Source organism: Cardiocondyla obscurior, linkage group LG18 (genome assembly GCF_019399895.1).
Source record: "Cardiocondyla obscurior isolate alpha-2009 linkage group LG18, Cobs3.1, whole genome shotgun sequence".
Taxonomy (NCBI): domain Eukaryota; kingdom Metazoa; phylum Arthropoda; class Insecta; order Hymenoptera; family Formicidae; genus Cardiocondyla; species Cardiocondyla obscurior.
Genome location: NC_091881.1, coordinates 1398637 through 1643882, shown reverse-complemented (window position 1 = coordinate 1643882; position 245246 = coordinate 1398637). Strand labels below are relative to the sequence as shown.

The window sequence follows — 245246 nt, the reverse complement described above, 5'->3', positions numbered from 1 at the left end:
ATAACATTTACGAGAACGAGCGCACTGAGATTTAAATTTAATCCTCAGTTTTGTGCCATTGTCTTCTGGCTGCCACGGCGAATTTAAAAGACCGAGTTTTTAATATCAAATAACTGCACGATAAATAATTAATTGCATCCTCGGGCTTGTAAATTTTAAACATTTCAGAATGGATTTTGAGATTAACTTCACATTTATTATTATTATTTTTTTTTTTATAGAGACTGTCTTTGTAAACTTGTGAAGTGTCTTGCTAGCAGAAAGATTAATCAAGATTAATTACGGACACGACCGAGTTCGCGAGAGAAATACGTTACAAGCGATCGTGCTTGCTCCCCTTTTTTTTTTCTTTTTTTTTTTTTTTTCGATACAAGTTCAGACGACGGGCCGCGACCTGAAGGGTTAGAGACAATTTGTCATTCCGCTTCCGATAAGATCGTAATCATGTTCCTACCGTCAGGTGACGTGTATTGCATACGCGGGCTAAACAGCTACCTAATAACATCAATCATCGCCGACGTCGAAGAATCGGTTCGCGTCGGGCGCGGGGATTTATTCATCGTTCGGCGGAATCTGTCATGGAAATTCCCAGCGAAAACGGCAAAGGACATAAATGCCATGAAAATTGCGAGGCTGGTGCGAACGCGCCGCCAGGGAATTCGACGTTCTTCTACTGGAACTGGCTTACGACAGGTTGTTTAGCTCTCTTTCGGCCGGAGAACGGTGTAGGGGGAAGCGAAGTAAGAACGGTCGCGTATTTGCATAAGTTTATTGGAAATATAGAACAACGCGCAGGGACTACGTTCTCGCAAAGTATGCGATTTGCAGCCGTCACGCGGGAGCCAAAAGGCGTCGCGATCCGGCAAATTGTGTGCCATCTAAAGAAGCGTCGACAAATCGGAAATTTTCAAGTGGGAACAGACCGGAGAGGGATCGACGCGATTTGCCCGTGGAAAAGTTAAGATTTCGCGTTTGACGGAACGTAAAGGTATCGGGAGTGAATTAATGCGCGATATATTTCTATCGGATTCCCGTTCGCGAGATCCATTTCGCTGCCTAACTTTTGCCTGGGCTCGCTGATAAATACCCTTCCTCGAGAATTCCTTTAGTACGAACGTACGCGGTGGAGACTGAAACGTACGTCACCGCTATACGACTTGTATAAAAGCGTTCGAGTACTCCCGCCCGCATCCATTTCGCGAAACTTGCCAGGTATGTCGATGGGAAGTCACGGGCGTTTGTATCCGATGGGAAAGCACGAGGATGGAAGACGTACGCGAAGTCGTGGAACTGTCATCGTTTCTTTCATCCCGCGGACGCCTTTGCGAACCGAAATCGAATTTTTGCGCTTCGATCGAGCGCCCGCTTTTTCGCCACGGTTCCGCTTTTGCTCCGCAATTCTCGGGATCAACTCCTTAATTTCCCCAATTACGAAAAAAACCAATAGGTAGGCGAAAATGGATTCGAGACGGTTTGATGGAAAAACGTGCGCAGCGAGTACGAGAGGTACTTTCACGATAATATTTGAATAATCTGGTTGCAAAAAGATGGCAAACGAAAATCTCATACGCGTCCCTCCCAGCTTACTTATTTATAAAAGCGATTCGTTAGATCGCGGGGTAATCGGATTATCGGCTGTAGCTTTGACGCTTCGTCTAAACTATTCAACATCGATTGACAACATTGGTATAAGCGCGAGTCAAATTTCCGGACACATCCGCGAATATATCGAGAAGTTGCAAGTCACTCCCTAACTGAACTTCTATTACAGCAATATCGATTTCAAATTTTAGGCAAACATTGTCTTGTACTGATGAGCTCGAAGTTCATCGTCGATAAGCGAGAAGAGGCCAATAGTTCAACAAACTTGGACGAGCAAAATCTTACGACGATGTATTACAAGGGTACAGAGTGTCTAAATTTTATTCTGGAGCATGACCATTTTATAATCAATTAAACGGCGATGAAAAAGTAATTGACGCGACCAAGACAATTGGTTTAAAATTATTAAATATGCGGGATAAAAATATAATTATTGAACGAAGGCGTAATGCTCGAATTACGCGAACCTTTCTTTTTAGTAATTAGTAATAAAAGAGCCGACTCACCGGTCGTTGCGCAGCAGCGGAGGTTATCAGCAATGATGATTCTGCAACAATAAAAATATAAAATTTAATTGTAGAGATGCTATACAATTATTTTTACTGTAAAAAAAAAAGAAAAAAATTGAAACGCGTTTCTCATTAATTTATCAATAAAATAATTAAAAATAAAATTTTCTATTATTAAAACGACAAAACTGTTAACATTGTGCAAAGAAGAAGTGATGGCCTTACCTCAGGGTTGCTCCGCCGACGCAGGATGTCCATCCGGGACCTCCTCCTCCTCTCAGAATATTGGGCTGGTCATCCTTCAGCACAAGTCACTTCACAAGACTCTCGCGAACAACCCGGATATAAATTAATATCGCGCAACTATCTACGACACTCGCCAAACAAAACCGACGAACCGCCGGCGGTTCGTTCGCTTATTATCGGCGACGGGCACAAGTTCAGCTTCCCTCCGGATCTTCATCTGTAACAGAACAAAAGTTTCGCATGGTCAATCGAATATTTGTATGTATCGAGGAAAATACTTTATGGAGATACTCGACGCGTAAAGAGAAATAATCAGAAATGTTAATTTGCGACAACCGTAGTCTTTAGTAATTGAATGGAACTTACGTTTCGGCGAGAACGGCAAGAGGTCCGCTCGCCTCGAGGTACGTGTGCGTAGTGCGGGGGCGTAGTGCGTATGCTATAACTGGTATGCCTCGCCAAGGACACGCTCGCTGCTCGCCCGACCGCCAGCCGCCCCCGTTGTTTATATACGTTCCTCGGGCCTCGGAGCAGTCTACACGCTGCAAAAGAATATCATACTTATTATTCCGAATATTATTTCAATATCTCGCGAGTTTTGACTATCGATTTTATGAAGATACAAAATAATACTTACTCTTGGAGTTGCTTCATCGATGTACAATGCCTCTCCGAAGCATCTTCTTTCTCTTAGAATATCGGGTAGAATTATCTTTCGCACGTAAGATATTCGCCACACTCCTTTCTCCTCTCGATCCTTATCTGAAACAGAAAATAAGTTCGATGTAATCGCTGCTCCAACTTACAATCAGTAAATTATTTCGACGGTCGACTAACCTGGCTAATCCAGCTAACCCAGCTAACTGCACGTAACTGAACTTGCCAACGACGAACGCGCGCGCTCAACTAGCAGCCATCGCGATTCATGGTGTCCAACCGATCACCGCGCGTGCGACGCTGTTCACGCCGCGCCGTGAGTAGTGGTCAACGTGCGCGCGAGTCACGTACGCCACCGAGAAAGTCGCGCGATTGTGTAGGTTGGCGCGCCATCAGCTGTGAGGTCAATGGCACGCGGAGGCACGAGAGATAACGCGAAAAGTAGGCCACCAGCGCGTGAACTGATCTAACGCACTCTCGGACTATCCCTACCTCCACTGCTGCGAGATCGGCCGTCCACGGGCCCGTGTGTCGAACGCGCCCGATCACCGTACGCTGCTTATACGCTGTACTGACCGCTGTCGTCGTTCGCCAGGTAAAAACTTTATTATTTCCTCCGTTTCGCGTACACTGATCGGGAATGCTGTCTAAAACACTGACATTTTTGCGGCGAATATTACAGGAGACGTTTTAAATTACGGAAGCTGAAAATAGAAAGCGATCTGGACCGTGAAGAGGACAAAGCGATTCAAAGGACTCTGGGCACCGGTATCATAACCTGTAAGCGTATGGTAGAAAGAAAGGAAGTCTTGGCCGTGGATGGAAATGTGTCAGAGATAATTATTATTTGGGAGACAAATTTTACTTCGACGGGACAACGTTGTGGTAAGCATCATTAATAACTTATATCAAATTTTTCGATCTATTAGATCTATTAAAATCGCAGCGTTAATTAAAAGAAAAGAAAAAAAAGCTACTTGCAAGTTTCATACAAAGCAAAAAGAGAAATATATTTTTGGTGGCTATTTAACAATTAAGTACGACCGTACGTTACAATCTGAAAATGAGCGCTCTTTATCTTTCAAGTTTCACCTGTTTATAAATAGCAGTGCAATATGCAACTGCACGCAACAACGTAGGGGCCGTGCAATAAATTTCAATGATAAATTTCAGACGGGAAAGAATTTTCAGATTTTGCTCGGTTATCTTTGCATTTCAAGCCGCTATATTTTTCTGAGTGTAATGTAACGAACTTTTAAATGGTGAATGCATTTGCAAACTGTTTGAGATCGTTACTTTCTGTAATCTGAATTATATTCGCGCAAAAGTAATATAAGGGTGTATTACATACACTTAGCGAGCGAAATTATTAGTAGAAAAAAGAAAAAAAAGCACATTAAACGTTATTAACGAATATTCACGGTCTCTATGTTCATTAAGTGCTTGTCCGCTAAGTGTATGCACACCTTAACATATGTAAATTCGAATGATATAAAATTCTAAAAGGATTTAAAAAATAGACTTTCGAAAAAAGAGAAACTTACACCTGCTTCCCTTTTTTTTTCTCTGCACTTATTTAAAATTTGTTACTTTTAAACCATTTTATTTGCAACAATTTTTTGAAATGTTTGTTCCGGATCACCGTGTCGAATAAACGGTCGAACGAAAAAATCTGTTGCAGCGTGTAATCGTATCGTAACGCGGAATGCGTAAATTGTAATAAAATTTAGTGAATCGTAATAAACTTTAGTAATAAAATTACGAAGGGAATAGCGAGAGGAGAGTAGAAAAAAAAAACTTTTTTATTTTTTTTTTTATTTTAGAGATTGGGTTTGCGTAAAAAACGATACCCCTTCGTAAACAGAGCCGCGCGAGTTCCGTGACATCGCGCGAATGCTTCGCGATCGTGCCGCGAGTGATAAACGCGAATCGAACGTGGTGAGTCGAGAGAAATAAATTAATTGCCATCGGCAGGGGAGTAAGTGTTAGTCGTGCGGGTGAATGCGTCGGCTCTGCAATGCCGCGGCGCTGATGATCCCTTTCACGACGAACACTCGAAAGACGATATTTACGAGGAAAGGTAATGGACCGTGATGAGCGGAGTCGGCAGAAACGATCGGCATGGCCGCGCGCAGCGAAAGCTGCGATCTGGAAAAGCGATAGAATTACAAATTATTAGAATTAAGAGCCGCCGATAATAGGGCGGGAGGGGAAAAAAACGGCGGTGGGAAGGGTAAAACGGAGCTTTTTCATTAAAAACAGAAATATACACGGTGTATATCGAAATGAAAAGAGGAGAAGTGATTGGATACGCGGAATGTGTTTAATTGTAACGGCAGCAAATGTAGCGGAATAAAAGCTGGCGTAAATCGAGATTCTAATGGCAATCGAAATAAGTATGAATTTCGCACTCGATTATATATATTCGCGGGAAACATCGTTTTGTACGAAGTCGCTCTGACAATTTCACTCTCGTGTACTTATTGCGTCGTTAAAACCTGTCTATTCTTAATCTCTGAAAAAAAAAAATAAAAAAATAAAAAAAGGGGAAAGTCTTCGTGACGTGCACTTTCGAAATTAAAGCTACGCAAAGAATGTCACTTCATCCGGGAGACAGACTCCGGGAAAAGCAGCAGATAGAGAGCTTTTGCGAAGTGAAGATACGCGCAGCTTCGCGAACTTTTCGACAGACGTGGAAGTGGCAAGTTTGCCCGATTAGCATCTGACGCTCTTTGATCTCCGCCATAGCGAACACTTGTGCTATTGATTAATCAATGTCCGCGTGCAGATCCCCTATCGACACAGATTTTTTGCCTCCCCCCCCTTTTTTTTTTATTAAATGCTCCCCGTGCTGCGAGCGCCGACTCTCGCGCACCGAAACTTTCTGTATCGATCAGATTGCGAGCAGGGTGCAGACTTTATTGAAAACCACAGTGAACTTCGACAGGTACCGATACCCACGTCGCGATAAAAATCCACGCATACGAACATGTCGTAATTGCAAACATTAATTAAATTATTAAATAAAAAATTAAGGGAAGTAGGTTAAAAAAACTGAATGAGAAGCAAATTGGAAAAGTTTGAGCATAATTTTTTTTAAATATTCTACACAGTAAATTGGCGTACGGTTAATTTTTCTACAACTAATTTAGCAGAAATCGAAGAGAACACTTGATTCCTGCTTTATAACTTTTCTCAATTCTATAATTTTTGATATTACGTAGCGTACACGCAAGCGTAAACGCTATTTAATCATATATACTTTAAAACTTTCTTCGCAAAAATTTAAGTCAATTGAGCAAAATGTGTAGACGATTCGACCAAATAAAATTTTCAATAAGCGCGTTTCCAAGCTCGCATCTCCAATGCGACGGATGGGGATGAAATTCTGCCAAGTCAGGCGGGTATATTGGCCGAAAGCAGATTGAAGGTTGTTACATACTGTAAAGAGACTCAAGATAGCGATCGTAGATTATGTCATGTACAACGATATAATTGAAATTCTTTCATTTTTTTTTTAAGACATAATAACTACCTCTGTTATATTTTTAAATTAGATTTTTTTCCGAGTATCGCTAACAAAATTATGAGGAAAGAATTATTTTTTTCAAATCAGATTACAGTTCTTTTGACTATCTCTGGTTGCATTAATTTATTAACATATAATTATCACGAAAAATGTAAATAGATGCTAGAGTAATCGTTCCTTTTCACCAAATAATTTTGCATATTTTATAACGCAATTAAAAATGATAACATTTGATATCAAAAGTTAGTTTGACAAGTCCTCTCAAAATTCATTTTGGAAATGTAAATGATATAATACACATCATTGTAATATTTGCGTTTAATTTTGAACAATCTACTGCTTCATTTATTTTCTAGTTTTACGCTTTGCGTAACACATAGAAGACCACAATCCAGACTACAAATTTACGACTATTGTCGAGCATAACGTTAATATTCTATTTAATCATGTATATATGAACGTCAAATATTTGTAATGATAACAAACAATATTGCATGTAGATGACCAACCGATGTGGTAAACACTAATATGCGCATAAACTACTGGAACATCGTTTAACAAATGTTATCAATATCGGTAACTAAAGTTAAGGAACAAGGTACCGATGCACACTAGCAGTGCACCATTTTGAAACGATGCAACAATAATTAACGCAACTAAATAGTAAAATAAGAAATTTTTCTTATATGAAAAAATAATTATTATAAAATAAAATTGATAAAAATTCCGAAGAATTCATAAATAAAAGTCGATAGCATATCTTCCCATGGGCATGTCCCATTTTACCTGCCAATGTTCTGTTATTTTTTTCACTCTCGGGACGAAACACCGTATTATTCTAGCGGGAATGCAGATGGAAGGACTTTCCTGAAACACTGTCAATGCATCATGATGAATCGACTGCTACCTGTCGATTACACGTCGAATTATCGTGTCGATTGCATGCATCCAGTGATAACCTGCCGCAGAGTTATTTCGAAGGACCAGGAGATACCACATGTACAGAAATCGGAAGGAACCAAATGAAACACCGAAAGTGTACGTACGTTTGTACTTTTTTTTCCCCTTATTCGTAAACGAGAGAGAAATTTCCTATCATTTTTGTCCTCCTAAATATAAAATTTTATTCCCTAATTGTACAAATACTCTCACGAGAATCGTCTGAGTAACATTTAAAAGATTAATAATGTATTTTTATGCGAATTTGGAAAACGTTTCTAATATTGAAGTCCTTGCAATTTGAAATCATCCCGTATTGCAGAATTAAGATAGACCCTCGTAAAAGGAAGCTTTTAATTTAGCGGTGACTTCCGGCGGAACTTCATTACAGCGTTACAGCGTAATCAAACGTAACGGGTGACGCTTAAAACTCCACAATACCGCGCGATCGTTCAATCATACTCATATCAGTTAAATTAGTCGACGCAGATAGATGATTTCACTATATACGTCTGCATGCTCGACCGGAAACAAGGTGGATTAAGATATCCTTCAACGTTAACTCTAGCGTGCAAAATCTAATTAATTCCAAGTAGCACCGAGCTATTCGCCTCAACGGTGTCTACGGCCTTCGCTCGGCCAATGATTAATTAATGCTGTTAGCACTGTCGAATAATACGAAATCATGGACAACAGAAATAAATCGGCATTTAAGTAATTAACTTTCTTTTCATTCGTGCAGAGTTAATCGTGCACAATTTTTGACGCGTATTCCGATGTCAACGTAATTTATTATCATAACCGTTGGATCCGATATTCACATATAAAATAGCAAAAATGTTAAGTATATACATAACAATTTTCTATTATTAATTTTATTATAAATTTTTATATTATTTTAGAATTTTTTTTTCTTTTTTTAATAGAGGGAATAATCGTATTTTTTTAAAAAAGATTTTGTCTTTTAATTATTCCATTTACAACATACCGTGAAGAAAATATGTTTGCGTGATAAGGACACGGGTAATCTAACGGGCAAGCGGGCATGCCGTGCAGCAAAAGCGAATAGCCTTAATCGAGTTTTCGTCTCGATCATATCTACGGGCGTGGGTGAAGGATCACAACTCAGCGGGACCATATCGTCGCGGCAAGAAATCGCCGGGGTTATACGTAAGAGCTGCGTTTTCCCGCGGCGGAAAATCGCGAGCAAACGTACCGCGAGTAATCATAATGAAGGATCACGCAAAGAAGCGATATTAATGTCGGGTAGAGAAAGCGAACGTGAGATCCATATATAGAATCGTAAGAAGAAATCGAGGTATTTTCCTCCTCGCTCCTTTTCTCACTTCATCTCCACCCCTTTCCCGCTCGCCCGTGTCTTCTCGTTCGGTGAAACGACCATCTGTCGGAGACGTTCGTGAGAGTATCGACTAATGGTATACGAGAGGACGAGCGAAAATCTTCGGCGAGAATGACGGCCCTTCGGCATTCAGGCCCGGAATTCGCCGCCTTCCGCCCACCAAATCCCGCCGGATTTCGATGAATTATTCGCGCTGTCCTCTGGATCACGTTTCTCCGCCCGTGGCACCGTCGGATCCCGACTTTGCGCACCGCGGATTTACGCCTTTTACATCACCCTCCCGGGACGGGTGGATCGGTAAAAGATCGTGCTGCTCCATCCGGATGGGGATGGGAACAATTGATATCGCGAGATAGCGCTCTCGTATAGAGCGTTCCGGTTTTCTTTTTCCTTTTTTTTTCTACTATAAATTTTTTACTCGATTTTGAATTAATACGTTTTTTTTTTTGTCTAAATTTGTTAATCACAGAATTGTTAAAGTTTCCCTTGCGTGCGGTTTTGGAATCAAAGTGCTAAAGAGCAATTATTACGGATAAAGTCGGCACGATTAATTATTGAACGCGCGAAGACGTGATAAAACTTCAATCATCACACATTGAAATTCAGACATTGCGAGATATTATTTAATGGAATGTAATTTACTGACGAAATACTTGCAGTTGATTTCAGCAAGGAATTACCGCGAAACTATTACGATACGCTTCAATTATATTAATACCCACCCGCGAACGCATTAATGCAAATGTCTGTCGTCTCGCATAATTTTGACTTCGAATTCAACATGCAGTTTCGAACATTTTACGCACGCAAAACTATGCGTATACATTTGTATTGATCGCATTTTAGTCGTAAAGCCACGTCCACACTGCCCGTAGCATCTCATCAATCCGCTAACCAAATTTGAAAATTTTCGGATATTTAAAAAAACATATAAAAATAATAAATATCAGGAAAACGAAATAAAGATAGAATTACATGAATATTTTTTTTCCCATTCGCGTAAAACTATTTTTGACGAAAGAAAACTGATTTTTTTTAAGACAGCGTATTGTTAACGATTTTATAACATTAAGAAGGAAAAGAAATAAAATTCAGTGTCATTTTATCAAAAGAATTAAATAAGAATTGCTTAAAGATTTTAAAAAATCTTTAATAATTCTTGGATATACGAATCATAATCTGTAATGTTAGAAATGAAGAAAGAACAATGCGCTATCTGTTTCGATGTGCGTACTACCTAAAGGCAAGCCGACGCATATGAAGATATAGGATGTAACTCAGTATGGGCGAGACAACTTCTCCACATGCTCAACGTGTCATATATCACGATTAACTTGACTTAATGTTCCAGCGATGCGCCCGGTGTGAGAACCTAAGGCAATGTTATTCGCCACGACGAAATTAGTCTCGTAGGAATTAGCAAAAGCCACGGCGTCAATTAAACTATATTCAACAGTTTTTGAAAGGAAAATTAAATTATGCGTGGACGTTATGCTGTGCGCAACATAATTTCCGCGGAATTAATTTTTGAAAAAAGAGGAAAAAAAAAAAATACTTGAAACATATTAACAACCTACGCATAATAATTTTTAATTATACTGTGATGTATTCGTCAGCACAAGTTTAAAATTTAACTTGAATGAAATGTTATTATTTTATGTTACGAAAGGTAATCGTTGTTACTTAAACATTTAATTTTTATATGTGGAAAAATATATATACGGGAGTTAAATTAAGTTCATCAAATTTCTAGTGTGATTTAATTATCAGCCTACGTAGGAGTTACGTCTTGTTTAGGATATATTACATATGCGAGTATAGTACAAGGATGTACTCTGTGGCTGAAAATAGGTTGATATGTAATACTCCAATTGCGTATGAGCAGACAGGCATAGTCACGATCTATACGCACAAATTAAATAAAACTTAACAACACGTAAAATAAATCGTGATATATTAGCATGATCTGAAAAGTGATTCATTTACTCTTTGCAATGAGAACTTTGGACAAAGAACTCCGAATTTAGGGATGCAATCGATAAATAATATTAAATAAAAAAATTTCCACTTTCATAATAACATATTTGGGTTTTATAAAAATAAATTATAATTAAATGTAAATCAATTTGATTACATTTAATTAAGTTGATTATTATTTAACAGTCGAGAAAAATTTTAATTAGTCAATTATTTACGGTTTAAATTGGTTACTTATGCGTTACATAAATTAATTAAATAATATTATCAGAAATTTAATGTAATATAAAGTGCAATTTTTAATTTTTATATTTTTATGATAAACGGGAGAAAATTAATGTTTAAATAATCGCAAAATTGGTCGCATAAAAATACGTAAATTTACAATAACTGACGTGACGCCACTTGCGATTCAGAAATACTTTTTATAACATAAAAGTAACGTTGCTTAAATTGATTTTACATTTTTACAATTACAGGGCTGCCCGCAAATATTAAGATTTAATTAATAATATTAAAATTTTATTACAAACGCCGTTTGGAAAAAATTAAAAGTATTTATATGAAAGTATATTTATATATAAAACTAACGTGAGAAATGTTAGCAATGTTGCAATCTACCGCGCGTTAAATTTCAAATGCAGACAACAAGAAAGTATTTGCGGCACAACGTTTCGCGGAGGAACTGAAATATATGTGCAATGTAGAAAATGTACATCTCGCGTTCCATCTTCAAAGTTCGTATCGTCTCATGATTGCTGAAAACAATTTGAATTTATAATGCGGAGCCTATCTTGCGACGGATCGCGAACTGTATCATTTTGCTATCTACTTTTTCAGGAGACACGACTTGCCACGCCATGAAGATTTATGCGCGGATTTCTACGCGGAATAATCTGCGATCTTACTATGCGCGAGGGTGTTGTGCTGACAACGTCCGACACCGTAGAACAAGGATTTCTTGAAACTATTCAAATAGCAGGTAAGCAGTATGATTCTTAGTCCAAGTTCTGCGGTTTATATATAGAGTTCTATGAAAATATTTGTAATATTAAAGATTAAGAAACTGGAAAATATGAAAAAAAGTATATATATTATTTTTTATTTTCTAATCTTTAATATTGAAACAATTATTCGATTTATACGTTGTTGTTGAAGTACTGATTAACTTTGCCGATTTCGTCATCGTCTGTAGACAAACTAGGAAACAATTGAGGCTTCAAATAAGCATAAAGAGATTATTTTACTATTTTGAAAATTTTGAGAAATACTGCATCCTGTACTTCAAACGAAGTGCTACAGCCATTTGCGATGCAATGTTTCGTGGAAAAGGTGAAATATGTGTTACGTACATAGCGTCGTGTATCTTGCATTTTATCCTCAAAGACCGCATCATCCCCCGGTCGCTGAAAACAATTTAAATTTGCAATGCAAAGTAGTAATAAGTCCCGGCCGGCCCCTCAGTGTACGATTCGTGAACTGTGCTAGTTTAGTTTTTACTTTTTAACCAGACGAAGAAAATTTATTTACTTCGCCTGGGAAATTTATGAGCAGCATCCATGCTGTCTTTGCGACCCATATGCTAAATTATTATGTTACAAAGCGAAATTAAATAATGCGTTAAATATATAGAAAGATGCATTCGGTCGACGTAGTCGCAAAATTTTACGTTTGACCAATTAAATTTTTTTTTTTAATGTCGCGTGTTTTGCAATAATTATTTTAAATTTTTATTGCAATTTATTTAAGTATCGCCTTTTTAAGAATTTGCATAGGGGACGGTTCTCATTTAGGAATTTTTCTTTTTTCTTTTCTTTACTTAACGGATAAAAGCTAGAAGAGTTGGAAAATTAAATATTCGAAAGACCTTTCTCTGAAAAAGAATCACGACGCAACGAAAGGGACAGACGGAATTATTTCCAAACCTTTATTCGTACAGAGCTGTCGGCGTACATTAGAAATGTGCAAGGTTTGTTATCGTTTTCGAAGAAAATAATGAAATTCGTTCTTAAGAGTATGCTCCAACGTGGACGATTCGAGCGAGAACGATTGGAGCGTCAGCGTGGGCGATTTGCCTTTATACAAGTACGAATATTACACGCCACGACAATAGTTCACATACATTAAAAATAATGAGCTTTAATTACAGGATGGGCGACTGACGTACGTACTTATACACGCACCGATGCAATCAGTATGCTTGCATCGATACGTACATATCGTACGTGCACTGATTAGGATGACGCGAGGATGTGTATGTACGGAGCATTATACTGGGCACGGATGCTCTCTCACTTTAAGCACATATACATATATATATACATACATACATGTATGTACATAATATGTGACAGATATAATGTACATAATGATATACATATATATACACGCACTTGTTCGTGACGAATGATAGCGGGTTCCGATGGGAACTCGCGTCGCGCGGTCCTTACTTATCTTACTTTCATGCCGGGAGCTAAAAGTCGATCAGAAACCTCGCGTCTAATCGGCGGCGATTCTAATAAACTTTCGCATCGCGGGTCGTTAAAACTCTTAATGGCTAATCGTGTATTTAGTAGTACGGGGGTCGAAAGAAATGAACTCGGCGAGACGTGAGACGAATGCGCGGGCTGCGACGAGAACGGAGCCAGGGGGAGTGACCATTAAATCGGAGGGTGAAGAGAGACCGAAGGGCGAAAAGTCGGGGAGAGAGGGCGGGGGGGAAAAGAGAAATAGAAAAGTTTCAGGGAACGCGAAAAACGTATATCACTAGAGGTGTCAACACACGATAATAACGTCGGGAGGAAAACCGCAGCGAGAAAGTAGCTAATACGCGCCTCGACAAACTCCGTCCGCTGCGTTCCACCTCGAGCACGCAAGGATGTTCGAAAACGAGTTCGCAAACATGACAAATCCAAAGTCTGGCTCGCGAGCGGCGTTAACACTTCCGTCCGTCCCGGACGGATCTAAAGTCGAGCCTCGAAGACGCGAGACGACCGGAAAACGAAATCTTTCTCTCGCGATGAGACGGAGTTGCCGCTCGTGATACTCGATCGTCTTACGGTTGCATTCGTCATCCCTGACTTCCGTCAGTCTTGGTCGAGAAAAGGCCAAGGGAGAGCCGCGGTCAACGGAGCGAGGGAAGGTGGCCGTCTTCCTCTTTCTCTCTCTCTCTCTCTTTTTCTTTAAGTAACAATCAGAACATCGCGAGGTGGCTAATTCCGCCTCTAATGTCACCACGAAGAACGATTAATCGCGTACGAATATGAATGAAGAAACAAAAAAATCCCACAACCACGAGCCTCGGCAGTCTGAATCCTTCTCGCTCGAAGCCCGATCCTCGAAAGGTTTCGCATCCTCGCCGTGTAATATACAATATATCACCAAACCAGTGACGTTTCTCAATGATAACAGTAATACTAACAGTAGTAGCGATGACGATAATAGTAATAGTAATAATAGTATTAATATATTATCAATAACAATAATTTATTATCGTCCGCAGCGACGACGCGTCCACCTGTGCGCTTTTTCACGAAAGAAAAAAAATATATATAATATATATATAATATGTATATATATAACTATTTATTTATGTAGAATATCTCTCTTCTCTGTTATATATCGTCGCGTGCGCAACGAATATTTACAATAATTACTTAACTCTCGCGAGATTACTGGACTCTCCGGTGGCGTAAGTTTCACGCGGGTCCGGAGGCGGACCTTCGACTTCATCTCGCACGAGCCGCCTTTCATCTCGCGATCACGTTCGTCTGTACGGAAATTCGTGGAGAGAAAAAAGAAAAGCTCAAAGCGGCATGCCGCCTTAGCGATCTCGCGCACGGGGTGGCTCGTGCGAGAGGAACTTGAACGGAAGCGCGTAACGTGCTTTCGCGAGGAACGTCAAGCGCTTATTTTTTTCTTTTTTTTTTTCTCCCGCAACGGCCTCCGATCGCAAAAGTCACGCCACTGCTCGAAACCGTCGTCGCTTCGTTTCGTTTCCGCAGAGGCACCACTCGACACCCCCGTCGACTCGCTTCAAGGAGTCGAACGACCCTTCTGGTGAACCCTCTTCTTCGTCCCCGCCGTCCGGCTGTCTCCGGTAAGCGCGTCTTCCGTGATTCGCACCGGCGAGTCGCGTCCCCAATGTACACCCTCGGAGACCCGGAACGGCGCGAGCAGGTTTCTTCGTTCCTCGTTCGTTCTGCGCGAGAATAGACACGCACACACACATACATACAGACATACGCGCACCCAATTTCTCTCTTTCTCTCTTTTTCTTCAGCATACACAAGATTGTCGAAGACTTTCTCTCTTTCTCTCTCGCGACTGTCCGCAGGATAAACGCGAGCGCGCGCGGACGGACTGTGGTGATCATTGAGCGTTCCAGGTACGAGTGACGGTCTTTTTCTCGTCGAACCGGACGTTCTAGCTACGGTGAATTCCGTTGTGGCTGATAGAGGAGACCGGGTACCTAATCCCCGCGTACGATTGTGCGCTTAATCTACGCGGCTTCCGTCGCGGGTAAAATACGGCGTCTTACGGAAGTTAAGGGGATTCCTCTGATAAAGGGACCGTTTTCGTTTAGAAACCCGAAGGGAGTGATCGCTTTTGACGATACAGCGCGCCGTAGTGGAAGCTGTGGAAGAGTTTCAGGGCAACAATCTTTACTGTCGGGGGAGAAACGTCGATCGAGCACATCGGAGTAATGTGATCGATCGGCCGTGTTCGCCTGTAAGAACGGATTAAGAGAACCAGCTTCGCGTATGTCGAGAGGGTCGTTAGTTTGGTTTTGATCGAGAATGGTGATTGTTGCATTTTATTTGCCTGTACAGGCGAGGACCGTCGTGTTTGTTACGTGGAAGAACGTATATACCGCCTAGCAGCGAAGGTCTCGTCGGGGGAAAAATACCAGATAGAATAAAAAAAGAAAGAAAAATATGAGAAGAAGAAAGAGAAAAATATAGAAAAGAGAAAAGAGGCGGTGCGCCATATCGGTAGAACGGCGCGGAAAAGAGGCGGGAAGAAAAATCGCGAGAAAAATAGTGTGTGTCTGAAACTGGCGAGAGAGAAGGACGAAAAGGGGAGACGATGAGACGAAATGAATGCAAACCTAAATACGTTTTAAAAGCGGACGCTTTGTCTTTTTTTTTTCCTTTTTTTTTTCTTTATCAACGAGGTTCTCGAGAAGATCGATCGACACACTCTTTCTCTCTCGATTACGTCGAGTTACGATCCTACTCGGAAAATCTCTCTCGGGGACTTTCAGCAAGTCGAAATTACTTTTGAAATATTTTCGGAAGCATGAGCGACGTGACGGACTGAATCACCTGGAACAGGGAAAAGGATTGCGTAGCCGTTAGACTGCATTATGCGCGTTAATAATTTGCGAGGCGGAGGGAGGGATTATTAGAAAGAGATTATTAAAGCGCTCCTCTACTTTTTCGCAATCAGTATATCGCATCGTTCATCGCTCGGGTAGGAAACTAAGGCTGAGTTGCGCCGATGGTTTGAGTCAGCTAATCTTTTGCTCGAGTTCTATCCAATACAAAGTGTTCAGCGAAAGGAAAATTTTAATTTCGGTTTATCCAATTATTTCAGATTTCGCTAGCGTCGGTTTTTTTCTTTTTTCCAAAAGAAAAAAGAAAAAAAAAAAAGGGTGAAACAAAAAATTCTTTGATATTAACATTACAAAAAGTCGTGGTTGGTTAATGAAGTATCGATCGGAAGGTATCTTCGTTATAAATTAAAGTGCGGCTGCAAGTGACACCTTGTACAGACAAAAGGAAGAAGGGCGGGTGAGTGGAGATTAGCGCTGACTGACCCTTGGCGCAACCGGCTTTAAGAAGGCACAGTCGTTGAGTTAAGAACGTTAACATGCGGCTCCAGACAGCAGAAGACCAAGAGTTTTCCAAAGCCGTTCGTTCGCTTCGCTTTCGTCGGCCCCGGGACGACGACCCCGACTCGAACGACCCCTCGTGCGCAGCGATCTTGCGGAGAGGGAGAAGAGAAGATGGAAAAGAACGAAAGCAGCGGCGGCGAAGCTGGTGCAGCACGTCTACTCAGCTATCGGGGGTAGTCCCGGGCGCGGCGGGGGAGTTCCCGAACAGCAGGTTGGCAGGTAGCTAAGTGGTTATCGAGTGCGTTGCTGTTGTTTTCTTGTTATTACAGAGCTCTACGGTGCACAAGCGCATCGGCTGGCTACTTCACGCTTTTTGTTCGTTCGTCTTTGCATCTTTTTAGTTTGCTTTTTGGGCTTTTGGTTTTCATTTTTTTTTTTTTTGCTTTTTATTATTTAATTTTCGGGTTGAGCTTGCCTCGCGCGCTCGACGGCGACGGAGTGTGGGATCACGCCTGTCGACGACCCACTCATTTTTTACTGGGCCGCCCACTTGTCGACGACCACCTCATTTACTGCAACATAACACACACGAGAACGATTAACGAGCGGCGGAGACCTGAATGGCGAACTAAAAGGAGGAAAGAAATTATTGAACGGCCGTTGTTCTAACAGCGCTTTCGAGTGCTGCAAGTCCGCCAGCATCTTCCTCTCGACTTCGGCGGTCTGAAACGGTCGGTCCTCAGATTAATCGGAACTAACTGGGTGCACAGCTTACTCGAACGAATGTACGGATCTCCTTCGCGAGAGGGAATGATCACGAGATCGTTGTAGTTTTGAATCGACATCGATCGGTAGACGTGTATATCTCCGTTCTAAGAGAATTATCGAGCACCGAGGCATTTCACGTCGCTGCTGCTCTTCGCTGATGAAGCAACGCCGAAAAAGAAAAAGTCAGGTTCACGCGAGTAAAATTAATTTTCGAGTAAAATCAACATTCTTATTTGCTTATCACAATCGAGACATCGTTAGAAATCAACGCGTAACAATAACCAAAAAAATACCAATAAAAATAGTGGACGAAACGGTTAACGGGGCTGCGGTTAATGCTCCGATCGTTACGGAACTACACTCGTACATTCGTTCACGTTTCTATCTCTTCGCCATGCCGCGGGGAGATCGATCTTTGGATACCGATCGCCACGCAGACGAACATGCTCGTGCACATGGATCAATGGTGCTGATTGCGGTGCGTGTTGTGTGTCGTTGGGAGGGTACACTTTGTAGTTTCATTCGGGGAATATCGGTAATTTTTTTGGTTTTTTCTCTTTTTTTGTTTTTTTTGGGGGTTTTTTAAGGGGTTGGGGACCGTTAAATAAAGACGTTTCCAGTCCCTTCGAACAGCTCGAGAGTGTAGTATGCTGTAGATCGCCGATTTCTCGGCTGCGGCCGATCAGATGCCTCTCATATTCGCCCTGCGTCCACCTCGAGCTTTATTTCGGCGCGACCACCGGCGGGGCCACTGTAATCATACGAAGGGTAACATCGATTATTTCACCACGCGCCAAGCCACCCTCGCTGGCTCAGCTACGGCAAGCCACGCGCGCCCTTCGTCCAGCACGATGCAGCTGCTGGTCGATGCAAGCCTGATGGCGTTGGCACATAGTTAGCGTGGCGATGCGAGCGTTTAATCACAAGGAGAGAGATCAAGTCACCTACATATAAACCCAAGCGAGTGTATATCATGTAAATTCGGTACAGATTAACAAGTGTATCACGACGAGCCCTTGAAAAGAAAGAAGTTTTTACAATCACACGGATCATACGCAAGTGGAATGTGTATTATACAATAAATTACAATAGGAAATGCAAAAAGCGAAGAATTAATTCGTATATCGTCATTAAAATGTATACGCGCGTATTGCAAAACAGAGAGAACTCCCCAAAGAATTTTTTTTTTTTTCCGGAATGTATATCAAAAATAAAACTTATATTTCATGATGAAAAAATAGTGACAATTATTTTTTCATTAACAGATTGCTTGCTGAGAGAAAGAAATTGCTTTGAATCCGTAAGTCACTCGTTTACGGAATGTGTTTGTGGACGGTGCGTGTCGTATTGCAGCGTACAAATAAACGTTAATTTCATTAGTAAGATTAAAATCGACAAATTCAATATTACCTGTGTCATCCGTGCATCGCGTGATCCTCCCTGCAGACCGCCGTCCCCGTGACTGTACAGTTTGGCACACCAGCAGGCAGGGAGAAGTTAACAAAAGGCAGGGTGGGTGTCGAGATCACGCGTTGTGACGGGGAATATTTTTCGAATATCCTCGGTTTTAGGATTCATTCCGGGTCGACAGTTATCACATCAGATTTTTTTTTTTTTTTTTTTTTTGGTCCAGTGAGCGCATGCAAAAACTTCAAACAACAAATCTCGAGAGGTCGGGGGAGGATATAAAATAGACCAGTCATAAGAACCAGTCATAAGATACAGTATACAGTATGTATAGATATAACGAAAAGGTTCGCCGTGTTTAGAAGTCACGCTTTTATTTTTCGCAGTTTTGCTTCCACACACGGACAGTGATGAGATGCACAAGGTCCTCAAATCCTGGCGAACTTATCGATTTGCCTTGAAATATTGTGAGGGTTACACAAGCAGAGAGCTGCCTTAATCATTGAATAAGTAGGCCACAGTACGCCGCTCGTGATTAATTCATTACACAAAAATGCTAAATGTCTTTCTATATTTTATACATATTTATCTTTCCGAATTATGAATTAATTCTTTCGCGTTCTTAAATTTCGAACAATTGAAGTATAACTTCATCATTCTGCATTTAATTAAAAAAAAAAAAAAAAAAGTTTTGCGTCTAAACTTTAATGATATCGCGTTACTACAAAAAAGAAAAGAACAGTTAAAATAAAAATAAAAATACGTAATTACTCTCCTAATTTTGAACACCTAGCAACTTTTTCATCTTTAACTCTGGCCCACCGACGTTTGAATGTCTTAAGCCAGCTGCGATTACAATGAACATTTGGAATCTGGCGGGGTGGGTAACAAAACAACAAGAGAGGAAAAAAAAAAAAAAAGAGTCAAAAAGTTAAAAGGCTGTGGGCAGGGAAGGTAAACCAAACCGAACGCCTATTACGACCGCGTCGTACTAAATGTTCGATTTGTTTCGACAGCAATAACTACCGGATTTAAGCGAGAGTTATTGCTGCGATTAGTGGACCACTCGTCGGAGGATCGAGAAACGCATTAGTAACACATGATTCTTTTATTATAACAAGTAATGCATTATATATCATTCCATCGTCATATTCTCTCACTTGTTATAATGTCGCTCTCTGTACGAACTCAACTCAATTGAATACACGACAAAGGCAAAATCGGACGATAAATAAAACGAATTGCGAACGCCAACACGCGAGACCGGCGACGATAATTACATGATAACGTAATTTTACTTATCGTGTATGCGTGGACTGGGTCATAACACGCGCAACGATCGAATTTCTGTACAATTTCCTCTTTATTCCATCTACTTGTCCATTCCCGTTTCGTTTCTATAAAATCGTCCGATTCACGCAATTATGTTCTACTCTTTCGCCGCGAAGCGTCTCGTCCGCGGCTTTGTATACTCGAAATCACTCGACGTCGTAGTAATCCATAAGTTATTAATATTAATATTACTTTATTCGTTAGAGAAATAGGTACTTCCTGAAGGGAAACGAAACGACTGTAGCCCCATCGCCGCCAGGCACCGCGTTATCAACGTCACGCAAAGGATCAAGGACTAAGTGTCCGCCGGCGAATCGACCGATTTCCGGCGCCCGTACAATTCACTTTGTGACAATTAATAAATTATAATTAATAAATATAGTATGCGTAGAGGCGAAAATAAATACATGCCCGTGTCTTTCTTTTATGCAGCGGTAACACATTACGAATTAGAATAACTAGGATTGCACTGTCGGACAGAACAATCACATCGATGTTTGCGTGACGTCGCGCAGCGGACCTTCGTCGCGATGACACTACCTCGTCGTTCTCAGCCAACGTAAAATACAATGCACACTCAAGTACTTACAGATACATCGTGGACGAAGGTGGAGATTCGGATGCGAGGAAGCAACGAGCGACGAACCCCGGAATCCGTAAGTTAAGGGCGAGATTAGAGAATTAGAACAAAGTTAATGCAAAGAAAGAAAGAAATGACGTAGCGTATCTTTAATTATAGATCCGCGTTACTGTTGCTTCATCAAAGATTGTCGGGACTCAAACGGTTGGCAGGCAAAGTCTGCCTCTCGAGATCCGTCGCACGGGCCGTCCCGCATCCGCACTCCCAGAATTAATTTCGTCGAACTTATTGAGCGTCATAGAGAACTGCATTAGACTTCTCTTGGTGCCGGCATTGATCCTCCGCGCGCGTACCTGTGCCTCAATAACCATGCCAATTACCGAATCGCGTTGAATACCGTCCAAACATCCGAATGAGGGATTGTCTTCGTCTATTGTTCCCGTCTATTGCACCGCGCCACGGTGAGTAAACGCGATAATATAACAAGCGTTACAGTATACTTCGAACTTAAGAGAATATCTTGTGGAAATTCGAGTCCGGTTCGGAAATCTCACGTACCGTGTATTAATCGAGAAAAACAAGGCACGACGTTGAAAACGAACCGAAATCGCGGTGATTAAAAATTAAATCACGCATGCTCCTCGACAATTTTCATTTCCCGCGAAGTGAAATGAGAGTTTCATCTGGACGAGTAAATTTTTCTTTAGGGTGAGAGACTGAGGTCAGAGAGTGCGACACAGGTATCGATCGCGGGACGCAAAGCCGGCAGCTTAATTATCTCGCGCTAAAAATTAAATTGCGGAACGAAACACTACTCGAGACACAAGTTCGTTAGTGCGGCAGCGCTAACTCGTTCGGTCTGATTAAGTTTTAATTATGCCCATACCAAAGTATCACGCCTTAACCGTTACTAATTAATTAATTATATTACAATGTCGTACCGCGCGACCGCGGCCGATTCCTGAAGCGCCGGATGCGGCGTAATTAAATTATTATGTGTCACGCGTCGAAGAAAAAAAAAAAAAAAAAAACGAAAAAATCCGCAGCGAACGTGCCCGCTCCTCTCCAAAACACATCGTCAGTCTTGTTGCGTTTGCACGTGTTTTGCGGAGAAGAGTCTTGCACGCTGCATCTCGCGCGTTGAACCACGAACGGCCGAATCACGACGATCTCTACAAAGATCTGAATGATACCTTGGTACGTGTTCTGTCGACGCGAACCGTTTAAAACCAATTGTTTCCCATGAATTAATATATGTCTTTTTTTTCTCCCCCGATTACATAATTTTTTTTAACCGCAGAAAAAAAAAAGCAGTTAAAATATCGTTTCGTGGGAGAGCAATGGCCTTACGTCGACAAACGAGAAAGATAGAATCGAGAAATTGCCATTTCTATCGGCACTTTATCGATTTCAATCTCCTCGATTAACTGTCAGCCTCTCCCCGACAGACTACGCTCCAAGAGATGAACTGACTAAGCAGCCAGATATATTGAAGGCCCACGTACTCGTAACGACACCGATTATTCGTTTCGTTATGTGGCTAAGGCAGTGACCGAATTCGCGTTCACTCAATCGAGAAATATGCTCGAGCTACTTAATGAGAAGATTAAACTTGCTTCCGATACAAAATTTCTGAAGAACTGGCGATCTTCCGAGACGTTGGAAGTGAAAAGAAATAAACTGTAAAGTTCGTTACATACACACATATATAAACGAATAATTTTTATTAATAAAATTTACTTTTACTAAGAGTTTAGCACATCTCATCCATCGAATTTCTTCATCGCCAAAAAACATAATTAACTTTACTTCTTTCGATTCTATTCAATTTAATTAAATCTTTCGACATTATGAATAATTTATAAAACGGCTCTATAAGAGCGGACTATAATTCTTCTATAAAGAAATTAATTATGACAAGATTTCCCGGGAGCTGAGAATAGAAAAGTTGCGTCTAACTATCGTTAAATATCGTTATCAAGAAATTCATTTTAAAAAATCTATCGTTTAATTAATTCTATGATCGATGCAGTTATTCGATATCACCAATGATAAAAATGGACAATTAATCCCGATGATGAGTGCGTTTGCATTCGGAACACTGCTCAAATATCAACATGAACGGATTCACTAGAAAATCTATGGACTGCCCCATCAGTTTCGAGCGTACGAGAGAGAGGTCACGAGATTAATTATTTTCCTCTGCTAAAGGATCGTCTTGTTTTACACTTACGAATCTTTGCAGTCCATATCCGGAAATTAGCGAATCTGTTGCATTACGTAAATGTTAAATACATTAATCATACATATGGGTTACACACGCAGGGTATGTTGTGCTCGCGAGCCAATACGAGAAATTAGAAAAACCCCACTGTGCCAATTGCGACCGGTTCTTGTTAATTTTGCAAGAATCTGCTTTACTATCATCTATTTGATAAAAATACGTCGATCGTATTTACAAAATTTGTCTCTACACTTGTCACATTTATTACAGCATACAACGTAAAATTTTGGTAGAAGATTAATTCACAAACGCACCATCCAATGAAAAAATAAAGCATTTTCGCTCCGCGTTAACATTAAAAACGTCTTAACGCCGCGCGAAGTTACATTGATCGCATGGCACAGTAGAGGACAGCGAAAATAATAGATTATAATAAGAAAGAATCTTACGAAACGTGCTGTGTTAATTGTACCGTGCATGCATTATTTCTATGGGGAGGAAGACACGGTATGCAGGATACAAAATGAGATCCGTTAATGCGAAGTCTTCGCATTTCCTTGCAATTTCAGCAAACGCTCAGACAGCTCCAGTTCTGACTTCAGAGTAGAAAGAGGCACACCAGACACTAAGAATTCATTAATAAATGTGATTTATAACAAGCAACATTAAAAGCAACAAAAAAAGAAGTGTAAATGTAATAAAATTAAATAAACCAAATTACATGTTAATGTCGTTAACCAAATATTGTGCTAATTTGTTGCGTGCGTGCATAAAACTGAACCCGAAAATAAAATCAGGAGACCGAATATAATATGGTATCACTGCCCGTTCCATTTGTGTTTCTACCCAGAGTGTTTTATTGTCTTCGTTGTATGAACGTGTGTATTATTCTATAAAAATGATACGTCGCAAATGCATTTGTTTGCGCCGAAACCGAAGTTCCTAGCACCCCGATATTGTTAGTAGGCGACCTATTTTGTACTTTTCAAATTCACAAAGATCAACGATGCGCTTAAAATATGCACATTTCTTTTTTTTTTTCTTTTTTTTTTTTAATATGATTAATCGGCAAGAAACACAGATGGAAGGCATGCATAAATTAATAAGGATTTTAACTGTGTTAGTCTACATTATTAGGATCTGCTATAGTTACCAAATATATATGTTGCTAATTATATAGAAACGTGCATGAGAATTAAAAAAAAATATATAAATAATAGTGCAAGAAAAGGAAGAGGACTGGAACGTCAAACATATCGGAAATATCTATGTAATCAAAAAGAATATCTAAGAACAGTATCGTGTTTGTTGCAGAGGAAATTCAATGTTCAAAAGGCACTCGTAGAAAATAATTTAACGATCACAATCTTTGATTTACGACAGGGTCTCTCTTAGATCACTCGATGCCACTCGAAACCCGTGATCGTTGAGCGACGTCAGGATACGGTGTGTGATGCGGGCATGGTGGGCCTTGATGGCATACTTCATAATTATATGATCGTACTAACACCATGCACAACAGTCAAACTTGTTAAAATCTCACTTGAACGCACTCTGTTAATAACTTATCTCGCGCCTTCCCGCGTCACGGTGGGAAGAGCTTCGGTTAAATGCAATTGCGAGTCCAAGGATTTAGTCGCGGATGCTTTTCCATAGGAAAAAAACATCATCTGCTAGACTAATATTATTATTTCACGGACGTTCTATATGGGACAGATATGCAACAGTCCAAAGAACACAGCCCACATTAGAACGATCCAATGCACGGTGTAAATTGGATTCTCACCGTCTGTGATCTTTCTGGCAATGAACTTCAAGGTTTCGTCGAGAAGTACCACTGGAATGGAGAACTTCATAACGGTAACCCATTCTTCACCCGTTAGCGGGGTCACTTGGAATACGGACTGAAACACAGAAGTTAATAATTTTTATAATTTTCTTTTATTTAAATTAAAACCGTAAAAAGTTCTCGGCCATTTATTCCTAAAATTTGAATATAATTATTTACTTACCGAAAGAACATCGACGTATAAGATGACGAAATGGAGTGTGAAAGAAAGAGCCATGGATGCGATGAGCCACATGTTGGACCAAGGCGGCATGGTGATAAGCGACTGATTCTCAGACAAGCTAGAAAAATATATATATTTTATTGCCATTTTAAACTGCGGTTTTTACGTAAAATATATTATAGATATATTTTTCTTACCTATTCATGGCGTTTAACATTTCAATAGTGACCAACACAGAGAGAGCCATAGTCATGGGATGAGGATCAGAAAAGATCTTGCAGTTAATTCCCTTGAATTCGCTTCCACCACCAACGCATGCCAAGTGATGAGTCTATATTTTATACAAATAATAATAGTGCATTAATTACAAATTTTCTAATAATCTCAATATACACAAGTTAATTTTGTCAAAACTTACCACTTGGTAATAATTCATTTGAGGACCATTCGGACTGTACATGAACCACCAAGCAGCTGATCCAACAGTCGCAGCACCTACATATCCACCAATAGCCAAATAACGGAAAAATAGCCATCCAGAAATTAGAGATTCGTCAGCTTTGCGGGGAGGCTGTAAAAATATATATAAATTAATAAAATCACATTTAATAAACAAAGTAACGCATTAATTGTTATATTACCTTGCTCATTATGTCTAAATCGGGTGGATTGAAACCAAGAGCAGTAGCTGGAAGACCATCAGTGACCAAGTTGACCCATAGCAGTTGAACCGGAATCAGTGCTTCAGGAAGACCGAGGGCAGCAGTTAAAAATATACTATAAAATAATATACAAATGTCGATTAAAACTCAATTTTACTTTTTTTTTTTTTTTATTTAATTTATATGTTTCGTAAATACCTGACGACTTCGCCGATATTGGAAGAAATAAGATAACGAATAAATTGTTTCATATTATTATAGATGGCACGGCCTTCCTCCACAGCGGCTACAATGGAAGAGAAATTGTCGTCCGCTAATACCATCTCCGAAGCTGACTTCGCGACCGCAGTACCAGAACCCATAGCAATACCGATCTCAGCCTTTTTCAATGCAGGAGCATCGTTTACACCATCACCAGTCTAAAGTAAAATAATGCAAAATTATTTTGTAAATTTTTTTTTATGTATTTCACTAATTAAATATAAAAATAAATTTTTTCATAAAAAAAAGTTGAAATATTATTTACTCACCATAGCAGAAATTTCATTCATGCTTTGTAAGAATTCCACGATCTTCGATTTATGAGCTGGTTCTACGCGAGAGAAGAGGCGAGCTCTGGCGCAAGCTGCTTTTTGTTCTGACATCGGCAAATCATCAAATTCACGTCCAGAGTATGATTTGCCAGTGGTATCTTCATCTTCACCGAAAACTCCGATACGTCGGCAGATGGCTTCGGCAGTGGCCTTGTTGTCACCGGTGATAACGATTACACGAATGCCGGCAGCACGGCACCTAGCAATTGAATCGAATACTTCTTTGCGAGGTGGATCGAGCATGCCCACTACACCAACGAATGTGAGATCTTTTTCGTATGTGTAGAATTTAGTAGAATCGCCCAGATCCATATCGTCGGGCTTCATAGGATGATCAGCGGTAGCGAGAGCGAGGCAGCGCAGAGTGTCTCTACCAGTTCCATATTGGCGGGTCAAATCTAAGATGCGGTTCTTTAGAGTTGAAGTAAGAGGAACCTTTTGACCACCGACACGGCAATGTGTGCATCTATCCAATACACCTTCCGGCGCACCCTTAACGAATAGTTTCGGTCCAGTTCCCAGTTTCGACGACTTCAAAGGCACGCAATACGACGACATGGATTTACGATCACGAGAGAATTCAAGCGTGAATTCCTTCTTCCACTTCGTTTCCATATCCTGCCTAACGACAATGGCACCAGCTCGGCGATCTAAACCGCTCTTCGGGACTCCGTACGGATTGATTTTTTCGGCAAGAACAATTAAGGCGGTCTCTGTAGCTTCACCGACTTTCTCAAACGCCTGTTTAAACTCATTAAAATCGATAGCAGAATCGTTGCACATGATGCAAATTGTACTGATCTCTTGCAACGTTTCATAATCTTGTCCTTTAATCTTTTGTCCTCTCAAGAAAATCTCGCCGATAGGTTCATAAGTCGATCCGGTGATTTCGAACTCATGGAAACTGCTATCGTTACCTTCAATCTTGTCAAAGATAAACGCTCTGTAAATAACAAAATATATAAAATAGTGTTATAAATTAATTCTTTTATTTAAATAATCAAATATTTAAATAATCAAGCTAAATAAAACAAAATCTTTATATAACATTTAATAAAGATTAAAAAATTGAATCTGCATCTACGTTGTAGTAATCTTGTTTGCTTAATCATCTTACCGGCTAACGGACATCTGATTAGTCGTCAAAGTGCCAGTTTTGTCGGAACAAATGACGGACGTACAACCTAAAGTCTCTACAGACGGCAAGGATCGTACAATGGCGTTCTTCTTAGCCATACGCCTAGTGCCCAGGGCCAAGCAAGTTGTAATTACAGCGGGCAAACCTTCGGGAATAGCAGCCACAGCGAGAGCAACGGCAATTTTGAAGTAGTAAATAGCACCCTTAATCCAAGAACCACCGTGAGCTGGGTCGTTGAAGTGGCCGATATTGATGGCCCACACGGCAACGCAAATGACGGAGATAACTTTCGACAGTTGTTCGCCAAACTCGTCCAACTTTTGCTGCAATGGCGTCTTGATTTCCTCTGTCTCCGACATCTCTGTACGGATCTTACCAATAGCCGTATTTAAACCAGTTCCAATAACAATACCTCGAGCCTTTCCAGCGGCGACATTGGTACCAGAGAATAAAATGTTTTTCTTATCCTAAAGAAACAGTAAAACAGATTTTATTAGCAAACATTTTCAAGAGTTATAATCAAATCGTGTAAAAAAATTAATTATGCAAATCACGAATAGAAGTTTTTACATAAAATTTTTTTTAATGTCAGCTTTTATATTAAAAAATATATCGTTGATATTTGAAAGATGATGTCTAAGAAAAAGTAGCGGAAATGTTTTTATGCGGTTGCAGCTTTACCTGATTGACAGCGCGTGGGTCGGGCACTGGATCGGTGTGTTTGATTACAGACACCGACTCTCCAGTCAGAATGGACTGGTCAATCCTGAGGGTAGTCGAGAAAATCTTGGATAGACGGATATCGGCCGGGATCTTGTCACCTACCGACACCTCTACAATATCGCCGGGCACGATTTCTTTGGCTCGAATCCTCTGGACGCCTGATTTGTCCCCTCGCACAACTTTGCCCATCTCAGGTTCGTATTCCTTGAGCGCTTCAATCGCAGACTCGGCATTTCGTTCTTGCCAGACACCGACCACGGCGTTAGCAATGAGGATGAGCAAGATGACGAAGGGTTCGACGAAGGCCGTGAACGCATCCTCGTGCTCTTCAAATAAGGCTAATACCTGACGAAAAATAATAATTTAATTAGAGAAATTTTCTTAGTTACCGCAACGATATTGAAAAATATATTTCAATGAAATAAAATGTGTCTTCAATGTTTTCTGATATATATGTATATAATTGATTTTTATAATTTATAGATCAAACTCCATAATGAATGTTACATATTTCTCTTATGCGCTCAGAGAAAATCAGATCACCACGGCTACTTGAAATCAATATGCTATTTTTTCACCTCTCGTGGAAGATATATTTAGCTTTATTTACCCTTGAACCCCCGTAAACATATAATTACGGTGTTTTTAGCGAAACGGCATGCACCAAAAGATTCGACAAAAAAAATAAGAAAATTAATTAATTTGGTATTTTCATAGTTTCGATAAAAGATTAGATCGACGAAGTGTTTTTAGTTCACAAATCGTAACAGCAAACGATAAATGATAATCAATAAAATAATATTTAATAAACGTGATTTGCATCACTTTAAATTTCAATTTTCTCAAAGATACGTTTATTTCGGGAAAAAAAATTAATTGGAAAACTTTTAATTTCATAAAATATTTCTAGAGCTTTTGAAATTAATCGTGTCGTATACTTACAAAAGAAATAATAGCAGCTAATAGAAGAATCTTAACTAGAAGGTCATCGAACTGTTCCAGGACGAGTTGCCAGATGGATTTTCCTGTTTTAAGAAAATATGCGTTTTTAGTATAATAAATTTTTTTTAAATAATAATTCTTGCATATAAATAAGAATTTGATTTCGAACAACAGTTCAAATATTTTATCTGACATGCAACTTAAAAATATTGCGATAAATTGGCATACAATTTTAAAGTAGTACAACTCTCTTACATATAATTTTAAATAACATTTAATCTTCGTAAGTAATATTAATGCAGATATTCAATTTAATATGTTGAAGTCAATATTGAGTGCAATCGTCAACAATGCCTTATTATTACGTGGCCTTGCATCATTACTAGGCACATAATAACGTACGTTTGTGAATACTACATCTCATTGACATAGTTTTACGTCCCGAGAAAAAATTATTTCTACCGACTAAGAGTGATAAAATAAATAAAATTGTAAAAAAAAAAACATTTATGTCTCTTACCTTATTACATGTATAATACTCAAATACATTTAATAATAATAACGTATATACCTATTACATACGTTTTGCGTAAGTCCTGATATCATGAACGTAATAAGGCCAAAGTGCAGATTAAGAATTATTTTTGCCATACGCAGAAATTATAAAACGTATTTCTATACGGTTTCTAGGTGTTGATCTATAGATCTTAACTTTTTAACATGTGTTTCGTAAGCGCAAGGAACTAAATTAGTATTATGAGGAAAAATTTTCGTCGCAGACGTCCGCGACTGAACAAGTTGTACTGAAAAAACATATTTTAGCACATGCGTCAGAAGAGAAGAAAAGTTATCAAGTAGTCAGGGGCAAGCCCTGGGCGTCCTTGATGGCTGGCACCTTTTGCCTGCACGCGATTGACGTCATTGCTCCACGGTAGACGATTTCATTAATTGTAATTTACAGCAGCCGCCAAAGGAACGAGCGAAAATTCGATTGTTCGGCAATTGTGTAAGTGGCGCTTCCTGTCTCCATTTCTTCCAATTTACCCTGTGCCATTATCTTTTCTTCGCGCTAGATCACACGCTTTTTTCCCCTCTTTTTTAACAGTATTATATAGAAAAAAAAAAAAATTTTTCAGAGATCACAAACAACAAAGTGGCAAAGTTTCAAAAATTACAAAGTGCGTGTCTCTATTGTAACGAGGCCTAGTTTTAATTAGATAAAGCAATAATAAATGATGCGGATCAGTTAGTTCGCAGACTATGTAAACCTTGTTAACGTGAATTTTACAGCTCATAGAAATCAGATATACGATTCATCCACACACGCGCCGCTAATGCGACATATTAAAACCACTTTTTGTATCTTAACGCACGCCTTCCGGTAACGTAAACACGTCATATGCATGCATTTCGTTACATAAAATTCACGTAATATCGCAGTGCACATTCCACCGGGTCTTGGAAATTAATATTGCGGTATGACGTGCCGGACTATTGTAGTACTGCGAACCAGCGCACATTTCTCCTGAACTACCTCTCTCTCTCTCTCTCTCTCTTTCGTCCCGCCTTGCTCTCACCCACGTGCATACGTGCAACATGCTTCATTACCGGATCTAGTGTGTGACAATAGGCGTTGTCAATCGGCCGATAGAGCGTGGTCGCATACATGGAGATCGCGCGCACGTGTATGATGGACGGAGCGCGGCAACGATTACAGGCAGTTGTGCGTTCGTAACCGACTGCACGATTAATTTACGACAGGAATCTCATTAATACGACCTTGATCGCGCTCTCCTCCGACGCGTTTCAGGATTATATAAAGTGTGATAATAACGGTGAAACGCTGAAGAATAAACGTGCCAACCTAAGTCAAACTCGTTTGTTCGCGAGAGCCGTGAGTTTTCCTTCGTTTTCGTTATGCACGAGCTTCCCATCGTTTACCGTCCGAATCCACGAAAGAAAATTTCATTTAAAAAATGAAAACGTGCAATTTGCCGATTGAAAACACTGGATATAATTTTCTAAGAACGAGTCTACCTAGTAATTGCCGTGAAATCAAGACCGTGGATTCAAATGTCGGCAATTTGAATTCGTGAGAGAATGACGTCGATTCATTCGAGTATAAAGAAGATTATTTTCGTACAAGAAAAAAAAAAATCGTATATCACACGAAAAGCGCGTCTTCAGTTATCAGGAAAAAAAAAACTTTACCTTTACGTTATCGGAGAAAAAAAAAACTCGATGAGAACTCGTCGAGATTTGGATATTACTGCGTTGAAAACGGTATTAATTCAATGACGCCGCGGGCTATCTTATCATCTATTTATCTTCGATAGCCGAAAATGTTTATTAATGGCAGAACTGATCCCCGATTTAAAAATACGTTCAACTCGCGCCGCGGCCGATCCACCTCTCTGCAATTGCGGAATGCATATTGATTACACGCGTATGCAGCGATACAAATTGCACGCATGCAACCTCTTATCACCAATGTCAGCTGTCACGCTTTCGACTTCGACTCGGGCTTATCTAAGTAAAATTCCTGTGGTTCAATTGCTCGGTAAAATTTGTGAGTTTTCGGAGTTCAAAATTAATTCTTCTTTTTTTTTTATTTCTATTTTACTTGTACCTCACACGATTAGTAGAACGAGCCGAGAACCGCGGCAATCCGTTGCCGAAGGCCGGCGGAAAGATAGCGCGAACCTCCGCACGGGTCGAGTGCAATGCCGATGCAATTACGGCCGAGTCGAAGGTGACGTGCGCTACGTCTTTCGACATGGAAAATGGGGCAAGTGGCACCGGGTACCTCTCACAAGCTTCTCTGGAGTCCCGTGCTCTATATATTTCCTTTTATCATTGCTCTATTTTACATCCAAAACCGCTTTACCGAGTACTTTTTATTTCAGCTGATATCTCTACGCCTTTCAGTAGATAAAAGTCAATTTTGAGACAAGTACATTTAAAAAAAAAAGAAAAAAAAAAGAATCAGTTTAATATCGTCACATTAGATTTGTTAACTTTTAGTTATGAAAGAATAATATGTAGTCAGAAAAAGATTTGCCGGAGAACGATTGAGGAATAATGGAAAAACTCCGCCCGAAAGATCGAAACTTGACATTGCATATATTCGAAGAGCTCGAACGTAAAAAGAAATATTGATTAAACATTTCTTTTAATATTTTATATGTATTGTGATTATCATAATTCTTTTTATATTTTTTGCGCAAAAGTATATACTCATTTCGTGAACATTTGTCTTTCTCGTTTTTCTATTTTGATTAATTAGCATTATAAGCTTCTTGAACCCCGACGTTGCGAGATGGCAAGGACGATTTTCGTGGCTTTGTCTCCTACGAGCGGCCAATTAAATCGATATGACATTTGCGAGTGCATGCAACGTAGCGCGTGCGACGTTAATTCTCGAAGCTTACGAAATTCCCGGAACAAGCGTGTTGGCCTACTTCGACAAGGAACAGCACGTGGCGAAAATCTTCTTTACGTAAAACTTGCCTGTTTTGATGTTTGTTAATTTATTGCGAAACTATAAAAAATTTCGGCAATTTATAATTTGTAAATTAACGTCTGACTCGAAACAACACAGTCAAGTCACAGTTTGATATAAAGGCGGATTGTAAAAGAGCGGGGAAAAAAAAAAAGAAAGAAAAAACAAAAAAAGACAAGTTTCCAATTTACAAACTCGTTTGACTACGTTGAAAGTAATTTGTATGCCAATCTATCGCCAACCCGTTTTCTACGCCGTACGACATCAACAGACGAAAGTTATCAGTACTTACCCTCCTCAGCTGGCAATTCTGCAACATAAAAAGAAAGACAGTATTAGAACTCGTCATTAAAATTTGCTTGTCATACAATAAAATCACTAAAGACTTAAATCGTTTTGGTATTAAGCAAAAATTGTAAAAATTTTTTATTAATAGAAATAAAAAAAAATGCATTCTACATCTAATAATTAGTTTAATAATTAAACGGCTCGCAAGTGCACGAAAATTGTATTCCACTTCCAGGTGTTTAAGTCCCTCGAAGGATCTACTTTAAGGTGTCCCAGTTTAAATTACGGCCAGGAGAAATACTAGGAGCTTCCGGATCCCATAATTTGACGCGAACAAATTGAAGGAAACCGCGAAAACGAATTTGGCGTGCGGAATGGGCGTAGCTAGTGGCTGAGTTGAACGTGCAGATGACAGTTTTTGAATGTCGGGAAGATTTATAGTGCAAGTTCTCGCGCTACAATGCACGATAGATCCAAGTTTCACAGAAATTTATTCGGTATTATCGAATCTTATGTATAATTATGCGCGCGCTATCGGCTTGTCTAAAACTGCCTGTCACTCAATAGACCCAATAAATTATTATTATCGGTAGCTATTACTAATTGCAAAATTAGAAATTAACATAAAGATGTCCTCGAAAATAATCGACGACAAAAAAAAATTTAATACGCCTGAAAAACTACGAGCAAAAGCCGACGATATTACGATTGCTTGAATTAGGATGATATAATATTGAAATAAATTCGTTAAAACGCGGGGCCAAGGGGTCAGATATTTTTATCGTACGAGAGGAACCTCTAAGTTTAATGCACGAGGTCGATTACTCTTCCGAGCGTTCATTAACGTTTCAAAATTGGACGTAGTGGGCGATAGCGAGATCTTTGTACGTTCTAATAGCAACGTTTCATAAATATTTACGCGTCTCGGAAAGACGGATTTTCTCGTAAGACATCTAGCCAGGGAGGAACGCGATCGACTTGCGTTGCCAGTCTTACACGCGCGTGTTCCAGATTTACCGTATTTCCTATCAATTTCAAATGTCTCGTTCAGATCTTTTCTTAAAATAGAGATTCCATTACACGCATTTCTGCAACGCTTCGAAGTTTAAATATTTCGCGTGGCAGTCTCGCATAAATTAGTCTCGCGGATCAGGAGGCTTCACTGCGTGGCACCGTTTACTTAGAAATAATGGAAGAGGATGGAGGACGGACGCGGCTGGAAATACAATCGTTCGCAACGTGGAAAAGGGAATTGTCCGTCCGGCCTGCATGCTCGCGATACGCGCGAAGTGACACGCAAGGAAAAACACATAGGCACGTAGGACTCATTGATTCGTATACTGGATCCGCATAGATTTTCCCTGAATGGCCGTCCCGAGATTGACGTGCTCAACAGAGGAACACGTCGCCTCCCGTGAAATGCACATCAGCGGCGGATTCTGAAAAGCCGCGTGTAATTCTCCGAGTCGCATAAAGCCGGGCCGTGAAAGCGTTTGTCGCGCGAATAATAGCTTCAATTTCACATCGATTTCCACCGTCGCGAAATCCGCTAATTCGCGCGCGGCGCATTGTACCCGGTAACCCGGGTGTCGAAATGCAGTATTGATATCCGGGATTGATGCCGCAATGGAAAAAAAAAAAAGCGTCGATATCCTCGGCACGTAGAAGAAAAAAAAATCAACAGCCTTACAGATATCGTTCTTTACGAAAAGTATTCTAATAATGAATGTTCGACAACAATCTTTTTCCGTGTCGCAGAGGAAGAGAAAGAGTAACATGCTACCTGAGTCGCAATTTAACATATATAAAAAAAAAAAAATATCACGAGATGATAATCGATGAGAAAACAGCAAAATGCTCGTGTATCAGATGTATTCGCTCGCTTCTGAGATCAAGGATGGCGAAACTAACGCAAATCAATACTGTTGCGGAACAACCGTTGAAGATACACCGAGAACACCTGGGGGACACACGATTCTCTCCCCCGGCGAGAGGCATCGATCGCATTTTACGCACACTACGATCAACCGGAGTCAGCCACGGGAAGGCGTACCTGCTGGACGGAAGCAAATGCAGCGCGATCGGGGCACGATCGAGGAATAGGTGCAGAAAAAGCAACCGAGAGCTCTCTCCCCGTGCCGTGCGAGAGCGTCAGGGGTGCGGATTATTACGCGACAGTGAACGGCCGCACAAAGCCGATAGAAACGCGCGACAAACAAATCCGCCGGTCGTGCATTGAACGGCATCACCTCCGTCGCCCGCCCCGCACATCGGCACGTGCTAACTTTAGCCGACGAACTTACGCCGGGACGATTCGTGTATAACGAAGCAGCAAATAAGTTCCGGAGCTCACCCGGCTTTCGCAGAAACCTCCCGTCGAACAACGCGACCCGGGAGATTTAGAGAAAACACGTCGGATTGTATAAGCCGGACTGTCAAATATCGCGTTGAAAATCACCGAAAACGTCACCGCGAAAAGTAAATTTTGTGTACATAAAGACGCCACGAAAAAAGAATATTAGAAACAATCGTAGATAAATTTAGCGTATACTGAGGCGTTTAATACAACGGAGTTTGATCAATTAGTGGAACAACCGCGCTTCATATCTTTTTCTTTTAAGTGTAATAAATTAATCTAAAAATATATGTATGTATGAAAGAAGTGAGAATGCACGATAAGATGCAAATGGAAAACAAGTAAAATAATTAGCCTATGTACTTTCCGGCTTAATAGCATATGCATATGTATAAATAAATAGTATCGTAAGAACGTGTAATTTTCTTTCTTTTCCCCATCGGCTTCATTTATCATGTACGTGACAACTTCGCGTCAAGAATAATGGAGATGGAAGATAAATTTTGTTGTACGCGCGAAATAGAGATGTGAACGATATAATTTCTTCGCCTAAGGTCATCCGTGAAACTAATCTGCGACTGCATTCGCGATAGATAAAACTGCATTACGTGCACGAGCAGTGTTAATACACGCGCATATCGAGTGCATATTTGTATGTCATACAGCGACACTTAAACGCAGAGAAGATAAAACGTCATTGTTCGAGCATACTTGACTCAGCCACTTGTATTGCGCGGAAAATTCTTGATTGCTTCACGCTTAAGGATATCCTTAATAAATTATTAGGCTCGCATTACAAATACGTGCATGTTTTATTTTATTTTATTTTTTTTTTTAATTTACGTAACTTGCCCGGGAAAACTATCTACGTTATTGTGAGCATTAAAAATAAAAAATAAAAAATCAAATTCTTATGTTTTATGGCGCAGCATTTTGCTACATGGCAGAAGCTAAAATTTAAAAGATAACGCAATACTTCGAAATCAACGCGTCGCGAATTAAAATTAATATATTATCTATTTGAACGACATGAAAAGCCTTATCAAACAAATTACAAAATTGTTTTTGGGTTTTTTTTTTTTTAATTTTTTTATCCGATTAAAAAATTGTAGGATTATTTATCGACTCTTGTCTATAGATTCGATGCTCGAGTTTGCATTTTCACGGCAATGGGATTCACCATCCGCGATCGTATTTTTCCTATTAAGGGATAGAAGAGTGGAAGTTTTGCAGTATCGATTAGCTGGACTACTTGGCAATAACGTTCTACCAAAGTAAACCTTACTGGTTTGCGAGTTTCCGCTGGAAGTTTTCATCGAAGCCTCGTTAGCTTGGGATGCGTATACGCTTAGCCTTGTATGTTATCTTTTTCGCACCTTGCGCATCGACTCTCAGTTTTCTTCTTAGCACGCTCATCCAAACTCGGAGTAAAAAATAAATAATAAAAGTATGCTGATGAGAAACTCGACTTTAAATCTCGCGGGAATTCCATCCGTGGATTATATGAGAATATAATGAAACAATTACAAATCAAAAATTTAAAAAAATAACACGTGCGACTTAATCAAAATTTGTTATTATACACGAATTTCTTTATGATAAAATTTATTCGCAAAATTTATTATATTAATAAATGTAATAATGTATTAAAAGGCCCGTGTTCTCCGCAACGTTGACGCTCTACTTTCTCAATGTTTAAAAGTTAATCAACGTCATATCGCATAATTAAATTATATATAATTGTCGAAATAATAAAGAAATATATATATGTGGTTTTCGAATTATTTGTCACGATTGTTTTACGGTTAAAAGTCATAAGTCAAGCACGTTTCACGCGACGCGAGAAATCGCAATAGCGAAGGAATGATGCAACGAAGAAAGTATAAACGCATAGAAACGATAATGGATGTGACGTTAAAGTATAACGAGACGAAGGTCGATCGAAAATAAATTAATTAAATGGATAATCGCGTGAAGTGATATCGATGTGGGTACAACGCGCCCAGGCGGAGCTAAATATCACGGCACGCCGCGACTTTAAAGAGCGACCTTAAAATGAATTAACCTCACTCAGCCGCGTCAATTCCTAATGCAATTTCACCACACATGTACGATTTATTAAACGATTTATTAAGCGCCAAGCGATTTTTGCAGCCGCCAGCTTGTCGCGGCTATTTATGAAGGCTGAGCGAAACGCGACGCGAATCATTATGCAATTTATATATCATTGTATCTTACGTTAAATTATGCAGCTTCATCGCTTTTCATTTTAAGATACTTTTGTACGATTAATAAAAATGCGAATTAAAATAATAAAATAAAGAAAAAGCTCATTGGACTAGCGTGAAAAAATTCAATCTCATGCGGCTCTCTTAAAATAGAATCAAGAAAAAAATAAGAAACAATTCTGTCTTCTAAATAACGTAACTCAATTATACGCATATATCGAGTAATTGACGAAAGAAAAGAAGAAAAAAAAATCCCGGATTAAAGAGCGCGTATGTAAAGATTTAAAGCCCGTCTCACGTCGTTGTTACCTCCTCGCGAGGTACCTCGGCCTTCGTGCGCGATTGCGTGATCGCGTGGCGACGGAAGGCGTCGGTGAAAAAGTCTTCGCAGTCAGTCGCATTAATAATGAATCGGCCAACGACGTTTGCTCTGACGTGGTTGTTCGCGTTGAAAGTTGTCCACGTCAGACGTGCCCGTACGCGCGCGGGACTCACGCGAAGCCACGGCGCACCGGATGGAAACCCGAAGAACTCGGTGGTATTAAGGAATGCAATTATTGCCGTGCAAAAAGCGCGCACGTGTTGGACGCGCTTTTCCCGCAAAACGGATTAAGGCGAAATGGAATACGGCTCTCATACGCCGAGAGCTTTTCAAGCCCAGTCACAAAGCGTCGCTCTCACCACTTTCTTTCGTATAAACTTATTACGGTGCTAAAATGGAATTGCTTACTACAAAAGTTTAACTCGACGAAATTATTAATCGGTCTATTTCTACCCGTGTTTTCATTACACTGTGTTGTGTATTATATTTTCTACTTTGACTGCGATTATATCAACGAATCGTTTCTTTTTTCTTTTTCCTTTTTTTTTTCTCTCAGAATCTTTTGATAAAACCTTGAAGAGGATTAAAAAGTAACAAAGCTTTTTTTATATACGTAGGACGAAGATATACGTATAATGAACTTTTCCTCAATTACGAACTGTTGAATCAACTAATCCTTGACCTAAAAAGATAAGAACACGCACGCTGCGAACGAACTCTGGATGCCCGAGCTGGTGTGTGTATCTCGCGAAATTTGAGTTAAATGTGAATGTGAATCAAATATTCGTGCACAAAGTAAAAAAAAAAAAAAAAATTGGAAGAATTATCAATCGTAATTGCTGAGAACACGACGATAAATTAATTCGCGCTCACAGGCCCGGTAAAGCGATTACATTTTTTTTTTTTATTGCACAACTAACTTATTAAAGTCCATTAATTCGTGATAACGGTATCATTATCAAAATTTATCTGGTGTCACCAAAACAATTCCAGTTTACATTATTCTACATAGATCACTCATTTTTATTTCGTGCTTAATACTTGAAACAAATACGTAAAATAATCACAATATATTTTTATTTTTATATATAAAAAAAGGTATATTAATAAAAGAAAATCGATAACAGAAGATTAAGAACCGACGGTTGAAGGCTACGCGGTAAAAAGTTCACGTTAAATACACAAGAATATACAGTATTCGCACGCAAAAATGCAATTTTTTAATACGCGAGCATTACCGCGAATTAATCTTAAACGGAAATTCTTTTTTTTTTTTCTCCCCGCGAGTTTACCCTTGGTATTTATTGCGCGTTGCAGACGATTGCGTAGCGGCAAACTTCTTGGTCACGGGAAGCCAAGGAGCTTCTTTCCGAGCACCGTGCTGATGCGATGCAAATTTATGTAGGCGACGACATTTTATCGCGGTAGCGAGAGCGGGCTACGGCGCGATTACTCGCCGAGAAATTCTTCTCGGCCGCGTCTTGATAAAGGCGAGTTAGCGGGATCGCTCTGTGTAACTAGCTACAATTTGTTTACCTTTAAACGAGTGCAAACACGGACGATCGCGATACACGTACGTTTGAATGAGATAACGTTCGCCGAATACCAACTGACGTCCGCGCGCGATTCGCGCTCTTCCCACGAAATTACAAGTCGCAATTCGATACGAATTGACGTCATCGATGCGAATCTCCGAAGATGATCATCGGACGTTAATCGCCGCGTAGTACTTACATAGATAACTATAACTTTCCGAACCAATTAGAGCGACTTCAGACCTGATCCTCCCCGCGACAAATTACATCAAGGCTGATTTACGACAAGCCGATAACCACGTCATTTTAATACGCAAATAAGAAAATATTCAACAATGAGAATCTCGAGCCCGTCCTATCAGTTTAATGAATTAATCAGCTCTAATCTGATTCGCACTTACTGATAGGGGCGTTTCTGAAAATAAAATTTTCCACAACTAAAAAAATAAAAAAAAAACAAAACGAGGAAACGAGCGATACATCCATGAAAAGAATAAAAACCAATTACAACGAAACTCACGTCCTTGATTAATTAAACTTCTCAATTTTCAACTTTAAAGCTGCGTAAAAAAATTAATCAAAGTTCAATATTTCGATTTTCGATACTATAACCAAAAGTTATCTTCTCGCTTACGAAAAGTTTAATTGCTCCCCCAATTTTATTCTTCGCTCGTTCGTTGAATCTTTCATTAACGTTTCCTTCATTTCAATTTAAATTAACGCAAGAGTTAAGCTACCTTCCTCGAAATGTAATAAGCCAATTGTAACAAAATCTTTCGCCGGGAAAGAGCTTCGTTTCTCGCGCTCCAATTTTTCGAGTTGCGTTTCATCCGCGAATAAACCGCCTCAAAATCTGTCCAATCAGGGGAAATCGAGTTATGCCTATGGATCGAGTTTATTCTGAATAAGATAGAAAACTTTTTTTCTCCTTGCAATTAACGTCGGTCATCAGGCTGCATGTAGTCTGCCAAACGCAACGCTCGGCCACGTGCAATCGAGTTACGCTATCCATCAAACTCGCAACGGTGGCACGATCATATTACGCGGATCGATTTGAACCTAGTGTTACGTGCGTCTGCTGGCTTCCGCCTCGGTCAGCTAATTTTCGAGATTAAACTTAAGACCGTTTAACCGCGGGATAACGACGTTACCTTGCCGCTTGACTTTCCACGCATAACAAATGCGAAACACCCGGCACTGATTATGCGATCGCAATTTAAAAGATCAATGACGCTTATAAAGTTTTTAGCCTTTTATCGGGCTCGAATAAGACGGCACTTATAAATTTTATTATGACATTAGATATTATTCGATTGTGTTAAGAAAAATACGTACGTATATTTTATCGCGGAATATTTTTAACAAACACACTGGCGGGCATATATTATCGCATTACTACGCATAAAAACGAGTTTGCCAGCAAGTTGGCAAATAATCGTCATCGATTATTGAGCAGTATCTCTACGGGTCCCGCATCACCGCGAGAATAAAACAGCAATCGTAGCTGTAATTATAGTCCGTTCTGCATGATAAATATATCTCGAAACACGTCAATGGAACTACTGGACTTTTTCCTGGATTTTAATATTTTTTAAATATATGTCTCATTAAAAAAAAATTATATTACCGAGAAATTCTCCATAAACCACAAGAATGCAAAAAGTCAAAATCTCATTAAGCGTCTTTCAATATTAGGTAAGGTTCAATAAAATTTTAAGTCGTCTCGCGATATCTAAATTAAAAAAAAAATAAATTAATGCAATTGCGTTTTCCAGATGCGGAGAAGAAAACGCTATACAGCAATAAGACCACGTATTATTTAAAACAATTGTATCACGGTTGTAGATTCGGAGCATTTCAACGCGTCAAAATAGCGGCGGAACACGCCAGATAACGTCCAGAGTAGAAGATTCGACACCGCCGGTGGACTTGTCGTGCTCATATTTTATTTTCGTAAACGAAAGACGATACTTCGCCGCGCACTCGCCTATTTTGTAGCTCCTATGTAATCCACGCGTAATGTTTACGTGATATACACTGCGCGAATAGCCCGAAAATCCCCGGGTGGCCTATGCATCACGCGCGCGTGATTATGCACTTCTCCAAGACGACGGATACAATCAACACATCACAAACTACATTAGAACTAATAATAAACATCCCCCGGTAACACGTGGAGTAGCCGTCACTCCATTCTGTGTCATATTTTTTTTTTTTCTTGTTCGCGTGGAGACGAAATTTATAAAAGAGTCAAGATTAAGATCCTAAAAGCGCGACGTTTTTTTCTTTTTATGTAATTTTGTTTTATTTCTATTAATGTATAATTTTTCATCAATAAATCCTATTAGTCTAAATACTTTTTTTTTATTAAACTAAGTTTTTTTTAATTTTTGGGTCTAAAAAATTATGAACTTCTACGTGTCTTAAAATAATAATTCTCTTATCACAGTATACTTGTCGCAGCTCATTGACGTGTTAATTAATCGTTTATTATCGGGAAGGATTAAGATTCCGATGGCATCACAAAGAATGATTTCTCAAGCGCGATATCGAATCTTCGACGTCAACATAATTTGCGTTTCCCGAAATACCGCAACAAGCGATTCAATCGAGCGATTTGCCGACGGCGGAAATTGGAATGTCGATGATTTAAACGTTCCCGATCGCATTATTACGGACCGTCAGCAGATACACGCGTCAGGAGCAATCTCTTGTGAAACAAAGTGTCACCGTGGAAACTAAATCGAAATACAAATAATTATGCTACTTTCGCCAATAAAAACTTTATCTCGCGACGTACGGATAACTTTCCCGGTAAGCACGCGACTTCAAAAAGACAGTTGATAAATTACTATCTAAAATACATATATCGGAAGTTATTTCTAGAACGCGTATCAATTTTTCGACTTCTTTTACACCAGATGCGCATGTAGAAACATCCTACACGATTTGCAGTCCAAGTGAAACGTTCTAAACGTTTAAAACGGCAAAACGATGGAAAAAGAAAAAAATAAAATAAAACCATCATATGGTCGGAATCAACGACACATGCGTAATCATCATTCAGAGAAAACCACGGCGCCTAACACGTGTACACGAGGAGACGATGATAGCTAGCGGTGGTAGTCCCTGATGCAATTCGTGGAGGGAGGACAAGTAACACGCGTGGCACACACGACGACGTATCGAACTGATAAGGGCACTTTTATCCAGCCGCTCCTTGCGAGCGACGAATAAACGCGCATTATTTCCGCGACCGTCACGATACCGTTTCCGCGCTGCGCGTGCTACGCGTAATAATGCGCAAATGGTCTACAGAGCAGACCCCGCAACTATCGCGGCACACGCCCTTCCCCTCGCGTCCACAGAGAATCCGAAAGACGATTTCTCTCCCGTCTTGATTATAACGCGAATCGAGGAGCCGCGTCGCTAATTGGCAGTAAAAGCTTTACGTTTGTGGAAGCTTTAAGCGCACTTAGCTTCGCGGTAAGTTGATTTAAAATTTAATCTCAAGAGTAATTAAACGCCAAAGGAATACAGCTTGCGCCAGATAAGAAAGCACGAAAGGAGCAGCTCGGCGACGATTATTAAAAAAAAACGCCGTTTTTGCACACGGTCCCGACGTGCGATTATTGCACGTAAAATATGCGGATTCTTATCGCGAGCCGAATCAAGCAAAAGCGCACGGTTTCCCTTCACTATTTAATTTAAGTTTGTCAACCGGCTTTATTAATTCAATTTAAAGGTGCTTGAACGGTTCATGAATATTTTATCGGCGATGTTAATTTATACAGTATCAAAAGAATGTGGTTTTTTTTTTTCTTTAATGCAGCTTGCCCAGTTGACGCGACCGAACGAATATCAATTCGTACACTTAATATGGTGGAAACAAATGTAAATTCAACTTACCGTTGAGACCATACTTCTCCTGGTTTCTCTTCACTTGATCGGGACTTAATCCGCGGTCGGGATCGACGTTGAAGTAATTTATCACTTCTTCCACAGTTTTAGAATGGCCGTCCTCCATGGTTACTGCTTCGTAGATGCTTCACCAGTGTTATCCTCTCAGTGACCGTGTATGTTCATTCACACTAACAAATTCTGAAAAATAAACGATATCATTTGTTACACACGTGTACGTACAAATGTTGAGCACAGAGCATTTATTGACAAACGTTAAACCGTAATGAAAGTAGCGCGCAGAGTAATGGGAATAGGATATTACGGCCAGATAATTCTTTCGATATAAATAAAATAATGATAATAATAATATAAATAAATGCGAGTAAGCTTTCATCGGTCGCAATCAATCCGAATGAAAATGGTTGGAAAATTCTGATTACACTAACGAACGCTGTCAAAGAAACTTCTAATACTGCACTCCGTTCATGGCGTATTGAAGACTGCCAAATGTTTCAAGCATTCATGATTGTCTTCTGTTAGCAAAACGCTGACTCATGAGATAAAAAAAAAATATATATATATAAGTATTATATATTAAAAAAAATTTTAGTTTAATCTATAAATTATTTATCACGATATTCGCGTTAAGTTTCATCTCTTAGGAATCATTTACATATATAATTGCCGTGTTACATGTTAGAAACGAAATACGGCGGCTTTACATACGCAAAGGCAAAGAGCTTGACTGTATTCAAGGTTCAAATTAATTTTACATACAACATAAAAAGTGGACTAATGTACGAATCACAAAAACCTCGTGCTTTTAATTGCACGGATAATTACAAGTATTTATAAACCTCCCGAAGCGTAGTGTTTCACAAACGAAAAACTTTCCAGCCTCCTTTCCCAGATGGGTTTAAATAACTTTTTCGCGCACTTGTGTAAACGATCCTAATAAAACAATGTATGTACTAGCTCGGATGAATTACATTTAACACACACGCACACAAAACGAGACGGGATTGCATGTCTCTTTACGTAAAAGAAAGATCTGAATGCTAGAAAATTAACTCCTCGAGATGCACCTCTTTCTAGAACGTACTCCCGAAGCCACGTTATGCTCCCGTTCTGGAGGATCGCGGTAGGAAGAAGGGGGCATTGACGCCACGTAACGTATCCTGACAAAAAGCGACGAAGGACTTAAAACTGCGATCGGGAAATCCACTGAAAGTTCGCCACGTAAGTTTATCCGCGCGTACCACGTAAGTGTTACGAAAACGGACGCGGTGGAAGAACCGAGAAAGAGAGAGAAACAGAGAGAGATAAAGATGGACGGAGCGAGAGAGATAGAGAGAGAGAGAAACAGAAAAAAGAGAAAAAATAGAGAAATAAAATAAACTTCAACTACCGAGATGTCGTCGAGGCGCAGGGAATCGTCCCACGGTGTTCCGCCCGCGTGCGGAATTACGAAATACGACGGCGGGTGTCCGCGTGACGACGGCGACGGCGACGGCGAGCCGACGGTGACGGCAACGAAAACGAGGACAGCGGAAGAAGCGCGGCGCGCACACCACTGTGATTTCGGTTTGCTGTACCGTGCGCGACGTGTCCGCGCGACATGCACTCGCGGCACCCGCTGCGGTATCCTCGCGGAGGATTGCGTTGACGCGCGGCGGGCACGACTCGCCCGTCGATGACGACGTGTCAACGAAGCGAGGAAGATGGAGCGAGAGAGAGAGAGAGAGAGAGAGAGAGAAAGAAACAAGCGCCAGAGAGGGGACGAGAAAGAGACGGAGAGAGAGAGAGAGAGAGGAAACGCAACGAGGGGAGCGAAGCAGGGAGAAAAGAGAGAGAGAGAAAAAATTATGTTACGGCCGCCGAATATTTAGGTTAGGCGCGCGGCGAGACGGCGGCGGCGGCGGGTAGCGGTGGCGCGCGTGCTTCTCGCGAGCGACTTCCGATCAACTTCACGTTTCACTCTCGTAGTAACGTGCGACTCGTTGTTCCGTCCTTCTCTCTCTCTCTCTCTATCTTTCTTTCGTGAGCGCGCGGGCGGGCCGCGCGCACACACACGCGACGACTGGAGAAAAAGGAGAAACGTGCCGAAGCCAAGCGTTGCGGTGCTCCCGTTGCTGCTGCTGATGTCGCGTTCGCTGCTGGCTGTATATCGCTGCGCGGCGCGAGCTATCACGAGGCGCGGATGCACGAGACGCACGTCATTTTCCCCGGACGACGTGACCAGCGCGAACGACTTGCCAACCTGACCTCCGCTTCCGCGAGACTGACACGGCGAATCGGGCGAATCATCGCGCGAGCGTCAGTGCCATCTAACGGTAACGCCCGTCGGCACCGCCGACGCCACCGTCGCCACCGCCGCCACCATCGCCGTCGTTGCGAGTCCCGCGGCGAAGACGGATTTACGTTCCCGCGCGTATCCGAGGCGGTCGATCGTTCGGGGGGATTAATCGACGTCGCGACGCTCCCACGGGGTCGTTTCCGGGTCCGCGTTTCGACCCTCCACCTCTAGGTAAGCGCGGTGCGTGCGCGCACGAGTCGCGTTTCCCGCGCGGCGTTACGCGTCGCCGCGCGTCTCGCGGAGACGATCGAGCATGTGGAAGAAAACGATTGGCCAAGCGCGCCGCGTGACGCGGTCGCGGCTATTTTCGGGCTTCTGCTAGGCTATTTCCTTGGCGCGTATTTTAAGACGCCCGTCCGGCGTCGGGCCCGACTACCGCGTGTTTCCCCTTACGTAACCACGACGTCGGCTGCGACCGCAACGACTGTTGACCGGCGATCGTCCCGCCGCGACGAAATCCTCAAGCAAGCCGCGCCGAACCTCACGGGAATCTCTCTCCCCGCCGGAGGATCGCCGTCACCTCGAACGCCACGTGCCACGTACGATCGTCGCCCGGGATAACGAAGGTAAGGCCTCCGAAAATACATTTTTTTTTTCTTTTCTTTCTGCCAGTTTCTCTTTCTTTTTATCTATTTCGAATGTCTTACGCACGCGTGCCGCAAGGCGCGACGCGATCCAGCTGGTACTCGGGCCAGCGAGACGAGACGATGTTTGAGTCTATCTCGCTCCGCTGGAAAATGAAATGTCAAAACTTCGTCCAAACAAACGGCTCGCATTTTTACACACCAGAACGCGACTAATTGATCGCTGTTCACGCGGCATAAGCGTACGATGAATCGCGTCCGAAGCGCGAGACGATGGGGAAAGGGACGAGCTCTCCGCCAAGTCACGTTCTTTATCAATTGAATTCCAGGCTCCTTCCACTCGTGGAACGCGACCCGTAAATTCGAGTCAAGTTCAAAGATGCAGCTTAACCTTGCCGAGAGAAAGATCGGGGATTACGATCGTCGTGTCGCGCGCAAATCTCAGAAATCCATCCGGACGGGTTTCGTCGGCGAGCTTTTATTTCCAGGGTCGTTTTCGCGGTCCCGAAATTCCGCGATCATTCGCAATCTTTCGCGAGACGTCTACGCGGATCTTGAGACGTGGCTTAAACGAGCTCGCTGGCACTTTTCGCGGCCGATTTCGTTCCGTAATCGTTGGACGTTTTATTGTAACAAATTTTATTAACTTTCCTTATTAACTTCGCGAATTCGAGGCCGGGGCACGGCCGGAACGAGGAGCGTGCGAAGATTCTCGCTGGCGGTGCTCCAAGACACGTCTGAAATGCGTCTAAAAGCCGCCGGATATTTCAGACATTGTTTAGATATACTTCACACCCTCTCGGGGTTTTTGTTTCCGAGCGCGAATAATTTGTAAGATTAATCGGGGGGATTGATAATTTCGCATGAATAGAAATTCAACGCGACGAGCGTCGCCTGCTCGCGACAGCTCGGTCGGTCTTCGAATGCAGAAGGTTTAACGTTACGCAAGTTATTTTCCACAATCTCCTGCAATTATCGAACGTTAATTTTCCCGTACAAGTTTGCGTCGAATGAGGTGCAACTGTTAACGAGCGGATAATTATCCATGAGTCGCACGCTGCTTTTTTTTTTCTACTGTCGTATCAATTAAACGACAATACCATCGATATGTAAGAAAACATATAAAAAAATTTTAATATGTTACATACGTTAATTTTAATATGTTACATACGTTAAATTTTTAATTTAACGTAATTATCGATTTGTTGAAATATAAAAAATTAACATTGTGCTCTAAATTAAAACTAATTACTTTGTTAATGTACAATACTCGGTATGATTGCCACGAGATCTCATATAGGTGTTCGATATGTACGGCTGATCACTTACGCCGTTTCGTACGTTCAAAATAGGCAGGTTTGGGAAACGAGCCCACCGAAGTGCCGACAAGTAATTAATTAAGCACGCGTCCAATTTCCGCGGTACGCTCCGTGTAATCATCGCACATCAACGTCTCGCGGTGATAGCTTGAAATCGTGGTCAGGGCGAAACAGTCCCGCTAAAACGCTGACAAGCTGTTAATTACACACGTCACACGCCTCCCACGGGATATCCCGCGTACTCGTTCACATCCCAAGACCAGTGCGCGGATCCGCAACGTAATCGAGATGAGGGAACGATCGACCTCTTAACCGACGCCGCGAAAACCCCTCGGCGATTCCTCTCGGCGTTCATTTTCCATCGTGAACGGAAGGCCCTTGATGAATTTTTCAAAACAGCGATTTAATTAAGAGCACGAATTCTAATCGAACGTTTCGACGAACTTCGGTATGGATTTGAGGTTTCAAGCATTTGCCAAGTGGCCCCATCAAATCGCGAAATTGCGACAGATTTGCGTGAATCGCAAGGATCATAACATACTTCACATCTTTTTTTTTTTTTTTTTTTTTTTTTTCTTTGTGAAACTTCCTAAATTTTCTGATCGACGAAATTTGCAGCGCAACCAGTCAGTGTGTTCTCGCCAAAATTACTCATTAGTCACCGCGGTATCGGTTACATTATTAGTATCGCAACAAACGTGAGGGATGCAAAAAGGCCTCGGTTCCTTTTTTACGGCCGCAGGGCTAAGACCCCCGCGGTGGTGGATTGAGAAATCGCGGGTAGTAAAACTAACCCTCTCGTCGCTGGCTATCCCTTCTCGAACTTATTCGTCAAGCGCTCAGAGCCCGGCCTCGAAGGGCCGAAGGGTAGATAACCGCCGCGCGATACGACACGGGACCGGTCGCGGTATTGCGGCACCACGGCACTCAGCTGCGGACTGCTTTCTGCCGAGGACACTGTCCGGACGACCAGCTCGCTCGAGCGCCCGGGACGCGACTAGCCGGCCAAATCGCGCGCGCCCGAGCGAACGTTTTTAGCACGTCTTCGACGACGGCTTCCTAATTATTTTGGCAGAGATCAGCTCAGGGAGCCGCCGCTCTCCCGATCTCCGGCATCGTCTCTCCCTCTCCCCCACCTTTGACACGCACCGCCACCCCGCGCGTCCTGCCAAGGACTTATGCACTGAGAGAAAAAAAAAAAAAAATTTGGCCTCAACTATAATTCTATATGATACCTCGAACGATGAATGTGATTAGCCATTAGGTGCAGGCGAGAGGGTCGAATATATTTGTTCATCAGAAACGTCGTAAAGTTATAATCGGTACCAAAAAGTAGTTATAAATTCCTTTTTTTCAGGCTTGATTTCTTTCTATCTCATAAATCGCGCGTTCAATGACAGTAAATTTTTATGTTCCCTGACGAGATTGAATGAAATCGAATAGCATCATATGATTCATATTGCTTTCATTTAATCGCATCAATCACGGAGGATGCATTTGCTTCTTCGCATATCGGATGTTTGAGATTTAATAAAAAATGTCGTGGCGCAAATAAATTCTGAATCACAAAAATATGATGGAAATTATTCGGATCAACGATAAACGCAAGATACCTTCGTAGAAATTCAGATCTGCATTTTAAACGCGCAAATAATATCGCCGAGTGAAAAGTATTGATTTTTAAAAATGCGAAATAAATTCCTGAGCCGTATTTAAATACCCAACATCTTTTCGCGCTTCGTTATTTTCAACGCTGAGGGAGCAAAAAAAGATTAATGTCCCACTGTCTGAGATTTAATCGGCCAAGTAACATTTGAGTCTCTTTATGTAACGCACGGGGCGATATCTTTTGCTAAAACTCGAGCATAAGATTTGATCCATTTTAAGCACGGAAAGCATGAAAAGCACAGCTGGGAGACGCAGACCTGTGATCACGATTTGAGTGAGTGGACTGGTGGAATCTATTTGAAGACGAGATGCAACATGTTGGACAGGCCGTAAGGATAAGAAACGTACTGCGCTTGTTGGCAAACAAGTAGAGGTCGCCGATATTATATGCGACGAATACCTCACACAAGTATGCCGAGTGAAGTAATCTATTCTGTTGGATTGTTTACTCTCGAGGGAAAGCGATACCCTTTCGCTGATGTAAAAAAAAAGAAAAAAAAAAAAAATCTTACGCACGCGACTGTGCTTAGCTGCGATAAAGAATTTCCTTCGCTGAAGTGATCATAGCGCAATGAAACAAGTCATAATTGTTTCTGGAAATGAAACAAGACAGTTAAAGTTCAATTAAAATAACGAGCGCATTTAATGCATCGTATTTCCGAACTCGTTGCAAAATGAGCCAAATGAGTTCGTAGTTCCTCAAGTGAAAAAGTATGATTTATGAAGAAGGATTGCTTTATTAAGATGCCAACTGCAGTATTGACTTAACCCGTTCACCGCTCGACAGATCATTTCCTGTGATGCTGGACCGCAGTGTCGATATATCTGTTATGCCATTGTGACGTAGTACCATATGGCAATGCAAGCGCGCGGACGCAACGCTTCGATACCCGACGCATTCACGCATTAACGCATTCCCCACGATACGAAATCATCCATTACGTATTTCCACGGACGTCGCCAAAGATAACAGAATGCCTTTGAAATTTTTATAAATAGCGTTGCGCATAACAAGCGCCCGGAAATTACTTGGACCAAGAATATGCGAGAGACGGAAGAAAAAAAAAAGAAGCAGTTGATAAATCTCCGCGTCATGCATTAAAGTTTCAGCATTAGGCGTTAATTTTGCTGAGCTCAAAATATTAAAATTGCAGTTAATTAACGAGTAACCAAGCTTGGCAAACGCAAGTATTTTCTCGTAGACGCGTACTGTCTTTTATTAACGCATCGGTTTATTTTTTAATAACTATCAAAGAATATAGAATTTTATGTAGAAGTATATTTTGGCATTTTTATTTACGTTGTATCATGTTTAAACATTAAAAAAATTTTTTTTTAACGCGTTATTCGTAGCTCGGTGTTTTATAACGGCATTTAATTATAGTTTAGGATTGCACAAAATTACCGCGACGTCGGGGGAGGTCGAGATAATTTCTCGGTCTGCGAAAATTGCTTTACGCGAGCGCGCAGATGTGGCGGTGACCTACAAAAACTAAAATGAATTCTTGGCTCTAGTTATTATGGGTCGTCTAATACGTGCCGCTTGTCGATAAAGAGTTTGTCGGGTTTTACGCGTAATCGCGAGAGTTAAGCGGTTTTACGGTGCTTTTAGTGACTTTCTTGATGCACACTAAACTCTTTTCATGTATGCACGACCTTTCTGCGTGAGCGTTAAAATATTTTATTTTCCGCAAAATAACACGCTTTTAATCCGCGGTTCTCACTTCGCAAGCGTTTATTATGCAATCGCGTACCTAATTTGCCACGCATTGAAATAACGCATATGCAATGAAACAAAATCGTAGCTCATTTCAATGTAATTTTCATTACGTAATATCAGCAAGAATTTCTTCTATTTATTTATTTATTTAGAATATAATACTGCTTTCATAACTAAGATTTAAAAATATATGTTTCTTCTACTGCATTAATTATTTTCACACATTTTAAATGTAGTATCGCTGAAATATCCATTTAAATTTTCTGTAAAATAACATACAGCGTCCTATCTCGTCACTATTTCAAAAATAGCAATTTTTGTGTAAAAAAAAAGAAAAAAAAAACTAGAAAGCGTGCATGTCAAAATTAAAAATGTAAATTATTTCTAAAATTACCGATACATTAAATCGAGTTAAACGAAAAGCATTTTTTTTTTTTTTAACCACTGCCACGTTTACGAATTCCTAAGTCTCGCGATTAAATCCCGATGGCGAATCACGAAGGATATTCACGACAATGGTACGATACCTCACGGATAATCCTTTTTAGTTGTCACTACACTTGCGTGCCTCTTCCGCGTTCTCCACTCTGGAAACGGAGGCTTTATCACTGCGCTCGGTCACACGAAGAACACTAAACTGCACACGATGGTTGCACAGAACGGGGACTTACCAGAGCTTCTGTCTTCGGTCCTTCAACTGGTGCACTTGGAAGTGCCGGGAGGGAGGGGGCGGGGGTGTGAACCACCCCCGTTAAACCTGTCACACTGTTCTCTCTTTCTCGTTTTTCTCCCTTTTTACTTTTCTTCCGGTCCACTATCTCTCGGTGCGCATTGTCGTACGTCGACGCACCGTTCTCGACTGGGCTCTCTACGACGTGAAGGAGAGTCGTTTGCGCGACGGCAAAAGGATTGCGGAACAAACAAACATTCAAAAGGGGACAACGCCTGCGCTGCTGAACAAAACGAAGCGCCGAGCGACCGCGAAATTCGCTTAAATAGTCCGTAGCCATCGCTACCTGGTGGCAAGACGACGAAAGCCGAACTCTGGCTGTAAGCCAGTGGCCCCGGCTGCTGTTGTGGATGTCGTCGTCGCTTTTTTGCGTTTAACCTTCGAATTTGAAGAGCCGAGGGTGGAAGAGAGAGACGGCAGCACCGTTTAATCCAGGGCACTTCGTACTTCGATCATGGGAAGCGCGGAAGCGCAACGTGCCGATCTATACGGAAGACACTTTTATTCATCGCAAAAAGGAATACAGGAGCAAAGGAAGATTGAAATTTCAGAATAGATAAGTTCCTGCCCTTTATACAGGTTGATTCCCAGAAGGTGAAGCCAATAGGAAAAGGGAATGTTTTTTCTTTTCTTAAAATAACAAGGGTAGAATGTTTTTCTTAAAGTAACAGGATATTTGTTGAATAAATGGATGAGTAGGTTGAACGAGATGGTATATCATAATTGCTCCCAGAAAAGTTTTCTCGAGGCCTACGTATGTGTCACTTTTGTCATTTTTTATTAATACTTCATGGGGGCATTTCAAATAATCTCGGCCATTTTCCATCAGTCAAGCTTTGAAATCTTAGAACGATCTCTTAGCATATTAGTTTTAGTGAGATCGTTGTTACTAGTTTTTAATATATTTCTTAAAAGAACAAATTTAAAAGAATGTCAAAATTATTTTCAGTAGTCAGTGGCCAGTATTTGTAGTCCGTTCCTATACATCAGATCTGAAGTAAAATCTTAAAATGTTACGGAAGAACCGTACATTCTAATATTTAACGCGGTCTGAAATAAGAACGGTTTATGAATACTTGCCAATAATTATGTCGTATCACATAATAATTCTTAAAAATAGTATTTATTGAAGTATTTAGAAGTTTAGAGCTTCTTAGCACCAACTCTCACTCTGATGCAGCTAGAATTTTAAAAATAAAATTTAAAAAAAGGGTAAAAGCAGACTAAAATTATCCAAACAATCGGGGGTTTTTTTTTTTTTTTAAACTATCCGATCACATTTAGATTCAGCTATAAATACGTAACTTCGATCGCGCTCTCAAGCATTATTCTTATTAGAATTATACAAGGCTCGCGTTTTCTTCAGGAACGAAAATAGTCGATTGGCGAATATCCAAATGCGATATCAGGTAGATCTTCGAGGACAATCCACCGCGGGCATTTTGTTGGGAAATTTGTTCTTCGGCCATACCGTTTTCATCTTTCCGATTTCACCAACGCGATCAAGGTTTCTAGGCGCGAGCATCGGTCTTTACTTGTAACCGCGTTGTATTTTGCGTACTATACATTTTTAGATATTAAATTCTTTTTCTTATTTACGTCCTTATAATCAAGATAATTTTTTTTATTTAGGTTTTATAATATAATTTAGATTATATTTATATATATATATCTACATTTTTTAAATAGATACTCGATAACGAATCACGCGAAAAATATATGTATTTAAATTTGCTGTCGGTTCCGTGATGAGAAACATTCGTGATTAATAACAGATTGTCATGGGCGAACTTGTCAAAAACCTTTCGTTGCGAAACGGAAAAAGGAGATGAGAATAGATCACTCGGGACATCGGGAGATAAGTGCGAAAAAGTGTGTCATAAAGGCGGACTGCTTTCTAAGAAGATCTCTTCGTCGCAATATACTTCAAAGATGAAGCAACGGGGCAGTTCTGTACGCTGGATAAACATGTCGGTGCCATATACGCTTTATCGCGAAAGTTAGTGCCTCGAATATCGTTTGTTTTAAATACATCAATGGACGTGCGGTGTTAGCGATTACGTTTCAGTAACAGTGTTCTGAAAATACTTGCAGAGACAAGTCTGTTTTCTCAATATCGAATTGCATCATCGTTATGTATTAGTTACAATCTTTGTTGTAATCAAACGATATTAGTACTTTCTTTTATTTTTCCAATTTACATCCCGAAATATCGCAGCGTCTTTAAATATATTCGTAACGAATAATTCCCGCTTATCAATTATCAAACCACTTAAAATATCTTTATTAAATTGCTCGATACGTGACTCTCTCTCTTATTTGATAAACTGCAAATTGAAAGAAACTTTTATTCCGTCGAAGTACTTTCAAGCGTCATTGTTATGCGACACCTAAAGAAAACCGAGGCTCTTTCTACATCTTTTTCAATTCGCGTGCGGGAATTAATTAGGTGGAGCAGCGTGTCCTTACTATAAGCTATTACGCATTTTCAACTGTGGGTGTGACTTATCAAGACTAAATAAATATATGCATTTATCGTGTACCGAATAACGAAAACAGACGTATGCTGACGGATAGCGGTCCTTGAATCCGTAACGTGTACGATCGCCGTCACAGCTTGTCGAAAAAGCCGAACTGTCGGAACCAGTTAAACGGCCGTCCCCATGAAACATCCGCGCTATCAGCATTCTCTCATTATAGCAAACGAAAATAGACGTCGTTACTTCGTCGCTTACTCTAACCGGCGGTTCAAAGCGCGACGTTATTCTTAGCCAAAACTCGATGTCTTACGTAAAACCGCGCGGTTCGCGATATAGCGATGTTTCGGGGCATCATTAGCGCTAGAAACGTTCCTCCAAGCTACCGACGTGTCTTCGGCCATTCGCGCGGGTAGATTCATCAACCCGGAAGAGACTCTGGTACAAGCGCAGCATGAACGGGTATCCCGAGTGAGTTAACGGATAAAAATAGGGGACTTGAGGCTTAATTCAGGAGTACCTTCCTAATCAGCCGGGAGGAATGCCTTCCGGCAAGTTTTCGCTATAAAACCTCACGAGTTCACTCGATATTCTATAATTCAAGCGTTATCTCCCCGCTGCATACGTGTCACGAACAGAATGCAGAAAAACGAAAAGCTTTTTTTTTTTTTCATACGTTGTAAATATCGTTATTGTATTTTGATGTTCTAGAAAACTGCCACTTTTATCGCGGCAATATTGTCGAGAACCCCGTTTGTAATAATAGTTTATTAAGCTGAACATGTGTTTCGGTGAGCTTTATTCGATACTAAAACGAATTTTAGAAGACTTAATCTAAATATATAGGTACACATACGCTAGAGAAAAAGAAAGAGGGTCGAAAGGCGGCACGGGACGTCGATGTCGGCACAGAGAATAGGACTTATTTATAACGATTTTTATAAATGAAGTGCTAAACAGTCGTGATGAAACCACCTGCCAGGCCAACGGGCGATCGATCAAAACGTATTCTAAAACAAGTTTAAATTCTGACAGACTAATGATCGCCCGCTATTTATCTCGGGGTTCATGTGATGTTTCCATCAATTCGATACACGATGCTATCTTGTATCAATCCGTATTAATATCGTATTAATATTAAAAACGCGTAGAAAAAAATCAACAAAATTAAATCGTGATTTTATGGTCTCTTTAAATATTTTATAATTTAATCGCGTACGTGGTATAATAGGCAAATTATTTACAAATTGTAATAATTAAAAATTATTACAATATAAAATTAAATTAAGAGTTAGTGATTCGGTAAATATCTCAGGTCTAATCTAACTTTTAAAAGATTAAAAGGACGTAAATAAGTTAAATGAACCCTGGTTCGTACGTTTTAATTCGATTGAGTTTATGTCTTTCTCCTTCCTTGCTAGTGCTCTCAATATACTCGACCGCGAGCAATACTGCTCCATAAATACGTTTACTGTGGGCATATGACCGAGGAGAGCATCAAGCGTGGGTGACTGGACTAGGAGCCGCATCCGCTTTCGTTTTTTCTTTCGCCGGGTGATTGCTTTCGCCGCCGAACTATCCAGACGCATTAAATAACGCATCTGCTCGCCCACATGTTCTAATGGCACTCTAATCATTCTTTTGTACGAACGATTAATAAATAATTCTACGACATATATGAGACGTGCTTTCTTTGTCCTGCCGTTCCATTGATCTACGAGACTTCCTCATAAATATTATAAGCTTAACTTTTTCAAAGGAGCTCGTTCAAAATTAGAAAATATTTCAGCGCAAGCTGGAAATAATTGGTACGCGACAGACGAAGTTGACGAGTATCGACACGAAGTATCGGTTTATATATTATTTATATGATTCATCCCGGGTCTTTGCCTCGCGACGTACGTGACTTTTCTTCCGGTTGAGTCTCTGCGGCCAGGCTTGTCTGTCAAGCTGGTAAGGGGCCTATATTAAGTCACAGGCTCGAATCAAGAATGCATACCCCGCGCAATGTAGACGCCGATAGTGATACAATCCATCATCGTGTACACGACATCGATGATTTCTTGCACGCGCGGTATGAATGAACGGCGAGCGGACGCGCGGTGACGGAAGGCGCTCGCGATCGATCGCGACTTGATCTTTGATTTTGAGACCAAGTGGACCGAGTGTACATCTAAATTTATATTCTCAATTAATTCTTAATTACTCGCTGCGAAACCCGGCCTAGATTAAGCAAACGGACGCGAGCGCGCGAGCAAGTATTTAGCGGATTCGTCGTGGCAAGGCGTTCGACGGCGGATGGTCCCGATCGATCAAGGAAGAGATCGAGATGCGGCCGCCGAATATGTCGCGCGCGTCGCAGCTTTCAGGGTTAACTCGGATCGGTCCTACTTATGTAAAATCTTGAACGAGTAACATTGGGGCTAATTATAAACGCGACCGCCTAGCTGCGTCGCGCGTCGCCGTCATCGCCGCCGCCGCCGTTTGTCGTTACCTGTCTGCAGTCCGTGTGCGTGTGCAATTTGCATGCGATGCACTGGCGGTTTTAGCGCGGGCCGACGTGCGGCTAGCGACCTAAACTAAAAATAATCGGCCGGTTAGAAGGGAGTCCAGGGGGTCCGATCAACGGCCAACTGGGCCAGTAAAGTAGCCGTGGCTCAACGTCCCAAATATAGTCGGACATCTACATGGCCGTCGATCTGTCCTATGTCACCGATGTATCGCTGTCGTCGCCCCGATCTCAACCACCCCGAGATGCACCTCAGATAGCGCGGTACCCTGTCATCGACGATTTCCCCGATGTACTCGCACCGCCGCCGCGGAGCGAGTTTCACGCTAATTCTGAGATAGCTTTTGCCCCTCCGTCATGCTGCGCGAGATATATTGACTTATCCCACCGCTGCGGGGGTTGTTTATCAATTCAAAACTTGTTTCACGCAATGTTCCTTTCGCGTAAGCACGATCGCGTCTATTATTATCTGTCAAACGGTACGGTTATCAAGTAAATTATCTCGCGTTAATTACATGCTCAAATAGCGAAATCAAAATTGTTTCCACTGAACAGCAGCCGTTAAATTTCCATTTTGCTATTGTAATGTCGGCGCACTTAGCCGGCGATGATTGAATGTTGTTTCGGCACTATTCGCTGTGAATGATGTAATCATTACACGAAATGGATCACGGTATACGAGCTGGAGTCGAAGCGGCTGTATTATATCCGTTTTATATGGTCCACGTAAATCGAAATTGTTCCCGTATAAAATGCGATACGGATATAGCGATGCACATCGCTTAGATTGTTTTAATTTTATCGAGAAAAAATTGTGTTAATTTCCCTTAAGAAGTTACTTTTAAAATTAAATTTAATTTCCGCGGAAAATTTATTTGTGTTTAGTATTCGTAGAGCTTTGAGAATTTTAATATTTTATAAAGGTGTGTTAAATTAAATCTAAAAAAAGACTGTTTACTATTTTTTTTTTTTTCCCTTAACATTGAAGTTGCCAAGTGAATCTAATACGCTTATGTCCAAACGTGCCGTTAAGAACCGCTTAAGAAGAACAAAAATAGCTGAACGAAGGCTGAGATGTGCGTGCTGACATCCCCAGGAGTTCTGCTGCACTTTAAGATCAGTGTTGATGAAGTCAACGTCACGGCTTCACGTACGTCACGGTTTTTACGTGACGTGTGACGTCATAAGCGAGCATAACGTCGATTTATATATTGTCAAAACTAAATATTAACTTTGGGGTTTATGTTTTCAAATAACTTTTACGACACCATAGCTATCGAGTATGAAAAATTGAAACAATAGAAAAAGAGCCATCACTTTTATCGAATAGCTTACAAATGGTTTTCCGTAAAAAAAAAAAAAAAAAAAAAAAAAAGAGAGACAGCTGCGGAAAGCGCGCATAACAGGCATCGTTCGCAATTCTAAATTATTCGCTGTTCCACATTGCCGAGCCGGGGAATCTTTGGCAGGTACCGCGCAGTCCGACGCGACGTCGATGAAACGCAGAAAAGTCTCATCTATCATGTCGAAATACGTAACGCGAAAATAGTCGCAAGGATACGTTCGGGGTCGAACTTGGGTGCTGGGGCTTACGCGATTGAGCGCGACCGTGCCGGGCGCGAGTTATCGGACATCCACGATCCCTGATAATAGCGAGTGGCACGAGACCGCGTCATTGTCGCAACGTTATCACGGATCTCTGATGACGGATGATACTCATTGTCAGACGAAAACAAAGTCTGGGAGCGGAGGCAAAGATATTAATCTCGAGATTGTAAACGAAAACGCGAATTTATGATTTTTCAACAATTTCTTTTTTTTTCTTTTTTTTTTCCACGTTCGAGAAAATTATTTTTAGAATTTACACACCTTTATAAATGTATGTATATATAATTTTTTAAATTAAACTTCGCGCGCATGTGCGTTGAAATTAATTCTTGATTAGAAAAGGATGCATTTTTCCGAGGGTGCGCTTCTTGATATGCTAATCATCGGATATTAATTGTATAATAATAAATGCGGGTACTTACGGAAGGTCTGTGTATCGTATCGTGCTCCACTGGTTTGTCAAAGGTACTTCAAGCCCGTTGGAAAGGGCAAAGTAGACTTATTCCTTTAAGAGCGCTCGAAAGACGTATTATTACGCAATGATAAAAAGAATATTTCGAGATGCGCTGCGAGGGCAAGGGCTGCTGTTGATTACGCACACCCCCTGGATGATAAAAATATACCCCGGGAAAATCAACTTTGACTTCTTTCTGTAACTAATACGTAATACGTTAGCTATTTTGATAAATGTCGAATCAATTTTTCTCTACGGAAAATTTCACACAGAACCTCTTTATACTTTATTAATTCGCCGCTTCTCATAATTTTCAGTACACCTAACTCGATAAAGTAAACCAGTTGAACAAGCTAAACGTACGTATTCATCATTTTACAAACGTGCGTGGTGGACGCACGATTATTTCCGCGGATAATGCGACCTTTGTTGGTAGTTGATTGGCCGTGCGATAAAATATATCATTGTTATGGATCGGTGTCTGCGTAACACCCACGATTATTAACAAAAAAAAAAAAAAAAATAATGTTAACTTCAATAAGTGATACGGGACATTAAAATCTATCAGATTAAATATTAATTGAAGATAAGCTCTCGTGGCCGGAGCTGGATTTTGCGGGCTGAACAATAATAATTATTAAGTCGAGATACTAATCTACGCTGCAATAAAAATTGAAATAATAATTATTAATAGTACGAAAGTCGGGGCACGAAGGCTTCCGTTCGATTAATATTTAATTAATACCTGTTTAGCGAATTATATTAATCTTGTTCGGGCGCGAGGAAGTGATCTCCCGCTAGGTTTTCTTAATTTGCCCAACGTGAACGTGACGTCCCGAGGGATCCTTGAGAAAGCCGCTATTACGGCCGGTCAAGCCTACGCTCTAGGCCAGGGGCTAGGCTAGGCTATTTCCGCGATTCAGCTTATGGACCGAAATAGTCGTACAGAGGACTTCGAAAACTGTTGGGACTGTCTACGAGAATCCCAGCGTGTCTGGCTCTAGCGCGGGATTAATCTCACCTTTTATTTTTCTTCATCTAATTTTTCTCCGCCGCCTATTCGACGGCGCGAGGAGAACTGGAGCTCTCGCCGCTGCGTCCCGCTCGGTTTCCCTAACACATCGGGATTAAGATAGACAGCGATCTACCAGTCTGCAGAATCGTAAATCCCTGAGAAGATATTACGTAATATCCTTTTCGAAAATACGTGGACACGGCGGCAAACATAAATGTCTGGCTTTTGTTTGAAGGGAATGAGAGTCTATCTCGATTCGGTTTTTGGAAAATTATCTCAAGTATTTTTTTTTTTTTTTTCTTCTCTTCATAGATATGTTTTTAGTCAGGCATATGTAACACTCTTAATACTCTTTTTCATATATTTCTTACTTACGAGCAAAACAATGATTGCGTTAATTTAAATACATAAAGTTTTAATTGGAAATTAATTATTCTTAGTTTAAAAAGAATTAGTTTTGGATTGAAACTTACATGTTCAAAGTTAACGCAATTGTTCTTTCGTTTATGCGTGATAATGTAACACACGCTCAATTTGAGACCAACTCCCTTTTTCTTTCTTTCTTCTTTTTTTTTTTTTTTTTTTTTTTGTATAAGTGCGTGTCGGCGGTCCGCGCATAATGGTTATTTCTACTGTCGTCGGCGACGGTGCGACAGGTGCTAAGCTATGCCAGGCGGCTAAGCGATGCTGCATCGGCGTCGAGGTTGAAGATTTCAAAATCCGCCGACGAGAGGCTCGCGACGGTGTATTTTCAATCGTCTTTACGGTCGCCGGGCGATATTCCTCCGTCGTCCTGGGAAACGGCACCGGACCGATAGGTGAAGGCGAACGGATAGGTGGGTTCGCAGAGCATATTTCTGGCAGTCACGAGATACAATTTTACGGGCGGCAGGCAAGCGGTAACGAGCTCATCGCGGAAAAGAGAGAATGAGAAGAAGAAGGGTGAAAAAGAGGGAAAGAAAGGGACGACACGAAAAGAGAGAGAGAGAGAGAGAGAAAGAGAGGGAGAGACAAAGGGAGGAAAAGCTAAAGACAAAGACAAAGGATTACGCGTAATATTCATGTGACGATGAAGAGGAACGGGACGAGTGGAGGGATGGCATTCGAAAAGGACAGACTCGCGTTGCTTTTGCTAGAAAAGATATTGCCGGGCAGCAGCCAATTTTCGGGGAAATTCCATTAATACTCGTGGCTTTGTCCCACTTCGAATTGATGATTCGTTCTGCACGTTATACATTAAGACAAATCGTTTTACGTGAAATGTTCCCGATTCGTCCTTCCGCTTACGTGACTACGGCTCTTATATATGACTCCCGATGGTATCAGAGGTTTTTCTCGTTACCTTCCCAATTGAATCCTATGCTAGACGTTGGAATTCGATAATCAGTTGAATAAAGTTCGCAATATGTTAATAAATAAAAAAAATAGAAATATAATATACTTATAATGGCAAACAAATTCATTGTAATAAAACGATGGTTTCCACCGGTGATTTAAAAAAATATAATTCTCACGAGAGACGATGTCGAAACGGTGGGATTTAATTGATGATTAATAGTGCTTATAAAAAATTATGACGATAAAATAAAATTTACACGTACATGATCTAATAATCTTGGAATGATAGACGATTATATGATCGTGTGATAGATGTTTCTATATGTTGAAGAACTCCTCTTAGATTACCGATGGATCTCGACTTCATAGCAAGCGCCAGCGTGCATGTAGGTGGTTGCCAAACGTGTTTACGTGTGTCGTGATCCAGTACCGTTTTTATAAGTTTGAGAAATGTGGCCCGCCCACGACGACGTTATATTTTCTGTATTTGTACACGTTGATCGTTCGCCAGAATTGCATTTGCGTATGTGAAGCCGCACGAGATTAATATCTCAGTGCGATTAAACAAAATTTTTTTTTTGCTACATTGAATCGTTAAATTGTGAAATAGAATGTTAAATAAAATTAAAAGGTAACGAAAGAGAGATGTATCTCACGATAAATTATATAGACTTGCAATTAATTATTCAATTAATCGCACTAAAAAAAATACTCGTTATGTAAGGGCTAACCGCTCTTTCACGCACAAATTCGTGACTCAAGGATCAGTTAAATTTATACACATTGAATATTTGGCTGCAGAAAAATCGCTTGCAAATCTGTAAAAAAAATATATCTATGAAATATAACATGATAATAGAAAATTTTATATGCAACGTTAAACCTTCCGGTATTTTTCCCCGCCGATAAAAAAAACATTTAATTTTTTATTAAGCTTTCTTTTATCGAATTTAAAAATGTTTAGGTACTGATTCCACCACCGCGCGTAGGCTATCTTGATCTTTGATTTTCCTCTTATTTCTGAATCAGATCTTGATTGCATCGCGTGTATCAATCAAGACGTTCCGATCTTCGCAGTTTGATTAACCCAATTTCGCAGCTCTGGGCTGGTGCCCACGCGGCCGACCTTTACCTCATCCGCGAGAACGAGGAAAGAGAGCGTTGCTTGAAGAGTCCACCTGCCATCGGATACCAGCGCGACCAAGACTGACTGTCCAGCCGTAACACCCACACAAATTGCTGCCGCATTATTTCGAGTGCTTTGGCCTTGAGTAACGGCCAGAGAAAACTTTTGCGGTGAGATATCGACGGTGATTCCGTTGTGATTCTACTTCGGAAGCACGATGAAGTATGGACCACTTCGATCGAGAGAAGCGCCGGCGACTCTCGCCCGCGAACTCTTCTTTTCAGCGCCTACATAATCGCGGAAGAAATTACGATCGATTACGTCGCGAAAGAAATATTAAGGAAAAACGGGCGTGAGAACAGGAGAACGGATGGATGTACGTGACAGTCGACGACTTGCGACCGTGGGATAATTATTTTATCAAATACTTTTTTCTTTTCTTTCTTTTTCTTTTTTTTTAACAAAGAAAAAAAGAGAAAAGTATCCCCGGTGAGCGAAGAGTACTTCCCGTTCGGCTCGAAAATTCGAACTTTACCTCATTCGACTTCGAATTCCCCAGCTCTTGCTACGAGTCGTAATAATAACGACTCCCGCGAAGATTCCGCTCGCGAGCTGAATCTTAAATTTAAACAGGATGGCGGCGGAGCGTAAAACGCTCGTCGTTTCTGCATCGCAAATTCGCACCGCACCTTGCGTGCCGCTCTCTTAATTCTAAGCGAACGACAAACAGTCTTGTTGTTTACGTCGCGAATAGCTTTTTATACGCAGGTGTATTACAGAATCGTCAGGCTTAATCTCGGTGGCAGAGTCGTTCAGTAACCTCGGTGTTCCCGGAGATCCTGGCTACAAATCGAAGGTAGAATAAACACATATAAAACGAATTTAGAATAGATCACCGCAAGATTTCATTATTTATTATCGTCACAAAAAAAATGTGTCTTGTTATATTCTAAAAATCTTACGTACTTCTTTTCTTAATTTTTTTTAGACAATATGTTCCTTATTTATCATACATATAAAACTTTGGTTTCGCATATAAAGATATGTACAGTTCAAGTTTAAGAGCTCCTTTGAAACTTCTGATGCAGCACCCATGCAAAAATTCCACCGGAAACAACTATACTGCTCCTATAATTAAATTAAAAAAAAAAAAGAAACATTTTTTAAATATTTGAATTTAAGAATTATATCACAAATTAAAATATTTTTAAAGGGTCTTATTTTTAATCATGCCTTTTTTCTTTCGTCAATAAAATTCGATAAGAGCTGCTATTGTCAAGTATGAAGGGCGTTTTAAAACCGACGGAGGGACCATAGAAATCGATGAATATCTATGTAAATTTGAAGAACGTTATTATATACAGCACATGAGTGTGAGGGCAAACGGGCGACTTGGCGACCTAAATATAGCGTTTTCATTGCGCTCGAAACGCGGTAATGATGAGCGTGGATTGATATATCGATCCTGCGAAATGAGCTAGCCGGGAAAATGACGAAGAATACGCGTCTTTCACCGGGCATTAGGTAATGCGGCGATCGACCAGATCGTTCGTTAATGCCTTCGCAACAATTGGCAACGTGAATCGCGGCTTCTGCATTTACGGCAGTGTCGACACTAATTAGAGACTTCGCAAACACAGCCCAATTGGGAGTCATTAATTTGTTTGACGTAACGTGTTCAGCGGCGTATCGCTACTAATAGGGATCGAGTTGGTTTTAACGGCGAGACCGCAGCCGACTAGAATCGTAATTATGTCATCGTGAGGTGCTCCGAGATCGACGAGAAGTCTGAAAACTATCGTACCTTGTCACGTCTACGCACGGCCTACATTTGATTCTCGCACTGACCTCTCCTGCGTTAAACACTTTGAGGATTTGAATTTAATTTAAAACCTCTACAATTTTTTTTTCTTTTCTTTCGAATCATAAAATGATTATTAAGTAATACTGTCAATAGAATCGAATTTCTTCCGGGTAAAAATGCTATACGTACATCGTCGATAAGTAGAAATGCACGAGGCACTTTGAATAAATTAAATAAATTAATGCGTCTGCTTGCGAAAGACAATTTGTGACCGAAATCTGTGCCAAATTATCGTACATATGGCGCGGAGCACCATTAATTACCGATTTTTATACGTACCACAAAATAAATTGCACCGAAGGTGAATGCCGTATCGGACTATAAGGTACCACATAAAGCTCCTTGTTTTTCTTGAAATGTAGCAGTATGTCCCGTGCGCTGTAAAACAATTGAGGAAATTGCTTTTGATCGTTGCTTCGCAAACGAGAGCGCGTCCAACAATTCTGATCGTCTCGCTCGACGAAATAAACGTAATAACGCATTAAGCCAATTTTGCGTGACAAAAGTTGCACACGGGTGGCATATCGAATGTAATAATAGACCGTTAATAATAATGTACATGGTGGCGTAGACAGTGGCGGATCTTTTAATAAGCGTTGTAAATATATCCGCAAAAGTTCGTTGGTAAAAGCGACATAAAAACGGGAACGATGCCAATGACGAAGAAAATCTTACGCGTATACTGTATGACGGCATCGAATTAATTATCTGTTCTGTCGATATTCGGAAAAGAAAAAATTTCATAACCAGCGTTTATCGTTTGATAATAATTTACGTTTTAGTTCTAACGTAGGAAAGAGTCTTTTCGATTATCTTCCGTACAGATACGTGGTAAGGTAAATATTTTAAGAATCACCTTATCAAATCGTTTTGGAGATAAGAGAAATATTTGATACTCCTAAAAGTGATAACAGAGTGCCCGCAATTTTTATTAAACGCAATATACGACGATAGGTCAATGAATGCGGCGCACAAAATATCATTTTATTTAATTGATTAAAACAAAAACTACTACTTCCCACAAAACAAGCAATTGTAATTGATTTACTGAATTATAGGCAGTGTATTCAAATTATTTGAATTAGATAAATTCGCGCAGTCGATTGATTGACCGTATAATCAGATTAATTACTAAAGAGATAGCCATAATAATTATTTAATTATATTGTAAATGATTAAATAAAATTAATATACGACTCGTAAAAAAAAAAAAAAAAGAAACGTTTATATAAAAGTAAGCGAGGCGAAGATACACTAAAATCACATTTTGTGCGATGCATTGACGAGTATATGCAACTGCCCTTGAAGAGTATCCAAAATAGTTCCGCCACCTTGCACTGCATCAGCAGCTCTACATTATTATAAAATTTTCTCCCTCTTTTGTATGTACATTTATATATTCGATATTTATATTTATTTGAGATACGCACGAAAAAATGAAGCAATATATACGACACTTCCGGCCTTTATTGAGATTTAATTTCTCATTGTTTTTCACGGCTGTTATGGTACTTTCATGCAGATCTCAAAATCGAACGCAGTTGGCAGTAATCATTTTTTAAATATACATATATATATGAAGACTTATTCTATTTTTCATGCACTCAAAAGTGTGTAATAAATGATGTTTCTCGTTATTTATATATGTAATGTAGAGCATAATGACAAATTGCCATAAATAAAGAAAAAGTTTGATAGAAAGTTTACTAACCTTCTGTGATTTGCTACTGCAACTAAAACACGCTTCGGTGTAAATTGTTTTGCATCAACAGCACCAAACTGTGACATTTCCTCAGCTACCTACAAAAATATTTTATGAACTAATTACAAATCGTTCCTACTTATGTATGGAATATTGCAATATACGAAATATGTGTTTAAGATTTCAATTGCAATGTGCTTGCAATAAAAAATACCTGTGAAGCAGTTATTGGTGTCGATGCTAATGTTTTCACATAAAGCCATTGCGGTCGAGTCGATATAGGTTCAGGCCCATCAAATTTCTAGCAAATAAATATTTTTATAAAAATAATATTGTACAGTCGACAGTTTTTAAAAGTTTATAGAAGTAATAATATATTTATTGCAATAATTTTCATTTTTCTTACCAAATGTGATGTACTGCCGCGTATAATATTTATACAGTTTTTATAGTTTTTTAAGCCGTTCATTAATTCTGTATGTGTTATCTCTTTTGTACTTACGATTCTGAAATTTTTTAATATTTGCAATATTATACAAGTAATAATTAAGGGAAAAATAATTATTGACTTTTACTAATTATAATATCAACACATACATATAACTTACTCTCCATAACGTTTTAAAGCAATTATATGCGCTATTTTAATAAATAGGTAACCGGCAAAATAAGCATCCCATCCTGCAGTGTGATATTTATGAGAGATTTCTGGAAAGTAGAAAATATTATTAATTCATCAATAACAATGATATTATATTAAATTAAAAAAAAAGAAAAAAAATGTAACTGGACGTTTACCATTTAGTTTTTCTGAATTGTTCAACATTTCAACAACAGGTGATCCTAGTATTAAATGTCTTCCTTGACTTTCTGTAAAATAGTCTACTAAAACACTTAGAGATGTAACTTTCCATTTTTCTGAAAAGAAAAATCCCAAATACATTTAGTATGCTTTTAAATAATCATTTACATAAATAAATATTAAATAATTACCTCTTGTTTCGAGAAATTCTCTCAGTTCAAAGATTAAAAATTTTGTATCGTAAATTGTTGGAAACAGTTTATGTATATTATTTTTAAAATCAATATATTTTTCTGCAAAACATTATCCATAATTAATTTCGATTTAATGCTCATCTTTATCAAAAATAACAAACATAAAAAAAATTTATTTTCTATTAATACTTGCTTGGTAATGGTTTATAGAATTGTTGATGTATAAACATGTAGTCTAATAAAGAATTGTGTCCAACTATAGGTTTTTTTAAACTAACTAAGAGCTTGAATACTTTTGAAAAACCTAAGTATGACTCAAGTAACACAGTTTCTAATATAGAACCTTCCTCCTGTTCAAATATTCTTCTGGATTCCAGTGGCACCTTAATCACTGTTATCTACAAAATTAAAAAAAAAACGTTACGAAAGCTTTGAAAGATTAAAATCATTTTTAAAAAGCAGTATAATTGTACCATATTGTTCCCTGATAAGGTCCAAATATTTGGGAATTGCTTTCTCAATTCTTTGTGCATAAAATACTGCAAAGTTGGAGTAGCAGATTCAATTTTGAACGAATCTGTGTCACTACTACTTGTATTCAACCAATTAAATACTTGAGTGACCACATTTCTAAAATCGTCTTTCTCTTTATACATAATCAACTCTTCCACATTCTCAAATATTGTATTCTCTTTAAACTGTTGCTGCAAATTTGCCTCGTCGTCTTGATCAATATACGAGATACCTTGATAAACAATCTAAAATATTTTTACATAAATAATTTTTGTACTGCCACGGAATAAAATGCTAAATAAAATTTAAGATTTGTTTTCATTTTTGTTAATTAGTTAATAGTTAATGAAAAATTAATTAACATTGACATATAAACGATAATATAAGGAGTGTATATACTTTGTTGAAATCCAGTTTATATGCGGATAGGAATTCTAACGCCTTAACCTGCCAAAGAAAGTGTCTGTTCTTTGACGGAATAGATCTGGGCAGCAGAAAGAAATTGTAGGCCTCCGCAGTGTACTTGTTTTCATTTTGAAGTCGTCGAAACGCCGTGATACCAAATTGAATTATTATGTAAGGTTGAATGTGGCTCCTGTTGTTTTCATACCGCTCGTGTACGGAGTCGAACAAGCTACAACGATAAATCATCAAACGTTATGGTCATTAATTACCTGGTAAAATTACTGTTCGTGTATGTATTTTTAGGTTATGAACTAACCTATTTTTTACATCTTCGCCTTCAATACCTGTGAATTCCCCGTCAATCGCAATAAAATTTGCATTTTTTAACGCGTGTTCCAGCTGCGGATACACCTCGTTGAAATTCTCATTCGTGACTTCGATCATAATTCTCTCGAACGTACAAAACAATTGTTAGGCACGCCGGACCCGCCGAACCACTAATGAAAGTTTGTCTTTTTCAGACGAAAGGAGATAGACCTCTGACTAGTGCAGGCAATTCAACTGAAAGAGACAAACCTGAGATTTGTCCGCGGACACAAACTTTATTAATGATATCACCATCATATATGTACACCGAAAGACAGATATGGCGTTTTCTGCGACGATAGCAACTAGCGTATGTAACCTTAGGAGGCAGAGGCAAGGGGTGAGAAGAGAACGGGGGGGAAATCAGTCATCGGCAAACCGGCCGGCGCGGTACATACATGCGGCACATGTGGTGAAACTCGACGCACACGACTTTAAAGTCACGTTCGCCAGCTGCTGTCGGTGCAGCAAACGCTATATCTGCTTTCCAGCGTACATACTCTTATCGTGTGACGTATACTAATCGGAAAAGATTTCTCCCGATGTTGTATATCTACGTATATGGTACACATAGCTAAAACAGCTATAGGTACAAGCATAAGCAGTTTATTGATTAAATGAGCTTCCACCAGTATTTATGTAAGTTAAATTGTGCTAGTTCACCTGTTTTAGTTGTTTTTTAAATGCCTTCGAAACTCACGCAAAATAATAACGTCTCTATTCGCTAATCTTAATTGTTGTAAAATTTCTTTTCCAAGTTTACCAAACGCACGTCGTAAATAAGGAATTTATAGTACCGAGGAACAAGCATTTCTATTTAATATTACAAGTTTCAGAATTAATAAAAATATATACTGCATTTTCAACGAACTGTAAAGATAAAAATGTAATAAAAAAATTATATGTAAGTATTCTTTTTCGTTTTATTGGTTTATATAAATTAAATCGTATTTATTGCGTGTCGCTTAATCGCTTTTGCTTCTTTTTTAGCACGTTATCTTTGGAGCTAGGTAAAGAGTACTAAGTAAACTACAAATCATTAGTAAGTTAACACGTCTATTATCTATGTCAACATGAAATCATTCATGTATATGTACAAAGCTCACAAATAGAGCCTGCTTTTATCGAGATGAATAGAAAACGGAGGAGCCTTTAGAAACCGAGAAAAATGCATAGGAGTTAAAAATGTATAAGCACAGATTAAAATATTTAAACATATCTGCAATTAAAAGCGTAACAGGAAATATCAATGTTCCCAAGAGAAGTGCTTATATAACAAGGTATAATTATTTCGTTTTTTTTTTTTTTTTTTTGCGCCTTGCAAACTATATAATTAATAACCTAGATAAAAATAATTAACGAATTACAGCAATTAATTTGATAACGTGGAATTAAATGGCGTGACTGCATTTACTGTACCTAAATAATATTGCTGAGCAAAGGTCTAAGCAAGAATAGTATTGTGGAAGGTTGCGAGATATACGATTTCCCTCGAGATTGGCAGGTATTCGTGATCCTTTCGGAAGATACCTGCATGTGTATAATCTCTACTATGGCGAGAGACCGTGTAAACGGCACGGCATACACGCTAGTGCTTCCGCTTGAAACATCTTTCTTTTAATCGGGAATCAACTCTCTCTCTGGCAATGAACTTGCTCAACCAGCGTTAGTGCGTCCGCGGCTACGACATCGGACAGTACCTTCTCTCGGTGGCTTGCTTTTCCACGCTCTCGCGCCTCTCGCGGGTCTGGCTATCTCGGCTAACAAGTCCCGATTCGCTAGGCACACCATGCTCTTCAGATTCGGGATCTTAGTTGGCCTGAGCTCTGTGGTTACGACCATTATCTACTTCACGCCTATTCCAGGTAAGTTTAACGTAATAGTAAAAAAAATTAAATCAAAAGTAAAGACGTTAATTAAAAAAAAAAAAAAACGACAAGAAAATTATAATAAAACTTGAGACAAAGCATTCTATAATTTCTTGCGCGAACAGTTCTTTTTTATTTCTTTAGAACACTCAGTTTTATAGTTTGAAATGTCAAATCAATTTCAAAGTTCAGGTTCTTTTTATATCTCACGAAATGGATGTAAGTAAGTGTGTAACAAGTAATTTAATAGTTGTACACGTTTGTATAGATATGAACGCGGAAAATATTCGAATAAACCAAATCGGGTACATGGTTGAATTTACATTAACATAAATTTAAATTTTAAATTAGTATTTTATAAACTCGTTAGAATAATTTTTATAACAATTTTATTTAAATCGTAGAAATCCTTACTTTCGAAAGTTTCGAATTAAAATAAAAAAGAAATTATTAAACTATTAATTAAACTAAAAAGAAAAAAAAAATTAATTATAAATACTATTTGCATAAAAATTTCCAGAATGGGAAGAAGTAGAGAAATTCTTTTTTTTTTTTTTTAATTGCATTATTTAATATATTGCCAAGAGCAAAATGTACTGAAGAAACGTTTTGCGCTATTAGTACTAATCAAGTTCTCTGCAAAAGGTAAATGACCCTGAACCTTGAATCAAAATTTACAGTTACGTACATGCATCTCTGTTACCAATCTTGCGGATGCTGATCGCCCGCGGCTACATTTCTCGGATATGAGTGCTGATGATAGCATATAGCGTGTGTCAACGTGAAACTTAACTTCGCCACCATACTATCACGCACGCTTTCAAGCATAATGTTATAAATTTTGGCACTCCCCGATAGAAAGGAGATAGACAGGATTTCTTTTTTTTTTTGTAATACGAGTAGTAATATAATAATAGTAATATAATTATCTAACGACATTTTTGTCGTACATGTATGTGGGGTCGATGGGTTCTTTTTGCAAAAGAATAGTTAAAAGATTTTATTATTATTTTTTAATGAGGGAAAAATTATCTTGATATATTGCACGTTTTTTTTTTTGCACACTTGCTTCTTTACTTACTTAAATTATATGTTAAAATGTATATTTTCTTATAGTATTATAATTTTTATTTTTACAAGTCCGGTTAAAGTTGTTTGCCTTCGTTCGTACATACGAAGTTGTTTGCCATCGCACACGTATTTTTTTTATTCTCTCAATGAAACGGCGATATGTCGAATAATTTTACGTGCGCGTTTTATTAATTTTGAAGATAACTCGAGCGTTTTGTACGCTACAAAATAATTCAATGTACGTATATTACAATAAGATAAAAGCGGGGCGCTTTTTCGAGCGCTACTTTTATCGTAACATATTCCTTAAGTCAAAAATTGTGTGAAAGTTACACGCAACGATTCGCGCGCACACAATTTCGCTTTTCGATAATACGCCACTTCCTTTTGAGAGGTGCTCGAATTTTTGTGATTTAACATGGTCGGTGTCAATGTCTCTTTTTCGTCATTGACTAAATATCCTTCACTTTCTCCTCTTTTATACCTTGAAGAAGTATCAGCCGCTTCGAGAATTTATCGTTTGTAATCATTTAGCCTTTTCGACAGCAAGTTTCTCCGGTATTTTACCTTCTAGCAATTAATTGTAACTCATAAACCGGCGTATTTAAAAATAGCTATAAAGCAAACGCCAACATCTTGCACACTTGCAAGCAATAGATATTTAATCGTGTAAAAAATATGCGAAACCTCACCGACAACAAGTTTTGCGTATAACAATTAAAAGCAATTATTAATTCCCCGTGGTGTTTATTTTTACTTTTATCAATTGCATTGGAAATTACAAATATTAAGTTCACCAATTTACTTTTTCTATTTTCTTCGTGTTAATTTGCACGCGTTTATTAACGAGATAGACAAATTGCACGCGGCAACGATTATATTATGCGTATATCAGCGGCATTATATGCGGGATTAATGAATAAACGTATACGCATTTATATACGAGTTTGCATTTTCGTTGATGATTACATTCCTCGTTTTGTGATCTCTACGCGTATGCAATTGTGCATTCAGCAATTATTTGCCGATCGAATCGATTGCCGCGAATCAGTCTTGCGTAAATGTAACTTGCACGCGAATTTACTCGCGATCTATCCGCACTTCCTAGAAGTTGTATTATTAGCGAAATACGTATATACAAAATGCTTGTTGAAATTTAATGGGTGGTAAAAAGTACGAGAGATGCGTTACGTTGAATTAAACAAGTGAAAGCGTCAATTTTTACGATAAACGTCGAGTTTTACTTACGAATCTCAATCGTACAGATAGAGCCCGAGAGTTCTCGCTTCCTGATAAATAACCGAAATATAGAAATTATATTTTTATCTACTGTATGTAAATATTCGAATCCATGTGCAAGAAAATATATAATACTAAACGCACGAGGAAATAATAATTTTTCAAGAAAGAAAGGACTTTCACGAGTGACAAGTAGCGTTACTTGTTTAGACATTTAGCTTAACTTTAATAAATTCGCAAGCAAACAGTTTCACTTGAGGCAATGTTTGAGCAATTTTAGAATTAAGCCTCCGGATAACTGCATTATCAGCCACTCTCTCTGGCGCATCTTTACTTACGGGCAAAGATAGAAAAAGCGAACATAATGTCGAATCATTCATTCACGACACGATAAAACACACGGCCGTTGCAAAGTTTAGAAGTAATATCTTCTTGATGCAGTACGATAATGACGGTCGATTTTTTGATATGGATTGGATAACGTAAATATCCTCGCAAAGTGCAACTTTGTTATTCAATGCAACTACGTGTTATCTAATATGTATTAGGTAATAACGCGTAAGAGAAATGCTGAAATTTTGTCATATGTTCGTTTCAGTCGTTATAATTTTATGGCACGCTTCTAATCGGCGCAGTGATACAAAAACTTTTATGTAACATCCTTTACCTGGCACTTTGCCGATAAAATGTTCGATGAAAAAGCGTTCTACAACATATCGACTTCAAAGTGACAATTTCAAGCAATGGTACTTTAAAAACCTTAAAATTACGCGGCTCCTTTTTTTTTTTTTTTTTTTGTTGTTTTGCATGTTTGCGGCGCTGAGAAAATGTTGGGGCAGTAGTCATTGCTAACGGGAAACGCAACCGTTTTCTCCATTACATTGTCTGTTATCGATAATACGTTTCCGCGAGGAAAAAACCAACCGATTTGCTTTACACAACTGCGTCAGTAATTTTTTTTTTTTTAATATTATTTGTGATTTAATAAAAAAAATTTGTTTTAAAAATAATAAGTCAAAAATAGAAGTAATAAAACCTAAGTATTATACATATATCTTGAATAAAGTGCGTAGGAAAATTTAACACGAATGAAATATTGGTATGTGGGAGACAGCTTTCACAGAAAGTTTTATAGATAATTGACTTCATCGATTTCGTACCTTCATATCTTCGATTAACGCACTTATCAGGTACATTCCAAACCTAATTATTTATCTCTCTCTCTCTCTCTCTTTCTCTCTCTCCCTTGCTCTCTCTAGAAAGTTGCGCTCGGACAAACAACGATGTCGCAATCTCAGTGAATGACCGAAGAAACGCGAACTTAAGTGTATCCTGTTAAAGCAAAACGTCACTTGTTTTTCACATAGTAGTGACGGTAGCGCAATGACTGTTTCTATCCATCTACGTGAGTAAGAGTAGAATCGATTGGGCATCAGCGAAAGCGAAATCCGCGCGCCGCGTCGGCTGGACCAACGCGAAGGAGAAAGGTCGAGAGATGAAAGTGTTCGCGCGGCCGGGGGAGATGGAACCCGGGGGGGTCCGGTTGTCGGGGACGGTAGGGGCCTCGATCGGCTGAGGCCCCATCGGCGAACTTTCACTGATCGTTACTGCCTCTGACACATATCTTAGGCATACAGGTCGCCTTCGTGTTTTAACACAGGTATTGCCGCAATAACGGAGGTTCGTGTAAAAACTTGGCTAGGTAGGTTCGCGATCCTTGGTCCTCGTAGACGTGGACTAGAGCCGTAAAGAGAGGGGAAAATGAAACGTCATACGATTTGCACGACCACAGCTACGAAATTGGGCCTGTTCTTTAGTTGGCTACCGGGTGCGCGGCGAACCGGCGACGTCGGTCGACATACGGCGTGTTCATGTGCCGACAACCGACAGTGGTGCAGTGATATTTGAAATTCATTAATCATATTACGTCGATCGTAGTCGTTCCTAAGCATCCTTAAAACGTCATTTCGCTACTAGGCTTTTATTTCATTACCCGCTGATAGATAAATACCTTGATCTTAAAAACGTCGTTCTAATACTTTACATTGAAACTTCACGCTTTTATACCAAGAAAAAGGCACCTACTTACGTACCGTGATACTTAGAAATAATATAACAACAGGCTATTTCTATTCAAGCGGCGTTCAACATTTTTGCAGCCGCTTTTACGTAACGAAATGTTTCTCTATTGAACTATCGACGACGCGACCGTTCGATGCAAATAATTTGAATATAATGATATCTATGTCGCAATTCGCAGGCAGTGCCACGTATATCCGTACAGCGAATGCTCGTCAAGTTAGCGCAAATATTTTTTTTTTTACCGTCTTTGGTCGGTGTTATTTTAATCGGTGACTTTTTCGTAATTTCGATTAAATCGCTTCAAATAATTTCGCGTGAATGAACAAACCTTCATCGATTTCCATGGTATTGATCATAAGCTTATAATAAGGAAGTGAAGAAGAGTCGGCGAAAGGGAGCGGGAGAGAAACATTCTGGCAACGAATTTCGGACTCTCGGTATTCCTATCAGTCTTCGACGGGGAGCGCGACTGTGCTCGTGGCTTTTGTTATATCAGTTTCACGTAAATGTCCGCAGTGGTGCAGTGACATACAGATTCATATATATATTTTTTTCTAATATACGTGCCTTTTTACAATTTTTTTTTCGTGCTCGATCGTCACAAGGATTGGAATTCCGTCATATATTTTATTATTTTGCTTGTTGCAAAAATTTAAGAGTAACATGTTTTTCCAGTAATTAATCGCGTGCTGTATAATTAGCTATGAAGTATACCGGCGCGAATTGATCATGATCACCGACTGGCAATCATGACTTTACATTTTATAACGAAAGATTACATATGTGAAAGGCTAGTGTCTGAAAATGGAATAAAACGTAGCAGCGTGATACATTGATAGAACGGACATTCACGCGGAGTATAATTTCTTATTTAGAACGCTTACTGATTAAGATTTTTTAAACCTCGTATCGATAACACAAATTTTCGGAAAAAGTTACGAGTCACAATGGAAAAATTTTACGGCAAAATTATTGATAAATAATGTCGCAACGTCGGGAGATCTACTGTATGTCTTAGAACGAGATCAGATTATGACGTGCAGAATTGAATATTATACAATAGATTTCTTTCCACGTAATAAGCCTTTACGTGATAATGACCCTCTTCTAATCTATTCTGTAATAATAGAACAAAAGTAATCATTAGGCAATCGAATGTTCTTGATCTTGCTTACTACTCCGTTGACTTTCATTTATACGATTTATTAGAGACATTTACGTTTTATAATAATTATTTTATGTTATTAAAAATATACGAAGTACTTCGTTGTTTTCGGAAGCACTTTTGCAGTTAGTGCGTGATAAAAAGCATTCGATAAATCTAATACACGATCAATCATCATTTGTTCTACCACTCTTCAAATGTGATCATCCGATCATTCAGTTACCTCACTCGAAAGTTGATTGATGAATGACTTGTCTTAAAGCGGGAGCTGGAAAGAGCCTACCTAACGAGAACGAAGCAAACGGTGGCTCAACTTTCGGTCTCGTCTGAATAAATGATTACTCTTTTCTTTTCAGAGCCGGTTTTCTCCACCGATGCCTCCATTTTATTATCGTTGACACCGATTATTTGGCACGAAGCTTTCCGCAGAACATTGCCGATTCAATAGAAAAAAAAAAAGAAAAAAAAATTCGCTCTCACTTATGACAGAAATTTATGATATTTTGATCGCCGGCCATTAAATAACTTCGCTGCGTAAGAGCGTTCGCGGTTTTCGCCATTTAACCAACACACATATGCTCTATGAAAATTAATTATTCCCACAGATCTCAAATCAACATATAATATTAACTAATCTCCAAAGCACACGAGGAATAAATGTCGTCACCTATTGTTATCGTCGCATAACGACGTTGGTTGGCGATGTATTCTCCTAAATCTGTTCACCATCATGTGGCGACACCGACTACGTATATTTTACGATGTCTCGTGGTTGTCACTATGATCGCCGCTGCGGCCACATTTTTGCATATTAACAATTACAGACCTAGTAAGTTGAAATGGTTAGTTTACCAAAGTTAAGGTCCTCAGATATACATTATACAGACAATGCAGGCTTCGTACAAGCCTCGTAACCTAAATTTTTCTTACAAAACCGTACTTGTAAAACAATTTTCGAAAGTATAATTTAATAATAACTTCGAGAAAGTATTTGAATACAGAAAGGGTTCTTTTTGAAAACCAAGCTGCAATCTCAATTCAAAACGACTTGTAGTTTTCTAATGATAAAGACTGGCTTTGCAATTCGCTGACAATGAATAATAATGGCAATTAGTGATGTGCGAAGTGCATTTTTACTCTTTCTAATCCGCACAGCATCCGATGCGTGCACCATGTGCGCCCATCATTAAATTTTCTTTACGCACTTTCTATGTGATTTGGACTTTCATTTCTATCGATTATCGGTTTGTATTTTCGCCCAGTCGACGAGGGGAAGGAAAACTGCTTTCTTCACTTCGAGTAAAGTGCCGTTTTTTTTCCTTCCCCCCTTTACTTTCTTTGACTCTTTCTATTTTTCTTTTTCAGAACAAACATTCCTTTCTTGTGACAGACCGTGTCACCATTTGGATTGGCCTATGATCTGTCGGGTGAAACTCACGCTCGAAGTCTTCCAATCACTCAGCAAGTAAGTTAGAAAATCATTAGTTGCGTCTTACATCCGTTTTTATTTTTTTTGTTCTTTTTTTAATTTATAATATCCGTGTATTTATGGCGTAGAACTCTCGAATTTAATTTTATTATTTTTACAAAATATATAGGTCAGTATTAACTTACATAATTCAAAATTTCTTATTGGAAATCGATTTATCAAAATTAAAAAATGCATCCAAAAGGGAAAGTAGTTTTATCTAACAAACACATCTTAGATCGCAATTGCATCACGCAAGAGAACTATAATATATTTCTCTTCACGTGCGCCGCACCATATGATTATGGGATTCTTTTATACGATTGCAACATTGTACCGACTTTTCTACTGTTACGTTACGTTAATCGTGCTACGATTATGGCAGAGTAATGTTGTACTGGTGGTTTCGGACTCGTCGACGTAATAACTATTACGCAATACCTGAGCGTCAACCGATGTAATACGGAAGACTCCCGCGCTATCAATCTATTCAACTATCAATTGCGCGGTGCCTCGACGAAACCGACACGCGAAACGAATTGCAATAAGTAGGCGCCGCGTATTCCTCAAGAAAAATTCAAACGATCTCACGGCAATTTAACGAATGCGAATGCATTTAAATGAATGATGCAAACATTTGCTAGAAAATAATGCAGTCCGTTTTCTTTCATCGTTCACTAATATAAGTAGGCCATTAACTCGAGTAAACTTATTATTCAATCGAGATATTACAGTCATCGGGTATGATTCACCGTGCATACTGCAATTATATAATTCATCTTTGCGTGTTAGAAAATATCTTTATTTCCAGCATACCTGCGAGCGGATAAGGAGTTTCGCGAAAAATATTCTCGTGCAAAATAAAGAGTTGTTTCGCAGGTTCGCTTTTCCCGGCGATAAGAGATACGGCGTGACAACTCAAAAAATTTTTTTTTTGACAGACGCGAGTACGCTTTAAATGTCAGATGTTGCGATTTTACTACGGCATTCCTTGCAGATCATGCGGCGACTGTCCGTTCAACCAAACGGCCTGCCTGGGCAACCACTGCGTTTCCGCGGACGGACAAAGACGGGGGATACTTACGGCGAATCGTCAAATGCCAGGACCTAGTATTCAGGTGTGACCTCGATGTTCAACCACCGATCAATAGTCCGGGTGCATCACACTTACCGCCGGGAATTCAACGAAGTTCATTGCGAGAACGCAATTTGCTTAGAATATCGCCCGCCACCGTTACTACACTCTCCGTCTCGCTTTAATTAAATCACACCACCCCTTTAACGACGTATTCGTAAACAATTTATAGATAATCGGAAGAGCCTGATACAAAATTAATTATTATACCTTAAAACTTAAGTGGGCACCGGCTGAACATTTTTCGTGCTATTTTATCGTTTGAAGCGCGAGAATGTTTGTGGAAGAGGTTTACTTTGATACGGATAAATGTTATCAGTTCAGTTTGATTGATATCAAATTAAATACGTAATTAAATTGTAAGAGTAATTAAGTTTGTGATGTGATTTTAAAAGTCAAGTTAAAGCGATCGAAATATATTGTTAAGTTCATTAACGGTAAGATTGATTCTACGGTACGATCGTGAGTTTGCTAAAATTAAAAAGAAATTGCATGGAATTAATGTAGAATCATGTGTTTATTTTCACGCAACTTTAATGATATTAATACGCTTTTATACGCAATCGGTGATCTGCAATTGTAATGAAAGCTGAAGTTCTCTCTCGCGTTAAAGTAGAATGCCGCGTGATGATCGAGACACGTACTCGATACACTCTTGGTAATTGATTACGTCTCTGGAATATATAGAAATCTCGTGCGCGTGATTCGTTTAACTAAGCGAACACTTTGAAGTGAAACAAATTTTACTTGGCGCCTGATCGATCTACCTCATCTACAAACATTTCGAAGCTTTAGAAATGTTGATTGAAAACTAAGTACGTTCTCTCGCCTCGTGAAACCAAGCGGTAATTCACCTATTTTTAGCGGCCTTTATTGCAAACTCTCACACAGGTTTGCGCTTTTATAGGTTTGTGAAAACGATATCCTAGTGGTAGATGTGATAAATCGTCTACCCGGTAAAGCAGTGGCGGTCCACTGGCGTGGACAAACGCAAATGGAAATGCCGTACATGGACGGTACACCGTTGGTCACGCAATGTCCAATACCAAGTTACACAACTTTCCAATACAAATTTCGCGCCTCTATAGCTGGTACACATCTCTGGCATGCACATGCAGGTGAATAATTGTTAAATCTCTTTCGTTGCAATAAAACATATTTAAAGTATAAATATGTTTATATATAAAATTATATTAAATTAAAAAAATTAAAAGAAATTATATAAAACATATATATGTACGTACATGATTAATTTATAAATTTAAATCGTTATTTAAATTTATATCTGGAAAAAATGTTTTTTTTTTTTTTTTTTAGGAACCGATGTGACGAACGGAATTATTGGATCGTTAATCGTGAGACAGGCGGATCTTCGAGAGCCTCATCGTGCTCTTTACGATACCGACGATCCTAATCATGTGGTGTTGGTGACCCAGTGGCAACATTCGCCGGAAGTGTCGTTTAATCAGGGTTATTCGAAACCGGCAATTCTGCTAATTAATGGAAGAGGACGGCAGCCTAGCGGACCTACGGTTCCTCTGAGCACGTTTACTGTTATTCCAGGACGGCGTCATAGATTTCGCGTTGCTAACGCCGGAGGTGCCGGTGCATGCCCGGTGACCCTTTTCATCGACGGCCACTCACTTCTCTTAATCGCGCTTGATGGATATCCCGTAGAGCCGCGACAAGTCACCTCGATTACTTTGGCCAAAGGTTAGAGTCTCGTTAATTTTTTGTTATTTTTTTTTTTTTACAATCGAATTTTTGCGCGATTAAAATAAGATTTATGATTTAATATTTTATTGAAACATCGCTGATCAACGTTTTTCCCCCCTTTTTTCTTTTTTCCATTGAGAAATTGGTTACGTAAAGCAAAGATTGAACGAAAGAACCGTAGAAACACCTTGTGGTAAGTTCCACGAGTTGTCTTCTACAGGTGTGAATTGATAGTAGCCGATGACATTTATTTTCGCTTCCGCTTTCGGGTCATCAAGTGGTACGCCGCGCGTACTTTTTTTACTTGCCGCGATTCGCGAGAATGAATTCGATATTGCAAACGTAAAATTGATGATTTGACTTTATAATTATTTCCATAAAGCAAGATTTCATTTTCCGGATCCCTCATGATTTTCACTGAATACGCCGAGACTGACGAGCAGGTTCTCAATATTCGTTAAAGGTGAAAGGGCGGACTTCGTTCTGAAAGCGAGCAAACGCATCGGTTCCTACTGGATGAACGTGCATACGGTGAAAGAATGCGGAACGAACGCGATAAATGGCGCGGCGATGCTCAACTATAAAGGCAATTCGGAAAATCCTGCGACAACGGCGGAGGCTATCGATCGGCGCGATGCCGACGAGATGGAATCGAATCGGCTGGCCGTGACGACGAATCCCACCGAGAAATGCGGCGACCGAGATAATTTATGCGCCATGGACATTCAAAATATTCGCAAAATGCCGCAGACACTGACCAACCCCAGAGCGGACGTGACGCTGTATCTGCCGATTAACTACAAGATGCAAGCGACGGAACTGATAGGTGCGTAATAACTCAAGAAGCTAACGGGAGCGCTTGATGGGAGTGAAAGTGCAAATTAAGATTGCAACGTAATTGCACGGGGCATTAATTAACGCGGGCAGACTCAACTAATGGATGCGAATACTCTGCCGTCTAAGTTTCACCGTGTATTCCTACGTTCGCCGCGTTACATTCAAATCCGGGTTGCCTAAAATTTTGGCGCGGATAATACGCGTCGGTCTATAATTTTATTTAATCGCCTTTTGGAGCGCGAGAAAAAGATCTCCGATTGCATTCGCGTTGCAGCGCGCCCTGTAAATTCCGCGATTAAATTCGCATTAAACGAACGCTCCGAAGAAATCTCCGGAAGAGCGACGCGCGATTAGATTTACAATTAGATTATCTAATCGCGAAGCGAAAAATCTTTTTTCTCTTGTCCAGGTAACGGAGGAACGGAAACGCGGGTGTTGAACGTGGACAACGCCACTTTTACGTTTCCGTCATCGCCGCTGTTGACTCAAGGTAAGGACGTGTCCCCGGGGATGCTGTGCGCCATCGGTGACGACAGCGAGGACGATATCAACGAGAGCAACGAAACTGTGTCGCAACGTCGGTGCCGTCCCGTCGGCGACGTCAGCGCAAGCGACATATGCGAGTGCGTGCACGTGCGCCACGTGCCGCTGGGGGCAACCGTCGAGATTATTCTCCTGGACCAGGGTAATTAATCCCATTCGAGAAGTGATAACAACACAACTGCGCTCTTTGCGTTTCCCTTTTTTTTCCCTCCTCTTTCTAATTATTTTTATTTTGCAATCCTTTTCTTCTCTATTTTCAATCATTCGAAGTCTAGTTGTCTCGTTTATTTTATTTTAGAAAGTCTAGAATATAGGCACTGATATTTCATCTTTAACGTTATACGGCACGAGATCTCTTCGGTTTTCTATCTCTTTTATTTTACTAGGTAATCTTAATAACCGGGTTTAGTTACAGTGTTTTATTTTGTTTCTCTTTTCCTTAAGTTAAAATAGAAAATATAGAGGAAAGAAATGCTTTAAAATTTTGAGAATTTTATATTTAAAAAAATATTTTTTAATTATCGCATGTATGTTAATTACTGTGCGCATTATGCTAAACTTTAATCAAAACCTTTAATTAAGATAAGGCAAATATTAATGCGAAATATGACAAGGTTTCTGTAGCACAGAGATTCATTATAGAGGTACGATTTTCTGCGTAATTACGTAGCTCAGCTTAATTACGTTAATTATTATACAATGCTTGATGTTTAATGATAATCTTACATTAAGTAAAGCTGTATGTGAGGAACATTAGCGCATAACAGAATTTACAGTTGATCCCGATGACAGCTTTTCACGTTTGACGCGAAAGCCGAAGATATTAGTCGAGAGCTTCCATCGTCATAAATCATTTCTAGCGAGGGAAATTTATTATTTCGGCAAAAGAACAATAATACGCTGCGTCATCGCGATTTACTCTCATATGATTGCGACAGCGAGAGAAATCCCGCAACTTCTGATGACAGCACGTGACACGATTGGTTTTCTTCGTAAAGCTTCGCAATTACACGAGCTAATTAACGATATCGATTACTGGTTCGTGGTATTTTTCAGCAAATTAGTCTCATTGATTATTCGTCTGGGAATTTCGTGACGCGGCTTTTTACTGAATTAAACCAATCTATAATAATTTTTTTTTGTTTTAATTTAACTCACTATTTTGCTCATTGTTTTGCAGGTGGCCTGAATGATCTACTTTATCACTTACACGGCTACAGTTTTTACGTGGTGGGCGCCAGGCAATTTGGACGAAGTATGTCATTGCAAGAGGTAAAAAAACTCGACGAGAGAAGACAACTGTTCTCGCGAAATCTCGATTGCGCACTAGCTAAGGATACCATTATCGTGCCTAAGTTTGGCGCCGTGGCGTTACGATTTAAAGCCGACAATCCAGGTAAATATTCGCTAATCGAACCGGCATAGATATTAAACGCGGAGCTCTCTGTATTATTTTTGATAAAACTATGACTCTTATTTAACTACGCAGGTTATTGGATGCTACGCGATGAGCATGCAACCGCTTGGACTCGTGGTTTAGACGTTATCTTGCAAGTTGGGGATCCTGGCGACATGGTAGTCGCGCCACAGGATTTTCCTAAATGTGGATCCTTCGTTGGACCCGATTATTTCCTTATATAGACTGTCTATGCGTTAAAATGTATATAATTGTAAATAATATTAGCGTTCTAAACAAGAAATCACTATCGCTTTTAGATAAACATTATAAATTTTTATGAATAAATATCTTTCTATGTTCTCTAAACATTTAGACGTCTTTTATTTCTTTTCCCTCCGAAAAATTTTCAGCTTAAAGACGTGAAGTAATTTTTTAACTTTTATAAATTAAGCTTTAAATAATATTTTCCCTTTCGTCGCAAATATATCGAGTTTGCGCTACTTTATTTTCGCACTATCACTCGTTTTCCTTTCCGGACAAAGAACAGACGCTTTCGCGGTTCATTTTAGTGCGCACGTCAGGCGTCTCGACGTAATTACCATAACCGCGATTTGTTCGCCCGCGGTGACGGATATTTCCGAAAAGTCGGGCCAACGTGCGGTCTCGTTAGTGATGTCCTGCCTGAGCGCGTTGCACACGCAGATAGGGACCCTGGTTACCGTTCCCCACGAGATCCTGTTTCTGCGGCACAGGGTTTTCCGCGAATACGCGAAACTCGCGGTCGGCCCGGATTTCATCCACACGCTACCGTCTCTCCTAATCGCAACGGCCGCGGTGCTTATCTTATGGAAAAATCCTCCGTCCTCCGCGCGGTTTACAGATTTCTTAGGCACGACGTTCCTTTACAAAACGTTTCAGGTATGATAACTTTCGCGATTTTCTGTGATAGCTTAATGCGTTCTCGTACACATCCGTTTTTTTAAAGGTATCAGTCAGCTGGCTCGCGGTTAACGCGCTTTTATGGCTATGGCTGATCCTCCAAAGAATACTCTATTGCAGCGTCTGGCATTATTGGAGTTACGTGAGTGGACTCGTTATTATATTCTTCCCCTAACTAACAAAGAAGTTTCTTTCGTAATGCTCGAATTGCCTGCTTTTATGCAAGAGAAGATAAGCGCTTGTTTGCCACGTAAAGGGAAATAATTTTGCAAAGCTCTTGCTTAGAAAAAAAATATATAGTATTTTATAGGCCATTAGAATTTAAGAGCAATATTAATACCGTTAATTTTATAATTCTGAAATAATTAATTAGCTAATCGATAAATAAATTTCTAATGTTATCATTAATTTTACATTTTGATGTAGAAATCAGAATATCAAGATATTCCATATGTTTGGTGGTACCAAGTCTGGTCCTCGTATTATCCTGCGCCTGTACAACCACCGGTAATGTCGGCTGATTTTATCAGTTGGATTATCGCGATGTCGATCGCAATAACAGCTCTGGGATGCGCAAACTCGCCAAACCGCGTGGAGGCTTTTATTAAAGAAGCCACAACTAAACTACAAGATATATTTTCCATAGCTAAGTTCTGCGTCGAATGGTCGCAAGATAGGTTTGTATTACAATTTGTGTCTCATTTATTTCCTGGCACATCAGCTCGTTAGTCCGTTACAAGGGAGGGAAGCTAATAGCATGAAATAATACGCATAATAACGATAATTTTGACCGAAATAAAATATCTTCAATCTCAGAACGCAGGAGGTGCTCGTTACCGAAACGAACGCGGCAATGGACGACGTCGAAATTAGCTCAGTATGCAACGACGGTCGTTCGGAAATGTCGAATGAAATATGTATCGCGGGACGCGGGAACATACATCCGATTTCTTACGGCACGAACTGGATGCCGCAGCCAAATTTCTTCGTGTCCAAAGAGGCGAAGAAAAATATATCATCGAATTCTTTTCACACGGTGACAGGCGCAAATAACGTTGAGGTAACGGCGAGACGGAAAGAGAAAGGAGCTTTATTTTCGCGTTGATTGGATTAAATAGAATTGAAAAATAAAAGAGATCGCTTGCCGCTTGCAGGATCCTGAGAAGTTTGCGAAAAAATTGCGGCACCGACGCGGTTGCCATACCGTAATACCGAGTAATTTCAGCGAGCAATCGAGTGAATGTTGAAGAGACTTGTCAATGTTCATCGAACGACCGTAATCAAACAAGTCTTCGATTAATTAGTGCTCGTCGGAATGTGCGTCCTCGAAAGTAACACGCTAACTTCGCAATTAATATTTAATTCGCATTAATAAAAAGACGTTTATATATACATATATATTATACATATTAAGATTTTTAGTCATCTAATATTTATGTTTAAAGAAATTTTATACAAATTTTTACAGTAATATTTTATATGTATAATATATAAAATTGAGATTTTATATTTGAGACTGCTCGACTGACCATTAAAAAGGTACAATGTTACGTAATGGACAATCACGTGCTATTCGGTATCAATTATATCACTAGAACGTATGTGTAGAAAACTTTTATAAATGTATAAATTTTCAACGTCTGGTTCATATAAATCCACTATCTGTAACATCTCCGTGGAAAAAAAAAAATGTTTTTTAGTTTCGTTATTCGATTAATTTTAATTATTCGAATAATTAAAAAGATAATAAGAGAGTACTAAAAAAGAATCGGAAAATAAAAATTAAGTCGCGTAGAAAAGAATTAAATGATGACGCGGGAAGAGTTTAATATTCTAAAAGGAGTTTTATGAAACACGGTGTTCTGTATCGAGCCACCCTCTTCCGTCCCTTTGATTATTTATCGCGTAAAAGGTCCTACCGCCTCCGCCAGACCCCAGGTCTCCGTCACTTTGCTTTGCCGGCTAGGAGGGTTGCACAAAAGTGCGCATGCGTTCGAAAGGGGTAACATCCCCCATCTTGAACCGGTGCATTATTCTGTAACCACAACTCTTGTGGGGTAGGTCGCAGATATTCGTGGCCAACGTGACGATATACGTCTAATAAACTTCATTTGCTTCAAAAGTGCGGCTTTCGTACGTGCGAACCGGCACCCTCGACAAGTGAATCCGCGCGAGTCACTCAGGGATCGATCCCGGCCGGGGGAAAGGATTCGGAACGAGGATCTGCTTCTCCGAAACGGAGACGGGCGTGAACGGTCCTACGCGGCGTAACTAACGTCTGCTTCCTTATACAATGTGATTATACGCAATACTGAATTTTACAACTGTAACCAGACACAGAAAATCAACGGTCACGGCTGCTTCATTGGAATTGTGTGTGCATCCTTTGGTAAGGCAAACATAATTAGAAAGTCATATTTTATAAAAATAGAATCTTATAAAAATGTCATAGTGAACAATTAAAATACCGAGGTATTTGTTTAGTCCGTTTATCCAAATACTTTATATAAATTAATAAAAAAATAAGACTTGGAATAAATAAAACGATGTAAAAAAGAGTTCGAAATTTTACCTGTTGTTATAAAAATTAGACGCGGTGATAAAAAAAAAAAAAAAATGATATAATCGTTATTGGTATTGGAGAAATTGCGTAAAGTTATGTATATTTGAGAATCGACAATAATGCTAATCCGTTGTAATTAACAATAACATATCTAATTTAAGTACTTAATAATCGATAAACGTATCGTATAATTATCGAGATTATATCCATACACGGCCTACGCGATTCATTTAACGATTAAGTATTTCCCTTGCGCAAGCAAGCGCATGATGCAGCAGCTGCATCGTTGTAAGATCCGTTAATTATGACAAGCATGAACCTGGTATTATACTTTACGCGATACACTACAGTTTTTAATTTATTTTAAATATATTTAATTGTGTAATTATTTTTTTTTAACTATGTAGCTCAGTAATATGTTTTTTTATACACATAACTGCTTTTTATTTAAAAAAAAAAAGAAAAAAAAACGCTGTATTATATTAAATTCATTTTTTTTTATCAATTTGTTTCGAAAGATATTAAAAATATCTTCTATACGGATATTAATATTAAAAATGTTACAAGCAATATAATATCTAACAGTACTATTTTTACTAATATTTATAATCAATGTATCGGATTAGTAAAGACCTTAATAATGAAGAAAAATTTTCTTTTGCGCTACGTATTACGTGACGAGGCAAAATTTTTAATTCACGTACAGACGCCGCTTCAAAATTAACCCTGCGCCTCGTCGTATTTTTAACAGACTTCCGTGCTTCCAACGTACGTGCTTTTATTTTCTACGTGACTCTCCCTTTCCACCTTCTGATTCAAAGTATTTCGGATTGATCCCAGTACAATTACGTTCTGACGCAATCGCAATCCGGTTGGGTATCGGCGGCCTCGGCGTTGCGACGCGTCCGAATTTTACGACGAGGTTCACGGTCCACGTGTGTACATAGACGCGATGTAAACTTGATATTGATTTTGCGTCCAGCATCCGTGCTCATGGAGCGCGCGCACAGCCGATGGAGCGCGCGCGCATATAGACGCACGCAACATATGCACGCTACACATACGCATGCACACACGTAGACATTTGTACACACCGTTTGGCACGTGGACCCTCTTCATCGGTCCCGAATCAACCGGACTACAAAGATGAAAGAAATAGAGGAATGAGAGGAGGGAAGCTTTTGAATGAGACCGAACGAATACGCGCGAGCCTGCAAACATGCGTGTAACAATGACACTACGTACGAATGGACGCGATACATTGAATAGAAAACCGGTTGGATATGGTTCCATACTAGCCACGGAAAATCGAAATAAAAATTTTGCGCGAGGCAATTGAAGGTACAAGAACCCCAATTTAAAAGGATCGCGTTATAAATATGTATTTCGTTCTAAACTTATCTCATCGATATACCGAGAGATATAATTTAATTAATAGAATTCAGCTGTTTATACAACGTTAACTTTAAAGCAAGTGATTCAAAAGAAAAGAAATAAAAAAAGAAAACCCAACAATGCAGATAAAATGAATATCTTTGATTAATTTCCCGCAAACTTTTATAAAAGTTTAATTGCAACATTAATCATAGAAATGTTTTATATGTTTAACATTTAGAAACATTTAAAGTTATACTGCAAATGTTCTTTTGTAATTTAGAATTTCTGTTGAGCGGCTTGAAACGCGGTCAATCAGAATTTAGAATACATTAATATGTAATGGTAATTTGCGGTGTTATTAATGATTAGAGTTTTATGTCAGTTGTGCGTTATACGATAAAATGCATTGTTTAAAAGGTCAATGAAATTCACGATAACAAGTATTATACTTTATCTATAAACGTGTTGGAAAATCAGCGAGGTAAATGATACCGAGCAGAGTTATCGGAAAAGCAATACCCGAACGACACTCGTAATTGCGTACCGTACAATTGCGTGCCAAGCTTTATCGTGGCGGGGGCGGAGAAATGTTACCGTTGGTCACGTTATTTCTTTCCTTTGAATGAAACGGAGGTCGCAACGAAATATCGATGTTTGAGAAAATATGCATTTATGCGATTGCCTTTTCGGAAATTTAAATCGTCGCTAATATTAATTTTAATTGTAAAAATAATTATGCAAATAAATTTTTACTTAAGACAGAAATCCGTAATATTTATATATATATAAAAATTCTTATAAAAAGCTTATATAAATTATTTAAAAAGATGAAATATTTCTTGATTAACTATTAAACTTTAAAGACAAATTAAATCTTATTTTTAAAAAAGTAATTAAAAGAATAGAACTGTAAAGTTTTCTTATATTCCGTGGAACTACTGCGGGACATTGCGTGTATATTTTTAGTAAAAATATAGTTTAACTACGTTATGAGACGGGACAAATTCATAATCGATTGCACGAAGGTCGCCAGAATTTGCGTTTTATCCTCCCAATTACATTCAAGGACTGGGTTAGCGTTTCCGGCAGATACTTAGTGTCAATTTTCGGTATATTTCAGGCTCCATGGCGGAGAAAATGTATTACTGGGGCGAGGAGAAGGATCAGGTCGACCCCGACCAGACCTTCATACAATTCAAAGCCAAGCCGGTGGCAGCGGACAAGAGACGCGAACCGTCTCGTTCTGTACCGAAGATGACGGTGTCTTCGCCGCAGGGCAAAATGACTGAAATCGGTAACAGAGAGGAGGATGCCGAACGCGGTGGCTGGGACAATAAACTCGACTTCCTATTCTCCTGCATAAGTGTCTCTGTCGGATTGGGAAATGTTTGGCGGTTTCCTTATCTTTGTTACAAAAACGGCGGTGGTAAGTGTCAATCTAGCATTGAATTGATAAACATGTAAGCGGCATTTAACTATTAAGACTTCTAATCTTATGCAAAACTAGTGAGCATTATTTATACGTAAAAACGATAGGCGATTTTAACGAACTTTTTTTCTTTTTAATCTGACCGTAGGCGCTTTTTTGATTACTTATGGTATTGCGATGCTGTTTTGCGGAATCCCTATATTTTTTCAAGAAGTCGCCATTGGACAATATCTTGGAGCTGGCGGAATGTCGCTAGTGGGACAATTATGTCCTCTTTTGCAAGGTAATAATAATAATTATTTTTATTTTATTGTCTTATCTTAATTTCTAATGGCCTACGCAACTCGGATCCGTGGGGGCGTCACTCCCCAAGTAATACAAATATACCGTATTACCTCCGTGCGGGGAACACATTAATTATTGTTATATTATTTGATATTTTGAAAGATTAAAATTACACAATTTATATCAGCAACAAATTAATGATCACATATGTATTGAATTTCAGGTGTGGGATATGCCACGATGACTATTGTTTTCTTCCTCGACGTATATTACTGCATAATTATTGCTTGGACTCTTTTCTACCTCATAAGTACATTCGTAAATTTACCGAAAGTACCTTGGAGTGGATGTGGTAAATATCAAAAATTTTTTAATACGCTAATAATTTAAAATACATTAAAACTTAAAATATATTTATTTCAAATTATTTAATTTTTCAGGAAATTGGTGGAACTCAAATGATTGTTATAACGCGACTGAAGAAAGTGTGCACGAAAAAATAAACTGCTCGAATTTTAAAAATAATACCTGTCATCACACTACGCCGGTAGAAGAATATTGGGAGTAAGTAAAGCATTATTGAATGCAAAATGAGAAACGTAATTTACTGCTGCACATAATGAACGTCACCAACATAAAATAAAATGCTCAACCTCATTTTAATTTTTTTTTTCTTTTACCATAATATTTCGAATTATAAATTTTTTTTTAACTCGAAAACATAAAGTTTAATAACGTGGAACGCGTAGATGTATATTAGATTTATATCCCCTGGGTTAAGTTTGTGAGTCACGGACTATGATGTAAGATGAAAGTTATAAGGAGATTTATGCGATATAATAACTATAAGAAATGCGACATTGATTTTCTTAAATCAGGTCACAGCGTAAAGTTCCCCCGTGTATTAATGCATTTATGTAATGTATAATATCGACGATGTATCGGTAATACTCGTGCTTTAATCTGAGTATCAAAATTAGAATTACATTACTTATCCTTCGTAGAAGCTCGTAAAAATAATATATGCGATATTTCATATTAGTAATCGTGTTAATTATTATACATTCGAGCCGATTAATTGCCAGTGCAATAATGCCGTTGAATTTTTAGGAGACGAGTCCTTGGCATTACATCCGGCATCGAGAGCATTGGCAAAATTCAGTGGGAGCTGTTAGGCTGCCTGATTGTCGGCTGGCTACTCGTTTACTTTATCATCCGTCGCGGTCTTCATCAGAGCGGTAAGATCATCTGGTTTTCAGCCTTGTTCCCGTACGTGGTGCTTTTCATTCTTTTGGGAAGAGCGGTGACGTTGGAGGGTTCTTACGACGGTTTGCTTTACTACGTGACGCCACGATGGGAGGAACTGGTCAACCCCGGGCCGTGGATAGACGGCGCTACCCAGATCTTCTTCGCGTACAGCATCGGTACCGGTGCCCTGCCCGCTCTGGGCTCGTACAACAAGTTCCATCATAATTGTTATAGGTAAGCGACATGTTCGATGAATAATTAAACACCGACAGGACACCTCGTTTCCACGAAATTTAAATAATAGACTTTACCTATCCAATTAATCAAGACTCGGCAATTATTCGTTAGAATGTTGCGACAATGTATGGAAAAAAAAAAAAAAAACCAGAAAAAAATCAGATAAGAGCGTTTCTCTAATTAAAATTGATTTGATCTTACAGCTCCAATAATGGCTCGAACAATCCACATATAAGCTCTTTTAGCTGCTTCAGATTTCGTTGGTCTTGTTTCGTAATTAATGAAAGAACTCGAGAATTGTAGTTATGATTTTAAGGTGCTCTAGTCTTTGATCACCACGCACTAAACGCGGTGCTGTTGCTGCTGGTTGCTTCTTTCAAAAAGGGAGTTTTGTCTTACAGAGACGCAATAATCACTTGCGTAGTCAACACCCTGACTTGTCTTCTGGCCGGTTGCGTAACATTTTCAATACTGGGTCACATCGCCCAGGAACAGCAAACGCAGGTGTCCGAGGTCGTCAAGAGCGGACCTGGTCTCGTCTTCCTTACGTACCCCGAGGTCGTTTTGAAGCTACCCGGTGCTTCGTTGTGGGCCATTATATTCTTCGTTATGCTGCTCGTAAGAAATTGTTATTCCAATGATGGAATCGGCTGTCGCCGTCTACGTTTATTCATGTGCATCGCTATAAAAGGGTTCGAACGAATTGTCGCCCTAGCCAGAAAGTTTCTCTTGATACATCGTTATTTTACATCGTTTCTTTTTACTAATTGTAAGAGAAATTGTGAAATCTTTAGAGAAAACGATATAAAAATACATAATTAATATAAATTTAACGAAGATTCCAGCTAATATATTTTTTTTTCTTTTTAAAAACAAACTTATTATTTATTTTTTATAAATAATTTTATAATTTATAAGTTTAATATAACTATTTAAATTAAACTTAAATTAAATTTTTTTCTTTTTTTGTCTAAAAATTTCAATTTTTAATAATTAATAAAATCCTCAAATATTATTTGTATAATTGTTACGCATAAAACATATTAAATCGAATAAATAATGATAAAAGATTTTTTTAAATAGATTTAAATAAGAATGTTAATTTAACATTTAAAGATCGTGTTAAATTGAAACCTAGATTTTGGAGCAATGGTCACGCATATGGAGAAACTAGAATTTTTCTAAATTATCATTAAAGTATCAAATTATATTCGAATTGTTTCGTTTTTATGCAGATACTCGGCATCGACAGTGAATTTTGCATCGTGGAATCATTTATAACCGGTTTGGTTGACTACTGGCCAGACACACTTCGTCCTCACAGAATTAAGTTTACCATCGCTATCTGCCTGATAATGTTTGCTTTGGGAATTCCAATGGTCACGAACGTTAGTATCCGAAAAAGCGCAATTTTACTATAACGTACATAAAAAAAAAAAATTCTAATGCAGCCTATTAACAAGAAAATGTTTCAGGGAGGAATTTATATATTCCAATTGATGGACTTTTATTCTGCGAGCGGTATGTCTATTCTGTGGGTGTGCTTCTTCCAAACGATCGCTATATCATGGATCTTCGGAGCGAAAAAGTTCTGCGACTGCGTGCATCAAATGATGGGCATTCGATTAAATAAATTCTGGTACATATGCTGGGTCGTGCTCGCGCCAACGATTATGGTCGTAAGTATTACATCACGTTTACATACGTTTCTACTAAAACCACGTAACAAATCAAGATTGTTACTTTCTTCAAATAAAATTGCTTGTGCAAATAAGCTCGCGAATATCGTTACGTAAAATATATAGAACATATGTGCAGTAAACGTATATGCTTTTTTTTTTTCTTATATTTTCCAGTTTATCTTCGGATTCCAAATCATACAATATAAACCACTGAAATATGGCAGCAGCTACGAATATCCTACGTGGGCAGAAGTAGTCGGAGTGTGCTTAAGTATTTCGTCTATGATATGGATACCAGGATATGCGCTGTATTACATAATAATTACTCCCGGATCATTTACAGAGGTAAATATAAAACGCGTTTGCGTGCAAATAATATGCACGGGAGAAAACTACCTCCGTTGCAAACGCGTACGTTTCGCGTAATAGCAGCGTAATTACTGCTGCGGGCCTCATTTAAATTGTCGATACAATCAATCACTGTGGCTTCTTACTATTTTTCTTTACAGAATATTCTAAAAGGTCTGCAGCCGAATATAAAATCGCATGCAAAGTTACCGAAAGGCGAGAAGTCAGCCGTGATACCCATGTCAGAAAGCAGCGCGGGCTTAATTACGAAAAACAATAGTTTCCTGAGTCAAACATGATTAGCGTTAGCGACCACTTCCAACTTGTTAGATTATACTTATCTTAAAAATAATATTTCTAGTAATATAAATATGTATATCTATATATAGCGAGTCCAGCACGATTGGACGTTTAGTAGTAATTTGTGTCAAAATGGACGCGTGTCAAAGTAATCAGTTTCATATAGTATGCTCAGTTAAGCAATTATTACACTATTATTTATTTAATAATAAGTCGGTAATATATATTTCTTTAATAATGTATTTCTGGTAAGAGTGTCAGAAATTCTCCTTAATTCCTTAATAGCTGGTTGCATTTCAATATTTAACTTGTTTTATTTTTCTTCTTAAAGTGACTTTCGATAAACTTTTCCTGAAAGTTTTATAATATAATATTACATATATATTGATTTATTAATAAATTAATGTTTTAAGAAGAAGATAAAGATATATTCTCTTATAAAACGTGTTTAAAATTGGATTACTTATTTAGAATTATAATATTATAAATTACGCCAGCTGTTAATGTTTTAAGACAGAGAATTTTAATTGGAGAGAAAATTATTTGGTGATCGAAATTAGATTTGTACGTGTTGACCAAACTGATAAGATACTCGGTAAAGGGGTATAATATGTATTGGAACCGGGAAGAAATATTTATAGAAGTAATAATAGTGTACACCGCGCTAGTATTCAGATAGATCTATTTACGGGCAATTTGAAAGAAGTATATTTTTATATCGCGATTATTTCGCGATAAGTATATGGATTTTTAATGGAGAGAGAAATCGTTTGGTTGATAATTCGACTGGTTCGAGGAAGGCGAGCTGCCGCGTTGAAGTACGGCCTGTAAGGTAATTAGAAATTTACGTTTAGATCGTCTATTTTATGTAATACATAGCTGAAAGCTCTTTTTAGTGAGCGCGTTAAGAGAATCGCAGCTAAATAAAAAATAAAAAAATAAAAAAAAAGAAATAGAAATATAGCGTATATAGCATAAGGATACCAGTGCAGTTAAAAAATAAATTCAATATCTGAAGTACAAGTAAATGAAGTAAAAGCATAATTTTTTAAATTCGATATAAAAATCGAGACCGCCCGACGCGTTCACCGAGAAGAGACATCTTCGATTCCAACCAGTCGCAATAATCAACTGGACTGTAGCAGGATAAAGAATATTTCTATCATAAAGTTCTAGCAGTTTATGCTGCATTCAACTTCGACACGGCACAAATTTTAGACTCTTTTTTTTCCCGTTGTATTTATAACACTGATATTATAATGCGTTTATAATATAAGATTAAAGAAAATTTTCGGTTCTCCGCTTAAATTCTACTCCACTTAGAATACATATATACATATATTTTATTAGTTTCAGCAATTTTTGATTTAAATTTTAACAAAAAATATTTTTAATCGATTACTGTATATTACACATTTGCATTGGATATTAGTTAATATTTGCGATCAACTACATTAAAATATTTAACGTCGGAGAGAGAAACACTACTCTAACAGTATTACTATAAAATTCAGGTTGAATTTATACGGAAGATATATTTATATATAATTATTTTAAAAAAATGTTAAGACTTTATTTCGCAAAAAGATACTGTCATATATTTAATTTTGCAAACGGATTTTGTTCGAGCGACTCAAATATTTAAGTGCATCTCACAAAAAATCAATGTAACATAATAGATACGGAATTATTTGATCTAATTTAATTAGCGACATCTTATAATTTACAAATTTTCTACTATTCCAAATCTTTTCCATCATTTTTCCAACGTAAAACTGTTTTCGTTGAAGAAAAAAATTTCTTATTTATTCAATATATAAAAGCAATAACGATAAACGAAGGGAGTGCTTTTTTGACTGGCCTAATTAATTAAAAATAATTTTCTCTTGTTTAGTCCGTGAAGTACTCGTAATTGCGAACGCTATTCGTCGAAGTGTTGCAATTGTTGACGTTGTATAATACTAAGAAATGGCTGATAGCTTAACAGGATATTCGTTTCTATTTTAGTACCGTACTGTTGCGACGCGAAGTACTTCCAATAGTAAGCTAAGAAACGAGCGATATTATAAGCCGGTTAGACCTGCGTTGAACAACATACATTTATGACATTAATTTGTAATTTCGTTTAGGGATTAATAAATTGGCAACTGCGATACGTATTTCACTAATTTAAACGACGACTGCTTGCAAATAATCGTATTAGTACGAAATAGCTGTACACGCCAGTCGGAAATCCCGATTGTTTAATTAGTAATCAAAAAAGAAAAAGAAAAAAAAAAATTATTCAATGACACGCGAACATAAAAAAATTCTTTCACACCCATTGCGCGGGCAACGTTGCGATTATGTGTGTATTGTCGCAAACATTTGTTCAACGTGTAATAGCATAATAGCGTATTTCCCGTGTGTAACTGTATTCTGTAAATGTATTCAATGTTGCAACGTGCGCAAGCACGACGGGGGCTACAAGCATAAATTTCCGCAATTACTTATACGACAATGTCTGCATATGCGCTATTGTCACATGAATTTGCTGATCGCACGGATAATTTGATCACGGCTCTACGACTCGACGTTCGTTCATTGTCAGAAAAGTTCATAGGAAGAATGATAGATGTGTTACGAAAATTATATTTCTGTATACGTATACATTGTATGAACATTTTATACAGTGTATAAATGTATAATAATATCATTTATGAAAAATCAAAAAAATTCTAAGTCCAGCAGTATTGTTCTTGCAAATAGAATTCAACGCGATAAAAAAATTCGTTATTTTTTTTTTTTTTACAAATTAAAAATTGATCGTACACTTTGATTTTTAATTTCTCGTCGTGAACACAAGAATTATTTGCATTATTTTTATTACTTGTTACTATAAATAGTTAGAATTATTAAAGAAATAATTTGTGCTCATTCGCTGGGACGTGTGTTTTGTAAAAATTTTATTGTTCATGTTTAAATATAAATTTATCGTATTAATTTAAAAAAATAACTAACACGTATAAAATATTCTTAGTATATCATCACGGAATTTTTTTCATAATATCTAAACTGTAATAAATTAATATAAATTAATTTAAGTTTTTTTGTAATAACGTAATTTTTATTACAATATGTCGACATTGTTAGCTGAATTTATCTTAAAATATTTCAACAATTTCTTTTTAACATTCTATTAATCTACGGGATTTATCGACTGCGTCGACGCAATTCATCACGTACTTCGTATCTTGAGAGCCACGTTTATGTTTCACGTGATAAACGCGCGAGAGGGTGAGAATTTTTCAAAAACGCGAGGTGTGTAAGAATTTTTAAGTATATTTTTAGTAAATTAAATAATATATAATCCGAGTCACAATATTGTACACGTGTTTGAAAGCCGAAATTCGTTAGACTTACTTTCCGAGCGACGTACAATAAAAAGAACACAAGTGTGTACTGGCTTGATGCATTGGATGTTTCACATATTTGTGACATTACGTATACGTTTTCGGCAAAATTGTATCGATATATGTACTTAAATAAACATTAACGCCTAATTATTGTGATGCAGCACCCATACCCGCAGCAGCAAATAAAACTTCCCACTTTGTTGATCTAATATCTGTTACCATTATACGTCAATGTTTGCATATCATTTGGGGATGTTTGCTTTCGTAACGTGTTCACCTATTCAACAATTATTTCAGACGCATAAAAGCAAATTAGAAACGTCTATTAACTATTATCGTCACCGGCGTCAGTATTTCGAACGCTAATAGAATTACGCGTATGTACCTACAATTTTGCATTGATAATTCCTAATTAACAAATGCGAGCGTAACGTTTTATGGTAACAGATTATCCATAATGAAATGTAATTGCATAATGTTTCTGTAATATTTTACTTCACAAACAGTCATTAGTAGGTGTGCAGTTTACCAACAACGCGATGTTAAAATAATTAAACAGATGTAGAGTTTCCGGTGACACTCTTTCTCATCCTTAATTAACGCGGCTTTTACAAAACAATTCGTCGAAAATTTGTTACCTTTGACTAGAGTTAAAAAAAAAAAAAACTTTTTATAAACTCTATAGAAGGGAAGCGCCGTCGAAAAGTATATTCAGTTCGAAACATTTTTCACACGCTAACTGTGACGGTGCATTTCAATTAACAATTACAAAAGTATTTTAATTAGTAATTAAGCGTCGGACGGATGAACTGCGATGAAAAACGCGAACCACCTTTCGCATTATATGGCGATTCGCGAGGGTGGGGTTCCGTTGCGTTCCGAACATCTTCGTGCACGTTTCAACCCCGACTTTTTTCTCATTTCACGAAACGACGTGTCGTTTCGCGGACGTGTTTTACGACGGCAAAAGACAGCAACGGGCGGCGGAAACGCGGAGGGCCTTGTGTACGTTGTCCCATCTACACTAAACCCGATCGTTACGCGGTCTTTTATTTTGCGGTGAAAGCTATTATCGGGATACCAGCGTATCCTCTCCACGGGGCTTACCTATTACCTCTGTCGCCAGGAACGTTCTGTTTTAGATGGGCGTCTCCGTTAAAAGACTTTTCTACGCGCAAAATGTTTTTCGATCGTGCACGAAAAAATACCCTTTTTTTTTTCTAAAGTAAATAATAAATCATCTCACGAAAGAGCTGGCTTGTATTTAATTCTTTCTCTCTTATTCGCCGCTTGACATACGCAAATACACGGTGGTTTTGCACACAGGTCTCACGAACGAAGAGAACGTACCATGATGGAGAAAATGTTGGAATATACCGTGCCATGTCTCTAAGGACAAGAACAAGAACGTTTTAATTTTGTAATTTTTAAAGCTCACAGTGGTGAAAAAACAACGAGATGCCAAAGCACGCTTTTTCTCTCTTTCTCTCTCTCAATTGTGCTTCTTAATAAACTCTTATTTTCTCCCGGTTTCGTCTGCAGAAGATAAAAATAAGAAAAAAATTGTTTGACTTTGGAAGCTGGCGTATAAAAGACGTTTTACTGGTTATATTAATTTGAATAAAAAATGATAAAAGACTAAATAGAATTGAAAGAAGGGGAGGTATCATTTCTTAATTAATTTTACTCTTTCAATATTAAAATATAAAAAGATAAAAAAAGCACAAAATTATTTTCCAATGCATGTAATAAATTATACAAATTGCACTTATTTTTATAATAATAATAATTTTTATTAAATTTAGATTAAATTTAGATTTAATTTAACTAAAACGTTGGAAAGATTAAATTAGTTTAATAGAGAAAATCAATATCGCCTGAATTGTAAAAGTAACGAATGAGAATTCGATATATGTGGTGTATTTTAGTAACTGAATTGGATTATAGGTTTTTTTAAATCAGTGTGGTAGAGAAAAAATTTTTTTAACGTGGCTGAGAATAATTATTAGCTGTTTAATACAATCTAATGCGACTATATTTTGTCAAATAATGCCAACTAATATATTTTTAGAATAAAATCATATGCATTCTTTCTTAAATAATAAAAAAAATCAATGTATTTAACTACCACTTTAACTCTATAAATTTTACACAATCGTATTTATATTATACTATTATGTATAATTGATCCAAACTACAACGAAAATATTCCACCGCATTTTGTGTTAAAATTTTATTATTTTAATTAATATTTAAAACATACTATTAAAGCAATCGCAGTTGCAAAATACCTGCATGAGACACATATGTGTTATAAGTAATATATCTAATTGTACATGTATTTAACTAGTATGTAAATACATAGATTGTAGTTGATAATTTTAATATACTTTTTAAATAGTTGAAATATGTACGTTTCAATATTTATTTTATCTACTCAATGGCATAGCTTTATTAAAAATTTTAGCAGCGCAAAATAGAATTTGTCATAAACGCTTGATTAATTCTGAGTTAAAATGAATATAAATAAAACTATTTTCATCGTATATAACTATCGTTGCGTATAAGAATAACGTTTCATCAACGTTTTCGACTGTAAATGGCTAATGCTCTTCGTGCTCCGCATCCATTATAACTGAGCCCCTAAGTTTAGCTTATCGGAAAACGGGGCACAAGACAGCACGATATGCTATCGCGTTACATTTGTACTACGAAAGAATAGCAGGCTGCGCCCTAACTTCGATTCTCCTCGCCTTCGACTTGTATTTCATGTGCTAATCAGATTCTGTTGCACAGAGCGCAGTGATCTCGAAAGAGCGCACGGTACTAATTCCGTTCTCCGTAAATGTAAAATTCAGTTAAATGATTTTTATACAGATTTCGTTATAATTAAAAATCGAACTATAAAGTCTCAAATATAACTTTTTGACAGTGATAACAGTTCTTAGTTCACGATTATTCAATGTGATAATACGTGGTATGTCGTTAAGCATGAAAAAGATATTGTATTTTTTTTTTTGTATTTTTATTTAATTTCTATGTCATTATTTTTAAGTATAAAAAATATCGCTTTTTAATATGAGTATTTGTTCCCAACAGATTTTGTGCAATAGTTTCGTTAAGTAATTAATGGCACTTGCAAAATACATAGGCGTCACGTTGAAGCATTTATCCTATGTTTCATCACGGGTTTCAGATGACCTACTCTTTGAACATGATCTCTGTATCCTCACGATGATATTAACAGTAAAACGCAAAGGGTTAAGAACCTTTAAGCAACACGACGCTACTTTAAGGTGCAAGGCCGCAACGTGTCACTATGACGACGACAACCCTTACGCGTGTATATTACCGTTTTAATTAGTATATTCAACAAATTAGGAAGTCTTTGTTTCAGGAAAATATGAACTTCTGCGATAAATGGAACTCTGTGTTTAAAACAATTTTAACTATTAATTAATTTGTTTTTGTCGGTAAGGCATATGTATGTTTGCTGTTAATTAAAAATATTACAAATTAGCATCGTATATGAGAGAGAAATAAAGAGAAATCGCGATTAACGCAAAAATCTGAGAGAAAAATTAACTCAAAGCGGAAGATACAAATTTTATCTACGTATATTCTGTTAATGATTTTAATTTCGCATTTCCTGCTGTAAATTATTTCAAATTATATACACACGTATAAAATCTACCAGCTAAATGTTAATAAGGTTTTATAAAGTTTAATGTTGTTAAATAATTATATGTAAGAATAAATCAATAAATATTTAAAAATTAAACATTTTTTAAATTACTTTTAACCTAAATTTTACGTAAAATTATTTTATCCTTGTTAGATCATCGCATTTCCATTTCTGTGTTTATCACAAAAGTGAATTAAATGAATCTTTAAACCCATCTTGATATATTCAACAACTTCTCATGCTTGTAAGTAGAACAGTATTTTAAGACGCAAGAGTATATAAGAGGCTAAAGTGCACTTAAAAAATTATCACGGATAAACTTTCGCGGCGAGTTGCAAGTAACTATTATAAATCTGGTAACGCCTTTCATAACTTTATAGAGTATTTTACTTTTATTTAAGCAATTATAGATGTACGAATTCAAAAAATTCTACAAATTACGATGTTAAAGTAATTTCAAAAATTGTGATAGCATAATATTGACGTGTAAAATAATATATTGCACGTTATTATTAATATTATTAAAAAAAAATTTTTTAATTCAAAAATTTTCACAAAAAGTCTAAAGATCTTATAGCAATTTTACAGCTATATAACTTCAACATATTTCATATTTATGAACATTTAGATTTATGCAAGGAACTCTCACGGAGCAAACTCTTCACGTATTGCATTTCCTTTTATTCGAGTACCTTACTCTTCATGACACTCCGTAACTTGAAAACTTTCCGGGACTTCTAAAATTTTCCTGTATTCACGGATGTGAGAAGTATGCAAGTGGAAGCCAGAATAGACTTAAGAAAGAGATAAGCTTGCTTCAAAAGACTTCTTCGCATAACGAAGATTTATTCTGCGGACGATTGTAACCAACTCGCGCTTTACTTCGACATCTCAAGCATTCTTAAATTCTAGTTTTAAATTCCCATAATTTACGATAAAAAACGTATTTCTCTAACATTTTATTACACACGTCGCATTTAAAATAATTTTTTATCTATGAGTTTTGTAACATCTTTTTTTTTTACAAAAAAAAAATTAGCAAATTATTAATAAAAAGAAAAGAATATCACGAAGTATATAGAACTCTTGCGATTATTTTTATCTTGAGAAACAATTACGGTTTTACGTAGTTTTTTTTTTTTTTTTTTTTTAAATTATCTTACACGAGATAACACTTCATGTCTCGGGAGATCGTTTAATAATGGTGGGTAGTTATATCGACTAACAGCGATCGTTGTAGCACGCGAAAGTCCAAGATCAAACTCTGTAGATTTTAGTTTCGTAAGCGGAGTGGCCACTTTATGTGTGTATGAGAGTCGCGTGCAACAACCTCCTACATGTCAAAGCAATCGATAAATGTTGGCGTGTGTTGTCAATATTTACAAATATCTTCATTTCACTTATTTGGAAATTTACGAGAGAGAAAGTTAACGCGTCAATTAAGTTCTATATAGTTCCAAATTGAAATTTAATTATTACAAATAAATTTAACATGCGTGTGTACATTTGCAACGTACATAGGTATGTACGCATACATCTACCTGCTAATTGTTATCACCTATGCAACAGTACGAAACCTTTGAACATCACAAATACAGTGTTCTTCAGTTACAAAATCATTCCCAGGAAACGCAAACTCAACTTTGAAAATCTGTTCCAGCTTGCGGAGAATGAAACGAGAAACCTGAATGAGATAGAGATACTATTTTGTGAAATTCTGTATTTTACCTTTCGGCAAAGACTAAAAAGTCGAGATGCTCTAGAAAACGGGTGATTTTCTAACTGGGGCAAAAGGTGATGCGTTCATTCTAAAAAAAAGAAAAAAAAAAAGAGGAAATTTTCTAACTAAAGCAAAAAGTAATCTTATAACCGAGGAGTGCCGTATATGGATAAAATCAATGTCTTCTAATTGGAACAATATTGTAAATCATATATGCGATTCACCACTTGACCTATAAGGTACGCAATTACAAAGCGGAATACGTCGAGTGTCTTATGACTTTTCAGTAATTAAATGTTTATATTGATCAAAATTGTGCAATATTAAGCTACTTTGAAGTACGCCTTTTTGTAATTAACTATTTTTAACTTCTATAATGGCAAGTATTTTAACTCGCGTCGTTGTTCATTGCAAAATAAACTTCATAGTCTAACACGTCTAAGTCGTCTAAGAGATAATAGTTAACACGAATTAAAATTAACGTTCAAAAATAGTATTATAACTTGTATTTTCGAAGAGCACTTTGTGCTTTCTACACGAGGTTAAAATATTGTTTCCTTTAGTTTAACGATATATAAATATTTTTTAACATTACCGTAAATTCGCGTAAGCGTTATTTTGGGATATTTTATGGTAACCGAGGAAAGTTTGTAACAAAGATTTTCTGTGAGGTACTTCTATAAGAGTTTTAAAGTGGACTGTATATTTCACGTCAGAAATCTGACGCACATTTTAGAAAATGACAATAACATCATTAAACTACAAAATAAACCTATTCTGTTTTAATATGTGACATTTTAATTGCAAACCGTAAATTGTCAGTTAACATTTTCATCATTCTTCGGTGATTTTGGGACAAAAATATTGTTTCTCGGTTCAATTTTGACACCAACGTATCGAATTTACGTGATCGAGTTTAATGGTGGTTATCGCTTTTCATAGTAATTTTACAGGTATAGTATTACCTTCGTGTTGTAATTATTGAACAATCAAAACCAAGCTTGAAACGATGATTTGCGGGAATATTTTTCGTGGCGGGTTCAACGGATATAGCTGGCGGGTTTTTATTCGAAAACGGCAAAACAATTTAACAGCAAACGCTTCGTCATAGAAGATATTCGCTCATTTCTCACGATGAAGTTTTGTCGTGTTTCGCATATGCAGCAAGATGTAAAATTATGTGGCGACTATTCGGAGTAGAATCCCGGCGTAATTGAAAACACGGTTTCGTAATTCTCTGCGGTCGTAAGCCGTGTAAAGTCTTACATTTAACGATTGCTCAGCTGGCATATCAGATAACGCGATTTCGTAATCACGACGGGAATATGAATTAGAAGTATTTCACGTGCATCAAGCATCGCGTTTTTCGTACCTAGACATGCGTACCTCCGTATATTGCGAACTGCCGTGTATACCTCGTGCAGAAATCTGATATCTTTATATATATTCGTGTTGCACGCGAGAGTAAAACCTTAAAGAAGTTTGTTCAGCGCCTCGTGTCGCATCAAGTTTCGAAACTTGGCCCGCCTTCGCGATGCAACGAGTACTCGAGTTTTTAAAGTGTCGAGGTAGGCTGGATTCTTTATCTTGTCTCCTTCGCTTTCGCAATACATTGAAATATAAAACAGCGGAAAATTCACGGGGATCGGTTACATCGCACCATTTCGTATTGAAAACGCACTGTATATATCGGTGATGTTAAAACTGATTAGCGCATTTATTGATAGTCCTTATTAAAAAAAAATTTATTATCTTAGATTATTAAACATTTATAAGGTTTTACGTTATTTTCTATCGTTCGTAAATGTTTAAAAACGTTATTGTATTTTGCTGCAAAAATAGAATCGGACTATCGAACGATCAAACCCGGCAATTTTCAAAAAGAAGACAAAAAAAAACATAAATCTGATAGAGTAATTTTTCATGCGATAATATAATTCATACCGTAGAGAACGTTACGAAATATATTTTCCCTATATTTTATTGGATAAAGTGAGCAATATTCGGCATTTTATGTAACCCGATAATATTACCAATATATACATATATGTATAACCCGTTGAAAAACATTATGAAAAAATATGTCATCCTATAATAATAAATTTCTTAATGCTTTTAAAAGTAAAATCTAGTCGTTTTTAGATTAAAACGTATAGGTTTGTTGTTAAGAGTGAAATGTGTAATTGCAAGTAACATTAATTAGTAAGCGAGTGAACTCAAATTTGTCTTCTATGTATAAATATTTATTCCATGGCAGCTCATTTATTCACATTTCTCATAAAAGCCTTGGGTAATCCGTTAGCAACCACCTCCCTCCACCCCCCTCGCCCCCCCAAAAAAAAGCGGGCAACACGGGTAAGATGATAAAGATTAGTCGTCGCTTTCAAGAAATCCTTTCGTACTGCATTAACAGCGAGTAACGGAATTTGCCTGCCTTCCGTTGGATAAGTATTTAAATGCAAACGCGCTTTTAAAGGGAGATAGAAGATAGAAAAGAAATAGCGATAAAAGTACGAATAAATGAGTCGACATAATAATATGTTCGTTACAAATAATTATCTCGACGTAACAAGCGTAAAACCAACTAAGATAAGAATATTTGTGTTTATTATAAACTTTACTTAACGATGAAGTTCTCTTCTCTTATTTTAAAAAGAAGATTTAAAAGATCTAATTGTTCCCGCTTTACCGTAATGCTAATTTGTTTTCTCGCTCGACTCGCTTTGTGCCACGAGATTAAATGTCAGCTGTCAAAAAGTTATACTTTGACAGTTCTAAATGACAAGATTACCGTGATGCTCCGATAACATCCTCAAAGTACCGCGCTAATTGATAAGTAGTAATTAATATTAGTCGTTATATTATACATGAATTACGCGACCTGTTTGCGTCAATGTTATTTTATATGTTTTTATATTAAATTAATGTATTACTTTATACAATATATTTTTTTTTCTTTTTTTTACTATTACAACGTATAAAAAATAATCTCATCACTTTTGCTATTTCTGCAATCTGAAAAAAAGTTGTTCACTCTCTATTGATCGTAACTCTCTAAATTTGGCTTCAACGTTTTTGGATTACACGGTCTTTAATGGAGCATGGATATCGAAACGAAAGTTCTTCATTTTACCGCGGCGAACAGTTAGAAACGTCAAAAATGTGCCGAATGGCACGGGAGAAATACCGGACGCGGAGTATCGCGATTTCCTTCGCGTGACCAAGAACCCGAAGACAATAAAACACGAAAGTCTCGCTTGGGTAGTCACTTACGCTTCCTCTTTCTTGAATTTCATCCGAAAGACGCCGGTGGCGTCTCACCCCTTTTCCAGTCCCTTTACACCCGCGACTCTTCCGTTTTTCGTCGTCGCGACGCCTGGGTTACACACCCCCGAGAAGGTATTACGTGCATCCTGTTCGTGATGGAAGAGCGTCGGTTTCCTTTCGAGGATTACCGCGGGTTTCGCCGCGATTTCAAGACGCAGAGATTTCGAGAGGATTCGGGGGAGAAAACTTCGCGGTCGTTTCGTTCTTTTCCAACCCTTTCTCACAATTATCTTAATTGCACAAAATTCGCTTTCTGAATATCTCGGTTTCACTCAAATACGTCGAGAAATTTGTGGAACGAAAATACCTGCAGGTTTATTTTCGTACGATCAAAGAACCGTTACTACTTTGCGCTCCCTTCATTTTTTGTTCTAAATATATATCTATCTATTTGTTAATTTTTTTAATTAAAAAGAGAGACTTATAAAAATTTCCTATTTAAAACTATTTTTAATCTAATATTTTAATACAATATGTGTACTAATAAAAATATCATCGTGTATGATAATTATTACAGTCAAAAGACGTAATCTGTAATATCTGATTGCGTTTATCTCGACTTTAACGGCAGAATTTGACAAAAGATCCTGTTCAAAAACGTGGCGATAAATACACTTAAGTTCATCATGCATTTTGCACGCATCATTAGCATACCCGTATTTGCTTATCCTTTCGTGAGAGTGAAGTGAGGTAAGAGGAAACGAAGTGGCTAGAGATGGAAGCGTACGTAGGACAGGAGTGGCAGTATTGACCCAGTTGCCGGTGGCGCTCGTTATTACTCGTTCACCCTCCTCGCTCTTCAGCTCTTTCCGTGCTATTCGACGCCGATTAGGCGTTTGGTGTGGCAAACGCGTGTGCGTATACGCGAGCTGACCATTAATGACGCTAACCGATGTGTTTACAGCGAGCGATTTAACCACAGCCGGCCCCGCGGGTGCAAGGTGTTAATTTTTCGGCATGTCGCTAACGTAAATTAAATTAGTTTTCGACAGAGCATTCTAGAGCTTCCAAATGCAGCAGGATTTTTTACAAACATTAGAGATCAAATTAGAAAAAAAGAAAAAGAGAACAACGTTCAATCAATGCAATTTTGATAATTGTTCTATTGTTATAACACTTTTGGTAATTAATTTTAATGAAGTTTAATAAGTATAATAAATCGAAGAGATTATATTAATTGAGCTCCGTAAACATTTAGTTTCCGGTAAAACGTTCTTCAATAATTTTAACCAGCTTATTATATTGTATATCTAAAATACGAAATATTAATAATACGTGAGACAAAGATTTGAAATATGACGGATTATTGTACGGAGCACGTAAAGCGGATGAAAATCGGTTTTATGGATTTATCTTCGACTATGAGTCGTTTGATACGATGCATCTATTAACATGAAAATTTCGCATCTATCGGTTCGTTAAAATATGGAATATGTGCATACACACCTATTATCCCTCTTCTCTCTCTCTCTCTCTCTCTCTCTCTCTCTCTCTCTCTCTCTCTCTCTCTCTGCAGAAATACATTATTATTACACGTAATACATGTAATCCAATAAACGTTATCTGACAGTCATATACACTGCGTTATGCAATTTATATCATAGTCATTAAACAGTATTTTCTTTTTTTAAGATGCATAAATTATTTGACGCTTCTGCATCGTTATAATAAATTACATTAAGCCATTTTAAAACATAATTTTCATTTTACAAAATTTAATAAATAAGCGCTTAACTCATGCGATATTCATCAATGTCCATGTAAATCCATGTAAATGTTAATAATATTTTGCTGGCGGAAGGAAACTGTAAAACTCAACAAATATAACATACTTAATGCGGAAGCCTCTATAAAAACAAGTTAAAAAAAAAGCTCACTGATCTTATTGAGAAGTCACGTAAAAAAAAAGAACTAACGTAATTGTTTATTATTAGAACAGTAAATATAATTTTCATTTAATGGTCCGTCTTCGTGGATTTGTCGATAAATGTGTTCGCCGGACCATACTATTCAGTTCAAATAAATTTAGCTCGGCTAAATAATGAATAATTGTCATTTGCAATTCAGTTATGGTTTCTATAATTGCCTTATGCGTTCAAGAAGTTATTTACGTTCAGAATTTCCCGCTTGCCAATAAATATACCGAGGTGATATACATATATCGCTAAGGGGTCACTCGTGCCATTTGTCGTACAATACAATATATTACATATAACTCGGATTCTATTCTTTACTCTTCGCTCAATATGAACGACATTCAATGTATCATTGAACGTTTTCACGTATAAATGTGTACGGCATGTAGATAGGTATTCCGAGCTGCATGCATATATGCATTTTATAAGAGAGCGGAAGATACAACACACGTATTCAAATAAAAGTAACGGCAATCTCCTGTGAATTAAATTCGAGAGATATTCGGTCGATGTGAATCTCCACTCTTTTTTTTTCTTTCTTTTTCCTTTTTCTTTTTTTTTTTTTTTCGTTCAAAGAAAACTTTTTCTTTGTAAGCTAACACCGAGGTTCTCAACAGAATGAAGTGGAACGAAATGAATGAATGATTCAACGATTTCATCGATTTCAATCCGAGAATTATAGTCGGAATCACGACTAAGCCGAGTGACATTATATAGGTTTACCTGAATAGCTTTTCGAGTTAATATTACTGACGTGTCGATCTATTGAAATAAGATTATTAAAATCAATGATTTAATATACAGTTCAAAATGCAAATTTCTTTCAATTGCCTGGCAAATCGCGCAAACTTTATTTTTTCTGGCAATCATTTACGTGGTTGTCGCTTGAGAAATATTTAAGTACTTTTTTAAAAAAAAAAAGTTAACAAATTTACTAAATGTCTCATAAAAAGTTTACGAGTCACGACATTTACACGATGCGAAGTGTAACATAAGTTTCACACGAAGTTCCCAGTAATATCGGGTTATAAAAGATAATGATATATTTGGTATGTGCAAGTTTCTCACGCGATTTCGTGAAATGTCGTTTCGACGAAGAAATCAGCCTTTACGATTTTGTGGGCGTAATGATTTTACAATTAAGAGTTTTCCCTGCCATAACATTTCAATTTTAGATTTTTTATGAGCGCAAAGCTCAAGGATTATATATCGAAATTATAGTTAAAAAATTAGTGTCGTAATCTCTGAATACTTACAATGAGTAAATAAAATACTATTAAATTATTTTATTCAAATGTCATATCTTCGACAAAATATTAATTAAAAAAGTAATCTCAAAAGTGACATTATATTAAGTAGGATGCTTTACTTGACGTTGTCGGACAAATGTCATGTTCGTTCTACTTGTACCTTTAAGTAAAGAATTTATTTCAATGCCTTTAAAAATTTCTTTCCTCTCACGAATGGAATAAAACCTATGGAAAAAAAGAAGTTCCGATTAAAGCTAACTAAACTCGCGATTGCACGCATATTTATTTATTTTATTCCATTTATCGAGAAATTTTAAAGTTTGCCTCTTGTGCAATCTTTTCTGCAATTTCTCTCGCTTTATTTCCCTGAACGAATTTACACTTTGCTAAACTTGCAACAAGCAGGTTGAATCTATGCTGGACGTATGCCAGAAGAATCGTCAGGTGGCCAGTCATCGACTTCATTGTCACCGAAAGACGCTCAGAGTATAACGAGGACGAAGGGGGTGCTGGAACAGAGGGGAATGCTGGAACAGAAGCTCCGGGTGTCCCGGGTTTCGTGTTCGCCAGCGCGCGTTTATCAGCAAGGCGCGCAGGTGCGCTGTGACCTCGGCGTCGGCGTCGTCGGTATTTTCTCCTCCCCTGTTGGACGTACGCGTAGCCTCAGGTACGCGTGACGCCACAGAGCGCGGTAGAAGCCCAGAGGATCGCGAGGTTTCATCGTAGAGAGTCGGTACTTTGCCGGGTTCGCCGTTCGTCGCTCGACTGACATTTGACATGAGCCTCGGTTCCCGCGCGTTCGTCAGCTAGGAAGGGAAATCCTCTCCGGAAACCAGGTCAGTTAGAGACGTATTTCGACGTATCACCCACAATATCACGCACATGTGAGATTAATCGTCGCGGGATCAGTGTGCGATCGATCAAGTTTGTAATTCGCGAGTTTTCATTAATACGCGGATCATGCTCGAGTGAGATCGGACTGTTCCGCGGCTGTTCCGCGGCTAAGGCGATATTTAAAAAGTTTCGAGCGACTCCGGAAATGCTGAAAGAGTTGAACCACCAGTGAGCAAGTGAGCACCTTCTTCCTTTTTTTTTTCTCCCCCCTCTCTCATATTTCACGAGAATGTCGCGGGGAAAAGTGAAGTGAAAAACGTAGTGGATTCGGTGACATTTCACGAATTCGCCGAAAGTGTGGATCCTCGTGCGACTTGCTCGAGGGATCTTCACCGCGGAAGATTCGCCTTTTGTGAACGCTCGCCGTTCGAAGGTGCCCGCTTGTTCACGGGAGAAACGACGCGCGTAAGTTGGACACCTGTTAAACTAAGCGTACAAACTAGAACTTCGATTGTACGCGTCAGTTGTGAGTGACGACGTACAAGTTCCACGTTGTAGAAGACCGAAATACTGTGATCTTGCATAAACCTGATTAACGCGAAATTGCTAGTTAGGTAGGTGCTAAATTAATTATCTCTTCATCCTGTGCAATTTTTATCCGAACGCGGTCTTATAAAATTTAACGATCACGTTTATTGGAGAACGCTTCGATATACAAGTTCTCAAGAGATCACGATCAATCATGCATTTTCTGACGTTTCGTATTGATCAAGTCGCGATGCGTAAAACTCGACTCTAGATAGACTTATTTCCCTTGCGACATTGAGAGTACCTCCGTCATAGCGGCCGATAAAGTTTAAATGTGTAGTTATAATTACTGAAATCGTGTTTCACGGCGCAAAATGGTGCCCGTGCGTTACAGTTTCATGGGTTTAACAACGACAATTTGAAACAACGAAACTAGTTTGACTGCGGCTTGCAATGAGTTTTGTGCGATAGTCATCAACCAAATATAAGTTAACTATTACTACCACGATTGAGTAATAAAAATAAAATACTTTCTTAGTAGATAAAAATTTACGATGCATATTTTATAAAGTTTGAAAAGAGTAGTTGAAAATGTCAAAAGCTGACGCGACAAAATTTACTATAAAGCTCAAAATTGACAAGTGAAACTTCTGTAAAACTAATACACACTAACAGTTTATAATACAGATTCCAGTAATTATTTTTGTGCGGAACAAATAAATCTCGAAACATGCTTGTCGTGTGAAAATTAAAATAAAGTTTAAAACATACAATATAAAATATAAAATAAATCTTTGAAGTCACTTTACGATTAATTATAATTCTCTTTAAAAATAACTCGAATGTAAATAACAATTCTTTAATTAAAATAAATCTTTGTTCGAGTCTCTCATAAATACTTTACTCTCGGTGTATAATAACGGTGGTCTTCGGAGACCACCGGTGGCTTCGTTTCTTTTCGGTGTCGTGTCTCTTGTGAATTTTTCAAACCACTGTTGCGCCATGCGTATATCGATCGTGCCTCACCTCTTTGTCTTTTTGTATACTTTCTAGTAAAATGTAAAATGTGCGATAATCGCAATCAAGAAACGTGCATTACGTGTATCACAATTTTTCTTTTTAAAAGTCTCATAATATTTTTTTCAAAGTTTTACGATTCGTTATTTTAATATAAAAAAAAGAAAAAAAAACACGGGTTTGCATATGCTCAACATTTTAGAATAAAAACTCGCTTTTGAAACGCATATTTCTCTTGCAAGACACGTCTCTCTTTATTGTGCAATAGTTTGAGCGCGCTTTGAGGATGCTCGGGAAGTCAATACGCGATATCCCGAAGTCAAACGTTTGCCCATCAATTACCGCGGACGGGTGCTCCCTTTTAGATCTTTTGACTTCACCACGAACGATTGCACAAAAATAAACGCAATATCGAACGCAGGCAAAGACTCATGCGAGTGCGCGACACAGTGCCGAGGAAACAATTTCTATCGCATTACGAGTAACAAGTGGCTTCGTTTTGTTCGGGCCGTCGTAGAGCCTTCCGTCCGGTTTCATTGTCCTAAATTCTCACCGTTTCGCGAGGGACAACGCGCTGATGGTGATAGTGAAGCGTTAACCCCTATTATTCAGAGATCGAGTCTCATTTGGCGACAATGAAAATTTCACGGTGAACATTAACGTTCTCGCATATCAGATAAAGGAGCTTCATTAAACTCGTCCGAAGGGCCGTGTACGAGGTCGGACAATGAAGTTCTGGGGGTTGATTTCGTATTGTTAAGTTTACCAGCTTGTGGCGCACGTATAACACGAGACATGAACCCGAAAGTGGATCGAGTTAAGACTGTAGTTTCGATCTCCCGTTATCTTTCTTCGGCGACATAAATAAATCAAGAGTAGAGGAACTAGAACTCTTTCGTGTTCGTAAATGTGTATTATTTCGTCATGCGAAACATGCCAATCGATAAAGTACGCTTGACAAATTATTAAGTATAAACGGAATATATTTAGAAAAGCACTTTTAGAAGTAACGTAACCAAACGACGGAAAAAAAAAATATTTCTTTGCCGGAAATTAATATCTCGTGAACGGCGATCGAATAACGATTTGTTCTCGGTATCGGCGCAGGTAGAGACCAATATATTTCGCATGACGAAATGGTACACATTCACGAATGTGAAATTACGGGGTCGTAAATTTGGCAGCGCTCCCCGCGGGCGTCTTATTTGCTCGCACGCATACATACATGCACACACACGCACACAAATACGCTTGATACACAGACAGTCGACGTCCGAAATTTTGGGGCGATACACCACGGCATGAGAGCAGGGTGTGTCCAATTCGAGTGCGCGTGTTGGCGCAAGGGTTGTTTACGTAATCCCGAGGGAATGATAGAACATGGCTCTGCTGTTACCTGTTCGTTCCCCTCCTCTCTTCACCCCCCTTTTATCAGAGTAATTTCCTCTGCGCGCATTTCCTTAATAGTACGCGTTTGTTCCATTACCATACGCTGCACCCCGGAATCCTTCCGTCAATTAATTCAAGAGGCTGTTCGCAAATCGTGGTAAAATCGTATCGCGCATTACCGAGCGCAAGGGGTAACGTGTTTTTCGGTGTGCGTACAATATCCGTGCGAACCCATTAATTTGCTTTCAACAGCACTTACAGAAAACAAATACTTAAATATGTGATAAGAAAAGCGGTTTATGCAAATCGAGAATTTAAATACCAAAAAAATTAAAAAAATAAACCAAAAAAAATTGAAGACGTAACGCACGTTGATAATTTTAACTCTCATCGTAGATCGCTAAAATTTTTACTTTTTGAAGATTACGTTTAACGTTTTGCTTTATCGTATCTATTCAAATATTTCCAAATCTCTCGCTTTGTGTCTCTCGTATTTTTAATATTTTTATTCACCTTTATTCGTATATCAAATAATCGCGCTCCCGCGATCTCGGCGTGTTCAGGGACAAGCGCGGGATATAAGTCCGGCGGTATCGCCAACCGCCGCAAAATGCCAGCGGAATACAATCGGGGTTACGACAACTGAGTCGATTCATCCCCTCGTTACGTCGCCGCTGCGTGTGCGCGCAGCTTTTGTAATCGCGGCCTTAGATTTCGCCCACCGTAAAGATATACCTTGCTGCGTTCTATGTACGTACCTAATGTGCAGCGCGTGGCGATATCGCGTGTTATCAGCCGACGTTATCGCCATTCCGTGCCGACGTCAATACGCGAGTCAGCCAACCACGCAATTCGTTCTCGTCTTACGCGCGGAGAGAATTGTGCCAATTCGCCTTGAAACGCGCATCATTCTCTTCTTGGCCGGACATCCAGAAGTTTACTGGAAAATACGACGCGCGCTGATACGCAGTTTATCCCCGGTCGACCGTAAATTGCACACCGGGAATGCGAAACGATATGCGAGCGCGGCGAACATTATTCATACTTTTATACTTTCGTTCTCCGGTACGCTCTTTCTGATACGCAAATTACCTTTATCGTACTTTCTTGCGGTATTATTAAGATAAGTGAGGCCAAATGTCTAAATGAGGCAGGCGCATAATGTCCTGGACATCCTTGAAGAAACTCGATTACATCGTTCTTGCGGGACTAGAAAAATGTGCTTTTTTCCAGCGGGGCGCACATTAGTTTTATCAAAGGAAAGATACAAAGAAAAGATATGCACTCGTCCGATACGCACGTCCACTTTCATTCATTTTACCCTTTCATTTCGTTATTACATTTGACCATGTGACATTTCCTTTCCGATCTTACGTTTATGAAAATAACATTCGTCTTCATATCAAGTTCTTTCTTTTTTTTTCTTTTCTTTTTTACTTTCATTTACGTATATACGAACCTACCTCGTTTATTAATTAAAGATTGAGCGCAGATTAAAATAGAACATTTTTCACATTTTTACTGAGAAGATAAAGATGATTCTAAATTTTACGCGGAACATGTGGCCCGTTACAAAGATGTGACGGTTTGCAACTTTCTGCAAGTATAAATTTTTCAGGAAAATCCGACCCGCGTACATATCATCTTTATTTATTACACTTTACGATGTACGACCATGGGGCTGGACTCACAATGCATTCAACATAAATGTACGATCTTGTTGGATGGCACGCAATAACGTGTACCATCTTTATTAAAGTTTGCATCACATATATTGTAATGCGTTCGCTGCGTATGCGCATTTTTTTTTTTTTTTTAAACGAATAAAAGCTCGGAAAGGCCGCAAGTCAAGGTACGCAACAATGCCAACCTCCATGAATTTTCGCTACGGCGAGAAAGGCATTGTGCACCACTTCTCCTCCGCCCCAAGTCGGTGCACAAAAGAAAGGTGTGCTGTTTGTGAACACACAACTCGCCCTGTTTTATTCGGGCGGTAGTCTTCGCGAGCAACGTATTTCCTCCACTTTACGCTTTAAAACAGCGAGCTTTCTTAACGCCTGTTTTAGAAAAACGTCTTACATACAAAAGAGAATCTTATGAGCATATCCGATCTTAGTACCAAAAGAAAAATTAGATTTTTGTCAAAAGGTAAGATAAAAAAAATATTTAAAAAGTGAAGGAAAAAAATAGCGTCACATACAAATATATTGTCCCATAATTAAGTACATATACCGTAATATATTTTCCTAAAAGATACGTCAACGTACGAGTTAAAAAAATAAAAAATAAAAAAAAATCCCGTTTGAAAGAACCAACCTAATTAATTCAAAGGACTGAAATTAAGTCGACGAAACTTTTTCAGACCAATTAGGATTCATCCTGTTAAACGTAGTTTCGCGATTGTGCCATCGGGAGAGACCGAGAGTTATTAGACGCTGGCACGCAAGTTCTCAGAGTGCCGGGAAAAGCGATAAGTCGGTTTTCCGGTTACGTACCGTGCGAGTTTTTGCGCGCTTCGCGTTCGCGGATTTCCCTTATGTGCTGCGGGGATTACCCTCGCGAGGTGTTTAAACTAACTTTCAATCGTGCGCGAGCAAAATGGGCACCGACGACGTCTTTCGAGGCCGGGAAAATGCGGGGCTTGATTTTTCAACGTGGCCCGTGTAACGCGACCCAAGAGGATACACCGGCAATAAGTGATCCACGCGAAAACGCGACAAAACCGGGGCGCGCTACCTGTTTTTACGGCGCGCTTGATTAAAACAACACCCTGATCGATCCGGTCGACTTTTGTACGCGAAGGCTTTGACCGCCGCGTATTATCCGTGAGGGCAACCACGTCGCTCGTTAATCCGGTGAACTCGATTCAAGGCAAACTACCCTCAACCACATTTTTTTTTTGTCCTCCTTTCTTTTCGTTCTGTCACGGTTGCTCCACTACGTTATATATATCACCGGCGGCCAGATTATCTCGATTTTTTTGCGACCTGTCGCGCGACGTTGCTCTTTTAAAGAAATAATAATCAATGCTCTCCAAACATTTTTGGTTCGCTTGTAATCGTATCAACGAGCGACGCGCATTACAGTCTGAATATGCAAAAGAAATGTTTCAACGGAAACTAGAGTAAGCGAAAGTAAACACAGCACGGAATATTTTCATGTTACTTACAGATAACGTATGATATCGTGCAAAATATTTGCATGTTGACGTTAAATAGTTTCATGTCGCATAATTCTTTTTGTTAAAATAAAAGGAAATAGCGTAAACACGTGTACAGAGGCTTTTTTTCTTTAAATGTAATAAGACGTCATATAATTCAGAATAGAAAGCCGGCCGAAGGTAGACGACACGCGTTTTACATTGCATAAACGTAGCTTGTTTTCGAAGGATGTTTCCGAGATATATCAAACTTTCAGAAAGAAAAAACTGGAGTTTTTTTCAAATAAAGAAAAAGTAAACTTTAGCCATTATCTTAGAAGATGCTATTTCATTCATTTTTTTTTCTTTCTTTTTTTTTCTTTTTTTTTGACTGTGTTCTTTTGACATTTCCGCCACGCGGATGTTTCTCGCGTAGACTTCATCGTGCCGGCGAGAAAAATTGCGAAGGGTGCACAATCCATTAGCATACATCCATTTTCAATGTCCCGCGGAGAATATCGAGATTGAAAAGTATAAAAAATAAATGAATGAAACAAAGTAACAACAGAAAATAACAATTCTAAGGAAATCAAATTAGATATATTGAACTGAGTTGTGATTTCATGATTAACCAAATTCGCGCGGTGTACATACTCGTTCGGAGAAAGCGAAAGAACTAATATGCAGGCGCGACTGCACGCCGTTGTGCATCCTGAGATGTTTTCTCTTCGCGACGCGGGTCTTTGTAGAATTTTAAAATTTTTAGCGGTAAAAAGTCGCACAGCGCATAATTGGCTGTACGCAATTTTAGCTACCTATTTGCTCGTTTCTCGGTAAAAAATTTCAAAAGCGTGGAAAAGCTCGTAACTCCGAGAAGGAACTTTTTGTGCAGTTTGCCGCATCTCCATAATTCTACGTTTTTATAATTCTCTATACGCTTTCTTCATAAATATGAAGGCGTCCCGCCCGTTATTAGTTCGGATGACTCTTTCTGTCTTGATATCTCAGCCATATTCCCGATATTACTTGTCAAGAGATCGCTGATGTAGCACACAGTATAATCTCGCTTCGCCTTTCGCTCGAAATTTTATCACCTCGCGGGCAAATAAATCGCGACCTAATATTTTAGTAAAATTTGAAAAAGTGTCGGCGAGAAATGTCAGAATTTATGGATGCAACCGACCCGGCCGTTTCTTATCGCGGCTTTGAAATTTGCTCTTTATAGGAGCCATTAAACTGAAGATATCCAAAAACTTGAAATCTAGCACGACGTCATTACGTGCGTAAGTTTTGCATAATTTAACTGCGAGAGACATAAGAAAATGTGCAAAAAAAAAAACGAGAGAAAGAGAGATTTTATCATACCTTAGGGCTTAAGGCAATGTCCGTTGAGGTATACAATGAGATAATGCACATATAAGTAACTGTGCTACAGGGAATTTGCATGAGCCCTTACAAACATGTCAAAGCTGGATTTAATGTAAGCAGTTGACTACGTGTAGATTAAAATTAAATTAAATTAGTTACAAACTAAACAAATTATGCATAATTAGATTCGTAAATTTCAATATGAACACCATAATATTATATGTAATTAAATAGATGAAATGAGAAGACACGCGAGGAGTAAAAGCAGACGCGATCGTTACTGCGCTATTTATTTATTAATATCGTTTCTAATTAAGAAACGTTACTGTCAAATTACGTGCGTATACTGGCTCGAATATATAACTATTTCATTGCTAAATAACGAATAAATTCCATATTAAAACGGTTAAAAACAGAAAGGTTACTTGTTTATTTTATTTAATAAAATATATATTTAATTTAACCGTAAATCGGATCAACGTCGGACTTCCGATTTAGAAGACGTAGACAAAGTGCATATTTATCTTTGCATGCACCTCTGCACGTACGTGTGCCGAGGGCATGCGTGTGTGCATTATAGCCCTATGAACCGTGGAAAATTGCATTTGTCGGGCGGAATTTCCGTGAACGTAATACATACTAACTTTGCGGGACAAGTCCGTGTAATTTAGCACGAAGGGTGAAGGGTGATTTTGCCTTTTCCTTCGTAGAACGTTCCTTGCTTTTGCAGCGCGATGATAGAACGATCACAAAGTTTCGCGAAACAGCAACGTCTTTGCGAATGAATTATTTACTAGCATTACAGAAAAAGCTATTTCGCAGGCGTTAACCGGACGCTAATATTTGCGAATGAAAACGTGATCGCTAGAACTGAGAAAGCTGCAAACGATGCAACTGACTAATGGCGATATGTTGAATGTATGCTCAGTGATACGTTCCATTTTAAACGGACGGCATTCATTAACGTAGAATACGTCGCGCTGACAGAAGAAATAGATTAGATACGTTTTTGTACCAACGAAAGATGAATGATTACCGTATAGATATTGCGCGATGACAAAGCTTTAATTAGTTTAAAACAGTTTTTGTGCTTGATTTATTTACAATGTTCTGACCATTTGTTATAGTAAAAAAATTTTTTTTTTAATATTACATTTTTATTACAATACTATGCATAAATATATCATTCAAATTCAAAATGTAATTATAAGTAGTATTTTTATCAGACTTTGTGCGCGTCTCAATAAATTCATTTTAATTAATTTGTTTTAATTTGAAAAATATTCTGTGTGTATTTGTGTGGATAAAAAAAAATTTTAGAAGGCACGAGAAAATAATATTTCAGTATTTCATACATATAACACAAAATAAAATTTTTGTGTCACAAAGTACGAATTTCAAGTTGCATTAAAAAATAAAATAAAATTAGCATACATCAGAGGAATGCGTATTCTATATATTTTTTTTTTACACTATCTCATACTGCATTGCTGCATAGCCTTGATATGGTAAATTGCAATACTGAAGTAAGTTAAGTTAAATTATTTCCACTAAAGAACGACAAATAAATGAAACATTTTTTCTTCTTTCTACAGTTCGGCAAAAATTTTTCTTCAAAGAGCAATACGTGTTCCTTTAACCTTTTCACACTTGATAGCAACAATCGCAATGCAACCTTTGTAGCAATAATATCGGATATTGATTGCTGACGGGCTTTTTTATAATATGTAAAAAAACTTGACTGACCGTCTTGTAAAAGCGATCCCTGAAACGCTTAAAATACACCGCGGATATATAAATAAACGGAAAATTGCGTATCTATTTTATGCCGGCCGACCTTACCGTTACGCACGTAATCCGCTTATTAATTTAATCAGACTACTCGAAGGACGTGCCGGCTAAGTTGCAGTTAACGATGCGTCTATAGTATCCACTAAATTTTCCTCAATCCAACGTAACTTCGTCTACGCACTCGACTTCCGAAGTTATTTAAAGTTTCTTAAACTTGTTTTACGGCCCCTGTTTCGCTAAGAACACATCAATCGCGTTAACATTGTAGCGTCTTAACAAGACGTAACTTCCCTATCGCGCCATATACGTTAGCTCTCCCTTGAATTCTTCGGGATATTGGTATTTTGCATTAACCGCACATGAATCTTTGCTTCAGGCATAATTTATAGGCGGAGTACCGCGCGGAATCCGTCTGGCTTAAGATCACTTTTTCAAGATAATGCTCTCGTGCGTTATAATCGCCAAATTAGTGCAATATTTATATTACAGCGTTGGTATTAATTTAAATAACACGATAAATGGTGCGTCATCGATATGTTACTTCAATCAAATTGTAAAATCTTTAAAATACTTAGACGCTACATTTTTATCATCTTGTTATACTCAAAGAAAAATTAACGCCGGGTATTACACACGCATTACGTAACAGAATCTTTTTACGTTCTTAGAAAATAATTTTAGCTTGTTATTTATTTATATAAAAAAATAATTTTTTTTTAATTATTTTCGAAAAACTTTTGAATAACATGTACGTTTCTATGCGTTTTCTATTTTCTCACCTAAGCACGTAGAAATCTCGGAATATTGTGGCATATATGCTTGCAAGAGGGAGGGAATATAATCCGGTACATCCCGGAAATATCTACGTATAGACGCAACTCAGATATGTCGATATTCCCGACGATATCCCGCAGGCATTCATAGCGTATCCGCCTAACATCCCTGCATATAATAATATCTGTACGTTACCTCCTGCTTACAACGCAGCATAATGATTGCTTCTGGCGTAAATTCGTCGAACCTAAGCGATATTTGCTACCTAATTCATCTTTGTTGGCCATAACTTCCGCATATGTGGTGTAACAGACTTTAAATAAATTATATGGAAAGCAACGTTGTATGCTCGGTTTATACCTCAATGGAAATGCGAATCGTAATAACGTATACTATCAACGATAATTGAAATAAACGTGATTGATCGATTATTCATGAAACGCACAAAAATACTCTATTTTTTTTTGTTTGATTAATATTTAAAAAATTAAAAAAAAAATAAGTATGTAACAGTTAAAAAAATTTTCACAATTAATGCAGTTGTTTAATAAAAGTCACGTAGTTTTGTTTTTTCGCAGCCACTTGCACAGTAATGTAACTGCGCCATAATAATGAATTTACTAGAGCTGAGTTAACTGCGAAAGCAGACGTATATTGCCAGCGAAAGCAGAAAGAAAATAAAAAAAGATTAAACCAAAAAAGATTTAAAAATTTATCGTTTCGTAAAAATAATCCATCATACAGATTTCACATTATTGCGAAACTTTAAATTTACGAAGCTAAATTTTCAGTGTTATGTGATTTATTGCGATACGGTTCGACGCGTTTCTTCAATGTACATCGCTACATACCGTAGTACGTGATAAACTATTTGCATTACATTCTCGATAATTACAACTCAAAGTAATTATGGAAGTAATAAAAAAAAGATCAAATGTACAACAACTTGTTTTAGAAACAGAAGTTCTTAATTTTATTTTTCTTGTGTTCTATTAAAATACTTGGAACTTTGTTAAAATAAAAAAATTAAACGTTAACTGTCAATAAAATTAGAGTTATAACACTGTTGTCTGTAAACTTTTCAAAGTAATAAATTTCGATATTAAAAAAAAAAGTTAAATATTTAGTATATCTACTTGTCTCGATTAATAAATAAAAAACTGTATCAGAGATGAAATGTTTATACTTATACATTCCATATGCGTATATAACGTGTGAGTTTGCAAGAAATGTCTGCACAGAAACAGGAGTAACTTTACTCTTGAGAGAAAATGGAAGAGAAAACGATAATGGCGCGGAACGTGATAAAAAATTCTATTCTTGTTCCTGCAAGGGATAGTGCCCGACTATGTAATGTTTGATAGAACGGTTCTGGTTTGCTTCAATTTTAGTACACGCGTATATCCCTTGCCGGTAGTAAACGTGTCGCCTTATCAAAGGTACCGTCAATATTGCTGTGCTCTTTTTTCCCCCTTTCTCTTTACCCTATGCAGTTAGTTCGCTAAAATTTACGAAAATAAGTAAAAATCCTGCGAGTATTTTGAAAAAGATATAACGTATAATAATATAAAAAATAAATAATTTTTCGTATTTTCGTTAACATTTCTAGTCTTGTAACAAGTAAGAATTAAAATAATCTACTTTAATAAAAATAATAACGATGTAAAAATTTCGGGCCGCATAAATAAAGGATAAAAAAGCGCCTGTAAAGCAAACGCTCGAAGAAATAAAACATTTGAGCTCAGAAGCAATAACAGAACGTCATAATATGTATAAATAAATATTTGCAATCAATTAATTGTTAACATGAAACTGCAATTGCGGCTTTATGTGCGGTACACGCTAATACATATGTACACGTTAATATCAATTTATATATAAGCTGAAATAATATTACCAATTCAATGTACACGTGCGGCATCGTTTTAACTATTGTTTACTCGATTAAATTCGTAATTTAAAAAATGCATAATTCATTATAAATTTCATGAATAATCGAAAAAAAGAAATTGTAACTTGATAAATTTCCGTTGTGACCGATAAGACATTATCTTTTCATATTAACTAAGAACAAGAATAATGATAATGGATGGATGATATAACGATGAATATTTCCTTGCAAATTTAATTGTGGTGTTAACGTGACTTTGTTGAACAAAGTGGAATATATGTAGTATACGCAAGTTCAGTAGGGTAAGTTTAGCATAAAGCCTGAATTCTAAATTACTTTCGCTCGAGAAACGTTGCCAAGATCTAACAACGTGCCGTTTAGCTCAAACTTTTGTTGTACTAAAAATAATTCGAGATGCCGGAAATGCCAAAAGCAAATTGCAACGTCTAAATTTTGTTTCCTGGTTTTTTTTTTTTTTTTCGCGGAATATTAAATTAAAGGATCCTGCTTGATGCGTTCGCCGCTGAATATAAAGAGCTCGCAGCAATTGGAAAATTCATTCACCCGAAGCTTTACGCTGCGAATGTCGCGCGATAACGAAACCGAGCTTCCATATATCGTTCGGCGCTCGCGAGTTGACAACCGGGCGAATCGAGCAGAGAAGTCTGAAAGCGGAATTACTTTCTAATTCGAGAGACGTAGCTCGTTTCCGGAGGTGTTTGGCCGGTCGTAAAGTTGCCACCATCGAGTGATGCAACCGGGAAGCAACCGTGCTATAAACGGAGTTGGGCGAGTTGGAACCGCGAGTTCTTGCTCGATGTACACAACTCGGCCGTGCCATCGATTCACTACACAGAACTTAGTCCGCCCGTTCACCGGCTAACTGGCAATTTTCGCGATTCCGCATGGCGTTTAATGCATGGACGCGGAATTGTCCTTTGCTCGAGTTGAATGGAGTTTTGCGAGAATAGAGCGCCTCTTATTGTAGACAATTACGTTCAGACGTTGCATATAGATATCACGTTCTGCGCGTACGTTTGCATCTATTTTTGGATAGTTAATATATTCGAAATAATCCCTTTAACAATATTAACCGACGTGTCTTAACTCGCAGGGAAATAAGGAGAAGAGCAAGCAAGTGTATCGATCCGGTCGCTATATCTCTCGAATTATTAGCATTCGGCGTTTGTTCTTATTCCCAGGCCAACACAATTACCCAGATTGCTAGAGGCAATTAATTATGATACATATCATCGTTGACACTCCGAACGCATTTAGAACAGATCAATAGCGCACTTCGAATTGGTACAGCGCTTGTTCGCGACGTGTTAGAGATACGAAAGGGCACTTTATGTCAACAGCATTAATCGAGTACGGTGTCGATATTGAAGTTAATCCACTCGTACCGCGAGATCATTTGTAAAGATCGTTTCGTAGGTGGACAAACGGTCCGTTTTCTGAGAAAGAAAGAAGTCGCGAAAGGGAACATTCACGCTCCTCAAACAGATCGCGACGGTTGTATTAATAGAATTGATCCGTACAACATAAACACGAAGAGATTTTCAGATATTGTCGAGAGACATTCACGCGGGACGAAATACGTCTTGCTGGGTCCTAAGTGCTTTTTTATAAATAGAACGGGGTGAGAAGTTGACGAATCAGGTCCGTGGGCAGACCGAAATGAAGCCCTTGCTCGCTGTTGCAGATCATTTCCAACGAAACTGAGATCCCAAACTTGACGTTCTGGTTCTAATCAAAACTTTGGATACGATAACGTTCACGGAGTACGGTAAAATAAACGCGCAAGAGCGTATAATAAATATTGGTCGATGTCGGCAAAGCGCTATTTCCCCGAGTAGAATTTCACGTAGAATATTTCGGCTGAAGTGGCGAAAGATGTTTTTTTATTTCGCTTCGATTTCGCTTGATGCTTTTTGCCGTATGAGGCACGAGAGATGTCATAAAATCATTAAGTTTTAAAAGAGACGAATTATTGAAAAGGATAAAAATCTATCGTTATTTTCAGAAGATTGTGATACCAATTAAAAAGTTATTTACCCATTTGTTTCATGCATTGTTAAGCAATTTGCGAGCGCGCAAAAGTAGAGAAAGGATTAAACTTGAGGTAGGCAGGGAAGCTATTCGAGTTTTGCGTTTAATCCGAAACTCCAAAATTCAATAAAATTGTAATTAAATATTGATGCGGACGCGTGCTAAAAAGGTAACTTTAACGGTAATTCAACGTAAATGTCGCATCGAATATTAATATTTCGGCGTACCGTCGTTAATTCTGTACAAGCATTTTCGGTATCGAGGGTAATTTTTCGCAATAACGCTCGTGAGAAATTCACATGCAGAGCGTAGCGGCCAATAACGGCCATTCGAACGTTTGTGTTTCACGTTTGTTTGTCTATCGGATGCTATGCCGTCTGTGTAACATATGAAACAAACATTTAATTTTTCTATTTCATCGTCGGTACAGTTCCGTGAGAAACGGACGGGCGCGTTTCCGCGATAGAGGCAGAATCAATAATACCTTCACACTATTTTTCGCGTCAAGTTCTTTTTAAGTGTATCGGTTTATCGGGATCTACGCGAGCGTCGTGAGATAAGACGTGAAGCGCGAGCGCCGATATCGTGGGCGATTTTGCTCTTCCGCGGGATATTCTCGCTGGCGGCGGAAATTCACGGGGGTGAATCGATCGCCTATCCGACCTTTTTCACCCGGATATATGCCACGGCGAGATTCTTTATTCCGGGCACTGGCTACAAGCCCACGTCTGACCGACGATTCCAATCGGTTCGCGTAAAGCAAAAGCGGCATCGATGACCAGTTCCCGTGTAACATGATTCGTGTAATGTGACGTGTCAGTGGTTAAACGTTAATCCTGTATTCAGCGAACCGCAAGAACCACATCATTTACGCGATGGTGCCGCGACCCATTGGTTAATAAATAACGTTGCAGTGAAATACTGAACAAATACGTTTTTTTTAACACACCGCAGCGTAATAAAGCATCTGGTGTATTTTTCAGTATTTGCGCGAATGAAATATTATTTTCATAATGTAATAAATATCAAATAATACAGTATAAAATTGGCACGATTATTTCACGTATACTGTAAAAAGCCATACGCGTGCTATTTTTTATGAGACCCTAAAATTACAATCTACGAAAAAAAAACATGCGACTTACCGATCTGCCTCAGCGGAGTTGAAAGATTCTGCCGGTGACTGTAACATACAAAAAATATATTAATTTAGACATGAATATTAGTTTAAAAAATTAATAAAAAAAAAGGTTAGGTTATTCTCACCTAAAAGTTGCTCCGCTGATGCAGGATGCCCATCCTGAGCCTGCTCCTCCTCTCAGTTTGTGTGTCGAGTCATCCTTCCGCGCACATTATCGTTGACAGCAGTGGATGCAGCTGCATCGATCTGTAACAAAAAAAAAAAAATATATATATTAATAAACGGCAACAATAAAATCGATTATTATCTGATTCAGACGTCACACAAATTTTTTACAGATAGAATCGCTTTATGAAGACGTTGAATGTTATAATAATGTGTAATTTTCCATGTTCCATAATGTAACGTGAAAAAAATATAATTATTATCTCGTATAATTCACTTTGCTAAATTTATTATATTTGTCAATTTTAGAATTACCTAGATCACTGGTAAAAAAATATCTTGTTTATTGATGTGACTTAAAAATTGATTTAACGCTCTAAGAATTGTCTGCGAAATGCGAAAGAAATTTTGCATAATCGCGGAAATCGATACCGAGAAGGTATCCCTCGAGGGTTGTTGCGGAATAATAAAATTCTTGTTTGACATTCTTTGCTGTCCTTTCTAAGACTAACTCTATTTTCATAAAGTGCCCAATATATTGCAGGTACATATTGCACGCGGTAGTCACGACGTACATACTTGCAGTTTGACATTTTAGCGTTTGGCATATGACATAAGAAATAAAAAAAAATACACGACCAACATGGAAATTTGTTCTTTGATATTTTGTTCCATAAAACTAACCGCGGAGGATTCGGGCGAAGTAAAACTACAATTAGTATTTTTACTTGCTTCTTCCACATCCATGCTCAGCACCACAGTGCGCAAAAAAAATATGCGGTAAATGTAAAAAATCATTTCTGGCAAGTTGCTGAAGATGAAAAAACGATCCGAGAACTTTCCTTGCCCCTCAGCTAATTAAATGTATACTTAAAATACAACGAATGGCTAAAAAAGAAATCGCTTTGAAAAATTCTTTTAATACATTTCTTTCGTAATTTTATTTTCTTTTGCATTGGCGAACTATCAAATCGAGACTCGCTTCCCGAAAGATTCGACAAGTGGCCACTAGAATTCACCCGTGAAACAGTTTGCAGCTTTAATTTGAACTCCGCGTGTTTTCTCTGTTGATTGTTTTCCTAAAGCAGATTATCATGACGCTTCAGAGTAAAGGATAAAGATTTTCACGGATTGTTTTCTTTCAATTCGGACTTGCATTTCCGGAGAAGGTTTACTTTCCTCCGTAAAACTCAGCGACAAATCAAACCAAAATAATTTTTTAAGTAAGGTTTGAAAAATTGATTGTTTTCAATTAAATATTATGCTGGGACAGAAGACTATCAATTACAAAACGATAAATTCTGATTGATATGTGAACGTATAGACGCAGTTCAATATTAAATACTTTCCAATATTAATTATTCAAATTAATTATTTCACTCTTTGCAAAAATTAAATTAATAACGTACTTCATACAAATGTATAGCAGACAATTATTGTGCTTTTTTTATTTTTTGAGGTAGCTTTTTAAAATACCATTTTATTTGTTCTATCTCTACCGTAAATAGCGCCAAAATATACCAAATTTATATCCTACGTCCATAACGATTGCATTCTCTCGCGACAGAATTTTATTCTTTCGCAAGATGATATATTTATATAATATATTTTCTGGAAGAAATGTATAAGATGGGAAATTAAATTTTCCGGCGTGCTAGATAGGTTTGAATATTAAGACGACGACGCCCTAGCGTGATACATCGACCGACGAAAGCAGCAATTTGTATTTCACAACGTAGTAACCCGGTGTGTGAAAAATTCGCGCGTAAGGCATACGATTTCCGTGTTATCGATTGGCCTCTTGCCATAAAAGCAAATTTTCATTTTTATGAAATCCTAAACGCGGCCGATAAAAGGAACTCTATCGCAATCAACTGAACGAATAAAAGTTAATAGTGACGTTCGCTCGTATTAGCTAATCAGCTATTTTTCTGCGCCAAAATAAAACATACTATTACAAAATATTGCGTAAAATCATCACTGGATGAAATACAAAATATGTTCAGCAAATAATACAGTACATTTATTTTATAATATTTCAATATTTTTGGTTTATATTAAGATGAGCATGTAACAAATTTTGTAAACCTATTTTTTTTTATGTTTCCGTTTTTTTCATATTCTTCTGTTAATCTTGAGAATCGATAGCTTATATTAATTCAGTATATGTGTGGTACTAAAAATGGCATTGAAAGTTAGATGGAATCGAAACGAGCCACCTGTTTCTGCGACCGATGAAGTCGCGATAATAGAAAAAAAATGAAGAGGATAAAGAAATCTTACTTAAAAGCTGGATTTTATTTTACATTAAGCTCAACATCTTACGAATGTGTTAAAAATTTATAACGAATTTAAATAAAAAAAATAAAATAAAATAAAATAAAAATATTCTTACAAAAAAAAAATATATACAATATATATAAAAAAAAGATAAAGTAAATTTAGAAAATTTAAATACTGTGTACTAGTGAAAAAAATTCCAACATTTTTCGTGGTTACTACAAGTGACGATTTTGTTGGTATCAAAAAATGGAAATAATACTGAGAGCTTTACAACGCAATATTTAAATTGCTCGAATTTATTCCACTGTTCTAGTATATTTCTTTCTTTTTTAAAAGCGGATATTTATATAGATTGCTTCTATTCGGTATTAACATTAACATATTGATGTAAAAAAATAATATATAAATTAATACTTTGTTTTCTAATCAATGGACTGTACCATTCGTCCCGTTTCAATTTTGTAAAATAAAGAAACTTCTTGCAATTCAATTTCTTACACACATTGTCCTGTAATGTTTCTGTCAATTTGTATAACACACAGGCATTGAAACTACCGTTTCTCGATTCCGGAGGGAATTCAAAATTCACGAGCAACAATCGATACAGTTTTCGTGCCACCAACAATGATGAACTTGTATTACTTTTGTGGGAAATGAGATCAACATTCCGTATCAATCTGCGGTAGTTTCAATAAACGATCATCGACCATGCGATGACAAAACGTCATGACATCGACAAAATGGAGCATACCACACATTCCTCAATTATCAATTTACATGATGTCAAATACGAACGAAATGTTTATACATTATTTACCAAAATATGTTACGTATGTCAATAAGCATTGCACACGAACGATCGAGATACACGTTTTCCCGTTTAAGTAAGTTAAATTAATTCTCATTTGACGTTATCATGGAATATCGAAATTATCAATTTTATTGAAATTATCGACATAGTTACCGAAACAAGATTTCTTTCTGCGACCATTGTTATATAAAAAAAAATTTACTATTTTATTCTCTTGTAGAAAAGTAGATATTTATGCAACTAATATTGAAATTCTATCAATTTCTTATCAAGTCACATAAAAATGATTATACAAATGATAACATTGATGCTCAATTGTATTCGAAAATCACAGAAAGTACCGCGTAACACTGACAGCTCAATGAATATGCAGTGAAAACGGAGAAAGTACATTTAATTGGTTCATAACGTAAGAATGCAATAATATGTATAATTTCGACATGATTATTTAAGCATGTATTAATTCAATTAATTGCCATGTGTTACTTCTTGTGCATACAAATTTTAATTTTACATTTACATGAACAAAAATATTTGAACATAAATCCTTTATGTCGTTTGTCTAAGCAAAAAATTTTTGTAAATAAATCGATAAAATTGTCGTTATGATTACTGACGATTGCACATATGAGAAAATACGCTTAATCGATCAGATATGGTATAACAAGTGCTTTTATAACGATTAGATGCAATATTAGTCGTAATAGTATTTGTCCCATGAATTGTTAGCTCTTAATTATTATGCAAAGCTGGATAATTATGGTGGATTGCATACCGTTTCGAACATCGAACTAAATACCGAATACCAAATCGCTCGTATCGAGTGGATGTTACTACGGACTTAACGTAAAATAACATGTTAATTGTAGACACTAAGTTGAAAGAATATGCGTTATGACACAATGATTAATGCATTTTCATCCATGAGCGTCGCTTTACATATTTGCTGAATACATCATGGATAAATAATGTATGCATATCAGAGGGGGGAAATATTTACGATTCTTTTACTGATTTTAAAAGATGGCAAAATCTCTTTGCTGATCAAAACTGATAAGTCTAATTTCAGATAAATTTTGTTTTTAATGTAGAAGCAAAATTAATATCTATTCAGAAACTTATGTATATAAAAGAAAAAGGTTTGATATTAGAACGTAAATTTTTTCAGCCTTTAAAGTCAAATTAGTTTGTCGGAAGTTATTTGAATAATTCGGAAATATCTCACACGTTAAAGCGAGAATGAAAATAACGACTTGGCTATGATCCAAATGACACAAAAGTGTGTTGTACAAGTTCATTATGCGGATTCTCATTCAGCTATTATTCGTTGAAATTATCTCGTAATAATAATGCCTGCGTAAGGCAAATTCTTTTTCTAGTCCGAGGCTCCAGCACTATTTTCAAGATTTATTTTGCCAGCAAAGCATTAAAAGACATTAGTTTGCAGTTTTCAAATATTTGCAGTTCGAACTGCAACGAAATACGATAAAAAAGTGTTGCTTCGCGCCTGCAGCAGTAACACCTATGAGACCTTTCGTACTCTTACTAATTATTTTATCAAATATGAAATGTTACCGTCATGTTTGAACAGTTAATAACGGAAGTGTCTGATCCAACGATTGCAATCCATACATGATAATAAATATGAAAAATTACACGTCCGTCGTTGTTACACTTTCGCCGCGTATAAACTGTAGCAATGCAGCTATTAATTACGATTCAACCAACGTATTAATCCATCATCTATTTTAATTATTTAAACGCATTAGTCATTTACACATTGTTGTTTAATAATGGCTTAACAAATAGCCGCCATAATTGCAGTTATAATTGCGAAATAAATCAACGATGGCCCAATTGAACTCGAAATGGTATTTACCGTGATGTATTAAACGTAAGGAAGTAATAAAGATCCAGCACGCTTATACATATACATGTCGGAATAAATAATCACGCGGGGGTGGGAGAGGGGCGCACTTTAGAATATCTCGCGCTACTATGCATACATTAGTTCTCATCTATGCTCCTCATCTATACCAGCCGACGGTTTTAAACATGGTCGGTTTATCGACCAACCGGTCGACCTATATCCACCACGGTATTACTATTTGAAGACTTTACGTCTTGGCGGCGGTTCGAAAAATAGCGGTTACAAAACGAGCGGTGCTGAAGAATGAGAATCGCTGAGCCAGTAATGTCAGTCTTACGTCAGTACGTATTCCGTAATGTCACTCTCAATTGCGCAATTCTAGAAAAAGCTCGAGTAAATTCGACGGTATATACACTTCGTTTTCGTCGTGCGTTAAATATCGCGATTTCGAGTGATATTACAGCGCCTGACGAAGCATTGAGCACGCCGACGTAAAAAAAAAGCCTCGCGATAAGCTGTCAAATTGAAAATTAACACCGGCAATCTCCGTGCGAGCGCAAATTTCACTATAAATATCAAAAACATGTGCCAGATTTACGCGTCTTTATCGTGATAAATAAACGCCGAGCTCACATCATGCATATACTACAGTATGTACAATATATGTATTACCGTAATAACTAAATGGATTATACGTACAATAGTCTTATTTTTATCACAAGTGTGAAACATAATACAATTAAATTTTCCGAAAATGTACAAATTATATTCTAATGTAACAAAATGCTAAAACGTATTGCGTGCTGTCGACCTCCATTTTGAACTTCATTGATACTTTATTTATAAATGTATTTAAATATTATCTGGATTCGTGTGCACTTTCGAATTAATTAAAGGTTATTAATTATAAATTATAATAATTAAATACGTTATTTATGGACATTGAATAACTATACGTGACATATGTAGACATCGGTAATACGTGTATTCCGGATCGTTTTAATGCTCGTACATCGATTTTTGCATCAAAATGGAATATTATGTTACACGTTCGACAGTATGCGCCAAGTATTCGCGAAAAATAATAAATGGAAAGGCGAGTGAAGTATTTCTCTATTGTTTCCTTTAAACATATATACGTAGAACATGCAAACGCTAGCGGATTAAAAACTGAATAATAAATTTATGGCGCTCGTAATAATTTGGAAACTCACGCACTGGTATTCAATGTACCGAGCTGCACTTGAATTATGCAAGCAAAATATGTAGAAATCACGCAATTTGCTACACGTTATAAACATACATTGAAACTCGAATAAATTGTAATTCTCACCGATCAAAAGGAACGAATTCAAAAGCAGCACGTTGAAAAATCGTGGTACGCGCCCCCGTTTGTTCTATCTTTGTACGGCGGAGAACAGTATGATCAAATAATCGCGGCGGCGAAACGAAGGCAGTAGCAAAAATTTATTTACGCTCATCGTGAACTTTGTGAAAATTCTTAGCTCGCAGCGATTAGCTTGCATCAACAGGCAATCGTCCTTGTCAATCGAAAAGATCGTAACAAGCGTGCACGTAACGAGCACAATTCGCCGACGTACCGCGTTCAATATATCGATCATGCCCTTCGGCAAGAGTTCAGCTATCTTTCTGAGCAAGGCTCTCGACGTCAAGCACACTCGTACCAAGGACCTGCGAGTTACATTCGATATATGATGTATATGGACGTGGTTGATCAAAGGGCGAATCAAACAGTCAGTAAGCGTATAATCATAAATCATGCGGGATACCTGTATAACTCCTCCCTCCCTAATGTAATTTACTTTCGATTTAGCACTATCGCGATTGAAACCAGCAATTTAAAGTTCATAAAGCTCGTCGAGTTTGTAGTCGGGATTTGTACTACAATCTGCTTTCGAACAGTTATCCCTGAAACTGTTTATTTTTCCTCGAAATAAATAGAAATGTCAATGCCTATTAATAATTTAAATGAAATTATAACCGCGTTCCTTTTTGAGAATAGATTAAATACCAAATGATGTCTTTTTTAATAAATTATTTAATTGATATATTAGATTTCTAGATAGATATATTTGGTGAGATTCAATCATATACTTTATCAAATTTTTAATAAAATTATTTTAAATTAACTAAAAATAACACACATGTGTGCGCGTCTAATATGTATTACGACGATATTAATAGTTTATATTAATAGAAATGTTTTTTAAAATATTGTTAAATTTTACTAAACTATTCAACAAATCTCAACATTCAATTTTTTCAAATTATAATATTTAACTAAATTTATTAATTAATGTAAACATTGAATTTGCCGTGTATTTAGTTTTAAAAGAATACAGCTATATTTTCATGCGCGTAACGTTCGAAACGTAGTAATATAAAAGTTTTAGAACAGATCGTTCGTTGAGATAGATTAAGATTCGAGTCACGTTTGACTTCACCCGAAGAAGGATCGTTTTATCTCAAGATTCATATCTAGAGACTGTGAAAATATCAGAAATTTTATTAAAAATTTACCGCTCTGAAAACAAATAAGGTACAAAGTGCAAACCTAATCGCGACTATAACAAGTGGAACGCAGTAGTAAGTAATAAAAATGTAAATTAAATGTAGCTTACTTTAAATCAAATTCCTACTCGTACCATAATATAATACGATACAATAACACGAGAAAAGAATAAAAGCTACGTAATAAAAAGAAGAAAATTTTACGAATTACTAGTAATTCTAATAATCTAATTTGTATATAAATTGCGACTTTAAGCGAAAGAATATTATTTCCTTAAAACGTGGGAATTAAGCGTGAAGTTAGGAATACGTGTTGCAGTTAACACAAAGCGGTGCACCGAGTACGGCGGCTCAAATGTTTAAAACAGTTGCTGTTGTTCTCGCGTGCACGTAAATGTGTGAAATGCGGTTTGCACACAGGCACGCGAATTGTCGTGCGAATATTCGATTTCGCGCGATTGGCCGGCAGCAATTTTCAGATGGTGAACGATAACGAACTTAGCTATTCGCGGCTGCAACGGCACGAGGAAATCTCGGTTTAGCACCTATACGCGAGGTTGTCTTCGGATCGATCGGGCTCGATCATTTATACCGCCGCTCGTAATACTCGTCCCACCTAGTAGTGCAAATTTGACTTGGTTCCTCCTCGTGTGTTCTCGTTACGCGCCTTATGGCTAAAGGCACGCGCGCGCGCGCGCGTGATGGTTACAAATCAAGTCGATAAATTAAGGGATTCTGCCCGGGCGCGGTTCTACGAGCGACGTTCGATCATCCTTGATTCCTGGTGTTCCGTAACGACGAATGATGGATGTTGAAAACCCGGCGGTCTTCTCAACGGCAAACGTTCGCGAGATATTATTGCCAGTTCTGGCTCACGTGTGCAATAATGAAAGTACGATGTGTCATTTCTAAACCGGCAAAACGCAGTACATTATCCGCGCGAGAATTGCGTTTCGCTAAAACAAATACAGCCCCGATGAGTTCAGCTATTTGAATATGCAGGGAGATAATTAAGTGTCTTGTAACTTCGAAGAGAGTCTTCAACTCTTACAATTCTTATCGCTTTACCAAAATGTTTTGCATTCTCCACATTCATAATTTATATTTGTAACTTATAATTAATAACATTTTCTGCTTCATCTTCCGTCCTTTCTTTCTCGCCTTTCGAAATTATTCGATCCACAAAAGTTAGTCATCTTACGCCATAAAACGCGGTTTCTATGTTTATTCATGACAATAGAATCACGATGACTGACGTAAGTTATGCAGTCGACTGGCAGTATAAATTAAAATTAAGTAATAATTAAAATTTATGAGGAAAAGCTCTCTGCGCAATACATCTTATCGATTAGAAAATAAATGACGCGGTCGCATTTTGCGGTAAAAAAAAAAAAAAAAGAAAATGCAAATAGAAAGTGTACACAAGGATAAAAAAAAGAGACACAGAAACAGAAGTCACGTAAATAAATAAAAAGATAATGCTTATCATTGCTTCGTACATGCGACAGCAATTTCGCTGTTGTTAATTTAATAAAAAAAAAATTATTTATTTTTGTAATAATATCAAGCAGAAGAGGGTTAAATTCTTCATAGCGATGACTCAGTACAAGAACCGAGGGACTTTTTTTTTATCAGATCGACTAACTGTTTCACGAAGATAGGGACAAAAGGGGAAAAGGTTACATGTCCGTGTTAATACCCAGGAAAATTGCAGGGTCGAAGTAGACTAGCTTATAGAATGTCAACATGAATATTATGCAATATTACGCCGGATGCCTAGCGCGTCGTCGTTCAACCCGTTCCGTGCTCTCTTTTATTGGATTTTCATGCGGTTTAATCACGCAAAAAATAGTTTCTTGTCGAGAGGTGAGTACGATCACCTAAAGCCGCTAGCCGTGCGTGTCGTTACGGCGTTATCGAGATTCCAATGTTTTTGTTCGATTTACTTTTCCACGATGCGTGCAAAAAGCACGCAAGACCTACGGAACTGCCACACGTTGCTTTTTCGGCAGTAATGCCGCTGGCAATATTTTATAACCCGTAATGGCCGCAACAGTAACGATATCGGAGGTATATAATAAATTCATAATGCGGGTCGGCCTTGTATCCGTTGTGCGAGTAAACCATTTCGCGCATGTATATACGCGCGCGTATGTATCACGTGGGTCGATACCAAAAAATTTAAGAAGTTTCTTGATAATTTAAGACCAGACTTGGAAGAATCGCGTCCCAACACGCGTTTCAAGATAGTGGGATATTGATCCCGGACTAATTTTAGGAACCCGAACGGCGGAATACACGTATATGTTCGTTCACTTGTGAGATCATTCTTTTATGAACGCGAAGCTGTGACTTCACACTTCAGTAAGAAAATTCAACGGTCAGTTACGCAATTGTGCAACTGTTTAGATATATTTATAAACGCGAGACGTTAAATGTTCAGTCTAAAGGCCATAAAGAATTCATATTAACAAGCTTATTAATTATGCATCTAAATATGCGCGAGTACGATTTAATAGATATTTATAACGTAATTCTTTTTCATGTAGAGACAATAAAATTTTCATATTTAATTGAATTAAACCCATTTCGAGCACTAGTAAAGGAAATGAAGCGAAGCTCAAAGATCTTTTGATCATCGATGATGAGCCGGAAATATGATCCAATACAATCTTAATTCTCTGGAGATTCCCGGGAAGTAATTTCCCATGTCGCAACTATTAAATGTGTGATTCAACTCACTGCGAAGCATAGATTAAAGCATCGCTACATGAATAAAATATGCCTGAATCACGACGTATCCGAGATATTGCATAATATTCTCTTCGATGTAATTTCAAATGTGCATTTTTTTTACTTTATTAGTAGCTTGTTTAAAAGTAGTTAAAAATATATTCATTAAACACACACGGATACGTATAAAATGTTATATCATGTAAATAATATTTAATCTGTAATGTGTTATATAAATAAAAAAATATAATTGTATCAAATTTAATTACACTTAATAGCGTAAAGTAGAGAGATTTCGTGAAACTTATGACAGCTCGTGAATTCATTGTCACTTACAGGCTTTTACTTAAGGGAATTCAAATTAACTATAATTAAACTAACTCTAACGCAAAAGAACCTAAAAACTTTTTTTCTTTTTTTTTTTTTATTGCATTTCGTATTCCACCCTTATGTTTTATTCCTTTGGCTTTACATTTACATACGACTTTTCCGCGTCCCGACCCAAGAGACCAAAATACTTCAACTTGAAAGAAAAAGAAGTTACACTTGTCAGGCATCTGTTTGCATTTATATGTTCCGATTTGCGGAAGACGATGTTGATATTTCCTTTCTCATTCTAAGATCGTCATTTCTCAAATCAAAATCTATTTAATAATTATTTTCTGTTACTCCATGCTACATTGCATTCAGATAGTTTCAGATTAAATAAAAGAAATCTTAAAAAGTAGATTCGATGGAAAATAAGTCAGATATAAATGTAAAACAGGTTAGTATGCAATTTAATGTAAAAAAAATTGGAGTATTTTTAATTAAATTAGAAATATGTTACTATTTTCCTAATAATTTTATGCGCATTTTTACTTTTTGACAACTTTAATTTAAAAAGAAAAAAAGTATCACGAAAAACCAAATGCGATCAGCTTATTTCGTCTTTTCGTTTTTCGTTCGGTGTAGAACTTGCAAGATTACATTTCCGAAACTTGGAAACCATTAAGAAAACACAACAACTACATTGAGAAATGAAGTTCGCACTCGAATAAGAAATGCAACCAAAAGAAACGTGAGGGTAATAAAGCGGGAATTCGATTAAAAAAACACGTGCACGGAAGCGCGAGTATCTAAATAACTTTTTCGAAAATCAATCACAGATAAAATCTCAGCTCTTTTTCTACCAGACCGATATTACGGCTAAGAATGATTTTCGCGACGCGACCTTTCACAGGGTAAGATCGATTACAGAGGATTGAAAAAGTCGACATTACCGAAGAAGCTTGAGAAGCAATCAATTTCTTACTTTCTTCGATCTTTAATGTGCATTCGAGGTAATTTTCACGACATTTTTCGTTCTCGCATAAAAGAAAGCGGCAAAAACTCAATTCCGTTATTTATGTTCGTTATATACAGGCAGACAAAATAAACATAAATACACGCTAATTAATTTTTATCGTATAAAACTTTGAAAAATGTTTAATATCAGTTCATATATAAAAAAAAAAAAAAACTACCCAAGTGGAAATTAATTTCCACCGTTACCGAATAATTACCTAGCCAATTCGTGGTTCATCTCGTGGCTGTCTAACAAAACTGTCCAGCATTGAGCCAGAAATGTAACACTCAAAACGTACTAGATATTTATTTAAACACATGATCCACGCTGGACAGTGACTAGACAACCGATACTAGACAGATTTTTTTTTTTTAATGACAACTTTATTTTTTAAAGACAGTCACTAAATAATAAATACTTTCTTATAATTTATGACTAATACCAAGTTAGTCACTAGTTAAAAAATATATTTAATCTACGCGATCTAACCACTAGCTGTAAAATCAGATTAACTAGAAAAATTTCCACTCGAGTATATTTTTATTGCTTTAAAACAATTTGAAATTTTAATATAAAATAAGGCTCTCGTTAATCTAAAAATTCTTGCTTTCGTGTTTCTAATTATAATGTATTTTATTTGAATATAAAGTTTTATCCCTGACCTTTTAATTTCTATGGACTGCGTGTTTCCTAGCTTTCTGACTTTTCCGTGCCCTGTTCTCCGATTTACAGTACTGCCGCCTTGTCTGTCGATTGGTATCTCAACGACACAAAGAAGTTGCGACTGTCACATTGTGCTCTCGGATAAGGAAATGGCTCTTCGTGCTAGTATCTCTCGATATGTAGGTGAATATCCCATTTTCTGTACTCTCACGCGGTACCGCCCCATATCTCTTTTTCATCTAGAAATTTACCTTTACCCATTTCTACGCGATGTTCTTACAATTGCCTTTTATGCGCGATTCAAATAAATTGCCGCTTTTATCTCTTCTCCTTTGTCTTTTCGACGAAATAATAGAGATTTATTCGTGCCATCTCGAAATGCAACAAGAGAATTATCAAGCAAACATAGACATTTCAACTAAATATTTCGTTATGAGAATCTTAACTTTTTTTCAATTAAAGAACTGCTGAAATAATTGGATTTAAAAAATAGAATAGTCTGACGTTTCTTTTTTTTAACGATAAACTTTTTTTCTTTTATAATAAAAAATGCACACGTATTTATCGAACAACTATTCTCCACTACTAATGAATTTATAATTCAGTACCGATCTAAAACAATTGAGTAAAAATATTTCTTAAAAATTTTTGACATTTAGTAAATATTTTATTAACGCTAAACTTATTCCGAGTAAACTTTAAGATTTCCTCTCTTGTTTGTTTGCCACTTCAAAAATTAAAGTCATACTTGACTTTCAGTTCAAATTGTAATAAAAAGTATCGATGTCTGAACGTATCAGTTAAGAAAGTAAATACACATTGTGCAAATAATCTATAGATGAAAATAGATTTTGAAGACGTTCGTTTTGTGAAACCTAATTAAACTCTTCTTTTAAAGAAAATTCTCTCTTCTACGATATGTTTCGAGAGGAAAAACACGTCACGTTGCTGCAGATACTTTTTTTTTTTTTCGTAATGTTAAAAAAAAAAGACAACACACGTGGGAAAGAAGATACTGGACGGAATATATGAGAGTACATTTCGCGTGAAATTGTGTAAAGCGAGAATAACCTTGGAGAAAGATTCATTTAAAGGTTTTTGTCGCCACTCCATCTATTCTCTTTCGCTCTTTGCCGTCTCGAGGCAGTCATCGTTCCTGCTTCTTCGGTACCATTATCGATCTGTGCTCTTTTCGTTACGCGAGGAACGGAGAAGCGGAGAATGTTAAAGACTCCGAAGGGGCAAAATAATCTTTTAATAATAATAAATCTTTTTATAAACTGACATTACTTTCGTCTCGTTACGATTTTGTCGACAAATAGTTTTGAATTCGTCGCGTCCCCATCGGGATTCACACCATCTTTCTCTTCGCCTAATCTGTTTTCATTAAGTCAATACGTTTTCAGCGTTTTTCAAGAGAACGACTAGTCCCTGTCCTAATTCCGAGACAGATAGCTTCTGTATTATTTCTTATCGCTTTCTTTTTTTTTTTTTTTTTCTGCTAAGATCCGCTGCACGTATTGATCCAATGAAGAAACGTCACCCATCGCGAGCCAATTTCAAAGGGGATTAAAGTCAGAAGAAATCCAAACTTATTTTACGAAGTCAAAACGGTACTTTAATATACGGATAGATGAAAAAGAATCGACAGAAACAACTTTCAGTCCAAGTTTTTTTGTATCTCTCAATCCTCTCGATCTTATATCGTACCTGCGCGATCCTATATCACAATCTAGTTTACTTTTAGTTATAGAATCAATAAATTTTTCCTTCTTTTAAAAAAGTGACAAGAAGGAGAGAGAAGATTAGCTCCATTTCACGTGCTTTAAGTAAAATTGTGATAATATTATACATTAATGTCGCATAATGAATTAATAAGCGTACGAATTTAATAAACAGTTATCCAAATATTAATCAGCATTATTATTTTTAGATAGATGATAATGCGTCAATACGGTAATCATGTTTTAGCATCGATTTTTGATGAGAATCTATGTCGCTAATGGACATTATTAACTTCAATATACTCATCAATACGTACGTAATAACTTTTTAAAGGGATTACAAAGATAATAAACATGCATAATTAATGCTAAATGATATTAAACATGAAATGCCAATTTCAATAAATTACCGATATCGATATTTAATATTGCCTGATTGAAAACAAAGTGGAATAAACTTGTGGAAATTGTCATTGTTAGGTTTTAGTGCAGTTAGGATATACGCAAGGTTGCTTTTTTTGTACTGCCGTTGAATAGAATGTTCTTTTAGCAATTTACTTTTTTTTTTCTTTCTTTTTCTTTAACGTAGGCGTCCTCTAAATTCACAGCGCTGTCGGAAAAGCAATAAGATTCCATGCTACCGCAGTGGCATGCCATTCCGGGCAATAAAGAACGAACTTCTGGATAAAAGTCCCGCTGTACTTTTCTTTTATATCCGACAACATTCTTATATGCGCAATTCCTGCATTTTGATTTTATTTAATTACGCGTGTATTTTCGCTCAAGTTTAGTTTATAATTGAATTGCTTTAATATTTATATTGCATTACAAATTATTGTGAGATTAAATAATGTGACGAGGAAATTAAATTTTTTCAAGTATAAATTTCAAGTAAATTAGATGTACATTTAATCTTTCTCAAATCTGCTTAGTTATAATTTTAATTAATTTATGTTGAAATAACTCGACTTTCAAATTAAAGAGCTGAAATTTTATATTTTCCAGAGACCCATTTTCCTATTTTTGAACGTCTTTCTAATAATTTTTTCAACGATATAGATCGCTTAATATATTTATAATAATATCGACTTTCTAAACCATTTAAAAAATTTATTTGGCACAGTGCTTTATTAAAAAAACAATATGCGCGAGTAATATTTTGTTGAAATACAAAAATATCTTGTTTCATCATCGACCCTAGCGTCATCTCTTCTCCTTCTTTTTCTCAGTGACAGTTTTATGGCTGAGAGTTTTCTTTATCCTGTCGTCATTTATTAACGTATTTTCTTATAGCTAACGTGTTTCTCGTATGTCTGTTTTTTTTTTGCGCCGCTGTTTGCTAGATGCAGTTTTACCTCGAAAGCAGTAAATTCGCGTGCCCTAACAGTTACCAACTGCCCTGCAAAATACAGAGAAAAGCTTTCAAAACACTCGTCGCGATAGTTCTGTACAGTGTTTCCATTCCATTTTATCTCTTTTCTTTCATGCGTTGTACAATCCCGTCGTTACATATCGCCGTAATTTCTGATTTCGTAATTGTTACGTGCAGCGCGCGAAACGATGTAAATAAAATAGTATAGATTTAAGCTGCTAAAGGTATTTCGAAGGAAGATAAAAGAGAAATTTTAAAATATGTGCTGTGCAACTTAAATAAATAAATAAATAAAGTTGCACTCTTTTTAATGTTATCTGTCACCGCAGTTGCAACGCTGCATTTGACAAAAAAAAAAAAAAAAAGAATTTGGTGATAAAACTGTCATTTTAACTTAACTTTTTTTTCGATCGCCAGCAGGGAGTACCTTTGTAGATATCATTCCACGGCTGAAATCGATCGAGCTTCTCCATTTAACGTATGACAAATTTAGCAGGTGCCTTTTGAAAATACCCAGTCTATTTCAGCGATTTGTTATATCGATTTTATCATTTTCGATGTTATTTACTAACTATATTTTTATTGTACGTATAATATTTTACTGCAAACACGAGCCTCGCCGAGAGTTCTGTGGATAGTATTACCACCTTTGTACCTTCGCGCATGATGAATACGTGCACGCGAGTGCTTTGTGCCCTAGCAATTTCGCCCTTTTGATTGCTTTGTCACTCATAGCGAGTGTCTCTGTCGCGCGTCGCTTTTTAGATGACTTTGTCGCTTGTTTGATTCTTTCAGCCATTATTGTTCCCGTTTGTTTATTCTCGTTTAACGTTACCCGCTTCTTGTCGTCATTTACCTTCTATTCTGTATTTCATATAGAGCGTGCTCTACACACGCGATCTATCATCAAAAGATCACGGAACGGAACGTGCATTTCCGTATTTTAATTTCTTAATGTACCCCGTTGTCCGCATATCATGTACACTTTCGACCAACGTAAAATGATATTTGTTTAAGTATTTACAGGGACCCGTACATTATCTGCTATTCGAATTAGGTTCTCAACCTTTGCTTCGTTTTTGTTTAATCTTATTTATTTACTGAAAGAAATTAAAAAAACGAAAGCTTTTGATATTTTTATGTTATTTCTCATATTCTTCGATTATCTCTACTTTAACTCGAGACTAATAAGAGAAGCAAGATGTTGGATGTAACGTTTTAGCAGCGACTTCCACGACCGTGGAAGCTAAGATATTGCTAGACTATAAGACTGTTATAGCGTAAGGATTTATTTGCGGTAAAGCTTGATAGTCCGTCACTTTTCCGTGCCTTTTAAAGCGGCCGTATTAAAAGTTCTACGTGCACCATTTTCTCAATTTTTATTACAAACGAAACTGTGCAATTATATTTTAAATATGAAAGTTAAATAGCTAAAACGGAATGAACGCTGATGGCACCAACTTCTTGATAACTTTACCTGTCGGGTAAACATGCATCTATTTTTATCTTTGTTTTTAAATAAATAAAAATGCATGGGTTACCTGACAGGTAAAAAAAAAAGTGTTACGACAATCGGCTAAATAAACAACGTAAAAAAAAGAAGTAATAATAATTTAAAAATAAAAGCGGCATGAAAAAGTAAAAGGTGAACTGCTAAAATCATCTACACTTCACTGTCGACAACGCGTTCGCATTGTCAATCGCTTCGAACGGAATCGAGAGAATCAAAGAACGAGAGTAGGCGAGGGGATGTAGTACGCGAACGGAAAGGACGAGGAGAGACGCCGGGAGGAGAGTCGAGGTGAGCAGACTACGTCACAGAAATCGATAGGACAAGGGTAGCGCATACCAGGGGAAAACGAAGGCGCAAAAGTTCAGCGATAAAATCACGGTTGTGGCGCGCAGCAAAGTTTAAGTCTGGGGGCCAGGCCCCGTCGCCGACTCACGTATTGCTCTTATCCTATGTTGAAATCAGAAAACCCGGTTAAGCGCGTTCTGGCCCGGACTGTAAAAACTAGCGATAAGATCCTTCAAACGATCCCCGTTATGAGGGTAAGAAGTAACCGAGACCGGCTTTCGCCTGCTGTCAAGTACGCGCAAAGCCTAATTCTGAACAGAGTGAGGCGAAGTGAGAATGGAGTTCATTTTTTACCCGTTGCATAAATCTCTTGTTCTAAAGATCTCTCTCCCTTTTCTTATACGAAATTTCGTGACATACCTCTGATACTAATCGATAATAATGTTTCTCCCATCCGCCTAACAAAAAGAGCCCGTAATTCAGTTAAAAAATAAGTCTTTAATTCAGTTTGACTCGAGAAACGGTCCAACGAGAATACCTTAATCCTTTTTAAACTACTTTATAAGATTGTTTGTTACTCTAAAACAAAGATGTAATAAACTAAAAATTAAAAACTTTTCACGAAGCTTACTTTAGATGCAGCTATTTCTCAAATAACATACCACTTAGAAATTTCTTGTAAATATCTTTTTTAATTAATATTCAAAAACACTGTTTAATGGTTCATATCATTCCAAAAAATAAAAATATAAATCGTATTAGTAATTTTTTCATTTGAATTAAGAAAATTACCAAAAGAAATTTTGCGTTCTAAAATTTATTATTTTTTACGTTAATAAAAACTTGTTTTAAATAAAATTTTTTTTTAAAAAAAAGATGATGCTTCTTTCAACTAAAGTATTTATAATTCTGCTAACTTTCACGTTTAAATCGATTCTCTTAAGCGTTAACGTGCTACTTTATTCTCCGGTTTCCCGCCCATCTGGGTTAGTGTCGATGTAGGGAGCGAATTAACGATTCTCCAGTTTGAAGGGAAGAAACGCTCCAGAGAGCGCAGAATGATTGAATGTCCCCAGAGAAGACCTACCCCTTGCACGTTTCATCTACACCCTGGAAATACGTTAAAGTTTCCCGTTTCCTTCTTTCGCTTAAAGATATTTCTTTTTTATTCGTTATAGATCCCTGTAAAATACATCTCTTATTCGGAAAAAATGTTCTTTATTCGAATACTAACTCGCAATACTTGCATAACGCGCAAAAAAAAAAAAAAATTAATAACGCAACTGAGGTAAGTTCGATACTTATAGCGACTTTGCACGAATAAGCGTTGAGAACTAAAAAAAAAAAAGTAGAGATACACATTTCGTTTCCGTACGTCTAACATTTTAAATCGTACATCTTTCACGGATTAAAAGACGGAATAAAAATCTTTTTCTTTCTTTTTTGTTTAAAAGTATATAAATAAAAATCTTATACAGTCACACGTGTGCGTGCCCACACATATAATCGTGATAAATATTTCTATTAAAAAAAAAAAAGTAATTTCTTATGAAGATAACGATAAAACGATACTAATAATGTCGTCGCTCGATATTAGAAACGATGGAAGTTAGTTCCACGCAGTTTCATATGCTCCTCGCCCTCATAAAACGTGTACCCTCGATAGCAGCCTCCCTATAATACGCGAAGAAAGTCCAAGATACGTTTAAAAATTTATTTTTATGAAGAGAGAACGAAAAGTGTGGCAGGATAATAACGCGGGTTCCAATATAATTAAGCGAAAAGAGAAAGTAGATAGCAATAAGCAAAAGAAAGGAAAAAAAGGGGGAAAAAAAAAAAATTAACCAGAGAAATGCGTAAGAACGGCGGAGGTTTAATTGCTTCAGCGAAGTTTTCGCGCCGGCAATTGCTTTCAATTTTACAATTTGCCCGTTTACCTTATCAAGGGAGATATTATTCCTAGCGCGCTGGAATGCTAATTTTTTAAAATCATCACCGCTCGCCCGGCTTTACTTTCGCCTCGTTACAAGCTCAAATACTTCTGTGTTTTTTTAAGGATCGCTCGACACGGGCTTGGCGGCCGGGCAGGCGGGGCGCGAGCTTGTGCTAAAGTGATATAACGTGTAAGAAAATAGACGTTCCTCTCCGCCTTATATTTCATCATATAACGCGAAGTTGTATGATGAAGCACAGGAAAAGTCGTTGCTACTATTCCTGTGTATACAGGTTGAACCACTTTATATTATCACGTGGAATAATTCCTCTACTTATTGCCTCGCTGAAGAGCGGCTTAAGAAAAAGTTGAAGACGGTTTATTACGGAGAGAAGTCTTGCATACATCCGCGGATTCACAGACGACGTCAAAATAATAATTGAATGCTTGTTACTGAACTTTAAGCATTCGTTTGATAGAAGCAAATTATACGTGTATTCGCGATAGTAAAGAGTTCTGATCGATACGAAGATAGCAATAACATTACTCGTTGATGGAATATTAAATATTAATCTGTTATCACGACCTAATATGTCAGCTGCGCTTTTCACCGTCGGGGGAGAAAATGAAGATAAATGACTTCGCATTCTGCCGCGTTTATTTCAGCCGGACTGCAGCGACTGAATGATCGTATTTAAAAACGGTAACAAAACTAAAGAAAATAGTATGTATACAAGTGACGCTGCAGTTTTTTAAATTCGAAATAATACTTTGTAAGAAGCGAGATACTTATTTTTTGTACGCTTACATAAAATTTTATCATAGATACTTAAAAATTATAAGCTAATTAAAAAATAAACGTTGTTTTTTTATTAATGTTACTCTACATAATGTACACATATGTATCGAGAAAAAATTGGAAGAAATTTAAAGCAAGAAAATTTAATTCAGAACTTCTTTCTAAAGAGAGCAACAAAAAACTAAATTAAAAACATTTAAATTTAACGAGAAAGCTAATTCACTTGGTTAATTATCTCGCTTGTTATTAACTTCACTTTCAGGTTCAAATAAAATTGCAAAAGTTTGAAAGAGCAGATATGTAGCTATGAAAATACAAAACAGTTGTGAGAAATCGTTCTAAATTATTTTATAAAATAAGTTGTGTGCTAAATAATGCAGAACTGAACAATTCCGGCAATGTAATTATCATTTAAAATAAAAACTTTAAAAGTTATTATATTTGCAAACAAAAACAATGTTCTTAAAATAATTAATTAATTAAATATATTTTAATCTTAATGCAACAAAAAAAATGAAAAAGACACTAGAGACATATTAATGGTATTTTAAAACATATCATTCCTAATTTGATTATGTCGAATAAAATCTATTTTTATCATTACACCTACTCTATAAGGCGAATATAAAAGACAAGAATTTTCGCAAATAAGAACATGCGAAAGTGCCGTCATTGTGAACTCTCAACAGACGACCTGTAAAGGGCGAGTGCCCTATGGTGCATTGAAACGAAGCATGCGCCTTAATAAATCAAGTGAAAGGTGATTCGAGCTTTGTGCATTCAGAATTGTTGGCACGAAAGGGTATAAAGGTGCCGATAAAGGAAAAGCCTTGCATATGCGGCATATAAGTCTCGAGAGTCCCGCGCTCCTGGATTCATTCGACGTTCGATTTCGCGAAGTAATCTCGAGTGGGCGCGTGATTTAGAGGGAAAGTCGTGACGTCGAATCTTAAAATTCGCCCTAGAGCGATAGCTTGCATGATATATGCCCAAACTCACGATATTCTCGAGCGCGTAATACGAAAGATCCGTATGTTCAAAAATTGCATCGCCTTCCTTCTTCGTCGTCAAATCCGACGTCACGGCGGACAGAATCAATTAACTAAAGCAATTATCCCGAAATATGCTGGTCGCATGAAAACCGTAATGTTATATAAATGTGCACTTTGCCGCCAGTTTACTTTACTAAAACCTCGTTAGAAAATCCGTACTAGTACGCGTAGCGTTTAACGTTATATTAACGGTATTACGACTAAGCATAGCGAAGAAGAATAGAATCACCGATAGTATCCGTCATTCAGGGTGCGACCTATTATAGTTTCGTACCACGTTCCGGTGCTTTGTCCGCTATCAAACTACATCCCGTTTATGCTTCCAACCGTGCTGCGATCCAAGGATTTAGAAGCGCATTGGTATACATCAGAGGATACGAAAATCTAGCAGGATTTTCATCCGATGTAGCCGATCAGAGTTTCGCACTAAGTGTATAATACTTTTCCCTCCCCTAAATGAGTTTACGATTTAAAGTCATTGTACATATTCCAGATCAAAATTGTAACTTTTTGACGTTTTAATTAACAAAGTTACATTTCTTTTGATAAAACGCATAGAAGGTATTTATTTATTAAAAAAAAAAAAAAAAAATAAACGCAACATTTAGATAGTTTTTTAATAAACTTAAAGTTAGTGGAAATCATATTCGGAAAATTGCATTAAGTAATTTGTCACGATCATAAGTTGAGTGCAATAAATGTATGACGGAAGTTTTACTCGCTGCGGTTTACTACGTATGCAGATTGGACTTGCCAATTTCTGTAACTTCATCTTATGTACAGATGAAAAGCCAGTTAACCGAGACTTGACTTTACTTCTTGTATTACATTCAATTAAAACTTTGCGAAAGTTCCCTTCATATTAAGAGATAGCTATGAAACGCCGCGCATTTCTCTTTCGTTAAAAATATAACTATAATTAAAAGCATAAAGCTTTAGAAATACTTGAAGTAAAAATGAATGCTTATAAATGATATTCACCGTGTCTTAGAATTTTTTTTTCTTTTTATAAATCTACAATTTTTCTCGCGTTATTTGTACATATATTTTTACTAGCAATATAAGAGTTATATTCGAGTGCATTAATTTCTACGTCGTAACGTTAATTGCCTGAACGTCCTGTTACCGTGACGAACATGTTTCACTTTGAGAACGCGCAAAAGTATTAATTACAACTACAACTTCTTTAAAATAAAAATATAATTTCTTGACATTAGTTCATTGGATAATAGAATTTAATTATCTTTTAAAATTCGTTCTTTCAATCTATATAATGTATTACAATCCGACCAGTTTCTTCCGCGCGTCGAACAATGTATTTGTTGAAAACTAGGCAATACATTTCTACTTTCTCGTTTCGATACGATTTATTCGACTTGCAGTCTCTTATAAATTCTTGGACTCCCACGAGAATCCGGAATCGCGAAAAGCTACTTCTACTACATCGGATCTCTTGTTCGCCAAAATCGCATTACTTCACGTCGCCCGCGTGATTTTCCCGGCTGGCGGAGAAAGACCCGGAAGACCTACCACTACAATCACACAGACTTGCACGAAACATGTTGCTCAGAAATTACCGTGTAAGATAGCGACCCTTTGTTCTGATGTGATTAAGCTTCCGAATACGTGAGATCATACACGCAATGGGATGCATTTAAATGAAATAATGTAAAATAAAATTTAAAACAAGTCTAAAAAAAGGTCAAAACAGTTTAGGTTCCTATTATTTATATCAAATAATATATAATTAATTAATGTAATAATTAATGTTAGTAATAAAATGTATTATACGCGAATTTTTATTTCAATAAATAATGCTTCTTATAACGTTAACAAAAAAATTTCTCACTCGCGGATCTAATGCACAGGAACGAAGTTATATAACATCGTAGGTACGATAATACCGCAACGTACAAATATAAAATTTAAATTACAAAAGCGCTCAAAATAATGTTCACCATTAAAAAAAAAAAAAAGAATTTTTACACAATTTTAATTCGTCTTTCTAACACCCTCGGGATAACGAACCCATCCACCGCGGTGAAGTAGTTACCCATGGGAGGAATTACTTTTTAATAGAAAATCACGTAACCGATATATTATAAAAATATATAAATGGAACGGAAAAATTACAAGTTAATGTACAACGACTTTTTTTCTGAAATATAATTATTTATCGGCTATCCGGAGCTCCGATAGTCAAAATATAAAAATTCAAAAGAACCAAGAATAAATGATTGCTGTAGGTTTTACGTCAGAAAATTCTTTTGACTGAAATATTGGGTAAAGCTTCGATTTCAGAATTTTGATCGTAACATCAATAGCTCGTCTTATCTATGTCATATTACACGGTCTTTTTGATATGCTGCCCGCCTACGAGGATGCGCTTATGGGAACACGTTACTATTCTTCAAACGAAATGCCCTATGATCGATTCGAAATCACTAGAGAATATATATTCATACTACATACTTTGAAACGTCTTACGATAAATATTATTTTTTCCTGTAAACTATCACCGCGAGATAATAATCTATAATCCATTGTCTTAATTAGCTATTGTGAGATAGTAATCTTATCGTACGAATAATGCAACAGTTTTTTATTCGCGACGGCAACCGCGAAAATTATACAAATGTTTTTTTAGATAAATTTATTTTTACTCTCGTCTCGTCGAACGAAACTCGTCGCAATTTTTCTTGATACCCGTGAAAAGACTTTTCTCCTCGTAACCCGTAGCGACTGAATCGACTTATCTTGCATTTCCGCGAGCTGTCTTTTAAAGCGTGATATTACATAAAGTTGCTAAGACCAATCATCTTGTGGATTTCTGTAACTTTTTCGCCGAGATTGAAATCCGCGAAATGACTCTCTAAGATAAGTGCTGAGTAATTTTGTGCTGAAACTCGCTTTAAAATTATTGAATTATTTTCAGTTTTTACCGAAGAAAGTATGTTTTTCGCCAGCATATTTTTTTCAATTATTATTATTGAACGCATTACTAATGTCTAAAGCGCAAACAAACCCAAATATATTTTGTAACTAGTCATGCCACTTCTGTAAATTTCAAAGAACAAAAATTTATTCTTTAAACGCGCTTGAAATTGAAAAAAAAAAAAAACCGTTTGTATTATCGGCTCTTGACACATAGCTGTCTGATTGAAAAAGAGACCCGCACGTACCCTACTTCTTTTTCGCCACTAAATTGCAAAAGAGTCGGAACGAACCTGACAAACGTTATTCAATATTATCGTTGAAATTTATTCACGTGAGCGTGCCCCCTGTTTAATACCTACAATCGAAGCCAACAAGCTCCGTTCCACTTGTGTCCTACTTGAAACACGTACTACTACTGAAACTCTGTGGCTCCGTAAAGCAGACTCATACTACGTAAAGCTGACACCTTCGGATTCGAAATGCCGTTTCATGGAGCGTGCACGTTTTTCTCATCGATACGTGAGAGCACTGCTGACCCAGAAGGGAAAGCAAGGCATGAATGTGGCCGCGGGGCGAAAGGTTAGTGCTACAGGTGTTCCGTACCGTCGTTTCAATATAACCCTTTATGGCAGCCGATGCCCTATTTCGTTCTAACCCCGAGCAGACTCTGCCAGTTTCGTGCAGCTGGATTGTTACGAGCTACTTTTCAATTCGCGTTATCAAACATTGTCTGTGCAATGGCCCGTCTAAAGTAGACAGTTTCAACGAGGTCCCTTGAGATTTATTTCACGTGTCATAATTATCAAAATACGTTTGTTGTATTTCACAATGCCTTGCGTAATTTAGCTTTCTATATCTCGTTATCAATAATTGTTCTCGAATTCTAACGTTGGTCTTTTTATTCATATTAATATTCTATATTTTTACGTATTAAAAAAAAATTCCTGTTAACTCTGATAACTAATTGAAAGAACGAATTTATTAAAGATAAATATTAACTATAAGTAGAGTAATGTTATATATAATAATTATAAAACTTTTGTAAAAAATGAAACAGTTATAATTTTTGTTGATTTTTAATTTTATTAATTAAAATACGGTTGTATTGGATAGATATTTGTTGCAATTGTTACACTTCAATTTTATAAAATGTGTGCATAACGCGGAGGAATTATTACTCGTGTCGGCGCAAGGTTGTTTACAAGAAATAATGTCTGGCAATAATTTTGCGACGCAACGCGACTTGCTTGCACGGAACAGGGACTGCATTTAGTCCGACCGTTTTGAAAGATATATCACGTAGGTTTCCCGATTTTGTAGCATTTGTATGCTTATGGCAATTAGAGCGTGAACGTATATAACTGAAAATTTCCGTAAACACTTTTATTTCACGGAATATGAAATTCGAGTGCCGGCCTTTAAAGAACGTCTATTTAAATTCGCAGAGAAAATAATATTTTAAAATAATGTACCACCGGAGAGGAATAGCATGCCCGAATTGAATTTTCTTTTTCACGAAACTTCAAAGACTCGGAATCAATCGAAGGTTCTTTGGGAAGTCTTCGCAGATTCTTCCCTTTGATATTGTGACACGAAAATAAAATATAGACGTATATTTCAATGCAGTTTTCACCGCAATACATCTTGATGTATGAATAATTAGAACCGCAGGGTTCAACGCGTAAAAGCATAACAAGAAATTCTACGCTATCAAGCGACATTAAAGTGTAAATGTGATAATATGTAAAACGGGAGATGAAAGTAGTTTTAATCACGATGTTACCTACAATTGGAGAAATAAAATGTAATTCTGTATGAATAATGCAATAGCATCTGCCTTTTCAAAATAGAATGTTTCAATTCTAGCGTTATTTGCAATTTTTGTATTCTAATATAAAATATTAATATAAATTCCGGTTTATATTTATTTCTAATAATAAATTGGAAAGATAATAGCTTGTAATTCAAATTTACAAAATATAAAAATTAAACTAACGTTTACTTTCGCGGTACGAAATAAGCACACTGACAATTAAAGAACTAATCAGCATCGTTAAAAATTTTTTTAAGACAGGAATAGAAAGATTTATTAATTTAAAACTTTAATTAGAATAATAAAAGTAAATTAAAAAAGAAAGAATTAATTTAAGTGGTTATAATTTAAACAGATGCAACATTTGTTGAATACACAGAAGAGTATGTACGCGTAAGTGTTGTCATTGATTTCGACATAAATACCAAAGTGCAGATTTCGTGATATTCCGGAATAATGTACATCCAATTTCAATTAGATGGTTGCTACTACCGAGATTCGCTTCGGACAAATGGTTGATTGTTATTAGCGTCTCTCGGCGTTTCACGATGAGATATGAATTCGCTACAGTCTCTCTATAACCCTGTGCAATTACAGTTCACGCGGGAGATACAGCACAATATAAATTGCGTATTAGCGTAAAATCAAAAGTGCAATTTCGTACATTTAGAAATGGAGAAATTATACGAAATATTTTATTATAATATAAAAAAGTTTCTTATTCAATCTAAACTTTTATACAATTTAAAAAATTGAAGTCCAAATAATATAACGTATTTAATAAATACAGCCTAATAAAATTAATTTCTTTTTAAATATTGTAGATTTTAAATTAGAAACAAATTTTGTTATTTTATATATTTTATTACTTTGACGCGTTGTATATGATTATTTTTCCCGATATAGAGAGATAGAGACATCATTAAAAAAATACGACCTAGCAACGCGGTAATATTTTACGTCAGTTTGATATTGAAAGCTTAAATGAACATTTTCCTTTGATCTATCTCTTTGCGAATGATTATAAAGGAATAGTGTACGAATTATAACGAACATTCGACTAACGGCATCATCAAGAATCAACTTCTGATGAAAGCAAGACCTTGTTGCTCGATGCTTTTTGAAAGAGAAATACGGTTCACTTAATTGTAAAGTGGCAAGGTCTTAAAATATACGATATTTTAATTCAAAGACCTCAAATCTCTCATGTACTTCAAAAAAAAGTTGTACTTATATATAATCGTGAGCAAAAACTGATATCTGTATGTAATCACTTTAAATATCGTCATTCAAGATATTCGTACGAACTGTTTGTAAAGGACATATTTTCGCTTGGTATCAAATGCAACGAAAACGGCCTCGTTCTGTGGCGCAATTTTCAAGAAACCCGATTTCAAACTATGAAAAAAAAATTATGCGACTTACCAGTCTGCATGAGCCACAGCGGAGTTGTAAATTTCGGCCGGTGACTGTAACATAAAATTAAACAATATTAATGTAACGTGATGAATATAGTTAATGTTTAAACAAAAAAAAAATTACGCGCATGTATTTAATTCTTTAATAAAAAAAAAAAATTAAGTTAATAAAATAACAAATTTAAAAAGAGAATTAACTCTCACCTAAGAGTTGCTCCGCCGATGTATGATGCCCCCCGGGCCTGCTCCTCCTCTCAGCACTCAGATCACATCTTCACAGGTCACTCGCGACACTCGCGGATTGTTAATAAAAATTATTCGCGCGACTCCGACGGCATTCCCGTTTTAAAAATATATATAATAAAATTCGAACACCGGATTACTTGTATACGGTATCCGCGACGAACGTTTCAGACAAATCGGCTACAGTTCGTTCACTAAGCAACGGCAGCGAGAACACGTTTGGCTTCTCCTCTGAATCTGAAACATAATATAAGTTTTGGTTAAAAAATAGTCAAGTAAGAATATATAAAATACAATTATTTTATAACGCGTGTAAAGACCCGTTCGCGATGCTAGCTGCGTAGCCGATCATCGAGCACAATGCGATCGTGTGAACATCGATCACGTCTATGTATCTGTGATATTAACGTCCGAATGTGTATTATTACATTGGAGAGAAAGATAGTTACTTTAGAACCACGTGCGTACGAACTTCCGCTCTGTATGTAATGCGACTCATCCGACTAAGGAATGCGATGTGCTTCCACCGCGCACAAGGTGAGATTTGTATACACACCTCGCGCGCTCGACTTTACGTACTACGTATCTTTCTCCTAACAGGTTAACCCGGTATCAAATAACTTGGCAACCGAATATTATATCGAACATTATTTTAATACATCGTGAATCTGTAACGAATGGATTTGTTGCGGCATTTCATTATCAATTAGATCGAATATTGGTCGTGTCCGTAATGATTGATACTTAAATTACAGTTAAAGGAACGAAAGGTGCTTAAAGTATTATGTATAATACGTATGTATGTACACTGAAAGGCAGATACGGCACTTACTTCGACAACGGTGGCTAACCTACGTGATCTTACCGTGGTGTGCGTCGAATCTCACACGAGGAGAGCGCGTACATATGCCTCGGAGCGCCGGTCGTAAGGGAATGAGGGGAGCGCGCTCTACTACTACTACCACTACTCCCACTACCTCATCGGCGGCCGAGGGAGGGGATGTAAAGAGAGAAATCACGTTACATTTGCCTTTCAGTGTACATCTATTATTTTGTTGCTGAAATAATTAAATATAAAACAGTTATGTCTTTAACGTAGAAGAAGCAAGAGTAAGTAAAGCGCGCCGCCAAAGTACGCGCCTTACGATATCTAGTTTAAATAAAATAGACATAAATTGGAAATAATTAAAAATTATTTTATGAGATACTTGGCAATTATAGGTAATTGCGTAAAAATATCGTACGACATAAATAGTCTGAATAATTTTTACCTCTAAAAATTTTATAATTCCTGACACACAATTTGCAGTCGCACTGTATTTTTTTTTGTATCAACTATTGAACTGACACATCTAAATGATGCGTGTCGTATTATTGTATTGTACATTTGTTAGTTTCATTTGTGCAATTTTTTTTCATTGCAGGTACGTACCAGAATGTAAGCTTCAACTGGCAAAATTCCATTAAATGAGAAACGCCCGCAACAACATCCGGTGAGTAAATATTTCGCCACGTAAAACAAAATAATATGCTATAGCAAATTTGTACGGGATAGGCATTGTTGCATTTTTGTTTTACATATGCGGAAAGAATTATGAATATTCGGAAACTAGTTCACACATCGATTATAATGGATTTGGATTGAAATACGATAATATATAAACCACTTAAAATATAGTTTCCCAGTGGATTACGGAATAACGTAATTAGATCTATACATATGATTAGAATTTCTCATTTTCAATATTGTAAATTATATATAGGGGCATTATTATTATTAATTGCAATCGATTGCACCGACCTATGCTAATTCTCTTTTTCTTTTTGTGTCTTACAAGTCTATTAGAACGATAATTAACGAAACTATTGCAAATATGTTATAAAGAAATTTAAAATACTTTTAAACAGACAATTTCCATTTTGCATAATTATTTCATCTAATTTAAGAAAAGTAGCACACAAACGTATATTTCCGCACGTTTTACACATAATGAAGGAATTACGGTTGTAATGCGTGACAAAGGGTGCGGCTTCTGCAACTTGTAAATTTTATTTGCGATGATATACGCGTTTGCAAAATATGATAATTAGTCGTAATGTATGTATATATATATATATATATATATATATATATATATATATATATATATATATATATATATATATAAGTAGTTGGTTTAAATACACATCTCAGTAAAATAAATAAATGGGAAGGAATAATTTGTACCTCAGATTACGTACATTTCCAACAGTTTGTTCAGTATTCGAGATAATTCAAACTGCACAAGAGCACAAAGAGGAATAAGCTTCCTATTATTCATATACGTACGTGTCTTTTTCCTCTCTGTTACTCGATCCTCAAAATACGATTTAAAAGACTAGTAAAATAAAAGAATACAGAGATATCGATCCGTCGAACTAGAAAATTAAATCTTCTGGGAACGGTCTAAAATGGCATTTTGTACATCTATTTCTCTATCGGTAGACGAGTGCACTTTCATGGTCCAAGAGTTGGAGAAACAAAATAAAATTGTAAAAAAAATGTAGTATAAGTATACATACAAAAATTTCTTCGTAAATATTAATAACGGATTGTTTGCAAAAAATTTTAGATAACTAATTTGTTCTAACAATAATAAAAAAAAATTTACTGAGCATTTAGATTAATAGTGTTTATTTAGTTTAATTTAATTTAATTTTAGTTAATAATAATCTCAGAATAAGGCATTATTTTGTTCACTTTTTCCGGCCGTATAACGTAGTTCTTTTAAATTGCACTTGTTTTTGATGACAATTTTAATTAGATGCAGATGGACAACAAGTAAACTCCAACTAGTTGCGCCGTGAAAGTAATGTTGGTTGAATCGCAAAAGTTACAAGCGGAATTTTATGAATATTTTTGAATTACAATAAGAACAAGAATATTAAAAGTATAATGAAAGCGCAATGCGTGCATATAAAATCGTGTTGCAATCGCTGTTTACGCGAAAGATTTATAAACGTAAATACGCAACTACTGCTGGAATTCTTCGTTATCTACGTGTTGCTTTAGAAAAAATTTAATTTCGCGTATGAAGCACCGAGATGCTTTTTTTATTTCCAGCGCCGGGCACGAAAACAATAAAAAAAGAAAAAAAAGATTCTCGCCAAACTCTTTCACGATTGGAAATTCTACGCAAAATCGAACAGCGTTCGGCTCGCAATTCTTTTGTTTTACATGGAATTTTTATAATTATAAAAAAAAATTGTTCGTCTATACGTCATCTGTTCTTTTTCAGGGATTTTTGTTTTACAAAATGTTGTGCGCCATGCTCGCAAGTAAGCACGATAAATCATCCGTTTCTGAATTTGTGTCCATTTACAAACTACACCGTGTACAGATCTCGTGCATTCAAAGCGCGTAACGTGATTTCACGTTAAACGCCATGTTAATTAACTAACGTTAATCGAAGGGAGGAATTGCAGTGGAACATCGAATACACGTACTTTGATATCGCGAATTGGTGGACAGTATTGTCATACGTAATGAATGAAATTCTAGAAACAATAATCGAGGGCGAGTTCATCACACTGTCGGCCAGCGGTCGCGGAGATTTTATTACAATTGCATTTGTCCGCGTAAACCCGTTGGAGTTGCAACTCTCTGAATCCGCTATGACCGTCCCAAGTGTATATGCGAACTGACGTGAAATATATTTCGCAGAGTTGCAGTCCCACGGAATATACGTGGCGAAATTAATGGATGAACAGCGTGCTCCGTGAACAACGCCAAGATCGAATTACTGAAAGGAACTTACGCGGGAAACACGTCTTTTGTTACATCACATTATACGGCTTCTCTACGTCTTTTCTCTTTTCTTCTTTCTTTTTCTTTTTTCTTTCTGCATTAATATATTCTATATATTCTATACACATATCGCGTATTTGTTAAAAATTTTTATTAAAATACGTATTTACGGCGTGGTGGCGGTATTACACGTTGTAATATAAGCCGTAATACAAATGTTATAAATTGCATATTTCAAATTGCAACAGCTGCTATTTTCTTTCAAGAGATGCTCGTAAAATGGGAAAACTCTGACAAAACTCTCTAAGACAATGGGTCGCGTAGAATCGAATCGGTTTTAGTTCACGAGGAGACATATTGCTCATAGATATCAAAGCATCGAAAGTTGCGAAACTGTTCGAACAAAGTTTCGATTGTCCTGCACTTTCTTGGAGCGACGTAAACTGCCGCGTATTGATCTGCCACCAGGCAGATTTAACTTTATTCATTAATAACAAAACAAAATATTACTTCTACTTTTTTTTATGTAGAGTAATTGCCAATCACTGATTGGGTTGAAAGCTTAATACACGCGATTTGTTCGCGTAAATAATATTTCAAAAATTAAATTGATTGACACGAAGATACGTGCCGCTGCACAAGCTATATATATTATTAAATCTAACGTGATTATTTAATGCACGTAGTATATTATTAACAATTAATTAAAATTTATTTAATTATATTTACTACATAATTATCTGTGCACAATTAATACACAAGTCATTTTAATTAATTTAATAGTATGGTTCTTATTTTTTTCATTTAGTCAATTCACGTTTACAGAAACGTGGCTATGATGAGATATTTAGAGATAATATTTGTTCAAAACGGATCTAGAGAGAGCCCATTAAGCAGGCACATTAATTCTAGATTAGCATAGGATATATATACACGACGGTGCCACGACAGTCAATTTAAGACTAATTAGGACACAGTGCGCGATGTATACGGTCTTAGTACGATTCGACGGTGTAAAGGCGGATTAACATAGATCCAAGATGTGGTAACTTAAATTACTATGACGTTCTATCTACAAGTGCCGACATAAATACGACTGTGTTAATATTGCAGTAAATTTCATAAAGTGTTCCAGGAAGCTAAAATATGTGCCTGCGTGTACACACGCGTTTACGATTTATTAATCTAATTTATAATCTTATGAATGTGTTTTCGTTAATTCGCGTATGTCGGTACCGTCGTTGCACCGATATATTTCCACATCCAAGTGGAAATTGATTCTTACTGTTACCTAATAATTACCTAGCAAATTCGTGGTTCATCACGTTTTTCGTCGCGTACGAGTCTACTGCGCGTTCCGACCTATCTTCTAACACGTGCTCGACTACCGAATTCGCCAGGCAAACCAGTTCTCGCCGCGGTAGTATGAGTACATGCGTGTGTTTACATCTGGTCGGCAGGTTCTCGCATTTCAAGTTAGCAAGGTGGAGGACGCGCGGACAGCAGACGGCAAGAACCGGTTTGCCCGGCGATTTCGGCAGTCGAGCGAGAGTTGCGTAAGGTCAACCCACAACAGTAAATAAGCGGTAAAAAAACGTCTAGATATCTTGTATTTACAAATATGGTCCGCGCTGGACAGTGACTAGACGACCAATACTAGACAGATTTTGTTTTATTTTTTTAAATGACAACTTCACTTTTTGACGACAGTCACCGATTAAGAAATATATTTAATCTGCGCGATCTAACCACCAGCTGCATAATTAGATTAGCTAGATAAATTTCCACTCGGGCACATTAAAACGCAGAGTAGGAATAAATTGCGGGAAAAAAGATATATACGTATTCATTATACTTTAAAAAATTTTAAGAGTAAATAAGCACCAGATAATAAACGACGTTCCGTAATAATGTTTGAATATGCAGCGTCGCGCGGCGGGAGCTTTACCTTTGTCCTTAAAGAAAGGAGTCGCTGTAGCTTTTTTCCGAATAATGTATTTGTTCTTTGAGATACTTTCATCTCTCTTAATTTAGCGAGATATTTTAATTGGTTCTTCTACAAAAGGGAATAGATAATATTCGTGCATAAAGAGATGAGTAACGACCTGTTCGAAGTATGTCGTCTGATCATGTAATCTCGAATAACTATCTTTATCGACAGAATACAGGATACTGTATGTACTTTTATAATGGTAACATTGATTATCCTATTTTCCTCTGTACATATTAAATTTATAAAAATCTAAATTGAAGCATTCTTCTGACAATTTCTATTAAAGTGACTTCCTGTGTTTGTTCTCAAATTTTTATCTTTGCGGCAATTTTTTAACGACAAAACTGGACATTTCTGCAATATTGCGATATTTCTGTAGACGCGAATAAATAAAAGAGAAAAAGAATATGTGTATAAGAGTCTCGTGCACTGTTACTTTTTTTTTTTTTTTTAGATACACTACGCAATTGAATATCTGTTTTTATGTCTGAATACAAATGTGTTCTAACTTTTTACGTGTCACAAATTCAAACGTGGTACCTGCACAAACACACGGATCAATAGAACTGACAAGTAAAATAGAAATTGAATAATATAAAACTTTAAAACATGCATATAAATTATTCCCTTAAGTTTATACCATATGCAAAGTAATTATTTAATTCAATTTTCTAATTTAAAAAATTCCCATAAAAGAGAAAAATAAAAGTTTTTTTTTTAAATACATTGCGTAATAAATTTGTGATCAAAAATGTATAATATATGTACAATATGTATAATAAATTTAAAATATCTTTTGCATAATTTTTTTTTTACATTTATAATGTTTTTGCATTATTAAGAATTAAGAAAGGTACAGTTGAGTGCCGATATAACCCGATTCTTAACATGCAAGAAACATTTTTGAAATATTAAAATGTACCGAGCAATTGCTCATAAATCGCCCTAGACCATCAATCAGTCTCATAAAAAAGGATCTTTTACGGCTCGCGTAACGGTTCACAAAACTGCTTGGAAAAAAAAAAAAAAAAAACAACTTATATCGATCTTGCATGCGACTGGTTGTTGCGCGCTCGGCAAGCACGATCCTCGCTTGGATAATTTAGCATAGTACGAACCGGATTTTTAAAGAACCACATGCTGGGCTACATATTTCATCGTTTATTGTCGCTCGTAGATAGCGGCGTATGAAAAAGCACGAATGTTTTTTAATCCGCGAAACGAAATTACGTTATTTCGTCGACGAATCACGACTGCTGCCGCAGTTGCAGTCGCGGCGGTCTCGCAGTTTACTCTTTTTCTTCTCCGGGTTTCGCGCTCAACCGCGCGATCTCTCCGCCTTTATCTATTTTCCTCTCTTTTCCCCGCCCACTCGGCCACACTTTGTCTATCTTCCGCATACAGAAGCATTTTAAAACTAATCTGAAAATGAAACCAACCCGAGACCCGTGCATGATACATTTCGCGGTTGACCAGACAACAAGCAATCTCGCAATATCAGTGCGTAACCCGATATTTATTTCGCAGTTCCTTGCGAAAGAATTGATGTTGAAAACGATCGATTTAATTTCCTAACTTAATACTCTATTTTTAAAATTTATCAAACAGTTTACACTTAAGATTATACATTAAAAATAAATTCCTTCTTTTTTTTTCGTTATCTCTTTTTTCCTCCCTATCGATCGCTGTAAGCCGTAGTACCGTAATTGTATAATGAAAATGCTTCGAAAACAAAAAGGCGCGCGTCAACATAATATCGATCAATATCGCGGCGGCCGAATTATAAACAGCGCTATTGGCGCACCGTGGAAGACACAATGTTTGCGCCGCAATTATAACAGGCGGGACGTAACTCACATCGCGCATGTTCTATTATTCAGATAAATGAGGCGGAAGTGAATTCTCATTTGACCGAGACGCATGCGCCGTGTTAACTCCGCGCGTATGTGTGTAATGTGATAAAACCGTAGGGATCCTCTTGGATCCGACGCGATAAATAATGTCGCTGTATAGCGTTAATTAAAAAGTTCCGGACGGTTCTGCGCGCCAGACGCGTGACGGTCGCGTGTGACTCAATTTCTCGTTTGCGATTTACATAAAACGTTTCAAAATTGCATTTCTGTATCGTACTCGCCGACACGTCGCTTCGCCTGTTCTCCAAAGAGTCTTAGAATTTATTCGAGAAATGTTTTTCATTAGCTGATCATACCGGAGTTCATCATTGATTATTGGAAGAAGTAATTGCACTGAATTATTCCAGGAATGTGTGTATAATTAATTCTGAATAATGTATAATTGCGACACGTTTAAAATAGAACTAATTTATCGAATAATGAAGATATTTCTTTTTGTTAAACTGCAAAAGAAATATTACGTCATATGTTTTTAACAATAATTGCAACGTGCGCAATTTCATATTTAGCAAATTGTATTCTGTTTTTTTCGTGCATATGCAGAACGGTAGAAAAATGTATAAAAAGAAGATATTCAATACGCGATAAAAACAAGTACAAAAACGTGTTAAAATTTTTACGTAATTACATTTTTATTCCGACATCTCAAGGTAACAGTGCACCCGCGTGCCCAGATAAATTACACATATTATACTATAACGCGATCTCGTCTCTGAAAGATCGGGTTGCCTTAACGTGCAACGTTTATAACACGTGCCCGGAATACGTGATCGCACGGGAGAGCCCGACAATCCTACAGTGCATCGTAGAAGAAATCAGACTGTCGACAATTCGAGAAACGTTATTCACGAGAGCGACGTGCTCATTCGACGTTAAACGATAGAAGCAGCTCATTCTACATAAACACAGAAATAGCCAGTGTGATGACGGGTTAATCATTCTCGCGCTACGGCGCTCTGCTATTTTGTTTCTACTGCAATAATAAAGTCAGAGAAATTACTGTCGGCCTCGCCTAAGCGTGTCTTTCCGAGATGAAGAACCATCTTCGTTTTCGCGCTCTCCAATTTTCGCCTTGACGACACCCTCGGGGTTCAATTTGCGTAGCGCGAGAAAGGACTTGTCAGTCGCTACGTACAACCCGTGTGAACGTCAACGAGCGACGTTTGCTTAAATATTTAACAGGGCGCGGGCGGGAAAAAAAAGTGTATGCATCCAGTCGTTTTACAATTTCATCGACTCGTTAGCCAGCGGGACAATCTTTAATCTACGTCAGAGAATATGTGACGAATTTAAAAAATTCGTTAGCTCGTATTAATATTATAAGTAAAACTTGATAGATGGCAGTGATTTTACAAATTGACGATGACTCTTTGTACGAGTTATATCAAAGGTGAAAGAGATTAAAAAGTTATCTGACCACTTATTACTCTCGAGGCAATAATATGATATTTAATATACGAACGATCAGCTTTTATGCATTTTGATTTTAATTTTTCTATTAAAGAGCGCTAAAAAATTCGCTGACTTATTCAAGGCAGATTATTTTGCTAAACTGCGTATAGAATCAATTACCATACTCTCTGGAGGAAGTTGCATCTTGCTTATGAGTCACGGGAGCAAAGCATAAATAAATTAATTATATCCAAGAATATAATCGAGTAACTAATTCTATTCATCTGGGAGGATTTAGTTACGTGACCACCGCAAGTCGAAGGACTACGGAGCGAGGCGTAAATATAGGAGTATACCAGCTGCATAGAATTTTGGTACTATTTTATAGTGCCTTTTACGCCTTTAATGGCGTAAGGCACGGCCGTTCCCTTGAGATTTAAACTGGCTTGGTTATTCAACGCGAGCTTTTGTTCGCAGGTTTACAAAGTTCCATCGACATAACGACCGTTACGATGCCTTGCATCAAACAGCGACGTGCGATATTAATTTTCTCTTTGCATAGACCCGCACTTCTAATAATTCATCATTTAGAGCGGACATTTTTCTGTCCGTTTGGAAAAATTTTGTACGCTTTGCCGTTGCAGCTTGTTATATCGAAGCAGATTCAGATTCATCATTGTCACATCAAAAATGTACGTTCATCAACCGCGTCCTATCCCTTCCCCGCGTTGATTTATTACTATATATTTCCTGAATTAAATTTTCCCTGATGAAAATTTTAGAAATATGTCTGATATTATTGAAAGCTCACGAATTTATATAGATGCAGAACGTATTTGCCTTTTCAAGTGTATTTTACTTTAAGAAAATTATTACTCGTGTGTCGGATTAATGTACTACAATATTTAATGTAAAAAATTGAGCATTAGTGATTTTTGCACGCTTTATTGCGCTTATGTTAAAATATCGATTTCTAAAGTGCTAAAATAATGCCGTTAAAGTGATAGGCAAAATCCGTTGTGAGTTTAGTTCGCGTGTAAAGTCTGTTCTAACGATTAGCCTTAATGCATACTGTTATGCGGCGTGTAATTTTCCTCGAGTTTCGACGGCGCTCATCATCGGAATTGTTACGCTCGCGATCGATACGAGTTTACCACGCCAAGACTTCACCAGAATTAATTGCTCGGCGGGACTTGAGAATTTTTCAGAGTGCTCCTCGCAACTTTCTTGCAAGTAACGCTCGTGTCTTAAAATTCGGTCTTAACTCCGATTAAGTCTTTACGGGATTAACGTCTACGAATCTCTGCCGTTACAAGCACGATCATTTCTCCTTAATTACGTTGATATCTCTCGCGACACGTATCGTACCCTAACTACGTCGGCTTTGCTGCGTTAGATGGCAGCTACCATACCCGCATAGTGCGCTACGTGATGCTGATGCTGATGCTGATGCTGCACGTGGATGAAATCCACGTCAGTTGAGACAATTCCGCGGGTTTATTACGTTCTAACCTGACACAGGAACAACGAAATGATTTTAGACAAGTTCTTTGCGCGCGTCAAAAGCACGTTGTAAAACAATATTGAGTTAAAGACAAGAAAAGTTGATCGTATCTGGTTGATTAAAAAAATCTTTTCGTACTTTGTGACACTCTACTCTGTGAAAATAAAAAAAAAAAAAACTTTTTGGTATTTATTACATGTGAAACTATTTCGAATTTACCATCATCTTTCCACGAACGACTTGAAGAAAAATTGGCATGTTAGAAATTGCTCTTTTACATCTCGCAAGATTGATTTTACAAGCCCTTTTTAAGTGCGCTTTTCCACACGTGATATATTGACGTCGGTCACGTTCTTCGTTTCGAAAGAAAGATTCTTTTTCCGCTATTTAGAAAATTTGTTTTAACTACACGAAAAGAAATAAAGATAACATGCGGGATAATTTCACGTTTCTTATTTTTTAATTGCATATTCCCGATAATGGAACTGTTTTAAAAGTGGTAATATTTCTATACGCACGACTTATTTCTTATTCCCTCGACACTCGCGATAAAGAGAAACATAATGGCGTATCGATTTCTAATTATCGTAAAGTGTGACCAACCATTACGGCAGCCACCGAGTGTTCTTGGTTTTTATTTCTTTCTACCCTTTACGAACACATCGATCTGTCATCATATATTCATTCTCAAATGCGAAAATCACTAATATCTCACATCAGAAATTAATTTTCACATTGTGACACATATATAACTATTATGGAAATCAATAGCGGAAGAGATAATTAGGATAATCGGCTATTTCTGAACTAGATCATAAACGATAATATTAAATGCTCCCTTTATACTGGCAAATATTATCCAATTAGTTCAGTCATTTTACGTGGGATGTGCATACACAACATTTGGTGGATCAAGGCGGATATTCGTTACTTGTAATAATTAAAACACCTCGCTTACTCAAGGACTAATCAATAAGTCAGATTCGCCAAATACATATCAAAACTGTATTCTCTTTTGCTTCTTTGACTATTTTGTACTCGAATCTCGTAACAAATACAATATCAGTTTTCATACACGAAAGTAAATAAATTTTTATAAATCTGTTATAAAATTATTTGTAATTTGCAAAACAAGAAATAGTTACTAGAATATAAATTCCAAAGTTGGAAAAACGCGTAAACATCTGTTGTTAAATAATTTCGAATAGATTTTAATTAAATAAAATGTTTCAAACAATCAGGATTATTTAACTTTTTAAAATTAATAATTTATAAATAAAGATTAGATTAATTGTAAAATAGATTTTACTAACTTTTTCATGATATTATCAAAGAAAGCTGTACAGGATAGAATATTGTAAAACTGTTATTCTTGTCGTGGCGTGCGTATTACTAAAGAGATTTCCTTTCCCGTCTCGGAAATAGAATCGCCGACATTGTTGCAAAAATTGTGACATGTAATTCTAGTCACATTTCAACCAAACCCGAGATACATCGGCGCAACGAATAAAACTTGAACGGCATTCATGTCACACCTATGCCAGGTTCGCTATCGGAAATCGTTATGGCTTACAAAGCTTTTCGAAGATAAATACGCGAGGCTGTACTATAAAGTACACACGAAATTATAATTTACATTGATACATTAATCCCCATCCGATTCTTTATTTTTAAATACCTTTTAATAATTTCTGTTCAAATTTCGGTTCGGGTTTAGCTACGCGTCACGGTGCCGCTCAAGCAGATCCAATAAAAGGGATAGAAAATTCGTTATTTATTTAATATTAGATTATTCTCTGCTTAATCTTGTTGGCAATCTTGTTTTGCAAATTAAAAATTTAGCGTCTAATTATCTTCCATAATAGGCTTTATCAGAGTATTCCGCAAATCGCCTGCGATGAAGTTATTACCCCCTACCGCGTGAGTTATGTACGGTATACATATACAGGTGTCGATTATATGAATATTACTTGCGCTTTATCATTACACCTGTTAGTAATTAGGCAACACAAATTACGCAGTAGAGATACAACTGTAAATTATGTCATTAATTCGATAATGTTCCGATAAAATGACAATTACATTAATTAACGTTTAAATCAATATACTTACATAAAAAATATTATTGCAAGATATAAAAGTATGTAAAGCCAAGTAAAAATGTTTTCAATGATAATACTATTAATTTTTCTCACAATAGGCTTACACCTAATAAATAAGTGATAATTTCGCTTTACCATATTAATTTCGCAATGTGGAATAAGAATTGCATAAATGTATTTCTGAATAATTCTAAGTACTTTTGCCAAGTAGACCTTTCAATATTCGATGATTTCACACCCTGTTATCAAAATTATTGCTGTAATTTCATCCTAACGACACTTGACAGGCAAGTGATTCGATTCTCTTTGTGGAGTAGCTGGGAGAAGCGCGATTCTAACACGATTCCAGTATCATTGATCTTATCGTTCTTAAATAAAATATAATTCTCTCTGTTCTCCTTCTTCTCGTTCTCTCTTTCAGCAACTACGTTCACAACAAGCTTCTCTCTCAATTATCTTACGGTCGCAGATTAACTTCGGCAACCAGACGTGCTAACTAATGAATGTTACGTTGCCATTATCGTAAACCGTACTGTCTCGGCGTATTACGCACGATCCGTGAAAGTTACAAGTCTGTAAATATTTTACTTACGTAATAAGATTAGTGAGGTAAACGCAAGTCTGCCATTAACCAAAGTGATCCGTAGAGTATTTCAAAAGTGCACGCAATAAATGATTATTACGCTTAGTCTTACTATCCATCAATTCGTTCACGTTTGTTCAATTATATTAATTAAAAAAGAAATATGCATTTTCTCAATTTTTTAATTATAAAAAAATAATTTTTCTACGCATGTTATACATGCAAACAGTGTCAAATTACGATTTCCCTCATTAGTCATTTTTCTATTTTCCCTGCCTTCGATAAGTGGCTTTAAATTTCACGTGAAAATAAATGATAATTAATAATCAAGTCGCATTATAGTAGTAGCGCGAGAATATTTAATACGATATAGCGTATCAATTGCGATACCGCTGAAAACTTTATATCATCTGTGATTAATTACGTAGTGTAATTATTTGGCGTGCAGTGTTATATGCATTTATAATGCCGATTGGGAACTTGGTTCCCAGTGAGCGGGGGAATTATAATTGGACGCCGTGCGTCGGAATATTTTAATTTTACTCACGAGAGAAACGGCCATTGCTAATCCTAGTTAACATTGCACAGAGTTCCGAGCGCTAATTGTTATTTATGGGCCAACGGAAGCACATGTATGAGTCTTTTTTAACGACGGTCTGAGTCTAGACCGTGGCATCAATTATAATATACTGTATGTTTAAAATAGTAACTGTACGATTATGATTATAACTTTTCCAAGTTAGGACATTGCGTCGCCTCCGCGGGGAATAATCGCGTAACATATGCACGAATATTAATTACACAGAAGATTACGAAGAATGTTATTCATTCTTGTTAGTGCGTTCTACACCCATACGTATTAGTCTAACAATTTTTTTAAAAACGCATGAAATTAAAAGCTTTTAATTAAGAAGAATTTTTTTTACCATTAGCTCGTAAGTTGGTAAGCGAATATGTGCGTATATTAAAAAATTTTACAAGTTAATGTTTTCAAGATACACATTGAAATTGCAACCGGTATCATTTAATTTTATTGATGCTCTTTTTATTCGGCAAAATTTTATTCGAGCTAATCGTAATCTATTTCAAGCGGAATATTTTAGAGATTAAGTATATGCTTAATTTTGGCAAATAAAAAACGTTATAAATCATTGCGGTTTCAGAGGTCAAATCTTCCGCGAATTCAGGAAATCTTTAGCAGCTTTTCTATGCGAGCTTTACTATGAAATATGAGTGCCGAGACTACAAGTACTAACTCCTGCGGCAAATCTGGGGTGACCGCATATTTAACCCGAGACTTAGACCAGAACTTAACCCGGATTACTATCTGATACTCGATTCCGTTATATGCAGCCATGGAGTTGCTTGTATTACGAATAGTATTGTTCCGGTCTTCGAGATGCCTCGAGATACTTTTGTTAGACACGCTAATACATATCACCGCAAAGTCAAGATTTTTATAAAAATCAATATTGATTTGTGCCTGATATAATATTATTTAATATAAAATTTAATATAAAAAAATCTAATTACAAATTTTCCACGTCGTGTTTAATTTTTAATAAAAATATGCTATAGTTTTATTCAGGGGAAAACATTCTCCTCATAATTGTGAAACAACTCGGTATCTTTCTAAATTTCAGTCACGTTGTCTTCATTACACATTCTTTTTTTTTTTCTTTTATTTTGCCTAAAATTATACATTAGAGTGATTATTCATATAATACGAATTTTTATGCAAAATGCTAACAGCGTAATGTTCCTGCAGCTACACAAGTTAGTTGGGCGGACAATTGTAATTTTGATTCGCGTGGGGTTTCCGAAATACAAGTTTCGCTATATAGTTTAATCAAATTTGAATGTCAGCTTATTCATAGAACTTGTCGACATCGGTGTATGAATTCTGATGCCCGATAGCTATACGAACATTGTAATGCGCTTTGTAATGTTAAAATACGATACGCTTACTATTTGTCTTTTATTAGCTCAAATTTTATGCTGCACATGGACGTGCATGTCCAACAAAATAAAATTGTGGCAACCTCCTTTATATTCGTATTACGTTCATAGTAAGTACTATTTGTTTTCTCAGCACCGCCCTTCAATCGAGTTATTTTTACTTTTCCGTGACTCTACTGACAATTGCGCAAATAATCGTGAATCGAACAATTCAATTATTGAATCAGTATCTACGCGAAAACTTTAATAATACGATAATCTCAAAAATATCCGTGCAAAGTAGCAGATGTTGTAAAATGCGTTTAAATTACGGAGCTAAAAATTTTCATTACAAGGATATCTCCCGTGATAGTGATAATGATTTGGAAGAAAAATGTAGGGTTTAACGATATGATACATAGCGGGTGTTGTCTGGAGAATTAAAACTCTAATAACACGTAGAGAAAAAGAAACGTTAAAACGTCAACCATAACACATCGTCGACGCTGTAAAACGTGCGTTACAATTTTATTTTCAGCACGAGATAATGCCACGAACACAAATGTAATTTAAAGTCATTTTTTGGCAACACAGCTGACGTTACGAATTAATATGCATAATCGTACATCGATATTGGGCAAAAGGATTAATACCTCGGGTGCAATGTTTTACGTGTATCTCATGCACGTAAAATTACGTACGTTTAATTAATGATAACGAATAAACGATTCCCCTTTCTGATCACCGACCGTATGTTTTAATAAAAGCAGATAATTGAATTATTTTATTATATAAAATTCATTTAAATGGAAATAATATAAGTAAACAGTTTTATATGCAGGATCAGTCACTTTTGGAAATGCATTTCTCTTAATTTTCGTAAATACCTTTATAAAATATTTTTCATAATTCAATGTATCTTTCTCTTTCAGATTAAAAGTTAAAATTTCGCTCAAACAAAATTTATTTAAATTAAAGTTAATAGCAAATAAAATTACTAAATGTGCCATAACTCTTATTTGAAAAATTACATAAAACTATATTGAATTTTATATTTGTAACTGCTTTTTAAATTAAGCATAGTTTAAAACTTTTTTTTTAATATGTTGTTTATTTGCGGTTTTCGAATCGTTGTACCACTTACAAATTTCGGAATATCTTTATCAGAATTTTACATGTTTAAAAATCATTGCGGGAAACGTGTTCCACAGACCAATTTTTTGAAAATTTCTGGGAAATATTCGACACGATTTTATCGCAACCGGTACGACGATGCTTGTGGCTTCGATGACATCGTAAATGTTCACGTATATCACCGGAGCGGAAAACGAGGTTAAGCCTGGTAACGATATTTTGCGAAGCTTGTTGCACGTATGCGATGCATCTCTGCCAATATGAAATTATTCCAATCGCAAAATTTATCTTTGGCTCTAATAACATTAACTCAATCGCTATTGAATAATTTATAATTGCTACTTTCAATATAATCGTTTAAGATGGCTATTTTTATTATATATTCTCTCTCTTAATCAATATAAAATCAAGTTTTAAAATAGAAATATAACTTTGCAGAGAAGATTAACTTTTATCATTTCTCGTGAAACAAGATATGACAAGAGACTTGTAAAAATATATTAAATATGTAATATCACTATGCCATACATGTCAAAATTCACGATGGAATCATATTTTATTCTTATAAATATCAAAACTTCTTGAAAATATCGAATATTCAATATTGTTCAAAAATTTAATCTTGTGATATTTCTCTGATAACATATAATGAATGTGTGCTACTTTAGAATATAACGTAATAAAATATCGTGTATTACTTGCGATTAAGTTTTTTTCATATAATTCTGTCTTTTGAATTCAGAAAAAATTCAAATAAATTATCATAATAACGCAAAAACTGTCGTAGGTATATATGATTTCTTTTTTAATTGTCTATCTTTTATAGTAGGATTCGAATTTTTTTTTCTGAATTGTAAAGAGAAAGAGCGTTTTATTTCATACCCAAAATGTTAAAACGCGAGCACTCGAGTAATTTACATAAAAATTTACTTTGTTTCGCATAATAACAGCATGTATGCATTTCAGACGATAATAATCGAAGCGGTATGCAAATGTTTTAATTAATGCGATAAAAATGTCAAACGCAAGCTTAATTGTATATTATAAACGCGCACAAAATTGATTTAAATAAAAAAAAAATATTTTTTTATTACAAAAAGCAATTTTTCGAGAATTTAAAGTCAAAAGAATTTCATCCAAAATATTACTTGCTTTAATAAAAAAAATACATAATATTGGCTACAAAACTATTCAGCGAAAAATTATTTGTAAAGTCAGTTTTTTATTTAACAAGAAAATCTAAAAATTATCAACTGCTTGCATACTGCGCGCAAGATATAATGGGTAGTTGTCCATTTGGCATATATAAAAAAAATTGTGTTAATTAAAGTCCCACTATTCACCTCTGTTTGTTCGATTCCGTGCGACTAACGTACAAACATAACAAATTATTTTTAATTCGTATGCGTTAATTATCTTAATTTAGTTTGTTATAATTAAAAATATGTACTGACCAGTAGTATCAATGTTTGTTTAAAAATTCTTTTACTCTCTTTATTCAACAGCGTTAGGTGATATATACGTAATATCGAGAAACTTCGTGAAAATTAATTTGTCTATTGCTAAATATTTCTTCATTTCTAGAATGATTACTCGCGCGCGGCATTTCTTTCATACGGCGAAAATAAATCGCGTGATACAGATGGAAACAATTCGGCTGGAGATTCATGAGCGAATTAAATAGGTGAATTCAATTTCAGCGTGGGTAATTAAAAGCGTGAGAAACCTTTTTAGTTTGCGAAACTGACTTGTTTTTTTTTTTCTAAGCTATACCTTACAAATGTTGTAAAAGCGGAAGACACGGAAGCATGCGGCTTATGTTATATCAGCACGATTTTAATATTTTCAAGGAGAGAAAAAAAAGGAGCTGTTTTCTTATCGATTAACGAGCGAATTATCTGCGTTATTTTCTTTCTCACACCGAGAGATAAAATTAAAAGATAACACCACCACACATTTTTCTGAATAACAAGAGAAAATAAACGTTGTAATAGATATAAATCGTTATTTTTAGATTAAATTTGCATGCGCATATGTGCGGATGCATCAGCTGTTTATCACATATAGCTTTCAGCGCCCAAGTACAAATGATACGCAAATAATCCACAATGCCATTACGGTATGTTTGCTTAATACAATGCTCTTTTATTACTTGCAATATGCCGCGAAGATATCATCGGGACTGTAATCTCATATTCTTTGAAAATCGTTAATTCAAGCGACGGCAACCTGTTTCGAAGCGTGTAATTGGCCAATCTAGGGATATGGGTCATCTCCTTAAGGGGACTCTTTTCGGCGTTGTCTTTCTCGAATACTAGTCGGAGCGATCGTGATTATACGCCCGAGTCACGTTATACTCGTCGAGGTCTTGCAGGATAGCCCGAGCCCACCTCGCCTCCCTTCAGGTGGCGGCGGATCAATATTACGTATACGTTGAGGGAGGCCGAGCGAAACGTCGAGTAACCAACAGGTGAAGTAACATCGTGACTGCGAGTACGAGGCCAAGGGGAGAATATAAAATTACCTCTCGTGGATGGAGAGCTGTAGTCTCCGTTTGTCACGGATAGATCACTTAATGCGCGAGCTTGGGCTTTCCCGTAACATCTCAACGACGTTTCTATCTCTTTCACCATTTCATCGCCTCTTACTTTTTCCCCGCGATTCGCTATCCTTCCCTCGGAATTGCCATATGCTTTCAGATGAACGTTCTAATTTCATTGCGATTCCGTGATGGAAGACTCGATAGATTTCCGCGATGCCGTGACGGCGAAAGGTTCCCCCATTGATTCTATCGTATAACGAAGGGCTCGATAATGTACGGTAATCAGATTTTACAGTTTATTATACCTGCCGGCGAATAAAGTCATTCTGTCAATAGAACGAGAAACCTGATTCGATGTGATTAGACGAAGTCTTGTAATGTACTACGTAATTTATGGTTTCTTTATCTATTCTTTTACTATTATTTTTATCTCATTATAATATAAATCAGGCATATATGTATATACATAATTCTGTATATACACTTGGCAAACACCGAACGAACACAACGAACGTGAACATTCGTAATTTATTTGTTTGAGAATGTCCTCGTTCACTGTTTGGTCGGTTGCACGTTCGTTAAGTTTATACACACTTTAAGACATACGATAAATATGATATAACATGTATATAAAAAACGTTATCTCTTAAGATTATGCAATATTCATTATTTAAATATTTCTATAAAAGAAAAATTCTCCTCTCTTTTCTAGTAAAATATTCGAAATTTTTATTTCTCATTTATATGCAGATTAATTATAATTTCAATGCATTATGGTAATGTTATAGTATTGTTATAAAGTGTGTTTTATATTCTCAAATAATTTGGTTTTCTCCTAAGTTCAATCACTCGGTGAGCAATTAACGTACATCGTACGTATCGACGATAATAAAGCATCGAAATAAAAGTCACGTCGCTTAATTCCATTAATAAATGTTCTATGCAAAAAGATAAAAATGCCAATAATTTATGTCACCTTTTTGTAACTACGGAACTGTCACACGTGTTTAAAACTCGAGCTTACAATTATTAATATTTAATGAAGCATGTTTTAACAATGACGGACACGCTATTGTGCCGTTTATTAATACGCGCGACAGGACAATACCATGGCGTACGAGCCAGATCTAATTAGGAATCCGGTGTTGGGCGCACGCACGGTTCATTAGGTCATTCAGCTGTTATACCGGCGCTAACGAATGCCATATTCCGCAACCGAAACCAAGTTCGACGTCGCGACGCATCCTTATTCAACGCATCCGTCCATAGTAACGCACATGTACGTCGCGTCGTGGAAAATATGCGAACTCCCGATACGCGACGGTGTCGCTGTTATACTACACGTCGCATTTGCATACGTTTCGCGGACATAGCGCAGCTCGTTCGTGAAGGTCTGTGACAATTCAAGCGCGAAATGTTTTCAGTAGGGAAATAGATGCCGCCCGAAAAGAGGGCCAGCTCATGAACGGGAGTGCCCAATTACTCGCACGTACGCATTTGCATATCGCGCGTATTTGATGATTCTTTTTTTTTTTATCGACCAAACAGGAAAGTTGAAAACCGCTTGCAGCGCTGGTTTACGCGAAAATTGCGTCACAGCTGTTTTCATAATTAAATGGATATTGCGTGCGCGGAGAAATATGCGATGTATTGACTAGATATTCATGTATCGTGTAACGTTATTTTCATGCACTGACGATTCAACGTCCATCCACACTCGCCCGGGAAAATTGAACCATAACACGGAGATTTATTAAAGAGCGGGAGTTTGACATTAATCCATGTAGGTTGTTATTACGTACGTGTGTTCACCGTTTGAAAATAAAACGACGGTTTTTGTTCTTTAACGACTCATCGTTACCGGCGTATTCGGTGAAGAATAGAGTTACATTGCGCACCCGCGCATTATCTACACGTTTGAAAGCTAAAATATTTTGTGCCATTTTCTTTTGATAGTTCGCAGGCTGCAGAACACGAATAGAAACGAGTAAAGTGGTGCGTTAATAAAACAACCGACAGGAAACATACCTACATTCCGTAAATCTCAACGATAATTGGAAAAGGATGTAGATTTGCCTACAAATTTTACTTTGTTCGAAAAAAAATCTAGCGTACAAAGAACCTGGAACGTGATATAACGTTACATAAAATTAATTTTATAAATGTGGTATTGGTAATATCATATTAATATCACAAATATTTAAATACTTAAAAAATTTTAAAATTAAAATTATGCGTAAGTTGCAGAACAGCGCATTGATACGTTTCAAAATCGAGCGATAGCAATATTAGCACGCAATGGAAAAAGCTCGTACAAGAAAAAACAAAAACACGAAGTGGATTGTTGTCGAGATGAAAATATAGATCGCGCGAGGCGATAAATTTCCAGTAATTTTTCACAGACGACAAATTGGATATTCAAAAAAATTGGCGAACTGTTGGAGAGTTTGTACGGTCACGGGAGAAAAAAAAAGAACAGAAACTTTACGATCGCTCTTCCTCCCTTTCGTTAGTATTTGAATGCGAAATCCTCTTACAAACGCGGCGTTTTGACTAATGGTACGCCATTAGTTGTAACGAGGGGTACTTCATTATGCTAGATCTATTTTCTTCGAGCATCAGACGCCAGGCGAAAAACCCGACGGACGTATATTTTGTCTGTCGTATCGTCTTAAGACTTATCCAGCTGCTATAACGAATACGTCGCCAAAGAAAGCGTGGCCCGTTTCACGTTGAAGACGATTTGTCGGGTTTTCGGGGACAATGTTCCTCCGTTCTGCCTCAAGCACTCATCGACCATTTGTCAAGTCGTTGACAGAACGTCGCAACGTATTTTTACGTTAAAACGTACGTCGTGGCATAACGTCGGAATGTATCAAATGTTCACGACATCACGCGATTTTACATTAAAGAGAGGTCGTTTTTATTCCAATGCTAAAACGACAATCCGAAATTGTTTTTTCAAGCGGCGAATTTTTTTTTTTAATTTATTACGTTACTTTTCCGTGCAGCATGTGCACAGTTTTATTGCAAATCAATTAAAAAGTAAAAGAAATAACACGTACATACAAGTGTTATGATTTTACGGATATTATTAAATCGGCGAAATCATCAGTGAGCCGTTTCTGATATAATTTCCAATCCTATTAACTTTTTTGTCTACTTAATCTTTTTCTATCGTTAAAGTGTTATTAAAAAAAAATTTTTTTTTTTCTTTAATCTACGTAGAAATTCGCGGTAAAAACTTTATATTAAAAGTCTGATCGAAATATACATTCTCGGGGTTGGGAAACGTAATGCGGGCATACGAGTTTTTCACCTGTTGTGTTCGGAAACAAAATATTCAATTAGAATTCGTCCCATCCCGTCACGCCGCCGCGGGGGTTAAAAAGGTGAATATATTGTACAGTCTCCGGCAGAATTAAAAGTGGATCGCAAATCTATCTGGCGAATAGCGTTGCCGAAAGTTCAGCCTAGCGTGGTGCATTCGTACGCCGCGATGCGAGAAGCGCATTCGGTATTTCATATTTTCTGCATTTCGCGGCAAATGCGTCGTCGGCGTGCTTGTATCTACTGAAAACATTTGTATCCGGCGATGAATGATGTTGCGAGTTATACGGTAATCGTGAAATATACGCTCCGATGCGTCCAAGCTACTTCCGTTTCTTCTTATCAATCCAATTCTGAAATAGCGGCGCAAAAATATCTGCTGAATATTTCAGCGAGTTCAATTTTTTTTACCGCCGCGTATTATCTGAGCATAGGTTCGATTCTGCCTGGACATAACGCGCGAACGAACGTAGCCCCCGAAGAATAACATTTGCTGAGATAAAGAGTAAAGTAATACGTAGTACCGATACTTCAACATGATCAGACGTGTGTGTTAACAACGCTCGCGTTTCCGGATATAAAACAAGGCACGGAATAATTCACCATTTTACAACAGCATCTCTCGTCCGGTTTAATCCCTGGATATGCTATCAACCGCGTTGCATTGTACGAATTCCGCATGCGGAACGTTATATACGGAAAGGGGATGAGAAAGATTAATGTACACCGTAAGTTTCAGTCAAGATGTGGTGCGGCTTTCGTGAATTGATACGCTCGCGCGAACGTAATATCCGCAAGCGTTAATATAAAGCCAAGTCGAGTTAATTGGAGCTAGAAAACGGCTGGAGTAGCGAACGAAGGGAAATGCGAATAACGTATTTCCCATGTGTATACAGCAAAGGGAGCCCGTACCATAATCTTCCGCGTAATCTTCTTACGGCGAAGCGCGAGCGCATTTTTGGAAAGTTCCAATCCGTCCACATTACATGCAGCCTGATCCTGTAAAGCCAACGATTTAATGGCTTTGCAAGATTCGCCGCTCTCCGCTGGCATAACATTATTTATAAATACCTCTCCCTTTTTTTTTTTTTTTTTTTTACTCACGACACCGCCCAAAATTGTCACACGATAGACAGTTTTTCCGTCTTTCGTTCACGAAAAAGACGAGTTCAATTATAAATGGAACCCTGCTTGTAAAAGTCGCGCATTTTCAAGGTAGACACGTCCGCGAAACAGATACACTGAACTTCAGCGATTTCCGTCGACTGAAAGAAAATGTAGCTTTCCTTCGACTGGAGGGAAAATAACTACGCGAAAGAATGGAAAAGTGGAGAACACCTGTCTCATTTCATTTTGAGATCTTGGACGACAGTATAACGGACAATTCCGGAAATAATTTCATAAACTAAGAACATTGCGAGTTCGCGGGATATTTCTCCCGTAATGCCGCGACTTAAAGCCTACGCGATATGCATAAAAGATTTATGCAAATATCCAATCAACCTTAGATATTCCAACGTTCGAATCTGCTCGCCAAGTGTGACACGGTTCTTTCAAGATGAGATCATTTTAAAATTATTATCTAGTTAATAGTTTAATGACAATGTGTATATATAGATTCTATCCAATTAGTACGCTGTTATGTCGTCTGTTAAAATTATAGACATACATTAAGGAAAAATCTTGAATTTCGTAATTAAAATCGGATTTTCTATTAAATTGCACGAAACGACGGGAGATGGTTAAGTGATAAGACGACCGACATTTAAACAGCAATTAATTAATAAATTATTAATCACGTTTCAATTTAATCTTCCTAGTCGGTCCTTTGCGATATCATACTTTAATCAATTTAATTATTCCTAGCATCTAAATCGAGTTCAAGTGTTACGATGAAAAAAAAAAAAGATCTTACAAAATTAAATTATGTTACTATTTTGAAAGCGTTACTTCTCTATAATTACAAGTTGTCATTTATATGGCCGAAATAAAATCGTGCAAATATTACGGATTCATGTCATAAAATCTACAAAACATACGATCATTCGTCGGTTTTAGTCGGCGTTGTATCGCCGCGAGCACAAAACAATAAAAATATTCCAAAAACTCAATTATTTGATTTCATCGGTTGCAATGCATATTAATCGCACGCGATGTTCGACGATCGATGTGGTTCCACGGAAACGCGTACGTTGGTTCCTATCGCATGCGTAGTTACACCCAATAACGCATGTTAATCACACACGATGTATGCTAGTAAAATGTAAAAGTGTGCATTCACTTAGCGAACAAACACCGAACGCGAACATTCGCAAAATAATCAATCACTACAAAAATAACACACATCACCGACGAACGAAATTCGCAATCGCTGTGTTCATTCGCTAAGTGTATACACAACCTTAACAGGCTCATCACACATTTAATATTAAAACGTGCTAAGAATTTAGATCGCATTTTAAAAATATTAATACAAATTAAATCGAATTAAATAACTCAACTAGAAATAACTAAACTAGAAACGTCTGATTTAATTTTTTGTGGTAAAATAAAAAATCTTGATATGATAATGTTATAACATCAAAATGATTGAGCTGTAGGGTCACGCCACGCAATTGCGAAAGTACAAGAATTATCATGCAGCGAAGCGAAAGCAAAAAATAATCGACAATCATCGTGAATTTATTAGATAAATAATAAGTAAAAGTAAAAAATAAAATTGCCTTCGTTCTGTTTTATATTATTGAATATTCGAGCAACGGATCATCGAGTTATTAGATACATATTGATCACAAATTAAATTAATCACCTACAGAAATTCTTTGATTATATCGCGTTATTATTAAAAAAAACCGATAATGTTTGAGGGGATGATTATTGAATTTTCTTCCTTTCTTTCCTCTGCTCTAAACGAAATTCAATCGCCTAAGCACATTGGCATGGAAAATGAAAAAAGCGCGTCTGTTGCAAACGGCGTTATCGAAGTGTCGACGTCATTCAATCTAACAGAGTGTCTTTCTTTCCTTCTCTCTCTTTTTCTCACTCGCTCGCTTACTAGATTGTACAATTTATTCTACGCCAACCGCCGCACAAACAAAGCGAAGCAGACTATTGTCGGGCAAGAGAAGACAAATCAATTTAGGAGACGTCAACTGGCTAACCGAAAAGATTTTTACTTCACGTCTGCGTCCAAATATTCGATGTACTAATTACAGTTCTCGGGAGTGAATTATCTTCAAATTTTTTATCACGATTCACAGATTGAAAAACATGTTAAAAGCATGTTACGCATTAAATCCATTTCAACACGTACAGCATAATATATTTTAAGCTACATTGCGAATTTGTAATCATTATATGTCATTTTAATTGTAAAATTTTACAGTAATAAATTTATTATCCTCTTTTTCTTTTTTACTTTTCCTTATTATCTCGCAATGCTACATATCAAATATAATCTATAAAATTACATAATTATTAAAAGTATTAAAATTATTAATAGAATTTATAAATGGAACGCTATTTCATGTCAATTTTTGATATTGTTACTGTCGGAAATTTTCTACTAAACGATGTAAAAAGATTTCGCATTATAAATTCTTTCGCGCAATGTAAAGACGAGAAAAGAACATCATCGTATTTTCAAATGAGAAACTAATGAGTCAAAATATTAATTTTTTTTTTTTTTATTATTCTTTACTTTTCCCTCGCAACTGCGAACTCTTTACGTGAAACACGTGATCAGCGATCGTAGGCACGCAACGATATGTTGGCCAGCAGTACTCTCGCAGTCGCGATCCCATGATCCCTGTACCGGAAGAGGTCCATTAGTCAGGCAATGATAATGCCAACGGACACCCGGTCACTAGTAACGTAACGGAGAGCTCGGCTCTGCAAGTTGTAACACTTTCGCGTCTTGAACAGAAGACAGTCTTTAGCGACAGCTTCGCTATCGGCATTGTCGGTTTTGCTGCGGTTTCGCTTTGAATTGTTACAAATCACTTTGAGCATCCACCTAAAACCACCGTCGATCGTACCTTATACTTCCGACTGTGGGTTTAAGAGAATTGTGTATCGGATATCGATGCGCACATTGCACCGCAGATGTGCTTCTTCCGGGAAAATTAACGAGAGATTGATTCCGCGCTAACGAGTCACTGATACATCCCGGCAATATTTGCCTGCGGAACGACGATAACATCGTGACGCAACTACCAAGAGAGCGATTCTCGCGGCGCAATTGCGCCGGATGGACAGCAGTGCGAATATTACTATCAAATGGGGAAGCAGTAAGTGATTACTTCGTGGGTGGTGGCGGAAGCTTCGTGGCGATTTTGTTGATCGGGTTTGCGGCCGCGTAGGTGGAACGCGTAGACCGCAGCGAAAGGTGTTCATCGTGAAAATAAATCATTCACGCGCGCATCGGTGAGCTACGACCATAATAGTGGCACATTCATTGCATAATATCAGTGTTAATTTACAATTGTCGCCCGAAGCTTCCCCCCCAGGTGTCATCGTTGGAAGAGTGATTTTGACATTTGTGCGGAAAGGGAAAATTGACCTATTTCCGACTCGCAATGCGCTAAAGCGCGCCAGCCTCCCGCATTTGCAAATCGAAAAGTTTCTCTACGTGGATATCCGCGACCTGTGCGAACTTTATTAATCGCCTGAGTGTATCTGGTGCTCAACGAGAATGCGAGAGTGTCTAAAAGAACGTCTGTATTGCGCAGTGGAATCGATTAGATAATCGATTGACTATTTACTCACACGGTGATATCATAAGCGATGCCTAGTGATCACGCGAGAACGCATCGTCATTCCATTTTACGTCTTCCGTTGAGTATATTAAGAGCTAGGAGAAGATACGATATCCGCCGCATGGCTCGGTGAGTTTAAATGGTTGACAAAGCAATTAAACACGTTATGAGGTCGCGAGCTTATTATATAATGAACACACATACTAATGTTAAAATGTAATTTGATCGGAGGTATCAGTAACAAATATCTCTCTTCAAACGTTTAATTATTAATCTTTAAATTAGAATTCCATTTTCAAAGTAAAACCTATTTAAAAACATTTAATTATAAAATAAAATACTAATATATTCAAACATAAAGTGTTACCAGTGCTTACGTCGTAATTTCAGTTATTAAAAAAAATTTTAATCAAGGCGTTTTCAATGAAAATTATTACTTTCTTAAATTATAAATTTAATAAAACGAGCAAATTTTTAATCTATTAAAAAAAAAAAAAAGAATAAATTCTTTCTAATTAATCATTTCAGAAGTGTTCGATCTTAACACATACGTAATAAAGAACAAAGTGATTCGTTACTTTTCGATATGTGTTCATGTACGTTAGCTTTTTTTTATAAATTTTTACGAAGACGTTATCAGCATTGTAATGTTACTTATAGATTTATCAAATAAATATGAAAATATAATGTTATAGTTATTAACAAATCTACATAAAAGTTTCGCGCAGTTATCGCAGCTGCCAATAAGCTGACGTTTATTATACATGAATATTTTCGTATTATAAGTTTGCGGTACGCCAGTGCGATTAAAATACCGCTCGTATACACCATTATTGCTTCGTGCCAGAATGTACGTCCTATATTCTACACTAGTAATAATTCCAGCGAATTTCCATCTTCCATTTCTATATAAAGTACACAGTTATTGAATAAATATTAAAATGAAGGGAAATTGAATAAATATTGCACTATTTTAGCGATGTTATTGTGTCGTAGCATTTCCCGTAACTGCATATATCCATGAGTATTTTAAACAACTTGTAAAAAGATACGTTACGTTTGAATAAGCAAAGAAATTGTTAATATAATATACATTTTCTGTTATTATTTTCGTAACCAAGTATCAACCTGCATAATATTAACAAGTAGACTAAAAATTTTTCCGCGTTATAATTAAAAATTAATATCAATTTGATTTGCACGAGCCACAGTCTCTATTATGTCTCATAACTAAAGAAGTTGTTCGAGAGTATATAATGTATTTATATTAAATTTCCTGTTTTTGACTGCTATCGCGTTCCATTCTATTTCTCTCTGATTTATCAAACTTCCGTTAATTTGCAGACTCGGTGTACTGGTACACCGTGGCAGAGCGAACAATGGATATGAGAGGAGCAGAGGCTAAGTAGCAGGCTGCAGGTACAGAAACGGAGACGGCGCGAGGGGAAGATTGGAAAGAGGCGTACGGCCGACAAAAAGCGAGAGTGAACGCCAAGGGGATAGACACGGAGGGCGAAAGTAAGGCACGGAAAGGTCGGCCATTGTGACAAAGTTGTGGGGGAGAAGCGTGGAGTCGCACGAAAAATGAGGGAGCAAGCTCTATCGGATGTGTGGCGGCTGATGTGGTTGCTATGCCTCGTTTTAGCGACGAGCTTAGCGCAAACGTCGCAGGTCTGTCCGTCTCACGGCGAGATCGCGCCCTGTTACTGCAGCGTAAAAAAATCCGGCCTGGACATTGTGTGCGAGTCCACCGACTTGCAGCACATTTCCAAGGCCATGGCCGTGCTTAAAGGGAGGCCAAATCTCATAATATTCTATCTTAGGCTCAGGCATAACAACCTGCCTAAATTGCAAGGATATGTATTCCTCGGACTCGACATACGCCACCTCACTATCCACAACAGTAGCCTCGCGGTACTCGAAGAATCTTCCCTTAGTTCTATCGGTGAGTGTACGAACAATATTCGTTTATATTGGAAATGCATAAAAAATTTTTAAGTCAACATTAAAAGCGTTCAGTCGCAGAAATTAATTTAAAATCGATCGCGAATTTAACCTGTCCTTTAAATCTTTTAAAATGTTTTCGCAACCGTCCACATTCGGAATTAATTATAAAAAATTGTAAAATAAGTTTTTTTTACACCTATCGTGTTCAAGATAAGCGAAGATATTACATTGCGTGTGCTAGGAGTTTAATGAGAACGCGAGATATCTCAACGCGACATTATTCAATTACATTAACCCGCATAGTTAAAAGTATACATTACATTCAAAAATTCCTTTTCAAAACGTAACTATGAATAATAAAGCTCAAATTTATACGCTATGTTTTATCAAATATGTATTAACAAAGAAAATGTTCATTGAATAAAATGGGAATACATAAAATTATATAGATATTATATTAGATTAAAGAGATTTTCGAAGGCAACATCGGTCAAATTATAAAGTTTATATAAAGCTATTCCGCGAACGCAAATACAGAATCAAGTAACACACTTCCTTACAGGAACGGGATTGACACAGCTGGATCTCTCCCAAAATTCGCTGAGTAGCGTTCCATCTATCGCGTTGCGAGACCTTCACCATCTCCTGATTTTGAATTTAAACCGTAATAAAATCACAGCCATCCACGGCAGGGCTTTCGAAGGTCTCGACACACTCGAAATTCTCACCCTTTATGAGAACAAAATTTCCACTATAGAAGCAGATGCTTTCAAAGGACTCGATAAGTAAGTCACTGTTGTTTATTGAAATTATACTATTCTATGCTGCTTGGAAGTCGAGTAAAAACTAAATCAGAATAATATTTTTTAAAACCTAAAAAAGATACTCGAAACTTGACGAAAATCCACTCGGCTAACAATTAATTTCGAATAACTAAATCCTAAATTTATAACTTTAACTTTTACATTATTATAAGAAGCTTTTAACAAAAAGAAATCTCAATAGTTTAGCTTAATTTAAATAATTTTCTCTAAATCTCATGCTTTTAGTCGGAGACTCAAGAGACTTAATCTAGGCGGAAACGAACTCACGAGGATTCCAACTCAAGCTTTATCTTCATTAGAGTTATTGAAGAAATTAGAAATGCAAGAGAATCGCATATCTACTATATCAGAAGGAGATTTCGAAGGTAAAATTCTTCTTATTTCGCACGATATATATTTTTTTTTTTTTTTAACAAGTCAGCTTTTGCCAATTTTATTTCACGGAATAATTGTAATTTTAATTAAACCGACTTCTTTTTTAAATATCTGCTATATGTATTCAATTTGCATATAAATAAAGCGCTTTTATAAAATGAACGCGTAACGAGTATTTCATACAATTAAATGAAATGGGCTCATCGATAAAACGTTTTACCCTTTCAGGACTGAAAGCGCTCGATTCATTAGGATTGGCGCACAATCACCTTCGCGAGGTTCCGGCGCGTGTATTCTCCCACTTGACGCAATTAAACTCTTTGGAACTCGACGGAAATCAGATTACCCACGTGGATGCCAATGCGTTCATCGGTCTTGAGGGTAAGTGTAGTTACAATTTAACGTAAATGTGTTCAACTCGTTAACTGGGGATACACGAACGTAACATTTACGATAATATGTTCAAATAATAGTGGAACTGATACTAAAATCATTCTTTTAGCTGCTTCTCTCAAATCAAACATTTTAAATTTTAATTTATTAATGTATGTAGCAATTTTTTTACCAACAATTTTTTTTTTGTCAATAATAAGAGTACAATGGTTAGTTTAAATTTTCATTTGTTAACTTCTCTGAAATAATTATAAGTTGTTGAATAATTCAAAGTAGAATCGATAAACCGCCTGAAACCCCGATTTCTCAATGTAGCCACAACATTTGTGTGCGATTCAGTTTACCATAAAATTTCCGCAGTCTTTGCAGATCACGTTCTACTTTATTTATCGTCGCGAACGATACAACTGCTTAGCATTTAAATTTACCGCACGCTACAGCGATGCAATCGGTCTCCTTTGGGAACGTGGATATAAATGAGCGAACGACACTTTACAAACTACCTTTCATCTCATTGCATCCTATTAACGCAAACACGACTATCAAAATAATATTTCGCCAAAGCCTTGTGTGAACATCGACGGTTCATTTGAACAACTTGGCAATCGAGATAAATCAAACTTCGTCAAATCAACAGTCATTTATAAAATATAAATATAACAGATAAACCAATATTTTGGTATTTTGTTTGGAATAATTTTATATATCAAAAAATAAAAGCAAAAGGATATTAATTGCAAAATGCTTTTATCAAATTAGAATATATCTTGTTTTTTTTATTTATATTAATATAAATTTATGAATTATATTACAGCAGTATGCATTTTTTTCCTTGATATAGAATTATTCTCAAATATCTTTTAAACATTTTTTTTTTTTATCCACTGTCCAATATTTAATTAAAATTTGTTACTAGAGAACATATTCATTTAGAACTTCTCAATCATGTATTATTTTCGCCAGTGTTGAAGGATCCAATTAAAGCTCTCGAACGAAATATTTGAGTCATGCTTGCGTAAATTCTTCCCGATCGATCGACTGTTTATTCATCACTACGAGTAGCTTGATTTATTTATAACTAGTTACAATTCATCTAAAGAAGTTTGTTTGAGCGTGTCGTAACCCTTGTGAGAACTATTATTAATACTCTTCACGTAACGAAGCAGTTTACGTCAAATGGATATTTACTTTTATGTTAATTAATATTTTTTTTTTAATACGTCTTTTCTCGTAAATTTCAATTTTTTGTTTTAGAAAATCTACAATATCTACGACTGGGAGATAATAATTTGCATTCGGTACCGAGCGACGCTCTACGACGTTTGCATCGCTTACGTCACCTTGATTTGCGGGCAAATAACATCACGGTATTGCCGGAGGACGCTTTCACGGGCTACGGAGATTCTATTACTTTCCTTAATCTGCAGAAAAATATGTAATATATTCTTCTTATACGCATACACTTAGAAGTACATTTAGATCAAAGAGGATTTTTGTTTTCCTAAACAAGCGAAATTATCTACATTGCTATGTGATCTTTTCAGGATTAAAGTCCTTCCGCCTCTGGTATTCGAAAATCTCAATTCGTTAGAAACCCTAAATTTGCAAAACAACAGACTCACACACATCTCAGAAGAAGTTACGGAAAACATCGTTGACACTCTACGTCACATCGATATGACAGGTATGCCACTTTTTTTTTATCCTACGTTTATTAATAATATCGCTTTTCTCTCATATTCGTCAAATATAATATTCGTATAATAATTCCGAAACTTTTGTTAATTTTTTTTTTATCTAATCTCATTAATAATCATTAATTTTAATATTCAAACTAATAAAATATATTTTAAGAGTCATTAATATCTCTTTCACATACTATGTATAGAGCTTTTTAAAAATTAAAAGATATCGAATTAAATAACATCACGATCGTTGAAAATATATTTTTAATAGAAACGGATATCAATATAAGTTCAAGTTATTTTGTACGATTTTATCAATTTTACTTCTCTTTCGCTTCGTTTTTCTCTCGCGCAGATAACCCTTTGATTTGCGACTGCGAGTTGCGATGGTACGCCGCGTGGCTTTCAAATTTGCGCGACAAGGACGACGAAATGATGTCAAAGAAGCGGACGGTCTGTATGATGGCTGCGGAACATCGTGAATATTCCGTACAAAATATTCCGCTCGAAAGGATGGGCTGCGCGGGCAAGAACGCAGGGAAGTTCTCGTCGTCGGCTACTGGATGTAGAATGTACGTCGACGCGACACTACCGTTGATCGTTTTTATGGCTGTTTTAGTGTAATCTCGTAAAGCTGCATCGTGATAACAGACGGCCAACTTTTCGTGTCGATATCGACGAAACGATCGATAATTGTATTTACTGTTTTCATTAGCGGCTCATAATTACTGTAGATTATTATAAATTTCGTTATTTAGTTCTATAAAAAAAAAAGAATTCCTTGCTTCTCAAGGTAATCGTGGCGCGATAGCGGAGACGCGTCACGATAACCATCCCCCTTGCAGAAATTGAAAAAAAAAAAATGTATTACCTTATCGCGTATCATCGCGATAATGTAACGCATTCGTGATAGACGCCTGTTGTGGAAATGGCGCGAGGGAGTTACGACACGAAAAGTTGGCGCATTATCACGATGTCCGTTTGTCACGATCGGCCGAATATATAACAAGATTTGAACACTGGCTGACGAAAGAAGCCTCGAGCATCTAACATTATACATTATTCGAACGGATTGCTACGATCGAAGGGTAGGAATGATTGATTCTTTCGCCCTCCGAGCTGCTTTTTATTATTTCCCAGAAGGCACGCGAGGACATATGTCTGTTTGTGTGCGAGAAGGTATGTTATACGCGTAGCAACGGTTGCTTTTTCTGTATAAACACGCGTTCATGCGATGCGATCCCGCGTGGACAATCAAACAGCGTTTGGTAACCGCGACAATCGATTTTTTAATAATTCAGTACGCTTTGAAAATTTTCTGTGCACTTGCCAGATGCTTCCGAGATAATTCTCTTTTTCTTTTTTTTTTTCTTAAGTCGAATCAGAATTATAAAAATTCTTGTCGAGCCTTTGATTCGATTACTTCGATATGACAATCTATTGCCCGCGAGAAACTACTATGCCGAAATATTTAGATTTCTTTTCACTGTAGTTTCTAAATTACGAGTACTATAATATACATATATCAATTTTTGCAGTAGCGCTTAATGATCAGCCAATGTTTATTCCCTGCGTATGATCAAGCCCGTGAAATGCAATTCGTGAAAGTACAATGATCGTGTAAAAGTTAATCGTTGCAGTAAGTCAGTATCATGAGCAATCCCTTTCAACTTCCGCATGTCGAAATGATAATCAGAGACATTGCAGGATCGCTAGATATTAATATAACGAGCAGTGCGTAGGAGATATATTTGCTATGCGATGGATTTATTTCTAATAATGTCATTGTTATTTATAGAACTCTCAGATGCTTTACGATCGAATTACAAAGAACCATGGCAACTACAGTGCATATCTAAACTTGCGATCTGTTAATGATAAATCGTCGGTGAGACTTTTACCGGGTTAAAAACTAATGAAGTGCATACTTTTAGTTCTTATTAAGCAGCGAAGTGTCGCTGCTTTTTCTTTTTGTGATTTGATGGTATAGGATCTGAGCGATTGCTAGGAACAAGAATCGATCGCACGATCGATCAGTGGACCGTAGAAATCTCGCTCGCGAAGAACGCACGAGTTTTCTTCACCAGAACGTTACATATCAGCATCGTTGCCAATTATTTCGTGGTTATCCATTAAGCTCGCGGCGCGAGGCGTAGTATACTCATTAGCGGATTCGAGTGACCGAAAGTCAGATTTTCGGGCCACTCGTTATATACATATCAATACGTTCCTGTTGAACAAAGTGCTGCGAACAGTGGACACCCTCGCATTTTTCACATGTCACGATCTTCCACGATCTGCGAGTGAATATCGTTCTTTATGTTAACCGAAAAAATTTTTTTTTGTTTTTTTTTTTAAGATTTAATTACTCGATCGGACAAAACGTTTTATGTTCATCAGAAATACAAACCGTCCGAAAGTGGGTCATTCAAACTTGATTAAATTCGTTATACCATAAACGGTTCGTATTGATCAAGATATAAAATGAGTCAATTAAAACCGAGGATTAAAAATAAAATAACGCGCGTAATTTATCTTCTATTGAGTTTTCTGCTAGAATGTCCCCGCCCGTTAAGATCTTGAGATCGTCCCAATACTTAACTCGATTCGCAAAGACCCGACTACGCGAAATGAGATAACGACTGTGCTGATGACACGTAATACTCTCAACGATACTCTCAACAGGAAACCGACACTTGTCAAAGCCGGTAGAGTACAAACGCGATTATTCAAACGCCTCGTTGCGTTCGCTTTACGACACGGCTACTTCACCGCCGCGACAGTTCACGTGTGCACTAAAATTGCATCATCTTACAGAAGGAAACATATGCGATGCACGTGCTCGCGACGATCACGAAACACGAGACACAAATATTTGGAGCCTAATATTCGTCAGTTGTGTTTAAAAGATTTCACTTCTGTTAACAGTAATTTCCGCTTACGTACGTAAGATCGTGGCATATGAGAATATATATTTTCGCGCGTTTCGATTCGAAAAGTTGTTCGGCAAATATATTCGGCGACCAAGACCTTTTCTTGGCGTAAACGCGCGGAAGATCGATCGATCCAAGACATGTAGTTCACAGGACAGTGCTAACGCAGAAAGTAACATGTGTTTTGCTATTCGATACCGTATGAAAATAAGATAGAATTAAGCCTAAGGCATTATTTATAAGACGCATGGATCGCATGGCGAAATATTAAAGTTATGCGATACATGGCGTGTCAAGCCGAGATTTTCGAAAGTGAATTTCAATGCTGTCAGAAAACATTTGGATTCCGTATTTCAGTGCGGACAAAGATATTGAGAACATATTCTGCTTTAACTTATTAATTCAAAGAAAAAATTATATTTTACTGTAAGATTTCATGTAATTTCAAAATAAAAATTGAAATCCGATAAGTTTGTTTATTTATGGCTAATTTAACGTAATAAAATTATTACGTATACTTCAGAAAAGTTATATGATTAATGTAGCAAATTAATTTTCGAGCTGAGATCTTCCCTTTCGAATGCGTAGGCAGAGACGCGCGACGATATCATATACACACGTACACATATCATTTATACGCCCAAGTCTACTTGTAAGATACATTGATTAACTAAGTCGATTTAAGGCTTGACGAAGCTATAACGACTAAAGATCGTATACATATCGTGAACGTACGAGATTTAAGAGAATTTATTTGTTAACATATACATATATATATACATATATATGTACGTTACATATAATATATATATATATATTATTACGCATTATTTTACAATTATAAAAGATATATATTATATATACCTATATCTCTTATATATACATATATGCACTAAATGTTTTTTCTAAAAAGTTATTGATAATAATATAAAACCTGCTGGACGCACACTGGCGTTGTAAAATTAATTTTTATGATTTAAAATCCATAGAGTCCCCTTTCTTGTATACTGCTTTATTTCATTGTGTCAATTACAGTATTTTTATTTTAATAAAACAGCATGCGTAGTATATCGATCTGTCTTGATACGTTAAATAATAAAAATTAATGATACGCCGAATGCGATCCTCTGCAGGCCCTACATTTAGCTTAGGATTCGTACGAGGCATATCTGATCAACTAACCGTCTTTTTTTTCTTTATAAATATATGCAAATAATTTGCAACTACTTTGAAATCTTTATTTGTGATTATTAAAGAGAAAAAGAAAACGACAGTGTGTGAACAGCATTAAAGTATAAAAAAAAGTTGATAGAGATGAAAGTAAAATTAGCTAAATAGCATAATTACCCGAGTCAGAAGTTCAGAATGCATACTACGCTATTGTACAAAAAAAAAAAAAAATTGCTGTTCAGAAATATAATAAAAAATGCCCATTGCTTATTTTATATTTTAATTATTTTTATAAAAATGTTTAAAATCGAATATTTATCTGTTATACATATTTATTTTATTTTTTACTAAATCGATAATGCAAAGATGTCATCGCGGCAAAAGTTTGCTTCAAATTAATCATTTGCTAATATGAAAATTCGGTTCGTTAAAGAACTTCCGGCTCGAATGTTAGAATATATCTTTAGATAAATTTTAGAGGCAAAAGCGAAAACGGGAGTTTGCGCGACTCTAATCTTTTCTGCCGAACATCATAGCGGCATACTGCTAAGGCACTCTGATTACTGTACATGAAAAAGCACTGTACTCGTGCTTGCGTATAAAATTGTCTGCGTCTTCTACAACTTCTACTTGAATAAAAATTGAATAAAGTCAAAGAGGAATTGTTTCCAGTTCTAAAGTTTCACGAATAACGCGCAGTGAAGAATACTTGTCAGCTGCCGCGGTGGCCGAAAAGATTATAGATCGCCGAACGTCGAGCCCGCAGAACCATGTCGAGACATATCGGTAGGAGCCGGCTCGTCGGGCGCGCCGAATTATTATTACTAATTATTATAAGCGGATATTTTTGTACAGCGTCTTACAATGTGGTCGGATCGTTGTCGGTACGCCCGACGGGAACACGACCTGCTCCTCATACTTACTTCATTTAATAGCGCGCGATACCCTGAAGACGCGTAAACGCGTATGTGCGCAAGCACGACGATACCTATGATATACATATATATATGTATATGTATACATCTATATATATTTATACGTATATATACATATATACATACACATACGCACGTATGTGTGCGTCAGCGGGACGTGTAAACGAAATTATCGACGATCCCACCCAGGACCCACCCGCGTGTAAGGACGATAAATGGAGCTTAACTATTGATCGAAGGATGTATCTTTGTAATCTCGGTGCTCGCTCACACGTCGCTTCTTCGCACGACTCCAGAAACCTCATATCTGTATTGACAAGCATTACAGTATACACTACGTACACGGCATAAAGACGAATTGCAAACGTTACCCACACGGTCGAAACACGACACGTTAGTCTAAAGGTGTGTATACGTTTAGCGAATTAACACCGGACGAACAGCGAAACGCGAATATTCATATACAAATTAATCACTGCAAGTCACCGGCGAATGCTCGCGATCGCTGATGTTCGTTCGGAGTTCTTTCGATAAGGGCGTAGACGCCTTAACATGCTTTTACAAGCGTTTCATCTTTTTTTCTTCACTGTCTTCTATATAGAACATGTATTTCTAACGTATAAGAATAAAGTCCATGTGAAAGTAGATATAAAAAGAAATATAGTTAGTTCTTAAATCAATTATACACATGTCTCTACGTCTTTCCGCATAGATGCTCTTAGGTAGGCAGAGTTACGTACACTCATACCTAAACAAATACACGAACACGAGACTAAATCACGCCTAATGTTATTTCGATGTTAAATATGTGGTTATTATATGACACACGCATACACAAACTTCGTCTGTATATGTCTATACATAATGTTAAATATATATGGTCATTATATGATAATTATTACGTGATATGTATGTATTATGAGACATTTTTCCCTTATCGACTCGCGACTCGCTACTCAAATTCTAATGTCTATATGTCATTGTTTATTATGTCGTTAATAATTAACGTGTATATGTGAATCTTTCAAATGAATAAAAATGATATAAGCAAACATATACTATTCGTTAATTTGTTTCCCCCCTAATTTATTTCATTTCAACTAATTACCTAAACGTAGATTTCTTTTTTTTTTATATACCGAATAAATACGTAGATATTTTAATATAACGAGTTAATATAAAACTTTTCATTCCATATGTAATTTGATTAAAATATAAGCACGAAGTGTGATTCATCGAAGTTTCTCTTTAACGATACCCGTAATTAATACGCGATACGTATCGACAAGTACATGAGATAACATTAATCAATGTCAAACACAGACAGATTTCGGATTTGCATTCACGTAAAATGTGCTGGTACATATCGATCGGACAGCATCATATGGCAATAGTATTTAATGTGCAAGTAATTATGTCAAATGTTGTGTGATTTTGCACATAATACCGTTACGATTGCGGAATTTTTCTGCACGAGAAGTTGAAAATGTAGGTTTTTAGTTACTCATCCGGATTCAAGCAACGTTTCCTTAATTCGATACGCCAACAATGCACATTCAAACGTAACTAGTCTAAAAAGATCACGATACGTCAACACAGTCCAGAATTTCCTTTCTCCTACTGAATCAGAAACGAGTTACGCAACCTGTTCGTTAAATAATATCAACCTATTGTTGAAATATTTCAGCCTAATTATATCATACGAATCCAAATTCAAGCTGGTCAGCAAGAGTATGCTTTTAATCGCCACTCGCAGTTTCTCTTAATTTCTCCAGAATTTCGTAAGCGCCACTCTCATGCTCGTTACGGTATAACGATACTCAATGATACTGACAATGAGAAAAAGTAAATGAATCGTGAAATGCATAATCTCTTTTCGAAACTGGCGGAAAGACTTTTGAGTAATATGTTATTTGTTTGAAAACCAAGACGCAATATCTGTACTACCTTCCCGAGCTTTAAAGGAGAACGAATGTCACGCCGTTACCACTAGCGCAAAATCTAATTTATAACATTTTAAAGATTTAAAGAATCGTCAAACGTATAAACCGACAATGTATGTTATTTATGATATTTAATATTATTGCAATCAAATTTATGGAAATTAAAAAAAAAATCCAATATAAACCGAAAAGTCAAGTCATTATCACCGCTTTTTAGTTATATTATTAAATTCAAACTTTGCTTTATTACCATAATTTCAGCGCTATACATGTATTTATATTTTACAAAATTTTAACTAATAAATATATTTTAAACTTTTGATTTGTTTTGGGCTAAGCTAAATTTGGCTAACATCCCAAAGTCAATGTCAGGTTCTTAAAACACATGTGATAGGTTACGATATTAATATCGTTTAATTTTAAACAAATTTAAACAAAGGTAAAAAAAAATAAGAAATAAAATGTTTTATTTTTAAACGAATGTATCTTCTATACATTAAAAATAAAACTGTATAATTACGTAAATTTACGATAAAGAGAATGTAAAAAAAAAAAATTGTTGAAAATTACAGAATACGAAAAATGAAATTCATACGTTAACAATTTAATAAAATCAAGATAATCGATGAAAGCGTGCACCTGCAACTGCTCTAAATTTAGTTATTTGCAATGAGCCGTTTATTATGGTAATGAAGCGATTCCCCAGAATTATTTTTAGTTGTTAGATCAGTAGTTTGATTTAACATCAAAGCTTTATCTGATTGGCTGGTGGAGATTGATATATCGAGATTAAAGGCAGTTGCCAGATGATTATTTTTTCGCGTACAAGCTGTCAGTAAACCACTGCAATCCTCTAAAAGGATGGAATGCCAAACCGCTATATGTACGATACGATGTATCGTATAATGTATAATTGTTTTCATGTTCGTCTTAGTTCGCTGTGCGAAGAAACCAACTAACTATAGCTATCATCTACGTCAGAAATGTTACAAATTTTCCCATAGATTGTATCGTCTTGAATCAAATTAACCAAAGTAACAAATATTAATTATATTGACTTAAAATTAATTAAATATTTTTATACATTAAAATATAATAAAAATATTTGTTACCGGCAATTACTAACGTCGTATAATATTAATTTTTAAAACTATTAGTATATCGATTTAGAAAATTCATATGTTTAATTGAATGCTTAAGCACGTTAATTGTCTTGCGAAGAGACGGCGACACAACGGTGTCCTAAATAAGAGTCTTTTTATAGCAAGTTCGATTCAAATGATTGGCGATGATCTATTAACACCGATTGTGAATGTGTATCTATAGTATTGTGCGTGCTGCTAATTAGTTTACTACGGCTCAGTAAGACTTTTTAATCGGTAGAGTAAGTTAGCTACATCTAAACCCGCGTTAATCTTTCAATTTTACATCGAATTAATTCGGTAATTTCCAAACAGTGAACTTCAACAATATGGTAATTTTTGTATAAATATATAAAAAATGTCCAAAATAATTGTGTAGTATTAGTAAAAATCGCGGAAAATTGTTGTCTGTGTTGTGTTATTGTAGTAAATTTTTAATAATATACATAATAAAATAATTATTTCATTAAAAATAATGTCTGTTCAACATCTATACAGGAAGACGTTCAACTTAGCAAAGATCAATTGTCTCGTAAGTACACTCGCGTATTAAAATATTCATTTTTATTATTAATGTTTTCAATTAATGTATAAAAAATAACTGTTTTAAAAAGATTTGCAAATGGCATTCGACGCGTTTGATCACGACAAAAAGGGTTGCATAAGTACGGATATGGTAAGCACAATTCTAAGTATGCTTGGTCACGAAGTGTCGTCGGAAGAGCTTGCAGAAATTATTGTGGAAATTGATACAGCAGGTAAATGTAATCTAAGGTATACTAAACAATAAAAATATAACAATTTACTCGAACAAATTTAACGAACAAATTTTTCGTCCCAATAAATGCTTATATTATATATAAAATCCATTACTAACAATCATAATAAATAAAGAAACAAATTTTATTTCAGGAACCGGTGAGTTAAAATTCGAAGAATTTTGCAAGCTTGCGTCGCGTTTTCTTGAAGAAGAAACTGACACGGAAGCAATACAACAGGAGTTACGAGAAGCATTCCGATTATACGATAAGGAAGGCAATGGTTACATCACTACTGACGTATTCAGAGACATCCTTCACGAATTGGATGATGCATTATCTCCAGAGGAGCTTGACATGATCATAGAAGAGGTGGACACTGACGGATCTGGCACGCTCGATTTCGATGGTGAGAGATCTTACGTAGTGCACAGGTGTTAATTCACTTCGTCTTCGTCTATGCATACCTGACCAACTCGGAGTTTACATTACAGAATTCATGGAAGTCATGACAGGATAAATTATGATTTTGGCACCCAAGTGCACCAAATGTCGATCGCCCATATCGAACAACGAATGTGCCTATACAAACAAAGCCGAAATCTCAAAACTATCTAAGTACAAGTTCGCTCGTTTATTATATACGAGAAAAATCGTTTGAAAGTACACTTTCCAAAATTGCAAAACGAGGTGGCAAAGAAAAACCATTTTTTAATTTTTGTTAATTATCAGCTATAAACGATTATTGATATTCTAAAATAAAGTGTTTGTCGAGATTGCAATATTATATTTCTTTATCGGGACTTTAACTAACTTTTATTAGACATTATCAAAATTTTATAGTATATTTTGCTATTTATAGCGTAATTATATGTAAGTAATTATGAATTTAAAATGTATATGCCAAATAAAATTAATAAATGTCGATTATATAAAAAAATATTATCCGTAAAATTACTATATATCAGAGCAAGAGATCGCATTTGATACTTATATATGATCGCGTGTTTGGCAGCAACGATGGCACGTGTTTCACACGCATTAACCGTGACAGTATACGCTTAATTCTATAACAACGGTGTAATCAATTATAAGCTTCGTTTAAAAAAAGTAGCAAAGGCAAGGGAGTTCGACAATGGATACGGTGGTAAACGACTACATTCAGAAATGAACGGTAAAATCGCCTAAATATAATAACAGCCACCGGGCATTATGAGCTTATAATTAGGTTTCTAAGAATACAACATGCACAATTACTGCATAGAACCGTCTTGGGTCAGCATCACCCATGAATTCTCCGGCGATGTGCCAATTCTGTCTATTGTTGCGTCCACGCAGTCACACGTTATGTTGCTCGTAAATTTTGCTATTTAGACATCTTGCAAAATTTCATAATAAACTGCATACGCGGTCCCGACAATGACGTTCCAAGCTCTAATCGTAAAGTGTCTACGCAATGACCCGATTGAAAAACTCACAATAATTTTATTGCAATTATGAATTAAAACAAAATTAAATACGGTAAGAAATACATTTCACCGTATATAATATCACATATTTAAAATATTATTTTCATAAAGTATTGCAAAAATGTATCAATAAATTTAACGTTAATTTTTAATAAGTAATATACGAGTCTGTTAATTCGGTTATTAACACATTTAGTTTGTTTTGTTATAAATATGTAAAATAAGCTTTGATTTAATTAATATCCCTACGCGTTATATGTTTCCTGTCACAATTAATTATTTGCATCAAGATATATCGGGTGCAATATATTCGCATTAATTTTCCCAACGCAATAACGTGAGAATATTTAGAACAGCTGTAGATAAATCGAATCTATAACTAGCAACGGTGTGATGATTTTCGAAATTAAATGTGTTACCACAAGTTTTGCATAATTAGGTAAAATGCGTCTAAGAAAATAGAGTGGGGAGACCGTCCTCGACGAATTTGAAAACCGCTAGACTCGAATGCAGACATTACTTGGTCAATCACGTGCCAGAAGATCATCGTTATGATCACTTAAAACAGAAGTCCACAGCCAGAAACTGGTGCATACCCAGAGAAACCGTCAACGTCGACGTACCACGAACAACACGTATATTGACCATCGCTATGGCAAGTTTCACGTATTTTTAATTAACGCGAAAATATTAAGTTACAAATCTCAACATTCTCGTAAGAAAAAGTACACTATTTAAATTACAATTAGCTATTATTACAATATTAAGTTAAATAAAAATGTTTCAATAACCAAAGTGAAATATTTGACCGTATTTCTATTAAATTAATATTTTGTACAATTACGGATATTAATTAAATATCTTTCACGATTCTAGGAGGATCTAAACAAGGACCAATTAGCTCGTAAGTATATTTTATAATAAAAAAAATTCAGAATATATTAATAAAATTATATTTCTTTATGTCGAATATCTCTAGTGCTGAAGAAAGCTTTCGATGCCTTCGATCACGAAAAAAAGGGTAGCATCGGTTCCAACATGGTGGGCACGATATTGACTATGTTAGGTCACGAACTCAGTGAAAACACATTACAGGAAATCATTAGTGAAATCGACGAAGATGGTAAAAAAAATTGCGTTATCTATCTATCAATCTATCGATCACCTACTCTACGCTTAACGTTTCTTCGTGCTTACTTTCTTACACAGGTTCCGGAGAACTTGAGTTCGAAGAATTCTGCACGCTAGCTGCTAGATTCTTAGTAGAAGAGGATACAGAAGCGATGCAACAAGAATTACGTGAAGCATTCCGATTATACGACAAAGAAGGGAATGGTTACATCACCACTGCTGTCTTTCGTGACATTCTTCACGAGCTAGACGACAAGTTATCACCGGAAGAACTCGACTTAATGATCGAAGAAATCGACGCAGATGGCTCAGGAACACTCGATTTTGACGGTACTTTTGTTATATTATTATTTTTTTTTTTTCTCGTTATCTTGTGATATAATTTGAATTAATCGTGAAGTTTTAATTTACCAAACTAGACATTAACGAATGATAAACTATAGAAAATTTTTACTAGTGCTACAATCTTATCAATTATTAATTGATAATTAAATATTAATATACTGACACATTTGTCAGTACCATTAAAATTATGGCATACGTTCAAAAACTAATGACATTTGAAGTAATAATATGTTAAGAAATGTTCGAAATTACACCTAACGACTGCAATTTGCGAGATGCGATAAAATGTGAGATATTTCAAAAGCCAAGTAGTTCATTCAAAATGTGCTCAAGTTACGAAGCCCCGAGCCAAGTAAATTCGTTTCGTACATGTCAATGTCAGTGAAGCTTAACATAACTAGCACTAATAGCAAAGTCGATCGAACGTTCAATAAGTCTCTCGCCTTGGGTGGTTCCCCAAGTTTGTAGCCCGCGGGAAATGCAAGGCGCCGCTTGATTACGCTAACGGTCGCATTTTACGCGCTTTCAGAGTTTATGGAAGTCATGACAGGAGGCGACGACTAAAGTAAGTGGCGCTGGTAATGAAGATGGGCACCCGAAGGCTGGTTATTAAGCGCGCAATTGGCAACGCCCGATTATTTTTCATCTAAGCGCTTTCACAAGCTACTAAACTACAGCCGAACAGAAAATTGGATTTGCGATCACCCACGGTATCATTGGCAGACGTTCAGTTTTTTTTTTATCGTTTAAAGTGAACACTAAATATATGCCTAAATGTTGCGTACTCATTTCTTTTTACGCTTGAGCGTCTTGCACCTGAACGATATTTCCCGATGCCCGAAGCTGTGCGTCGTGTTCAAGTAAGCAAGGCGCGCCTTTCTTCATAAGTTTCTACGTAAGGCTCAACGCACAAGAGCGACGTAACAGACTTAAGTCGTGGACGTATACCAGCGCACAACCTTTAATGTATTTCTATAACACACATACACATGTTGTAGACATACGTTAAGGCATGTGTGCTGCTATACGTCTACGACAGTCTGTTACGTCGCTCTTGTGCTTTGAACCTAAATCATACATTGTAACAGATTCTGAATTTCCTAATAAATGTCAGATGTTTCAATTATAATTTGTGTGTTTAAAATATAATTTTTTTTTGTATCACATTCGTATCGTACGTATGTCTGCACGTGCAGAACTATGCTATCTGTGTGCTCGATTGTCGGCTCTGCTAATTGGAATACGGTACGCCCTGTCGTGCGAAGCCACGTACGTCGCGCGTCAGCGATCTTTGCATATCTCACGCCTACCCGGTTTAACGCGTTACCGTGATCGTATTAATATAATTTTTTTTACGAGTAATATACAGTCCCCCACAGTGTTAGTACAGAAAATGTTTGAAATTGACTTACCGATCGATGCGCAGCAGCGGAGTTTATTCTGCAATAATCCTGTAACATAAATAAAAAAATTATATTGTAGAGATGCTGAAGAAAGTAATCGTCGTTTAAAAAACAGAGTTGTTGCGTGGCTCTAATTAGTTTTTCAGTTAGACAATTAAAAACAAAATTGTTTATGATTTTAAAAAAGATTTCAAAGAAATTAAATTTTTCTAAAATGTACAGCTTCTTTTTCTACTAATTATTCAATTCGCTATTATTTCTAATTATTCCCGAGTATCAAAATAACAAAACGGTATAGTTGAATAACGAAGGGCTATTAACTTTGTAATTAAAATATAATACTTACCCAAGGGTTGCTCCGCCGAAGCGTGATGCCCTTCCTGGACCTCCTCCTCCTCTCAGTTTCGGATGCGAGCCTTCGGCGCACTATCCCTATTTCTGTCCCACTCCTTATCGGCACTCACGAAATAGAACGGCGACGACTGCACGTCCACTTCACTGGATCCTTATCTAAAACAAAGAAAAAGTTTTACTTAGTTAACATTCATAATAAACGTCCCACCGTATGCAATCATGCTGTGAAAAACATTACTAAATCGGGTATCAAAAATGTTCAGTCACGGAATTATTATAGAATATAGTTAATTATAGAAAGATTTACTGAAACTACAATTATTTGTCAGAGTCACTGAAACCAGAAGTGTCGAAACTTTATGTCTCGATGATTTAATCTAACGACCTTCCGTTTCTTTTTACAGTCAATGAACTCGAGCATTGTTGCAATATAATTTCGTTATGCAATAATTTCAATAATATAAAAATAATTTAATAAAATAAAATAACTTTTTGTCTGGTGAAAGTTATACGTGATTTCACGCATAATAAATATTAATAAGTTTATTTTAAGAATCATCCAATTTAAAGAAAAAAATTAAATCAGAATTGTAATAATGAAATTGAATTGGAACAGTTCTTAAAATAAACTTACTAATATTTTAAGTTGTTATGCGTGAAATTGCGTGTAGTATGCAGTATACGAAGTTAAAAAAATATTTTCTCCGTTTCACTATTTTTAATGTTAATTATCATATTTTCGATAAATTAAAATTTTTTATATCGCTTTTAGTTTTCTATAATTAAAATTAAAACTAAATTAGTTTGGAATATATCACTGCATTTATAAAGGATACATAAAACATTTTATAATTAAAAATCTATTAATAATAAAAAATAGTTTACATGTATTTTTATATTAATATTTAATTACTATGATAGACGTATATTAAACGTAAAGACATATTTTTTGCTTTATCCCGGACGTAATAAAGTAAAAGTGCAATACGTTAAACATAGCTTATAGTTTATATATAACTATCGTAAATGGCAAGTAATTTACTTCTGATAACAAAATAAAACAAAAAAATTTTTAACTAAATTTCTGCTTTACGTTTTTGATGTTGGTTATATATAAGAGATATATTATATCTCGATCATAAAGATAAAATACGAGACTATCATCATATATCTTGCGATTTAAATCAAGTTTCTGTTTAGTAATTACTCGTATTTCCGCACTGATTATCCGAGATATTTTGGTAAACGAGGCACCGTTTGTAATAATTTATACGGAAGAAAAGTTCCTTTCACTGGTTTAGCTCGGTCAACCGATGACTATAAAATTTCTTTCGCACTTGAAATTATGCAATAATTGCGGGGAAATTAAATGGCACTATAATGAGTTTGATATTCTATTGTAGAAAGCCATGATAAAAAACGTTACAGAAAACGGAATAATTCTCGCTTTCTGAATGCAATAGCATGCATTATTATGAAATAATAAACGTGTTGTATAAAGTGTAAATTTACATTCGCATATCCTGCGATGATGAATATCACATACAGGATCTTCATTTAAGCAACGACACGTAAGTCAAATTTGATGGCAAAACGAGTATTCAGCGATAAAATTTCTCTCCTATATCTTGTAAAAACTAAAATATATATTGTTTCGAATGTGAACCAATTTATAAAAATTTTTTTAATATATAAAATCATTAAATAATTATTATAAAAATAATAATTATTTTTTAATTTAATAAAACATAATAAATAAGTATTCCCGTATAAGATATGATAATAAGTAACAAGTTACATTCATCATTCGCGGATGATGTACGATTCAAATTAAGGTGAGACTCGTTCGAAAGTAAGTTATAACGTACCTCTGATCGCATGATCTCCCTTACAAGCTTCTTCAATAAAATATTGATATTATTGCTATGTCAAAGATAAAGAAAAATTCCGCTTTAAATATGTCATACGCAAATATGCGTCCAGCAAAGTGGCAACAAAACAACATGCAATTAAAAATAAATTAAAAGGTGTTCATAATATGTACAGTGACATATAAAAAATCAATTATAATTTCACTAATTTAATCTGGATTACTTTTAAATATGTAACATTTTGTAGCTCAAATTTATTCTAGTCAAAGCTAAAAATTTCGTATTTTTTATATTAAAAAAAAATGCAAGAGTGCAAGATATTAAATATTACCGAATTTTTTATTTTTGAATCTTTACATTACATATTTAATCAGTAAAAACTTTTTAACGTTAAAAGTTTCGAAGCCTTTTAAGGAAACAACCAAACTCTAATCAAATTGAAATTCTAAAAATGTACTAATTCGACAGAAATGATATAACGCACGGGAGAAATAACGCATATATGTACTTCTTCATCGCGTCGTGCCTAACGTCATTATGGTTATTTGCGATGGTCTCAAGAGACAAACCATAGCTTTCAGAAATGCACTACCGCGATTAAATGCTCGTTTAATTACGGTGCATGCCACGTTTGACGAGACTTTCTCCGCCAATTAGACGCCTAAGTCGAGTCAGCTGCTGCGAATTCGATAACTAAGTTCATGTAGTTTTAGAGTATTAATCGAAGCTTCCCGAATATTTTATTGTGACACACATATATAATATATTTTTTTTTTAAAGAAAAAAAAAAGTGTATGATTGTAATTGATTTGTCGAATAAGTTTACTTCTACACTTGATATTTAAATTGCTCTTGATATTTAAATTAATACTCAATATTAATCACAATTTTTTTTTTTTACTATGTCTATCTCGTCATTATTTTATTAAAATTTCTATTAATTTAACACTCTCAATATAAAAAATAAAAAAATATAATAAAAATATAATAAAAAATATGTACAATAAATAAGATGCACAGATAAGTAACCATCAAGTTAAATTTGTACGTACACGTGGTACGAGAAAATTGTTTTAAAGTTCAAAGACTCTTGTAATATGTTGTAAATAACGAAACACGGATATCGCCGCGTTGTATTACACGTCTGGCTCGACACATTTAGATCCGATTGTTAACTTAAACTCGGTCTATGAAAGAGAAAGTGGGTGAAGGCTAGAACGAACGATTTGCCACAATTACTTGCAGTCTCTTTCGCGTATTACACCTAGCCAACGAAACAAGTCCCGCTGCGAGAAAGTGCAAGTGCCTAAAACGCGATCGACCGAGATTGGCCTGATGCACGTACACCAATTGCCAATCGTGAATAAACAGTGCTATGTTACACTTCGAAATAACTGAAATCAGATGTTGTAACATTTCTTGATTCATTGTAAGAAAAAAAAAAATTTTTTTATTAATTTTTTAATTATTATTAAATCTTTGTATTTAATTTATATTACTTTTAAACTAATAAGTCAAAATCTAACAAAAAAATAAAGGTTATATTTATATATGAATATACGTTGTGAACGTATAATTCATTTTAATTTAAATTACGTAATTAAATATACAAGTGACATAATGATGCAAATAAAACGAATATTAATTTAATTACTGTTGCTTCCAGCGTTTTAAATGATATAACTTGTGTATAATTTGCCACAATTTTATTTATTAACGAGAACGTTTATCAAGTTTGACGCTGCTAAAGATTATTTTCACAAAGGAAAGTATGCAATTAATATTCTATTTTGTGATAAAACATGATGCACAGTTTAGTTTATGCATATGTTGCATCTCGAAGCTACTCACTGTTGTGGAGTCGGCAGTTACAATGAATTACACAATCCCGGCTACTAGAATCTACTATAAACTTGGCTGCATTCCGTTAATGATACGGCCTTGCCCGCATTTCTTTGCAAACTGAAATTCGTTTCGGAAGCATTCTCAAGTAATTATCGTGCCAAACAAACAAATCAGATGTATTTCACAGATAGACGTAAGAAGATTAAGCAAATTTATTTATCCTTTACTATACCCGACCTTCATCTTGATCGGTTTACTTTAGAGAATATCTCATATCAGATTCGAATATTTCAAACAGTTGATTGCTATTGTTATAAAGCAGACAGAGTTATTAAATGGTAACAGATAAGAGTATTAATTTATCGAAATCGTCGGACTATATCAAAGTCGTGATGTAGAATTCACACAATTGATATCAACAGCTACTCATAAAAGATATTGTGATTCTCTACGTTAATAAAAATTTAAATTGATTTCATACTAATACTTCTATAGAAATTAAATTAAAATAATTCAATTTTTGTCTTGCAGCTTGTTAATAAAACAGTCTTAAATCTTTTCCAGTGGTACTTTCAGCCTACTGGCAGTTAAAGATCTATATACTTCAGACTAACGATTAAGAGCATGGGCTTCTACCCGTTCCTTCGAACATAATACAAATTCACGCGCGGTTAATTGGTGCAATAGTCGAAATCTCCTTTGGCGCTTTCTAAGGAAAATAGCTGTATACCTTGTATGGGCCAAATTACAAGATCATACGCCCGTTTGAAGTTAAACCAATCACGTATCCCATAAATGTTTTATGGTGCGGTTTCCGAACTGGGAATGGATAGAGAACGTCCTGTTACGACTAAGCTCATGACCGGCCAGAGGAATCGCCGACTAACACTTAATTTCTTGTACCGTGGCAGGTTTTCGCAAAATTATTGGCAAATATATCATTAATGAACGTGTAGCCACAAAACAAAAATCGCGAAAAACCGGTTAAGCACCCGCAAACAATTTACGCGAATAAATTGGCGTTAATATTATTTCATATTATTTCGACTAAATTTCATATAAACTAAATTTTTCTCAAATGTAAAAATGCTTTTCATAACTAATTATTCAATTTATTTGAAGTATCACCAAAAGAATAAAATTATAAAAATAAATTGCAAAATATTATAAATTTTAAGCAAATAAAAAATATTACTCACCGAAACGTTGCTCCCCGGAACGTGATGCCTCTGCCACGATTTCCTCCTCCTCTCAGTTTTCGACACGAGCCTTCTTTCAGTGCACTGGTCACTTGCGAAAAATCGGCGAACAAATTAAAGTCGGCGACAATGATAAGTCTGCTTCTTCTCCAGGTCCCTACTGAAAAGCACAGAAAATATTTCACTTAGTTAACATTCTCAGAAAGTTATTCGCTTCGTACACATTTTTCGCGTAAAAAATATACGACGCGTAATCGAAACTCGTTAGCTACGTCGTCAAGCGCGCGAGAAGATCACGGAAAATATGCAAGCGAGTTATATCCATTGTCAAAGTTACCGTGAACGTCGTACACTTGCCTGCTCAGTCGCCGGTGAGAGAATGAGAGAGAGAACAACGAGAAAAGTAGGTCACCAGTCAGCTGACGCACCGGTAGAATATATTTCGACTCTCCGTACACTCCACCTCATCTAACTCTGCCTAGCAATCAGCTATGTGACTGAATAGCATCCACGTAAAACACTGAACGCGCGAAAATATCCCGGAAAATACGCTCGCGAGTATTAACCACTGTCAAAGTTACAGTGAACGTTGTACATCTGCCTGCTGAGTCGCCGGTGAGAGCATGAGAGAGAAAGAACAACGAGAAAAGTAGGTCACCAGTCAGCTGACTGATGACCTACTTTTCTCATTATTTTCTCTCTCTCTCATGCTCACACCGGCGACTGAGCAAGCAGATGTACAACGTCTACTGGTAACTTACATTTCGACTCTCCCTACACACCACCTCATCTAACAAACGTTGCCTAGCAACCAGCTATGTGACCGAACAGCACACACGTAAAACACTGAGCGCGCGAGCATGGCGTCACCCGCTCTAGCGACATCTGCTTGTCGACCGTAACATCGTCCATTACTTGTCGCCCGTTACACCCCGACACAGAGTTACATAAAAGTATTTCACTTACTTTTCAAGAACGAAGGGTAACCGGATGTACTCTCCGCATTCCGAGGCCATGGGTAGAAGATGATTTATGCTCGGGGTGTATCGTCATTCGAGACCTCGAGCGCGCACGGCGACACCTGACCCTTTTTATGCACATCACTCCTATAAAAAAATTTACAGTCCAAATAATTTGTCGAATATCGATCGGTTTCGCCATTAATTAGCAAATAACATATATGTATAATTCAGGTTTAAATGAGTATTATATAACTTATGCTTTTTTATAATTAATTATATATAAATTATATATTAATATATAACTTGCGCTGCAAGAAGAAATAATGATCGTAGATGCTCTGTCCATACAGGAAATAAATCGGGGAAGGTAATCTGCACCAGATATATCGTCTTTCAGGAAACATTTGCGGAACTTCCAACACAAGCGGAGCACCTACTGGCTACATCCTTCCTCATCAGCTTCCAAAAAGGGACTGGTAAGAACATGGATGTGCTCGCACAACCAGAACTACAGCGCCTCCACACGGATGCGCTGTCTGCATTTGCAAGTTGCGCCACGTTCGCCGACAATTGTTACACGCTCAACGACTTTAATCGCTACGAAATTTAACATGTATACGCCGAATATTATATTAAATATTAATCAGATGTTAAAATTAATGCATGTGTAACGGAGAGATACGTCGATTGCACGCATTTTTCATTGCAAGACAGGGCTAATGCCTTGTTACTGAATCCGAAGCGCTGATTGGTTGCAGGTTGCTTAGGCGGATTCATATATAAGGTGGCGCATCTCACGATGAAGTCACACTTCGCATGAAGACTTCATGGAGTCAACATCTCTTACTGCAGAAACAGTTCTTTTAAGAATAGCCGCTTTTAATATGAAAATATAATTACTTGACACAGTGAGAGAATAAAAGAATTATAAATGATTATAATATTCGATATGTTTCACAAATTAGCTACGCACGAATTAGCATACAACGACACGTTCTCCGCGTTCACAGAAGTAAAAGTAATCGACGGATACGATCATATTTTACATAAGCAAGTGAACCATAAATAATTCTAAGGCTGGTTCTGATCGATCTACAATATTACCGAATCGATATTATAGTATAGTATAAAGGGGCAAGCTATACGAATGTAACACTGAAAGTTAAAGCGCCGAAAAACAGAATTCGCTATAATACAGTTCTTAATTAAAGTAAATTTGGTTTTATTTCGACATTTGTGTTTTTTTATTTTTTCTCTCATGTTATACGTATTACTGTATAGTTGCTTAATTTATATTTTGTTTTACATTTTATTTCAATCAATTATGATACGTTTTAAGGTAGTAATTAAACACTTTCTTAGATCTTGAAAATAATGATAAAAATCATAACGCATTCGTAACATATGCGTTTACAATAAGAAAGCAGATTTACATCTAAAAAAATTCATTGCTTCTGTTAATTTATAAAGATATGTAATTTCTATGTTAAAAGCCATTTCATTAAAAGAAATAAAAAATAAAAAGAAAACATCTTCGTTATGATATGATCAACTGAGATTCCGTAAAGAAAAGTAAATTCCGGGATCGTAAACTGTAATGTTAACCGACGTATTAGAAAGGAAAACTATATGCGCCCAGCACGTGCATCGATCGCACGCTATCTGTGAAAGTCCAGCCTCGGTTCGCACGAGTCTGCTGGAGAATCACTTCGGGTGATCTGTACCCGGGGCGCTTTCCAGCCGATGACTTGCGCGACGTGACGTTTACTCCGCGGTAACGGATATTTAGTACCGTATGTAACAACGTCTACAAGGCACTAGCTGTAACCGAGCGTGTCCTTCGAAAACGGCATTCACTGATTGTAACCGATATAAGGTGCTACTCAGGGCCATAAAGAATCCTAGTTTTATTATGCAACAAAGACTGAACTGTGCGACCAAAGTCGACAATCCACTACCGCTACATATCTTTATTAATAATTAAATTAATTCGATGCAGCTTGCGCGCTTCTTTAATTACAAGAAAATATATTGCAAATAGAATACGCGTAATATTTCCCGTATCGCTACTGATACGAGGATCTAAATTATCCGAATGCAATTTTTTTTTTTTATCTATTTGCCGTTTTAATTTGAGTTAAACGCCGCGATGCCGACTTAATTGAAAGGATCAACTGATAGTTTAATGGTGCGTTTATTAGTTGAAGTCCGTGCGTTTTACACGGTCATACGCGAAAACATAATCTTGTGTTACGCTATCGAATGCCTATCAGCCATATATTGAATCGCGAGCAAATTTGTTGGAACGCGCGGGCGTTAAAAGCCACGCAAACTCCTTTCACCATACCACCGGATCAACGGAGCATGCTACAGACGGATCGCTGCGTCTAACCGGTCGAATGACCACTCTCAAATGTGATTCACGACTAAACTCGGCCGACTGGTCCCGCTCGCTACTTGAAATCGGATCGGATCCACTAACAAACAAGAACCATATTGTGGTGGATAACTTGAACATTGTACAAGTGAAGCGAATAACATGAAGATCACGTACATTGATATGATAAAAAAAAAAGATAAGAAATTATTAAAAAACTGGAGAAAAGAAAGGACAAATTAATGATAGCGTGACGTGATACACATGGATTCGTTGAAATGCTCAAGATTACTTCAGGCTCACCCGGAATTCGGTGCGAAATTAAACGTTGCAAGAGAAAGGATTATTTATCAGATGTGACGCGGTGTTTGACGCACATATGTAGCGTTCTGCATGGTGCGTGGCCATTCGCACGTTAAACTAAATTCGTCAAACTATTTTATGATCATTAACTTTGCGTGCATATTTTTTAGAAATAATTTTCTAATATAATTTTAAATAAACGTATGAGTTTTCCGCTCTTAATATGCAGGTACAAGAATACAAATAAGACATGTAATAATTATGAATTATGAGTAAAGTTACACTATTACTCGTGCGAATATACATACGAACAATTAGAGAAAAGCGAAGTTGGATGTTTATGGCTCGGTAACTCCGAGACTGATACTGTAAAATTGATTCGTTTTACGATTATGCGCTATTCAAGATCCTCATTTACAGTTATGACGCAGCTAATATATAAATTTATATGAAAACTGTACTTGCAAGCAATTCATGATTATCAATTAATTTTATAAATTCCTCGAAGTATGATAAAAAAAATCTTTAATTATTTAAATAAATAAAATATATTACTCGCGCGTGAAAAACCACATCGTAAATCACAATTATATCTAAATCAAAAAATTATATCAGAAGTGATAAAAGTAAGTGAATAAATTAAACGCACTGATATATTATAATCATAACGGATACTGGTTGGATCAGTTGTATGTACGATTATTTGATTCGAACGCTTTTATTTTGAGCTACTTTGCATAGAGAGATCGAATATTAATTAGTATTAGAACACCGATTCGATATGCGTGAATTAACACGGGATGTTAAATTTTTTTACTGCTAACGCGCAAGTCTCTGATGTTATTGAAATTAACTGATATAAATGCGGTTTATGTAGTTTTAAGAAAATTTTATTGGAAATATCCCGTGTACAACTTGCAAACAGCTATTGGCTAATCAATAAGTTGAAAACGCAATAATCGATAATGAAAAGACATGCAAGTAAAGTTTCATTAGAAATCTAGCACAAATTATTGAACTTACACTTTTAAAGTTTTATTACTTGCTTAAAATTAATTATTTATGAAATACTAAATTTAGATTAATCAACAGTGTAACATAAATAACTTATAAAGCTGTAAAATATTTTTTTCTGCCAAGTTTACGTTTTAAAATCGCATTTTCGCCATCCTTTAAAATTTTAATTAATTGAAAAAAAAATGTTTTGTTTGTGCCAGTGATTTTTAAATTAAAATTATTAATTAATTTCATCGTCAGACTGTTAGATAGGAGAGGACACATGTTGCGCATGAAATCAAGCTAGCGTAAAGTTATAATAATGGGATCTATTACGCGATGATAAATTGTCGTCTTTTTCCGGCAAGCTTACAAACGTTTTAGTTACATCAACGTTCTTGATCAATCAGAATCGGTAGATCACGTAGCAAGATTAATGAATCTTGTACGCCAGCTGTTGAATGGTTTCGAACCATGAAATGGCATGATGCCGGGAAATATATTGTGCATGATTACGTATATAACTATCGAACGTAGCTACTACCGTGTGAAAATTGCCGTTAAAAATATCACTTTGACATGCTTCTTATTTCTTTATAACATGAACGGATATGCGGTTTTCTCAAGCAAATGCGAATTCCTGTTCCAAATTCTATTTTTATTCCCGGGGCAAAAAAAAAAAAGAACGGAAAAAGCAACGTGGATTTTTGTACACTTAAATATGCTCCAGCAATTAAAGACACAAGAGTATTTAATGTTAAGTATTTCTCGGTGAAACATGTTGGTAAATTTAATACAGCCACAAAACCTTTGACTTAAAATAATTTAAGTAATTTTAAATAATTGTTGCATGTATACTCGATAAAAACATGTAGTAAGAATACGTAAGTTCAACATGCAATTATTATTTTTTGCATTACGTTATATCGGCTATGTAAACTTTTTAAAGGCACAAAAAGATATGCACAGGGCTATAATCGCTTTTGCAATAATATCCGCGGTACATGTGAACAATGCAATTTAGATAATTGTTGCGTGGATTTTAATATTGTTACAGGCACGTCAAGAACGTACGGATCAGATAAATTAATTCAATGTCATACAATTAATGTAACACGTTCTGGCATGCGTTATCGATCCGCGCCGAGATTTATGTTTAACACATATTTAATGTTGATATGTTATTTTGTATCATCTGACTTTCTCTCTCGTTATTCCAAATGGACACCCACGAACCCAAAGTTACAGCGAAAATACAGCGTGCACTTTCGAACGGCAAGCGGCGGCGCAATAAACGGGACTTTAATTTCCTGCTCGCTGCTTAACAATTTCATCTATCGTTTGCCGAACGGAAGAATCAAAGGCTGCGCGGCCAATCCCCGGCATCGATCAGAGATAAAATTATTATTTGTTTCCGACAAATTTCGCGTTAACGTTGGGGCGTTATTTCCTGCCGGTATCTGATCATTCGTCCGCGGCAATTCCTTTCATTCCGATAGATCCGGACAAGTACGCGGCAGCGTATCCGCAAGGAGGCAATGTTAATAAACACGATCCATTTTTAGTGCGCATTAACGTCGATTGCATTATGCTCCGGCAGCCGCACGCCGAACTTTCTCCGCGGTTACACGCACGGCTCTATAATGGCATAGATATCCACGTTGCTGCTCTATAAGCGAATATCGGCGAGAGCCCACGCATTTATATCGTATGTGTTATTATGCAAAAGATAGTTAACGCAGAATACTTTTTAAGACATTTGCGTATGTTAATAAATATTGCAGATAATCTTGGCAGAAAAAATAAAAAAAAATTTGTGTACGTGCACACTCACGTTTTGGTAAATTTCCAGAATAACATTTAATTTTTTCTTTTTTTCCGTGCAAACATAAGTTATAGTTTTATCATTTAATAACTTCCTCAAGAATGTTCAAGTCTAATTAAATGGCAGCTTCGCATGCTTGAAATTTCGTTTATAACACGTAATTTTTAGTATGAATATTAAATCTCCCTTTACTGCCAAAAGTATTGCCGTTACGCACTGAAAATGTTTCCAAAGAGATTTAATTAGCTGAGCTATGATTAATCTTTTCCATTGAACCATGGGGTTAATGCGATCATAAACTGACACAATAACACTTTTACAACACTGCATTCCATGCAGCAATAATTACGTTTATAATTTGCATTAACTAAAGTAACGGTATTCGATATTAAATTGCATGAAATGCATTAAATCGATAAAAAAAATTGCAACGTTATAAAAAGCAGCACACAAAAAAGAAGAAAAGAAATATAAAACAAGATTCCGCGACTCCTTTTCGTAAGCAGCTCTATTCCCAGAAATGCGTATAGAAATGTACAAATTTACGGTTCTAAATAATTCATTAGATATTCGCTCGATGGTTAATGAAAGTTTTTTGAAACGCTACTTGCACATGACGCTAGTTGGACTATGTAATCGTTTTAATAGCATGTCTTACAAGCGTATCTGCAAATTAAATTTTTGCAAAATACGTGCGACATAGGTACGTTATCTTCATACGAATTTTTGTGTCGTCAAATAGTTCTCATTACGAAAATCTATTAAATTACCTTGCATACGAAACCCGATGTGTTAAGGAGCTTAAATTTCGCACATCAACAAGAACAGTAATAAAATACTATTTCCCATCCTGCTTGTAATTAAGACCGACTACATTGACTCTGTTGCATTAGATTCGATTGACGAACAGATAGCGCGGCATATCGCGCCTTTATTATCATTGCAAACGGAGAATTTATCGTACGGCGCGAATGTGTGCCTCGATTCCGCATTAATCAACGGCGTGCAATAAATAAAAGTGGAGGCGTCGACAGCAGCCTCTGTGCTCAACCTGGAAAATTACAGCGGTTTTATCGCGTTAGTTTCTCCGTTGCGTCAGGCGCGATTCGTCCCACGCATCGGCGCATAATTAAAATATTGCATACTACGGGATCCACGCTTTGCCTACCTTCGCATAATTCGCGCCGGGGACCATCTAATTGGAAACGAATTAATTTAATCCTTGGAATCCGTTACGAGAGATCAACTCCATCGTCGTTTCTTGGCGGCATACGTATATGCATATCTATCGCGTGTATGCACGTATCTCATTTATTGTGTATTGTGTTGCGAGAAACGATTTCGATAGTAATCGTCTAAAGAGAATAAGTATCCTCGTATAATAAGCTGCGGAAAGTATATTCGCGTCGTATTATCATTATGCAAAATGACAATAGTGCTCTGCTTAATTATTAGTGCGATACTTGTTATATACATATATTTTATTTAACACTTTGCAACTCATAATTAAATACCCTGTATTCGCGTTCGTTTTTAAACTGCTGCATTTTGATTTGCGAGCGCGTGATTTATGGCGATTGCATTCAACACTGTACATTCTTGACTTTTTGATCGTGCATGCATGCTCTTTAAGTTTCAAAACGGCCGTTTAAAATGAAAAAAAGACGAATAATTGTGCGGAAAATAGGCACGAGAAATAAGCAGGTACTTATCAACGGTTTCCCTTTCGGCTTATCATCACCCTACCGGAACGATTGGGCTCGGATGGGCGGTTTGCAGTCGCGGAATCTAATTACTACAGGAGCAAGAAAATAACAGGCCCGTGCTCATAGATTATGAAATATCTAGCGATCAATGCCAGCGGCCTGGTATATATCGCGTCGATATATCGTGCAAGTAGCCATTAGGCGGCGTGAGGCGAACATGAGCGAACGAGCCTTTGCAGGGAGTCTTTTGCGAAATATTGACACTTCGCGATTAGACAGGTGATACGTACTTGTCAGTGCGTTTTAATTGATTAACTGCCCCCAATTTTTTCTTAATGTCAACGAACTACGACACTTCGAGATCCAATCAAATAATAAATTTAATAATTTAAAAAAATATAAATAAGATAATTAAAACTTATATAAAAATATATGTTGGCTTTAATTTAATGATAACTAACAGCTTTATAGAAAAATAAAATTTAAATCAATTTATACTGATTTCCCGTAAAAATATTGTCCCGTAAAAATTAATCTTTAACATTCTACGATTTGATTTCCAAGCACGTGGAACTACAATCCGCAAATGACTCAGAGACGTTGAATGAACTGCGGAAGAGTCGTGGAGATTGCGCGCTCGTCTCGAGGACGATCCATGATCTTGCTCGATCCGAGGACGGCTCGCGAGGTACAACGATCCTCAATGATGCAACCGGCTTGCTCGTAGCAATGTCCGTAATTCCTTCGTGGTGAAGACTCGATGATGCAAACATCTCTCGCCAATCTAAGCTATAACGTCGAGAGACGCGCGCCCTGAACTTGAAGCTCAAGGGAATCTTCTATGTGTTGTTGTTTCTCGAACACGCAATATCAAGTCTCGCCATGCGTGCAATGCGGTTTAATTGGCGTCATCCTTACAAGGATTCAACCGGTAGTCTCAGCCGACTGCATTCTAAACAGTCACTGATCGTTTTCGAAATAACAATTTTAAATAAAGATACGCGATGTTACAATAAACATTAATTTAAAGAATTATTTTATTAACTAAATTTGGTTTTTTAAATATGATTTATGCATATACTTGTTTCTGTAAAATATAGAATTATTTTTAATTCTTTTATTCTCTCGCTGTGTCAAGTAATTATATTTTCATATTAAAAGCGGCTATTCTTAAAAAAACTGCTTCTGCAGTAAGAGATGTTGACTCCATGAAGTCTTCATGCGAAGTGTGACTTAATCGTGAGATGCGCCACCTTATATACGAATCCGCCTAAGCAACCTGCAACCAATCAGCGCTCCGGATTCAGTAACAAGGCATTAGCCCTGTCTTGCAATGAAAAATGCGTGAAATCGACGTATCTCTCTGTTACACATGCATTAACTTTAACATCTAATTAATATTTAATATAATATTCGGCGTATACATGTTAAATTTCGTAGCGATTAAAGTCGTTGAGCGTGTAATAATTGTCGGCGAACGCGGCGCAACTTGCAAATGCAGACAGCGCATCCGTGTGGAGGCGCTGTAGTTCTGGTTGTGCGAGCACATCCATGTTCTTACCAGTCCCTTTTTGGAAGCTAACGAGAGAGGATGTAGCCAGCAGGTGCTCCGCTTGTGTTGGAAGTTCCGCAAATGTTTCCTGAAAGACGATATATCTGGTGCAGATTACCTTCCCCGATTTATTTCCTGTATGGACAGAGCATCTACGATCATTATTTCTTCTTGCAGCGTAAGTTATATATTAATATATAATTTATATATAATTAATTATAAAAAAGCATAAGTTATATAATACTCATTTAAACCTGAATTATACATATATGTTATTTGCTAATTAATGACGAAACCGATCGATATTCGACAAATTATTTGGACTGTAAATTTTTTTATAGGAGTGATGTGCATAAAAAGAGTCAGGTGTCGCCGTGCGCGCTCGAGGACTCGAATGACGATACACCCCGGGCATAAATCATCTTCTACCCATGGCCTCGGAATGCGGAGAGTACATCCGGTTACCCTTCGTTCTTGAAAAGTAAGTGAAATACTTTTATGTAACTCTGTGTCGGGGTGTAACGGGCGACAAGTAATGGACGATGTTACGGTCGACAAGCAGATGTCGCTAGAGCGGGTGACGCCGTGCTCGCGCGCTCAATGTTTTACGTGTGTGCTGTTCGGTCACATAGCTGGTTGCTAGGCAACGTTTGTTTGATGAGGTGGTGTGTAGGGAGAGTCAAAATGTAAGTTACCAGTATACGTTGTACATGCCTGCTCAGTCACCAGCAGTGAGAGCATAAGAGAAAAAGAATAACGATAAAAATAGGTCACCAGTCAGCTGACTGGTGACCTACTTTTCTCGTTGTTCTGTCTCTCTCATGCTCTCACCGGCGACTGAGCAGGCAGATGTGCAACGTCCACGGTAATCTTGACGGTGGATATAACTCGCGCGCGTATTTTCCGTGATCTTTTCGCGTGTTCAGTGTTTTACGTGGATGCTATTCGGTCACATAGCTGGTTGCTTGGCAGAGTTAGATGAGGTGGAGTGTAAGGAGAGTCGAAATATATTTTACTGGTGCGTCAGCTGACTGGTGACCTACTTTTCTCGTTGTTCTCTCTCTCATTCTCTCACCGGCGACTGAGCAGGCAAGTGTACAACGTTTACGGTAACTTTGACAATGGATATAACTCACCTGCATATTTTCCGTGATCTTCTCGCGCGCTTGACGACGTAGCTAACGAGTTTCGATTACGCGTTGTGTATTTTTTACGCGAAAAATGTGTACGAAGCGAATAACTTTCTGAGAATGTTAACTAAGTGAAATATTTTCTGTGCTTTTCAGTAGGGACCTGGAGAAGAAGCAGACTTATCATTGTCGCCGACTTTAATTTGTTCGCTGGGTTTTTCGCAAGTGATCAGTGGACCGAAGGAAGGCTCATATCGAAAACTGAGAGGAGGAGGAAGCCTTGGCAGAGGCATCATGTTTCGGCGGAGCAACGTTTCGGTGAGTAATATTTTTTATTTGTTTTAAATTTATAATATTTTGCAATGTATGTTGATAATTTTTTTCTTTTAATAAATCTTAAAATAAATTTAATAAATAATAATGAAATGCTATTTTACATTTGTGAAAAATCTAGTTGATTAGAAGTTTTGTCAAAATAATAAGTAACTTTAATTTTATTGTTTAATTAAAAAGAGTCAATTAAAATCGTTTAGAAGTTTATTTTTAATAAATTTTAAATTTTATATAAATGATATTATTTTGAAAGGCTTTTACAATTAATATGTTTAATTTTAATATTTCAGTATTGCCGTATCTACGTTGCTGTAACTCCGCCGCTGCGCATCAAATCGGTGAGTTATAAATTTTTTTTACAATAACATGAAAAGTGGTGCTTTGTAAGTGGACAAATAATAATTACAATTTCGTTTTTTAATTTGAGATAATAAAACAATTCTACAATATAAAATAATATTAATGTTAACCGATTCGCGTAAATTCAGCGCGGAGTAAAATTAATTATTAACTTGAATAACTTATTTAATAGAGGGCTAATGCATATAGGTATGGAATAATGCATTTCATGTTTATAAATACAGGATGCACTACGCAAAGTAAACTATGTTAAAATTTAATTATTGCTTGTAGATGACTCATTTAGTTTCAAGTTTTAAATTTAATTTTAATGCTTAACTTTTTTTTCGTTTTAAAATACTTTTTTAAATAAAACAAAAATCCATTTTTTTATCAGGCAATATATTATATGAGGGTATATTTAAATTTTTAATAACGTGTTCTGAAAATCTTACGTTAGACACATTTGTTTGAAAATCGGCAAAGTAACAAATAGACATTTAGATTTTTGAAAAACATTGCGTGCTATTTTTTTTCGTTTCGTTTTCGATTTGCTGTAAATCGATATAAATATATAGGTACAATAACGAGCATGCTGTATAGTTCATTAAATACGTCACAAGAGCCACACCCATCCTGATTAGGCGCGGTACAAATTACTTCAATGCCGAGAATGCGGCGTAACGGTGATTTCGTTTCGTTTCGATTTCAGTACACGTTTTAAGCACAAGATGCAGTATCAGTTATTAATTTTATATATTTATTTTTAATTTTTTTTACTATTTAAACATGTACGTCCACATAACGATCTGTGGCGTTTTTAAACAATTACATAAAACTTTTTAATATAATACAGTATAATACTATATATATTTTTTAAATGTAACAAGCACATGTTATATTTTGTAAAGATAAGTTTTCCAATTTAAAACATTCATGGCCTATAAAAATGTTATTTTTTTAATTTTTGTATGCATTTTTTATGATACAATGGCTTAAATATTAAATCGCGCTTGTCTATATTACATTGCAAATTTACCGATTGGCAGTGACAACTGTTATTCTGATTAATTATCAAACGAGCCTGGCCCCCGGTGTATTCCTTTAATCGTTCGAAAAAAAATCGTGCGAGCAATTAGCAACATGTGCTTGTTTTCATTGTCGACTCGTAAAATAATCGCGTGCTACATCGCACATTTCGCATCAACTTTACGTGGGAGAGACATTTGTAACAGATGCAAATGAGTAACTCAGATGCTTGCAGGACCATTTGTTAGTAAAACGTTAATTACAGCGTCAAACTCAAAGATAAACGCGTGAGACACTCGTAACAGATACTAATGACTAATAGGGGAGTTCACAGAACTGTTTGTTAGTAAAATGCTCATTAGAACGTTAAAATCAAAGTAAACAGCAATGCTGATTGTGTCATCAGATTTAAGGATTTTTATATAACTTTGAATTAATGTATCATTATGATACAAAGTGGTATCCACTGTACTTTGTTTTTGCATTATCTATATCTTAGCGATTATATAGGCAAAATCGTAAAACACCTGTTGATATATTAATTGTGAGAGCGCAACTGTGAGAGCATTGCAAAGAGAAGTCTTAGCACAGAATACATTCCAATCGGCACGCATTCCCATTGTTACAATACAGAATTTCTTGCACGATTTGCTGCGAAAGTTGGGCGTTCTCCGTTTAGAAAGACTTTTTTTTTTCTTTTTTTGTGAAACGTACAAAGAATGATTATTTAGATAAGTAGAGAGATTGATCGCACAGGAGAGATTTTGAAAGATAATACGGATATTGTGTGAGGTTTATTCATCTTAATTAAATCGTGATAACTCTTTAAAAAAGGCAACGGGTAGATGCAAAAACATTATGATTGAACGTAAAGTCATAATAAATATATTGTTTCGTCTACTTTCTCATAACATCCTTTTTCTTACGTACAAAGAAATTCGAGATTATAAAATATTCGATTCCTCTTACGCGTTTAAAGGCGAAATGACTTAATCAATGATGCCGTTTATCAGAATTCAATATTACGTTGTTGATGTGATGCGACAGCTATCAAGAAAGTTCAATTAGAATCTAGAGAGTGGGACAATAATTTCAATTATGGCGAATAGTGGACGTTTAAGCTTGGGAAATTGGTTTCCACTTCCTCGACTAAAGTCGTCATTATATGGTATATAACTTTGCATTACATATACGTATCGCGGGGAAATACAAAACATGCAATTTGGCTAAGCAGACGTGAATTGATCGTGAAAGTTCGATAACCAAGCGTCGAGCTTTCTCAGTGAATGATTAAACCGGGAAAAAGAGACTATCGTGAATTTTCTCTACGTTGTACGAGGCAGACGATTCGTTGTGTAATCGGTTGAGACACGTCGCGTGCATCGCGATATCAGCATGATCTCTTTCGACCACCACGTACTACCGTACTAGATATACTCCAATTATAACTTTATTAATGCTCTTGACGCTCGTAAATCTTTTTAATTAGCACCTGTACGGCTTTCCCGTTTCTTTCATCGTTTGTGATGTATATAGATTCATATATATATATATCATAATAGGTCTTTCTAAGACACACCCTTTCGCTCCCAATGCTGGCTACAATGAACAAACGTTTTATTTACTTGCAATATGCAAAGTGTGAATTTCCACATTCGTTTATTTCTATATCTTGCGTAAAAATAGCTTTCTCAAGGTAGGATTTTATATAAATAAAAACAATGCTTGAACAGAATCAGAGCTAATAACTCTCTATGACATGCATGATTACGTATCGTTACACAAGAGTGTAAGACATGTCATAATGTGGAGGACGAAGATTGTGAGACTTTGCCGGAATTATTACGAAGATTCTATTCTAAACATTCGTATAATTTCAATGAAATAACATTATAAAAAGATGAATAGATGTTACTAAACAATAGTTATGCATGTACTGCACTTTCACGAGTTACAAAGAATATAAAATCTTATTTTTAAAAGCTTGAAATGCTTATATGTCTCTGTGCACGCAACTTTTATTTATATAAAATAATATATGCGTCATTAAAAAATATATTACTCGAAGTTTTTTTGTCTAAATTGCTTCTTAGTAGGTTTGCTGTTATAATCAGAATGTGATAATGTGATAATGTCATAGGCACGACGCGAGAAAAATAATTTCTTAATAAATAGCTTGTGAACATTGTGTAGGTTGCATTCAACAACTAGTTAATTTCGACGTAGGTCCTACGGGCACTCGTGAGGCTCGTTAATTCTTGTAATAACCGTGCAGTTCGATCGAATTTCTTTCTCGTTGCAATCTACTATAATAGATATCCGTTATTCACAAGAAAATATCACGTAAATCATCATTGGTTTACGAAATATGTTAACAACGGCTTTTTTTTTATATGAAGAAGAGTATCACAAAATTTTTAATAATTATATCTTACAATTTCTATTTTATTGATAACCGCATGATTCAAAATTTATTCCTTAATTAAGTTAACAAGATTGATAAAGTTTAAAATTATAGGTTTGAGTAACATAAATGTGAAACATGTCTTCACAAGATTGAAAGCCCTCGAAGTGAAAGGTTAAATGTAATGCATTATTAATTATTGAAGAATTTGCTGACAGACGTCTATACCTTTGCACAGCTAAAATATAATGTATCAATTACGTTAATTACACTATCGCATATGTGCCATAATTCAGTGCGTTACGAACTATTTCGGGCGCCATGGAGAATTAACAATTCCAGAATCATGAATCAGATTTATCTGCACAATAAGCCGGTCGGAGAGCATTTGAATTGCCGATTAATCAGACACGGTGCACAATTAGCAATTAACTAATTTTACTCTGGCAGTTGGTTGCACAATGCGACATATTTATTTATTCAAAATTGCGAGTCGCGAATTACGTTGAACGATAACGATGGCAAATCGACGAGAAGGGATTTTCAGTTTTCTGATCGTTCTAACGTCGCGGCGTGACCTAGTTTCAATTTAAATTGACGCAATAGTTCGAGCGCATTCCTACTGATTGCCGCGTAGTGGAATGAAGGTTGCAAGTATTCGCAATAACCATCTTATATTGAAATAGAATTTTCCTTTAAAAACATTAAATACCTAACAGTAAATATTAATTTTTTAATAAAAAATTTTTTTTATGAAATTTTTTTTTTTAAGAATTAATTGCAAAACTGCTTGATAATGATGCCTATACTTTTATTGTTTTAACATATGTATAACACTTATATGAATCACGTTCTCAATTTTCTAAGTATTCCGACAATGATTTCGTTGACAATGAAATTTTCCGCTAATTAGTCATTACCGAGTGAAGTCTCTAATCACTCGGATCATTATTTTTGAAATAATTGATTGTGCATTCATTAGTTCTTTAATGATTCATTCTCTCATGATCCACGCGTAAGAAGGATCTATTGTGTGACACGTTCTTTGCCGCATCTTTCCTGTATATTTACGCTAGCATTGTAACAGTTGTTTAGAAATTATTCTCGCGAATTTCTCTTTTAGTTGGCCTTGAATCGCGAATGCAAATAGCCATTGACTTGCACGCTCGGTACAATGTGCTTGGAAGAGAGCGATCTTGTTATATTTTACGAAACGACGACTGGGTGTTGTCCGAGACAAGGTCTCGTAATATATAATTTAACATCTTAGTGAGAGGAAAAGCGATATATATATATAATGACATTATTACTTATTTTACATATTCAACAACTAACAAGTCTCCGCAATACCTGCCAAGTAACGAGTAACGATAATGAATCTCGTGTTTCAACATTACGCGATAAGCTGGCACTTTTAAAAAGAAAACATGAAAAAAATTTACATTTTTAATATGAAAAGATTGCGACATTCTCTTATATTAAAACTACGTGAGCGTAATAGTTGTAACAAGTTATTAACGATTTCTATATATTAAGCTTAGAGATCATTTCATCAGTATTTGTCAGCATTTACATTTATACGCAGAGTTTTGTTAGCTTATCGGGCACACCAAGTTATACATTCTGCAACTAATTTCTTTGAAACAAAGTCGAGCTGCGATATAATTAATAATCGCGTTATACGTTGCAAGAATAAATGTACGAAACTGGAGAACACATTACGTCCTACGTAATACATCACGCTGTCCGTAAATTTCGATCTAGATTTCTAAAGTAATCAATAATCGCGAGAAAAAAAAAGAGCGATAACAAATGACATGACATTTGCATGTTTCGTAAACGTTGCAAATATATTTTATCATTGTAACGTTATCTTGAAATCCGTATGTATTAAATTTCTAACCGGCCGTAACGAATAATCGCTACATCTGTTAATAATTAATGAAAGTTTGCCGTACCGTTGCGAAAAATCTTGCTCGCTGCGAGAAAAGGAAGATTGATCTTTTCTAGAAAATTAGAATAAGATATTGATACAACGCGTCATTGAGATATCATACTCTTTTTAACTTTTCTCCCAGAGTCATTCTCTCATCCACTTAACGCCGACGTGAGATAAAGATTAGATATAAACTTAAGATGAAACGCGCAGTGAGAGAATATATATCATTGTTTTTGAATGACGAAAGACTTAATGGCGAATCCACGTATGGTAGGAACAGTTAAACCTGCGCGAAGTCTCGCGAATTGTCTTATTGCTCCGTTCGTTAAAGGGGCCACTGCCCGGCATCACGTACGTAATTAGCCGCGATCATTAGTATCGCCGCGAAAGATATCCGAATGTGGTAAATAGACGACGCTCACGGAGGGATCGGCGGGAACGCGCTGCGAAATAATTATCGCGACACGTAAAAAAAAACGTAGATTGCGTGTAACGTCAATCGCGAAAACAGCGGGTGAACGCAGCGGCGATTTATACGCCCTTTCGTTATTACCGTTCGAGATCATATTAAATGAAACACTTGACTCGTATTTCTTCGTTTAGTATCAGCCGGCTGAATCGACTTTTTCTCGTAATGACCCCTTCGGCACAAGTCGGATATCGAGACTAAATCATTTTGTATCGATAACCTTTCTGCGATTAATAAATTGAATCGTCATTATACGTATATTACGTTTTCACCGAGATTTTTCGCTTTCTATAATAGAACATTTAATTCGTTGCCAAGTTCCGTATGTGAAATTTCTCTTGTACAATGTATTGAAACATATCCATATAGTATGTAATAAATCCATATAATATGTAATAAAGGAATAATAGATTTTAACAATTTATAACGTAACTTCGTGAAATAAGCCTCGTGTGAAACTTGGTGTACGCGTGCGTGAATTTTTTTTTTTTTTCGACGACGTTGACATTTAAAACAAAGTGACACACGTCAGTTTATAGTATCTTGTCAACGAGTACATAATATGCGTGTAACAGGCGTGCTTCGTGCAACGGCAGACAGATTGATCGGTATCGAAAGTTTGGCACGCAACCACTGAAGTCGACCCGGATATTCTACCCTTACGTGAGATCAACTAACAATAGCTGATATTAATCGCATTACTCCTGACCATTTTTACGAAATGTCTGATTCGTACAGACGTTTAGGCGTAGCCAATACGAAACGGGCCACAATCTGATTAATCGCGGACCTTCTCGTTTAACTTCGACCCGACGTCAAACGTGCATTGTTGTGAATTTAGATTTTTTTTTGAGGTCACCGAAGAGCGAAACACTAGTCTCTTTCTCTTTAAATATCACTTGCCGTCATTTCCTCGCGGCCGTTTCACGAGAGAACGGCACGGACCTTCCGTCGTCATCTCGGACAAGGATAAAAAAATCAAGGAGCGGCAGACAATCGCCGCCACTTCAGGAGATCTCTTTACATTCGAACGTACTGAATCAACAGTACATTATATATGTATGCATTTGCGATTTCATTTCAATGCATTTCCGGTGATTACGGTCGTGTGCATGTATCGATATTTCTTAAACATACTTTTCTCAAAGAAAATCCGACGTAGAAAAGTAAGGTTTACATTTCGATCGAGTGCGTTTCGCGTGGATATTTAATTCAGTTTGCGAGGGACTCTAAATTGAAAAAAATCGTTCGATATAGATTGGCATTTAACCCGAGTTGATTAAATTCTCTCCGCTCTGCTTTCGTTATGGACGGATCCGGAACTTAACAAAAGCATTTCTAATGCAGAATTATCTGATTATAGGCGCAATCTAATCTCAATGTTACCGGATTGCTAATGAAGTTTCACTTCACGGGACACTTTCGCGAAATCTTCTGCGAAGTGTGCAAGCCGAGTATCTATTTTCATTTTCGAGGCGCACAATGCGTTTCGACGCGTATCTCAATGTACGCACACTTCGAACTACGATACTCTTTTCTCCTGCGCTGCACTCTTCTTTTCCTCGCGGTAAGAGAACGGCGCTTCCGGTTCTGAGCTAATAAACTGAACTCCTCGATTTCTCGATCGACACGCGGACGACCTTGTTCTCAAGTTACTCTCACATTTTTCTCTTTATCAATATTTTTTAAAAGAAATTCGGTTGCGAGGGCTTATTAACTCAACATTGCAACGGGGGAAGGGAAAGCATGAGATTAAAAACGTTACTAATTATCTCTGTTCTTATTGTATTTTATTACAAACATTGACGTTTGCGTGAATTAATGATTTTAATCGAATCGGATTTATTCAAGCAAATCGGTTATGTAGATATTACGCAACATATCGTGCAGATAAAACGAGACACGCATGGCTGCTGCAGGTATTTACACGGGTATATGTAACGCAAGTACATGAGAGAACCGAATGTACATACGGATGTATTAGGCATACGAGAAAGCTTGGAAAAAGATGCTTTGTCACCGGCAGGTCTTGATACACTACACAACAAGGCATTGTTTTACGCGATTCCGGCTTTCTATCATTCGTTTCTGAGGTATTGTTCCTCATCTTGCTCATATCATCGGCCTTCCGCGCATCGTAAGAATAATGAGACTAATGAGATCTATACGCGAATATTCATGTGGCGATGTCGTTTGATTAATGATCGATTGACCGCGACAATCATGCAAATTTTAACGGTTAAAAATATCAATAGCCATTTCGTATCAGTATTTTCTTTTCTGCAAGAACCTGTCTGTCAATAACTCGATTTAGCAGCTTGAACTTACCACTATTTTATTTTTACTTTTATATGTATAGTATTGTGGGTTTTTATTTAGTATTAAAGGATAACGAGATTAATGAAGTGACGCTTTCTGCTACACTCATTGAGCACCGATTACGTCTCGGTTAACTAAAACGTATTTCTTGCTTAAAAAAAAAAAAAAAAGAATTTAGCTGAGTCTTATATATTTCGGAAAATTATCTCTTTATGTGCGTAAAAATAGCAAGCTTGCATTATTTTAAAATATATTAAAATCTTATACCGATAAGATTTTTTTTTTTCTAATCCTTTCGGTTATTCAAAATTTACTTCACTTCGTTCTTTTTATGTTTCCTTCTTCGGGATTCGTGTGGCTTTCGTAGCCCGGAGTCGTCACCAATTAACTGTAGTCAATCGTTCCCGTCTCGCGAGGGAAAGTAACGGCCGCGAATTTCGAGGAACCGACCGACAAGAGGAAGGTGGGCTATAAAGCGAGTACCATTTTCTATAGCCGGGGCCGTTCCCGCCGACGAAGAATTGCAATTGAAACGGTTACTGTACGCCTTCGCGCTCTACTCTAGAAAGGAAAGTAAACGCTCGGTCCACCTTCGCGTTTATTTATGAGAATCGATTCCGTTTGCTCGCGGGATTTGCTTACGAATAAATCTCATGCTTTCCGCGACGCGATCGATGCATCCTGCACTTTGGCGAAATCCCGAAGATAAAGTAGTAGCCCCGAGAGATGCACAATCGTATCGGATTATTTATAGCGGAATGTTCGCTGCAACCATTATCGTTTGGTGCAAAGATCGTTCGGTACGCTTTTTTTTTACACGACGAAGCAATTGCATTATCTTTCTGAGTAGAAAGTAGACTCATGTAGAAAGGATAAAAACGTTGAAAGTAATGAACATGTTCTTTATACCATTAGCATATTACGACATAATGATTTAGTGTATGTAAAAATATCAGATGTAAATGAAATTACAAGTCACTCTTTGAACTATTTTTTTTTTTTTTTTTAAACACCAACGTTCTTACAGTTAATTTGTCTTAATTATTTGTTTTGTAAAATATTTTGCCTTGAGATACGCAATCGTTTCTTTAAAAAAACATTTCGCGTTGATGCAATCTTACGTCGCGTTTTCTGCAATGGTAACGGATGCCGATGTGACCACACGTTAGTGTACGCATTTCAACGACGGATAAAATAAGTCAGATAACGTAAAAGTCTTTCATCTACAGCGTTACGTTCTAATAATAGCACCCCCTTTGTTTTGAATTAAGATCGAGAAGCTATATCAGGACGCCAATCGTAATTGCATACGAAATTCCTTTTCTCACATCAAGTGCATATTAGATCAAGTGCGACTCGCCACATATCTCGAGCGAATTCGTAATCCCGCGATGTCATAACATATTAATATGATCTTATCATAGGCAATCAATCACTATATCGCGCGTAACTGCAGCATATAATTACTGGATATAATACGCAATCGAATGATTATGTCCTCCAAATAATAATATAGAATTATTTTGATTTTACTGGAGGTTTACTTATAATTATAAAATTTTGCATTGCCATATTTTTTGTCGTCTGAGATTCCTTCGGTGCTTTTATTAATATTAGCTCAAAAATATTTTGCAAAACCCTCGAAAAGTACATTCTACACGCGTCTATAATGACTAATGAATAAAACGGCCTTGATCTCGCCGTTAACGGAACTTGAAATGATTTATTGCGTGCCTGAACCTTGGAACGTGGTGGCATGAAACGCATACTCATCCGGTACTTAATTTCTCTTTTACGATTCTGTTCCACAATTGCCAGGACCAACGCGTTAATTGAAAGTCGAATCGGCATTAAAGTGATGCATATACAGTTAAACGGCGCTCCCGGTCGTAATGGATGGGTTGTACCATTCGCAGAAATCGCAAAAACGTGCATTCTTGCGCACGTTGAATGTTACAGCATAAGTTCCCTGCACGAGCTAGATTCAAGAATCTTTGACACGCGTAGAAAAACAAATTGTTCCAAAGTAATTAGCAGTAGAAGAGGAAATTGGCTCTCGAATTCCGTGCGAATATAATTTATACTTTTTTTTTTTTCCTTTCATTTTTAATTCAACTCGAGAAGTAACTAATTTACATATGGAGTTATTTTTTGTAGTGCCTTATGCCTTTTTCTTTTTGTATTTATATACAGTTAGAATATAATTTAGTAGCCTGCCTATTTTATATTTTATATCACGACTTTTAGGAGAATTACTAAGCCATATGACTTATAAAATTGTTTAATCATTGTTATGATTATTCAGCTCTGTCATTCAAAGCGCGTATCGCGAAATCGACGTACTTGCGTACGGCAATATAAAAAGAAAGCGGAATCGCTTTCGAACGGTGTAGGAAAAGCGATTTAGTACCGTGGTCCCCAAGTAACGTGCTGTACGGTCTGGGAATGAATATCGGTGAAAGTTCCCTCAAAAGAATAAAAAGTACGTTGATCTATTTACATATCATTGGTTCTAATACGGCAACGATAGTAACGAGATCGTATGCATTACGTAACAAACAAACAAGATCCGCTAATGCGATTATCTGCTAGGAATCTGAGAGGAAAGATAGATATGGTAATGGCCGTGTCAGTTGCGATGGATGCAATGAAGCTGCTTCGAGATGATAATTTTATTCAGAAAGAAATCCTCAGGCTTTCGAAAGATTTTCCAGCTTTATCGCAAAGCGAAAGAAAAATATACTTAAGCGCAGGCGGACGTGCATGTGTGTGCGTGCCCGTATATTAAAAGATTAAGTTCATGAATTGAGAAATTTTAGGCATTCAGCAACGTCTTTCTTAGATAAAGTTTTTATGGTCCGCCATTTATTACGCAAACAGTTATTCTAAAAACCACGCCGACGATTAAATGTAAATTGTCGTTATAAATCGTTAAGCGACTTACGCGAACTCGTGATAAAGCGTCGATTATTTGAGGAAATATAAATGGCTGTTGCGGAATAAAGCGCATGCATTAAATATTTTGCCTTATAGGCGCTAACGAAAGTTTACTTTTAATTTAAGGAGGGAAATTCTTCTGCGCGCGTTAAAACAGTTACATAAAGTGAGCATTGCAAGTGTAACGTGTCTCTTGCGCGATGAATTTAACGCGTAGCAACTCTTTATAAGAATTTCACTCTTGCGCAAAACGTACGAAATATATCGCGTGACACGTGCAAAATGTATCACGTGATACGTAATTACGCAGGCACTTTTCTCTCGAAACGGAACGTAAACGGGAGACAATAGAATTATATCGATACCAATCTCTTTAAATATAATTTTCTTTCGAGGCGCGTGAATCAACAGTTACACTTTCGACTATTTATACTGGCATTAATACGTATATAAAATTATTTGGCAAATTATACGAGTGGTTCAACCAGTTTCTAAATGTCACGACAATTCCAGTCTGTGCAGTTGCACAGGAAATGCCAGCAGGAAAGTCAACTGTACACATCGTTCTACGATTATAAATTGCAAACTGATATTATTTTAATGATGAAAACGTTCTACGATAATAAACTGTTTTATTATCGTACAGTAATTTTTATCAAATTTTTTTTTATTAATTAGCACAATACTTAGTGTGCTTATGTCACTTTTGTGGACTTTTTAGATTGATTTTCATGTTAACAAAAGTACTGAAAGTTACGACTTTCCTTGCTGCATAAATTCGACAACAATTTCGACTACAAATAATTCTACTTAAGCACGCAGTATCCGCGAATGCAAGCTGCATTACACGAAACAATGTGCTTTTGCATTGCACGCATAAGTTACTCTTAAGCGTGAGGAAACTCTGTTGTGCTTTTCGCTATGTATGCTAAACCACAGGCGACGTACCACAGTGGATGAGAGAAAGATTTCCCCTCGGTACATAAATCACTGGCAGAATACTGCGTGTTGATCCTTAGACTGTTCTACAGCAAGTACATAAACGTTCGACCGATATATATGACTAGTAAAAGGTTGCCCGTTGCACTTAAACACAGATTTATTACTTGAAACTTACAATAACCATCACCATGGCCAATTTTCTCCATACATGTTAGAAGCTTACATATTTGAAAATACATTAATCGGTCTCATTAATTTATTTAATTGGCATGGTAAATTTTATGAATTAATCTATTATGCACTTACTACGTGCACGTGTAAATCTGCAAAAATTTTACGTGTTTCCGATATAAAATTATACTTATTTTATTTTTATTAAATTTTCGGTGAACTTTTATGTCGATAAATTTATTATACAATATTGAGTAGGACAATTGATTATAAAATACTTTGAAACGCATAATTGCGTTATGTAGGAGTTACGTAAACGGTAAAGTTATATAGGATATAAGGTAATACGTGATTTACTCTGATACACTCTTATTGCTCTTCTGCTTACGATAGCATGCTTTAATAGTTACATTAGCCGTAACACGCATTAATTGTACTACTTCCGTGAAAACGATTGTCTGACTTTATACGGAGTTTCTCTACTTATCGACTCTTAATGAAAAATCCTACGGTTCATTCATTTCAGAAGAATTTCTTTTTAATCCAGCAACACATTACGTGCAAAAGTAATAAGGTCACAAAATAAATAAAAATATAGTAAGGCAGTGATACAATTAAAGAGAAAAAAAAAATTAATGACGCATATATTACTGTTATTAAAAATTACGTATTATAATCAGCAAGTGTACGCTAAATAATTCTGTTTACGAGCTCCAGAGATGTAATTTAATTATTTCTAAGAGTAACATGTATAACACGCTATCTCACGTGTATATTTGCAAAGGTTGAGTTGCAATTGTATATTAAGCCGTGACAAGAGATATTGAGACTCGTCTGTCTGGAATGTCTAAACACGTACATTTCCATTGCAGTGTTCTATGACGCGTATTACTTTACTGTGCATGAAAATAACTCACTCGGTGTACTTGGCTATTGATGGCATGAGACAGTAGCTTTCATATGGTAATATCGGTTAGAAACTAACAACAGACCTGAGCTTAAAACATTATCATACGTCTCTCTTGTTAGAACAAAAGGTGCAATTTCAAAATTTGATATATGAAAAGATATATTTTGCAATTAAAAAAATAAAATTATCGTTTAGAAAAGATATATTTCTAAATGCACTTCATTTTAATATAATTTAAATTCAGAATTGATAAGTTATTTAATCTGTCGAAATATGTGGTTAAGATAACTTTTAATTAAGGCAAAGGAAATAATTCTTGAATATTTTATATGTCACAAGCGTAATCTGAATATATAATTACGCATTAAATACATATTACGTGCAAAAAAAGTTCGTCATCTAATAAACAGGAAATTATATAAGTTAAACATTAACTATGTGTTAAGTTTCGCCTACGCAAAATTAAATGTCTCTGAACCATCGTTTATGTCGCAAGATACTTTACGTGATATTGAAAATCATATGGTAATTGACAAAAAGTAGAAGAAAAATGCGAAAAAAAAGGAAAGTAACGATCAAAAGTTTTGAAATTATAGTGTTTCGTTATACATTCCCTCAGTAGGAAAACACTTTCACGTGATTACATGTTGCTAAGAAACGTATTTTCACATATGTCGCAAAAATTATTGTTGGTCCGTATTCAATTTGCGAGATTTAATGTCACTATAATTCCGCTAGCTGCATATCTCGAAAAAAGCATGATTTAATTATATTGAATTAATAAATCAAATGGTATTTTTCCCTTTAATAAAAACTCTTTGCAAGTATGAGTTTCTACGAAAATATATTTTTCTTTAATTCTATTTGCATCTCATTGTTCAAATATTTGAATGCACTAATACAAATATTTTTTACCAGTACATTCGTGTAATTTCTAGCCAATTATAAATCAAATTGATCAAATATTACATTTTCATGTTTAATTTGATAAGATCTTATCAACGAGAAATATGAGTTGTTATTTGCGTCACACGAAACTAGATCATTTCACGAGCAGCAGTGCATATGTTTTTTTTACGGAAAAGATTGTTGTTATTAGCAATCAATTTTGTAATGAAACGTGTTTTCTAGTAACATGCTTTCTTCTTTTGATATCGTAATGCATGATAAGGTATTATACAAATGTTCTAGGCTGCATTATATTACGATTTCGGTTGCAACATTTGTTATTTGGAAAGAGTTACTCTAAAATCGTGTAAAATACTTTCTGTTGAAAAAACCTAAGAGTAATGACATTAAAAAGTATGCATTTTTGTAAGAAACTCTCACATCACATAATTAACACATCACGTACTTACTCTTGCGCAAGAATCACAATGCGAGCTAAAACGTGAAATAGTCGAAAAAAAAAAGTAAAAGTTCTTACGTCAGGGCTTTATAACGGCGTGTACTCGGTACAAGATCGCGTGAACAAAGCATACTAATTACGTGCTATAATTTCGGTAATAGTTATGCGATATGCATGCCGCGTGCCGAATCATAATATCGCGTGTTGATGGTTGTACTGAATAATTCTCGAACGTAATTTGCAAATTCCGGCATTTAATATTGTTGCAAGGCCGACTCGTCCGATTATTACTTGAACCTGTTTTACCTTTATCAACCGGCTGTTGCAATCTTCCCTTTCGTTACATTGACGTTTGAAATAAACTATATTTTTCTTAGAGATAAAAGCAATCTGTATAAATGCAGTATTTAGCTCTAATAACTTAAACGCGTCAAAACGTTCGGTAATTAGATCACACGTGAATGTAAAATTGTAGATGTGCAATACGAAATTGCGAAATTGCGAAAATTAAACATCTCTACTATCTAATATCAAACTGTCGTTGCGTTTAACTGGTATTACATAATTACTGTGAGCAAAATTAGTAATTTTTTTTTTTTCTACTATCCGCAAAATTATTTTACTGATACATTGAGTAAGCTGTCACATTATCTGATAAATACTTGTCGGAGAAATAAATTTAAAAAAGCCGAAAATATTTAAATCGACAAGAATTATAACCTTACATTTTAAAAATTATTCCAGCAGATACATTCTTAAATAAGCTCTTGAGAAATATATGTTTTTATATTTTCCGAATTGATTGGCAATTATTTCAAAATTAAATTAAAGTAATCGTAAGACTTCGAAAATATATATTATTTCAGAAGAGCATAAAATAGTCTTCAGATTTAGAAAGGGGAACAAATATGATCAGATTATATGATTTATTATACGACCACGCGACTTATTTACCGGATATTTCGCTGTTCTCTCTTTTTATAAGAAAAAAAAAATTCCGTTGACATTACGGTAATGTTTAACAAGCATTGTAAACTGACAACATTTCTCCTGACGGGTTACAACCGGCACTTGAATTGGCAGGCGTGTATTTGTTACGGTACACGATTACCGTTATTGTTGTTGTAAGATTAAAATAATCCGTAGGGAAGGAAATTGCTTCTTCGTGTAGAAAAGTCGACGCACGCGAAGGGTATCGAAATTTTGCATACGTTGTTTTCTACATATACTTCGCTGCCTATACGTTCTGTTTTCGACATCGTGTAATAACTTTCTCATAGTTGCAACTTTTTCATAGATGTTCTTTGCGTAAAATATTGCGAATATAACATAAAATAAAATAGCAATTGCGATATTTCGATAAAAATTTGAACGTTTTTGATACATATATTCCTTTACTTTAAGTAATTTTACAAATTTCAAGTTGCACCTTATTTCGTTAAATTTTTTTTCCCTGGTTATTCGTTAAGTCGGGCATTCTTTTCGAGAGAAAATATATCTGCTAGGTACATCCAAGAGAGTCATTCGGTAAAATTTCGCGATTACACCATACCTTTCCCTTCACACATTTTCTAGGAAGCGCACCTTTCACTAAGGGCCTACAATCTTCTCGTTATGAGCCTTGGGGATTGAGAAATCTTTTCGACGTTATTGTAGCCGAGGGTACGAACGGCAATTAGGGCAGAGTAGAATTATCCGCGTATTTGAAGATTAACTTAGCAGAAATAAACGCACGTATTTTTATTGTTACATTTTAAACCTATATTTCAATTTTTTTTTAATTACTAGTAAAAACCAGACACGCGCTATTTTTTAAGAGATTCCACCCGATTGCTAATAACAAAAAAAAAATGATGCCACCTACCAATCTGCATAAGCATCAACGGAGTTCTGCTGGTGACTGTAACATAAAAAAGAAATTATTAATATAGACATATCGGTTAATTAATGAGAATTATAAAAAGAAAAGATTTTTTTCTTTAATTTATACTTACTTAAAAGTTGCTCCGCCAATGCAGGATGCCTATCCGAGGCCTGCTCCTCCTCTCAGATGGGATGTGACGAGCCATCTTTCCGCGCACAAGACACTCGCGAACGCGACCGTGATTTTAATTCGCGAAAATTATTGATTACTTGCGCGCGTTATTTTTCGATACCTGAAAAAGAAAATCCTGAAAACAAGTTACTGGCTTACCGATCTGCATGAGCGTCAGCGGAGTTGTAGATTTCTGCCGGTGACTGTAACATAAAAAGAAATATATTAATGTAGACATGTACATTGGTTTAAAAAATTAATAAAAAAAAAGTAAAGGTTTTCTTTTAATCAAGATTTTATTAGAGAATTTAATGCTTACCTAAAAGTTGCTCCGCCGATGCAGGATGCCTCCTGGTGGGCCTGCTCATCCTCTCAGATGGGACGTGACGAGCCATCCTTCCGCGCACAAGTAACTCGCGAACGCACTTCCGTAATAAAATAATCGAAAAATAAACGTCCGAAAACTAGCGGCACTCCCGAAACGACCGACGAACCGACCACGGTTCGTATGATGACTGATATCGGCGCACGGCACTTTAAGTTCTCATTAAACGATGCGAAGCAGCGGAGTTTCTCTTGATCTGAAACACACAAATTAAAGAATTATTTTGTAGATATCACATTCAAAGCATTTTATTCCAAAGAAAAATTTATGCTTACCTTGGGGTTGCTCCGCCGGGGCAGGATACCCTTCCTGGGCCTCCTCCTCCTCTCAGGTAGCACGTGTCGAGTCATCCTTCCGCGCACTGGACACTCGCGAACATACCGACCCGTGATTTTTCAATCGCGACGATTGTTCATTACTTCCGCGCGTTACTGTCCGTCACTCGCGTTTAGAATAAAGCCAAAAAATTACGCCCGAATGCTTCGCGAAACTCACGGAACGACCGACGAACCAACTGCGACACGTGCTTTCTTAACATGGAAAATCAGACGTGATCTACGCACACGGAGTATCGCACGTACTCCTCTCACACGGAAAATAGGAAGGAAACGATAGTTTTTGTGCCGGGCGGATTTTTGTTAGACGGAAGTACGTATTAATTTCGGCACGAGCACGCGGTCGCCGTGAGTACGTGATATGTACGTGTGCTTTGCGCGACCGCTAGTGAAGGACAGAGCGAGAGTGGGAGTGGTGGGGGAATATACCTAGCGCGCGGCACGTAGGCTCGCGCTCGCTCTCACCCCGTCCCTCCCCGCTTCCCCTCGACCACCCCGCGCCTATCTATTCGTTACTCTCGTTCGATTTAATTGTAATATATAATTAGTATGTCCAGACAAAGACGGTACTTCCACCAGGTCGTCCTCGATCTCGAAAATCGCGAAGACCGTCTTTGCCTGGACGTATTAATAAAATATTAAAATTAAATAGAATCTCAAAATCGCCGACTTGAGAGCCGACGTTGACTCTCGCTTGGCGTGAAGCAAGCCAAGCGAGAGAGAACTATTCAGCGTCGGTTTTAAGCGGTAATAATTAACAGCTAATTTATGCGTCACACCAATTTTTTAAGATAGAATTATATCGTTCGTATCTAATTTGCTACTCTCATATGCATATGTGCAGTTTATTATAGAAATTTTGTTATTTACACAAACATTAGCATGTTAGTGCAGGCATTCTCATTATTATTACTATTCTACATATTCAATAATGGTTATTAATAAACGACCAGAAATTTTTTACGCGAGCAAAGTTGCAAATAAAAATACACGTATTAATTTAAATTTACACACATGCACACACGTGTGTACATTGTTATGGTAACTTAATCGACTTTTTTTTTTCTTTTTTTTTTGTTTTAAGTAAATGTCGTTCGTACAGAGCTCATTCAATATTGTACATTGTACTTGTCACCAGCAGTTTACGTATCAGCGACGTAATTGTTGGCAATTACGCACGAGAGCTCTTAACATGCTAAAAGCACGAGAAGAAACTTGTCGATCGGCGAACTTACACCGTATACGGTTTGTCTGGCATGATCTGGATCGTTAATTTATCCTTAATTCGTAGTGGTGCATCTGATGTATCTCGAATCGTGTGTATTGATTTACACTGAGTAATCCGTCTCAATCGAAACGCGTTAACCCATTGCAGGATTGATGCAGTGGCAAATGACGTAGAGCGTTTTACGTGAGATAATTAATGTTACTGCAATGGCACGTAAAAGTTTTTCTGCGAAAGTTCTTACACTTTCTCTAATTTTTTTTTTTATTGAATCTACTAGATAATCGTGTCAAAAATTATTTAACGCCGGAGTTTAACGTCGAAGTAATAATTCCGTTAAAAATAAGATCAACGACAACGTGATGTAACAACTTGTTTTATTGCGATATGTTTTAAATGCCAAATAATAAAATCTGAAAGCGGTATCCAGAAAGCCACCCTCGTGTTCTTAAATAAATGCGATTATACGCATGTAATGTAACCTTTACGGATCCCTCGTGAGTTGTTCTTAAGAAAAGCAATTGATGAGGCTACTAAAATATGACGGACACGGTCGTTTATTAAACGACACCTCACCGCGACGAAAAATTGGTGTCAGGACAATGAGAGTGAGATTTTTCGGTGAAAGTATGCGAAATGAAATATCGCGGTCTACTTATCGCTAGATCGCCAGGCGGGATATACGGTGACATGCTGCGTTTGCCTTTTTTTTTTTTTCTTTTAAATTGTGCAGCCGTGATGGACGATGTACATCACCAAGTAGATACCGGAAAGATCGGAGAGCGTACTTGTCCTGACTTTCTTTTATTTACATATTAGTATTAAAATGTGATCTAGATTAAAGTCTTTGATTTTTTTATATTTTTTATATTTTTACGAACATACGTATAAATAGAAATATATTATATGATAGGAATTTAAAGACAAATATAATTATTAATATGTTTCGATTTCATATAAAATTTATCTCGGATTTAGCCTTCGTGTAATAATTAATAAAAAGTATTTTTTTGGGATAGTTGGCATTATAAATTTTTAGTGTTATTAAATATGATACTTTTACTGTCGTAAAATTATTATAGGCGCGCATGAAAATTTAATAATAATAGTCATACTATAACATCTAATAGCGTGGTGAGAATGGATGTATATTATACATAAGGACATAAGCGTAATGTTCTGAAGTTCTCACTCTACACCTTGATTCGGACTACACCTGTTCCGGATCTGCCACTTACCGTATGCGCTTTCATGAGAAACGTACGTTCTTCGTTATCTTCATATCTCGATCATATATCTCACAATGTACATATTTGTGTGTGTATTTGAATGCATCCATACAATCGTAAAATCTTGTTCTCTTACGGCATTAATGTGCCGTTTAGCAACGCGCGCGTGCTGTAAAACGCATTAAATACAATTTGTAAAAGCTGACGGGTCAATCGATTATGTGGTTTTAATTGAAATTATTAATTTAATTGGATTACTCATTCGAGGTGCAATGAGATAATTTTTATTTCTACAAAAATGAAGGAAAATAGTAATTGTTACAATTTTTGTTATGCAAATGTTTAACTGTGGCAGTAAAATAGTATCTTTTTTTTTCTAAAAAAAAATTTTTTTTACTACGTACATTTTCCATAATTTTAATGAAATTGTCTATAGATAATTTCTTTCTATATTTCTCTAAAAACTGGGAATACGATCATAAAGTCTTATTTTCATTTTCTTCACATTATTGTGAAAGGCATTATTAGTTCGTATCCACCTTCGTATTTCCAAGAAGAATTCCTGACGTACGCGGTTAAAAAATCCTTCGAAAGCAGTCTGGGTACAAGCACAACATGATATAAGCGTTAGTTACCGTATAATCATATAGGATATCGACTTAATAGAAAACGGCGGCGTATCGGGACGCTTAGAAATTTATACGAGCCTCGCATACACGTAAGGGGCGCACGCAAACTGACCGGGTAACATTTCGTCACAGTCGATGTGTGCAAGGTGTGCAATAAATCGTATCCTTCGCGACAAGGACATGCGGCGTAGCGGCTATTACGAGAGCCGCGGGAGATAAATTAAAGATCGGGATAAAGGGAGACGAGCGCGGCGCGTGGGCTACTTCGTCGTGGAAGGATTGAGATGAATTTGCACGGTCGGTTTTCCTTTGTTGCTCAGGCTGATCTCTCATTACGTGACACGATAAAAGAAATATATTAAATTATACCTACTCAAAGTAATATTGTACATATCAATAAATGTATCCTCGACTTTTTATCATTTTTTTTAACGAAAGTTTATGACGTAATATATAAATGGAAGCGTGGAAGCGATGATTGGTCTGGGCGTTTAAATATGAATTAGATTTCTTGTGAGTACGGGGTTACGTGTGGGTCGTATATGGCTGAGCAGTTTTTGCTAACATTGAAGTAAAAATTCGCTTCGGGTGGTTCACGACCAAGTTCGCCACGAGCAAACTGCGCGAGTTTGCTTTTACGATCGAGAGGTGAACATCCACGAACGCGCCTGCTGGTTCGATTCTTGCGGTTGCATTGTATTTCGCGGTGAGCTCCTTAATTATTGTCCCGCGTTACACGCATTAAATCGCCCGGAGAGAAAAAGGGGAGAGAAAAGAATCGTGCATTGTTTTCGCTGGGACTTTCTCCCGGCAGATCTCACACAAATCATGCACACGTACCGAATTCGCCGAAGGAAGTGCGGTCGAAATTGCTACGGCCGGCCGTAAACGATTGCAATTCTGATAACTGCGCGTTGGCAACGGGAAACCGAAAATCGTATTAATCGTGATCGATCGTGTATTAATGTCTGCCTCGAAGGCGCGCCGTATAGAGCCCCAGACTTGAGAAAAACGGCGCGTGACCCCGCGAGAAGATCGGATAGCGCGCAAGGAACGAAAGTTGCACTTCCGGCTTTTTGAGAGAGTTCGTTGACCGCGGCTTAACAGTCGCTTTCGTTAAAAACACATAACACGTATCGGTGGTGCACGCGTGGACGGATTAAACGCGGTGACCGTTACATCTACTTTTACATCTTGCGTGCAGTGACAACCGCTCACGATGTACCGTATCGCGGTCTAATCGAACGCTCGCGGATTGGCCACGGTGTTGCAAAGCGTGTCGTACGCGGTGGGTGAAAGCGATCGACCCGAGGACATTATTTAATATTCTAAGTCCTGCGCACGCCGCCGCGGAAGAAAAAAGGATACAAGCTGTCCAACTAGGCGCGCAAATTGAAAGATTCGAAAATCGCGCGGCCGCTCGTGCGAAACGAATTGCAATCTCGACCGTTTCGGAGAACGTACCAGTTATCCAACTTATACATATATACATACGTACGGGAACCATATGTAATACGACGTAAGCCGCGCTTATCACATGGCCCTCACGATTCGTCAAACTTCTCGTCTGATACGTATGTACATGTATGCTACAAGTGTGCGATACGTTATAACAGATAATCTAGCTTTGCCGATGCATCGTTCAAGTATCTTTTGCACATAAATTTTTCAGCGAATCTAAAACGTAAGTTTTCGCGAATAAAAATTTTGCAGAAAGCCGCTCGTGCTTGTTTTCTCTTCATTTAAATGTTTCAGCAACGAAATTTTTTGAAGTAAGAAACGCTACAAATTATTTATTATGTAGCAATGATGGAGTATTTTATACACGCTTATATTAATATTTTGCGCACGGTTTCTCACAATTTCGGTCGATTATGAAATAGAAACTGATTTAATAAGCTTGCAGAGTGTTACATTTTCACACAATTATATTAAACATATTACATTTGTATCAATGTTCTACATATTTATAATGTAATTATTTTATGTGATTTAGTATAATTACGTGATAATTAATAGAAAATTATATTCTGCGTTGCTTGTTAAAATCTCAGCTGAAAGAACTGCCCAATTGTTTCAGTTTAGTACAAATTTTCTCGCGAGTCGACGTCACGATAGAAATACTTACGTAAATGCAATCGTGCGCATAAGCGCAATTGCACCTGCATATGTATATAGAGCGGAACCATACGAGTTCAGTAAAATATACAAAAACTTTAGAACGAAAGGAGAGGGAGAAAGTAAATGTGGCACAATTATTAGCCGTTTGATTGACAAACCGTGCTGACATTTGTTAAAAACTTATCGCTGGCAAGATAATCTGTTATATCGCAAAGTCATTACAAGACCGGCTGAATAAATATAAAATAATCAAGTTTGAGCATGACGTAAAGTATTAAAAATTAAAGTACTGTTATATTTTATTTCTCTAATTCTAACGCGAAATCTTAATTATACAATAATTATATAAGAATATTCACCAAAATTTTGTTTTACTTTTTTTTTTAATAAAATTAGAAACCCTCTCTTTAAATCAAATTTTAAAAATATGAATTATTAACATAATATTATTTTGCATTTAGTTTTAAGTAATATTTAACTAAATTTGAATTTAATTTTAATATTATATGTTTGATATCGAGAATTATTAATGTATTACTCAAAGAATTTATAGTCCTGCGAGAAAAAACAATAACTTTCAGATATCCGTTGTATAAAGATTCATAAAATACGGGTTTTGTGAAAAGAAAAACAATAGGAACTTGTTATCTTAATGTTTGGTGAGCTAGAAATGTAGTACGCTGGTTACTTCCTGCAAGTGTAACAACCTCGCAGATTTACGATTTCCGTGATAATTGCAATTACTCATCGTGTACACACGTGATGTATTTACCAATTGGCCTAGCTCAACATAAAATTGGCAGCGCGTCAAGTAGATATTTCTATAGAAGAAGGCATTTATTTTTATATTAACAATAAATAATTTCAATCATAATTTTTTTTTCAAATTCAATATTTGATTTTTTATGACATAAAAAAAGGAAAAAAAAATACGTTTAGATACGTTCGAACTGTAGCCTTACATTTGATCGCCGACGGGGAAAACTTAAATATATTTCGTTAAAAGCCTACGAAGCGAGTTGCGATAAGATAGTAATTAACATAGAAACGTATAAATTAAAATGTCAGTTAAACCGATCGCGACTGAAATATGCTATATATGCAATTTTTCTTTTTCCGAGTATGGCATTGACGTTTGTAAAGCAGCGTTACATAGCTGACGAAACTCAAAATTGCGAAATGCATTGCATAATGAATGGCAAATACTGCCCGTCGCAAATGTCGCGGAATAAAAACATAATCCGTGCAACGCACCGTGCGCCGCCGATCTGATTATGAAATGCCGTATGCAAAAATTTCGCGCGTAGAGGGAAGCGATAAAAAAAAAAAAAAAAATTGTTTTTACCGGAAGTAACGCGATCCGATCGGCGAATCGTACACCACGCCATGCAAAATCTCACAGCCTGATCCATATTCAAATATACGATATTGGCACGAGAGTGTGTAGAAGAAAGTTGGTACGTTTTTATGGCGCCGTCTCTTATATCTATTTCCCATGTACTTGTAAATGTACGCGCGGAGGAATGCGCACGCGATTTCCTTAGTGCAAGCTTTTTAAAAATTAATGATATTTGTGAACGAATTAATATCGCTTAATGCAAACGTAAATATATGTATCTCGTAAGTGAAAAAAAAAGAAATGCATGCCTCTCGTATCCGTGAGATAAAGAATGATCCGTGCCGCGTGGAGGGCCACGTTGCAACTCCAACAGTTTCAGGTGCTGAAGAAGTCATTAAACCGAGCGATATCTTCATCGTTCTGAAAACCGTCCGCACTTTCTCGTGACTTGGGTTTTAGAGGTACTTGCGGCAGTAATAAACGCGATGTGCATGTAATTGTTGTGTGTCTGCTAATTACACTTTTATGGATAAAATACGCACTAAGCATACATTTCGCTTTTCCACCGCATTATTATTCACGCTATTGCATTGGGCACGTGTACATCTTCCTGAAGAAATCTCGGAAATTAAACTCTTAAAATTGCTAAACGATTCTTCGAACGAAACTTATATCTTGTTAATCTTATTTCCTTAACGTGAAATTTCAATATAAACGCATCGCTTATCAAACGTGATGTGTTTTAATTGACAATATACATCAAAGAAACGCATCTTAACAAGTCGTACGCTGAGTTACCCTTTTCACCGAATGTACACCTAAAACTTATGTAAACGAGTACATTATTTCGATCATATTTTACAACCTCGTTATCTTGGCAGCCTTTACAATTGCAAACTCGGCCCATTTGTTCTCCCCTTTTTTCTCGTTCTTTTTTTTTTTTGTTTTTTGCGACTAAGAGTTGTCAGGGAGGGAAACGGTTTAAAATCGCGACGGTGCTTCGTTACCGCCGGTGTCTACCATCGCGGAATGCACGCTGCCTTGTAAGGACTTCGCGTGTTACGCGTGGAAGGATTGCCGGGTATACGTGCTTACATCACGGTGGCAGCCAGGCGGAGAAAACGAAGAGATGCTGCACTTATCCGCAATATATATGCAGGGCGTTTGTGTCCGCAAGCACGTGCTGTCTTACTGCATGTATCACTACTCGCAACAAGCATATCTTCGCCCGGTTAAGCGGTCAACTCGCTCGTGGAAAACGTATCTTCCCGTTAAATAGAATAAAGACAAATAAATGAGCAATGCTCGAAAAAGAAATCTGATTAATCAAGAAGCTAAGTAAAAAAGAAAAAGGAAGTAATTTGAACATGAGTTTAGTAAGGTTATATAAATAATAATTACTTTTTAGTTCCTTTATATAAATGATAGGTAGTTCAGAAAAAAAGTACGTTCCCAAACTATAAATATTAATTTTCTATTTAAAGCGGTAATAAACGTATCATACGGTTTTTGTAGGATATCATGCAAAGTATACAACTCGCAGCGTGTAATTTCGCTGTTTGATAATGTTGTTTTCATTTTTCTCCGAGTTTCACCTGCATTATTTTTCCCCGCGGTGGTGTAATTTCGCATTATTGCGTCTATATGTTTGAATTCCACGTGGAAAGCATGACCTTCCCACGATAAGCGGGAGAGCACAAGACCGGCGAATGTGCGCGCCGTATAATGTGGGTGACGCGGCTTTTGCGGTGCGTTACGCTTTGCGGAATGCAATGCCAAGCGGCGGGGACGACGACATGAGCCGCGATCCCCATGGTAAACTCTTATGCACGTGCACGAGATTTTATCTCACGTCCCGTGCGTCTCCGGGAGCTCGATATTGTGTCGCTACCGCGTACCGTAAGGATTCCAAAAGCCAATTATGCCGATTGGGATTTGCATATGGGCGTAACGTACGTTTTTTTTTTACACTTCCCTGAGATTTCGCGACAATCGAAATACAGGCAATTTTAAAACCACAATCGGGTTATATTTTTGAAGAAAAAAAAAAAAGTTAAAGTCTTAAAATTTGAAAAAATATATTTTAGTAATAATTTTTTTTATAGAAACGTTGTTGAAAATCTCACTCTTCTGGATGCGTTACCTAATAAGTGAGACAGTGCATCGCCCAATGTATTAGCGAAATGCAGTGTAAGAACACCGTGCGAGGCGACGTTGAAGCCTGACGCTACGCACGGGCGCCTCGAGTGAAAATTGCAATTAATCACTCTCGAACACGTGTGGGAGCGCGAACAATCGCTGATTGACGGTTCTCCGCGCCGGGCAATCACTTAATCGCCTCTTTGAAAATCTCTCTACGCACCCACTTCACGGTGATCCCCTGTGATTTCTGTACGCCGCAAGTTGCTCCAATGAGTATGACAATACTGACCATTATAAGACAGGGTCGATCAATCACCGATTCACGTTTGCATTAATAAAAACCAGATAAAATTAATTTCAAAGAAATATCTAGTTTTGCTTCTCCACAATATCAGTTGATTATTGCGCGGTTCCGTCAATTCGAAATAGTTATAATTTTGAACTCGTGGTCTGATTTTTAACACTTTACCGTTCTCTTTTTTTTTTTTTTTAATTATTTAGCAAACGAAATAAAATAAATTAATAAATAAAATTATCTAATTATGACGGCATATAATTATTATATTAAAAGAACGGATTTGACGTGGATTTTAAAATAATCAATATCCATTTCTTTCCGAACGCAATCATCGACTTAATTTGCCGAAAGCAAGTATCGGGTTACGCCCTCGATGAGTTGCGATTCTTATCGCAAAAAGTGGGATGCAACCCAATCGTTAAATTTATCAAAGAGCCGCAAGTAATTGTCCTTTTCTCCGTCGAACTCTGAGCACCGGTAAAAGATATCAGCATATCCTCTGTGTCCGCAATCGTTTATATAATATCGTATGCTTACGTACATATGCATCTAACATAAGAATAAAAATAAATCGAGCATCTATCCCATTTCTCGTTTTTCTCACGTAATGCTACTTGTAACTGGATCCCGATATAGGGTAGATTCTATTTATTAAATAATGATAATATTATTAATTAGATTATTATCGCTCATATATTGAACAACCGCGTACGTAACAATAGCACAAATTAAAATAATTAATCTTATTTTTTAGTTACACTTTTTTTTTCGTATCAAATAATAAGCACTTGGAAATATTCGTGATATTGATTTTTATGAACACATTTTTATCGTGTATTATCTTTAAAAGTCATTCCACGCTTTCAGTCTAATTACGAAATGTGCCGTGAAATGCCGCCTGGCCATTCTATAATAGCAATAGTACCTCTTATATCACGATCAACTGGAACGCGAAGGCATTTTGAGACCCTGTTCGTGCAACGACGGTGTCCGCATGAAACGTGCATTTATTCGTTAAACTAGTTTCGTTGGTATCAAATTAAACGCACGGCTATTTGATGACTATGTAATGACTCGTTAGCCATGAAGCTTGTACTTCTCCCTCTTAATGCAATTTGGATAATGCCTCGCAGTATCTAATTATCAAATTTGCAACATCCTTAATCCATGACTGTTTAAATTACGAACGTAACGCTCAGATCGAAAAGCTTTCTCTTTATGCGACGAATTTTGCGAAACAGGCTTGTCAGTTGGTACGTAAAAGCCATCGCTCTTTCCCTACGAACGTGCGAATAGCTTGTAAATCTTGTAAAGCTCGAAATTGAATTTGTCAAATATGATCACCGATCTTCTTAATTTCCCACGAGAACTTCACTTGTCGAGAAAGAATGATTTACGACCGACGGAATCTGGAATAAGAAACGAAACTTGCCATATGTCTCTGCAACAGATAAAGTATCTCAGACGTAATTAATATGGCATTGTATGTATATCGCAGTGACAGAAAAATAAAAAAATTAATGTTGGAAAATCGGCTTTTGCAATTCTTTTAGACGATATAATTAATTCTGACGGGATAAAGTAACGTTTTTAAAACAAATGTGATTAATGTGTGGATAATAATTACTAAGTTTTACATAAACGTTACATATACATTATGAGAAAATTAACTATATTAATCATACGTAGTTCACATTTCGCGTCACTTTTAATCCCGTGATTCTCCGTAATTATTTCTAATTTATATGTTACTTCTACCGGGATTTAAATAGGGATCGAATAGAATTATACATATATCTCGTATGCATCAATTTTTGTTTTTAAACTTAAAGAAGAATCAAATTAAACAAAATTTATTAGTAATAAGTAGAAAGTATAGTAAATGATGATTCCGATTCAAGTTTTCAATTAGTACAATTAGGTTTTAATTAACTATTTAACAAGAGCGTCGTGCATAGCTGCAAACTCGACCCGCTGAAATTAATGTTCCTCCGGTATGTTTTATTTTCATGCTGTGCAACTATTTTCATGATTCGTGCGGCACGTTGCATGGAGCTTAATTGAAATCATTTTATCTCGTGCGGATACTTTAATCATTTTAATTGAGCGTGACTGTCGTTGTCGGAGAGGAAGAACGTATAATATTGATTTCGATTAGTCTGGCGTTGCACATAACAGCTTATTAGTCTGCACTATGATACAAATGCATCGGTATCACTACGTTCATTTATCAAGTTTTTCGCAATAAATATGATCACGAATGAGAACTTCGAAATACCTATTTGCGCAACGGCAGGATATAAAATTTATGTCTACTTCGTATCCCATTCGTATTAACAGTTCCGTTAAGATCAATTTCATACATAAAAAATAATTCTTTAATTTTATATTCTATGTAGGCCGATAGAAAAAAGAAAAGAAACTGATTAGCACGTCCCGTTATCATTTATTATTAATACTTTTTATAACGAACTATCAAATATTTGAAAGTAATTCAGTAATCTTTCTCGTCGATTCCAACGTTGTAACATATGCAGCGTGTGTCGAAAGTGTCGAAAGAGTGAAAAGAGTGAGTTTACTTTTTCTCTTTCCTCTCTGTCAAGAGCGCCTCACATTAAAGATAATAAACCCCAGATATCTGAACAGATTAGAGCAGTAAATTCTGCAGTATATTCCGCATTTCTCCGTCACGCGTCGATTTATGCTGCATTTCTCCGGCAGAAAATTCCGTGCTGGGATTCGGAAACGCAGACTTTGTTTCGCGGTACCCGAGAAAACTGGCTTGACGTCAGCCCGGTGATCATTCCGTCGTCGTGGTCGCGCGCACCGAGCGCATACGTGACATTAATGTTGTTTTCGCAGCGGGATATTAATATCAATGTCTCGAGAAAAGTGTGTCCTAACGACGCGTGTCTACGCGACGCTCGTAAAAGCCTGACGACTGAGTTTTCGCGGCGCGGAAACGTTCCATCGACGTTATCACTTTCATCGCGATTTTTTTTTTTTTAAATACCGGAGATACAACGCGGATAAACGTCCCACCTCGGCATTGTTGATCGTTGAAGCATGTGGGAGATAAGGAAAAGGAAGATAACGATATCTGGATCTTCTCTTTTTACATCGCAGCGGTTTGCGTATAACTATCATATGAAAGTATAAAGGAAGAATATGGCTAAACGCATGCTCGATACACTCCCGATGAAATCAGTTTTTGCTTTTATTATCCTCTACTTAATGCATTTATAATGTAAAAAAGAATCTTTTAAAGAAAAAGAAGTCGAGTCATTACTTTTAATTTTTTTTTTTTTTCATCTTTACGTTTTAAGTGTTTTATAACTCTTTTCATTTTTATTTCTTTATGAATGTAAAAGAAATCTTGAGACATAGCAATTTTATTTTTAGGTAATTAATATTACTTTTAATTAATTCAAATATACGTATAATTACTGTCACATTTCCAAATTAACTTAGAATAATTTTTTAAATCTTATTTACATTACGCCGACACGTATGGCTTTGTTTCTTTTTTTTGTTTTGTAAAAGTAAAAAGATTACGATTTATCGCGAAATGTTTTCGTATTTTTTACGCGTTAACCTACATATGTGTATCGTGTGTACAAAAGATTCCTTGGTATGACACAATTTTCCTAAAAAAGAAGCGCTATTTGCGATTTTCTCGGAAAAGTGTTATCCGACGATAGTAAATGCATGAACTCGTACGTACATAAAATACACGTACAAATGCAATTCCAACGGCGTAACTGAATTCATTTAGCCATCGCGAGCATTGCATTGTGCGCTACTTTGTAAAGTTTAATCGTTTATGTTCATCTACGTTTTCAGACATACAAAAAAGCGTAAACGCAGTTACTTGCTGAGAAGCAAACAAAACGCTTCTCACAGGTTATATAAAACAGTTATGTCAAGTAAATTTTTTAATTAATTAGAATTTTTCTAACATTATTACTGATTATTCGTATATTAATTACAAATAATTAAAGTCTTTTTAAATATTTTTATGTAGAGCATATATCGGAATCTTAATTATTGCAATTATTTGTTTTAATTTTAATAAGCGATAATATATTTTTAATTATTTAATATTTTGAATGACATAGAAAATTTGAAAATTTTTATTAAGGCATTATTTTATAGGAATAATTTTATAAATTTTAGATTTTTTAATTACTCATACATTTAATTACCAAATTAACCAGGTAATAAAATTATTCAATGTATACTAATGAACTGTTGAGGGAAATGCTCGCGGGCCAACAGCGCGGTCGTTTCGTCTTTAATTATTCCAAGCGCGCGAATTTTACAGGCGCCCACCTGTATATTAGTCCGTGAAGAGAAACCGCTCACGGCAACACGATTTTCCGCGCGAGAAGAAAGTGTTTTCCACACACGCACTCGCGCTTATGCACGCACGCATGTGTATTTTTTTTCCCGTGGGCGCGTTTCTGCGGTTTACATGAGCTGGCGAGATGTGAAATCCGGAGTGAATCGAGCGAGCGAGAGATCATTTGTGAGCCTGTTAACGGGCCCGTGTTTTTCTGCCGCGGGATATGTTTTCAGCCGATCGAGCCGAGGCGAGATTTACCAAATGATAGTATTCAGCCACGTGTAATTGATGTCATTAGTTCGTCGGGAGTAACTGTCGCACAATCGGCGCGCGCTCCGCGTACATTTGCACAGGATTACCGGCGGGCTGCCGGAAATTCTCGTTCTCGAACCGCTATTGAGCTGGTTCTTCATCTCTTGCCCATTTACATAAGCGTAAATCCCGTCAGACCGCCGAGACCGAACGCGCTAATTAACGCTTTCGGGTAACCAATGTTGCTCCACCATTGAGCCATTGAAGCATTGAGACCGCCGCTGTCAACAATCTCGCTTTTCCATTTGTACAAAAAAAAAAAAAAAAAAAAGAACTTGATGATATTATCACGTAATTATCATGGGAAATGCACTCTCTCTCGTGCGCACGATGAAAGACGTTAGAAGAATATATTAATCATATAAGAAAGATACGAAGCTGTAGAATAAAATCGCGGCAATAAATGTGCCAATCAAATATATACGCATTACTCTCGCTTTCATGCGTTAGCATACTGCAGCGTTTAAACGTGTCCGACAACCGTTTGATTGCGACCCATCCCTCGTCAAGTATCACAGGTCATGACGAATGAATTTTTTTTCACGCGAGGCGTGTCCGGAGAACTTCTACGGAGAAGATGCCGTATAAAACTCATGCGTTTAATATCGACAACCCGATG

The 245246-nt window shown here is 36.7% G+C and overlaps 8 protein-coding genes and 2 long non-coding RNA genes across 23 annotated transcripts; 8 read left to right on the top strand and 2 right to left on the bottom strand.

The window, feature by feature from the left end:
• Positions 1-3528: 3528 nt before the first annotated feature.
• On the top strand, positions 3529-8360 carry LOC139109545 (uncharacterized). Its single transcript, XR_011546850.1, has 3 exons — positions 3529-3609; positions 3697-3899; positions 7386-8360. It is a non-coding gene; the product is annotated as an uncharacterized lncRNA (long non-coding RNA).
• A 4372-nt stretch (positions 8361-12732) lies between these two features.
• On the bottom strand, positions 12733-51785 carry Serca (ATPase sarcoplasmic/endoplasmic reticulum Ca2+ transporting SERCA). Of its 7 annotated transcripts, none has more exons than XM_070668743.1 (14): positions 51492-51784; positions 43180-43371; positions 32834-32851; positions 29040-29122; positions 28056-28442; positions 27354-27841; positions 26174-27179; positions 25842-26062; positions 25623-25758; positions 25400-25552; positions 25179-25312; positions 24982-25099; positions 24756-24873; positions 12733-17230 (listed from the first exon to the last, which is right to left on the bottom strand). In XM_070668743.1, the coding sequence occupies exons 2-14, from the start codon at positions 43295-43297 to the stop codon at positions 17193-17195; spliced, it is 3018 nt and encodes a 1005-aa protein (XP_070524844.1). In that variant the 5' UTR covers positions 43298-43371; positions 51492-51784; the 3' UTR covers positions 12733-17192. The 7 variants fall into 7 exon arrangements, with proteins under 7 accessions (XP_070524844.1, XP_070524845.1, XP_070524839.1 ...); XM_070668744.1 differs by lacking the exon at positions 12733-17230 and adding an exon at positions 17634-18177 and having other exon boundaries at positions 51492-51783; XM_070668738.1 differs by lacking the exon at positions 12733-17230 and adding an exon at positions 19927-23594 and having other exon boundaries at positions 51492-51785.
• A 10826-nt stretch (positions 51786-62611) lies between these two features.
• Positions 62612-203347, bottom strand: LOC139109576 (pre-piRNA 3'-exonuclease trimmer). 4 transcript variants are annotated; one of them, XM_070668730.1, is made up of 18 exons: positions 203208-203347; positions 202242-202401; positions 197319-197482; positions 196982-197020; positions 151506-151781; positions 151309-151352; positions 124076-124317; positions 67552-67786; positions 67113-67397; positions 66833-67037; positions 66637-66738; positions 66442-66561; positions 66252-66351; positions 66050-66149; positions 65858-65944; positions 65653-65741; positions 64221-64319; positions 62943-63205 (listed from the first exon to the last, which is right to left on the bottom strand). In XM_070668730.1, the coding sequence occupies exons 7-18, from the start codon at positions 124120-124122 to the stop codon at positions 63136-63138; spliced, it is 1539 nt and encodes a 512-aa protein (XP_070524831.1). In that variant the 5' UTR covers positions 124123-124317; positions 151309-151352; positions 151506-151781; positions 196982-197020; positions 197319-197482; positions 202242-202401; positions 203208-203347; the 3' UTR covers positions 62943-63135. The 4 variants fall into 4 exon arrangements, 3 of the variants coding, with proteins under 3 accessions (XP_070524831.1, XP_070524832.1, XP_070524830.1); XR_011546853.1 differs by lacking the exons at positions 124076-124317; positions 151309-151352; positions 151506-151781; ... (2 more) ...; positions 202242-202401; positions 203208-203347 and adding exons at positions 62612-62920; positions 67874-68643 and having other exon boundaries at positions 63044-63205; XM_070668731.1 differs by lacking the exons at positions 151309-151352; positions 151506-151781; positions 196982-197020; ... (1 more) ...; positions 202242-202401; positions 203208-203347 and having other exon boundaries at positions 124076-124476.
• LOC139109574 (uncharacterized) lies at positions 69444-83179 on the top strand. Of its 2 annotated transcripts, none has more exons than XM_070668727.1 (9): positions 69444-69788; positions 76714-76813; positions 77814-77934; positions 78859-79069; positions 79269-79664; positions 80131-80493; positions 80914-81189; positions 82228-82443; positions 82537-83179. In XM_070668727.1, exons 1-9 carry the CDS (start codon positions 69713-69715, stop codon positions 82686-82688), a joined length of 1911 nt encoding a protein of 636 aa, XP_070524828.1. In that variant the 5' UTR covers positions 69444-69712; the 3' UTR covers positions 82689-83179. The 2 variants fall into 2 exon arrangements, with proteins under 2 accessions (XP_070524828.1, XP_070524827.1); XM_070668726.1 differs by lacking the exon at positions 69444-69788 and adding an exon at positions 73877-76177 and having other exon boundaries at positions 82537-83176.
• On the top strand, positions 83119-85278 carry LOC139109842 (uncharacterized). The gene is made up of 5 exons (XM_070669224.1): positions 83119-83199; positions 83396-83527; positions 83812-84062; positions 84202-84445; positions 84540-85278. The coding sequence occupies exons 1-5, from the start codon at positions 83119-83121 to the stop codon at positions 84630-84632; spliced, it is 801 nt and encodes a 266-aa protein (XP_070525325.1). The 3' UTR covers positions 84633-85278.
• On the top strand, positions 85508-96396 carry LOC139109575 (sodium- and chloride-dependent GABA transporter 1). The gene is made up of 11 exons (XM_070668728.1): positions 85508-85774; positions 88446-88751; positions 88903-89037; positions 89263-89391; positions 89480-89603; positions 90150-90521; positions 90926-91142; positions 91760-91912; positions 92000-92203; positions 92381-92551; positions 92716-96396. The coding sequence occupies exons 2-11, from the start codon at positions 88451-88453 to the stop codon at positions 92851-92853; spliced, it is 1944 nt and encodes a 647-aa protein (XP_070524829.1). The 5' UTR covers positions 85508-85774; positions 88446-88450; the 3' UTR covers positions 92854-96396.
• On the top strand, positions 108836-189837 carry LOC139109577 (carboxypeptidase N subunit 2). 4 transcript variants are annotated; one of them, XM_070668733.1, is made up of 9 exons: positions 108847-109595; positions 152969-153037; positions 179864-180464; positions 181029-181251; positions 181516-181655; positions 181894-182046; positions 183313-183493; positions 183603-183742; positions 184099-189837. In XM_070668733.1, the coding sequence occupies exons 3-9, from the start codon at positions 180104-180106 to the stop codon at positions 184365-184367; spliced, it is 1467 nt and encodes a 488-aa protein (XP_070524834.1). In that variant the 5' UTR covers positions 108847-109595; positions 152969-153037; positions 179864-180103; the 3' UTR covers positions 184368-189837. The 4 variants fall into 4 exon arrangements, with proteins under 4 accessions (XP_070524836.1, XP_070524834.1, XP_070524835.1 ...); XM_070668735.1 differs by lacking the exon at positions 152969-153037 and having other exon boundaries at positions 108836-108983; XM_070668734.1 differs by lacking the exon at positions 152969-153037.
• On the top strand, positions 192273-194559 carry LOC139109580 (troponin C, isoallergen Bla g 6.0101-like). The gene is made up of 2 exons (XM_070668737.1): positions 192273-192624; positions 192779-194559. The coding sequence occupies exons 1-2, from the start codon at positions 192489-192491 to the stop codon at positions 193063-193065; spliced, it is 423 nt and encodes a 140-aa protein (XP_070524838.1). The 5' UTR covers positions 192273-192488; the 3' UTR covers positions 193066-194559.
• Positions 194559-197119, top strand: LOC139109578 (troponin C, isoallergen Bla g 6.0101-like). The gene is made up of 5 exons (XM_070668736.1): positions 194559-194748; positions 194970-194997; positions 195073-195216; positions 195303-195554; positions 196099-197119. Exons 1-5 carry the CDS (start codon positions 194746-194748, stop codon positions 196131-196133), a joined length of 462 nt encoding a protein of 153 aa, XP_070524837.1. The 5' UTR covers positions 194559-194745; the 3' UTR covers positions 196134-197119.
• An 8555-nt stretch (positions 203348-211902) lies between the features above and the next one.
• On the top strand, positions 211903-213352 carry LOC139109716 (uncharacterized). The gene is made up of 3 exons (XR_011546885.1): positions 211903-212140; positions 212304-212443; positions 213249-213352. It is a non-coding gene; the product is annotated as an uncharacterized lncRNA (long non-coding RNA).
• The last annotated feature ends 31894 nt before the right edge of the window (positions 213353-245246 follow it).

Coding starts and splice junctions, on each gene's coding strand:
- LOC139109576 (XM_070668729.1), bottom strand. CDS start 68,001: ATGATCGAAGTCACGAATGAGAATTTCAACGAGGTGTATCCGCAGCTG. Junction 67,398..67,551: donor ATAAACTGGATTTCAACAAA/GTATATACACTC, acceptor AAAATATTTTAG/ATTGTTTATCAAGGTATCTC. Junction 66,562..66,636: donor AGAATTTCTCGAAACAAGAG/GTAATTATTTAA, acceptor TTTTCTTTTCAG/AAAAATGGAAAGTTACATCT.
- LOC139109578 (XM_070668736.1), top strand. Junction 194,998..195,072: donor AAACAAGGACCAATTAGCTC/GTAAGTATATTT, acceptor GAATATCTCTAG/TGCTGAAGAAAGCTTTCGAT. Junction 195,217..195,302: donor TAGTGAAATCGACGAAGATG/GTAAAAAAAATT, acceptor TTTCTTACACAG/GTTCCGGAGAACTTGAGTTC.
- LOC139109580 (XM_070668737.1), top strand. CDS start 192,489: ATGGCATTCGACGCGTTTGATCACGACAAAAAGGGTTGCATAAGTACG. Junction 192,625..192,778: donor TGTGGAAATTGATACAGCAG/GTAAATGTAATC, acceptor ATTTTATTTCAG/GAACCGGTGAGTTAAAATTC.
- LOC139109575 (XM_070668728.1), top strand. CDS start 88,451: ATGGCGGAGAAAATGTATTACTGGGGCGAGGAGAAGGATCAGGTCGAC. Junction 89,392..89,479: donor AGTACCTTGGAGTGGATGTG/GTAAATATCAAA, acceptor TTAATTTTTCAG/GAAATTGGTGGAACTCAAAT. Junction 90,522..90,925: donor TTCCATCATAATTGTTATAG/GTAAGCGACATG, acceptor TTTGTCTTACAG/AGACGCAATAATCACTTGCG.
- LOC139109577 (XM_070668735.1), top strand. CDS start 180,104: ATGAGGGAGCAAGCTCTATCGGATGTGTGGCGGCTGATGTGGTTGCTA. Junction 181,656..181,893: donor ATCAGAAGGAGATTTCGAAG/GTAAAATTCTTC, acceptor TTACCCTTTCAG/GACTGAAAGCGCTCGATTCA. Junction 182,047..183,312: donor TGCGTTCATCGGTCTTGAGG/GTAAGTGTAGTT, acceptor TTTTTGTTTTAG/AAAATCTACAATATCTACGA.
- Serca (XM_070668738.1), bottom strand. CDS start 43,297: ATGGAGGACGGCCATTCTAAAACTGTGGAAGAAGTGATAAATTACTTC. Junction 28,443..29,039: donor TAGCTGCTATTATTTCTTTT/GTAAGTATACGA, acceptor ATTTTTCGTCAG/GTATTAGCCTTATTTGAAGA. Junction 25,553..25,622: donor ATTTAGACATAATGAGCAAG/GTAATATAACAA, acceptor ATATTTTTACAG/CCTCCCCGCAAAGCTGACGA.
- LOC139109574 (XM_070668726.1), top strand. CDS start 76,051: ATGTATTCTCCTAAATCTGTTCACCATCATGTGGCGACACCGACTACG. Junction 79,665..80,130: donor CTCGATTACTTTGGCCAAAG/GTTAGAGTCTCG, acceptor TATTCGTTAAAG/GTGAAAGGGCGGACTTCGTT. Junction 80,494..80,913: donor GCAAGCGACGGAACTGATAG/GTGCGTAATAAC, acceptor TCTCTTGTCCAG/GTAACGGAGGAACGGAAACG.
- LOC139109842 (XM_070669224.1), top strand. CDS start 83,119: ATGTCCTGCCTGAGCGCGTTGCACACGCAGATAGGGACCCTGGTTACC. Junction 84,063..84,201: donor GTCGAATGGTCGCAAGATAG/GTTTGTATTACA, acceptor CTTCAATCTCAG/AACGCAGGAGGTGCTCGTTA. Junction 84,446..84,539: donor CAGGCGCAAATAACGTTGAG/GTAACGGCGAGA, acceptor TGCCGCTTGCAG/GATCCTGAGAAGTTTGCGAA.